Here is a 239,586-nt window from a genome sequence, read left to right on the forward strand (position 1 = left end):
GATGAAAGGAGGAAATTCTTTCCTGTTAGGGTGGTGAGGCACTGGAATAGGTTGTCCAGGGAGATTGTGAATGCTCCATCCCTGGCAGCGTTCAGGGCCAGGTTGGACGAGGCCTTGGGTGATCTGGTTTAGAGCGAGGTGTCCCTGCCCATGGCAGGGGGGTTGGAACTTGATGATCTTAAGGTCCTTTCCAACCCTAACCATTCTATGATTCTATGATCCTGCCTCTCTGTTGTGCTCTCAGGAAACCCCCTCTGCAGCCCTGATCCAGCTCTGGGGCAGCAGCACAAGAGGGACCTGGAGCTGTTGGAGCAAGGCCAGAAGAGGCCATGGAGATGCTGCGAGGGCTGGAGCAGCTCTGCTCTGGAGCCAGGCTGAGAGAGCTGGGCTGGGTCAGCCTGGAGAAGAGAAGGCTCCTCAAGGGGAGACCTTAGAGCAGCTCCAGTGCCTAAAGGGGCTGCAGGAAACCGGGAGAGGGGCTTGGGTCAAGGGCCTGTAGGGACAGGCCAAGGGGAATGACTTGAACCTGCCCGAGGGGAGACTGAGCTGAGCTCTTAGGCAGAAGCTCTTCCCTGTGAGGGTGCTGAGGCGCTGGCACAGGGTGCCCAGAGAAGCTGTGGCTGCCCCATCCCTGGCAGTGTTCAAGGCCAGGCTGGACACGGGCTTGGAGCAAGCTGCTCCAGTGGAATGTGTCCCTTCCCATGGCAAGGGGTTGGAGCTGGAGGAGCTTTAAGGGCTCTTCCAACACATACTATGGTGTGATAATTATTATGTCAGTCTGAGGTTGTCACATGTGTTAGAATGATATATGGTACCAGTGTCACATTTGCGTGCAAGCAAAAAGAGCTGGAACTTCCCCTTCCCTAGGGTGGGCAATGCACATCCTCGCCACACTTGCTGCCTGGGCTTCCCCACAGTTGTTGTCATCTCAACACACTTGGATGGTTTCTTATGGGTTTGCACAACTTTGTATTAACTTGAACTATTGTATTTATAAACAAATAGAGGACAGGTGACCTAACTGAGGATATATTATGAAACTGGGGGTTTAAATCACTGTTAATGTTCTTCAAAAGAAAACACAGTTATTATAGAACACTACATTAGGGCCAGAAGCACATGTGCAGCAAGGTGTAAGCGTACACCTTGGGAGCAACTGGAAGTAGCTCTCAACAGGTATTTGACCTGTCTTTAATGAAGTTATGAATTATATAAAAGCCAAGTTAATAGAAAACTGGTGGCCAATATAAATGTTTCCATAGTCCCCCAAAAACCTTTATCTTAAACAAATAAAGAATTTCTCAGTATCTGAGAACCTGAAAGTCAGGCTGTTAACTTGAGCTGGCTGTGACTTCCTCACTCAAAACTAACAAATATAGAAACAAAATTATGGCTGTTCTTTGGAGAAAAGTGGTTATTTTTCTCCCTTTTGAAAATAACACTACCTAGTAACTTGGACAAGCTGTCCTGCTCTGTGTTGGGTAGTGGCTGGCTGTTCCCAACATCAGCTAGTGGAGTGGTGAGGGGAGTCACAGACAGATCAGTGTTAATCTGCTTGTCAAGTGGGAATACCCATCTGTGCTCCGGGGGTGATGTGTGGCTCATTCAGCTTCTTGTCTGGAGGCAGAATTTCATCCAGCAGATGAACAGCTTGGCTTTAATACATAAAGAGAAGATTTCTCCAAGTCAAAAGCTTGATGAAAGTCGCTGTGTCTGAGGTGGCACCTTCACTGCCTTTTTGTTGGAATTTAGACCTCATAGCAGCCTTCAGCAGCCTGAATGGGGCTTATAAGGATGCTGGGGAGGGACTCATCATTAGGGACTGCAGAATCATAGAATCATAGAATAGTTAGGGTTGGAAAGGACCTTAAGATCATCAAGTTCTACCCCCATTGCCATGGGCAGGGACACCTCTCACTAAACCGTGTCACCCAGGGCTCTGTCCAACCTTGCCTTGCACACCCCCAGGGATGGAGCATTCACAGTGGGCAACCTATTCCAGTGCCTTACCACCCTTACAGTAAAGAACTTCTTCCTTATATCCAATATAAACTTCCCCTGTTTAAGTTTTAACCCATTACCCCTTATCCTGTCACTACAGTCCCTAATGAAGAGTCCATCCCCAGCATCCCTGTAGGCCCCCTTCAGATACTGGAAGGCTGCAATGAGGTCTCCACGCAGCCTTCTCCAGGCTGAACAGCCCCAACTTTCTCAGCCTGTCTTCATACAGGAGGTGCTCCAGTCCCCTGATCATCCTTGTGGCCTCCTCTGGACTTGTTCCAACAGTTCCATGTCCTATAGTGATGTCCTGTAGTGATAGAACAAAGGGTAATGGGTTCAAACTTAAACACAGGAAGTTTAGATTGGATATAAGGAAGAAATTCTTTACTGTAAGGGTGGTGAGGCACTGGAATAGGTTGCCCAGGGAAGCTGTGAATGCTCCATCCTTGGCAGTGTTCAAGGCCAGGTTGGACAGTGCCTTGGGTGACATGGTCTGGAGCGAGGTGTCCCTGGCCATGGCAGGGGGTTGGAACTGGATGATCCAACCCTTTCCAACCCTAACTATTCTATGATTCTATGTACTGTAATTTTTGGGGTCCCCAACACAAGAGGGACCTGGAGCTCTTGAAGCGAGGCCAGAGGAGGCCATGGAGCTGCTGCGAGGGCTGGAGCAGCTCTGCTCTGGAGCCAGGCTGAGAGAGCTGGGCTGGGTCAGCCTGGAGAAGAGAAGGCTCCTCAAGGGGACACCTTAGAGCAGCTCCAGTGCCTAAAGGGGCTGCAGGAAACCTGGAGAGGGGCTTTAATACCTTCCACTGGAGCAGCTTGCTCCAAGCCCCTGTGTCCAACCTGGCCTTGAACACTGCCAGGGATGGGGCAGCCACAGCTTCTCTGGGCACCCTGTGCCAGCGCCTCAGCACCCTCATAGGATCACAATTAAGCTTGTGACATACAAATTATATTAATATTTCAGTAGCCAAATGGACATGAGAAGATCACTTGGCACCATCTGGACATAGGACTGCACAACAAACACCACAGGAAACTCAGCCATGAAGAAACTGTTTTGAGGATGGGTCTTCCTCTGCTTGCCAAGCCCTGAGGACCAGCCAGGAGTCCCTGGAGCCACAAAGCAGTGCCTGTGTCCTCCTGAGGCCGGCTTGCGATGCTGCCCTGAGAATGCTGGTTGGTTCTAGAATATTCCCCATTTTCTTTTGTCCACAGGCTGAGTGCAATGTTGTGCAGTACTTCCAGTTGTCTCATTACCCTGGGTCCCGTTCTTTTTCTACATGGGGGTGAGAATTTACCTAGCTGGGGAGAGCTCTAGGTCAAGTTTATGTAATAGCTGGATGAAGACTGAAAGAATTGCTCTCAGTCTTCCCTGCTTTTCTCTTGGTAAATTCTTACTGCTTTATGTTTGTGAAACCTGTCTGTGGAGTAAGAGAAGCTGGGCACACAGGACTACGGCAGGGATGCTGTGCTCCTCTGCATCACCAATCTGTGATTTATGCCACAACTGCAGTGTTGTAGAAATGTCGTGCATATTTGAGAAGTTTGAAAAAGAAACCACTGAGAGATCAGATGTGCCCATCCCGCTGGATTGTTAGTCACCAGCCACGGGTTTTAACTGGAAACACCAGAGATTCTGTTTAAAATAACCACCTGTTTTCTTATTTTAAAAGGGCTTTTTAATCATCCTTAACTAAAAGTTAATTAATTAAAAGAAGTCATTATGGTTGCTTGGCAGTCAGCTCTCCCCTTCAGAAATCATGGGGAATGATTATTTAGTAAAAATTTCATTTTTTAACTTAGTTAAATTTTAATTACCATAACATCTGGTATCTTTGTATTAAGCTAATACTTAAGAAAACAAGCATGGCAGTAGTAGAGAGAGGGGTCCTTTCATGAATTTACAGAGCAGAAATGTCCCTACTGTCCATGGGCATAGCAAAGCAAGCTCCCTGGGTCTCCAGACTAACCAAGAGGGAGCACAGCTTGGTCCTCAGCTCCAGGTTTCCCTCAGTCCAGGCTAATGTCAGTGTCAGTCATAGTGAACCAGGAGGTCAATATTCACAGAATCACAGAGTGCTTTGGGAGGAAGGGCCCTTAAAGCTCCTCCAGCTCCAGCCCCTGCCATGGGCAGGGACACCTTCCACTGGAGCAGCTTGCTCCAAGCCCCTGTGTCCAACCTGGCCTTGAGCACTGCCAGGCTTTAACTGCAGATTAAAACCATTCCCTTTGGCCTGTCCCTACAGGCCCTTGTCCCAAGCCCCTCTCCCGGTTTCCTGCAGCCCCTTTAGGCACTGGAGCTGCTCTAAGGTCTCCCCTTGAGGAGCCTTCTCTTCTCCAGGCTGACCCAGCCCAGCTCTCTCAGCCTGGCTCCAGAGCAGAGCTGCTCCAGCCCTTGCAGCATCTCCATGGCCTCCCCTGGCCTCGCTCCAACAGCTCCAGGTCCCTCTTGTGCTGCTGCCCCAGAGCTGGATCAGGGCTGCAGGGGGGGTCTCCCCAGAGCACAGCAGAGGGGCAGGATCCCCTCCCTGAGCTGCTGCTCACACTCTGGGGGTGCAGCCCAGCACACGGGGGCATTCTGGTCTCAAGCGCACACTGAAGCCAGGTCATGGGGAGCTTCTTGGCAATCAACACCCCCAAGTCCTTCTCCTCAGCTCTGTTCTCAGTCCAGTCGCCCCCAGCCTGTGTTTGTGCTTGGGATTGCACAAGGACCCCCATGGTTCAGACCTAGGGGCAGGATCCTGTACTTGGCCTTGTTGAACTCCGTGATGTTCACATGTTGCCAGCTCTTCAGCCTGTCCATGTCCCTCTGGATCCCATCCCTTCCCTCCAAGGTGTTGACTGCACCACACGGCTTGGTGTCATCAGCAAACTGGCTGAAGATGCACTCGATCCAAATGAGTCAGGAACTGCTGGGAGTGAAGAAAATCCCGAACAAAGGAATGCATGTGCAGACCCATTAGCAGTTAGGTGTGCAGATGCGTATGCAGGCAGCACTTCGACCCGCAGCCACGGGTGCTAACGCCGCATTGCCGGGCGCTGTGCGTGAGCAGTTCCCGGTTCCCCTTTCCAGGTGTGAAGGGCTCTGGACAACGGCGGGCATCTGGGTCCTCCCTAGTAACCTGCGGCCGAACCCACCCGGACCGCTGCCGGTGGTGCAGCCATCTCCTCACCCTCCTCGGATTCCCGCTCTTCCCGCAGGGACGGACGGGCCCGGGCGGCGGCACTTGCGGTGGGACTGCCGCTCCCCGCCGGACCTCGCCCCTCGCCCCCCTCTCCCCGCTCCCCGCTCCCCGCCCGCGCCGCGGGGCGAGGCCCGGGCCCCCGGACCCTCCCATTGTCTCCGGCGGCAGCGGTGGGGGGGCGGGCCGGGGGGCCGGGGGCCGCCCTCCGCAGCCTCATTGGCGGCCGCCGGGCGCCGGTGCCTTAAATGGGCGCTCGCCGGGGAGCGTTTCCCATTGACAAAAGCGCGGCTGCGGGGCGGGTGCGGGGCTGGGCCGGCCTGGGCGGGGGCCGCCCTTGGGGGCGCGGCAGGGGCTGCCGCAGGGCTCGCCGCGGGTAGGGGCGCTCCGCGGGCCCGGAGCCGTGGGGAGCGGAGCGGGAGGCCGGCGCTGCGGGCAGGGCCGTGCTGCAGAGCGCAGGGGCGGGCCGCGGAGCCCCGGCAGCCGGCTCCCCCGGCACCCGCTCCGCGGCGCGCACACCCAGACAGGCGCACAGGCGGTGGTACCCGCCCCTTCTCTCCGCCGCCCTTCTCATCCCCGTCCATGGCGCTGAGGGCGGTAGCCCCCCGCTCCGCATGTAAGTAAACGGCTCCGCACGCTCCTTTGTGCGCGGCCCTGCCAACTCCCGCCGCAGGTGAAGCGGCTCCGCCGCGCACCTGAGCCCGCGGCACCCCCGCGGCTGCCCGGACCTGCGGCCGCCGCGCTGCCGGGCGGGGAGGGGCCTGGGCGGGCAGCGCGGCGGTTGCGGCTCGGCCCCGGGGCCGGGGAGCAGTGGCCGGTGCGTCAGGGCGCTGCTGTGCTGTGCCTTGCCCCTCGCAGGTGGCGGTGGGGCAGCCCGGAGCGGGCATGGACCACGGTGACTGCCCCAGCCCGGGGGCGGCGGCGGGCGCTGAAACCTCAGACCTCATGGAAACTGGGGGCGATGCCAGATCGGCACCTCGGCGGGGAGGCAGAGGAGGAGGCGGCGGCCGTGGCGAGGTTCCAGCGACTGCCAAGCCCGGCGCTCCCCCGGCTGCGGAGACGAGCATGAATATTGATGGCCCCGGCGGTGGCAGGAGGAGCGGGGCTGCCGCGGACGCTGCTGCAATGCCAGGAGCCCCGGGGGGACCGGCCCCGCCGCCCCGCGCCCCCAGCTCCAGGGACCCCAAAATGGTCCATCAGCGTTTCCTGCGGAGGAGCGTGGTGGACTCGGACCAGGAGGAGCCCGCGTTCGACCTTCCCGAGTCGGAGCATCAGAGGAAAATCATCCTGCTCCCCAAAACCCGGAGGATAATTGCGGAGAGGGCGAAGGCAGGACACGGGTCCCCGGAGCCGGGCTGCCCGGGCTCTGAGCCTGCCGCCGGGCGGAGACCAGCGCCGGGCCCGGGCAGCGCCGCGGGCCCCGAGGAGCAGAAGGAACCTGGCAGAGATGTGGAGAGGAAGGAGGCGGCGGATGCTTCCAGAGATCAGAGCAAGGCTAAGAAAGAGGAGCCCGAGGAGGAGGAGGCCGATATGAAAGCGGTTGCCACCTCGCTGGATGGCAGGTTCCTAAAGTTTGATATTGAACTCGGGAGGGGATCCTTCAAAACGGTCTATAAGGGTCTGGACACGGAGACGTGGGTGGAAGTCGCGTGGTGTGAACTTCAGGTAAGCTGAGCTCATCCTCCTGTGCTTTTTCTGCTTTGTAAGCCTAGAAGCTAAGGGCAACATGCCGCTGTCATCTACAGAGCTCAGCTTTGAGCAGCCTTTATAGTCACCATTGCTTAGTATCCAGTGTCTAACTATAGCGCAATAATCTCATTGGCTCTGAATCTACCACCTTATGTACACTCCTCCCAGGCTTAACCCTCTCGGCCCTGCGATCTGCCTGCTGACAGGAAGGACGTGAGCACAAGACCTGTCATGTCGTATAGAGAGGTCGTGAGGCACTCTCCCAATGCCCAAAGCATGCCAAAAAGAGCTAAACTGGGCTAGTCTTCCTACCCCCCTGGCCTGTGCTTCAGGCTGGCCCCTCAGGGAGCAGCAGCTCGGTTTAGCAGCAGTGGAGAAGCAGGTCTGCGTTAAAAAGACACCAAACATAAACGAACTTAGCGTGCATTTGCAGGAATGAACGTTCCTTTTGCTCTTGTAGAGATTTGCTGCACCTTGCCCTTTCCCCTGCTCTGAAAAAGTGGTTGTTGCCAGATCTTGTGAATCAAACCTCCAAAAGTACCTTCAGTTGGATCAAAGACCTGCCTAGCCAAGTATCTTTAGAAAGGAAGATTTTAAATAAAAGATCTGATTTGAGGTCTAGTTCTCTGGGGAGAGCTATCCAGTAATACCAGCAGACAGTGAAGGTTTAAATAAATACCTTTTGCTGGTTTGGGACATAAGGGTTACTCTTTTCTCTGGCTTATATGTTCTTGTTTCTGTAAAAATTATGGTAGTATATGCTTATATTTTTGGTGAAGATTTTGTCTCTTTCCTACTTTTTCTGTTATGCCTCATTCAAATGGGCACTATCTAAGAGAACCGAAGACCATTTTTATTTCCTTGAGTTATTACTTAGTCTGAGTTAATATGTGATTTTTGGTGGGAACTAGGAGATCTAACTCTTGGTCATAGCTTGAGGTCCTTAAACTTCTACTGGTTGTCTGAGCTTCACGGCCTATGATAGTATTTGAGAATAGCACGTAATAATGTGGTATAATAAGCTGGAGCTCCTGATTGCTTATTTTAGTGTTGGCCCATTCTGTTTGTAAATCACTAGCAGAGCTGGGGGTGGATGTGCACCAGATCTTTACTGCCTGATGATTTCATTACACAATATAATCACAACTCCCCACAGCCCTACTTCCTTAAGAAGTACTGGGAGCACTTCTCTGTAATCATGTTCCCTTGGCTTTTGTTAGACATGGATGCAGAACATGGGCAAAGTATAGCTCTGAGGACATGGAGTGGTGGTGAGGGATTTAACCCCTTTCTCCCCCTGGCCCAGAAGGATTCTGCAGGACTTGTAGGGAAATCGGAGAGGCTGTGGGGTTGCCGAGGGGATATAAAAGGGAGTTGGGGTGGGCACTGCTGGGGGGAGAGCCTTGTGGGCAGGCCTGGGCTTTGACTTCTTCTCGGACCCATATCCTTCTTGGCAGCCTGAACTCATTGTGGATAATAACTGGGATGCTATCAGAGGGAAAGTTTTCCCACAGGAAGGGGCTGATGTTGGTCAGATGTGAGTCTGACCAGGACAAGCCAGCCCTGTCACTGCACAGCCATTGCGCGGATCAGGAATTCATCTTGGTGCCACATTCTCAGTGTGCTCTAGTAGAGGAACTGAAATGGGTGGATTTTCAAAGTATTTTCTCTAACAGAATAGCTTTAACTACGAAAGACTGCCAGATGTGTGGAGAACACAGGGTATTGGGTCATTTACACCTAAAAGATTGGGAGGGGAAAATTGCAGCATGAAGCTTGCCTGGTGATAGATCATTGTATTCCTAGTTAGTTGTTTGGGTATTCTTGAACTGACTGCATGTGAAGGAATAATTTGTAGTAACTGCATCATCCCTGCTGGCTTCCATTATGTGTGCTTCAGCATAATCTGGTTTTACTACTAGATATTTTCACTTTAATACAGAATTTATGGAAAGAAAACTTATGATTTGACTGATTTAGAGAAAATGGTGTGAATCTCTAGAGGTAGCTGTGGGCTGCTGGTTCTCCTTGGACACAGTCTGTTCGCCTGCAAGTTGGAGGTGATGCCAGGAGATGGAGGGAGAATTTTGAAAGTCAGTACTTGGGTCTGGATTGAGAAAGGCCAACTGAATGACAAAAGTCTTTAATCACCAGGGGATTAGAGCCTGTGTTTCTAGATTGAATTTGCATGAAGGAAGCAATCAGGAGAAGTGAATAGCTGTGTGTTGTCTTGGGCTTTTTGACTTGTAAGGTACTCTCAATTCAGCTATGGAGTTTTACTGGGAAAACATTCAGAGGCTCCTGTCAAGTGGTTACTTTATTCATGGCACTTTTGAAAGTCTTTATGTAAGCTGTGTCAGTTAGATATACCCTCCTTTGTCTCTTTCTTTGTAGAAATGTTAAGTTCAGACAGCAGAAGGCTGGAAGCCACCACCCTGTTGTTGAAGACAAAATGACTTCCTCTGCAATCTCACACCATCAACCCCCATCCCAGGGCCTTTTTGTGGAAAACCAGCAGTAAATTGTACCGTCTTCCTTGTGGAGATGTGCTTGTGTTTGTTACTTGTAGAGCTGGAGAGTTAAAAACTAACAGCACTGAGGTTGCATGCAGGCATTAATCCTCTGTCCTGGCTCAGCATTTTTTCAGCCCAGTTGTTTTTTGTTTTGTTTTTCTGTCTGTGTGTACAAAGACCTTGTGAGCTGGTTTTGTTCCATGGGTTTATTTCACTGAAAAGATGGCTTAGCGTTCAGAACCAAAATCGCGGCTTGGATTAGGGTAGGCTCCAAATGCCAACCAGACTAGATCTGGGGTTTAGACCTGCCTGAAGACATGAAAAGTTGTAGTCAGATTCTAGCTAGAAAATAGGTTTATTGTTCCTTCCTGAAACTGAAGTATTGGAGCAGGATTAGCGTGCCCTTGCAATTTGGAAGGCTTTGCATTCTGAAGTTTCCAGCAGCTATAATTAATTTTAATTGGTGGCATGCAACTGCTGTGTGGAGTTGCACTCTGAAGTAAAACGTTAGAAGATAGGGGTCTGACAATCTGCTGCCAAGCCAAATAATCTCTTTAGATGAATGGTTTAAAAATCCCCATCCTATTTCCCTTTGGAAACATAGAGAAACTGCAAGAAGAGTCTAACCTGATACTATCTCAAATGCAAAAACCTCATTGTACTTTATGGTTTTGCTTGGACTATGAATATTTAACTTGTTTGATTGTATTTAATTTTTAGTCGTCTTTGAAAATGTGGAAAGGATGGACTATCTCATCTTCCACTTTGAGCTGCTCTAGTGGAAGGTGGCCCTGTCTGTGGCAGGGGGTTGGGACTGGATGAGCTTTAAGGACCTTCCAACCCAAACCAGGCTGGGATTTCTCCTGCTGTTGCTGTACCTGTGGTGGGAAGGTGAGAAATGCCCGTTGGTGAGCACTGCAGAGAAGCCAGGCTTTTCCACTTTTTGCCCAAGGCTTGTTCTTCACTCTACCTATTCTGTGGGAATGTGTGGGAGTTCCTGATGCTTCCTGGGACAGAGATCAGTTCAGGTACTGGATGTCAGAGGTATTTAAGGAGGTATGTGAGGGTGAAGGATAGGCAGAGGTCAATTTTCCTTCCCCGCCCATATAGCTGAAATTAGAAATCAAGAGTATTAGAATAGCTCTGAGAGCATTTTCCAAATGGCCACCACACCAAGGGGTCTGTAATGGTGAAACAACCACAGATAGACATGCTGCCCTAAGGAGTGTTTGATTTCACCGTTTTCTGGCACTTTGTCATTGCCAGGTTTTTCAAATGGCCCGAACAAGTAAAAGTACATTGTATGGCTCAAATCACCATGAGGTTCAGGAGTTTCACATTTTTGGAGGGCATGGATCTTTACTGGCAATAAATTTGGATGCATTTCTGAACCCTTCTTTCATTTGATACATATGCAGGATTAATATGAGAACAGGTAGTTTATTTTCTTGATCTTAGTTCTTATTCCTTAGACAAGAAGCTCATCTAGATCAGCAGATAACTGATTTTTATTTTTTTTAAATATGGCATGAATATTCTAGGCATGAGGTGAAATTAGGCTTTGTTTTATGTAAGGTGAGTAAAAAGGGCAGTTAAAATTAATGCTAGACCTATGTGAACTTGCTATTTTTTGTTTCCAAGGCTGATAATCTTTCCTTGAAACAAAATGCCTGGTTAAAGTGGAGGAAGGGAGGAGAAGCATGCAGCTTATTGCTAAGTCTGCTACCTTATGTATGAGAGAAGGCTATGATGCCTGTATCTATTGATTTTAAATTTTGAAGTGGTATTTTCCATCTTATGTCCACTTGAAGGTCTGTGGTAGTTGCTTAAAGTGATAGTCAATGCTCATGGCTCACATGCTGTTGGTTGAATGTGGGAGCCTGTAAAATACAGTGTTAAAGCAAGTTCACTTTGCTTTAGCTGGCAAGTCACTTGTGGCAAAATGACATGATGTGGAAGGAGGATGTCCTATGCCCCTGTGTCAAGAATCCAGGGTTTATTGTTGGCTTGTTCAGGATTTTCACTGCTGTGCTTTTGTAGCATTGTTGGCTGGCAGCATTCATCTGATGCCGCAATAGTAGCTGGTTATTCTTGATGCTGTTAATTTACTGACTGGGTAAACTTTGTAGTGTAAATGAACAGAATGATTTAGAAAATCTGTTTGGGAGAAGAAAGGCGGGAGACTGTTTCAAAGCTTGAATCTGATACTGCTGGGTGCTTGTATTAAATTAACTCTGAGACTAATTTTGTCTGTTTTGAGTTAATTCATGAGATAGTGACTTCTATTTTAATCTAAACAATTGGTATATCTCTGCTTTACAGTGTCAATACGAAAACATTTGCCTGTATCACCAGTGTTTGTTAATATTGCTGTTGCCCTGACACAGAAGCAGGATAGGGATATGGTAGGGCACTATTAATAGACTGCTTCTCAAATTCAGTAAATAGAGCTGGGTCAAACTTTGATTCTGCTTTTGAATCAAACAAGGCTCCTTTCTTCTGCTTTTGGGTATGTTTTGCCTGAAGGTTGACTGTGTGATCTTGAATCCTGGTTAAACTCTTCCTCCTACATGTGTGGGTCCAGTTGCTGTAAGAGGGAATAAAGTAATACCAGAAGTTGGTGTAAAGGGTATTTCTAGTCCCTTTGGCCATCTCTTGTGCACAGCTGATCGGGGGAAGGGAGGAAGTGGATGTTGCAACCTGTATCTTAGTAATGTTTCTGCTTGATGTGCAGTCTGACTTGTGTCTCTAATGCCCTTACATTTATGATCTTGTCTGCTGATTAGGGTGTAACAGAGGTCTGAAGGAAGTTCAGTGGCACTCCTAATGTGCTAAAAGGTGGGCAATAGCAATTTAGCTGCTGGTTCCTAGAGGCAGTGTGTTTGCATGCTCTGAGAGATCAGAGATGCTGCAGAGGTTGGGAACAGTGATTTTTTGGGGCCTCCACATTCTTTATCTACCCATCCCTGTAAGGATCATGTATGAAGGGATTGTTGAGGAGGTAGGTAGTGATAAATCTCCTGTGCTTTAGGAACCCTATGGGAATAGTAGGTTTGGGTTTGAGTGCTGAGAAGAGCTTGCTACAACTGTCTGATCAGGGGAGGTCTGGTGTTTAGACTTGCCATGATATAGCTGTTGATTGCTGGCAGCAGGATACTTCCATGTGTGTGTTCAGTAGGTTCTGGGGTAGTTCTGGTGATAAATAAAAAGTAAACATGAATAAAAGTGCTGATGCATGATCCCTTGACAGCCTGTGCCTATGAGAAAAGGACACAAAAAGGCATGTACGTGAGACGTATGCCTCCTGGAACTCCTGTTGGAAGAGACATCTTTGTTGCTCTGAAATAAGAGGGGTTTATGCAAGTAATGTTTGGAGAAGCTGGATGGGGCTTGGAGCAACCTGCTTTAATGGAAGGTGACCCTGCCTGTGGCAGGAGAGTGGAACTGGATGAGCTTTAAAGGTCCATTCCAACACAAAACATGCTGGGATTCTATGAATATCCGAGAGTCATGCAGAAGCAGAATTCTTTTGTCTTAAGTTTGTACATCTGGAAATGCACTATTTCCCTGAAGTGATACTGGCCTTTTGGAAAACATGGGTGCTATCCCAATTTGGTGTGCCTAAAACCTGGTTTGGCAAGGAAGGGGAAATTTGGTCTTTTTTTGTTGAGTTGAGAAGTCAGCTAGAAACAACCTTCATCGAGTTTCTTGCTATTCCTGTGTAGCTCTGAAATGGACGAACCAACTTATCCTTTCCTCCTGCCCTTCTGCATGCTCTGGAATGAGGAGGCTGCCTTTCTGCCAGGGGCAAGTATTACAGTTGTATTCTCCGCATCAGTGAATGCTGCAGCCTCTTCTGCAGTGGAGTCCAGACCAGTTGTTAAAACTGCAAGATGAATGATACTTTCAAATCTCTGCTGGATCTGGTGTGGCGATTTTTCTTTATGTTTGGAGGGGAGAGTCTTATCTCCTCTTTGCCTCCACTTCAGCAGGGCAAATAAAAAGGCTTTGATCAACTGGAGAAAGAGCGTGATGAGCTGTTCAGTATGTTCTAAGAAGGAAGGTGTGTGCCCTCATTGTCCATACCTCTCTTCTCTTCCCTAAAAGTACTTCAATCTGGATATCCATAAATCCATGGGTCCAGATGGGATGCACCCGCGGGTGCTGAGGGAACTGGCTGAGGTCATTGCTAGACCGCTCTCCATCATCTTTACCAAGTCTTGGGAAACGGGAGAGGTGCCTGAGGACTGGAGGAAAGCAAATGTCACTCCTGTCTTCAAAAAGGGCAAGAAGGAGGACCCAGGTAACTATAGACCAGTCAGCCTCACCTCCATTCCTGGGAAAGCGATGGAACACCTTATCCTTGGTGCCATCTTAAGGCATATCAAGGATAAGAGGGTTATGAGGGGCAGTCAACATGGCTTCACCAAGGGGAAGTCATGCTTGACCAATCTCGTAGCCTTTTATGAGGAAATAACACAGTGGATGGATGATGGTAGAGCGGTGGATGTGGTCTACCTCGACTTCAGCAAAGCGTTTGACACGGTCTCCCACAGCATCCTTGCAGCTAAATTGAGGAAGTGTGGTCTGGATGATCGCGTAGTGAGGTGGACTGTGAACTGGCTGAAGGAGAGAAGCCAGAGAGTTGTAGTCTATGCGGCGGAGTCTAGTTGGAGGCCTGTATCTAGTGGAGTGCCTCAAGGGTCGGTACTGGGACCAGTATTATTTAATATATTCATCAACGATTTAGATGAGGGAATTGAGTGTACTATCAGCAAGTTTGCTGATGACACTAAGCTGGGAGGGGTGGCCGACACGCCAGAAGGCTGTGCTGCCATCCAGAGAGACCTGGACAGGCTGGAGAGCTGGGCGGGGAATAACTTGATGAAATATAACAAGGGAAAGTGTAGAGTCCTGCATCTGGGCAGGAACAACCCCAGGTTCCAGTATAGGCTGGGGAACGACCTGTTAGAGAGCAGTGTAGGGGAGAGGGACCTGGGGGTCCTGGTGGACGACAGGGTGACCATGAGCCGACACTGTGCCCTTGTGGCCAAGAAGGCCAATGGCATCCTGGGGTGTATTAGAAGGGGGGTGGTTAGTAGGTCGAGAGAGGTCCTCCTTCCCCTCTACTCTGCCCTGGTGAGACCTCATCTGGAATATTGTGTCCAGTTCTGGGCCCCTCAGTTTAAGAAGGACAGGGACCTGCTGGAGAGAGTCCAGCGCAGGGCAACTAAGATGATTAAGGGAGTGGAGCATCTCCCTTATGAGGAAAGACTGAGGGAGCTGGGTCTCTATAGTTTGGAGAAGAGGAGATTAAGGGGTGACCTTATTAGTGTATATAAATATATAAAGGGGGAGTGTCACGAGGATGGAGCCAGGCTCTTCTCAGTGGCAAACAATGAAAGGACAAGGGGTAATGGGTACAAATTGGAGCACAAGAGGTTCCACTTAAACCTGAGAAGAAACTTCTTCTCAGTGAGGGTGACGGAACACTGGAACAGGCTGCCCAGGGAGGTTGTGGAATCTCCTTCTTTGGAGACATTCAAAACCCGCCTGGACACGTTCCTGTGTAACCTTATCTAGGTGTTCCTGCTCTGGCAGGGGGATTGGACTAGATGATCTTTTGAGGTCCCTTCCAATCTCTAACATACTGTGATACTGTGATACTGTGATACTTGTAGATCTCCCTAAATCTAATTTCCACATAAGCCACAAAGTAGAGCCTACTTCATGGGTTAGATTGATCCATTGCTCTGGAATGGACTAATCTTCATAAGCAGCTTCCCATATCCTTGAATCAAATCATTGTTCTCTCATGATGTTTATTCAGAATAGTTTGCTTGTTCGGAATTTTGTCCATTCTGAATTCCGGAGTGCTTCATAGCTTCTGGGCTGTTCTGACTTTCTTCGTGCAGGTGATGTCTATGTAAAAGATAAGACACTGAGAAACTGATGCAAGGAGAAGATTGCAAGTCCTGCTTGTTCTCCTGTGTTTCCTGCAATCACCTGTGTTGTGGTCACTGAACAGCTTTAAGCCTTAGGAAGCATCTTAATTGACAGCTAGTTGCATGTAAGGATTGATGAATTTAGAACTCTTAAGTCAGCTGGCAAAATACACACAAAAAACTTTATAGAGTGACTTGTCAGCAGTGCCTTGGCTTACTCCTGATCTATCCAGTTAGTGGGGTGTGATAGTATCACTTCTGCTCAATCCCTGAAAGAAAAATAAGTGAACTCAAATAATTGGAGTCATCTTGAATATTACTTTCAGAAGATGTTCCCTCATAGGCTTGAGTGGTCTTAAATATGTGGGTTTTCAGTTCATCTTCACCCCAACAATGCTTTCTAAGAAAAAATTGTTACTAAAAATGTATTGCTAAACATGCCATATCCTGTCTGACCCCACTGTAGCTACAGCGTTACTCCAAATAAGTGGATTTCTGGAGTGGAGGGGATTTCTTCCCTCCTTAAGAATCTTCCATATAGCTCCAGATGAGTTTTAATTCTTATCCAGTGTCACAGTATGCACAATTAGATTTTAGTAAGAGATTTACTGGAAAATAATTTTGCTTGTGTTAATGCAGTATAATGGCTGTGTAATATGGTAGTTAAATATGCAGTGGGAGTAATTGGTAAAATGAGATGCCATATTATGGGAATATACCTCTCATTTAAAATATCAAGGAAAGAGTAACTTAAGATCTAATACCATCTGTTCTTCAGTTGTTTGCTACAGAGGGATACAAAACACTTATTCATAAACTTGGAGGGAAACAGGAGAAAGCAGGCTCAAATAACATGTGTGGGACTTTTTACTTGGCCATTTCTTTCTGAATTTAATCTGATCTTCATTGCGGACTTAAGGGAAAATGAAACACGTTTTAAGTAGTATTTGATCCTATCATAAATCTCAGCAGCACTTTACCCAAGTTAATTTGAATTAATGTAATTTTTGATTAGGTTAAGCTTAGTCTTGGCTTTGATTCCAAGTGTTTGGGTTTTTTCCTAAGAAAATGAAAACATGAGAGAAAGTGGGTATGTTTCTGTGGTGCTAGTCCTTTTCTGCAGTGTTTTTGGGGAAAGCTGTACTGTATTTGGTTACTAAACTCCCAGTTTGCCTCTCTGATAATCCTCCTGTAGTCCAGTTCTGAAAACTATTTTAAATGATTTTGTCCTAACTCGGAGGATTTGAATGTAGATCTGCATAGCTGAATGCTGATTTCTTTTTTTCTGTGTATGTTTATGCTTTTAGGGGAACTGTCTTACCTTTTCTGTTGACTTTTTAGCCAACTGTGGGCCTTAATAAATGGTAGTTCTGCACCAAGCACAGGAATGTTGTTTTGTGTATTCCTGTGCTTGTCTAAGGGCCATTGTCAGGGATTCAAGTTCTTAAAACTGCCAAAATCCCAGTAAGCCTGAGGAGCTGAAGGAAGGTTCTTTACCTAAATAATCAAACCTTACTGGTATTCTATAAAACCAGCTTTCATTAAAATGTGTAAAAGACAGTTGGTCACCGCCTCCTAAAAACAGAGTATTTTACAAAGGCATGGTAAGGCTGGCATTGCCTGTGTCTGCTTCTGCAATGGGTGTTCCTTTCTCTTGCTGGTGTGTGCTTGAAGGAGTGAAGTTACGGTGTTTATTCCATATTTTTGCACAGTAAGCAGCGTTTTCACATTGCCTTTCCTAATGCTCTCTGGGTTTTTTCAATCAGGGCAACATTTGGATGACCCATTGTATTTGCTGGAGCTAATACAGCTGTGGTGGTTGGCTGAGCTGAATCAATCCTGCCTGTGAAAACAGAACACTGTAGAAGGGTGGGGGGGAGTTCACAATTTCCAGTGGATGTATCTCATTGCTCCAGGCCTGTACAGAGCTCTGCTGGAACTTTTGGTGAGAGCTAAACCTTGTAAAACCAATTCCAAATAGGTTTATTTTGTTCTAGGTTTTATTGATGAATTAAGGAAAATTGCCATGGTTATGTGTATTTTGGCTTGTTTTGTTTCTCTTTCCTGTCAGTGTGTTTTGAGAATTATTATTATAGATAATAAAGCAAGTGTTGCACTAATAAATGGACTTGTCTTTCTATTGCCTTTGATTATTAATGGAGGATGAGACTATCTTGTCCTTTAGCAAACAGCACAAACATAACTGATGGGGGTGGCTATTTATGTACTTAACATTTGTGCATATATAAAGTTAAAAGTAGAAGTAGAAGAAAAAAATACACAACTGCTTGTATTAAGCCACAGGATATAGGGTAAAATGAATCAGTAAGAATGGCCTGGAATGGTTGCTTATAGCCTATCTATAAGTGTTTTCAAGTTACGTGCTCCCTTGTGTGGTGTGTTTTGCACTTGCTCCTGGGGATGCAGCATCAGGCCCCACTGCACTCCAGGCTTCTGATATTCTTTTTATTCTTGCACAAGCTGTAATAACTTGTGTAACGTCTTTCATTGGCCTTAATGAATTCAAAAAGGCATTGTGGCAGCTCAGCCTAACTGAAGCCTGTGATGAACTTCCAGCAAAGGCAGATGGGAGCAAAGCAGGGAGAGAGAGTGTGATATTTGGGACTTATTTGTAAGGTCCATATTAATTGTTAATAATAATTAATTTGAAGTGCTCTCAGCACTGTTTCAGGGGACAAATAGGGGTATTTTTCTGTGACTTCCCTCTAAAAAAGTGAGAGGAAAGCACCTGCTGATAATCTGCTGGTCTTCAGATGTGTGGCAGACTCTTGAACTGGACTGGAGTTATCTAAAAGAAGTTTGACCTATAAGTTCTTCTAGGCTACTGATAGCTGCTGAGCCCCATTGGTGTCAAGTAGCAGTGCTCATTTAGTCTTTAAATAGAAAACTCACTTTGGAGTCTCCATTTCAGAACTTAAGGACTCTCTGTTTAGGCTGGTCTCAGACCTATACCAGGCAATGGGTGGTGAACTCGGCATCTGGGGCTGGTTCCTATAAAGGCAGACAAGGCAACCTTTGAGATGTTTTTAGGCTCCATCCCTGGCAGTGTTCAAGGCCAGGTTGGACACAGGGGCTTGGAGCACCCTGCTCTACTGGAAGGTGTCCCTGCCCGTGGCAGGGGGTTGGAACTGTATGAGCTTTAAGGTCCTCTGCATGTGGCCATCCAGCCAGTTCTTCACCCACTGAGTGGTCCATCCATCAAATTGATGTCTTTCCAGTTTAGAGAGAAGGATATCATGTGGGACAGTGTCAAATGCTTTGCAGAAGTCCAGGTAGATGATGTCAACTGCTCTGCCCTTATCCATCCATTCTGTAGCCCCATCCTAGAAGGCCACTCAATTGGTCAGGCAGGATTTGCCATTGGTGAAGCCATGTTGGCTGTCACCAAGCACCTTGTTGTTTTCCTTGTGCCTTTGCATCAAAGCATTAAACACAAAGCTTCATTTAATAAAGTGTGTGTATACTTTTTCAGAGTTGTCTCGTAGGTGGCTTGAAGGAGGGGGAGAACAGCCTCGTGCCCATTCACACATGGGTTTCAAAGGAAACTTCTCCTATAAATAACTTTGGTTTTGGGCTCTTGTGTGTGAAATGAGAGACTCGAAATGATGGAGTTGGTGTATTCAAAAGTAACTGTTGCACATTAATGGGGCTATGGGGGGTTATTGAGTTTTGTGACAATAATAACTATCCATATTTTTCTTTGCGATGTTGCTGAACAGCTCAATTTCTAGCAAGTGTCAGAGAGTGGTCTGTGTTGGGAGGGAATCTCATGGTGTGAAGATGGTGATAGAGGATGACTGAAACTGGAGGGTCTGCGATGACGAGGTGGGTTAGCTCTGCCTGAACAGGGCCTAACAGGAAATACACAGCTTGCTAGCCTAGGACCCAGCCATGAGATCGTTGCTGCTGAATGGCATGTTCTCAGTGTGTGTGGGGGTGACTGATGCTGATCTGGTTTTGTTACAGGTTAGGGAAGGATTACAGGGTATTTCATCAACCCATTCCTGCATTGCTTTGCGTTTTTCTAGGGAGCCTTTATCACAAATAGGTGCTACTTCATAAAAAGCTTTCCAGCGGGCTTTTTAAAAGCAATTGAATGTTTTTTCCTCCTCATTTCTTTTCTTCCATGTTCTTTACCACCGCCCCAAAAGTCACAAGGACAGGGCCCCGCTCTTTAACACCTTCTGGTATATATAAATACACTTGTTCCTTTTTCATGCCCCTTTTTTCCTAGGGGGCTATCTTCACAATTGCATGAAACGATCATCTTTGCTTAATCCCATAAAACACTGTTTCACTTCCCAGTCTTTCCACTGTGCATGCTGTTTTCTCAGGCAGCTGCTCTGTGTAGCAGTGGGGCTGGCAGTGCCAGCTGTAGTATTTCCTGATCTTTCCAAAAATCCTGATGAACCTGGCATGGAAATTGGAATTTGCAGAGAAATTAAAGAAAATGAATTGGCATCTAATGAGATGACACGATAAAGGCTTTTTATAACCTCTTGAGCAGTAATTGTTTATTTCTGGTCTTTAGCAGTGACTGATACAGGTAATCCAACTGCCTTGTTGGTGCTTAGGTGCCCCAATTCTGATGCTTTATTCCTGTTTAAACAGTACACATGCTGTAAATGTTGGGATTGTTTTTTAAGAAAAAAGTTGATAAAATTAATATATGTATATTAATATATATAGATAATATATGTGTATTAATATGTATTTTATGCATGTTTTTATTGCATCATATTGTATGAAATCGTAATTAAGGAATTCTGCTAAAGAAAGGAAAGAAGACATTAAAATATTTTCACTGAGTTTTGTGTGCAGGAAGAGAGAACTGTAATTTCTTATGAATCTTTGTATCTTGAAAGATGTAGAGTGTATATTTCATAATGGATTTCTGTCACAGGTTAACTGATGAAACCGTCTTGTAGTTGGAGCCCCTCGGTACCTAGGAACATGCGAACTTCACGTGAAACTGCTTCTCCCAGTTTGGTTATTTCTGAATGTGCTTGTCTATGGATTTTACAGACACTAAGGTCATGTTTTTTCTGCTGTTTTTCCTGCAGTGGGAGCAACTAGAGAATTCTTTCCCTTTTATATCGGATTACCTCAAAATTACGAGGTGCTTTGTTTCTGTGATCCATTACCCCAGTTTACTGTGTATTGTGTGTAACAGTAGATACACACACAGCATCAGTGTAGTCTTATTTCCTGAAGAAACAAATGCTGAAAACCAACCTTTGGGTTTATTTGTTTCTGACAACCACTAGAAATAACTGGAAGGGAGGACTTTTCTTGACCTTGTCTTGCTCTTCCTAAGTTAAAGTTTCTGAAAAATGACAAACTCCCAGGAGCTGGGGATGTGCACTGTAAGGAGAGCTTGCAGCATGTGCTGGTGGTGTGTATCCTGCAGAGATGCTGCTCTGTTCCTCCAGAGTGGTCCAGTGGGGATGGAGGTGGCAGCAAGACTGGAGGTTGCGGGGGAGGCCCTGGGTCCTATTGCTCCGGGGTCAGAGCTCTTCTGTGCCCCACTGACAGCCTGGCAGAGCCTGTGCTATTTCTGGTGCTTATACAGTGCCCCAAAGAACACACTTGTGTAGCAGTGGAGGGTGACTCTGCACTCTATGCAGAGGACACAGAGTTTCAAGTCTGTTTTAAAGTCATTTCTCAGCCTAGATGAATTAAGTAAAAACCACTCCTTGTTTATTATCATTACATCACTTCTGAGCAACATTTTCAGTTTTTCCATCAACTTACTACAGTTCTGCATCTGTTTTTCTGAGAGAATGCATATTTAAGGGTCAAAGAACTAGAATCTGTGACAAAATAGTGTTTAATTGCATGGATGTTAAAATGGAAGGACTGGTTTAGCTGGAAGATCTTAACATGCTGAAATGCCAGTTACTCTTAGAGATCTAAGAGATGAGTGGTCATGAAAGCCTGTTTACCTTTTTTAATCTCAGTTTAAAACAGAAAACAGAGTATTTCTAAGGTGCTCATGTATCAAAGTTAGAATCCCTGGGCCAGAGTTTATACATGTGTTTCAATAAGCATTATATTCAGCCTGTGTTTTAAGCATGCTATGTATTTTGTAGTATAGTAGCATTCACATAGTGGGTCTGTCCAAAATTACCATGCAGATTTACCTGGTTTTGAAACAATCCCTTGCATTGATTGTGGTGTGATGATAGCAGGTCTTGAGTGTTGTCTTGCAAGATTAATGTGAATGATTAAAGAGAGATGACAAAAGCAACTCTATATACAGTATACAGCAGTGGCAGTGAGCCTGTACTGAGCTGTAATCTCCACAAAGGAAGACACAATGCAAAATCAGCACATTTGCAAATACATACATATACATTTATAACATAGCCAGAGAGTCAGCAGTTCAGTGGATATTCTCCTCCTTAACTCCAAATGCGGAGGCAAAAATACATGCTTAAAAGCTTCCTCTGCTTTTCAAGGAAAAACTCAGTAATTCTACCTTTCTTTAAAAAGACATTTTAGGGAACATTATAGCTGCTATCTGGGTTAATTTTGCAGTGTTAAGCCTTACTAAATAGCTGAAGTGATATCGCTGGTAACAGTGCTGAGAGTGGAGTAGGGAATTCATTAAGTAATGGCTGTGTTGTGATTTGATTTAGATTACTTTGGTGTCACCTGCTGGGTTGCTGTTTGCTTTTATATTTATGGAAAGTGCTTACTTGGTTTCCTTGGTCTTTACTTACTGCACATCCATGAGATGTACATGAGAGTTACTTTAAAGATAACCCCCAATAATGTGCAATAGTAATCAGTATGGATAAAATGTTTGCTCAAGTGAGAGAAATACAAGAATCTAAAATTGCCAATGTCCTCCTGAATTTAGTGAGTATTGAGTAAGATCATTGCAATGAGTATTATTCTTTGTTCAAGGACCCTTTAAAGTATGTGGGTTTTTAAATAACTGCAGTATATGGCACTCTTAACTGTAGTGGTGCAGAATATATTGTGCAGTTCTGGTACGCGAAACATGCCTGTATGTTTAAAAAATGGAGACAAAAGCAAAGTAAAACCTTTGGTTTGTGGATTCTCAAGCGCTTTCTTTAAAAGGTACCTGGACTAGAATTAGATGGGTTGTGAACTTCTTGGACAGAGTTCTACCTAAACCTGCTTTTACAAATATTTTAACTGTTTCTTTACACTGCAACTGATACACTGGCTTTCTCTTGAATCCTGTGTTCAAGATGATGCTGACCATGTGCTAGCATGCTCTTAAGATGCTAGCGGATTGAGAAATTTGATCATTAAAATGAAGTTGCAGCCTCAAGGAAGGCTGTGCTAGAACTTTTATCTTATTGCACTAAATAAATTGCTCTTAGAGTTGCTAAATTTGAAATTTTATGAAGAAAAGCTGATTTGAAAACTTATGAAAAAAAGGTAAGATACCTTAAGTAGATCACTTTGTGACTTACCAAGTTTTTCATCAATCTTAAACACGCTTTGGTGTACTTGTATGGGATGATAATCTATATCTAGATTTTGATGTTTTGTTATTATTTATGATATTCAAACCATTCAGTACTTTGGAAATTGGCTGAATCAGTTGGCAAGACCAACCCAGCCTCCTCCTGCAAGAAGTCCTTCGCTGAATACTTTGAGCACCCCTTTCTGGGATGCCTAGAATTTAACTACAGCTACTTGGAACCTCTTGAAGCTCCAGCCTGTACATACGTAGTCTTGTGGACTAAACCAAACACTTTTAGAAAAGGAATTATATTTGCAGTAAATCAAATTATATTATTTCACAAAACCACATACTGGTTTGTGTTAGAAGGGGCCTTAAAGCTCCTCCAGCTCCAACCCCTGCCGGGGGCAGGGACCCCTTCCACTGGAGCAGCTTGCTCCAAGCCCCTGTGTCCAACCTGGCCTTGAGCACTGCCAGGGATGGGGCAGCCACAGCTTCTCTGGGCACCCTGTGCCAGCGCCTCAGCACCCTCACAGGGAAGAGCTTCTGCCTAAGAGCTCAGCTCAGTCTCCCCTCGGGCAGGTTCAAGCCATTCCCCTTGCCCTGTCCCTACAGCCCTTGTCCCAAGCCCCTCTCCAGGTTTCCTGCAGCCCCTTTAGGCACTGGAGCTGCTCTAAGGTCTCCCCTTGAGGAGCCTTCTCTTCTCCAGGCTGACCCAGCCCAGCTCTCTCAGCCTGGCTCCAGAGCAGAGCTGCTCCAGCCCTCGCAGCATCTCCACGGCCTCCTCTGGCCTCGCTCCAGCAGCTCCAGGTCCTTCTTGTGCTGCTGCACCAGAGCTGGATCAGGGCTGCAGGTTTTAAAAGTGCTGATATAAGCTGAGTGTTCTTTGAAAACTTTCTCATCTGGAGCTTGATGAAAACCAAGCTTTTGGCAAAATGAAAGGCTCAGCATAATGTGCTGATAGTAATGCGTTCCAGGGAGGCTGCCCACCACTCTTTCTTAGCAGTGCAGCAGGGAAATAGCCAGAGATTATTTCTCAGATCAGGTTAACTGAAAGAGTGGAAACGGGTAAGGAGAAACTTTCTGGATTTAATGTCATAGTTGGGGCAAAGAGTGGGAAGGGCTGATCTGGCATATGCTTGGGTGTGCTTCCTTCCTGGGTAAGAAATGCATGTTGTGTCTCTGTGGCTGGCGTTTGTGCTGGGAGCAGGCACCTGAAATGCACCTCTAATGTACTTTTCACATGTGTATTTTTAAAGTGGGAATTAAAGTTTATTTTTCCCATGGAAGTCCCTTGGGAGAAAGGGGTGTGATAAGAGAAACTTCAGCCAGCCGTGTCTTGGTTGTCAGGGAGAAAACTCCCGGAATCTCCTACTTGCATTCTCCACCTCTATAAATGGCTATGGGAATTTAAATGCAATTAAGAAACTCTCCCAGGCTTGTTTATTTTTTATCCCTTTAATGTTCAATAGGCCAGGACGTTTTACTTCCTACACCTGTTATTTCCTGGTTCCTCTCAAAACTGCAGATTAGGGCTCATCTTTTCCCATGGCTGCTTCATTAGTTGGAAGTTGGAAATAGCCAGGTTTTTGGAAAAGTTTGCTTGTGTGTGTTTAGTAAGTTGCAAAATTGTATCTCCATGTGAAATGTCTTAATGTTATGGTGTGTGGACTTTGTGTTTGGCTCTTCTTGGCACCTAAATTGTCTTACCTGTTGAAAGCTGCCAGCAGCAGCAATGGCTGTGCCAGGGTGCCCACCAGCTCTGGACCAGAGCAGGGCTTTGGGGCCATCACAGCAGGACCATGGGCTCCCTTTGGTCATCTGTAGGGTGGGCACCTGGGAGTTTGTGAGTTGAATTTGTAGGCCAAACCTCTGCTGATGTATTTCTTTCCAATCCTATTTTTGTCTCTTACATTTGAAACCCTTTTTCCTCAGGGTAATGTTCTGCAAGACCTAATGTAGTTAATAGACTTTTTAAAAACCCAACCAAATCAACTAAAACACCCTACTGGGAATGAAAGGTCATCACAGCTTTTAATTTGAAGTCCAACCAAACACATGTGGTATTTAATCCGTCTTTCCTTGGAATAGCAGCCAACATATAACAGCCGTAATAAGAAAAGTATTACTTATATCCTTTTCTCAGTATAACTGCAAGTCCTCCAAACCCATACAAACAGGCCTGTGGTGGCTTCCTTTAAGTGTGTGTCCTTTTGGTTTCTGGTTTGTGGTGTTTGTATTTTCTGTTTAAGTTTCTGACAAACACCGAGGCATGTCCTCGTTTACCCATCATAACTTGCTGTCCTTTCATCAGTTTATTTCCAGGTAGTTATTCTTGCTGATGCTGTTGTAAGGGGTCTGTTGTGGTTTAAGTTTATTGCCTGAATTCTGAAGAGACCTATTTCTATAGTTCCTTCCAAGTCCTCTCTCAGCCTGGGTGAGCTCTGTTGTGTTAGTCCAGTTAAGGGATGTCTTTTGTTCTGGATTTAAGTGCACAACTTTTTCTTTCTCAAGAGCCTTCAACTTTAATTGGGTGAAGAAATTCTTTCCTCACTTTACATAATAATTTAAATGAACTATTATGCCTCAAATCCAACTTTTATAATAAAAGAAAGCAAGGCACATCATACTAGGCTGTGCTGGATGATGCACTTCAGTTAACAAAAATCTTCTGTAAGAAGTTAAAAATATGAAAAAAAAATCACAGATTCTTCTATGATAGAAGAACAATATTTCTGAGCTGTTGCAGAGCTGGAGAGCAATTGGCTTTGGAGGAATTTCAGTGGGTTTGTTAATCATCAGAAATGGAGCTTTGACAGCAGAGGCTGAGAATTTGTCTCCCCAGATGGCCTCTGTATCTCCTCCTCTCCACACGGTGTGTGGGATGGGATGCTCAGGGAGTGCTGGACCAACGTCTATCCATGGGGCAGAGCACCCAGCAAGAGGAAGTCTGGCAAAGCGTGGAGCAATGCAAGAAAGCAAAAATGAGTTGGGTTACCTGCTACAAAATCTGCTGGCTCAGCAGCGCTGAGGATGGGAAGCAGCGCTTCAGGGATGGGAAGCAAGCTGCAATGGGATCAGTGGGTGGTGGTTGAGTTCTTGGTGGTTGTGGCCATCAGGCTTCTGGTAAGCCCTGCAGGCACTGCTCTCCTTCGCTGTTCTGCTGGCATGGGCAGACAGGTGAATCATTAAAGTTGTTTGGAAAGGAGTTTTGTCTAATGGAGCTCTGAAAATTCAGATTCAGGTTAGACCACTCTTAGGGCTTTTTCTTCCCCCCTGCATGTGTTGTTTCTGCAGAGGCTGTGCCTCTTGGTGGGCAGACTGAAAGCTTGGTCCTGTGTGGTATTAAGGCAAGATGATGATTCATGAGACTGACTTCCTAATGTTCCTTCCTCTCAAAGTTGCTGTGAATGTGCAAGAGAAAATGTGGTTAAAACTGATATGGGAGAGCTTCGTCCACATGCAGAGGCACAGTTATATAATGTGGATATAAAGGACAACAAGTACTGTCATCTGCTAGCAAATTGTAGGACAACTAAAATGTGACTGCTTAGGAAAGCAGGCTCAGCATTCAGTGCCAGCATACGGAGAGGGATTATTCCAGACCTTGTTTGGTTGTTTGATCCCCAAATGTTTGTACGATATTCAGCACTCTTCAGGCACAGTAGAAGGAAAATGCAGTTCAGGAAAGAGTTAACTGAAGGTCTTTGGATGAGTAACTTATGGAAATGGCACTGCCTCCGTGTCAGGCACACTGAGGGCTTTCTGCCCCAATGGGCTGTGCAGTAGCCTTGAACCTGATATACACCCAGCTTGTGTCAGCTTGAATTTGGCCACTGATGGAAATCACATTGCACTGATCTGGTTTTTGGATTTGTTTTTTTTCTCTGGGAGGTAAGGAGGGAGTAATGTCATGTCAGTGCAGCAGAAAGTAATGAAGGTACTCCAAGTGTTTTCCAAGGGAAGATAAACTGTACGAATGGATGATTGCAAGGGGCATGGCATGGAGGGAGGAAAGGAATGAAGGGGTGAGGTAAATGGGGATGAGTGGTTGTGGAGAGGGAGAAGTCCAGTGGCTGGGAACTGTGGGCAATGTGCAGTCAGGATGAGGGATGCTTTTGTATCTCCTCTTTCCTGGGATTGCCTAAATCATCCTTCCCTTGCTCCTCCACCTGAGCTGAAGCTAACCTTATTCTTTAATGTGAGATGGGGTTTGGAGGACTTCTTCCTTCTGGGTAATATTTTGCCCAAATTGTTTGTTCTCTTCTATGTTACATATGCAGTGAGCTGTGGAAAATCTCCAGGTCTTCTTCTCTGCCTTTCTTGTGTGGCAAGGGTCTGTGCTGCTCTTCAGCTGTTTTGCTGAGCAGGACCTTTCCTGTCTGCCTTGCATGGTGGGAAATGAGAGCAGGCATCTTGTGCACAACACAGCTGTGGTGCTGGTGCTGTGGGTGAGCCTGCCCAGAATATGAGGATGTGAACTCAGTCCCTGGGAAAGGAGGATGTCCTGGTGAGAATGGGCAGCGCAATCCCCTCAGAGGCACTGATTTAGGAGGGCATCTAATTGGAATGTATGAGCCTCTTCAAACCTTTCTGAGCACCGTTTCTATTTAAAGATTAATATCCCAAGTACTGCAGTGCCTATAGGCTTGTATGGATTCTTTTGCCTCTAAATGGGGTGCCTTGTCTCATGGTTCTAAGGCAGAGTGAGCACACCAGGATACCTACGAGGTTTTCCTGAAAACAGATTAGGGCAGTATTGTGTTCCAGATCTCACAGGTAAATTAAATAGCTCACAATCTGAACAGTCATGTTAACCTCAACTGGATGCTGACCATGGAGATGATGTCTAGTTTTCAGATTTAATAATAATCAAGAATCTGTGAAACACCTACTGAAACTCTGCTCTTTCAAAAAGCTGTGATATGTATCGGGGGGTGAGGGTTGGGGTTGCAAGCCATGAACTTTGCCTTCAATTGGTGTTCCCCAATCTCCCGATCTTAATATGGATGACCTGGGGAACTACAGACCAGTCAGTCTCACCTCTGTGCCTGGCAAAATCATGGAGCAGATTCTCCTGGAAGGCATGCTAAGGCACATGAACATCAACAAGGTGCTTGGTGACAGCCAGCATGGCTTCACTAAGGGGAAATCCTGCCTGACCAATTTGGTGGCCTTCTGTGATGGGGCCACAGATCTCATGGACAGGGGCAGAGCAGTTGGTGTCATCTACCGGGACTTGTGTAAAGCGTTCGACACTGTCCCACACGACATTCTTGTCTCTAAACTGGATAGACATCAATTTGATGTTTGGACCATTCAGTGGATAAAGAACTGGCTGGCTGGCCGCATGCAAAGAGTTGTGGTCAATGGCTCATTGTCCAGCTGGAGACCAGTAACGAATGGTGTCCTTCAGGGATCGGTGTTGGGACCGGTCTTGTTTAACATCTTCATTGCTGACATGGACAGTGGGATTGAGCGCGCCCTCAGCAAGTTTGCCGATGACACCAAGCTGTGTGGTCCAGTTGATACGGTGGAGGGAAGGAATGCCATCCAGAGGGACCTTGACACGCTTGTGAGGTGGGTTGTGAAGTTTAACCATGCCAAGTGCAAGGTCCTACACCTGGGTTGGGGCAATCCCAGGCACAGCTACAGGTTGGGCAAAGAAGAGATTCAGAGCAGCCCAAGGAGAAGGACTTGGGGGTGCTGGTCGATGAGAAAGTGAACATGATCTGGCTTCAGTGTGTGCTCGCAGCCCAGAAAGCAACCGTATCCTGGGCTGCATCAAAAGGAGTGTGACCAGCAGGTCAAAGGAGGTGATCCTGCCCCTCTACTCTGCTCTCATGAGACCTCACCTGGAGTATTGTGTGCAGTTCTGGTGTCCTCAACATAAAAAGGACATGGAACTGTTGGAAGACGTCCAGAGGAGGCCACGAGGATGATCAGGGGACTGGAGCACCTCCCGTATGAAGACAGGCTGAGAAAGTTGGGGCTGTTCAGCCTGGAGAAGAGAAGGCTGCGTGGAGACCTCATAGCAGCCTTCCAGTATCTGAAGTGGCCCTATAGGGATGCTGGGGATGGAGTCTTCCTTAGGGACTGTAGTGATAGGACAAGGGGTAACGGGTTAAAACTTAAATGGGGGAGGTTTAGATTGGATATAAGGAAGAATTTCTTTACTGTAAGGGTGGTGAGGCACTGGAATGGGTTGCCCAGGGAGGTTGTGAATGCTCCATCCCTGGCAGTGTTCAAGGCCAGGCTGGATGAAGCCTTGAGTGACATGGTTTAGTGTGAGGTGCCCCTGGCCATGGCAGGGGGGTTGGAACTGAATGATCCTAAGGTCCTTTCGCCCCTAGCTATGCTATGATTCTATGAATATGCAAAATGTTGGACAATTCCCTTGAATAACTAACAGCATGGTCTCCGGTGTGAACCACCTTATCTCACTTCAAAGAAGATGTGGACTAGTTGGTCAGAATCCAGCATGTGGCTACAACAGCAAGCAGAGATCTTGAGTGCATGGCTCGTAGTGAGACATGGTCTGTCCAGTCTGGGGAGGAGGTGGCTGAGGTGAAGATCTTTAAGATAAATATATTTGAAGAATACCCCTAAAACTTACTTAAGAGTTGAATAAATGATTCTTCATGTCCACTGTGTTCAAGCAAAGAGTCGATGGACTTAAAATGAAACTGTGATTATTCCAGGGAGATGTAGGTTGGACAAAAGGGAAAACTTCAACTAGGAGCAGTTAAGCCTTGACAGATAACTCTGTATGGAGGCTCACTGGTGCTGGTTGGCAGGTCTGTAAGGAGTAATTTAGAAGTCGCTCCTGTCTTGCAGCAGGGGTGTAGACTAGTGGTATTTCCCAGTGATTTCCAGACCCAGTTGCTGCAGTTTCTTTTTCTGTGCTTTGGTATTGGTCACATATGCAGGTCTAAGAGGTTTGCATTTATATATTGATCTGGTGAGTCCTGTGAGCCCTGTTATTTCAGTCAGTGCATCATTTATGCAAATTTGGTTTAGTTTGGTCAGGAGCCAGCCTAAATGAAACAGTCATAAGTCATGTTTAGATTGGACTGTTGGCAAAGTTATATTTGCATTTATTTTGTTAAGAGTGCATTGAGCTGGTTTCAGATAGTGTTAAGTGTATGCAGCTTCAAATAACAGCCCACCAAAAAATGTCATTTTGTGTATAGAGGAATCAAGCACCTAAGAGAAGCAGCAACTTGTCTGGGTGCAGAAATTACCCTTACAGTTGTGGTCACTGTCTTCAGGAAGGAAGGACATGTCATATTAGGGCTACAAGAGTGGTTACGTGAATGAAGAACCTTGCTTATAAAGTGAGGCTAGACTTTAGCTCAGTTAGCCTGGCAAACCAAGAGCGGGATAGCTCTGTAGAAATGCAAAATGAGGGAAAAGTCACCAGAAGGAAGAGAGCCTTGAAGGCTGAAGTTGGCTTAGGAAACAGTGTTTCTCAACTGGTCTTGAGTAACCTAAACAAAGAGGTGTAAGGTTTTAGGACAGCTTTGCTTTGTATGGCATGAGAAGAATTCGGATTGTTTTAAGATGAAGGGTGTTGAATTTATGAACCAGATTACCTGGCATATCCTGCAGTTAGCCTCATAAGCTCTTATGTCAGAGGCTTCCACAAGAAGGAACTTTCCATCCTAAGAGCTTGAGCTATTCCCCAAAGTCAGGAGCCTTACTGTGAAACTGTTCAGGTTTGATCCAACACCAGTAATATGCCATGCAGACACTTCAGAGGGAGAAATATTAAAACCCTCCAGCCCCAACCAATGCTGTAATTTGGAAATACCTGTTTCCTAACTGCTCCTCCTGCTTGTCAGTTCCTGTTTGGTTTTAATTTTTAATGGTCTGCTGTATCCTGAAGTCAGGTCAGGTTTGCAGCTGCATAAACTGGGTTTTAAACATACCTGTAAAAATAAAGCGTTGTGTTTTCCAGAGTGTGCTTGCTATTTAAAAACAAGGAGGAACGGCTCTCAGTCTGTTCATGAGCGATGGTGCCTCTCAGGTTATGCATTTACACTTGGTTTATAGATTTGTTTTTTGAGTTACTGGCAGTGGCTGAAGGCTCAGAGACAGAAACCCAAGTGTCTGATGCCAGCAGAGCCTTGAACTTGAAATCAGATTAACTGTAACCTGCTGGTTGCTTATCTCATACAGAACAGTATGAACAGTTCTTAAGCAAAATGTTCTGTGCAAGTAAACTGTCCAACGCTCTCACCATGCAGAGGTGATCACTGCGCTTCAGCAACTGGGCTACTGAAACCTCAGAGCAGAGGAGGAGCAAGGGGAGTGAGTGGGAAACATCACTGCATGGCCATGTCTCGTCCTGTCTCACCACTGTCCTGGGGCTCATCTCCCAGCTGAAATGATGAGGTCATTGATTTTGACACTGATTTTGTCAGCCTTACTTTCTTGAGCTTTATGTTATGGCTGTGGAAGCGGTAGTAGTGGTAGTAGAGTGTTCCCTGTAAACGCTGAAGTTTCCTGCTGTCTTTCTGGTTTTGTTTTCAATAGCCTACTTGTGTTGATGTTTCCCCCTCGACCAAGTTGGAAAAAGGTTTTCAGTCACTATTACTACAACTTAATTTGAAGTGAACTGCACATCGTAGGGTGAACCTGTAGAATGGAGGAGCCTTTTCTTGATGCTTTCTAGAACTGCTACATATGTGAGCATTTGCCAAGGCTGCTGTTTTAAGGACACAGTCTCAGGTGTATCAAGTGTCTTGTTAGATTCTGCTCAGTCTAATCTAAATCTAGATTAGAAAATCTAGAGCTGGTGTCTATATTGTCACAACATATAAAGTGGGTTTGGTTGTAGTAGAGGAAAAATACAACCCTTAAATCTCATGAGCAATGAAGCATTAATGTGTAATTTTTTGACTGAGGCTAAAACACTGGGGCAAGTGCTTGGTTTTCCATAAAGCCTCGTCTCTGGACAGTAGGTCTCCTGTTACTGACTGGGTGCATATTTAGTGAAGCATCCAAGTAAATAAGACTAGAAGAAATCATTGGTTATTAACTTAAGGTTGGTTAAGAGAGACAGTATTAATAAAAGAGAAAATAATTTGATTTCTTACAGTGGTAAATCAGCTATAAATTGGTTACTGTAGTGTCTTTATGTTGAAGGTTTTTTGTAAAATAATGGCACTATTGGAAGGATAATTGCTTGTTTTACTAAGCATTATTTTAATACAAAGTACTATTTCTATAAGGAAACAAATATGTGCATTTGCCCTTCTCCCTTCCTGTCTTTCTCTCAAAATTATGTGATTGCTTTTTCTGCTTCTAAAGCCTTGATATAGTGCAGGAATTGAAGGGAAATGGTGTTCCTATTGTGGCAAAGGTTTATGCTTGTGAAACATCTCATCAATCACACCTGCTTGCCTTCTAAATGCTTCCTATGGCAAGAACATCTGTTTAGGAGAATACCATCGATCCCTATGGGATGGTTTTCCATATGCTCCTGTTTCAGGATAGAATTAAACCAATGGTCCTTGACGGTGTTTTCTTAACCAAAAATGGGTCCTTGTGCTTCTGGTAACAGAGCATGAATAGTAATAATGGCATGAATCACTTCTACTAGTGCTCTTCTGGAGAGTGATGCGGTGTCTATGTGCCTTGAACCGTTCTGCGCATGAAGACAGATGGTGTTAGACAAGTCAGAGAAGCGTCATGTGCCCAATCTGGTGCTGCCTGGCATAGTAACAGGGTAATGATTTATAGGATGAAGAGCTTGGAGGTATGGTTACCACCAGAAGGATGAAAACAGAGCTCCTGTATGATTCCCTGGTACAGTAGTAGAGCAGCTGAGTGCGCCCAAGTTTCTGTTCTGGCTGGTTCTCAAGTAGGTGTTAGCCAGGCTGTACGTGCGCCATAAATCCTACATGTTCTGGGTGCCTGGGCTTGCAGGTTGGCTGCCGGGCAGCTGCACCATAGGTATATGGATAGTCTTCCGTGGGAATCTTGCAGAAAAGGACAGCCCAAATGAGTTCAGATGGGCTGTGATTTCTCCCTGCATCTGTCTCATCCGGGAACCTTGTCACCTGGCAAAATTAGCATCTGAAAAACCTTTGTGGTCCTGGCATGGCTGACAAATGAATTCTAATTCACTGCACAATATTTGTAATAAAGCTTTAATTTGGAAAGTCTTGTGAAGGCTCAGCAATCCCTCACAGCTTTCAGGAGAGAGAAGCACTATTGGTAGTGAGCTGTGTGTGCACGCTGGGATAAACAGATGCCAAGTTACACAGTAATTTCCCTCCCACTCCCTCCGTGCTGCGTTTTCTGAACTCTTTGTACCTTTTTCTCCAGCGTAGGCATAAAAGTGCAAACTGCTGTTCCTAACTTCAGTTGCACGGACTGAAACTCTGGTATGGCTGGATGGCCACATGCAAAGAGTTGTGGTCAATGGCTCAATGTCCGGTTGGAGTCAGTAATGAGTGGTGTCCCTCAGGGATCGGTGTTGGGACTGGTCTTGTTCAACATCTTTGCCACTGACATGGACAGTGGGGGTGAGCGCACCCTCAGCAAGTTTGCCGATGACACCAAGCTGTGTGGTTCGGTTGATACGGTGGAGGGAAGGAATGCCATCCAGAGGGACCTTGACATGCTAGTGGGGTGGGTTGTGAAGTTTAACCATGCCAAGTGCAAGGTCCCACATTTGGGTGGGAGCAATCCCAGGCACAGCTACAGGTTGGGCAAAGAAGAGATTCAGAGCAGTCCAAGGAGAAGGACTTGGGGGTGCTGGTCGATGAGAAAATGAACATGATCTGGCTTCAGTGTGTGCTCGCAGCCCAGAAAGCAACTGTATCCTGGGCTGCATCAAAAGGAGCGTGACCAGCAGGTCAAAGGAGGTGATCCTGCCCCTTTATTCTGCTCTCGTGAGACTTGGAGTATTGTGTGCAGTTCTGGTGTCCTCAACATAAAAAGGACATGGAACTGTTGGAACAAGTCCAGAGGAGGCCACGAGAATGATCAGGGGACTGGAGCACCTCCCGTATGAAGATAGGCTGAGAAAGTTGGGGCTGTTCAGCCTGGAGAAGAGAAGGCTGCGTGGAGACCTCATAGCAGCCTTCCAGTATCTGAAGGGGCCCTATAGGGAATGCTGGGGATGGAGTCTTCATTAGGGACTGAAGTGATAGGACAAGGGGTAACGGGTTAAAACTTAAATGGGGGAGGTTTAGATTGGATATAAGGAAGAATTTCTTTACTGTAAGGGTGGTGAGGCACTGGAATGGGTTGCCCAGGGAGGTTGTGAATGCTCCATCCCTGGCAGTGTTCAAGTCCAGGTTGGACAGAGCCTTGGGTGATACGGTTTAGTGTGAGGTGTCCCTGCTCATGGCAGGAGGTTGGAACTGGATGGTCCTTTCTAACCCTAACTAGTCTATTATTCCATGATTGTATGTGCTTTGAGCTTGTGTACAGTCAACTGTGAATCACAGATTCACAGAATCCCAAGGGTTGGAAGGGACCTCAAGAGATCATCTGGTCCAACCCCCCTGCAAGAGCAGGGTAACCTAGAGTACATCACACAGGAACTTGTCCAGGCGGGCCTTGAATATCTCCAATGTGGGAGACTCCACAACCCCCCTGGGCAACCTGTTCCAGTGCTCTGTCACTCTCACAGTAAAGAAGTTCATCCTGATGTTAATGTGGAACCTTCTGTGCTCCAGTTTACACCCATTGCCCCTTCTCCTATCACTGGATATCACTGAAAAAAGCCTAGCTCCACCCTCCTGACTCCCACCCGTTACATATTTGTAAACACTGATGAGGTCACCCCTCAGTCTCCTCTTCTCCAAACTATAGAGACCCAGCTCCTTCAGCCTCTCCTCATAAGGGAGGTGTTCCACTCCCTTAATCATCTTTGTGGCTCTGCGCTGGACTCTTTCAAGCAATTCCCTGTCCTTCTTGAACTGAGGGGCCCAGAGCTGGACGCAATATTTCAGATGTGGCCTAACCAAGGCAGAATAGAGGGGGAGGAGAACCTCTCTTGACTTACTAACCACACCCTTTCTAATGCACCCTAGGATGCCATTTGCCCTCTTGGCCACAAGGGCACATTGCTGTCTCATGTTCATCCTCCTATCCACCAGGACCCCCAGGTCACTTTCCCCTTCGCTACTTTCCAGCAGGTCAGTCCCCAGCCTGTACTGGTACATGGGGTTGTTCTTCCCCAGATGCAAGACTCTACACTTGTGAATGAGTGTGTTGTCTTCGATTTTAATGTGCTGAAGAGTTTTAGGAAGCCTTGCCCTCTTCAGTGAGTTTTAAATGTATCTTCAGGCCTTATTTGTGCTGTTCCTCATGATACCTTATTTGAGTTTACCGTGCAGTTATACAAAAAGGAGACCTTGGGAGGGTTTGGGAGGAATTGGGTAAGTTACTGGCCAAGAAGTGATGAAAAATTATTTTAAGTCACTATTGATGACTTCAATAAGACTTGCAGACTTGAATTCACTCATCCTCTGTCTGCTGTACCTTGCATTAATCCAGGTTTTGCTCTATAGAAAATGTGTAAAGAAATAACTATAAAAATTCAAACATAAAGTGGGATTTTTAAGACTTCATTTAAAAAGATGTAAATGCTAACATGTAGATCCATGAATGCATGTGCAGAGACTCTGAAATCTCCTCTTAATGCTGTACCCCTTCAGAAATTCTGAGCAAAAGCATTCCATACCAAAAGCATGCTTCACCCCTTTCTCTCATTTCCCCAGGAAGCTTTTAAATTTGTTCTTGGTGACAATTTGCCATCCTCAGGCGAAGCCTCATTTTGTTGCATCTGTGGCCATTCAGGATCTCCTGCACATGAGCGTAGTGTCCCCTTTGGTTGAAATGCAGAGGTTTGATGCTGTGTGAGCAGTGGTGAGGCTGCCTGGGGCTAGCCAGCCTGAGCTGAGCGCTGGGGAAGGGAAAGCTGAGTGTTAGAGAAATCTTGCTATAGAGAAACAATGATTTTATTGAAGAACAGGTAAACAGAATCACATGAAGGTGTCTGGTTTGCTGTTAACTTTCCCGCAAGGGTATACCCTACATTTCTTTGTCCCAGGATGTGGCAATTACTAGTCTATGTCCTGTGATACTTGGTTTAATACTGTACTAGTTGCATTTTCCTGATCTACTCTGCAGACATCTGTGCTTTCATTTTTCTGTACAAGTACTGTTTTTCCCCACACTGAACAATAATTTGTGACCAATGAAGCCCTTCTGTGCACTCACCTGTCACTGTAGGACTACTAGGGACTGTAGGAAATGAGGTTCTGGGATGTACAGTCTTTCTAGTGAGTGTCCATTACAGCCGGTGATTAAAAAATGTCTTATTCATGTTGCTCATTCTCCTTTGCTAATAATGAAGCTGTTGTTTCATACTAGGAAAAAGCTTTCATGCTATGCAAGCCACAGGGACTTCAGAAAGACCAGCGTTTACAGTCTTAAAAGGGCATATTGATTGCCCTTTATTAATAGGAAAATCTGTAAGGAGAGATGAAATACCTGAATTTTGGAAGTTTTAAAGAAAAATTAGGAAGCATTTAAATCATATAAAAAGTAGGCAGAGTTCTCAGGTCATTTTTCCGAACTTCTAGTCAAGTTTTTCAGTGTTTCAGCTCAGTGTGTGCTGCACTGGGGGCTTTATAGGTGGTTAATTTTTACTGAGATCCATCTTTGGGGGAAAAAAGTTCTTTATAACTCCTTAATGAAAGTGCTAAGCAGTAATATTATTTATCTGTTGAATACAGAACCATCTTGCTTAATGTGCATTGAACCAAATGGATCTTCAATCCTCAATTTTGCTGGCAGTTCAATTTGTCTTTGAAAAACCCAACTAAACCAGGTGGTGTCATTCAAATTAATGCTATTTGTATGCACTATTGGTCTTCTGTTGTTCCATTTGAAGATGTTTTAATCTCTTTCTTTACCTAAATTAATAGAGAAGAGTTCTGTTGGGTTACTTCCCAGTGGGTGGGTTCTTCGGTTCTGTAGTACCCTTTTAGTGCCCTTGAAGTCAAACACTAGCCTGATTAAAAAGAGTTTTTATTTGCTTTGCATAGGTACACATCATTACAGAGTGATCCAGCCAGGAACTGCATTATCTTTACATACCCCCTTCTTGAGGGTTTTTATAGAGTAAAGCTGGCTTTTGCATTTTTTCCTTTTTTGCAGAGTGTGTTGGAGGAGGGAGAGAACAGGGGGAAGGTTTCCGTGTGCTTCTCCGGCTAGCATTGGGATTTACGAATATAGGAAATAATGGGATTAAATATACAACAAACTTTTATTTTTATTTTTATTTTTTTTTGCTAATAATGTCTCTGACAACATTATCTTCTCCTCGCACTGCTCAGTGAAATCTGGGCGTGGAGTGGGGCCGGAGGAGGCTACGGAGCTGCTGCAAGGGCTGGAGCAGCTCTGCTCTGGAGCCAGGCTGAGAGAGCTGGGCTGGGTCAGCCTGGAGACGAGAAGGCTCCTGAAGGGGAGACCTTAGAGCAGCTCCAGTGCCTAAAGGGGCTGCAGGAAACCTGGAGAGGGGCTTGGGACAAGGGCCTGCAGGGACAGGCCAAGGGGAATGGCTTGAACCTGCCCGAGGGGAGACTGAGCTGAGCTCTTAGGCAGAAGCTCTTCCCTGTGAGGGTGCTGAGGCGCTGGCACAGGGTGCCCAGAGAAGCTGTGGCTGCCCCATCCCTGGCAGTGTTCAAGGCCAGGTTGGACACAGGGGCTTGGAGCAAGCTGCTCCAGTGGAAGGTGTCCCTGCCCGTGGCAGGGGTTGGAACTGGAGGAACTTTAAGGTCCCTTCCATCCCAAACCATTCTATAGTTCTGTTCTTGAAATGTTTCATTAAATATGTATAGTGTTTTGTCATCAATTTTCTGATTAATACTGCTTTCTGTAGAGTCTCTAAATGCCTGATGCTGTTTTTTAAATACAGTGTATGAAGCATTCTTTCCATCACACCATAAAATCTATAATTCTACAGGCTAGAGATTGAGTTTATTAAACAGCTGTGACCAAGGGATCTGAACACGGTGTCTCAGAAGGACTGTACCTATGCCCACCATTTGGGAATCTGCTTCAAACTCAGGTCATGATGGCCTGCAGAACTCCTATCACTAAGCATCACTCAAACCTGTTTAGATTTGCTGATGAAGATTCAAGCTATTGTTTGCATTTGATAACTAGTATTCCAGTACCTTAGCCAAGGGGACGTGTCTGCTAATGTAAGTATGACTGTAACATGAGTATGTCACAGACTTAAAGTCAGAGAGTAGCATTGTGACAGTCTGATCAAATCTCCTATATACTGTGGTTCATCAGAGTTTCTTGGATTAATCTCTGATAATCCCTTACTCTTTATCAGATAAATTGTGCAGAACTCCGTAGTCATGGCCCAATTCTTCAGTGATTCTCACGGCCCATCCTTAAAACTTGGTTTGTCCTAAGGGACATGTTGAAAAGTATGCTCTGCACCAGGAGACGCTTTCTGCAGCAGGAGTGTACAGCAGGCTCGTGCTTCATGTTTCTGCTCCAGTCTGTTACTGCTGCTTGGCAGGCTGTGCTTAGCACGGCTGGAGTTGCTGGGTCTGGTTTAAGATCACTGCTCCCCAAGCCTGGAGTCCCTGGTCTCTCCTCTGTCTCTCTGTCACAGTTACACAACCTCCTGCCAGCCAGGCGTTGTCAGACTGCTTGCACCCCGCTTACACAAGCATCTCAGTCTCTGTTTGTGACCTGTCATCTTTATGCTTCAACACTCTCCTAATTCTTTTCTAAGTGTAAAATGTGTTGGCAATGATGGGCTTTTTTCATGCTTCTTTATAAAAACACAAATAACTTTGTTAGAACAAACCTTAAGCCCTGAAGAACCTCTTGAAAATCAAGGATGTGTATTCTGTGTGTAGCTTATGTTTTGTGACTGATAGCTTACCCAAGTTTTAATCCATTTATGTAAATAGATATATTTTCCATTTCATTCTTAATCTTTCTTAATGTGAAGCAAATGTATTGCAGAAATCTGAGTTTATTATGTCAATACTTACCTTTCCAGTGAGATTATATGTTTGGGTTGATAAAGTGGCCAAGATCTGTTTCGTATAAATCCATGTTGACGTTAGCCTCTCATGGGTTGCTGCTGAAGGGATGAGAAGCTGAATTCCTAGCTGTTAGTATGTTTTAGCTGACAAGCTAGTATTATTCTTTTGGGCAGGGCTATATAATGTCAAGCTTTGCAGGAGGGCAAAGAAAGAAGAAAAAAATATTTTGTTACAAAAGTGATGCTTTCAGCTGAATTCTCATCTGTTGTGGAAGACTTGTTGATGTAGCCTGGCCAGCAGTGCAGCCTTTGCCTCACAGGTTAAGTGGTGTCAGGAATGCAGGAAAAGTGACAGCGCTTCTCAGCATTTAAAAACGCTTCCAAACTCCAGATAAATTCCTGTGTGAATCTTCAGGAGCTGGGTTACCCCAGCTTTTGTGGTGGTAAAAGGTCCTGCTGTCCAAGATGCCTCATGGAATGCTTGTTTCCAGTGTACGAGTTGTTACAGCAGACAAGATGGCCCCTTGGCTTTTCTCTGTCTTTGCACTATATCCTTCCCACATATCTGATGTTTTGCATCTTGTTTCCAGCAACAGCAAGCAGTTGGGTCTTCTCTTGGGTGCTGCATGATATGGATCGGGGCTGGAATGAGCTGTGTTGCTGGAGCAGGTCCAAGGCCTCTGAGACTTTACTTTCCACGTGCAAGTGTTTCAGTTGTCCATTTGCAATAATATGGCCCTCTGCAAGGATTCTTTTTTCAAAACAGAGCAAGTCATGTTAAAGGACTGTTTTGCTGCGTTCCTGTCCAATGAACCAAGGGGTTCAAAAGGTCCCTACCAAAAACCAGAAGGAAGAGTTCATCATACTGTTGGTTATGGTGCTGCTTATCCATAGATCTCCAGCATGTACCAAGGAACTTCTTACTAGTTTTTATGTCCTAGAGATGTGAAATGTAGACACAGAATTACCTGACTAGGTACGGGTGGCTCAGCAGGCCACAGTGTGAGGGAAGAACTGACAGTTTCTCTTCAGGACCCATTAAACCACTATGAGATTTTAAATTAAGATCTGTGCAAAGACCCATCCTTTTCAGTTGTCTGGCTGTTTTATATTGAGGGAAAGGAACATAATTAAGTTATCATGTATGTACATAGACACACATGGACTTGTTCAGTCCTACTTGCTCTGAGAAAACAAAAGATGTGAGAAGTTATGAGTTGCTGAACTTCCGTGGCAGGCAGTGTGTGCAGGTTTTCCTTGCTTGCCTAGCTTGTGCACTGAGACAGCTCTTCTTCAGAAAGGGAGTAAATCATGTCCAGCTGAATGAAGGCTGCAGTCACTGGGGTGATAAGGGAGACAGAAGGCGCAGGTTGTTCTGCTGCATGGGCAGCTCGACCATGGGGACCTCCTGATGTTCTTGGTGCTCTCAGGAGCTCAGGTCTGCTGATGTGTTTTAAGGGCTTCAAATATTATACTGCACTGGAGGGGGACAGGAACAAGTGAGAAATGGCTTTTAACTCTGCCTTTATGTGCCGCAAGCTGGTTTCTGTTGGACGAGTGATTGAATGGAAGGTGTATTTACTGCTGTGCAAGAGCCATGAGTTGAAGAACTCTAGACTGCTATAGGAGTCTAATTTGAAGATTTTTGAGGTTATTTGCTCAAATAAATGCACTTAGTGTGTAATTAGTGACTGAGTCTGAAGACCTGTTCACAGCGTATCTTCTAGGTCTGGCAAGGCTGCCTGACTAGCTAGTCCAACACAGTTCAAGGGCTTAATTTTAGAGGCAGAAAATACATATTCTGACTTGAATGCTCTCCAGAGCAAATGTGATAATGTGTTTCCTGTTACTGCGTAAGTTCAAATAAAAGTTCCAAAGGGAATGGTTTGTTTTAAGTGACTTCTCTAAATGAGTATATTTCATGAATGGTAAAAACTAATATGAAGTGAACACATTTAATAATCATTCTATAAATGTCACATTGGTGTTCTTCCATCTGTAAGATGGCAGCACACAGGAACTGATCTGGTTTAGTGCTCAGCTTTGATACTGCTATGAAGAGTATTTTACTCATTTACAAAGTATTTTAGTGCAGTTGTAATGCCACACAAGCATTTCTGTTGGGTCTTAGCAGGTCTACCATTTTAATAGGTTTTACCGTTCAAATACATGCAGTGCTGGACCTGGCTGCACCCAGCTTACACTGTTTATTATTTGTGAAAGTTTGTGATGTTATGGGGCATCCACTTCTTTACCTAGGGTTACTGGTGGATTACAGTTAACTCACTGGTAAGAAAATCTCACTTTGTCTGTTTTATACTGAAGTATGGAATTGCTAGGTTATAACAGGATGGCAAATAGTAACAATAATGGGATAGAAATGAAACATGCCTGTTAGAAAGGCAAGATTGAATTCTACACAAGAGACAGATTACATTTTTCAAAGCAAAGCTAAATAAAACTTGCCTTGTTCTTGTAATTCTTCATGCTGGGTTAGTTTTGGCTGGTAAAGCCTATTGCCCAGATGACCTTTAACATTTGTATCCTGAATGGTAATGTGGGGTAAAAAGCAATGTGTTCAGTTCACCTTGGAAGTCTGAGGAAGACAGTACTGTTCCTTTGGCTGGGTCTCCCCAGCAGGTATGCAGTGGGACCCCCTGTTTTTTGTGAAAGACAGAATTTCTACTTAGCAAGCACGCAGCAGAGAGAAACTGAAGGGGATTTCATACCCATAAAATCAGTCGACTTGCAAATTCATAGAATGGTTTGTATTGGAAGGGACCTTAAATCTCAGCCAGTCCCAACCTTCTGCCACGAGCAGGGACACCTTCCACTGGAGCAGCTTGCTCCAAGCCCCTGTGTCCAGCCTGCCCTTGAACACTGCCAGGGATGGGGCAGCCACAGCTTCTCTGGGCACCCTGTGCCAGCGCCTCAGCACCCTCACAGGGAAGAGCTTCTGCCTAAGAGCTCAGCTCAGTCTCCCCTCGGGCAGGTTCAAGCCATTCCCCTTGGCCTGTCCCTACAGGCCCTTGTCCCAAGCCCCTCTCCAGGTTTCCTGCAGCCCCTTTAGGCACTGGAGCTGCTCTAAGGTCTCCCCTTGAGGAGCCTTCTCTTCTCCAGGCTGACCCAGCCCAGCTCTCTCAGCCTGGCTCCAGAGCAGAGCTGCTCCAGCCCTCGCAGCATCTCCATGGCCTCCCCTGGCCTCACTCCAACAGCTCCAGGTCCCTCTTGTGCTGCTGCCCCAGAGCTGGATCAGGGCTGCAGGGGGGGGTCTCCCCAGAGCACAGCAGAGGGGCAGGATCCCCTCCCTGAGCTGCTGCTCACACTCTGGGGGTGCAGCCCCGCACACGTGGCGGGGGGGTGGGATCTGGGCACAAGCACACACTGAAGCTGGATCATGGGGAGCTTCTCATTGACCATCAGCCCCAGGTCCTTTCCAAAGCTGCTCTCAGTCCGGTCTCTGCTGGGCTCTGCGTTTATACCTGGGATTGCTCCTGAGCCACATGCAGGACCTTGCAGTTGCCGTTGTTGAACTTCATGTGCAATGCCTTAGAGTAAGGAGAGAAGCAGAAAGAAAAGTGTGAGGGTTTCTCTCTGCTTCTAAGCACCCTGCTGCTGAATGGGTCTGGTGTGAGGTTCTACCTGATGTGTTATACCATGTTATACTAGGAAACACCAGCCCTCCACAGGCAGCAGTATCTCCTCTCTTCCATCCACATGTATTCAGCTTTTTGAAGTTGATTTTTAGGCATCAGCAGCAGTGTGTCTCTCCACTCTTGCTGTGGCCCAGGCCAGAAGGACTGAGCTTCCAAGGGATGTCTGGAGCCACCTCCTCAGTCTGGCTGCGTGATGTGGAGTCCAGCACGGAAACAAGGGTAATTCATAGCTACAGTGATTAAAATGGCAAAGGCTTCAGCCAGGTTGGACGGGGCTTGGATCAATTGGCTGTAGTGGAAGGTGTCCCTGCCCATTGCAGGGAATTGGAACTGAATGAGTTTTTAAGGTCCCTTCAGCCCCAATATGATCTATGATTTAGTTGTACTTGGAGCCATTTGTGTTTTCTGTCTGAGTCTTCCAGCCTGCAACTGGTGTTTTTCCAAACCCTTTAGGAATGGAGGCAGAAGATGGAGCCCACTGCAGATGGGATGTGGGACATGGGACCACTATCACAGACACACTGGCATTTTGCTTCATTTGTGTGAGATGTTATGTGTCTGTCTCCTAGGGTTAGACATTTTGCATGACCAAATGCTGTTTATGGATGATATGATGTAGGTGAAGCAAAATGCTCTTAAAAAATAGCACAAACAGTTGCAGAAACTTAATGAACGCAAGGTTCAGAAATGAAATCCAGAAAATACCAAATTCTCATGGCATGTGGAAACCAGTTTTTTGATGGTTTGGGATATTCCCTTTGTTTCTGTGTGAGCAGAGGTGATCTGGTCCTAGGGTCTGTCCAGCTTTTTTCACGTTGATTTCACAGTTTCCTTTGAAAAAGTCATTTTGTGAGACAAGCCTCAACTGTTCCTGGTATTTCATCTGGAATTACAAGCTTATGTGCATCCTGTGAAGCACTGGTAATTAAGAGAGTTAATGGGGTGGTACGTGCAGTTAATTCAATTGCTCGTGACAAGAACTTTTGTGTTTAACCATAGGTTATTGTCGTGCGGTTGTGTTGGGAGGCTTTAATCTGTAAAACACAGTCTCTGCCCATGGTGTTGGGTTTCTCAGGTGTTTTCATGGCCCGTGCTCTTAAGATTTGCAATTGGCAATGTTGATTCCTCTTCCTCCTACACCTTGCAGGACGAGTTTTTTAAGTTCTGACGTTCTGTAGATGTGAATCTCATCGTTCCTCTGTCATAAGACTTTGACATGTCCCTTGAGCAGTTTAAAAGTAGCAAGCTGTACTTGTGCCCGGCGAAAAAAGCAAGCTCAGCCTTCTGTACAGTTCCAGATTTAGCCATAAAGATCTGAATTCAGCTCCTTCTTTTCCATAGATTTCTAGCAATGACTCAGGCAAATGAGTGAATTCCTCTCAGCCGGCTCTGTAGCTACTGTTGGTTGCAAATTGTGGGCGTCCTTGGGTGCAAGGGCTGCTTTTTAAGCATTTGGATAATCCATTACCAGTGCTATGCTAATACAGCTAACAAATAGCAAGCTGTAACTTTCCTGAGGGTGACTTAGTGAAGAAGAATGTTAGCTGAATGCTGATATGTAATGAAGCTATAAAATTTGTCTTCCTGATTTACAAGTTGTCCAGTGGCATCTGCTGTGTGTTCACAGAAAGGGGATTGCTTTAAATGATACATGCTTGCAATTGAATATACAAGGTGTGGGAATTAAAGGTCCTGAATGCTTTTAAAAATTTATAATATAAGCATAATAATAGTAAAGGCATAGAGCTGGTGCTTGAGAGCAGCTACTTCAGTGCTACCTTGAGTTTTTCACAGTCACAACTTCTGCATGTCTGAGCCTGCTTTTGCTTCCAGTTATGTCTCTGGGAGAAGTCCTAGATTCCTCTGATAGCGGGTTAGACAAGTCTTAAATGTGAAATGCAAAAGGCAATTGCACTAAATGAGTAAAGTGTTCATTTTAAATACAAAATTGGGTTTTATTTTTTTCTTCTAAAATGTGCTATTGTTCATCTTTATTTCCAAAGGCCTTTGATTTATTTTTTTATTGAAAACTTTTGCAAAACTGGGACGTTTCCCTGAAGAGACAGTACTGACAATACAGAATATAATGAATTAACAAGCATAGGCACGTACAAGCTAACACGTCCTAAGCTCACTGGCAGGGCAAAGCAAGTTCTGGGCTTACACTGCAGGATGTCTGGGAAGGCTGCTGCCTGTTCCCACCAAGCTGGCTATCTCCCTATCAAACTGGTGAGGGTAGGGCAGACCAGAACTGTAATTCTGGTCATAAATCCACAGTAAGCTAATAGAGAGCTACATAGGAGAGAGTTGTCAATGGTTCCCACTGCTGATCTTGTATCTCAAGGCCATCTCTGATTAGCAGAGTAGTTGTGGTACATGAGCAAATGTGAAGATGTGACATGCAGGTGTGAAAATGTAATGATGTGAACAGATATTCATTCTGCAGATTTAGATGGCTGATTTCTGTTCCTGTATCACAAACGCCTCTTTTAAGTTTCCTTTTCTTCATTACTTAGATGTGTAAGAGATGGTACAGTTTCTGTATGACAGAGGTGAGGCCTTCCCTCATTTACTGACCTTCTGCTCCTACTTGCTTCTTCAGACCTTAATCTGTTCCAAAATGATGGCTTTGTCCTTTTAGGCACAGGGATCTCAAAAACAGAGAAGAGTCTTTTGAGAGTGAAGCAGGAGAACTCTGGCTTCCTGCTCTGGTAGTAGTTACGCTTCAGACTCTGCTCTCACATGGTTATATAGGCATTGGTATGTGAAAAAAGCAAAAAGAAAAAAAGTTGTGTGTGGTCTTATTTTTATTTCTTCCATTTGATCCCCTTTCCTAATGGGGTGAGGGTGTAGTTTATTCCCAAATCTGTTAGCCCCTCACAAGTAAATAGTCAGGAAACTTGACCTCAGTTGTTAATCTGCCTTGTTAATCTTTAAAAATCTTCTAAAGACGCAGGTGAAAGCCAGTCTCTTGCTTGTATAACGTTCTTAGTCAGAGCCCATGTGTTACAACCCAGAGGAAATGATGCTTGGGGATGACTAACAGAACATGTTCCTGCTGTTAATTTGGGTGCCATTCCAGAAATTTAATTTGTAAGCTTTCCTTTTCATTTTGTTAACACATTAATTTACTGATTCCATTCTTTGCGGTTGTTCCCCGCTAAGGAACTTAATGAAGAGGTAAATTTTGTATTAAACAGAGCTGTTTTTCTCCCTGCCTATGATGAGCAGGGAGAAGCAAAGAACATAGGTGCATTAGATGACCAGAAACTTGATTTGTGGATAGGGTATTTACTTTAATGTAGCTTCCTGCTGCAAACATCTTTTTACTCCAGTGTCTGTGAATGGGTGTGTGATTTATAAAGAGCGAGGCCATAAAGTACTAATTGGGAATTATTTCTTCCTTCTAAAAAGAAGTCAATAGCTTTTGGTCATTTGATGCTTAAAACTGACCGTGAAGTTATGATCTGATTGGCAACAGGAAAGCTAGGAAAATTATTAAAGAAAAGGTAGCTTAGAATTTATAACATCTTCTTGCCACTTGTTTAATATCTGCCTATTAGCTTGTCATTCATAGTGAAGGATGCTTTGTATAACCCCAACCCAATTAATGTGTATTTATTTATAGGAAAGGTGAGATCCTGGAGCTGTAAGCCAGGCTGCATGTGTGACTGGTGATGCTGCGTGAAAGATGCACTGTGAAGCAGGGCTCTGGTGGTTTATTCCAGCAGAAGCGCTCTGTAAGCATTTAATTGCAGGAGCCCAGGGTATCTGTGGTAAAAAATGTCCAATTCTCAACACCGGGTTAAGGGTCTGACCATGGATCCATGTGGCTGCTCTGGGAAATGCCTTCTTCAAGCAGCCTGATCTGTAGGCTGCCATGCAGTGGGTACAATCTCCTCTCTGCTCATGTTTTGTATGCCTTGGTGCTTTTGTTGCTGCTAAGTGTGATTCTAGCTGTGGCCCTGCAGTGAAATGATGGGCAGTTTCTTTGTTCAGCATCAATCTGTGGTGTCAAAATCATGTAATAGCCACACACAAATTTCTGGATTCATGCATTAAGGCACATTTAACTTAGAATTCATGGAATCAGAGAATGGTTAGGGATGAGTTTGCGCTGTGTATGTGTTTGCAAAGCTGCTACATCTAAAGCCCCAAGGGTGAGAAGCTGTTACTGTGGCTGATCCCTCTGGTGCTCTGATTCCAACTGTGCCACCAACAAAGGCTGCAACCCTTTAAGCTGACTGTTCTTCAAAGCATTAATGTTAAGGTGGACAAACAAGTTGAACTTCAGGTTATTTCCTCGCAGGAACCAAACTGAGTGGCTGTGTCACTAATGGCTTGGTTTTGTTTAATTTCAGTGTGTCTGGAAAAGTTGAACCAGATCTGTACAATTGTTGTCAGTGTTTGAAAGGTTAAGTTTATTTTAGAAACCTTTGTGTTAAGTGGTAGGCTTGAGAAACTTTCAATTATCTGAAATAGAATTACAGTGTTGCCTCCTGAGCCAAGACTTGGTGTCCTAGCAAGGAGGGAAAGAGCCAGGAAGTGTGAGTGCCTTAAAATGGCAGGAAGCATGCAGGTATCTGCAAACTTGGTATCTCCCAGACCACAGTGAGAAGGTTCAGGTGTTGTGTCTTGAGGAAGCTCAGAATAGTGGTAATGCCATAAATGCAGCGGAGCAGACTGAGGAATGGCTTGTTTGTCAGCTCAGCATGATGCTGCAGTTGCACTTGTGAAGCTGTCGGGTGGAACACAACATCCCTGAGCCTCCTTGTTCAGCTGTACGGTGTTGTAAACATCATTCCCCCAGATGCTGATAAATGTGGGTTATGCAAAGTGATGCCTTAAATCCAGTTAAATGGACAAGTGCATTAGTGCAGGGTAGGTTTTGATGAGCTCTTAGGCAGAAGCTCTTCCCTGTGAGGGTGCTGAGGCCCTGGCACAGGGTGCCCAGAGAAGCTGTGGCTGCCCCATCCCTGGCAGTGTTCAAGGCCAGGTTGGACACAGGGGCTTGGAGCAAGCTGCTCCAGTGGAAGGGGTCCCTGCCCACGGCAGGGGTTGGAGCTGGAGGAGCTTTAAGGCCCCTTCCAACACAAACCAGTCTGGGGTTCTGTGATTAGCTTGCTTTGGTGTGACATTTCCAGTTTCTTTATCGCTATCTTAAAATTTGATGTCCTAATGTTGTTTCAGGCTTGCACCCTTACCTTCAGCATAAGGGCACTTCACTTGTGTGGATTATATAGTGGAGAGTAAGTGTCTGTGACCCTGGTGAAGGTTTTCTTGGGTTAGGATTAAACTCTGAGTGAGTCATGCACTTAAATGAGTGGTTTTGCTGCTTCAAAGTACAAACCTTCAACTGTTAAGCCCTTTCAGAAAGACCTTGTGCTTTGGCCAACAACTCATGTGTTGGGCTCAGCCTGGAGGAATTTAGGGAAGGTTTTTAGAGCCCTGACAGTGCTGAGACCCCTGCTGAGATGGGGAACATGTCAGGGCCCCAAGCCCTGCCTGCGCATCCTCCCTGCCCCTGCCTCCTCTCTCCAGTGGTAGTATTGGACCCGGGCTTTCTCCTGAGAAGGATATGCAGTTATCATGATGATAAAGAAACCCAGATTCTTTCTATCATAGTTCTGGATGAAACACACATTAGTCTCCCAGAATCACTCTGTTGCCCTGCTTTCCATCTTAGTACTTCAAATTCAGACAGCAGCCCAAAATACCCGGTGCTTGTCATGTGTAGAATATTCTGAATGGGATTGTTTGCAGTGTCTGAAGTTGATTTTCAGAAGTGGCCCCCAAAGCAGCAGTGGAACATTTCTGACAGTGCTCAGAAAGCTGAAAAGGAGGGTCCAGGTGTGGGAACTAGAAGGGTTTTTAAAATCTGCTGTATCCACATTGCTGCCTTTTCCTTTCTCTGCTGGCCCATGCTGCTCCTCCTGTCTCACTCACAAACTTGCTCCTTTTCCCCCTTAATAGCCCTTAATAGCAGTGTATCTACAGTATTTTGTACAGCAAAATATATTCAGAATAGCAGTATTCTGTTCTGCAGGGTTTAAATTCAGGGGAAAGTCAGCAGTAGGGGAAGAAGTGATAGGCTTGGAAGCAATGCTCGGGCTCTTCTGTTACTGCTTTTTAGCCTGCTTTTGGTTTTTTTTTCATTTAGAAAAACTGCAGTTGCCACAGAGCAGCACAAATCCTGCCTTGCTCTCGGCTGTTGGGGTTTGCCATGCCACTGCCTGCCCATCCCTGGTAGTGCTGCAGGGTGCTCCTGGGGACCCAGGCATCAGTCCCAAGGGACACCCCCTGTGCCAGCCCGGATGGCTGCTGTTGCTCAGGGCAACGTTTGCTCTCATTCTGCTCCACAGAATGTGCAGAAAACTGTGAGAACCTCCTCAGCATCTATGGTGGAAAATGGAAAAGCTGCTTTCATACGCGCATACCACTGGGGAAGCGGGTTTTCTGTCTTCCAAGAAAAGCCCAAGTATCCTCATTGTAACCTTTTGCGAGGTCTTTGTATAAGACTTGTTTGTGGCCATGGAAATTGTCATTCCTGTACTGAGTTCTTTGTGACTGCAGATGAGGACCGGCTGTCAAAATGGCAGTGGTCTGATCCCTCTACATGTTGGTTACAAATCAGCTGGATGCCACTTCAAATCACCATGTAAATGCTCTTTATAAGCATGCCCGAGTGAGCAGAGAAAAGGAAAATGTCTGAGGTTAAAATCTGAAGTAATTGAACTTCTTGATTTGTGAGCCTTTGCTTCTGTAAGTAAGAACAGTTACACAATTGTGCCTTTTAAAGAATGAAAAAGCTTGATTTCTAGGTCAGTGAAGGGAAGTGCTCCTAACCCAACTGTCCAAGGCAGACAAACCAGGCAGTGATGCTGTGTTCTTTGGTGATGCTCTCGTTTTGCTTTTACATCATCTAAAGAGGCTAGAGTGTGCATCTGACCTGTTTGGGGTAGGGGTCTCATGCTGCTTGCGAGGTCCAGGCAGCCCAGCAGCCATCTGCTGACCTCTGGGGAGGAGGAGACAGGCCCTGCGTGCTCCTTGCAGGGTCACCTTGCAGCCTCGAGTTCATGGTAAATGCTCCTCCGTTTCTCTAGGAAAACCAGAGCAGTAAAACATAACATTCCTCACATTTCCAGTTTCTAAGTGTTTCCATGCATCCTGTGCGCAGCACCTGGCTGCAAGACAGTTTCAAATCCTTCCTTTGTTGGCTTTAAAGCAAAGTCTGTATGATTGGGCAGAACAGCAAACAAACAGGAAAATGTATGTGCTTGTTTGTTTGGAGAAGGGTGGTGGTGTAATTTGGAAGTAGGATGGGCTTTGCAGCCTGTGTGGTTCCTGAGGACCTGACCCGTGGTCACTGCCACAGCTTCCAAGGAGCCATTGTGGAGGGTGCTGAGCCATCACAGCAGAGAGGACATTCCTACCTAGAATGTAATCCTGTGTGTTAACTTCTTAGATCATGGGCCTCACAAAACCAAAACAAGAAGTAAATAGCTCTGTGTGGATCCATCGAGCCATGGGTGTGTTTATGTTGCCTGAAATATTAATGCTGTCATGTAACACAGGCGTCTCTTTGTTCAGAGGCAAGCCTTTGTCATCTTGACACTGGATTTAAGGCGAGTGCCCTAGCTCATACACACTGCTCATCTCTTATGTAAAAGCATAAAGCAAATCTAAAACTCTCAACACCCTAGCAATGCAGTGCCTTTATTTTCATCTGTTTGCTACTAATAATGTCTTATTTTGGATTATAGGACAGAAAACTCACAAAAGTAGAGAGGCAGAGATTTAAAGAAGAAGCAGAAATGTTGAAAGGTCTGCAGCATCCAAACATTGTGAGATTTTATGACTTCTGGGAATCCTGTGTAAAAGGCAAAAGGTGCATCGTGCTGGTTACTGAATTGATGACCTCTGGAACACTGAAGACGTAAGTCCTGCGCTCCTGGTGAGGAGGCTAAGAATAGCAGTGGGAATTTTTAGAAAAACCCTACTTTCATATTCCAAAAAAGGCGTATCTAGGTAAAAGAAAAAAAAAATAATAAATGGAGCTGTTCTCTAGTGTCTGTCATTTGTCCCTGCGGTTGAACTGCATTGATTTGACAGGAAAAATTTTGGCCTCCATCTCTCTTTCCCTGCTCTACTGTCTCAGTTATGCAACTAGAAGCTGTTCTCTCATGTGCTTCATCTTCTGCCTGTGATGCTTTAATTTGTCAGAGTGTGTTTTTGTGTTTGCTGTTGTGCTTGTATTTGCACGTTTTGTCAGAAAATTTGGCTAGAATAGCATTTAGGTGGTAGAACCTCTTTTGGAAGCAGAAGGTGCTCCAAGTTATCTACTAAACCATATTAATTAATAGCTTGTGGTGCTGACAGTCCTGTTAAGGTGGTATAGAACAGTTGGCATGAATTCTGGAACAGATTTTCATCCCCAATGGGAGCAGGATTCGTCACTGCATATACCCAGTGCGCTACTCTGCCAGTGCATTAGCAGGTTCTACAGCTTTCCAAAATACACCCTTCCAATCGGCATTTTAGGTAAATGGAAAAAATGCAGGTGCATGGTCCAGTGGTCAAAACCTTGTGGTTAAAATTAAACTTCAGTATTCTTCTGATTTAAATATAGGAAATATATTGTAAAGCTGTTCTCTGTGTGAAGTGAATTGCTGTACTTATTAGACTTGCAAATATTTGGTTGTATTTGCACCAAAAATGCTTATTATTTTCCTCCCTGAAAATGAATGCTTTAATTCCTCCATTGAAAAGATCTATTTCTTTCAATTTTGTGATATTTCTGAGCTGCTATTATGGCATCTAATAAGGGGCTTTTATCTGGAATGGAGTTTCAGCTGTTGAACCCCCTAGAATCTCTAATAACACTTCCATTTTCTTTATGCTCACTTCTGTGTATGTTTGTGCTCTAGGTATCTGAAAAGATTTAAAGTGATGAAACCAAAAGTCCTGCGTAGTTGGTGCCGGCAGATCCTGAAGGGTCTTCTCTTCTTGCACACAAGAACTCCACCAATCATTCACAGAGACTTAAAATGTGACAATATCTTTATTACTGGGCCCACTGGATCTGTGAAAATAGGAGACTTGGGTCTCGCAACCCTCAAGAGAGCTTCATTTGCCAAAAGTGTCATAGGTAATTCTCCTGTTCTCCTTGGCTTCTTGCTCTTGGTGTGGTGGTTGTTTTTTTAATACCTTTCTTTCATGTTTTACACTGGTGTGTTTTTCGCATGTAGGTTAGTAGAATGGATTGAAGTGTTTTTGTGGCTATTCACTTTATACCACTATGAAAATCTGAGTAGGAAATGGAGTCATGACTATTACTTTTTTCCTTCTTTCTGTGTCACAATGGTAAAACACTTCTTGTTCTGTTGTTGTTGTTTGTTTTCTTTAATTGAAATATTACTTGGTATCTACATATCCTACTGCAGAGCTAGGCTTCTCCTTTGCAGAATGGCTGCAGGGGAGCTGGTCTGGCTGGAACGCCTTATCCCATTTACTGGGGCATCAGCAGAACAGGCTGCAGGCAACTGCAGAGCTTGTCCCTGCCTCGCTGCCATCCTGGCAGAGTGCTGCTGAAACAACATCAAATCAGCAGGTACAAAATTAAAAGAGATTTCCACTAGGATATACAATAGATGATGCCCTCGGGAGGTGCCCGTGTGAGGAGTATTAGAACTTGGGCTCGCTTGAACTGCCAGGATGTTTCCTGAATGACTGTCCAAGGACATTGTTTCCTTGCAAAAGTTACACGTAGCGTTTTCTGTGTCAGTGTAATGTTCTGAATTCTCCAACGTTGCGTGTTGTGGTTTTTGTGGTGTTTTTTTACCCATATTGCCTTAGCAGATTCCCTTTGTTCAGATCTGTTGGTGATGGTTTTAGGAAGCTGCAGATTCTTCAGAGAGGATGCTGAAAGTTAGGGATGTTGTCACACATGTAGTTGTATTTGAACTTACAATATAAATGGAAATTACATTCTAGGTAATTAGAGTTAGCAGACTGATAGTGACAGTGTTCCCTTTCTCTGTATGACAATAGCACCTTATCTTTCAAGCAGTAGCTGCTTAAATAATTATTTTAGCATCTCAAATTTTCAGAGATTATAATTATTTACAATTATTTGTACTAAAGTATCAGCCTTAATGCTTACGGAGCCCAGTGCAGTTGGAAGTTGGAATGGTATAAATCTTGGGTATGTGCTTGGCAGCTGTAGGTGTGCTCAGCCTTGTGGGTTTTAGTGAAAAGATGTTGGTTTGTAGCTGTTAAATTTAACTTTCAGTAATTGGCAGATCTCTAGTTTTTAACTTCTAATAATTTGCTGTTGAGGGTTAGTATTTCTTCACATGCTTTTTTGCAGTAGAACAGTTGTCCACAGGACACAATGGGATAGTATCAGTAGTACCAATACAGGCTTTTGTAAAATCAGTTGTTACCACAACACCACCAAAGCATGCTCATGTCTAAAAGAAGCTCAATACTGAAAAGGGCTGCAGGTTGCTGGCAAGGTGTCTGCATTTGTTTTGGCAATATAACTAAGCCTACCTTTTTCATGAGTAGGGCTGCTCCAAGGAAAGAATTAGGAGGGCTTGGAAACACTGATCACATAAGTGATTCTGCCTCCTCTGTAGGTGTAGCAGCTTTAAAGAAATATTAGTATCTGTGATTTTTTTTATCGGGTTGAATGGAATGATGTCAGCATGGCTGAGGTCCAGTTTTTCCCTTGCTGCATTCGTGCCATCGTTGATGCTCATCTGACCTTGCAGTGTATCTCTGCAGGGAGCTGAGCCAGGGCAAAACTCCTGCCAAGAGGAGCTGAATAGATACTGGGCAACTTTGCATTTAGGTGGTCTGTTTTGTTGAAGGGTATTTGTATATATTCCTTCCCAGCCCTTATGGATGGGGGAAAATGACATTTTAATGCTCTTTTGGCATGGTGTCAAGAATTTCATTTGCTTCTTAGGCTTATGCTGACACTTTCTGGTTTCCTTTAGATGATCCCTAATTCATGAGATTCACTCCTGCCTCTGAATCTCGTTCCTTCTAATCGAGGTAGCAGCTCCAAACTCCTCTCTCTGTGGCAGTTAACTATTGCAGAGCAGCAGCCTCCACTGCTGTCACAAAGACCCCAAAGAGCAGGCACTATGCTGAGCTTTCCACCTCATGGGTCCTGCTGATTTACAAAAGCTGAAGGCACAAGTGTCTTGGAGGTGGGAGGATCATAAACAATGAGAGAGATTGATCCCAAATTTTGTAATATAAGAGAACTATTTTCTCCTGGTATATGTTACTTCAATTACAGCTGTGCTTTATCTGCTGATGAAGACATGTCATAACAAAAAAGGAAGGGTCTCAGGCTGCTGCAGGGTGATGGAGGACAGTTTGGGTCCTGAGGGCTGCTGTTGGGCTGGACAGGCAGGGTTTGTCTGAGTCTTTCATGTGGCCCAAGACCTCTCATGCTCCTTTTGGCATCCCAGTGCGTATGGCTTGCTGGTCCTCCCCCACAACATACAAGCATTAATCTCTCTTCCTTCATCTTTTCTAAATGTAAAAAGGAAATAAACTAGTCTTGACTCCTAAGTATAAATTACATTACAAGATGCAGTTCCTGGAATAAATTACACAAGTGGTAGTTTTTTCCCTTTTGCTCTATAAGACCACATTTTTCAGAGTAGCTTGCTGTGCAGATGTGGAAGGTGTTGTAAGTTGCTGCTCGTCATAAAGCTGTAACTTCTATTTACAGACTCCTTGAATCACAGGATGGTTTGGGTTGGAAGGGACCTTAAATCTCAGCCAGTCCCAACCCTCTGCCACGGGCAGGGACATCTTCCACTAGAGCAGCTTGCTCCAAGCCCCTGTGTCCAACCTGGCCTTGAACACTGCCAGGGATGGGACAGCCACAGCTTCTCTGGGCACCCTTTGCCAGCGCCTCAGCACCCTCACAGGGAAGAGCTTCTGCCATATATCCAACCTAAATCTCCCCTGTTTAAGTTTTAACCCATTCCCCCTTGTCCTGTCACTACAGTCCCTGATGAAGAGTCCCTCCCCAGCATCCTTGTAGCACCTTCAGACACTGGAAGCTGTTCTGAGATCTCCATGCAGCTTCTCTTTAGGCTGAGCAGCTACGGTGTTCTCAGCCTGTCTTTGTATGGGAGATGCTCCAGCCCCTGATCATTCTCGTGGCCTCCTCTGGGCTTGCTCCAAGAATTCCGTGTTTGGCGACATCAGAACTGTACACAGTGCTCCAAGTTATGAAGCAGGATATACATTGCTTCACTTAATATTTAATCAGTTGAATTAGACTTCCGACACCTTAATCCCCATTTAGTAGGACCGTGTCCTATGAGTAGCCTCATTGATTTGTCCCACTAAACCAGTGACGGAATTATGTTTAATGTTTTGTGCATGACTTTGTGGGTGATTTGTGATACTACTTGCTTCCAAAGAGCTGTCTGTCTGCTGGGTGGTTGCTATGTATCTCTGGAGGGAAAAAAATGCAAATTTACATTGATAAAACCAGGAGTGAAGGTTCTCATTTCTATTCTCCTGTATTTTCCTGATCTCCATGCAGAAAAGAAACCCTTTCATGGCTTGCACTGTGGTCAGGCAATGTGGTGCACCTCATTCTGCTGTTCTGGTTTTGAAATTTTGATACTTTCCTCCAACCTCCCACTCCCTTCTTTTTTGTTTTTCTGTTTTCTCCTCTTCCCCCTTGTATTATTCAAGATGCTCCTGCTCATTGCATAGATGAGCTTTGAAGGTCCCTTCCAACCCAAACTATTCTATGATTGCCAGCACGCCATGGGTATGTAAGTATGTGTGTTGACTTTGGGTTTCTTCCCTGGACAGTGTCTGAGCTGGTTACTTCCCCCTTTTGAAATAATTTCACATGCATCTGTACATTACTATAATGGACACACTTCTTATAGGTGAAAAAGGTTGTGGTTAAAGCTATTTAGAACTTATATTCTTTTAATTCTTTTAACTTACATTCTTTTAATTACATTCTTACAATTTACATCCCTGTTGCTCGTGTCTGTGTAGGTACACCAGAATTCATGGCCCCGGAAATGTATGAGGAACACTATGATGAATCTGTGGATGTCTATGCTTTTGGAATGTGCATGTTGGAAATGGCTACCTCAGAATACCCTTACTCAGAATGCCAGAATGCTGCTCAAATTTACCGAAAAGTCACCTGTGTGAGTAAACTTCCTTCATTTGTACTGGAATTTTGTAGCTTGATGATTGCAACCAGTCTTGTTGAACATCTTTGTTGCTGACATGGACAGTGGGATTGAGTGCGCCCTCAGCAAGTTTGCCAATGGCACCAAGCTGTGTGGTTCAGTTGATACCCTGGAGGGAAGGAATACCATCCAAAGGGACCTTGACACGCTTGTGAGGTGGGCTGATGCCAACCTCATGAAGTTTAACCATGTCAAGTGCAAGGTCCTACACCTGGGTCGGAGCAATCCCAGGCACAACTACAGGCTGGGCAGAGAAGAGATTCAGAGCAGCCCTGCAGAGAAGGACTTGGGGGTGCTGGTCAATGAGAAAATGAACATGAGCCGGCTTCAGTGTGCGCTTGCAGCCCAGAAAGCAATCGTATCCTGGGCTACATCAAAAGGAGCGTGACCAGCAGGTCGAAGGAGGTGATCATGCCCCTCTACTCTGCTCTTGTGAGACCTCACCTGGAGTATTGTGTACAGTTCTGGTGTCCTCAACATAAAAAGGACATGGAACTGTTGGAACAAGTCCAGAGGAGGCCACGAGGATGATCAGGGAACTGGAGCACCTCCTGTATGAAGATAGGCTGAGAATGTTGGGGCTGTCCAGCCTGGAGAAAAGAAGGCTGCGTAGAGACCTCATAGCAGCCTTCCAGTATCTGAAGGGGGCCTATAGGGATGCTGGCTATGGACTCTTCATTAGGGACTGTAGTGACAGGACAAGGGGTAACAGGTTAAAACTTAAACAGGGGAACTTTAGATTGGATATAAGGAAGAATTTCTTTACTGTAAGGGTGGTGAGGCACTGGAATGGGTTGCCCAAGGAGGTTGTGAATGCTCCATCCCTGGCAGTGTTCAAGGCCAGTTTGGATTGCGCTTGGAGCAAGCTGCCCTAGTGGAAGGTGTCCCTGCCCGTGGCAGGTGGCTGTAACTGGATGAGCTTTAAGGTCCTTTCCAACCCTAATTATTCTATGATTCTATGATACTATGTAAATGAGGTGTCAGTCCTGTCAAATGTGTGGTGTGTTGTAGAAGTTGAGCTGTCTGAGTTCAGGGTTGCACAAGCCTGCTGTAGGTTGATGTGTAAGCTTTCAGTTCCACAACTGGATCCTGTTGTTTATACTGCTGCAGCACTAAGTATTTTCAGTAATCTTAGATTTAATCTCCATCAGCCGAAAATGCATGTAACTGTTGAAGAATGAGCAGGGAAAGAAATCTTTGCTCTAGTCTTGCCTCCTAAACAAGGACTTTTCAGATTTGATCAGGTTTCCCCCAAAAGGACTCACTTTTAGGTTACAGCCAAAATACTTGTTTATATGGTGGAGGATGTTGGATTTGGATTTCCATAATATATTCCATCTGTTTGTACACATAAGAAAATATCTGAAGATACAAAAGGGGGAATTTAGCAATACTTAGTTTTGGAGTCAGCCAGAGGAGCTTTGTATCTGCATTTTGGAACTCTGCAAAGTCTGGTAATCCCAAGAGGAACCATAGAAATGGTTTTGCTGCATTTTCAGGCGAGGTTAGGCTAGAGAAGTCAATCTAAAATACTCTTTACACTGCACAAAATACCCTGTCCCTCATTCTTACCCCCAGATGATAAATGTATTTGTCTACATGAGCTGTGCTGTGAATGCTTGAAGAAACTCCTGAGTCTGTAACATGCAAATCACTGACTGCAGAGAAATGAGACTTGCCAAAGGCTTTGGCAGCTGTAGTTGTATTCTGCTCTGCTTGGTTAAGTGAAACCAAGAGTTACAGGAGGTTCTTTTCAGGATAGATTATGTTAAAAAGGCTAGTTTGTCGAAGATTGTCCCAGGTACGTCCTTCCATGTAGTTGTTACAAAAGAAGAGAGTGAGCTGTGTGGTTTGACCCTTGTGCATCACCAAAAGATGCAGTCAGCACACTTGGGATGGGAAGAGGGGAAGAAAGCTGCACTAAAATTTGCAAAGATTAGCTACAGATAACGTTGATTTTATTTCTTTGACCTATAAGGTCGGAAGAGTAGGCTTGAACAGGAGATGCATTGAATGCATCCATCTCTTAGTCTCCAAGGGTGTGGTCCAAAATTAGTTTGTATTCCTCTTATGCAACTGCTTGTTATGACCAATAGTCTTCTCAAATGAAACATAATAATAACTAGTCGATTTTGAAAGGCTCTTGAGACCACTTACCTTTTTCAAGAGGTTCACTGGGTTAGGCTAGTACTAAAAGGGCTCTGTGAAATCCCACAGTCAGCAAACACCGCTCGAGGTCAAAATTGTGTTACCAATTTTGTTGTACACTAATTGCTCACACTCAATATAGAGATCAAACACCCAAACACTTGCATGTGCCAGATGATGGGTTGATGTGCAATTTTAATTTTTATAGCTCTAGCTTGTACTGTTCAGTATCTGTCTTTTCCCACCACTGATGACTGGGATGCCAGGAAGTTGGTGCTCTTGTAGATGGCTGTGCTAACAGGCTGCTAACTGCTGCTAATCTGGTGGGAGAGGAAGGATATAAATTACTTGGGAATCTGTGTTTAAAACCTGAAGTCAGTATCACAGGACACAGGAGGGTGTCCCTGCTGGAAATGAGAGATGCCATCACTTTCTGAAAGCAGGAGGACACATCTGAAGAGGGGAAGTAGCTTTATTTCATTTTTTGGTTTATCAAGCTGGCATTTGTAGCTTGATAAACCTAGATCTTTCCCAGTGGATAAAGGGGGCTGACAAGAAACCAGGAGAAGGCTTTGGGCAAGGGCCTATAGGGACAGGCCAAGGGGAATGGCTTGAACCTGCCAGAGGGGGAGACTGAGCTGAGCTCTTAGGCAGAAGCTCTTCCCTGTGAGGGTGCTGAGGCGCTGGCACAGGGTGCCCAGAGAAGCTGTGGCTGCCCCATCCCTGGCAGTGCTCAAGGCCAGGTTGGACACAGGGGCTTGGAGCAAGCTGCTCCTGTGGAAGGGGTCCCTGCCCGCAGCAGGGGTTGGAACTGGAGGAGCTTTAAGGTCCCTTCCAACCCAAACCAGGCTGGGATTCTGGGATTGCAACCCTGATTTCTGGTAGTTTTATCTCTTCCTGGAGTGTCGCTTTCAACCCAGAGTTACACTTACCCATCTGGAATACTGGTAATTCAGACTTTGCAAGACTCCTAAATCTCATTTATCAAAGCAATATCCAAGATGGCAAAGAATAATGATTAATCAGAGGATTCCTAATTAGATGTTATATTTCAATTTGCAGACTTAAGTAGTCATTTTTTGTAAACACTGATGAAAGCCTGAGTGACTTATTTTCTATGGCAATAACCTTTACATAGCTGAGGATTATTTGGTAAGTTATTAAAACTTTGTAAAAATGGTCTTATACTAGCAACTTTGGAGATGGAAGATCATGCTTATCATAAAGAAGTAATGGTGGAGAAGCTGTTAAAAGGTCACTTTGCTACTTTAAGGGATATTTTTGAAACAGAACTGTCTAGCAAGGGAAGCTGAAGCAGATGACGTCAGGCACAGGCACAGATTCAGAGAATCATAGAATAGTTAGGGTTGGAAAGGACCTTAAGATCATCTGTTTCCAGCCCCCCCTGCCATGGGCAGGGATACCTCACACTAAATTCTAGATTCTTTAGATGGAAAAGCTGGTATTGCTGTCCTTCCAAGGAAAGAGTTAACCACCTCCCTGTTAAGAGGGAGAACGTCCTGTGAATGCCATGAGCTGCAGGAATTGTCAGGGAGGAGGAGCAGGGGGTGGACCTCTTAGTGAGGGTGCAAGAGGAGTGGCAGGGACATCCCCTGTCCCAGAAGGAACCTCCAGCTTGGGCTCAACAGCTTCTCTAGAGGAGCTGCACCCGCCGGAGAGCTGGTAACAGCAAAGGACCCCACTGCGACCCATGTGAGCTGCAGCTTAGGGGTGAGGGAAGCTGTTGCTGCTGCTGTGGAGGGGCAGGGATTGGGGGTGCGGGTCCTGAGCCATCACCAGACTATGATGTCTGCTCTGTTAGCTGGGGCTGTGATGACTTACAGCTGAAAAGACTTTAAAATTACGTTCCATGAAGGGTTAAGGGTTGGTCATGCAGCAGCTACTGCTAGTGTTGGGTTTTACTAGACTGAAATACAGGGTCGAAATGGAGCCGAGGCTGAAACCAGGAGGCTGAATTAGACTGTTGCCTTCCAGTGTTAGTTGAGGTTGGGGGCTCTCAGTAGAGCCGGAGGTGGCCCTGACCTTCTCCAATTGAGGAGATCAGTGGTGTGGTGCCCCTGAAAGCTGTCACGTATTTCAGCTTGTCAGTGGGAAATTTACTTAATTTTTCATAAAAGTGTGGGTTTATGCCCCAGAAATGTAAACACTGTTTTTAGTGTTTTAAAATTGAGGGCTAATGTAATGCAAAAATATATTTGCTGATGCTTGTATTTTGAAAACTTAATTCACTTTTCCTGCCTTGGGCTCAGCATCATGGTGGCAACCACAGTAGGTCCAGTAGTATGTAAAGGGGTCAGAATTGCTTGCTAGTGTTTGCATCAAGCAAGCGATTGCTTGCTAGTGAAGGTACAATAACCACCTTATTCTTCAGACTGCCTCTAACCTCACTTTGGTTACTCTGGGCTGCACATTCCCGCTGCTGCCCAGCACACCCAATGTGTTAGTTTGATTTTGCCATTATAATGCCTTTTCCAATTGTTTCCATTCTGTTCTAACATTCTATCAAACTCTTGCCTGCTAATAGGCCATAAGATACAATTAAAGTCATAGGTGTTGAGTCCCATGCATTGGTGGTCCTTATTGGTATGAAAAATAGAAACATTACCCTGCTGAGACATTGCTGTTTTGTTTTAAGGTACTATGCATTACGTGCATCTGCAGTGTAAGATTATTACAGTTATTTATTTAAGGGAACTTTTATTCTGCCTGTCTGTATTCTCATGTCTTAATTGCTGCCTAAGTTTTCTACACTTGTTTTTAGATCTGTGTAAGTGTATGTCCAGGATGTAGTGGCAGTAATTTTTAACTGTACAGAGGGGCTTATTTCTTTGCCAGACGAGACATGCTTGTAGGACTTGTCACCTCTCTCTACCCTTTCATCCTGAATTATGGAGTGTAAACATTAAAACATTCATATGCAATATAAACAGAAAATACATGTTTTTCAAGCAGCAGGTCCAAGGCACATTTTCTGCAGTTAACTTTGAAGTGATTCCCTGATCAGCATATTTGCAGTGACCTTCATTCTGATGCCATAATCTCATTTTTCATGCATAACTTGATGTTTTTTTCTTAGTTCTTTTGTGTGTGTGTGTATGTTCAGTCATTCTGCCGAGTGATTTTGATGCAGACAATAGCAACAAAGCATCGGAGCCTGTGAGCTTCCCATGTAGCTCCAGCCCAATGTTTTCTTACTGATGTGCTGCAGAATGCACAGAAGGCTGGCTGTGGCTGCCAGAGGTTTGTGGTGGCCTCGCTGGGTTCAGCAGCACAAAGGTGTGCTTTAAAACAACCCCCATGTTTGTATTGGTTTTGCATTGTAAGTTTCCATCTCATTTCTGTTATATAAATGTATTGAGTGTTTTCCCAGCATTTGCAGACTATATTCTATATTATTCAAATGCTATAGCTGTAGCACAGCAACAAAGGACAAATTATGTTGTGTCATTGCACAAACTTTCTCTCTGTTTCAGGTATGTTCTGAGAGCTGCAGATAATCTTAGGTTAGCATTAGGATTTAGTACCTTTTTGGGGTGAAATAGAGATGAGTTCATAACTGTACACAGAGAGCTCAATAGTGAATGTTGTGGAACAAAAGCCTGGCAGAACTGAGAACTTTACCTTCACTTTATTAACTTCCTAGTGTCTGTGGGAGGGTGGAATTGCAGTTGGAAACATGGTTTCAGCTTTTTTGGAAGAAAGATTTTTCGTTTTCTAGGAACTGCATGAGTCTAGAGACTACCTTCAGGTAGAAGGTGGTGGTTTAGTCCAAAGTCAACTGTATCTAGATAAGGAGGGCACCTTCTAGGTGAAAGGAAAGCCTGTAGAAAAAATCCCTAACTGACATGGGTCGGAGGTGAAGTTGGCTTGCCTGGCATATGCTGTGCATCTTATACAGTGTCTCTGCTGATGCAAAGATCACAAGAGGTTGGTTTTAGGCCTCTGAAAAGGAAATTCTCAGAGTTGCACCCAACATGAAGGTTCAAACTTTAATGTTGTAGATGTGCCTGACTATCAACTCTACTATCTTACACTTAGATTTTGAATATAATCGCTTCAGTAGGAATGTGAGGAGAGAAAGTGCTGGCGAGGGGTTCAGAGTAAATCATCCTGGTTGAGACAGAGAATTTGTCAAAAAAGAGATTGTTTGATCTTCTCTCATTTTGCTCTTGGATTACATAGCATTTACAGAATTTGCATGAAAACGTCTATATGCACCTTCTGTCAACAAGTTGGCCCTGCATTCCAGATGCAGTGGTGTTGAATTTACTGTTCTGTACAAGACAGCTGTACAGTTTTCAAGTGTCATAGATAATTCCTTAGCTAATATACTTTGCATTTTGGTGCCATGTTTCCTTGGGAATGCTCAGGGAAGACAGATGGCTTTTGTATAAATGAATGCTTGCAAGTAGAAACCTGCTTTTCACATAAACCCACTTCGCTATCAGGAGAGCTGTAAGCATCAGGGCACAGCATGGTAGGAGGGGTTGCAGCATGACAGTGAGATGGCCTTGGAGGTTTTAATGAAGGGAAAGGAGCAAAAGCATGTGACAGCATATGGTCATTGGAAGAACACGCTTTGGCAAAGTACTTCTGTTCACTGTGCATATTTTGCCCTTGTTTGTTTTAGTCATGTATTCATAGCTTGGCTGTTCACTAGATGAATAGATGTTCCGAGAGGAGTCAGTTTTCCTTCCAAAGATGTTGGAAGTAAAATGGTGTTTGGAGGAGCTGCCTTTTTTTTTTCCTTTTGTGGAAGCAACTTGTAAGGTCAGAATTCAGGGTCAGTTCTCAGGTATCTCTCAAAAGGACCATTTCCAGGCAAACCTGTTTTATCAATGCCCAATATATCCAACCCTGCATCAAGCCGAACCACGTAACTGAAGATTGTGAATTCTGGAAAAGCAAATTAAATTCAGATACTGCAACATTCCTGATGCTATTTATATCTTATCTGTTCAGTGTGTATTAAGATACCCATGAAAGCACTCTGCAATTATAAAAAGCGATTGGCAGGTTCCCTTGAGTGTGAAGATCCATGAGCAATATGTTCCTCTAGGTAGCGGGAAGCTCTTCAGGTAGTGTGGTGATAGTTGCCTCTACTGCTTTGTTTGGGGATTTTTTTGGTGTTTGGGGTGTTGTGTTTCACACCTCACACTCTGTTAGATTAATACTGATGGACATTTGTGGACTATTTATCAGTAAGCAGTAAGATTGTAAGTAAGATGTCTTTATTACAAATTCTTCCTGCTAAATGTCACTGAGATGGAAATCGGTAGTTTCCTATAGCAAACCGCAGTGTTGGAAAATGTAGATATTTGTCCTATTGCTTTCCATTCTGAATTGCCAAAGAGTTCTTCAGACTCCTCCCCATCTGAGAGCACAGTAAGTTCCTATAGCTTCAGGATATATAGAGGACTCATTCTAAAAATGTCTTTTGGTGGTACTTTGTTTTCTTTCATTTCCAGTTCTGAGCTCTTGCCACACTGTGGTGCTTTTGCTTGTTTTGAGCAAACTGAAGCCCAGGCACTCCTAGCACTGTGACACATTTTTCTAATATACAAATCTGAACCCTCATCTCATAAGTAACATTTAGGTTTGCTTTAAGCAAATAATTCTTTTCAGTGGGTCACAGCCAGGCAGCCACAGATGCAGATAATTTTGGGTTTGTTCCTACAAGACTGGTTTGTGTGGATCTCGGCCGCTCTCTGCTGAGGCAAAACTGGGAAGCTGAGTCTTTGTGTGATTCTTCTGTCTTCCCCCCCCCCCGATTTATGAATTACATATTTCACTCTTAGGTTTCAAAACAAAAAGGGGACTGGTTGACATGACATAAATAAATTCAAGTTTAAAATTGAACCTGAGGCTTGAGTAGCAGCAGAATATTAATGAGAAGATAAAAGTATCATCTGATGCTGGAATATTCAGAAATTCTCAGACAGGTGCCAGCCCTCGTTGAATTTCACCCATGACATTTATTCAAGACTAAATTCAGTGAAGTGCTCACAGATACCTTCTGAAATACCTATTTTCTTTTTGTTATCCAAGTTGAGACAAAAGTCCACTCTTCAGGACTTCAAGCTTCCTTATTTGCCACTGCATGATCCATCATTGACTTTTCTTTCAGAGTGAAATTTTAAAAGGATTTCATTGGAATTAAATGCCCCAATCTCATTCAGTTATGTGCTTAATCAAATTCTGGGTTTTTTAGATAAAGGAAATCATGTTTCCTTTATCTTTTTTTATTTATTATCCTTTATTCTTCTTACTGACTTCATTGGAAATGTTTGGGTCCTTAAGTAATAGAACCGAACTGCAGAATCTGTTTCCAAACTAATTTTCACCCATGCACATCTTGTTTTAGTAGATAGGGATGTTCTGTGGTTTTGAAATGGATTTTTGTTGTTGTTGCAATTTAAGCTGAATATCACACATAAAAAGGGTTACTTTTTGTGTTGCCACTTTTCTTACTATGGCTGTGTATGTACACAAAAAATGTTCACAGGAAATCTTCTGTTGAACTGTATGAATGAGTTGCCAGCATTACAGATGTTGGGGTACCTGTTAGTTGCTCCTATGTTATTTGGCAAGGAGAGCAGTAGGGTGGCCATGCTGGAAATGATGGCAGTTCCTAATGGATCATCCCTTCCTCCCTGCCTGCAACCTGACTGTCATGGTTCAAGCCCAGCCGGTAACTCAGAGCCATGCAGCTGCTCGCTCACTCCTTCTCTTTTTCCCCCCCAGCTCCCAGATGGATGGGGAGGAGAAGCGAAAGCATGTAAATCCCACAGGCTGAGATAAGAGCAGTCCAGTAACAGTCTGTTACAGCTGGACCCACGACACTGGCAGCAGAAGAAACTGTCAGGCTGGGATCTGAAAATGCATGTGTGTGTTGACTGCCCAGGTGTTCCCCATAGCTTGTTATTTAGTGTATCTTGATTAAGAAAGATGACATGATACACAAACTGTCATTTAGACTGAGAACCTGCATGCTACCACTCCCACAGTCCCTCTTTATGTTGATACATGTTTTAATTGTGGCTGTATAACCCTGAGGGGTATCATGCTGAGTTAAGATCTTCATCCTGGCATATTAGGAAGCAGGGAGAGATAACCTAACTGCCCTAGAAGTGTGTGTGTGCTTCTTTTAAAGTTTCCTCCTGCAAGGAACAGTTGGGTTTTCTCCTTGAAAGGCTGTGCTTATAGGTTAGCTGTTCCAAATCTGGAACTGAACGCTATTCCCAGCAAAAATGTTAACATTTGACAGAGACTGAACTTGATTTATAGGTTGATTTATGTGTTACACCTGCTCTGCCACTCATTCCCCATGAGATTCTAACAATGTGCTGGGGAAATGCAGGAGTGACAAAGAGTCGTTGGGCATGTTCTCGTGCTCCCCTACTTGCTTTTGGGGTTGGTTTTTGATTTTTTTGTGGGGTGGAGGTGTTGAAGAGTGTTGGGGACATAGAAGAGCAAAATATTGAGAGATTTGTGGGGAACAGGAGTTTGGAATATGCAGAGGTACTTTTGACTCATTCTTTAAACTGGCTGAAGAAAAACGTGATTATCCATCTTTGTTGATTTGATGTTTTGAGAGTTAAGACAAAAAAAATAATTTCAGCGAAGAGTTATTTTGAAAATTTAAAATTTGCTGTTTCTTGAATATTGACTTCAAGATATAAAGGTGAAGTTTGAGAAGGTTAGTAAAGAAAAAGGGAGATTTGCCCTGCGTCCATTCATGTACAAACTGGTGTGCTTAGTTTTTGAAGTGCAGTGGTACTTAGAAATACAGTAATCCTATGTCTTCAATTCAATTTTGCATTAAGGCTAAGAACTTCAAAGTATTAGTTTCTCCAAGAGTTGAATTGACTGTAAAATGTAGGGAAAATGTTCTTAATTAAGAGATAAAATGCAATTCTTTTTCGAACTAAATTGTTTTTCTCTGTTCTTTTAGGGTATAAAGCCAGCAAGCTTTGAGAAAGTTACTGATCCTGAAATTAAGGAGATAATTGGGGAGTGCATTTGCAAAAATAAAGAAGAAAGGTTTGTTTCAAGTAATCAAGTTTTGAATTAAATAGTGTGTATGCAGAGATGTCAAAGCTGTCTGTAGGTTTTTGTTCTGGCCTCTGAGTTTCCCCTGTGCAGGAGAAAATACAAAATGAAAATACAGGTATAAATGATTGTCTGCTTTCCTGCCAGGAATGTCAGGATAATTGAATAAATGCTGTTGGTGCGTCTCTCAGCTTCAAAGAATAAGGTCAGAAGCACTATTGTGGACATATTAGCTAACGTATTCTAGTACATTCTGGCATATCTGTCTGTAAAATCTCACGTAGGAGGTTCTGTGTGGAGCATCAAGCATGGTGGAGGTCGACCATGAGTGTGACATGGTAGATTCACCACAGACAGATTCTATTGGTTCATTAACCTCTGGATGTGGAGACAAATTGTTCCTTGTTTCCAGCTTTGGTTTTGAAGTCTAGTCTTATCCTGGTTTCTCCTAGATAAGTATGTCTGCTATTCAGTATTTCATAACTTTCACAAATACAGTTTTTAGGGACCTCAACTGCCTACCTAGAGGGAACCTGTTTTTTTTTTTAATACTCTTTATGTGAGATACTCAAGAAAAACTGAGCAAAGCTATAATCTGCATTTCTGTACATGCTGATGGGGTATGAATATTGCTGAAGCTTTGTCAAATAGGAAATATCACTCAGCAGTCCTCAGTAACACTGCAAATACTGTGTCTTTTTGCTAAGAACACAAATTTGTTAGGGATGAACACCAAACATACAGCTAATATTTCCTACCTTTAACACCAGTTTCCTATCACAAACTTCTCTGAAACTGCTTAAGACTTGCACTATTTGAATATTCTTTATATCCATTTCAGATATGAAATTAAAGACTTATTAAGCCATGCCTTTTTTGCTGAAGATACTGGGGTAAGAGTGGAACTTGCAGAAGAAGACCATGGTAGGAAATCCTCTATTGCCTTAAGACTCTGGGTAGAAGATCCTAAGAAACTGAAAGGAAAACCCAAAGATAATGGAGCCATTGAATTTACTTTTGATCTGGAGAAGGAAACTCCTGATGATGTTGCACAAGAAATGGTAAAATAAACTTCTGTCAAAAAATGTATCTATATATATATATTTAATTGTGCATGAATCTGAAAGGACAGAAGGAACAAGTCTGGTAAAGTAACTTCCACAGAAACCATTCCAGGTGTCTAGTTTAAGCATTTTTTGCATTGATTTTAGAATGAATACTGAAAGAAAGGAGTACGCAGGGAAGAACTAATAACTGCAAAATATCATTTCCCAAGTATGAAAGCAGATGCATGAAAAGGCATTCCAAACAGCTTAGGGACCATAGAGGTCTCTTCTACTTTTACATTTTGAAAACTTTCGCTGATTTCTGTTAGCTGTTGTATGTCTTAAAATTAGTTTGGGACCTGTTTAGTTTCAAACAGCAGCTTGAATTGAATTAGAAGAGTTCAAAAGTTCAGTCACAAAATACTCCACTCTGAATTCTTCAAAACACTTCTTTCCATCTTTTTTGTCAGGTTTGCTTAGGAGGAATGTAGATGAAGAGACTGTATGGTCAGCCAGTCTATCACCAAACATACATAGGAAACTAGAGTCAAGCCCTCAGCACAGAGTTAGGAATTAGCTTTGGATTTTTTTACAGTTAAGTTGAACTTTGTGAGTTTCTGTATCTTCATAACTTGTAGGGTTTTGTTAGAAAACCTGTTCTGTGTTCCAGTTTCACTGTATAGTCCTTGAACTCATATTTTAATGATGCCTTTACTGCAGTTGTCTGGGTTTTCCAACATCATTGAGTCAGAATCAGTAAGCACTGAGCCAAGAGGCTGGATCTTCTTGTGCTTGCAGAAATGTTCCTATTAGAATCTAAATCCCAAGGGATCCCATGTTGTCATCATCACTCCTGTTCTGCTTAGGAGGCACTCATTTTGGTAGTGTTGCCTTACAATGCTTGGATTCACCACTATGTACTCCAAATTTAGTGGGAGAAATTCGAGCTCGACTGTCTTCTTGTTAGTTTGCAGTAGGGCATAATTCTTTATCATTATTGATGGGGTTTCAGTAGTCAGGCCTTCCAGCCGTCCAGGTGATGTGGGCAAAAGGAACCCAAAGCCTTCTGGTGGGTTTGCATCCTGGTTAACTTTGACAACCAGAGGGTACTGTAAAAGAGCATGTCTTTGTTAAACTTCAATCATTTTCTGTGTACATATGTAGGAATAAGAATTGTTTTTAAAAAAATACTAATAGGACAAATTTTCAGTGCCTTCCCATTGAAATTTGTCATGAAGAATCTACTGGCACATTAGTTAATACCATACAAGGTCCTCCAGTCACGTGTGGTGGTTTTCTTGAGTAACTCCTTTCTGTCTTTAGCATCTGCTAGATCATCAGTTCAGGAATGTCACTAAGGTCTGAGGGCACAGGCAGTGGAAAGTACCCATATCCATCTCAGGCTATATTTTAAGTTGCTTTGCATATATTCATTTTAAGCAGAAAAAAAATTCTAAGCTGTAAAACTGTCTTATGTTTGGGCAAGAGCAAAGAAGGGAAATCTCTAGATTTCCTCCATGTATATAAATACTTTCTAATCTGTAGAATGTGCATGTTAAGGATGTAGGGAGAGCAGACAAATATCTGGTAGGTTATTATTAAACTAAAATTCATGCACTCATCATCATTGTCATGGCTTGGCTTCACAAACAACGATTTGGAAAGGGCTTTACCCGCGCTTACTACAAGTGCGCTGATGGCCAAAAAGGCTGATGTGAGATAGGCAAATCCTGCTACAAAAAGCACAGCTAAAGGTCTCCTTGGGTGGTATAGGTGAGGTGTGATTCTTTCTACGTTTTCTTTTCTCCTCGAGACTAGTCCTATGTGAGTTCTCAAAGGAGTCAACAGCATTATGTATGGTGTGCCTCCAAGTCTCCCGATTGGAGGCCAAGGTAGACCACTGATGGTAGTCAGTATGGCCAAGGCTAAGGTATTGTTTCAGGGAGTCCTTATGTCTCTTCTTTGGGGCACCTCTCTTGCGGCTACCGGTGGCAAGTGCACCGTAAAACACGATCTTGGGGAGGCAGTGATCCTTCATTCTAGAGACGTGCCCTGCCCGGTGCAGCTGCAGTTTCAGCAATGTGGCCTTGATGCTTGGTGACCCCTGCCTGTTCGAGGACAGTGACATTAGACACATAGTCAGTCCAATGGATGTTTAGAATTATACGGAGGCAGCGCTGATGAAAGCGTTCCAGGAGTCGCAGGTGATGACGGTAGATGACCCATGATTCAGACCCGTATAAAAGAGTAGACAATACAATGGCTCTGTAGACACTGATCTTTGTACTTTTCTTCAGGTGTTTATTGCACCAGACTCTTTTATGGAGTTTTCCGAAGGCTCTATATGCCTTTGCTGTTCTGTTGTCTATCGCTTTGTCGATCACGGCATCTGAGGAAATAATGACTGCGACTTCCAGTGCACCTTATCACCTGCCGTTTTGTCCCTCACCTGTCGCTACAGGGTTTTTGCAAGTGTGGGTAAACCCTTCGGGCCTGCACAGTGTGTTTTTTAGGTGAGGCACAGCGTGCGCAGAACTGGCCTCACCCTTTACACCTCAGGTTTATCTGCCAGGGCCTAGCGAGCTTGGACGGTGACAGCAAAGTCCTCAGGTGGTAGGTTTGATTAGAGTATCCTTCTCTTAGATAGATGGCCTTACAGGGCTGTATGAGCTCCATCTGCCCGGGTTTGAAGTTGGAGTTGTCCTTCTCCTAGGATGGTTGCCTGAAGGCTAGTGAGGCCATCCTGCCCATGGGCACACTTTGTCTGACCCTTCAGTTGAGACCTGTCTGGCATGGGAGACCGTACTGGTGGCGTGTGCCACCAACAGCATAGCTCCCAACTTCACAAGGGCACGCAAGCTCTTTCTCCACAACAAGGAGGTGTCCGCAAAAGAGATTCATACACTACATTGTAGGAAATTATGCAAACAAATAGCACAAAGATGGATTTCCTTTGTATCTATTGAACAGTTGAATTCTGAGATGGTCTTGTTCTCTTTTCAGTCAAATGTGGATGGTCTGCTTTTGACTCAGTCACAGGCATTTTCTTTATAAAAGTCAATCAATACTGACTGGCTTTACCGTTTAAGAGAAGTTGATTTGAGATTAAATTGTGCTGAGATTTTTTTTTTCATGACTTACTGTGACATCAAGCACAGCAATGTGGGAAAGTGTGTGTGCTGGCAAAGTTAAGGCAGTAATTTAGGGGTAGGATGTACACTCCAGTTGCATTGCTCAAAGGTCATTTTTCAAAGATCATGTTTTCCTTTTTTGTCTATTCTGTTCATTTTTCTTCTCCAAAAAAAGAATAAAAAAAAAACCCCAACCCACAACCAAGAGGGATCCCACCCGCAGTTGAATTTGCTCTTTTCTTCTCAGTGGTTGTCAACTGGTGAATAAATTTGCCCAATTATATTCACGTCTTAGAAATTACACATTGCTGTTTTAAAATGTGTTAGGAATAGAAGTTCTATTCAGAACACCCATCAAGCTGTTGATTTACTGTTCTTGTGAGGAGTAAACATGTAATTTCCATTATTTCAAATGGATGTTTTCTCTGTTGGGAAGAGATTCAAGTAATACAGGTGTGTGCACACAATCTTGATGTGTTTGTGCCTCCTCTTTAGATTGACTCTGGATTTTTTCATGAAAGTGATCTCAAGATAGTTGCGAAGTCCATACGTGACAGAGTAGCATTAATACTATGGAGAAGAGAGCGAATTTGGCCGAGGATGCAGTCAGAGGAACGTCGGGACTCTGAGTGTCTGGAGAAGCTGAAGACACCACATGCACAGCAGGTCCAGGTCACCTACCTTTCTCACACTGGTCACCATGTCCTGTCAGAGCCTGAGGAACCCGAGGCAGACCAGCATCCCTTTCAGCAGAACCTGCCCACCAGCGTCACTTCTGTTGCGTGTAAGTCTTGGTTTGGCTTTGTGTGCATATGGTGAGGAATGTCGGAGGGTGAAAATCAATGACAGTCTGATCTCGGTAGTGAGGTGAGCCGCTCTGGAAGCTTTTGCAGAGTAGCTCAAACAACACAAGTGTCTTGGGGAGATTCATAATAATCTTGAAAGAAAGTTTCAAGAAAAAGTATATTACAGAGGTTTGGTCACACACATTGGGAGCACCAGACCTTGTGGATTGACACTGTAATTATTGTTGAGGTCTTCAGACCATAGAACCACAGAACCAAAGACTGGTTTCTGTTGGAAGGGACCTTAAAGCTCCTCCAGCTCCAACCCCTGCCATGGGCAGGGACACCTTCCACTAGAGCAGCTTGCTCCAAGCCCCTGTGTCCAACCTGGCCTTGAGCACTGCCAGGGATGGGGCAGCCACAGCTTCTCTGGGCACCCTGTGCCAGCGCGTCAGCACCCTCACAGGGAAGAGCTTCTGCCTAAGAGCTCAGCTCAGTCTCCCCTCTGGCAGGTTCAAGCCATTCCCCTTGGCCTGTCCCTACAGGCCCTTGTCCCAAGCCCCTCTCCAGGTTTCCTGCAGCCCCTTTAGGCACTGGAGCTGCTCTAAGGTCTCCCCTTGAGGAGCCTTCTCTTCTCCAGGCTGACCCAGCCCAGCTCTCTCAGCCTGGCTCCAGAGCAGAGCTGCTGCAGCCCTCGCAGCATCTCCATGGCCTCTTCTGGCCTCGCTCCAACAGCTCCAGGTCCCTCTTGTGCTGCTGCCCCAGAGCTGGATGCAGGACTTTCTCTGTTCCCCCAGGCTGTTTTGTCCTGAGCTCAGGCCCTGAAGCAAGGACAGATCAGGGGAGGTAATTGCTCTTGTTCATCCAGTCTCTGGTAGCTGCAAGCCAATGATGTGCCAGCTCTTCACATTCAGCTGACGACTGATTCAAGAGTGATCACTGGGCTATTTCAATCCTGTTTTAATTCCAAGCACTGATCTTGGTCTGTCTCTGAATAAGTAACTACCTGGCTTTGCTTGCCCAGCTTGTTGTTTCTTCATTTTATTTCTGAGTGTCAGGCTTATCTTTAGCAAACTGCAGGGTATGAAGAAGCAGTGGTGTTATTTCCCTAAAGTAACTTGTCTCTGGCTCTGTCTTCTAAAATCAGCCTTTATTACTGAGTCAAGCTCTGGTATTGAATCTTAATCTGTTCATGCTTTTTAATGTCTTGAAGGAATTGTGGTCAGATATTTTTAGCTTGGAAAATTTGAAATTTTGTGCAAGTTCTTGTTTTTTTTTCTGGCCAGTTTTTCCATTAATATCCGATGTATGTATTTTGCTGCTAAACTATTAATCATAATGTTTCTGGTTTACTGTTCTGTGGAAGTATCTTTAAATTAAAGATGCGTTATCTTTAGCAAAGAGACAACTGCTGCTTTAACTCAGGTATTGGACAAATTGCTATACAGAGGTCTGCTTTGAATAAGAGAATAACCAAGCATGCCTGTGCAAGAAACAAAACATTCACAAGATATAGAAATGGCCATATTTGCATAACATTCAGAATATTGCAGTATTTACAAAGCTTTTTTTGTGAAGCAAAATCAAAATAATTTTTTTTTTTTTTTTAGATTGTATACTTATTTCATGCTAGCTAATTCCTTTGAGAAACACCCTAATTATGACTCTCTTTGTTTCCAGTGGTATTTGAGGCTACGTGTGCTTCCCATGGTTCTGTTGGACATGAGCTGGCAGAATTCTGTACTAAATATAAGCCCCTCAGTTTGTCTTATTCCTCCCCAACTTTTAACCAGGACCTAGTGTTATTTAATAATTCACTATCAGGTGTCTGGGAACAGTATCTAAGTGATGTTAGGCCAAAGACCTCTATAAATTACTGTTATACCAATTCACATAAAAATCTGAGGTCAAATATAGAATTGAAAATCAATAATTTAAGGAGTGTAATGTGTGTTCTATAAAAGTCTGAGACTGACTCACGGCTTTTACTTTAGCACTCGACTGTCATGCTCTGCGGTTTTTTGAGGTCTTCAGTAATTTTTTGTAACAAAATGGAAGTGTGCGTGCTGCAGAAACCCCTGCCTTGGAGCAGGGCCATGCTGCCTCGCCTTAGAAATGAGCTGAATAAATCATAGAGGGTAGTTTAATTTTGCAGAGAGCCAGTTGGGAGAATAGTTTGTGAGCACTGAAGAGAAGTGTCATCTCTGGTGCTATTAAAAAATAATTTGTTATTTAAAAGCTAAGTAAGTGAAACCTTATTTGGAATATGGAAAAAAAGATGGAAAGTGTTGGAAAAAGAAATAGCATTTAAATTTAGCTGTAATTTAAGCCATTCTTTTGTGCTTGTGTTACATTTTCCTTTCAGTTCTGAATTTTAAATCTGTTACAAGCTATGTGGCTTCTGGATACTTATAGTCTTGATTGTCTCATTTTATTTCTCAAATAAAGAAAATTGTAGCTTATGCTCAAAAAGAGCTGGGCACCTGTACTTCACAGGCTTCCAAATGCATTTTGAAATCAGTAATACTCACTGGTACAGTTTCATTTCCATTGGACAAGAGTACCTGTAGCTGTGCAATTCTGCAGGTTAGCTGGGCGAACACTTCAGGAGAAACTCCAGCTGAGCTCTGGATGGTGCTGCTAAATCACTGCAAACATGCAAATTATTTCGTTCCCTGTTCTTCATCTTGAGGCATTGCTATATACTGAATTAGGGTTTGGTTTGCTGAACTCGTAAGTTGTACAGTATAGAGAATTTTCTAATCTCCAGTGCTACTAATAAAAAAAGGTGTTAAAATGAGTGCATCACTGGGAGATCTAACCCTGAAAGACTCCATGATCTGCTAGGAACTCTACAATCGTGGTTTGCTTTCCTTTCCTCCTACAAAATGTAGGATAAAATGTAGTATAAATGTCTGCAATTCTTAATGTCAACCTTATGCCCTTTAAAGGGAATATCATGTGCCTAAAATACCATCGTGCACAGAAATCCATGGGGGTGGGTCTTGGCTTAAGAGAAACAGTATGTGCCTTTTGTAGAAAATTACATTTGTGTTGTATAATTAATTTACTTAATGGAAAGGGCTGGGGTAGTAAAAATGCTAATGACATAAACCAGTGTTCACCTTGCTCTACAATCATTACTTGAACGTTTGGAGTTGAGCTTTTAATGAAAAATATTGTTCTTGCAGCTGACAGCACATTCGACAGTGGCCAGGGGTCCACTGTTTACTCAGACTCCCAAAGCAGCCAGCAAAGTGTCATCTACTCATCCCTGCCTGATCCGGTACCTCCTGCTATCCAGCGGGTGTACAGCCCACCTCTGAGTGAGAGCCAGGCTGTGCCTCACGGCCTTCAGCAGCTGGGGCACTACCAGCAGCCCTCAGGAGTAAGTCTGAAGCTTTTACAAATCATTTTGTGTTCTAGATCAGACTCAGTGGCTTGTTTATAACGCTTGATTTCAGTACATATGGATTCCAGAGCTTGCTCTATATATCCCTCACTAGCTCTGTTGATGGGGACTTGCTCAGTAATACATTTCTAGTTGGTCTGCAGCATGCACTTAGTAGATGGTGTGTGGTTCTATTTGTCATTCTGAAGAAGTGCTTCACCAGCAGCTGTCATAATTAGAGTAAAAAAGCTTCTTATCCCTCCTTTGTCGCTGAACTACATTAGTCACTCTATAGTGATTAGCTTTAAACTCATGCATGTAGTTGAGAACCGTTCTGTGGGTGGTTTTTTTTTGTTTGTTTGTTCACTGTCAGTATAGCCACACATTACTGTTCCTTCATTTGCACAAGAGCCTCTTGGGTCTGATGTTTCTTCTTGATGACAAAGGTCACGCATCCAAGTCACTGCCTGGGTTCTGGGTTTGGATTTATCTTGCACAGAGTCAATCATGTACATCCATTACTGAGGCTCCAAACTCAGGCACTGATTTTGTAGTAGTCAGACATTCACACTTGCTCCTGGTTTTGTGCTGTTATGACCTTGACCAAAAGCAATTAATGGAACTGCTGGTGCAAGAATAAACACATGTGAGTTAACATTAATCTTCAGGTGCTTCCAGTGAGAAACACAAGGTGAGTGTTGTGCTTCACTTCAGAAACTGGTGCACTACTATGTTCCAGTTCCAGCCGGTACTCATCACACATGACACCACGCAGCAACCCCAGCATGGCTTTGACTCCAAACACAACATTCCTTCCTCAAGAACCAGGAGAGGAAAACGCATATCTGCAGACCAGAGAAGAGGCAGCGGGCATATTGCCTCTGGTGGCACTGGGGACCTCTGCAAACCCCGTGGAGCTAGTGTTTCCTCAACAATCTCATCAGACATGCCCAGCTTGCGTATTTCATTCTTGCCAAGATCAAAATGCGTCAGAAGCCTTGATGCCTCTTGAAAGCTCTCATTTCCCACATAGCCAACTCCCACAAAACTTAGTGTCTCAAGGGGGAAGAGGTTGAGACACTACGTGGCAGAAGTTTAGACCTGTCTCTGTTCCGTGAGTCTTTACAATACATAATTAGCCAAAAGATCAGTTCTTCTCCCATGAGATCTACAAGAGTTGCAGAGAACATTCTGCCTTCAGCGTGCTCCAATGGTGGAGAAGCCAATGTACCTGGACAGTCCCAGTCCTGTTGTAAAGTGTGTGCTGGCAAAGCACTGCTGGCAGAGAGTGAGCTGGTGGCTGCGTCTATGCCGAGCAGTGAGAGCAACCTGCGTGGTAGAAGTGGCAGTGGTAACATAGGAGGTTCATCTGTTTGTGTCTTTGTTTCATCCTTCTTGACTAAGGAGAAGAAAAAATGAAAGCCATGGCCAGTGGCTTTGTCCTGCTTGATCCAGCTTTACCCTAATTCTTGAGAAGTGCCTGATTTCCTCTGGTTTTACCTTCTACTTTCCAAAATGCCTGCAAGAAATTATAAAGTATATTTCATGAATGCATTGAAACATGACATGTTGACCTGAAGATAAAAATATCATCCTTGGAATCTGTAGCAGCTCCCTCCACTGTGGAAACCAAATACTTCTCCTGGGACACATCCTTCCTCAGTTCTTGTTCACCTCGAGGCCCAGCTTAACAACCCTAAATATAACACTCAAAAGGCCCATCTTGAGCAGTATTTTATTAAATTGAGCTGTGCAGCACTCTTAGAGCAGACTTATTCTTTCCATTGGTAAGTTCCAGTCATTTTAACCAAATGCATTACCTTTGTTGTGATTGAGGGTTTGGAAAGATAAAAAACTTTATTCACAAGCAGAATATCTCTCATAGCTTTTAATTTTCTGATGTTTTTTCCATGTATTTTTTTTCCTGTAATAACTTAGGTAAAAAATTTCCAGGTTTGAAAATCTTAACAAGCACAGGAAGAAAAGTGTGACTCAGACCCTTCCATTTTCCAAGGGAGATTATTTACCAAGATAACAAGCACATCAGTGGAGCTGTAGTAGTGTTATTTAGGCTTATGAGCCTCAGTCTGACATACTGTTTATTTTTAATTCATCTGATTTGCTTGAGCCAGAGTTTGAGAGAGCCATTGTTTTTACCAACCTTATCTGAATTTTTGTTGTTGTTTTATTTTCACTTCTTCTGTGGTTTTAATTTGTTTCTCATTTCTCTGTTCATTTTCTTATCATCCTTTTCAAGTAGAGTGTCTGCTTTTGGGGAAGATAAAGATTCTTTATGAAGCTATAAAAGTCTTGGTGAAGATTTTTGTTTCACGCAGTTGATGGGTTGTTGTTGCTGTTGGTATACCTTCAGTCATTGTGTATGTGCTTTGAGTGGTTTTACTGGTCTGCAGCCTTGCTTCTAGAAGAAATGCAATGCACTTTGGTTGTCTTATTTGGAATTTGCTGACTTTTTGCCACCTTTACTTAGATTAACTAACTTTCATTGCAGATAAATTTTCATCATTTTTCCCACCTTTGTTTTGGATGGAGCGCCGAGTAGACAGGTTCTTTGTGATTTTATCTTTGATATGTAGCCGTAGAGGCTCAAGACATGCGGGTTGCTCTTCTCTAAAGCAGTGCTCTCCCTCCTGCAGCCTGGCGTCCCCACAGTGCCAGCTGTGCCTGCCGTGGTGCCCCAGCGGCCACAGCCCTACCCGGAGCCAGCAATGCCATTCCCTGTGGTCCAGCCCACCACTGTCGCCTCCCTGCCACTGGGGCAGCCACAGCCAGTGCTGGCTGGCCAGCAGGTGAGGGTTTGGCTGCTGCTGAAATGCGCTTTCCCTGTCCCTTGCTTTACCTTACCCCTTGCCTTACCCTGCCCTGCTTTGACCTATATCTGTAGCACGTTTGAGGCGTTAGAGACCATGAAACTGCCACTTGAAAGACTTAGGGATGGATGGAGCAAAGGGCATTGGATTTAAGGGATGGAAGAGTAGCAACCTTGAGAAGAGTTGTGTGATACCTTGGAATGTTTTGATGAAGTTTAAGACTTCTACTGTGGCTTAACAGGCTTGAAGCCTGGCTTTTAACCTTTTATTAATTTTGCATTATTATTTGGCACTGCCTTTATAAAAGGTTATAAAGAAACTCTGTTGCCTCGTGTCAACTGACTTTAAATCCTCAGCAATGCTGCTTTTGGAGTTGTGCAGAGATGTAGTTCAGTACAGGCATCCAGCCAGTAGCTTTATCTTAGAATCATAGAATCCCAGACTAGTTTGGGTTGAAAGGGACCTTAAAGCTCATCCAGTTCCAACCTGCCATGGGCAGGGACACCTTCCACTAGAGCAGGGTGCTCCAAGCCCCTGTGTCCAACCTGGCCTTGAGCACTGCCAGGGATGGGGCAGCCGCAGCTTCTCTGGGCACCCTGTGCCAGCGCCTCAGCACCCTCACAGGGAAGAGCTTCTGCCTAAGAGCTCAGCTCAGTCTCGCCTGCTTAAGTTTGAGCCCGTTCCCTCTTGTCTCATCATTATAGTCCCTGATGAAGAGTCCCTCTCAGGCAGCCTTGTAGGCTCCCTTCAGGTATTGGAAGGCCACAGAAGAGTCTGTCCCTCTCTGTATTGTCTCAAAATAATAATTCTTTGTGCAGCTTGAATTATCGAATTCCCCCCCAAACCTGTGTTCCTTAAAGGCATCTCCAAAACATCTCTCTCCAGACAAGTTGTGGTTGCCTCTTTTCATGGAGATGGGCTCAGCCTGAGACACAGACCTTTATGACCCAGTAATTCATGGCTCATTTTTTGTGATTCTACCAAAGCTTGGCTTCCTTCAGTAGAAACTCTTGACAAGGTGGGGGAGTTTCTGTATTCTTTGTGACCAGTCTGTGTCATATCTCTCCAAACCTTTTAACACTTTTCTTACAGTTTGCCTTTTATACCTGTTCTTCTTTGGAAGACAATGTAATTTGGTCTTGTAAAACATATGCTTATGTGAAGTTTTATTACATGTCAGGGTTTTTGTCTGATGGGTAGGAGTATTCTCATGGTTCTCAGACAAAAATCATACATCAGGCAAACGCAGGACCTCAGCAGTTGCACAGGTCTCTCTAGTGACCTCTGGAGCTTTATGCTCAGTTCAAAATCTGTTGTTTATTTTCCCCTATGAGTAGATGCTGGTTTGGAATAGGATATTTGCCCAACCTCCACAATTTCTTTCACATGCCCTCTCTTCACAGCACTGCTGTCTCTCAAAATAATTCTAACCCTGATAGTAACAAGATTTAATAACTAGTCTGTTTTCCTAATCTTGCCAGGAAGCCAAATCAAAGACTGACCTTTTATGGTATTATTATTACAGAAATAGGTAAAATGATAAAAGTTTCCGTGCAGAATTTCCCAGAGCACCCTGTGTGCCTTGGAAACAAAAGTAGGTCTGGTGTTCCCAGAGTCTCCAGGCACGATGCCGTGAGTGGTGATCTGCAGTCTTTTGTAAATGAGTGGTAGGGCAGGTCAACACAAGAATGAGAAATCAAGGTGAGAAAATTCCTCTCCCAAATGGAATGGGATGTATTGATCTTGTATGAATACACACTGATGGCTCAGACACATGGGGTCAGTGTTGCTGCATCTCCTCAATATTTTTCTTTTTTTGTTTCCATTTTGGCTATCTGTGCATTTATAATATTAAGATTATAGTGGAGCACAGTTCACATAATTAATTTGAATACTTTCCGCTGTCTATGCCTCATCCAATTCACAAGCATTTTGTAAAACACAAGATGAATTTGAAATGGAGGCTTTAGGAAGCTGCTTAGTTCCATGAGGATATTTTTTTTCTTGCTCTTAGCATAGTGTCCTCTCCAGTTGAAGGTGGGTTAAACAGCCTGTGCCAGCTCAATCCTCAGTTACCTGTGGACAGCCTCCCTGAACTGCAGATTAATCCAGGCAGAGATGCTGAGTTACCTCTGGGTGCTGCCAAGGTTTACTATCTCCAGCCCACCATTGTGTGATGGGACTGTTTTGCTCCTGATTTGTGGTTGGGTCCGTGGTGCAGATCTTTTTCTGTGGTGTGAGCAAGCATCCCCAGTGCCTCAGGTGGGCTCCATCCCAACCAGTTTACTCTGTTCCATCATCACTTGCAGGCCAGCTCCTGCTGAGGCACTTGTTTGTATTGGCACTGCTTTTCCCTTGAGTTTGGCAGTTTAGGTGAGTAAATGCCCCTGATCTCCTAAAACCTGGAATGGTAGAAACTGCAGTACAGAGCCATGTCATAGAATCAAAGAATGGTTCGAGCTGGAAGGGACCTTAAAGCTCCTCCAGTTCCAACCCCTGCCATGGGCAGGGACCCCTTCCACTGGAGCAGCTTGCTCCAAGCCCCTGTGTCCAACCTGGCCTTGAGCACTGCCAGGGATGGGGCAGCCACAGCTTCTCTGGGCACCCTGTGCCAGCGCCTCAGCACCCTCACAGGGAAGAGCTTCTGCCTAAGAGCTCAGCTCAGTCTCCCCTCGGGCAGGTTCAAGCCATTCCCCTTGGCCTGTCCCTACAGGCCCTTGTCCCAAGCCCCTCTCCAGGTTTCCTGCAGCCCCTTTAGGCACTGGAGCTGCTCTAAGGTCTCCCCTTGAGGAGCCTTCTCTTCTCCAGGCTGACCCAGCCCAGCTCTCTCAGCCCGGCTCCATAGGAGACCTTTTCTGCCTGGTGGAGTTCAAAGCTGAACCTCATGTTGCCCTGAGGTGGATCAAGCAATAGAGTTGTTGCCTGCCTAGAATAAGCCTTTTGGGGACCAGAGTTAGAAAAAAATAATCCAAAATCATCGCTTTTTTCTTTAGTGTGGTAAGATGAATATTCAGGTAGGACTGACAGACCCTGCAGGAGCTCAGCTGGTGCTAATGCAGTTATTCAGTGCTGTCTCCAGCATGTCTTGGGCTGCTTGTGGCATTCAGCCCCGGACACTTGATACCAGTTGCCAAATACTCTTGTTCACTGATCTCTGCATTGGAAACTGTCAGTGACCTTGGGGTGGACGGTATCTTGCTTCTTTGGTGGTACTTCTCCAGTTTTATTGCATTAATTCCTAAAAACTGGTTGAAGAATCCTGACTCCAAAAAATGTGCAAATATTCTGGTAGTAATTTCTGGTAGATGTGGTGAAGATGAAGGATTAAAATGCTTGGCTCTTCATTTGGAAGTGACGTTTTGACCCTGGGGCATGTTGTCAGTTCCATGTGCTGCAGTGCCCAGGTGGAACAATCAGTCCTGTGATCCCAAGTAGGTCAATCCAGAGGAAATTGGTGCCTCAATGCCCAGCTTCTGAGGCAGAAGTTTTATTTTTAAGTCTTTCAGCATTGATTAGAGGAAGTGCAGGAGGAGGTGCCAGTACCATGGGAAATGGGAAAGTTTGGTACTGGTTATTTTCAGTTTTAATGCAGCTTTTTATTCCTCTTCTATAGTATAAAATCTGGCAGGCCAGTGGGGCACTGTTTTCCGTGGAAGGGTGAAACTGCTTTTTTGGCTACCAACGTTGTTACTACAGCACCTCAGGAATAACTGGGATCCAGCTTCTACTATAATTACTGTGTTTTATTCATGTCTTAGATAATAAGCGTTGTATATTTCAATGCCTGCTAGATTATGTAGTCAGCTTTTGGATGCCAAGATTAGCTGGGTAGGAATCTTGGAAGTTAGTAGGTGGGTATTTTACAGGGCTAACTAGAACAATCTCTGGGATTTAAAGTCTGAGTCACTACAAATAACCTTTTGAAGACGGTTAGAACTTGCCTTTTCAGATGTAATGTATCTTGCATTTAAATGTGTTTTAAACATAGGCTCTTGTACAGTGTTTAAATTGTGAGTGTCCTTCTGTGAACCACCCCTGCTCTGAGCAACAATTTTGCTTTGACCATGTGGCTTGAACTGGGGAGAGAATCATAGCACCATGGAATGGTTTGGGTTGGAAGGGCCCTTAAAGCTCATCCAGTTCCAGCCCCTGCCACGGGCAGGGACACCTTCCACTAGAGCAGCTTGCTCCAAGCCCTGTCCAATCTGGTCTTCTGGTGGCTGTGTCCAGTGCACTGGTTCCTTTGTGATATATGGAGTATAACCTTTCGCTTTTCTTTCCCAGCAACCCATAGCCCAGCAGGCGTCCCTGCAGCAGGTACTGGCCAGCCAGCCTGTTTGCCCCATCCAGCCTACAACCCATCTGCTACCCCAGTATCAGCCCCAGACCTCTCAGGTGGCAGCCAGCAGCACCCCACTGAAACCTCTTCAAATTTCAACTGTGCCACAGCTTCCTCCGGTGGCCCCTTCCCAGGTAACACCTTTGGAACCCACGTGTGAATACATCAGTTTCAGTAAAGCTTCCAGCTAATAATTAACATGATGTGTGGGGTTTGTGTGGCTATTTTGAGTGTATGCCGATTTACTTAGCCCACAAGAATATAGCTTTTTCCTAATCCCGTACATTTCCTTACTATTTGTTTTCATTTGGTGAAGCAGAAATCTCCTCTGTGAGCAATGCTGTGGCATGCCTACAGAATCCAGTTCATGGCAGTTACAAAATTACAATAACTGCTGCTTTCTTTTTTTTCTATTATTTCTCCCCCCCCCTGCCCCAATGCACCTCCCCCCTGCCATAATCTCTTCCCCATCCCAGGCTTAAGAGCATGAGAAATTGCCCATTTATTTTTTCTTTTTCTGAGCTCCTGTTTTCCATGTTCCCCACCTCTCCCCTCCCTAGCTCTCCGCCCTGTTTCTGTTTTCAGTAGCAAGGATGGACCCTTTTCTTGGCCTGGTGGAAGGGTTTGTTGGCGCTGTTAGAGTGTTTGGTATTGACAGACACCATGATGTGAAGCAGCTTGCGCGAAAGGGAAGAAACAAGCTGCTTCCATGATGATGACAGGGTAGTTACGGTCTGCTGCATCACTGGGAGATTTTGGTTGCAAAACCCCTTTAATGGGAGCTTCCATGCTGCTTGGGTTGCAGCCAGCCTGTTTTAAAGGGTTTTAAATTGTCTTACTGAATTTTGCATGAAAGCATTTTGCATTTTATCTGGTCCAATTCCTTCTCATTGCTGTTAAAATGCAAGCAACTTTAATTAGTATTTTGCTCTAAGGCTTCAAGATAGTCTTAGAAATAGTGTCAGTCTTGTGAGGTATAAAAACTTCCCCCTCCCCCAATTTTTTTTTTCCTCTTATACTAATGATTTAAGTATAAATCAGTTTTTAACACTGTTTATAAACCTCAGGAAATGAATGGAAGTGATTAACAAACAGACATAATTATCATCATGGCACAGATGATTTTTACATACTTGTATGGCAAATGAAACTACTTTGTACCATCAGTGAAAGCACTTGCAATTTATGTGATATTATATTTTTTTCAGATTCCTCAGTTTCCTGTCATTCCTGCAATTACTCCTCTGGCAGGACTTGACAGCCTTCCTCCAAACCTCTCTGATTTACCTGCTGCAAACGTGCCCCCCATACCTGCTCCTTCTCAGTATTTTGCTCCAGCCGTGATTTTACCCAGCCTCCCCATGAACCCCACTCTGCCTATGGCACCAAACTCCCCTGCCCTCCCCATGCAGACAGTCAATCTTCCTCATACCACCGTGGCTTCTTTGGTCTTGCCCTGCCAAACAATAGTGCCAAATATGTCGGCTGCTACGATCCCGCTGCTTGCCGTGGCACCGCCAGGAGTGCCAGCGCTACCACCGCACCACGTGGTGCCCCAGCTCTCCCAGCAGCAGATGTACCCGGCCACCTTCCAGCAGATCATTCAGAGCGAAGCGCCCTCTCCCCATCACACGCAGGGCACGCAAGCAGTATCCCAGGCGCAGCAACCTCAGTCACTCCAGCCAAGCATAATCCATCCTTCCGAACAGCCTCTGCCTGTGCCCGGGGCTGGACACCAGGTAATGCTCTGGGCGCGGGGCTGCACGGTGGTTCTGAGCACAGGTAATGCTGGGGCTCCCATGCTCATAGCGGGGCGGTCTCTTCCTTGCTGCTAGGATGGTTTGTTAACTTCTTGACCTCAGTCCTGGAGGTGGTTGTTAGAGCTGTGGAGCAGGTGAGGTCTTAACCCAGGGGCAGGTGAATATTGAGGCTACAGGGAATGATCTCACAGGTTTTGGAAAGTGAACAGGTGAGAGCACTTTCTGAAGTCCCCCTTACTTTTCCCATCTCAAATATGACACAAGAACAAGCTGTCATTCTCCTGTGGCAGGAGAACGGGTCAAGCTGTGGTAGCAGCCACCCAGCTTTGCTGGTGCCTTTACCCCAGTCTGTGCATGATGCACGTGGGCTGCTGTGTGCAAACCCTGGGTGAGCTGGCAGGAGAGACAGAGTAGTTTTGATGTAGAACAGCTTTAAAACAGTGAAGGGAATTGGCCATTCGTTAACAACTCCAGCAACCTGCATGGAAGAGGTCTATTAGACAAGAATGAATTCTAGCTGCAGACCCCCAGATGAAATGAACCATAAAATGGTTATTTAAAATTATTAATATTAATAATATTAACTCTACAAGAGAGCTCGTTCAGGACTTGTTGACAGAGTCTGTAAATATTTGTATTGCCTTATGTGTGATATGACAACATGAAACACAGTCTGATCCAAGCAGGAGAGAGCACTAAATCTGTTAGTAATAGCATTCCTGAAAACCTCTATTCTACCACATCACTTTGCCGTAACATATTGATTAAAGTTCATAGCATCCCATTTCAACCTGCCATATCATGGCATCTTCAAAGCAGGACATAACTTTTAACTTTCTTCAGCTGTATATTTGGTACAGCAGTACTGTTTGTGACACTGTAGGCAACATGGAGTCTGAGACAATTACCACTAAGCTCATTAGCTGTAGTGCTTCTACTGGCTTTAGAGAGAATTGAATCGGGGAGAGCAAGCACAGCAAACACCAAAGCCGGGAAACTGATGTTCCCAAACTGTCCTGACACAGTCATTAGCTATCAAATATGTGTGGAGGATTTGTCCAGTAATATTTTTCAGGGAAAAAAGTAGCTATTACGAACAAAATGGACAAATGTAGCGGAATATTCAGTAACATTGTTCTATATCTCCAAATGCTTTTAATGGAGAGGTATTTCTGTAAATAAAGGCTTTCCAGTGCAGTGTTGTTGTGGCAGTTGAGGGCACCTCCCTGTTAAGTTTTGCCCAGGTGGGTTTTACACGGAACCATTTTGTGAATTATTCTAGTTGTACACCAGAGTTGCTACTCTACCAACCTCCACTTAGGCAGTTGTGTAACTGCTGTGTGTTGCAAAGCACATCATGTCTTTATTTCTGTCCACATGAAAACCTGGAATCACAATTCCGGCTCATATCTGGAATATGCAGAGAGTATGCAGTAACAAAATTATGTGGCCTACTTCTCGTCTGAAGTCTCATCTGAGTCTTCATTTTTTAAAATATATATATATATATATAGCCTCCAAATAGGCTAGATCTCTTAAGTGATGATTCTACAAAAAAAGTAAAAATCAGGCAAGAGTTTTATCTAATAGTAAAATGCCTTTTTTCTCCCATATTTTCCTTTCTTTCCTTTTTCCCCTTCCCACAAGCTTAGTCCCCCTGGAATAATACATGGCATACCTAAAAGGAGAACGTTCTGTTCTTAAATGTACCACTCAAAAGAACTGTTATGCAGAATAACAACGCAGTCTCTAAGGTGGTTGGCATCTGATCGCATTGGTCCAGTTCCCACAAAGTGCTTATGTACACAAGCTATTTGAATGCATTGAAGAAATCCACTGAGATAAATGAAACTTCTTGCTCTGTGCATGTAGCACAAGGAAGCGTTTGCAGGACTTGGAGTCTTGGTGCTTAGCATGTGTCTTAAATATTTAAACTGAACAGAAAACTGTGTTCCACAAGACACTGGTATATATCCAGTCAAAAAGAGCTGATTGTGTGGTCTGTACCAGTGACTGGGTCCACAGAGAGAGCAGAGTTTTAAAGAAATACTGATTTAGATTATGGCTGGGGTGTCTTTTTCTCAGCGTGGCCATCGTGGTGGCTCTGTGAAAGCAGAGCAAACTATTCAGGACAATGAATTCATAATTTAAGATTTTAATTTCTTAGCAACATATGGCTTTGTTTCTACAAACTAAATAGCACCTGAGCAATACACACATTGTTGTAATGATAGAGGAAGAATATCTCTATTTTTATTTGGTTGTTTCAAAGCAAATTTCAGTAGTTACCTGCCCAAGCAGAGACCACACAAATACAGTCTCACTGCAGAATCACAACCCTTTCTCCATGAGCTCTGGTGGCTTTGGTGTGTAAGTCACAAGCACCCTGAGTAGAGGTTTGTTCTAACAGCTGTCTGTTGTGTTACAGCAGATGAGTGGACACACTCAGTATGCTTTGGAGGCTGGAGCCCAGGTGCCCGTGCTGCCAGTGCAACCCTCCATAGTCATGTCACCGCCTTTGCAGCTGCAGCCCGAGCTGTTGCCACCCCACGCTGCTCCGGAAAGCGTTTCACAGCTCCATGGCAGCCTCGCTGCAGCCAGCCCGCCTATGCCTGTAGATCACTGCCTGCCTCTGCAGCCTTCTGGCCTGCTCCAGCCTGAGCTTTCCCAGCCACTGGCTCAGCAGCTCCCAGCTCCCTGCTCAGCTGGCCCGGCACTCGCAGAGACATCTCAAGAGGTACCTTCCTCTGAAGTAACTCACCAGCCTCACCCTTAACCTTCTTACTTGCTCCTCTGTGAAATAATGTGCTTGTTTCACAAGGGAGATTATCCCCTCTCATCACATAGAGCCGCCTGTCCCAGATGCTGGGAGCTCTGGGTCAGCAAATAATGCTAATTACCAGATGAATCTGGGAACTGCATGCCATACCTTGTGGAAGGTCTCCTTGAAGTGATGATGCAGCAGGACTAAATACCTCTTTTTCTGTAGCTAAGAATAAACACAGAGGCAGAAACTACTTTCTTTCAAGTGCTGGGGGTCAGCAAGAAGCTGTTCTGTGGAGTTTCATCCATGTTTTGTCCAGTCTTGTTTTAAATGTTTCAAGCACTTGTGCAACCAGCCATCATTTGCCTTAAGAAACCGCTTCATCATCTGACTCTTCACTATGTAAAACCTCTCATGCTCCTCAGCTTGAGCCTTATTCCCATTTCATTTAGTGTTGTATCCTCCTGTGTTGCTTGAATTCTAGTCTAGCCCTGGGATTTTTGTTTCTTCAGATATTCATAGGCATTCCCAATTCTCAGTGGTCATACAAGCAAGATGCTTTTTACTGGATTTCTTTTTAAAACTGTCAGCCCCCTCCTGTCTGCTCTTTTGACTTTTCTTTCCACTCCCATGATTGTTTAACCTTCAGTCTTGACAGAATGTCACAGAACATTTCCTTCTCTTCAACTCTTTAATAGGTATCCATAAGCAAAGCAAAACAAAGATGTTGACGTTCATATCAGATTTCAGTAAGTCAGTCTGATTTGTTCTCCACTTCCAAGTGGAAATGTGCCTCAGCAATTCTGCTCTTGGAATTTGTCCTCTTGAGGCTCTCTGTTCTGGGCTACCTTTTTTCCCAAAGCAACAGTTCCCACCTTTTTAGACAAAATCTCTGTGGTTTCACCCATGCTCTCATGCACTTGTTGCATGCCTTGACTACACGGTACAGCCTAATTTCAGCAGAAATACATCTTACCTCCTTTTCCAGAAGATGTTCAGTAAGGATGCTGCTAACACTAAAACCAGATTCTAGTTCCCATTTTGCCTGTTCGCTTAGTAGCAACCTTGTTCTTGTCAAATAAATGTTCATGCAGTGACATGCAGGACATTTCCTGGTGAGTTTCTGTATCCTATTGGCCCGATAGAGCAGGGATGGTAGAACCCTGCTTCACTTGCAGGATCCCCAAGTAACTCCTGGCTGTCCTGTCCCTTGCCTATTTTTTCTGTATGCACAGCTCATCTTCGGGTCATTGATGTCAAAGCTACATCCTTCAGTGCAGGGTCCATCCCATTAGAGAGCCTGGAAATATTAATAAACCTTGTTATTATTGCGCAGTGTGATATGGGGGATACAGGTGGTCCTCTATTACCTGAGAAATCCATGCCCACTGAGGCATGTCTGTCCTGTCTCTAAAAGTTCCCTAGGAACTTTTAACCCCCTTTTTACTACCATCATTCTCATATTTCATCTTGTAAGTTAATTCCCTTCTCTCTCTTGATTTAAGAAATTAATCCAGTATCGTACGATGGTCAAATTAATCAATATGGTCCCTATGCTGATTTTAAAACATATATTGCTAAGGTTTTCTTGGGTGTAAGAGAAGTTTCATATCTGTATACATTGGAAACACTGCATTTTGTTGTTACTCTGCCATAATGTTTTTCTCTCTTCTCTTTGTTTCAATGTGTGGCAGTACTCGCATTCAAACCAATCCAAATTAATCAGGCTAATGAGATTTTGTAAGGCACTTAATCAAGTGCGTTACTAAAATTTAGATACATTATGTCTGTGTTCTCACTGTTTAGTAATTTTGCAGTTTTATTGAAACTGCAGTCAAACTTGGCATGGCATATGTGTGGCATTATAAGCAAGGAGTGGAGCTGACTGGTTAACTGCTACGCTTTTAACTCCAGTCTACCAGCTGCTTTGGTATGAAGATGTAGTGATGACAGTCAAGGGCCTTGTTTCTAGCTGTGTGTCTATAGAAGGATTTTATAGACACATGTTTGTAAATATATACAAATACATGTGAAAATATATATAAATGAAATATATATATGAAAATATATATAAATATATATGAAAATATATATTTATTAATATATTGGGGGGGTGTGTATATACATACAGCTATATATATGTGCACGTGTGTGTCTGTGTACATATTTGGTACATTTTCATAATAGGGCCAGTAGCATCATCAGCACACATTCTGTGACAACAGGTCTACCCAGTGCAAAGTCACTGTCGGGGCACTGCAACCAGTGAAAAGGGGAAGCTTTTAGGGAAAATATCTGTAATGTAGACAGTAAGAGGAGATGGTGTGAGGGCAGTGTTTGTAAATTATGGGTTTTCATCTTGTTTTTGTAAGTTCCCCAGAAATATTCACAATAAGCCAAATACAGTGAAAATAAATTACGTTATTTCAGGAAAATATACAAAGCAAATTAGCTTATACCTTATACCCATTCAAAAATAAAAACAGGTATGTGTTGATGTGCACTGGTCCTGCAATCAAGTTTTCCCATTGTGGCAAGAACTGTTTCGGTTCTTTCACCACCTCTTCTGCTTTAGAGACAGCAGAAGGGAGCTAGCATTTTAGTGGCTCTCTCTTAAAAGAGAGAGTGATGCGTTGGACAGAAGTAATGTGGGGAGGGTAAAATGAGTTACTCTCTTCAAGTTTCGAGAAGTTAAATGGAATGGTTTAGAGTTACTGGTGTCTCAACAGCAAAACCTTTCTTAAAGGTGTTTTTCATCTGCCGTTACAATGCATTTACTTAAATGACTTTTTCTTACATTTTAGGAGCAGGCAATACAGGACAAACTTCAAACTCTGTCACAGAGCTGTGAAAGGTATCATTACAATCTCTTCAGCATTAGAAATGTTTTCTTTCTGGAGGCTGTTTTTTCTCTTTCTCTTTCCAAGACTAGGTCAAAAGCTTGCCCTTTGCCTTGGGCAGGGGCTTGCAGATGGAAGGGTGCACATCTATTGAGAAAGCTGCAGATGTGCTGTGTGCCTGTTTTGGCCCCTCCAACTCTTTTAATTCTCTAGACTGGGTGCTGCATCCTAGGCTTGATGTGTCTATGACAGCTTTCATTTCAGCATGTAACTTCCCTTTTTGCTCAGGTAACTGAAGTGGCACAGTCCCTGGGGCTGCTGTCGACGCTGTATAAAAACAAGTTACTCCAGTATAATTTGATATATAGTTTATTCTCTCTTTAGAATAAACTGGGTATGTCTGTACCAACTTCTGTAATCATCTTCCCCAGATATGTTAAAAGGAACAGTTTATCAGTGAGTTGTGTGTTGAACCACTCAAAAGGTTTCGTTACAAGGGGTAAAACACGAAGCCAAAGCCCGTTCTGTTTTTGCAGTGCATGAGGTCACCCTCAAGCTTAGTAATGCCAATGACAGAAGTAATGATAACCCCAGGAGACAGCTCAGCACTCCTCAAAAAAAAAAAAAAAAAAAGAAGGCAATTCCAGTTTTTTCCAGCCCTCATCTGCTTGTTTCTGTAATCAAAATCAGAAGGGAAGCATCAAGGTTCACAGGAACCACTGAGGAAGAGCCCTGGAGAGGAAGGCTCGCTGCTGGACTGGAGAGGGGCTGAATGGGGCAGGACTTCCCTCCCCAGACATCTGCTGCTTCTGTGCTACAGCTCCCAATTTAGCACCAGCAGTAAGCTAGATTTTTCAGGGTTGGGATAGGGATAAGGTAGATACAGACAGTGTATATTCATAAGCAGCTGAATGCCTTCCCTATGGCAAGAGCCAGCACCAGTTCAGCCTTATTGATTATAAAGCTTTGGGTTAAGGAGGTTAGTGACCTTTTTCTGTGAAAATCTTAATTTTTCATGACTACAGGTGAGTTCTGGCTATAAGTAAGTTAGGCAAAATGAGTTCTCTTTGTCTACCTAGCTCATTGTTGAAAGGCACATCAAATTTTCGGTTGTCTTGAATTGTAATGTGCCTGTTCCAGAGTTGTGTTTGAAAATCTGACTTTCCTGACTGCCACAGCATGGAGAGTCTGTGTCAGCTCCTGCCTCGTAATCTCAGAGGGAGCTCTCCCTGATTCAGGTGCATGGATAACTCCGTGCTGGGTTGTGCTTTTGTGCAGTTGGAGGGTAAGAGCATGGGAATCAAATGGCTGGCAATTGCAGCAAGGGTGTCATCTAGAATATATCCAGTGCACAAAATCTGTTCACTTCCCTAATACACAAGTTACAGATACAAGACAGCTGCAAAGGGAGTAGAAATAAACTGTTCTATGCAACTAATATAAAACAGAAACGGAAAGCTGTAAATTTATGAAAGGGATCCATAGGTTACGCTTAAATTCCTTTATGCCTGCCTGGCTAAATGAACACAGGAGTAGATTGTCCAGGAAGGTGATGAAATCTCACAGGGGCTTTGTAAGATCAGTTTACGCACAACTGTGTGAGGACTGGTTTAGACAGAGCTGATCATACCTTGGGATAATAAAATAGGCCAGATGGCCTGACAGAGTTCCTTCCTGACACTGTTTTTATGAACCTCTGAAAATTTCCTGCAAATTACTTATATGTTGGGATCTTCTGTGCATGTCATATTAAAATCAGGTTGTTAGCTGCTGTTTTGACTGCTAAAAATAATATAGTGTTGCTAGCTAGTCATGTGGGATATTGGAGCACAAAACCTCTTTCTGGTCCCTGAGAACTGCAGAGCGAGGAGAGTCAGTCTTTTACAGGATGCTGTACTGACTTCTCTTTTCTTTCATCCAACATCACCTGACCCTGTTTAGACCTTCTGCTGTGAGTGCAGATGGGCAGGACTTGAGAAAACTGGACCTTAGAAAAACAGCCACTTCTCTGAACTTGTGGAGTTCAGAGAAGGACTGTCAGGGTCCCTGAAGTGAAAGGATTAGGGGGATGTAGTGGTTTATGAAGAGTGATGGTAGTTTCCCCTGTGGTATTGGCAGAAATGTTAATAGACCATTCCTTAGCGGTATGGTAGCCAGGGCATGTGCCTGACTTGGAAGTAATTCCCTTCACTTACTGATCACATTCCAGTAGTTGGCTCAGTTCAGGCCAGAAGTGTGCAGTTATGTACTTAGGGTAGTCTTTGTTGTTGTTACCTATGCAAAACTCTATTGTGCCTGATGGTGGTTTTATTTTGGGGGGTTTCTTCCTTTCTCTTACAAAGCTACATGAGTCCAGATGTTGCTTCAGGTAAAGAGATGAGTGACAGCTTTGAAGGAGCAATAGGAAGTGGAAAACAAGAAGGAAAGTCTTCAAAGAAACATAAGAAATCTACACGTGCACGTTCACGCCAGGAGAAGTCCAGCAGACCCAAACTGACCATATTAAATGCAAGTACAGCCTCTTTGAGGGTGACTTTAGGATTCCTTTGCCTTTGCCAGAAATAACTGTTAATCTTTGCCTGCAGGTTTGTAACACAGGGGATAAGATGGTGGAGTGCCAGCTTGAAACACACAATCACAAGATGGTGACTTTCAAGTTTGATTTGGATGGTGATGCACCAGAGGAAATTGCTACTTACATGGTAAGACTTGGTTATGTGGCCGCCTCCAGTCTCTTGGTGCATCAGGTTGCTTCAGCCAACTTGTTCTCATGTGTTTATTGTCCAAGCATTCTAGTATTTGTGGAATGGGGCATTAATTGAAAAGTTACTGTGTTCCTCTTTATTTTCATGTGGCCTTATAGGTAGAGAATGAATTCATATTGCAGAGTGAAAAAGAGACATTTATTGAACAAATGAAAGATATTATTGATAAAGCAGAAGATATGCTCAGTGAAGATACAGAAGGAGAACGAAGTTCTGATCAGGGAATGAGTCCCCAGCAAGATACTGATAGACTGGAAATGGGTGAGGTAAGAAATGCTAAATAAAGATTTCTAGTTTGATTCCTTAGAGCCAGTTACTGTAAATTAATGTTACATTGTGTGTTAAAGAAAAAAAAATGTTTCTTGGCTAGCAAAATAATGGTTTTACTCCATTAAAGCTTACATTGTGAGTGCTTCTTGGACTGATGCTCCTCTTGCATTGATAGGCTGGAGAATTGGGTGAGGAGAAGCCTAATGAGGTTCAACAGGGGCAAGTGCAAGGTACTGCACCTGGGGAGGAAGAACCCGAGTACCAGCACAGGCTGGGGCTGACCTACTGGAGAGCAGTTCAGCTGGGAAGGACCTAAGAGTACTGGTAGATGATAAGTTGACCATGAGCTGGCAGTGTGTCCTTGAGCCAGGAGAGACAAGAGTATCCTGGGGTGCATCGGGAGGAGTGTGGCAGTAGGTTGAAGGAGGTGATTCCTCCTCCTCTATTCGACTGTGGTGAGGCCACATTTGGAGCTCTGTGCCCACTGCTGGGCTCCTCAGTACAAGGAAGACAAGGAGTTGCTGGAGAGGGTCCAGCAGAGGCCACAACAATGATCAATGATCTGGAACATCTCTTACGAGGAGAGATTGCAGGAGCTGAGCCTGGTTAGTCCAGAGTCTTTATGTTGGAAGTGTCAGAGCACTGGCACAGGCTGCCCAGGGGATTGTTGAGTCTTCCTTTCTGGAGACATTCAAAACCAGCCTGGATGCATTCCTGTGTCCCTGCCTTGGCAGCAGGGTTGGACTGGATGATCTCCAGAGGGTCTTTCCAACCCTAATGATTCTGTGTTCAGAGACAGCTCTATTGTTTTGTTTCTGTTTTTTCAACAGGAGAAGCGTCAGTCTCAGACAAAGACACCTGTGTATCAGCAAAATGGTAAGTGTGCCTTTGAATACAAACTTAAGCTTTAAGGTAGTCATGAGTTCGCTAGACTCAGGAAGAAAATCACCAGTTACTGGTGGTTGGAAATATATCTGAAATATGGGTGTAAGAGTGGTCCCTCCTGTTAGCAACCTGGATGATCACAGGGGTATCCTGGGTGAATCTCACATTTGGGGATGTTTAGGGAAGTCCTGGATTGCATGAACTGATGATCAGTGGTGAAGAAGTCAAGAAGGTACGGGCAAGCAAACTCTTTTCACAACCATGACTACATTTGCAAGAGACAGCTAAAATATTTATGTTTGTGTTGGTAATTGAATTGACGTTTCTAACCTAAAAATTTTCAGCTACACTGGTGTTACATAGTCATATTTTACGGGTTTTACAAGTAAAAGGAATGGGAAGGGAATTGGCCTTTGGTTCTCTCTATAAGTTCATGCTGGTGAGAAAAATGAAACCTCTGCTGAAGGAAGCAACGTTTCCATGGTTCCTGTTATTGCATGTGGCACTTAATTTGCTCCATGCTGAATGGGGCAGAAGGATAAATGAAAACTTCCTTTACAAGTCCAGAAACTGTGAGTCCTCCAAACTAGACTTTCTGTTCAAAAGCTCTGGTTTATTTTTTCCATGTAAACATAATAGAATTTTCTCAGTCCACCTTTTTTAACATAACCTTTATATTTCTACTAATGAAAGTTTAAAAGTGTGCCTATAGTTCTGGTTTGCCATTGACATATGCCAGGCTTTGAGATAAGATGTGGAGGAAAATATTAGCTAGAAAATTAAAGTTAATCTGGATAAGCTTTTAACAAATCTTTCATCGTGAGAAAATGTCTACAGCACGTAACTGTTATTCTTCTGAAAGTGTGAATGCTTGAAAATGACTTAAAATATGTGGCAGAATCAGGAGGCAGAAGGCATGATGATCAAGTTAGGAGTTAATTGATCTTGGCTACTATTGTAGAAAGTCCAATTTTCTTTAGAAACACAGAAATTGAGACTGGTTTTTGATAGATGACCTGGAATGAATGGGAATTATTCCATTTACTTTTTCTTTTCTTTCTACCTCTAGTTTTGCATACTGGGAAAAGGTGGTTTATTATATGTCCTGTTGTGGAAAACCCTACTACTGATGCACCAGAATTTTCCCCACCGGTACCTCAGAGTACACAGCAGTCAGAAGGGCCAGGTATTTACAGACATTACAGAAAATGGTTTCTTCTCTGAAGCTTGTGTGCCATCTCTCTTCTGTTCTCACCTGACTTAGTTGTGGTCATTTCCCTTGATTTAGTCAGAGGAAGAAAATGGTGAATGTTCTTCAGTAATGCATTTTGTGTTCCTGGAATTGAACCCGATTGGCAATGTTTGTGTGAGTTTCAGGAAAGTCTCAGTGCTTTAACCCTGCTTTACACTATAAGGTAGCTGAAGTTCTAGTCACTGCTGTTTCAATAAGCAGTGTCTTTTCAGTGACATATTTTTTGCATACTGTGCAATTTTAGGTCTAATTTGACTTGTGTAACAGTCATTTTCTGATGGGAAGCACTCGTGGCTTACAGCTGGATGTGGTTATCATTCATATAACTTTCTTTAATTCCCTGTGGCTCATTAAAAAGTTATCATGATGTCTGTATTCTTTCCAGACTCAGAGCAGCCAGATGACCAGCCTGTGGTGATGGATCCACCTGGTGTCCTATCCGATCAGCAGACACGTGACAGCCCTGTTGGAGCATCTCCCTCTTTGGCTCAAGCTCCTGCCACAGCATCTTCCACCTGTTTACCGAGCCAGGTGGAGTTTCCAGCTCTGGCACAACTGGGATCTACTCCGAGTATCCTGGAGCAGCCAGCCACCAACAGTGGTCAGCTGGAATATTCTCCGACGCCAGCTCATTCTGGCACTCCTGTCCCACGTGCTGCCGTGTTGGAGGAGCCGCCTGATGCTGCCCCGCAGTTGCAGCCGCAGCCTGACGAGGGCACGTGTGTCCCTGATGTGGAGATTGCATGTTGCAGCGTTGGGCCGCACAGGGCAGTCCCTGCAGCTCCCGCAAAGGCAGCAGAGCTCTGCCCGCTCCAGGTGCTCCCGGATGCCGTCGTTCTGGAGCGGCAGCCTGTGGCACAGGTCCCTGCACTGCCGGAGCCCAGCCAGCCCAGCATGGTGCAGCATCCCTTTGTGAGCCCGGCGTTCCCTGTAGCCACCACGGCCGATCCTCTCGCTGTGGTGGGGTCCCAGCTCCAGAGCCCGACCCAGGGGCCAGCATCTGCAGCCCCACAGCACGCCGCTGGGGTTGCTCTGCTGCAGCAGCAGCCGCCTGGTACGGCCGAGTCCGACGGAGAGGGGCCGCCCAGGGTGGACTTTGTCGACAACACCATAAAAAGCCTCGATGAGAAGCTGCGCAATTTGCTTTACCAGGAATACGTTCCTACTTCCTCTGCATCGGCAGGGACCCCAGATACTTCTGTCCCCTTGGAACAGGGTGACAGCGAACTTCACTTGCTGTCTTTTCCCGAAGATCAAGTTCCCGTGTTGGCGTTGGATTTGAGAGAACCAGGCCATAGTGCTGCAGAACCCAGCCAGGAGATGAAAGCTGCTGCTGAAGCCCCGTTGGTGCCACTCACAGCACCCAAGATCTTGCCCTATCCAGGACTGGTAAGTCTAGTGGTGGCTCTGCCCCCTGATACTCCGACGAGTAGAGCTCAGAACCAATGTCTGTACACATTGAACCATGTCTATGTACATGTCCTGTGGTAGGACGTGTGTAGGTTTCTTGCTTTTCTAAACATGTTATGTGTCTGCTGCTGGGTGTATTCGGTCTGTTAGCTTCTTTCCAATGTGAAAGTTCTCTTAAATTTTTATCATCATTTTACATTAATAAAATTTGGCTCATTCATGAAAACCAAACTTTTTACTCAGCGTCTCGATCATGCCCCTGTATTGTGTTCTTTCAAGTACGATCCTGAGTTTATGAAAACAGGTTTGCAGCACTTTCTACTAGATCAGTGTGTATCTTACCTGAAAAGTAGCATTTCTGGTGATAGTTACATCACCATTAGTAAGGATGAGGCTGTTCTTTGTAGCGTCAGCTGGATGCACTATATCAGCTGCTTGAAAAATGCTGTGTTACAGGCAAGATTCCTGCACTTGAGTAACTCACTCTTTAGAGCATATTGTTTATAGTGACTTTCTACGGCAGATAAAATTCTCCCTCTCTGAAAGGTCTTGCATCTCTCCAATAATTTGTCCTATTAAAATATGTGACAATAAGAAGAGAGACAGAATTTCTGAAGACAGACATACAGATGAAGAAGGTACAGCCTGGCTGGAAAAGCAAACCACAACAAAACCCCAAACAGAGATGTATATAATTCAGTTTGGGTTTTGGGTGGGTTTTTAGCCTGGTTTTTTTACTAACTTAGGCTACATTTCCCTCTGTGACACTGCCACTGCTTTTTTGTTTCTTCCCAAGGGAAGGCAGAAAATGGAGGAGTTGAAGGTAGAGCTAGAAGGCCGCCTTCACAGACACTAAAATAGTTTAATAGTCCACAATAGTGTGAGAGCAGAGAGAGGAGGAGAAGGCATCACCTTTCTGCTTTGTGTGGAACTGACATGCTTTTTCTTTCTTTTGTACCAAAAGCATGAAAAGTCAGAGGTCACCAGCGTCGGTGCCTGCTCCTCAGAAGGAAGAGGTGGGTCAGCAAGCAGAAAAGGTAATGTTCCTTTCAGTGAACAGCATCATCTGTACTAGTGCATGGTCCTCTTCTCCAGTGTCCACTTGCTGCTCACCCTTCTCCAGGGCCCAGCATAAGGTGTTCCTGATCTTATTTCTAATACAACTAATATTGAACATCTTGCTTCTGTCAAGTTTCCTAGAAAGGAACTGCCTCACAGGTGATTTCTTTTAAACCGTAAGTAAGTAATACCTGCCTGTGATGGAGGTGCAGGGTGTTCACAGGGAAGGCTATGTTCCAAATAATTCATTTCCAGTGCCCTTAAAAAGCCAAACAGAAATTCCCTCAGATTTCCTGGGCTTCATAAAAACATATTGATGAAAATAACATGCTTGAGGGTAGTCCCTCTGGGGGGAAGCCTGTTAAACTTTCAAGGAAGTCCCATGGAGAACTAGTAAAGAACACTTTAAGTACTTGTAGATGCAATGGAACTTTGTATAGTTACATATAGTAGGAGCCAGTGTAAGAAGATGGATATTAATTATGCTCCATTTACCTGTCTTGCAACTCATTGTGAGGTTTTAAGGGCTGAGGAACCTCAAACTGTTCATTCTGTCATGGGTGGGGTGGGGAAGCTTGTGAGATTGTTGTGCCAAAGCTTTTAGGTCAGCGTAAGAGGGGAGCACTGGGTAGCCTGCATTCGTTTCTCACTACAGAGTATGCAAGTGGAAATATAGCATTTTGCAGTAAAATTAATGTATCTTAGATACCATCAAGCAGTGATATATTTCACTGTTTCAGAATTATGAAGTGACAGATTTTTGCCTTACGTTCACTCTCTGCAATGTGCCGTAAGAAAGTGGCTTTATAAAAGGCTTGATTTCTTTGTTTAACTTCAAAAGCAGCATCCAGCTTGTGAAATAATTGCTTCTTGATTACTTCCACTGCCACTTTCATTCTTGTGTGCTTCTGTGGTCACAGTGCCCACCTTTTGAGCTTATAATTTCTACTTAATTTCCACAACGGATTGAAGAGAGTGCCTACTACCTGCAGATATTTTATAGGGGCATCAGTATTGTCTCCTGTATTACAAAGATTGTATAGTTAAATTATTCCTCAGTGTGACACTTTATCACGCTTCAGTTTATCACAATAAACACACTGGTTTTTATTATACTAAAGCATTCCAGACATGAATGTTTATTTTTTTTCCAACTTGTAAAACAGGCTCAGCTGCAAGCATCACTTCAACTCCGGCTGCTACAGCAAAAGGCCTTCTTCAGGTAACCAGAAACAAGGAGCAGTTTTATGCTTGATTGTTAAGAGTTACTTTCAATGTTAATCTCCATTATTTTCTCCAGGTTACACCTACGTCTTCAAGCATAACTAAGCAGATGGAAACTTCTAAAGGAAGCGAGAAGGCAAAAACTGTGACACTGTCTGCACACACAGAAAATGTAACACAGATACCTACAGCAGATGGGGTGATAAATAACCTTCAAAGGGATGACTCTCTAGACTCTGGTTCCCATGGAAAACAAGCTGAAGCTCATGATAGCAGTACACCAGCCAAAACGATTGGCAGGTTTTCAGTGATCAGCACACAAGATGAACTAACTTTAGCAGCGCCGCACTGCTTGAGGTTCTCGGCACCCCCAGATGTCTACTTGGATGAGCTCCCTTCCAGCCCTAATCTGAAGACAGCTGTCCGGCGGATGCCGACAGCCTCCTCTGTTGATGTCCTCTGTGACCAGGGTTCCAGTGATTCTGCTGAGGAGCTTTTCCATCGGCAGTCGGCTGCTGCTGCCCCACTGTCCCCCCCAAGCAGCAGCACGGCTACTGACTTCATTAAGAAAGCAGCTGCTTTTCTGCAGAGGTCTGGCAAAGCTGGCTCGCCTGGCCTCGATTCCCCTAATGGGCAAGGAGCAAAAATTCCTACCATCAACATCACATCTTTCCACTCGCAGTCATCATACATGAGCAGTGACAATGACTCGGAATTTGAAGATGCAGATATGAAGAAAGAATTGCAGAACCTGAGAGAAAAGTATGTTGGGTTGCAAACAGTGCTGGGGAAGCTTGTGTTAAGATACCCAGGCAGCAGCTCTGCGTATGATGAACAAATATGTGGTTTTCATAGCTGTAATGAGTGTACTGGTTCTGGGCAAATTAGGCATCACTTTCCCCAACATCATAGTGCATCCTTTTGCACATAACTTTATTTGTTAATTCCCTTTAGAAGAAGAATTCAGTAATTATATTTTTAAACCCCAAAACATTTCTGCTGTGATGTCCGGCTTCCTTACTGAAGAACTGTATTGATATGGTGGCAAACAATACAACTTGTACCGCATGAGATAGGAGGTCCACAGGTGGACACTATGTAAGGCATCATAAAAATAATCTGGCTGCCTGCACAGACAGCTGCTGTAGTGTTCTCTGCACCCTTATCTGCAAGGGTGATGTAGACCCATTGGTATTAGCTTTTGCAGTAGATAACCTAGTATCTATCAGGCAGGTAAGACCCTTGCTTCACCTCCCATTGGATCTCGCATCAAGTCATCGGTGCAGTCTCGGCAGGAACCTGTTGTGATGCCAGTCCTGAGAGCCTGACTTCTTTAAATGTGAACATTTTATTTCTTTCCTGGCAGGTGATGGGTAGAAACTAGCACTAAATGTTAGTTTAACCAAAATGCTAAACTTTATCTAAAGAGATAATGGTTTTACTGAATACGGATGATGCATCTTTTTAAAACAGAACTCTAGTAATGCAAAACCCCTTTAAAAGGCTTTATGGCACCATGAAATCTGCATTATAGATAAGGTAATGACTCATGTGCTCATGGCATTTTTATGGGAAGCACTTTTGCTTTTCTCCAAATTGAACTCCTTCAAACATGTTATACATGCCTTGAGAGTTAGCTTTTTTGAAGCCTTTGGTTTGAAGAGAGTTCTGATCTCTTGTCAAAACCAGTTGTTTTTACTGAGGATGTCGAAAGTCTTTTAGGCTGTCTAGAATTCTGTCTTACAAATGAGTATTTGAGAAGTCAGTCACCACAGGTAGACTGTGGTAACTTCACATACTTTTGGATTGATTGTTTTATAACCAGACTGTATTGTTTCTTTTTTTATAACTGTCTATGCTGTCAGGATGCAGTGCTTCATCAAATACACTGCTAGCAGAGTTCTTTATCTTTTATGTTTAGACATATGAAAGAAATTGCTGAACTTCAGACTCAGCAGAAGAATGAGATAGAGGCACTGTATATTCGGTTAGGGAAGCCCCTTCCTCCCAACCTGGGGTTCCTTCACTCAGCCCCACCAAGCAGCCGTCGTCGAAGAACCAGCAAAAATAAATTGAAAGGTGGAAAACTATTAAACCCTCTCGTCCAGCAGCTCAGGAGTGGCACATCAAGCACAAGTAGGTACACTAGGTTGTTTCCTCAGTTGTTTTGTTAGTGTTGGTTGTGGTTCTGCTGTGCAGTTGCGTGGACTGCAGGACACACAGTGAGAGATATATATTTTTTTTTTCCTTGCTTTCAGTAGTGTGGCTCAAGTTTGTGTTCTGCAAACTGGTTTTGCAGTGGGCTTCCTTTGGAATGGGCTTATTGCAGCTGCCCAGTTCTGAACCATGCACACCTTCTCTGCATCAGCTTGGCAGAGAAACAATAGTCTGCTTTAATTTGGAATACAGCCTGGTTACATTTTCTTTCTCCAAATGCAGTTTATTGATGTTTGTATTCACGTCTTAAGTGCTGTTATCCTCTATTGATTATGTGCTGTATCTAGTGTTGTTTATTTTTTCCTACATGATGCCATATAAATAAGATTATATTGCATTTGCTCTCCCAAAGGCTGGAAGGTAAGAACAGTTATAAAACTGTGATGGATGCTTGGACCATCTGAAGCAGTTTGAGATTTTTCAAACAGTAGTACAGTCTTGAGTCATTATCTCCTTGGAAAGTATAAAGTTAGAATTCAACTAGGGAATGTTGATAGGCCCCAGTACCTATTTCTTCAGCAAAATGAAGACAAATCATTTTTATTCTACTCTACTACTTAGTTCATGCTGTTATATAGAGAACCCTGTGTTTCAAACCTGGTATCTCTTGTTTTCAACATCACTGCATCGTAGGTCCACTTTGAATTTCATTGCACCACAGTGAATTGTAGACAGTGTTTTGGAAGTTTTTGCTTTTAATTAAGGATTTCAACTGAGATAGGAAAAGCAAGGATATTCAGAGGCAAGATGTTCTGTGATATCGCTTGAATCTCGGTATACTTGCCTGAAGGAACTGAAGCATTGTTATGTTGGTTCAGTGCTCTATAGCTCTTCAGCTGCTACCAGCTGACATGCAGAGGTTTTACTTCCTTTCCTTTTGATGAGATACTCTAAATGTCTGGTATGTGTGGTCTGTTCATTTTGTGGTTTATTATTTGGTTCTCTCTAGCCATTTTTCCCTCTGTCTATTCACAAAACGCACATCTATCTCCACTTTGGGTTTTATAGAATCATAGAATAGTTAGGGTTGGAAAGCACCTCAAGATCATCAAGTTCCAACCCCCCTGCCATGGGCAGGGACACCTCACGCTAAAGCATGTCACCCAAGGCTCTGTCCAACCTGACCTTGAACACTGCCAGGGATGGAGCATTCACAACCTCCCTGGGCAACCCATTCCAGTCCCTCACCACCCTCACAGTAAAGAACTTCTTCCTTATATCCAGTCTAAACCTCCCCTGTTTAAGTTTAAACCTGTTACCCCTTGTCCTATCACTACAGTCCCTAATGAAGAGTCCCTCCCCAGCATCCCGATAGGCCCCCTTGAGATACTGGAAGGCTGCTATGAGGTCTCTACACAGCCTTCTCTTCTCCAGGCTGAACAGCCCCAACTTTCTCAGCCTGTCTTCATATGGGAGGTGCTCCAGTCCCCTGAGCATCCTCATGGCCTCCTCTGGACTTGTTCCAACAGTTCCATGTCCTTTTTATGTTGAGGACACCAGAACTGCACACAGTACTCCAGGTGAGGTCTCATGAGAGCAGAGTAGAGGGGCAGGATCACCTCCTTTGACCTGCTGGTCAATCTTCTTTTGATGGCAGCCCAGGATACGGTTGGTTTCTGGTCTGCAAGCGCACACTAAAGCCGGCTCATGTTCATTTTCTCATCGACCAGCACCCCGAAGTTCTTCTCCTTGGGCTGCTCTGAATCTCTTCTCTGCCCAGCCTGTAGCTGTGTCTGGGATTGCTCTGACCCAGGTGTAGGACCTTGCACTTGGCATGGTTAAACTTCATGAGGTTGGCATCAGCCCACCTCACAAGCGTGTCAAGGTCCCTCTGGATGGCATTCCTTCCCTCCAGCGGATCAACCGAACCACACAGCTTGGTGTCATCAGCAAGCTTGCTGAGGGCGCGCTCAATCCCACTGTCCATGTCACAAACAAAGATGTTAAACAAGACCGGTCCCAACACCGATCCCTGAGGGACACCACTCGTTACTGGTCTCCAGCCGGACATTGAGCCATTGACCACAACTCTTTGTGTGAGGCCATCCAGCCAGTTCTTTATCCACCGAGTGGTCCATTCATCAAATTGATGTCTCTCCAATTCAGAGACAAGGATATCGTGTGGGACAGTGTCAAGTGCTTTGCACAAGTCCAGGTAGATGACATCAACTGCTCTACCGCTGTCCATCAGTTCTGTAGCCCCATCATAGAAGGCCACCAAATTGGTCAGGCAGGATTTCCCCTTAGTGAAGCCACGCTGGCTGTCACCAAGCACCTTGTTGTTTTCCATGTGCCTTAGCATGCCTTCCAGGAGAATCTGCTCCAAGATTTTGCCAGGCACAGAGGTGAGACTGACTGGTCTGTAATTCCCTGGGTCATCCATTTTCTCCTTCTTGAAAATGGGGGTTATATTTCCTTTTTCCAGTCGTCGGGAACTTCACCTGACTGCCATGATTTCTCAAATATGATGGCCAGCGGCTTAGCAACTGCATTTGCCAGCTCCTTCAGGACCCACGGATGGATTTCATTAGAACCCATGGACTTGTCGACTTTCAGGATTTTAAGATGGTCTCGAACCATTTCCTCTCCTACAGTGGGCCTAAGGTCTTCATTCTCACAGTCCCTGCATCTGCCTTCCAAGACTTGGGTGGTGCAGTCAGAGCCTTTGCCAGTGAAGACCGAGGCAAAGAAGTCACTGAGAACCTCAGCCTTCTCCAAATCCAGGGTAGCCAGTTCTCCTGATAGCTTCCGGAGGGGGCCTACATTGTCCCTAGTCTGTTTTTTTATTTGCTATGTACCTGTAGAATCCCTTCCTGTTATCCTTAATATCCCTAGCCAAGTTTAATTCTAACTGGGCCTTAGCTTTCCTCACCTGCTCCCTCGCTTCCCGGACAACATCCCTGTACTCTTCCCAGGCCGCCTGTCCTTGCTTCCACTTTTTATAAGCCTCTTCTTTAATTTGAATTTTCCTCAGCAGCTCCTTATCCATCTAAGGAGGTCTCCTGGCCCTCCTGCTGCACTTCCTTCTTGTTGGGAGGCAACACTCTTGACCTTGTAGCAGGTGATCCTTGAATATCAACCAACAGTCTTGGGCCCCCCTGCCCTCTAGGGCTATATCCCATGGAACCTTACTAAGCAGGTTCCTGAAGAGGCCAAAGTCTGCTGTCTTGAAGTACAGGGCAGTGAGCTTGCTGCACGCTCTTCTCACTGTCCTGAGGATCTCAAATTTGACCATCTTGTGATTGCTGCATCCAAGGCTGCCTTGGAGCATCACATTTCCAACGAGCCCTTCCCTGTTGGTGAGCAGGAGGTCAAGCATGGCACCTCTCCTTGTCGGCTCCTCTATTACTTGCAGAAGGAAGCTGTCTTCCACACATAGGCTTTTCCTATCTGCCTATAGAGTGCTTCATCCAGAGGTTCTCCTTGATCAGGTGGTCTGTAACAGATCCCCACAGTAATGTCTCCCATCGCTGTTTTCCCTTTAACCCTGACCCACAAACTCTCTGTTGACTGCTCCCCTGTCCCCAGACAGTTCCATACTCTCCAGCCTATCCCTAACATAAAGGCCAACTCCCTCTCCCCATCTACCAGGCTTGTCCTTTCTAAAGAGCCTGTAACCTTCCATTCCAACACTCCAGTCATAGCAGCCATCCCACCATGTTTCTGTGATGCCTATTATATTATACTCCCGTAGACGTGCACACATCACAGATATACCCATGCTACGGGCATTTGTATAGAGGCATCTGAGCTGAGCTCCAAATGAAGCTGGCTCATTGGCTGGAGCAGCCGGAATATCTCTACGTTGCTCCGAGCATTTATTATAGGTGCTGGCAGCTGACTTGGTATGTTGGGATGGAATGATGCCCCCCTCCCCCAACACGTCTAGTTTAAAGCCTCCTTGACCAGTCTGGCAAGCCTCCTACCAAAACTGCTCTTACCCTTCTAAGACCAGCTCCACCAGCCTTTGCTAGACCTGGCCTACAGACTTGAGTCCCGTGTTCAAGACACCCAAACCCCCGACTATGGCACCAGCCTTTTAACCATTTATTAACCTGGCTAATCCTCCTAGCTTTTTTAAGGTCCTCCCCTGTATCCTGGAGAATAGACGAAAAGACTATCTGAGCTCCAGAGCCCTTAACCACCTCTCCCAGGGCTCTGTAGTCCTTCTTTATGCTCCCCAGGCTACTACTATCTATATCCCTAGCACCCACATGTATCACCAGAAGTGGGTAATAGTCCATGGGGCTTACTAGAGGCAGCAGCCTCTCTGCCACATCCCTGATCCGTGCCCCTGGTAGGCAACACACCTGCCTGGAGACCGGGTCAGGCCGACAGACGAGTGCTTCTGTCCCTTTCAAAGTAGAATCCCCTGCTACTACGACCCGCCGCGTTTTCCTGGCAGCACCAGTAGAGATCTTCTTTACCAGTGCATCAGCCGGCTGTTTCTGACACAAGTGCGTTTCCTCATGAGACCCCTGCAGGACAGCAAAGCGGTTCTGGGTGGGGACAACAGATTTAGGAGGAAGCCCTTTGCTGTTAATTGTCCTCTTCCTGCTTTTTTTGTTGGTTTGTTTTTCTGTCACCAGTTCCCAGCTCCGCGGGTTAACAACCTCCTTCTTTCCTCCATGAGCTACATACAGGGGAAGCTTGAGGACTCTGCACAGTTTGGGCAGGGAGCAAGCATTCCTGCTTCCTCTCAGCTACCCTGACATCTTGTAGCCTATTAATAGCTCCCTGCAGCTCAGTCACCTGCTGCAGGAGAACCTCCACCAGGGCGCACCGAGTGCAGCCCTGCCCATTGCGCACCTTTCCCTCACCAGAGCAGTGCAGGCACTCTCTACCCCCCGAAGCCTGCACTGCAGCCTCCCCTCTCATCGGCTCTGTCTGGGTGCCTACGGTGGCCACTGCCGGGGCAGCCAGAGCAGAGCTCCCAGACCGGGCCCTGGCCATACGGCGAGCGCTCACCATCCCGCTCACCATCCCGCCCACCTGCCCCCGCGAACCGCCCCGACCCGCTCTGGTCACTCCCGCTCCCTGGGGCAGGTTTTTACCCGCTCAGGGCTGGTGCCACTCTTCCTGGCTCCACCCCCTGTGAGTCCCTGCTCGCGTCAGCTGAGCTGCCTGGTCCTGGGCAGGTCCTATCGAGGACTTGAGGCTCCCTCGGTGGCTATTGTCGCTCTGAGTTGAGGCTCCTGGACGCTGATCTCCCCCCACTCCGGTGTTGAAGGCGTCCTCTCTCGAGCTACCCACCTCAGCAATTTTGGCTCATGTCAGTTTGCTATCCTAGTCCAGGGAGTGTAAGTTCATTTCTGCATCAAATGTCACAATTCCCTTTTTTTTTTTTTTTTTTCCTGGTCACCTCCAGTTAGAGAACAGAGATCTGCTTAATCTGCTGCTTTAGTGCATGCTTGCTTTCATGCGTTTCTTCTGCGTTACTTTCCAGGGTTTTGAAGCACTGCATAGAGTTCACATTAACTTTTAAGAATTCATGCCCATGTCTTCTCATCATTGACTAAGTGGATTCCTCATTTTTGGCCTTCCTAAGTCCTTTTTTAGGGATCAAGGGCAAGAAGTTTCTAGTACCGTTGCCGATGTAACTGTCATTTCTACTATTAGATGCTTTTGCTGATAAATCCTTGTAACAAATTATTACAAAGATATTCTGGTGGTAAAGTATCTTTACCTGAGATATCCATGTAGACAGGCAGATACAGATACTTTGATACAGATGTGTATCCAACTATAGATTGCTATAAATAAAAAGTTCCTTATGTCTTTCCAGCAACTTTTTATTTCACTCCATTTGCCTGCTTTCACCTTCCGTGTTTGAGAGCAAACCTACGTGTTCTCAGTCATTCTGTGCATTCATCCTCCTACTTAGTCAATTCTGTGGCTCTCACTTTAATTCAGCGGTGCTTCTTGACTCCAGGCTTCCTGAAAAATGCTTGACTAAAAGTCAAGCCTACACCACAAGCTTCTTGGGAGTCCAGGGTGCCCAGAGAAGTTGTGGCAGCCCCATCCCTATCAGTGTTCAAGTTCAGGCTGGGCTGGATGAGGCTTGGAGCAAGCTGCTCTAGTGGAAGGTTTCTCTGCCTGTGGAAGGTGTCTCTGCCCATGGCAGGGGTTTGGAACTGGAGGAGCTTTAAGGTCCCTTCCAACACAAACCAGGCTGCGATTGTATGATTCTATGAAATTGGGATCAGCAGTAGTATATGTAGGTCATTTACTGTTGTGGGCTGTAAAGTCTCTGCTTCACACAGTACTTCAGAACTGTAAATCCTTGTTGTTCTTTGTGGCAAAGTAGAATCATAGAAGAGTTAGGATTGGAAAGGATAATGACTTCTGACATGGATTTTGATTTGATGTTTTCCTAGCATTTGCCATCACATGTATTTTGTTTGTTTGCTCTTTCAGGTAATCTTTCAGACTCTAAAGACTCACCCCACAAAGAAGCACCTAAATCTCAGCCTGGCTCTCCTGAAGCAGCAGCAGCAATAGTTTCCTCTGCCTCAGCCACCTTTGGGAAGGCTGTTCAAACACAGCAGCCATGCTCTGTCAAGGCCTCTTTGTCTTCTGACATCTGCTCTGGCTTAGGCCCCGAAGGAGGTGACGTGAACGCAAGCTCTGGCCAAGGTGATTTTTTCATCCCAGCTGTTTGGCATGTCTTCCAGCACATGCTAATATTAGTTTGCTTCCCTTATGCTTGAACTACTTAGGAATGGATTTCGCTTCTAGTGCTATAGGGACACAAACCTTTGACAATGCAAATTACTTGCTTATCTTTATAGAGGTTGTTGCTGTATTGCCAGAAGAACAAAAGTAATGTATATCTAACCAAGTGTTAATAGTCAACACTCAAGAAGGCATGCTAATTTTTAAGAAGGAAATACCTTTTCTTTTTGCCAGCAGTGGCTTTATACTGGCACCTTTTTTTGAGTGTGCCTCACAGATTTCTGAGAAAAAAAAAGAAAGTAAAACAGACAAACAAAGATATAGGAGATTGTTTCCTTTGATTCATTTTGGGCTTTATTGATAAGCCCCCTGACAGTGGTAGGCGCAGAGCTCCTCATTGTAAACTACCAAACTATCTTGGGTGTGAGGGGAAATTCTAGATGAAACTAGATGGTCTTAAGGTCCTTTCCTACCCTCACCATTCTGTGATTCTATAAACAGAAAGAAAAAGAAATCAAAACAAAGAAACCCAATCCCAGAGAACCAAGTTAGGTTTCCTTTATCTAAGGGATTAATTTCATGCATGGTTTTGGAGTCCCAGCCCAAGGACTGTAGACTGGCTGTGTTTCCCAGTCCTGACCTCTGAAACTCCTGTATATTGCACACCTCCATAGGCTTTGACTGATCTTGTTGCCATGCATATTGGAAGTTATAATGATGATTAAAATACCTTCCTCTCATTGCACATCCTGCCAAACTAATCTACAAAATATACCTATCTGTTCTCTTCTGCCGTTATTGCATCCTTTGTGTATGGTCAATTAACTTACTCCTCTTTGGCAAAGTTAAAATGGAGATGTGGATGTTTAACTAACAAAGCTGATTTGACTGATGGTATAGGACATCTGATCACAGCTACTTGTACTTTATAAGTGTCTTTGTTTTCTTCCCTTTATATTCATTTGCAGGCTGGACGGTTTTCCACCAAACGTCTGAGAGAGTGACCTATAAATCTAGTAGCAAACCTCGTACCAGATTCCTCAGTGGACCTGTGTCTTTGTCCATCTGTTTGTATTTGTTCTTTTGTATTTTATCACAGCCCATCTTTCTTTTACCCCCTTTTTCCAATTCCATGTTTTGTATCTCTAATATGTTTGGCAGGATGCCCCTTTTTCTGAGCCATCTTTTCTTTCTTTTTATCTTTCTTTTAAGTAATCATCATGAACACGCCTTATTTATATTAATTTTTCATATGAAAGCTTTTTTTGCACTGCTTTTGGCTCATGCCTGGGCACCAAAAGCATGTGTGGAAGATCTCATCATTTATTATATAGCCTTATGGTAAATTCTACCCTGGACTTATCAAAGCTTTTGTACTTTATGTGATTTATGTTGAAGTAATTTTATTTGCAATGTGGCAAATATACATGTCTGCTGTCCCGGTTCCAGCGACAACAAAAAGAAATCCATCCTTCTGTAGACGAATGGTCTCTTTCACACATGTTTGGACTATGAAGACATGCATGTAGCAAGCTGATACAATACTAGAAGGTCACTGGAGGGTATAACTTCCATACAAGGGCTGTATTAACACAATATACAGTACTGTTTATATCCACTCTATTTTCTTTAGTTTTTTCCCCCTGCTCTTTGCATGTGGAAATGCTGAGACAATAGTGCTCCAGCTAGTTCTTTCAAAATCCGTTTTGTAGGTGGGTTTTCCCCATGCATTCACTCTCACTGTGTTAAGTGAGCAATTTTTTTACTTACTCATAAGCAGCAGGGAGATCTGGTGACTCTTAAGGGAGAGTGCCATTAACTTTATGTGTGTAAGTGGATCTGGCTGAAGCACTTTACTCAGTGTATTTTCTTATGACCTTATGTGACCTCTGAGATGAAGTCAATTAGCAGTTCATCAAAGCAGAAAGAAGTAAAAAGCAATATCAGATTCTCAGATGATATTTTGAAATGGATTGCTAGGATTTTTCATTTCAAATAACTGTGCACCTTCTATTTGTACCCTATTTGTCTGACTTGTGAAGCAACTGGCAATTCAACCAAATGATACCAAGCAACTTAATTAACAAATTAAGACTTTTTTACTCAATCATATACGCTGCTTTTTAGGCAAACAGATTTTGCTCGTACAATAAAGATATGTTGTGCTGAACAGGTACTATAGGCCACTTACATATAACATTAGAAAGGCTAATAATGGTCTTGAGGAAGTGTTCGGTTAACTAACTGTTCATTTGCATTAATATCAGATCTCCCATGGGACTTCCACATTGCTCGTCATGATCCAAGTGGTAGAGATCGAAGGCACAAGACCACTCAAATACACTCCTCCTAATTTTATGGATAAACAGTATTTTAAAAAATAATCTCAACTTTTCTGTTTGAGGTCCCTGAAAAGTGTAAGCATGCAGGTTCTTGAAAACTGAGGTTTCCTGCTCAACAGACTGGATTTATTATACGCAAGTTTTTAACAACTATTGGAAGTTCTGAGACAACTGAGACCATTTTTCGTTCAGGGTTTTGGGTGTTTTTTTTCTGAGAGCCTAAGGGGAATTCTCGGTCCACATTTTCCCATTTGGTGTTAAAATGGACATTGTCGTTTCTTCCTCTGCACGTGTAATTCCCAGAAGTTTTTTCATTAATCTTTGACAGAGATATTATTCAGGAGGATGCAAAAAGACTGGGAGACATCAATTAAAAACCAGAATATTAAAATGTTTGGGTGCATGGGTATTGTGAATGAAACCAAGAGAATATGTAAATCCTTCAAGGCATGAAGTTCACGATGCTTAAATAACTCGGCACGACTAATTGCTTTCTGTTCTCAGCCCATATGTTGTCTTCTCTGTTTCTTCTGGGGAGGTGTTGGGAGAGGAGGTTTGCACTCCCCCATTTCTGAGTCAGACAAGGAGATGGGCTGAGTTTCAGGCACTTAACCCTAACACATCCATCCAAAGTCACAGCTGCTCAGAAAGCGCAGCTGATTTTTGAATGCTGCCTGGCACTAGAGCTTTCCACAGTGGAATTGTGGGTAGGTTTTGATGGGGATAGGAGGTTATTCTGGCTTGTTTTCCCAGTGAGTCCAGCAGTTGGTTGTGTGTGTGTGAAGGCATGGAGATGGGGCTGCGTGTGGCTCCATCCTTTCCAAGGGCAGCTGGGGCTGGGATTGCTGCCGGAAGAATGTATGGCTGGTGATTCCATCGAGCCAGATTCCCGAGCTGCTGTGGCTGTGGGCCTCAGGAAAAACAACGATAGGTAATGATGATGGGAATGCCAGTGGGCCGGGATAAGGCTCTTCAGTGTGAGCAGCTTGGTACCATGCAGCCTAGGATGCTGGGCCTATGGCCCAAGTTGGTGTTTCCCTGGATTTCTTGTTTGAGTGCTGTTGACAAAAGTTGTGCTGGATTTTTCTTTAAGGTCCCTTCTAATACAAATCATTCTATTCTGTGGTTTTCAGAAATGCTTTGGATCTATACACTTGATTAAGTAAAAAAAGAGCCCTTTGGGGAGCTTGGATATTCCAGGGTGAGGCTTGTACTGTATTAGCAGACATATTAGAAGCATGCTTTTAAAAATAAATGTTCAGGTTCTTCAAAGATAGTTCTACAAATGCTTCCCTTGTTACAAGATCCATCAAAATTGAGCATTTTCACAGTGTTCTTCCAGAATTGGTTTTCTGATCTGTTCCCCATGCCCAGTATTAACTTTTCCTTTGTACTTTTCACAGAAGAAACTAGTTTTGGTGGGCTTCAGTGTCATTTTAGCCTGAGCTCCTTCCTGGGTTAAAGTGCAAGGGCATCTTAAGGAAGAGTTTGTGCTGATTGTGAGTGGAATTTTCAAAAGCTCCTTTTGGCTTAGACCTGTCATCTTGTGTAAAGCCATTTTTGCCTGGTCTGTAGTAATTAGTGTATTGTATGGGCCTTTTTGTATTGCCATTTCAATTTTATGTTAGCTTTCAAGTTTTTTGGCAGTTGTTATACTGCAAATACAGGATAGTGGGTTTTCTCTGTCCTGCAAGATAAAATAGCTACTTAATTTCTCAGATAAGAAATCTGGAATTGGAGGTAAAACACTGCTGAATTTTTGCAATCTTAGATTGAATCTTAATTGTGATTCGTCTCTTTAACTTTACAGCTGTTAAACACCTCAGTTGTAGAAGTAATACAATTAATCTGGTGAATTAGGTGTACCAAGTGCATTTTTAATTGAACTTGAATTTAGAACCAGCTGTAGCTGATGATTGTCAGCCCCCTGCCTCAGACGGTATCACCCCTCTATATAATGTTTCTCGTCCCCCAAGCAACATGCTGGAGCGATAATAGAAACAGCTCTCTTTTGGTGACTGACTCTTCTGTAAGATTTTCCTTAATGCTGACTTCCCTCATGTGGGTACTCTGTGAATCTGCCCTTCCTCACTGTTCTCTGCTTCTTCCCTACACCTCTGGGGGCCCTGGATTTGCTTTGGCACCTGAGGTACATGTAAACTTGTGACTGATGTTCAGGAAGTGGAGGACTTGATGATTAAACTCTTTTTACAGGCATTTGAGCACATACTGTAGTCAGCTGCCTGCTTTTATTTTTTGCAGGCAGTTGCTGTTCATTCACATCCATATTGTGCTAAATGCTACCTATCGCTCCGTGCAGAAATGCAGCATAGTTCAGAAAACAGCATTCTAGTATGACTGCTATTGCTGTTTCTGGAATGGGAGTTGCTAGGTAACTTTGAGATAGGCAAGGTAAGGTATATCTGAGGGGAAAAAGGGGAGGAAGTGAAAAATACAACAGATTGTTGAGTTGTGAATGTGACTTGTGTTTGTTATCTAGGCTTTGAGATGAAAACCTACGCTTGGTCATGCTTGCGTAAGACATTACTGTAGTCGTGTCTTTCTGATTTTCCTGGAATAGAAACCTCATTAAACTGTATGAAATAATAAGAAAATCTTTCAAAGCAATCCTTCTGTTCTCCTCATGCTACCAATATCAAAACACGAACATTTATTCTCTTTTTCCCCCCTCTCCCTTTTTTTTTATTTTTATTTTTTGTTTTACTTTCTCTTCCTCAATCTCTGACTGATGTCTTTCCTTTCTCCTTTGAAGACTCATTCAGAGCCTGTGTCAATCTGGACCTACAATCTCTGAGTTTAAAGCTGCATTTCTGGCACAGTAACATAAATTATCTACGCTGGTTTGCTGCAGACAAAAAGCACATCCGCCCTGATTCTTGCTTTTTGCCCCTCTCTGATTGTGCTCATATTTTCAAGTGCTTCTTCACAATAAACTTACCATGCCCCATGTCAAATACACATCTCCTCCCATACCATAATGATGTTCTTACCAAGTCCAAAATACCTTTCAGGAAATTTGGCACTCAAATGGAAATGGTGCTTATGTCTGGCAAGATCTGACAGTCGAGGAGGGTTCTTGGTACACTTCCGACACTGTAACTGTCCAACAGAATATGTCAAATCATGACAAAGGATGTAACAAGATAATAATGTAAAAAACCATGTAGTTTGGTTAAACAAAAACTCAGCCACTCTGCTGGATTGTTTTTCTGCACTTGGACAAGGCATAAGGGAAACTCATTCACCGTTACTGTCAATTGAAGTTCAGAATCTCACATTTAGACACAAATCCTACTAATAAAGTATTTGGAGACAATTGGCCTCAGACCTGCAGAACAATGTATCTTTTTGGACTTGTAAAACAGGATTTTTAGGGTTGTTTTACAGTTTGTCTTTGCAGCCAGACTAGCTTGACTTGTTCCTGAAAGCATTTTTGGCCTCCTATCACAAACTGAATTGACATCATTTCCTGCATAAATAGAGTAGGAATTAAAACTTCCTATTAGGAAGCCAAGGCAATTTGGAGAAAAAAAAACAAACAAACCAAAAACCAAACCAAACAAAAATATCCCAACCAAATGCATCTTTAAGTCATGAGACCTTGCTTTTGGCATGCTATTGTACTTTTCAAAGCTTCTGAATGGCTGCACATTAAGAGGTTTGAGCTGTCCAGTTATTTAGACTTCCTTTACTCACCTGAACTGCTGACTTTGTCTGTCCTTTCTTGCATAATAACTACTTCTTGATTGCTTAAAAGTACCGAAGCTTGTCCGTCAGATTTGTTATGTTTAGTCTTACCTAATTCTGTATGTCTTGTATTGTTTTACCTTGTAGGGTCCACCTTGAAACGACTATGTCTAGGCAAAGATCACAGTAGTAGTAACTATCCCATTTTTGTTTCTCAGTATTTCCTTCATGGCATGGGATGTTTTCTGCTTTATTTTATTAGTTATTTTTTACTAAAAGCTAGTAATTTAATAAATAGAGCTGATGCACTTATATCGGTATGAAATTCAACTGTATAAACTGTGGTACTTTCATAATAATGCATGTGCTATGATGTGTTGGGGATCACGCATGCTGCAAGACACTTGTGGTATTCTTTGTGTGTGAGACTGTGCACGCATGCAGCCAGAAAAATGGATTCAGTGTTTGTCTTTCTGAAATACACACCTTTATATGACTGCAGTTGTCTGATGGAGGAATTTATAGCTTAAAGCAATCTTGTTCCTGTTGAGCTGCATGAAATACAAAACACTAATTGAAGAGCTGTCCTGTCAAAAATCTTATTTTTCTCACTGGTCCCTTTCCCCCCAAGTAAAGGAAAACGAGCAGTATCCACTTAGAAGTTACGTTGCAGGTTGAATGCATGATCATTTAAAGGTTCTTAATGTATTTAGTATAACCATAGGACTAATTAGTTTACTTGGTTTCATTGGCTGGTAACTGATTAACAGAAACAAGAAGACTGAATGTTCATGTTTGCTTCTATGATAATTTTACCACAGTTAAATGAACTTTTTGCTTGGAGAGATGGTCTTTATTTCAAATCTTTAGCTATATCAAATATGTTACGTGAAAAGTTACCTTACGTTTTCTGCTTAGGTCACATTCAGGCCCCTTCAGTTGCTGTTCCCTGCTGGTCTTGCAGTGTCAGACTTGTAGCTACCAACACATAAGAAAGATTATTTTTGTTCCTAGTTCATCTAGAAAGAAGTGGTCATATAAAATGAAATACCTGTCAATAAATACTCTTTCTGTCTGCTTTTGTCTATACCAGAAGTTCCATATCTTTATCTTTACCTCGAAACCTCACACACCTGCTATGTCCTCCTCTCCTTTTCTGTCATGATCCTGATAGGGTTTTTTCCCAAAAAAAAATATGCAGATGGCACAGTAAATGGTCCTAGCACCATTGAGAGAGACTGTGGGTTCCTGGAGGCGTAGTAGCCAACCCTACTTGTAACCTATATGACAGTTACATGTTTCCAGGAGGACAGTAAACTTATGCAAGTACAATAAATGGTAAATTTACTTTTTTAAACACATGCAGTTTTAGCAAGTGATACATCCTTCCTCCCACTTGCTCGTGGTGGTCTCAGCGGAACAGACTTTATGAGCCTTAGGATGTCCATGTTACTGGGACTGCCTTCCTTTCTTCTCTCCAAGACATTAATTTTACCTAGAGAGAAGTTGTGGGCACAACAGCTAGCAGCTGAGGTAACAGAATGGGAGAAAAACAATGAATGCATTGGACTTGGACCATTTCTTTAAGCAAAGGTGTTCTGTAGAAAGGAGGGGGAGGGATGAAATTTTTAAAAGCCACCATTTGAGTTGGAGTAGATGAGGAACTGTTTGAGCCGGGCAGTGGTGAAGCAGAGATGTCATCCTCAGCTTTCTTTGTGTGTGGTTTTCCAGGATCCTCGACAAACAGTCTCGCAACGTGTCCTGAGCCCCTCCCACAATCAACCCTGCAGGTTCAGGCCAACAACAGTAACAACAAGAAAGGGACATTCACAGATGATCTTCACAAGCTGGTTGACCAGTGGACAAGCAAAACTGTTGGAGCTGCACAGACAAAACCTTCTTTAAACCAACTGAAGCAGAACCAAAAAAGGCAAGACATGGAGCCAAAGGCTAATCCCATGCAAACACAGAATGAGACATGTGGAGTAAGTGGCACTCCTTGAAGAACGTACCTTTTGTTATGTGTCTGAAAGCCTTTGCAGAACTCAGATTTGGAGGAGGACATAGACTAAAATTACTTCAGATAGATGCTTCCTATAAATGTCCATCTCTTTTCATTAAATACTAAACCAGACTTTTTGTTTTTAAATTGTCTTTTGGAATAATCTTAAGGGATATATGGGCTGCTATATATATATATATATAATATATATATTTTTAAATGACAAACTGCTTATTAGCAGCAATATACAGCAATACTCTTACAGTTAACCATGTGTTGCTCAGTTTAAGTTTTAACTATTACTTCTTTCTGGTGTTTGATATTAGTCTTCCTTAGGCAGAGCAGTGGCAGGGCTGGTGACTTGGTGGTAGTGAGCCTTTGGTTTAGTGGAAGTGGAGTGAGGATTGTGCGAAGACAGGAGAGAGTTGGATGTGGTTCTGACCCTTGCTGGTTGTACTGGGCATCTTTGAGGTGCTCTGCCTCATGAAAATACCATCTTCAGCAATGCTGTGAAGGTAAACCAGAACAAAATAGAAATCAGATGTACCCCCATTCAGCCTGTCTTACTTTCAGTAGCAGGGGAAAAATATCATGATGTGCATTCATGTGTGCTTTCTGTGCTTATTTCGATGGCTGAGTAATGATATGGAGGCAGGAACAAAAATGAATGAAGTTGTGTTCAGAATCCCAGTTTACTATTCTGTCACACCCTGGTCTGGATTTCTAGACCTCTTCCTCCTCTTCTTATGGCTGGACGATCCTTTGACTAATAATTTTTGCTGGATTAATTTTTATTTGGAAGATTGGAGATTAAGCCAAGGGAAGTAATTTTAAAAGTCATGAAACAGTGGAAAGAAAGCAGGTGAGGTACTGCTTTGTAATCCCTTTAAAAAGTAGTAACCGGATATGGGTAGTAAATCATTGCCTTTTTAGCATGTAGAAAAAAAAAACCTTGAATGCACCAGCAGTAAATCTGTAGTTATCTGTGAGGTGAGATGTGCCCAAGTAGGAGCTGTAAACATCTCTGTTGTGATACCTGGTGGTTTCTGAGTTAGTGGGGTCACTGACTTCACAGGGAAAAGCACTTGTGCAAATTTAATAAGCAATTTTACATCAACTCTTAGTTGCCATAAATGAACAAACCCCAGAGAGTAAATAATCCTTCTACATAGTAATGGCTTAACCAGTATAAACCTGTTCTGGAGTAACAGTGGCATCTACTTAAGACCCTATTAGTTCTCATAAAATAAATCGAAAGAGGTCCTTGTAGATACAAATTGAAGATTTCCAGAAAGTGATGGTGAGGGCACAGATTCTGTTAAGTCAGTTCTTATGCTCTTTTGATGTGCTTTTTGCAGCTCAGTGTCTTTTTGGTGAGACTCCTACAGTAGTTTTAAGCAATCAGTGGGAGTGTTTTGCCCACTTCAGACTCTTGAAAAGAGAGTGATTACTTTGCTTCTTTAAATCACCCATTAACATTAATTTAGGATTATTTTTACCTTCTGCAGTCTTGGTGTCTCTGTTTCAAAGCCTGTGGAGAAGGCCCAAGTATTGCTGTGAGAGGAATAGGAATGTCCCTATCTCAATACACTGATTTAGAGGGGTTGTTTCCTTCTAGAACATGGCAGTTGTTCCAGGGAATTAACATTTCTTTTAGAAGTAGTTTACCAGGAGCACAGAGAGGTTGGGATTCCCTGCTCTTCATTTCAGGTCATTCCTTGCTCCTTGGAGTGGCAGTTAGTTGGGCTGTCAGCCCACGCTAGCTTGCCCTGGGTGGTTTTGTGCATCAAGTTCTTGTAGGGCCATGTGGGCTGCAGAAGAGATGCAAAGGTGGATGGCAGGTATAAGTAATGTGGTTATTGTTGGGATATTTTGACCATAAAGTGGCACAGAATGCTGCAGATGATAGAAAACAGGGCAATGGATATGATTTAAAAGACTTTGAAAAGGCTTGTTTTGGGAGTTGAGCATGATTCTGCTGTTTGTACCTCTTGAAATTCACCCTAAAGGGGAAATTGAAGTTAAGGGATGAGAAGGATTCATGATGTTGGGAGAAAAATATCTAAAAGAGGAGGAAGGAAATTGTGTGTAAACACCCTCAGTCTGGACATCCAGAGAAGTGACCCATAACATCAGCGCCTGGTGTGATGAGCAGCATGGGGAGATGTTACACCTCCACAGAATCACTGTTGAGTCCACCTTTTAAAGTGGTAATGGAAAGACAAAATGAACTTAGGGGATCATATAAAGGATGGCAAAATAGCTTTCTAACAGGGAGTGTATAAAGCTGGGGCTCTTACTTCTTCAGTCCACTTCTTTTAACAACATCTTTTTGTCCTCTTTTTGACCAAGTAGAAAAATGCCCTTGCAAGAAAAGATTAAGGAGCACTAAATGGATTTCCAACCCATCAGAGAAAGTTCTAATAAGGTTTTATGTTGGAAATAAAGGCAAGGTAAATTGGAAACATGGTGATTTTTATGCCCTTTTTTTTTTTTTTTTTTGATGGGAGCAAACTAACAGGCAGGTTGTCTCCTATGTTCAGACTGGGTGGTTAGAGGCTATTGTTGGTCCTGTGTGATGAGAGAGGGGCAGGAGGAAGGTAGAATTCACACCTTCAGTTCTAAATTGTCTCTGGAGGTTATTAGACAGAAAGGTGTATCCCTGAAGGGTTTTTAAACAGGAGTAGGAGGGATGTGAGTAGTCCCATAGTGCTATGTTGGGTATAGTTCTCCTGCAATTAGCATCACACAGAGCTCTTGTACGTAACACAGCTGCCATGTAGGTGGTGAGCATCCTCCTGGCGTGGAAGTCTAGGGTTCTGTCATAGAAGGTATCACAAAGGAGGCATAAAATCAAACAGCCTGTGTATTTGGGGCTCTTATTTAACATCCAGGCCAAAGGAAAATTGCAACAAATCCTTATTGGGGAGGGTAGAGTTATTTTATTTATTTTTAATTCATTATTTTCTTTTACTGTCCACCTACTGTTATTAATATGCAGGGTGGCTGTGTCACTGTGTGGCTCACTTCAAGTCTTCTACCTGGAAACAGAGGAGTAATTTCCCTGGATTATCTTTTTTTATTTGAGATGCTTCTACCAACATCAGCAAACTGTTCATTACGTGAATATAATACAGTATTGGTACCTTTTTAAGTGAAAGATACTCTTTAAGGTTGGAAATCAGCTTAGAAGAGATGTTGGTGATGTGTTTGATAAGGTGGTTTTATATTCATCCTTTTTATCATCAGAAGTGTAGAAAGTGATAAAATAATCGGCGTGTGAAGGAGGACTTCAAATTCTGCTTTGGTTCTGTGAAAGTTACCTGTCAAATCCTGGTTGATACATATTAGAAATTTATGGGGGAGCCTTTGAGCATCCAGTTATGTCACAGGAACACTGAAATGTTGCTTTTCAAATGTGTTATCCAAACATGGAAATACACAGGTTCTCATCACCAGTAATTTGAAATGTGATGGGAGATATTAGAAAGAACTGAAGCCAAACTGCCTGATAATAGTTCTGTCTCTCATGCTTGTCCGTGTTGAAGACATGATGAAATAATTCCTTTTTACAGGTAATTGTGCTTACCATCAGTCAAGGAATACCCTCAGGAACATGAACTGCCTTGTGTGTAGAGTACTGAGGATTGTGCAGTTAAAGGGATTATTTGAAGATGCCTGGGAATAACAGGCTTACCAAAATGTTTTCTGCTCTTCATACTGACACATAGCTCCATGGCTTTTAAAGAAAAAGCTATTAACCAAAAAGAGCTGTAAATATGTTCCAAGTCCATAATAAGGTTGTTTCTGTGAACGTGCAGGTCCGCGTCAGTCCGTAATATGTGCTGGGGCTTAGACAACGTCATCCGTAGCTGCGCATCTGTTTACATTTAGTACACCTTGGTTTTAATGAGCTGGCTGCCTGGGAAGCAGGCCTTCTGGAGACAGCCTCAGATAGGAAAACAGAGTGGAAGAATTCTTAACACCTTGTACGGTGTCTTCCTTCTCCATTGGATTGGAAGAATCAAAAAAATAGGATGAATTTGTGTTTGAAGCTATTTAACACTGCCTTCTGGGTCGGAATGTCAGAACAGCTTTCCAAGAATCTGGAAGAGCACGAACGCAAATCTTCTGTATCCCCTCAGAACTGTGGGGTTTCACCAACTTGGAAAAAGGTGATTTAAAAAAAAAAAAAAGAAATGTATTCACATCCTTCCCCTGCTCATGAGGGCAGCCAGCTCTAACCCTGTCCTGTGATTCAGTTTTGTTCAATGGTAGTTGGACCATACAGAAGTAAACAAGTAATGCAAATAGCGCAGCCATCAAGATTTAGCTGAAAGAAAAATAGTCTAAATCCTGCATTTTTAGAATGGCTTGTGATAGTTACAGTCAACTTTCACAGCACAGTTACCCCATTTCATACGTTGTGATGGAAAACCATAAGTATTTCTAATGTTTGTAACTCAAACACAACTCCTCGCTACAGTACTGTGAAAGTATATAGCTATGAATATTGCTGAGGTGGCACTGTAGAGCTTGCTTGGTCTAAAGCATGAGAACAAGGTGGAGACTTTCAAAAAGGCTGAAGAACAGTTGGGGTTTGTGTTTTTTCATGAACTACCATAGGCTTTGTTTTTTGTGGGTTTTGTTTCGTTTTTACTCATGTTCTTGTCTATGATGTTCTTTGTATATTATTCTTGTTTTCTCAATGACTATGTGTGATTGGGGGGGCGGATGGGACAGGAAGAAGTGGCAGTAAGGGAAAGACTGGCAGGCATTTGGGCAAGCAGGAGCAGGAGGTAGCTTGTACCTGGCAAGGACTTGTACAAGCCTTACCTGCTTCCCTCAAGGCGGAGGTTTATTAGTGCAGGGAGAGTTTGGCCAGTGCAAGAGAGAAGGGGGCATGAGCAGAGGTAAGAAGGTAGCATGCAGAGGTGTCACCATAGGTATTTGTTCAGTGATTATGTTGTTTTTGCAGAGGAGGCTATTTGAATCAGGGAATCAGCCAGGTTGGAAAAGGTCTTTAAGCTCATCCAGTCCAACCATTACCCCAGCACTGTTGAGGCCACCACTACCCCATGGCACTGAGGGCCTCCTCTCCACGCTGTGTGAACACTTGGAGGGACAGTGACTGCAGCCCTGCCCTGGGCAGCCTGTTCCAACGCCTGAGCACCCTCTGGGGCAGGAATTGTTCCTCAGCTCCACCTAAACCTGCCCTGGTGCAGCTTGAGGCCGGTTCCTCTTGTCCCATCCCTTGTTCCTTGGGAGCAGAGCTCAGCCCCTCCTGGCTCCATCCTCCTGTCAGGCAGTTGTAGGGAGTGATAAGATCCCCATAGCCTTCTTTTCCTGAGATGCAGGGGGAAAGAGGAGGAGGGGAATTTCACTTCCTTCCCATATGACATAGGATGCATTTTAGGATGTCAACCCAGTCTCTCTTCCAAAAAAAAAAAAAAAAAAGAGAAAAAAAAAAGAAAAAGGAAGCCCCAGTGAGGTAGCTCCAGCAGACATTCTTACATGGGAATGACAGTGCTGTCATTAACATTTAACAACATCATCATTTAACATTAGTGCATCATTTAACAACAGTGCTGTTGTTAAATTCATTATGTCTGAGACTGTGTCTATCTTATCAGCCTGCTTAAGGCCAGGGCAGCTGACTTTGCCAGGTTCTATACAGGCAGCAGAATAAATAGAAGTAAATTAATATGGGAATATTAAAAATTAAATAATATCACCAATAATTGGCCAAGTCATTTAATATATCTCATTCCTCATTACTAGTGTTGCATCATCTAAAGTTGATTTAAGAACGGAAAAGACTACTTCTACTTTATGCTCCTGCAGGAGGATTGGAGTATTTTAAATAAACCCAAATGCTTGTCCTGTTTGACTGCAGGCTGTGGCTATAATGCTCTTCTGGTTTTCTGTGATCTCTAAACGTTGGTTGCTTTAGCAGGATACAGAAGTCTGATACTGTACCACTTGTTTTCAATTCAAAACTTCAGTGTAAAAGAAACAGTTTCCATCCCTACCTTCAAGCTGTGGGAATACCAAAGTCCAGAAGTTGCACTGGAAGCTGTGGCTTCATCACTACTAAGATACAGTGTGCTGTAGGTGATGCATGTTTTGGCATCGACAGTTTGTGCCACAACTGGCACCATTATGGAATCATGGAATCATTTAGGTTGGAAAAGACCTTTAAGCTCCTGGAGTCCAACCGTTATCACAGCACTGCCAAGCCAGCACTAAACCATGTCCCCAGGTGCCACATCTGCATGTCTTTTAGGTACCTTCAGGGCTGCTGACTATCACTGCCCTGGGCAGCTTTGAACAAACTTGCAGAACTGACAAGGCAGTAGCTAAGAGGAGAGGTCACCTGGCTAAGGAGGGAGCTACAGATCCATGTGTCCTTTTAGCACAGAATTGGCCAGCTCATGAGTGATGGGAGAACTTAGGGTTCACAGCTTTACTTGTGGCCTTCAGCCCCCCTCCCCAGCAGCTGCAGCGTCTGTGCTGAGGGGTGAAATACCCCCTTACCATTGATAAGGCACCCAGCTACGCCATGAATCTTGGGGCCTTCCTTTTGGTGTACTTCCATTAAAATACCAACTGTTGGGTTGCAATGCCGAGCTAGTTCTGTTTACGGCTATGACTCAGTGTAGGTGCACACCTTGTTCATCACAGCATGAATGTCTACCTGCTGTGACTTGCAGTTTCTTGGCTTTGCTCGAGCTGGGAAATCTGCAGCTCCTGTTGCTGTTTTGAAAGCAGTCTTCTGGTACATGTTGATTTTGATCTTTCAGTTGGCATCTACATGCAGCAAGAAATGGGTTGTTTCAGCCTCCTGTTAGTGTTGAGTTGTCATTGCTGGTTAAGAGACAATGGTTAAAAAATGGCTTTGACCAAGAGACATCTATCCAAGAGAAGACTCAAGAGTTAGATGTATTGTTGCCTCTTAGAAGGTAGAGGAAGCAACCTTAAATCATTGACATGCATTTGTCAAGACATTAGCAGGTTTTAATAAGTAGGTATAATACTTGGTTTTGGAACATGATGCAATTTTCTTTCCAGTTGTAGCAATATAGCCTTAAATACAGCTGATTATGGGGTAATTTAGCTGCAGAAAGGTCAAAAAGAATGAATTGGGTAGAGGCAGTTTTCTCATTATGTTGAAGGAACTGAAAATAAGCACCAGGTTAGAATTTTTAATAGGACCACTTACTAAAATGACACCTTACAGTTTCAATGCTACTGTATAATCTACTGCTTGTATAAGAAATGACATATTTTGATTAGGTACATCTATGGGCATCCATTGTCATCCACTCACAGTTGTCCAGTTTGGTGGAAACCATCATTTTGAGGGTGTTAAGACAAGGGTCTAATAACAGCTTAAAGAAGTCTACAGTTCTTATAAATATGTCCTTATTGTTCTTTGGTTTCTGCTGTTAATTTGGGGGGGATTCTTGTGCATTAATAATGTTAAATTTATTATACCAAAGCAACGTTTCTCTTAGTTTGATGCTCACCATCAGATTTAGGTTTCAGATTAGAAATGGATATCAGATGATATCAGATGTTTGTATACTTTTGTAAATTCTGCTTTCCAGCACAGGGTAGTGCCCCAAAGCAGTAAATCCCAGAGTGACATTGCCATTTTTATTTTTAGTTGAGAAGAGGTACTAAAATCAAAAGCAGAAAGTAAGCATTCCATACAGCCTTACATATATAGTCCTTTTTTTTTTTTTCTGCTGAAATTTCATCTTCATACCAATTTTATCAATTTAATGTGAAATATCAAAATAACTGGAGATTACCAGGCTTAAATAATCACAGAATCCCAGACTGGTTTGTGTTAGAAGGGCCCTTAAAGCTCCTCCAGCTCCAACCCCTGCCACAGGCAGGGACCCCTTCCACTGGAGCAGCTTGCTCCAAGCCCCTGTGTCCAACCTGGCCTTGAGCACTGCCAGGGATGGGGCAGCCACAGCTTCTCTGGGCACCCTGTGCCAGCGCCTCAGCACCAGCTGAAAGGAGTAGGCTCCTTTCAGCTACTGTAAGGCTGTTACAATTTCTCCCCTAAGCCTTTTCTTTTCCAGGCTGAACAAGCACAATTTCTGATTTCAAAATTTTTGTCTTAAGAAACCAAGAAAAAAAACCCCTAAAATCCAAACACAGCAAACCCACAACCCCCCCCAATCCCTCCCACAAACAAAACTAACCCCCCAAAAGACTAAAAACCACAAAAGAGAGTGCCCCCCAAGCTCTGAGCACATGGTGCCGTCCCTGTACTCTCCCCAGCCACCAGCCCAGCAGAGCCAGGGTGATGGCAGCGGCCGCAGCCATGGCACTGGGGGAGCAGCACCGTCGTGGTCCCTGCACGGCCGCATGTGTCTTGGCACAGCCATGCATGTCGTGGCAGGGAGGGAGGAGGAGCTCTATAGCGATGCTTTTTGTATTTTTCTTTTTGTAGGTTAATTCAGTAAGAACGGGATTGGGGAAAAAATACGTTGTTCCAGTGGCTTGTCCCATGCCTGCTGCATTAGCTCCTGGAGTGTCACCGTCCCTGCCAGTGCCTATACCAGGGCCTGCCCTCTCTGTCACAGTGACCCCGTACGTGATGCCTCTCTGTCAGTACGGCGGCGTTTTCCCGAGGCCTGTTTACGCAGCGCAGTGGCGTGTTGGCGGCGCGGGCATCGCACGGTTCTCGCCCCTCAGCAGACCCTGCCTGCAGATGTTCCCGGTGCCGCCGCAGCCGCGGGCTGCCGAGCCGCCCGGCCCGCATCTGCCCACCCTCGGTAACGGGAATGTCCCGTGGAGTGTCTGACGTGTAGGTGATGCCATTTGTGTCGGAGGAGGCAGGGGTCCAGGCCCGCGAGCATACTCAGCCATACACTGCATCCAGCAATCACTGTGAAATGGTTTCACAAAAGATCCTTCGTCTGTGGTGGCAATATTTGCTTCTGTTTCATTGCTGAAGACACTTTATTCTGTTGTGTTCTGATGTTTTACACTTGCAGTCCTTAAAGTCGATGTACTTGAATTGATGACTAGAAAATTGTACTAACCCCTGCAGGAGTACAGTGCCTTGAATTTATGCTTTTCAGTTCCAGCTGGAAAGAGATGTAAAATTATGTGAAAGGTGTTGTTTTATTTACAATCCACCTGTGAGTTTGAGTTCTTTTTAGTTGCAAAGATACTGAAGATTTACAGTTGACGTTCTCTATCAGTTTCATTCTGCAGTAAATGCTTTTATTTTAATTCATGGGATGAATTTTCATTTCTGAAGCTTTAAAATAATCATCGTGAGGTGAGATTTGTTTGATGTGCTGATAAAAATCGTGTTTGTAAACAGAATAGTGGAATGCGCATTTTAAAATAGAAGCATTTACAGGGTGATCCAAGTAAGTTGTATATAAGGACAGGTAATAGCTTCAGGCAGTGCAATTCATTCTCTTCCACAGCCTTTGGTAAAGTTGTTGTAGACAGCAACTTATTTCTCTACCAGGCAGGCATATACTGTTTTGTTCTGGATCAGCAGCAAATTGGATTACATTTTCTGTCCCCCGCTGGGCTTTGACAATTTACTTAAATTACAAATTCGTGCATGTTTCATAACTGAAGAAATCTCACTGAAATTGTGATGTAGGAGAACGTACCTCCGGGTTATTGTAAGAGCCTTGTAAATACAGCACTGGTGTGTGTTCTGGCCTCCGAGGTGAAGAACGGTGGTTTGTCACTGACATGCTAGCAGTATTCATGCTAAAACGGAATGAGAATGTGAAGCTGTGCTTTTTCCTATGTGACGCTTCGGTTCTGGAGTCTCACCACCCTGTGTTTGAATTCTTTTTTTTTTTTCTTATTTTTTATTTCTTTTTTTCGTTTGACTCAAGTTTGCGCTCTAGGTGCCATGGACACCTCTCTCCTGTTTGAAAGTTGCTTTTTACCCGTTTTACTGTGCATAGAGTCTCCACCTGCACCTCTCGGTCTAAAGGCACAAGACAACCACTAACACTCATTTGCTGATGGTAAGTCTCTTTTCCCTGGGATCGCTAAGGGAGAGCATTGCAGGCACAGGTTCCAACCACGTGGTCACATCTGAAGGCACGTTGCTCTCTTATCTCTACTGCGATGCCATTTTATACTGTCTGCGGAAGGGCAGAGCTGTCTTGTGCTGCCAAGCTGTGAATTGTATAGTTCTATTGTACTTTGAGCATTATATCTGTCTAAATTATTTTGTTTGTACCCTTTGAATATCTTATTCCATCAATTCAGTTAGAATTGAATTTTATAGACAATTATGCAGAGTCTTCTGCCTGGGCAAAATACTTACTGTAGTAAGAGATTTCTGTTCTCTGTAACATGTATCTTTAATTTGTTTGGCTTTTTTAGATTCATGTCTGTATGCTTCATGAGCAAACATGGAAAATATGTTCTCACACCAGTTTTCCTTCAGCTTGCACTGAATCTTACAGTTTATGTCGCTATTGCCTGTTGTATAGTCCATCCCTTGTATACTGACAAAGTCAGTGGCACTAAAGACCCTGAGAAATTGTATAGATTAAAAAGAAGAAAAATAAACATTTTGTGCTTGAAAATTGTGTGAAAAACCCAGTGTTTTTCTAAACCATAGAACCGTGTTGATTCCCAGCTGCTCCAGTAACTCTACATTTGCTTTCTGGACTTTTATCCCTTGACTTGTGTAGAAGGAGCAGATGTGGTACCTCCAGTGTTTCTCAGGTTCTGCCCATAGGTGACACATCCCACCTCTTGGCAGCTGTAGAAGTGAAACGGTGCTCCAGAGCTTGCATAGTGCCTCCTCATAGGTTATGTTGATGAAATCCCCCTGCCCCCCTGCTGTATTTCTGATGTTATGCTGGAACCAGTCTGGAACATTAAATGGATTCTTTCGAGCAGACACTTCCTTCTGTGTTGCTGGTGGTTCACATGAGGATGCTAGACCTTGGTAGGTGGTGGAAGAAGCACGTGGAAGAGGAAACGTGCATCTCCTACACTGAAACATGCTAGAGAAGCCCTTTTAACTTGAGCCTGGCATCACTGAAATCCAGGGAAGGGAAGAGAAGATATTCAGTGTGCACAATGCAAGCTCCTCTTGCTTTGCTTGCATTGGGCACCCTCCCTGAGCCAGGCTTCAGTGCAGCTTTCACTTTTCTATTGGGTATGTTCTTAGCTGCTGCATCTCCAGCTGGCACTGGGGACAAACACTGACTCAGAGGTTGGTGTCTGCATTTCAGCGCTCATCCGTTTAATTGTCTGATTGTTGTCTTGGCTGCAGTTCTGACTTAATTTCATGCTAGACTTTCTTGTCCTCGATCAAGGCCAGGCTGTACAGAGCCTTGGGCGACATGGTCTAGTGTGAGGTGTCCCTGCCCATGGCAGGGGGGTTGGAACTAGATGATCTTAAGGTCCTTTCCAACCCAAACCATTCTGTGATTCTGTGCCAATTGTGTTAAAGGGAGCTTTGACCCTCAGTAGCAATTAAGTTTACATGAGATGAAATAAATGGGACAACTTCATGAGCAGAAAGTGAGGAAAGGAGTGAGAGGGACCTGAAGGGTCCGTGATGCACCATCAGGGGTGGTGGGGGTCTGTACCCAGAAAGACATTCTCCTGCAGAGCCCAGAACTGAACTAATTTTATTCCTGACTCTGAATATTGCTTTGATATGAAGCAGCCAGGGGTCAAACCTGCTGGGTAGAATTCCTCACCTCACAGGCTTGGAGCCATGTCCCATAGCTCTGCTATCGCCTGAAGTTCCCAATGCTGCTTTGCAGGGATCTGTGAAGTCAATACGGATCCTCAGCCTTAAATACGAGGTTTTGAGGAGGGAGCTCGCAGATCTCCTTCCAGTTTCCAACCTTTTAGAAGTTGAAGAAACTTAATACAAACATTGGAAAAACGTTTTAAACTGCCAAGTCATGCACCCAGTAGGAAATGCCAAGTTAAGTTTGCCCATATGCCGTTAATTTGGCTTTCTGACTGCTATAGATGGAGTACTTAATGTGCACTCACATCCTGTTTTCCTACTGTATCCCTGGCTCGCTTGGAGCGGGGCTGGACAAACAGAAGAGCTGCTGGTGCTGCTTCTCTGCTGCAGGGATGCAAAGGTGGGAGCTGGTGCTGGCAGGGAGAGATATTTAAGTGGTTTAAGACTCTTCTGCAAATGCTGACTCAACCTCCCTGACACAGATTTCATTCAAAAGAATGACGTAAAGTTGACCCTTGCAGTTTATTTGCATGTGTAACTCTGGTCTTCATTCCACAACTTAATGGAGGATATATTACTTAACGATTACTTTTCTCTGCAATATTTGACGCTGGCTGGTATCAAAGACAAGACTGAATGGGCCAAATGTGGCTTCTCTTTGCTCCTACAGAGATACTCGTGTTTGGGGAGTAGGATGGGCTCATACTAAATGCCAGGATTTCTGAAATGAGCTTCTTAATCAAGCTGCAGGTTCTGCCACTAGGTATTTCTGGACAGGGGTCACCGATACTTTGCATTAGTCATTGGCTGAACTTGGTTTTGTCAACAGCTGCTCTTTCCCTTCAAGCATTTATCTCTTTTTTATTCTTATTTTTATGGTCCCAGTGCACTGTTTTCAATTCTGAGAACATTCAGAGGTTTTCCAAACAAGCCCCATGGATGTAGCGCTCGGTGGGTCTGTGTCAGTATGGTTCAGTTAGTCCATGTTTGAGTAGGAAAAACATCCATTTTCCTGTGTTCTTTGGAAGTTGCCTTTGGAGAATTGTAAGCAGAAGTCCTCCTTGTGAAAAGATGTAACCTTAGCATTGTTTTCCCCATTGTGTCCCCTGCCTCTGGTTAAGAAAGGGTTCAAGTTTTTCTGAGTAAGATTGATGTCTCGGATGTTAGCTCCTATGACCTGAGTCTTCAATAATTGCTGTTGAAGTGTTGGCTTGGAGACAGAAGTCACAAATGAAATAGTTCATGGCTGTGTTTTATACCTTATTCAAGTCCCCTTGCACTCTCTGGTTCCTCCTCTGCCTTTCTCAGTCCCTGGTTTCTGGCAATGCTGGTGGAGCAAGGTGGCAGCGCTGGAGAGGTGTGTGATTGCTCAATGCGGGCAAAGTCTCTGCAAAGCATATGAGCAGGGAGCTCATGTGCTCTTCATTGTCACAAGTGGACGAATATCTTATGATGAGATTGAATTTATAAAACAGTAAAGCCTTAATAGTATGGAATTTCTTGCTATGGTCATTTATTCTTGATTGAATCCTTGAGGAGCATTTCTTTCATGTGTGGTGCTGGGCTGTGGCTGGCTGGCACTTAGGCAGGCTGAGCTTTGTGGAGTATTTTGGCAAGCTGTCTGCTGTGTTATCCTTGTGGTGTTTCTTCTGAAAAAAACTGGTAAATACAATTACTTTCCTGTCTCTATACTCCTGAAATCAACTGTTGGTCAGATGGGAATCCTGTTCTGACTTGCATACATTGGTGACTTTTGGGGCGATACTTCCTTTTTCAGGTAGGTCTGTTTGTGGACCTGTTCTTGCAGATGCAACAGGAAGGTGATGTTCCAGCTCTGACTCTGCTGATTCTTTTATTAATGCAGATAAGCTCCAGAAGTGCGATATAATGAAGTGCATTTTAGAAGCTGTCAGGTTACAAATTCTGCCTTATGAAAGAATGTGTTGCTCAGAGAGATTTGGATGTTCTGGGGTGCTGATGTCAGCTGTGTTGGTAAATAGATTACTTACAACTGATTCATCTGAAAGTCAAGCTTATATCAGGAGGCAGCAACTTCTGTAAATTATGTGATCCTTCCTGCTGTCTTTTCAGCAGCAGTTGTAGTGTACTAACAGAATGGGTGCTATATACACTCAGATCTATATTTGACTATGAATCTTCTCCCATGAAATAACATTCACAATGAAGAGGCTGGGTAATTGAAGCCTTCAGTGTTACATGCAAAGCCACTTTAAGCTTTGGATTTTGCTTGCTAAGCCTGGAGAAGCTATGCAGGAAAGAGGACCTACTGTTCTGATAAAAGATCTGTTATAACAGTGAAATTCTTGTGGCAATCTTGGTTTTTCAAAGTCTGGTGAGCAAGGGAAGCTTGGATTAATTTCTTTTGATGTAGTGCCACTGGATGGATTCATGGTGCATATTTAGCACGTTGTAGTCACACATCAACAGGCCAAAGGAAAAGGTGGGAATTTTTATTTCTGTTGGAAAGGAGCAGATCTCCATATTCTGCTTGTCATTATGGAAGGCACCACTGAGTGCAGCTACGGCAGCATTGCTCTGGAGGAGTTTCAGGTGACAGGATGGACATGGTGAGAGCCTCTTGAGCCACTCTTCTGGGGATATTTTGTGTCTGTCATAGCTTTCCTGAGATATTCAGGGCTCTGGGACCTTGCAAAAACCTAGGAAAGTTAAGAAGAAATAACCAGCTGCCAGCCCTTCTCAAACGGATGTTCTTTAGGTGCAATGTAAAACACCCCAAAAAGCATTAATCTGTGTGAGTTTGGCTTTTGCAAATCAGGTAAAGCTTCCTCAGCATTCCCTTATTGTTTATTAGGTTAGACAGACTACATCCAGTATCTCTCTCACAGTTAGACAGCACTACAAGATGTGCAATCCCAGCCTTTTTCCCACAGTTCTCCCCAGCACCGAGAAAATGTTGAGTACAACTGAGTTCACTGACCTCTTCTGTGCTGTTGCCTGGTCAGTCTTTGGAAACTTGTCCTGACTTCAGAACGAGAAGTAAAGAGCTTGCCCATGGGGGTGTGGGCTAAGCATCTGCAAGGGTTTGCATGAAGAGCCAGGGGCCTGGCAATCTTGCTCTGGCTTTATGGCTGCCCTGGGCTGTAACCTGCTGCTGCCATAAGGCTTTTCCCGTTAGCTGAACATAGTTAATTCTGTCCTGTTTTTCTGGATGAACCTCTGTGCCAAATGCTGGTTGTCCATAGTGAGCAGATGTTGAGAATTGATGGTGGATTCAGGTGGATCTGCAGAACTGATGTTGACTAGAAGCCTGGGGAGGAATTATGATCAAGCCGTGATTTTACTGCCTTTAAAAGTGATTCTTCCTACAAGCAGAAATACAGGAGGGAGAGAACTGGGACTGCATTTAATAAAAGCAAAGCCTAAAACACGGAGACCCGCCAGGAGCTATGCTAGGCAGACAGCATCTGTTTGCACAGTGTGCCCCCACTCTGTGTCCTTCGCCTTCCGTCTATGTCCTAAAAGACTCACTGCATATTTCCTGAAAGCATCTAGCAAACCATATGCTGTATAAACCCTACATAGGCCCACAGATCCATAACAGCGTGCATGTTCCCTTGCCATAGAGTAAAAGGCTTTGGTGCATGTCACTGTGAGCCAGTGGGGCATGTGCCATGGGATGCAGGGGATGTGTAGTGGCACCCTGTGTGGCTGCTGCTTCAGCCTTGTGCTGTGCTCTCAGCACCCTTGTTGTGTTTTATTCTGGTACTGTCATTTCAAGCCTTTGGCATTGCTGCACACTCCCATGTCCGGCCACCTCACCCTGTGGGCTGCAAAGGGTGGTGGAGGAGGATGGATCCCCTCCCTTCCTTGTGTTCTGCTGGTGTGTGGGGTATGGCATCCTTGCTTCCCAGGTGGGAGAATGGTCCTAGGCTTGGCTCCATTTCCTTTGAACAAGGGAGGTGAGGTTGGGCTGTGCTGCTGAGCCTGCAGGCACAGGGATGCGGTCTCCACAACCAGCCCCAGCAGTGCCACCATCCCTTCAGCAGCCTCCCATGGCAAACACAGCACCTCGTCCCTCTCCTCTCCTCAGTGGCAGTCTCATCTGAGGGGAGCTCTGAGTGTCTGTGGTAGCTTTCCCTTTCTGCTTCCCAGTACACTAGCTCTTCCCTGTGGAAATCAGGACTCTGGTCTGAGGGATTCCACAAGGTGCTTAAGTTCTGCCACCGACATGAACATCTTTATGCTTCTAAGCTTTCAGTACAACACAGGTGATGCATTAACAGAGGATTCTGGTTTCTGTTTCCCTGCAGTACCCAAAGTGCAGCTGGCATGCTCTGGCAGAAACATCTTCTGCCTGCTCCGGGTCCACAGTCTCAAATGGCACTTCTGGGTTTTGCTTGGGTTTTCCTGTGTGTGAAACCCATATGTGGATATTTTGTTTTTTAGATACTGAAAATGAGATCGTCAGCGACTGACACGTGGCCCCCTCAGCTACGGCCCCAAGCACAAGGCCCTGCCACGGCTAAGGAGGAGGAAGAGGAAGAAGGGAAGTGATTTATCATGTGTGAGAAATTTGGTGCCCTTCTGGTTCATTCAATGAAATTTTGTAACTTCTTTCTAATCTTCTTTTTTTTTTTATTTATAGTTGGAAATACAAAAAATGTTATGCAAAAAAAAAAAAAAAAGAAAATAAAGCAGAATTATTTTGGGCGAAAAGGATTTTGTTCCAAATTGTTCCCTTCTGTTGTGAGCCAGGTTCCCGTGAGCAGGGGCTGGAGATGAGGGAGGAGAAGGCACTGCTTTTTTCTTTCACACAGTTAATTGTAAGATAAGCCAGGCACATGTATTCAGGCTCTAGTACAAAGAAGACAAGTTCCAATTCCATTTAGATTTCTTACAGTTCTTTTGTAAAGATAATACTCTATTTTAAATCCACTTAAATCAAGTAAAAAACCCTACAGATGAGTAGGGTTTCACCAGAGAGTAGTTTGTGCTTGTCACTTCCCTTTTTACCTCTTTCTGACAGACTGGCTGCGTTTTCTTGCCAGAGTTAAATACAGCTCTGAAGTCACTTCTAATTTTAAATGTAAGACTAAAATCCTTCCACGGAGGAGCTGGTAATTGGAGCAATTTTTAAAAGACTTTAAAGTGCCTTCAACAAGATAAAATTATGGAGTGGGAGATTTCTTTCTGTTAATTCCCTGACGGCGGTTTCAGCTGTCCCCGGGGTTCAGGTGACGTACTGAGTAGTTTGTAGCAATAATCTCGCAAGTAATCACTTATTATAAAGGACTACTCAACTTTTTCTTTAGAAAGATGAGGTTTAGCACTGTTCCTTATGAATGGGAGGGGTGCTGCTCCTGCGGTTGTATGTGGGCCCCGAACTCTTCTGACCCTCTGCTGCTATGCTGTGCACCCAAGCACCTCAGCTGCTTCCCCCTTAGACAGTTCCAGACCACAGTGTTCTGGCCTTTTCACTCCTGTTTTTGATACCAGAGAAATAGGGATTTCTATTTGCCCATAAGCCTTTCGGTACCATCCTTTCTCGCAGCTGGAGCCTGGCATTTTGTTTTGTTGTTATCTGCCATGTCTGTCTCTTCCAAATCTTGCTTCTAAATAATAAATCCTGTTTTGACACTGTTTTTACCTATTTCCTCTCCACTTTGGCTTCTCATGCCCGTCTGCAAGGGTGCTGAGAGCACAGGTGGATTTAGACATTGCTTTAGATAATCTCTTCTGGAAGAGGCTGTTCCGTTTTAGGGGGTAGCCCAGGTACTGACTAACTTGCACTGCGGTTGGAAATGAAAGCCCTAAGATGTGCCCAGGGTCCTTCAGCTCCTCCAGGATGACCCTCTGAATGGGATCCTCTGTGGACAAAGAGCTGCACTTTGAAGCTTTTCCTCCCTATGCGCTGTCTCCAGTTTCTCTCTTCCTTGCAGAACAGCAACAGTCGTTCTCTTCTTGATCTGCTGCCAAGGTAACACTTAGGTTTAGAGTTTAATCAGAAAGATTTTCTTCTGGAGATAACCAAAAGTCCAAGCAGGTGAGTGTGACCATCACAAGGTTTAACATAGCAGGTAAGCATGAAAAGGAGGAATACAAAAACTTGAACTTTAATTCTGAAGTGCAATGCTTAGTCCATGCATCCATAAAGGTGTTTTCACCCACAGAGGCTGGACATGCTTGTTCCAGTTTATTCCTGCGTCAAGCTCAGCAGCCACTGGGGCACGTGTGACGGGACTGGGAAGAGGACCTGTAAGTGACAGCCTTGTTCCCCTGGCAAACAGCAGCAGCCACTGGCCTTTGCATTGTAGCCCCTTGAGTTTACCCCTTGGGCTGTTGAGAGTGAATTGTTTTCAGCCTCTGTTTTTTGACATGCACATTGATTCCTCCTCATCAGGGACTGTAGCGACAGGAAAAGGGTGAATGGGTGCAAACTTAAGCAGGGGAAGTTCAGGATAGATATAAGGAAGAAGTTCCTTACATTGAGGGTGCTGAGGCGCTGGCACAGGGTGCCCAGAGAAGCTGTGGCTGCCCCATCCCTGGCAGTGCTCAAGGCCAGGTTGGACACAGGGGCTTGGAGCAAGCTGCTCCAGTGGAAGGGGTCCCTGCCTGTGGCAGGGGTTGGAGCTGGAGGAGCTTTAAGGGCCCTTCCAACACAAATCAGTCTGAGGTTCCATGGTTCTATGATATTTGGGGGTGCAATAAAGAGAGTTGCTTTAGGTCCCCATGCTCATCACTGCTGTTCAGTCAGCCAGCAAGTACCAGACAAACACAGCTAAGCCATCTCATTGCCTCATTAAAGAATCGTAGAATAGTTCTGAATAACCCAAACCCACAAAAACTCTAACATAAAAACCCCTTCCAGTTTGGGTGCTATGAAAGCATGGTACAGGATTGGAGCTACATGATCTTAAGATCCTTACCAACCCAAACCATTCTATGGGCATGCTCATAAGAATGGGACTCCCTGGTGTTGTTTGGTTATTCTGAAATTACTTTGACTACGAAACAAGTGTTTAAGTTAAAAAATAAGCAGTTCATTGTAATCTTGCTATGGACAGCAGAGTTAGAAAGTCTAGGGAGTGTTGTACAAGAGTAACATACCAACCAACCTGTCTTTAGCTAAATTGTAGACCAATTCCTGGAGGCTGTTCTCCCAGTTTCTTCCAGCCCCGAGATGTGGATGTAAACTTACTGAAATCTTGGAATAATTTCCAATAAAGATTTTCTGTGTCATTGGCGTGGAGGTATCTTTATATATCCAAACAACAAGCCTTGGGGATGTCCTCAGAGCCAGGCCTCAGCTTCAGGATTATCCGTGATCAACATGGAATCCTCCAGGAAAGAGTTTGAGTTACCAGCTACCCCTCAGGCTTCTAGAACTTGGGGAATAGCTAGTTAGTAAAGCTTTTGTACTAAAGTTTTGTACTAACAGGCAGCCCCTCTGCTGTACAAGGTTGGTTATAAACATAGTGGATGTGATGCTTTCCTAGCTCTTAGCTGAGACAAAACGATGGCTCCCAGACCCCTCATAGCCCAGCTCTGGGGGCTGAATGGCTGGACAACCAAGGCTTCCCCAGACTAACTGAGCAGGTATGTTTGGATAACAACTTCTATGCTCTCACATAGGAATCCAGAAGAATGATGAGGTCAATCTGTTGGATCCTCATGATACCCGCTCATAAAATACAGAGTAAGTACCAAAATGTTCCTCAACTGCAGTTCTTAGGGGATGGAGCAACTTGGGCTGTAGCTTGTCTCCATTTGGACACCCTGTGTGTAACACCAATGCCAGTGCAGCACTGGGCAAAGCGAGGTGAGATTTTAGGTCTTTGTGTCATCCAAATCCTACATTGCTCTGCAATTTGTTATCCTAAAGCAGGTGAGGCCATGGATCCAGGGCTGCCTGCTCCAGTGGCACGACTTCAGTCAAGATCTAGAGTGTGGGCAGCCAGGGCAGTGACGTTGCCCTCCACGCTGTGGGCACAGAAATAAAACCATGGCTAGAGTTTAGGAAACAGCCTGAAGTTCCTTAAACTTCTGTGATCTCAGGCTGCTTTTGTCCATCAAAGCCCTACATATCTGGTCTGCTACAGCCCAAAGCCACGTGCCAAGCTTGGCCATGTGCTCATGAAAGTCGGGGCTTTGAGAGCTGGAGGAACAGTGGGGCAGCTTTTTGCACGTGAAGGGATGAAGGAGGCCTGCCAGCACAGCAGGCCTGCTCTGCAGGAAGATGGGCTTCCTATTCATCCAGCCTTTCTGCTGAAGCAGTGGAGATGCAGGTACTGGAGAGATCTGGCAGAGGTTGTATGGAAGATTGGGGAAAACTACAGAGAAAAGTGGGGGTGCTTTGGGCTCTGTGGAGCAAGGACAGGTATGAAGAGCCTGAAAGCTTCTGGAAGCAGTCTGCTGCTTTCCCACCCTCCTGCCAAGGAATATGAGAGTTCTTGTTACTGTTGAACCCGTAAGTAAGAATGTTTGATGTATTACAGGAGGTGGCTGTTTGGGAAGACAGACATTTTAATCTGACAAAACATATTCTTGTGGCAATAAAAGGAAGTAACTGCAAATCCTACACATGCAGATGGTTTCCTGCACCAGGGGCTCCCGAAGCAGTGAAGTATTTTGATACCTACTGATTCAGGGGAGGGAAAATAACTGAAAGGGTTTCAAATCCCCTCTGGATTTGTACAGTTTCTGTGAGACTTCAGAGCCTTTTTAAATGCTTCCTTTCCTCTCTTCAGTTTCTTGGTGCTTTAGTGCTCTGAGGGCAAGAATTCCTGGAAGGAAAAGGAGGAATACAGTTGGTGAGGTGAGGCGTTGGTTTGATGCTGGGGGGGCACAGGGAGCTGTTTGAGCCATCAGATGTTTAACGACCATTCCAGGGGCTGTTGGTGCAGCCGTGGGAAATGGGAGAGCGTTAAGAAGTCCAACGTGGCAACATAATCCTCAGGTACTTGCTAATTGCGCATGAGCTGGCTGCTGGCGGTGGCCAATGTGCCCAGTGCTACGGCAGAGAGGGCTACATGGAGACTTTGCAGCCTTAAATGTTCCATTGGGGGTTACTTTAGAAGGTAACGTGGGTTTGTGTCCTTTTTAAAGCAAAGTGTGTGTTGGTTTTAGAGAAACCCCGTACGTTGGAGCTGGTGAAGCTCAGCATTGCTGTGCCTGCCTTTTGGTGGCAGAATGCACCTTCACTTCCATGTCCAGCAGTGCCTGGTGATGCTGGGGGAAGCAGGGCCAGCAGACGGTGGCAGGAGCCTGGGCAGAGTCAGTGCTCCTGACACATCGCTGTGGTTTTGCTCTCACTGGTGTGAAGTATTGAACAACCCAAACGTTACTGGTGGCCTTGCGTTTGCTCTGGCAGTAGGCGTCCAGCAGCATATTTGTGTACATTTTGTATTTAATGAATATTCACTGCTGAGAGATGAGATGAAAGCAATCAGCAATGTGGAATTAAGAATACTGCTGGTTACTGACTAGTGGGGTAAGTAAAGGGACACACATCTTGGGGAGTTAAGCACTCAAGAGACTTCATCCTCTTTCCTCCCATTATTCTTCACTGTTTTCTAACATCTATTACTAGGAAGACAGACAAATAAAACTGTCCAAAACTTACATGCCTTCAGGGTTCCTCAATGGGAAAATGTAGATCATGAGAAAGCAAAAACTAGATACTCTGTTTTGGTTTGGACTGACACTGTTGGCAGGTTAACAGGTTTCCCCTGTGCTTTGAGCAAGCTGCTCTAGTGGAAGATGTCCCTGGCCATGGCAGGGGTTGGAACTGCATGAGCTGTAAGGTCCCTTCCAACCCAAACCAGCCTGGGATTGTATGATTCTGTGGTTTGGTGTTAGGCTGTCCCAGCCCCTGCTCTGTGAGAAGCGGGAACATCTTGGAGGCCTCTGCTATCAATTTTTAATAAGCTCTGAGATGCTTTTTAGTTATGTCCTTTGACCCGAGTGCCTGGTCCACACTCGAGGCGTGCAGTGTTATTTCTGTGAGGAGCCTGAAGCACAAACGTGACGAGAAACAGCTGAGGGACCTGGGGGTTCAGTGTGGAGAAGAGAAGGCTCAGGGGGGACCTGATGGCTGCCTACAAGTGCCTGACAGGAGGATGGAGCCAGGAGGGGCTGGGCTCTGCTCCCAAGGAACAAGGGATGGGACAAGAGGAACCGGCCTCAAGCTGCACCAGGGCAGGTTTAGATGGAGCTGAGGAACAATTCCTGCCCCAGAGGGTGCTCAGGCGTTGGAACAGGCTGCCCAGGGCAGGGCTGCAGGCACCGTCCCTGCAAGGGTTCACACAGCGTGGAGACGAGGCCCTCAGTGCCATGGGGCAGTGGTGGCCTCGGCAGTGCTGGGCAATGGCTGGACTTGATCATCTTACAGGTCTTTTCCAAGCTGGTTGACTGATTGTGGCTCTGTGAGTTGTCACGTACCTTCCGGCAGCATTGTTTATTATTTTCTTTACTTACCCTTTCTGGGTAAATCTGTTGCTTTGCTCTATCACAGAGGAGTCCAGGCTAAGGTAATAACTGAAGCATCATCAGGAAGACCCCAGTGGAAGCGCAGCATGGGCCGGGTGCTGGCACTGGTTGTTGTTTGTCAGCAAAGCATCCCTTCCCCTTCCCTCCACTTGCCACCTGTGCAGACCAAGTACCTTGAGGGGCCGTGTGTGTTCTGGACCCAGGTGTGACCCAGGGCAGGGACTAGCAGCAGTATGTTATCTGTTCACTGTTCTCTTTAATCAGGTCTAGCATCAAATCCTCAGTGCACAAGCTGGTGAGCAGCATCCCAGTGCGCAGGCAGGGACAGGCACGGAGCAGGCAGACATGCAGGCAGGGCACAAGCAGAGGGGCAAGCAGAGATGCAGGCAGGGTGCAGGCAGGGGCAGCACTGGCTATAAATATTCAGATCTCTATTTTTTTAGGCATAACTCCATTACATCCTGGCTTTGCAAGACATCGCTGCTCCCAGCAGTTAATGAAACAACGTGGACACATGGAGCTGCCCAAAACCTACCCCAGAATCTTTCTTTTCACAGAGCACTAAACCCTGAGCACTAAAGCTCAGGATGGATTTTTCCATGTCTGCTGGATTTCTGCCGGGCCCAAGCTGGCTGTTCCATTGCAGCAGCCCTGTCTCCCTTCTTTGTCATGGTGATCAGTAATGCTTGCCTGTTGTCATGGTTGCAGGGTTACTACTAAAGCCAAAGCAACTGCACAGCCCCTTTATTCATAGTTCCAGTGTATAAACTCATTAAGTGAACTGAAAGCAAGAGACTATTCCCTGGGCCTTGGTTCCATTCCCTGGGCCTTGCTTTTCTAACACTACAGATCAGATCGGCTCCATTTCTGCAGGCTGCCGAAGTACCAAACGTGACTGTTCCATCTCGTCGGATGAGTTTTGTATCTTAGGCCTGGGCAAAGTTCATGAGTCATTTAACTGCCCCAAAAACATCCTTGCTGAGTTGAAGAAGTCTCTGGAAAAGCTCCTTTGAGCTGCCCTGAGCTGGGAGCCAGCAGGCTTGGGGTGAGCTGCATTCCTTATCACTGCTCTTGCCGTGGCACAAACCCAACGACAATGTTTGGTTTCGGAGTTTGTACTTTGCTGTGTAAAAGCAAAGGCAAAATGATGAGGAGGTTGTGCTCAGCTCTGGGCTGCTCCTGTAGCACGGGCACCAGGGATGTGGGAGGGATGGGGAGCAGTGAGCCCCAGATGGCACCAGCTGCAGCCACAGGCACAGAGCTCACTGCTGCCGGGACAGCCTGGTTGTACAGTGACACGAGCTCAGCTTTCATTAAAAACTCACTGCAAGCCCCTGGTCTGTTTGCGAGTCCCGTGGCAGGGAGAGGAGCCCAGGCGGGTCTGTGCAAGGTGAGAGCAGTGGCACTGGCATTTGCCTGTGTCACAAGGGTTCAGAAGGTTTAGTGTTGGTGCCCTGTTCACTAAGAGCTGCTGCTCTGCCCTTGGCAGTTGTCCTGCTCTGCCTCAGACAAGGGGGTTTAAAGGAGAAGTTGAAGCAGAGTGAAAACCTGTTTCCTCTTAAAATGAGCTGCGTCTTAGTGTTCCCTTGTATCTCTCCAGGAGGGTGCAGTTGTTCCGGTGGCTAGCCCCAGGGGCCAGCCCTTCTCCCACCTCCCACAGATGGGAGCAAGGATGTGGGAAACGCTCCCTTTGCCTCTTGGTGAAGCAGGGCTGATGACAAAGGTGCTGCTCAGCTCATGCCAAGGTACACAGCGAGCTTGAATTCTGCCCCCATGCCCCATGCAGAGCTGTGCCACCCTGTGGTCACTGCTGTCCTGCCCTGTGCCACTGCTGCAGAGAGGACAGGGGGAGGGTGTTTAGGGCCTGCCTGCCATGTCCATCTGCTCCCTCCATCAGTGTGGTGTGGATGGGGTCCAGCAGCTGAAGGGGCTTCAGGAGGGTGGTGGGCACGAGACTCAGGGCGAGCTGCCCCTGAGACAAGGGGACCACGGGGCCTCCTGGGGACCATCCAACTTCTGCCTTTCTTCACGAGATGAAAACCTGTACAGACCAGCCCCACAGAGCAGCTTCTCTCTGCTCCATCCCTCTCCTCTGCCTTCCCTGGAGTGTGAGAGCAGCGGGACCCCAGCTGGGATGCTTGGGACTGAGGGATTCAGAGGCAAGTGTGCTGACGTATGACTGCCAGAGTTCTGCACCACCACCTCCCGCTGTGGTAGGACTTTTATTTTATTATTATTGCTATTCTTCACGTGGAAAAAATGAGAAGGAGCCCGTGAGTGGCTGTGGATCTGCAGTATTGCTCATGCTTCAGAATGCCCTGTTTCTCATTCATACTGCAAGCTGCAAGGGCCTGTTCAGCGCTGGTGCCCAGGCCCAGAGCCACGTGCATTAGCAGCACACTGTGAGAGCATTACGTGAGAGGCTGCCAAGGAAATAAGGAATCTTATTGGTGCAGGAAAGGAAATGATCTGCAGCAACACTGGAGGCTCCTTCCCTGTGAGCCCCAGACACAGGAGCATCTCCCAGCACAGAGCAGGAAACCTGCTTCCTCCCTGCCTTGTGCTCAGCCCTTTCGGGAGGCAGAGGATGCTCCTGCATGGCAGCAGAGACACCCCCAGCCTCTGCGGGTCAGGAACGAGTACAGCCACATCAGGTGGAGAGAGCAGAGGGAGGGGCAGCAGATGCTGCTTCGTAGCTGGATGTGTTGGCAGTGGCAGTGGGGCTGCCCAGTGATATCCCTGCTGTTGATGTTACTGCACCGTGGTGTCACCACAAGCCCCTGCTGGGCTCACAGGGACCATCCTGCTGCCTGGGGGTCGCGGGTGAGTTAGTGCTGGGTGCACCCAGACATGACCTTGGCGTCAGGCTGACGCTGGGTGCTGGAGCAGCAGCACTGTGCCCTCCGCTGCAGTGAGGCCTGGATGTCTGTGCACATCATGTGCAGCTTTCCTGGAGGCCAAGAGCAGCAGCAGGAGCAGCACAGCCGCGTTCTCCTGACCTGTCCACGTGAACATCAATGGCTTTAACCCAGTGCTGCTCAATCCAGGGCTGCCTGTATTGGTCGCAGCCTTGCCTGTGCCAGCGGCAGGATGAGCCACCACCACCTGCCTTGATGGCTGCATTTGAAAACACTGAATGAAGTGCAGCCCACAGTAGGCTTTATTAGAGGAGCATTAAGAAAAATAACCTTGTTTTCCACTTTTTCCCTTCTTTTAAACTTATTAAAACAGCGTTTCAGATCCTGCAACTCCCGCGGTGCCCAGAAGGTGCAGTCTCATTCTGCAAAGGCTGCCTTTTTGCTTTTTATTAGCAGGAGAGATTGATTTCCTCTCGCAGCAGCAGCGGGGCCACTGCCATAGCAGTAAATCAGCACCATGCCTGCGACTGCTGCCTCGTACAGCCATGCTCTGTGCTGGGTGCTGCTCTCCTCGAGGGCAGTTCACAGCCTCTGACCACCCAGCTGCCTCCCAGCTGCTGACAGGAACCAAAGCAGAAATCGCTCAGGAGTAGAAATTTCAATGCTGCCTTTTGCTTGGCAAACTAATTGAATGAAGGCAGCAGGCTCCACATAACTTCAGCTACCTGCAGTCAGTTCTGCAAAGTTTAGCACAGAGTGGTTTAAATCGACTAAATCCCTGTCTTAGAGAGGGGGATTACTGAAGAGAGTAAAGAGATTCCTTTTCCTTTCTTTAAGGCATGGCAAGAAACGTTTTTCAAAGCTACTGGTTTCAGCACAGTAAAAAGCAATTTTATACAGAAAGGGAATTTCCTTTGAAGGTATGTCAAGAGTTTCTGAATAGTTTTTGTTACTGTTCCTTAAAAGAGTTCTTTATTTGGTTTTCCATAAGCTGGAGTACTCTCTGCTGCTGGAGGAGTCTGTTTACATTGAGTTTTGCAACTCTGCATATTTAGAAGAAAAGTAACTCCATAGGCATTAACTTCAAAAAATGTGATCTTCAGCTTTTGGGCCAAGGGGAATGGCTTGAACCTGCCCGAGGGGACACTGAGCTGAGCTCTTAGGCAGAAGCTCTTCCCTGTGAGGGTGCTGAGGCGCTGGCACAGGGTGCCCAGAGAAGCTGTGGCTGCCCCATCCCTGGCAGTGTTCAAGGCCAGGTTGGACACAGGGGCTTGGAGCAAGCTGCTCCAGTGGAAGGGGTCCCTGCCCATGGCAGGGGTTGGAACTGGAGGAGCTTTAAGGTCCCTTCCAACACAAACCAGGCTGGGATTCTGGGATTCCATAATCTTGAGTCAATAAATGACTGGGACTTGTACCTGATGACTTTTAACTGCAAACAGAAAATAAGCAACTTTTACACGTAACTCAGAATACTGTGGTTTTGCAAACTGAGGAGCTATTTGGGGCTAGCCTATCAGATGAAGGGTAACGTTCATTCTTGCGCAGGAAGGAATTCCATGACTAATAAACATCAATTCATCCTTTTTAGCCCCACCAAACTAAGCATGACAAAAGTCAATAATTTATAAATATCCTTAGGGGGAATATCAGACAGGAAAAGCTGCGTGAGTTAAAGGTTAATGTTAGCCTGGGATCAAATGGGTATCAACTGGTCACGATTAAGTGCAGAATTGAAATGAACAGTTAACAGTATTGAAAGGCAAATAACAGAATTGAAAGACAGTTACAGAATGTGAGGAGCAGTGTTCTGGAGCTCCCTGTGATTGCAGAGGTGGTCTGAGGAGCTTGTGGAAGGATTGTGCAGCTAAGTAGAAATTCCTGAAGACAGACAATGTTTGTTCTATTGTAAATCACAGGTTGATAGTTCGTTAATGTATATTTATTTTCCTAACAAATAAAAGTCAATGTGGCATTCTAGAGGAGATAAGGCATCATAAACTTATCCAGCTCTCCCATTCGCTTTATTGATATCCTTGGTTGCCTGCTACCAACATCAGGCCTGTCCAATGTATCACAGCCACAGTATTTTTGTGGACTCCAAAGTGACCATCCTGCACTCTCCAGGTCATTGTCCTTCCTTGCTGTTACATGGTACAAGCACAGAATATTTAAAGGGTGATTTTGTATTTTACTAAGTTGCTCTAGAAAGCACTCTTCACTGATTATAAAGTAATTACGGAGGACAAGTTTCACTCAGTCCCAAAATAGCTTGGCATCAAATGCTCAGCTGAAATCATCTGCTATATAGAATCATAGAATAGTTAGGGTTGGAAAGGACCTTAAGATCACCAAGTTCCAACCCCCCTGCCATGGGCAGGGACACCTCACTCTAAACCATATCACCCAAGGCCTTGTCCAACCTGGCCCTGAACGCTGCCAGGGATGGAGCATTCACAACCTCCCTGGGCAACCTATTCCAGTGCCTCACCACCCTAACAGGAAAGAATTTCCTCCTTATATCCAATCTAAACTTCCCCTGTTTAAGTTTTAACCTGTTACCCCTTGTCCTACCACTACATTCCCTAATGAAGAGTCCATCCCAAGCATCCCTATAGGCCCACTGCAGATACTGGCAGGCTGCTATGAGGTCTCCACGCAGCGTTCTCTTCTCCAGGCTGAACAGCCCCAACTTTCTCAGCCGATCTTCATACAGGAGGTGCTCCAGTCCCCTGATCATCCTCGTGGCCTCCTCTGGACTTGTTCCAACAGTTCCATGTCCTTTTTATGTTGAGGATACCAGAACTGCACACAATACTCCAGGTGAGGTCTCACGAGAGCAGAATAAAGGGGCAGGATCACCTCCTTCGACCTGCTGGTCACGCTCCTTTTGATGCAGCCCAGGATACGGTTGCTTTCTGGGCTGCAAGCGCACACTGAAGCCGGCTCGTGTTCATTTTCTCATCGACCAGCACCCCCAAGTCCTTCTCCTTGGGCTGCTCTGAATCTCTTCTCTGCCCAGCCTGTAGCTGTGTCTGGGATTGCTCTGACCCAGGTGTAGGACCTTGCACTTGGCATGGTTAAACTTCATGAGGTTGGCATCAGCCCACCTCACAAGCGTGTCAAGGTCCCTCTGGATGGCATTCCTTCCCTCCAGCGGATCAACCGAACCACACAGCTTGGTGTCATCAGCAAGCTTGCTGAGGGCGCACTCAATCCCACTGTCCATGTCACAAACAAAGATGTTAAACAAGACCGGTCCCAACACCGATCCCTGAGGGACACCACTCGTTACTGGTCTCCAGCCGGACACTGAGCCATTGACCACAACTCTTTGTGTGCAGCCATCCAGCCAGTTCTTTATCCACCGAGTGGTCCATCCATCAAACTGATGTCTCTCCAATTCAGAGACAAGGATGTCATGTGGGACAGTGTCGAACACTTTACATAAATCCAGGTAGATGACATCAACTGCTCTACCCCTGTCCATCAGTTCTGTAGCCCCATCATAGAAGGCCACCAAATTGGTCAGGCATGATTTCCTCTTAGTGAAGCCACGCTGGCTGTCACCAAGCACCTTGTTGTTTTTCATGTGCCTTAGCATGCCTTCCAGGAGAATCTGCTCCAAGATTTTGCCAGGCACAGAGGTGAGACTGACTGGTCTGTAATTCCCTGGGTCATCCATTTTCTCCTTCTTGAAAATGGGGGTTATATTTCCCTTTTTCCAGTCGTCGGGAACTTCACCTGACTGCCAGGATTTTTCATATGACGGCCAGCAGCTTAGCAACTTCATTTGCCAGCTCCTTCAGGACCCATGGATGGATTTCATCAGGACCCGTGGACTTGTGCACGTTCAGATTTTTAAGATGGTCTCAAACCAGCTCCTCTCCTACAGTGCCACTGCAGCTAGCGCAAACCTACCAGGACAGAACAGCAGCAGGTTTGGTGAGTGGTCAATATGGCAGAGGAGCTTGGTCATAAAACTGACAGTGGGTTAGACTAATACGTTATTTTATTTTTATTTTATTTCACAAACTGCTGGGAAGGCTGAGATCAGTGGGGACACACAGACTATCCAAGTCAAGGTGATTATTTAAACCAAAGGCACAACCTTTTCCAGAGCCCTTTCACTACCCTCTGGGTTAGTGGTACAAAATATCCTCTAGTTGAAGACTGAGAAAACAGGAGATTCAGACACATTATTTAGATTTGAATATGCTCAGAAAAAGGATTATCTGTTCCTTTGTGTCTGCACAGCGCCTGGCCTGATGGGACCCCTTGTATGGGGCTATATGTAGTAAGCATAATTAGCAAAAATATAGTATTTCTTGTTCAATCAGAACAACTTCAGAAGACTGGCAGGTGGATCAGCCCTCACTTGTCATTTATGGTTGAGCCCTATTTAGGTATTTGTCCCTACTGATCTTGATTGATCTGACTCTGAGAAAAGATGTTCTTCTGATACACCTTCTCCTTCATATAGGATCTTCCAGGAAATAAAACACCTGAGGAATGCTGTAAATTCAAGTATGGACATGCATTTGCCTCTCTTTCAGCATGGTTTTGAGATGTTTCAGTGGTTACTGGAGCAGCAAACTCTCAGGATGTCGCTGGCTATCAATCAGCTGCGTGGTTCTCGAAGTCTGTCCTTGTAACCACACTGCATGAGTCTGTAGCACTGTAAGAACACACAACAGAAGGACTAAACGTCAGCCTAACTGCTCACAGCCAGCTGCTAGGATTTGGACAACACAGGTTTAGGGTGCTTACCCTGATGTGTCAGTTCTTAAGGTCTTCTGAGCCTGTGTGCTCCTACAAGTCCTGCTCCTTTCAGATGTGCTCAGCTGACTTCAGTCTCATCTACAGTATATCCTGTTTCAAGGAATACAAAGTCTTTCCTCACACCTATATAATGTAAATAAAAATTACATTTACTGACCAGACAGAGGAAGGAATGGCAATCTATCAAGCTATTTATTTTCTTCTTCCCATTGCAAACCATTTTCTGCTTAGTTTGGAAAAAAACATCTATACTTAAGTATACTTTTATATTGGCCAAAATACAGTAAACTTGAAGGCAAATGTGTTCTGTGTATCTGTAGAAAATTGCACCACTTCCACTTACAAACCTCCTGGAAATCCTGTTGAGAAATACCGTACATTTTATAGTATTGACCATACCAGATGCCACAAAAGGCCATTCTTGATGGTGCAAAACCTCAACTTCTTTACTGCACCTTAACACCAGAGATGCTCTTTTACCTTTGGCATTTATATGAAAATCAAATTCCTCATTCTTGAATTTGACAGCTTCCCATAGATCTGCTTTTCTTGAAATCTGCTTTTTTGTTTTCTTAAATAAATCTCACCAGTAAGAATAGCCTTTTGGATCAAGTAAACTCTTTGTTTCTTCTAGCAATGGATTTTATTTTGTGACTCTTTTCTGCTATCCCTTTATTACAGAGTTGACAAGGGCAGGGATGTTATTCCCCATGCCACTCTCCTTTGATGCATTTTTCAAGGGTTGGAGAAAAGATACCGTGTTACTTTAGAAGCAGTTTGATCTGCCTACAGAATCCTGTGCCTTGGCTTTCAGCTCTTCCTTTCAGGACTTAAATGATCCCTTTCCTGGGGCTATGTACATTATGTGAATATTGTGTGTGTTGGATTTCCAGGATAACTGACCTTCGGAGGATTAAGCTGAAGCCCTCTCAGAGGCACCAATGGGTATGCCTATTTGGTTATTATCTCATCAGCGAGGTAACTGGACTGTGGGGTGTGGCTGAGCAACAGTAATCAAGTAGCCAACACTGGAGTTGTCCCATCTATCATGGCCAGGCTCCTGCCAGAGAACAGGACCAGCAAAGCCAAGGAACTGGGAGCTGGAGGGCTACAAACAAGGCCGGCAAAGGTAGTAAGTTTGCAGCAACCAGGTTGGAAAAGCCCTTTCAGCTCATCCAGTCCAACTGTTCCCCAGCACTGCCAAGGCCACCACTGCCCCATGGCACTGACGGCCTTGTCTCCACGTTGTGTTAACCCTTGCAGGGACGGTGCCTGCAGCCCTGCCCTGGGCAGCCTGTTCCAATGCCTGAGCACCCTCTGGGGCAGGAATTGTTCCTCAGCTCCACCTAAACCTGCCCTGGTGCAGCTTGAGGCCGTTTCCTCTTGTCCCATCCCTTGTTCCTTGGGAGCAGAGCCCAGCCCCTCCTGGCTCCATCCTCCTGTCAGGCAGTTGTAGGCAGCCATCAGGTCCCCCCTGAGCCTTCTCTGCTCCACACTGAACCCCCAGGTCCCTCAGCCCTTCCCCATCACACTTGGGCTCCAGGCTCCGCACCAGCTCCGGTGCCCTTCTCTGGACCTGCTCCAGCATAGGAGGTAAGGACCTGGCAAATGGAAGTACTTAAGTACACAGGACCTTACACACCCCTGGGACTACAACTGTACTTTCCTCTACAGTGTGAGGTGCTGGGCAAAGGGAAGAAAAACACTCCCTGCGTCCAGCTGCTCAGTATGTGGAAAGACAAAGGGCTCTCTGGGGAAAGAACTACAGAATTGTCTGGCAATGGGTAATGACATTATAGTATACACTGTGCTCCCAACAAGCTGCATCACCTTCTCATTTCAAGGAGCTGGAGTGGTTCAAGAGGGAGTTCTGGTGCCAGTGGCTGTACATGGAAAACTGTGGGATTAAAGGACAGAGGTAAAACATGCCCAGATAAGTAAGTAGGATTAATGGTAAGAAAGAAGGTCTGGAGCTGGTAACAGAGCAAGAAGGGCAGTAAGCAGTAGCTGGGTCTCATGCTGTTTCAGAAGGACTAGAAAGGGATGAGGATGAAGTTGCCCAAATAAATCATGTAAATGGAAGAGAGCTCACCACGAAAAAGTACAGAGGGAGCAGTGTTAGCAAGTACAAACGTAGCTGGTGATGCGCAAGGAAATGCAGAGGTCATGAGACCTTCCCAAACAGAGTAAATCAGGAGTTCAGTCACTTCACTCCTTCCACTGTTTTCCAACCTTCTAAATGTTCTTGCAATTTTAATGATTTTTTTAAAGTCAAACCAAGCAACCAGTGAACAGCATCAGGCTGCTTAAAGTCAAGCACATGAATGCTGTAAATGACAAAACAAAGTAGATTATGAGACTGACAGCTCATGGTTATGACAACTATTTGTGATGCCTGTGTGATCACACAGGATGTCTGGGTACATCACTAAGTGTTTTTCTATTCATTTATTTAAAGCCATCTGGTTTTGTCACATATTCTCCGAAAATTTTCTCCTCTGCTCTCAGTGCCAACCCCTGTTGACTAAGATATCTTTCACTCAATAGGTTTGCTCCCAAAAAAGACCAATCCTTCTCCCTCAGTGAAGAAAACAGCATGTTTAATGTTTTGCAAGGCTAAAAGTTGTTTTTTATTTATATAGGCAAAGAGAGCTTCTCAATAGTACTACAATTGATTAAAATAAATTACCAGCTACTCAGCACGTCGAAGGATGCCTGTGAGTAGTATTCAATCAAATGGGAGGGATGCAGATGTAAGAATCACGGCAGTACCCATGGCACAAAATAATTAGGGTATTTCCTAGCATAGAAAACCCTTCTCAGTGCTATTTGGGGTGTCAGAGAAGTGCAGCTGATGCTAAAGATTATGATTTGTTCTCAAGTTCCCAGATTTGCATGTTGGTGTAGCAAAACCTCATCTTTTGAATTCCTAATAACACAAAGCTTCTTCCAGAGAAAATAATGCATAATACATGAAGTATTAAGAATGGTAATTAAAACTTCTCAGATTTAAAGACCATGCAAAAATCTTACATTAGATCCATATGATACGGGTGATCTAGATGATAATGTCTGTGCTATAAATTGGGGGCAAGTCTAAACTTTACTGGTATCAACACGACAAATCAAGAGTGTCTACATTTGTGACTTAACTCAGATCACCAAATAGGAGGTAAAAGGCAGTCTGCAAACTTGAGAGATGCAAATATACTACCAATATTAGAACAGAAAGTGCAGGTAGCTAAGGAAATACCTTTAATTGCTTTGAAAGCCTGAATTTTGAGCGAACTGTCACCTGAATCATGAAGTAAATCAGGCTGTCCAGACCTAGTTTTGATCTAATACTGATGTTGATTTTATATCAACAAATAATACCTTCGGACTAATGGAAATTATTTCCCATGTGTACTTCATAATGGGCTCCAGTGATCAATCCTCCAAGAGACCTGTATTATCAATACGCTGCCACCAACACCCAAAGTAGATACACAGAGGAAAACACTAAAATTCCCAGGAGAAGAGCTAGCAGGGAAAGAAAATGTAATTTTCTGATTTCCATTTACAGCCTAAAATAGCCTGTCTGCTGGGAGCAGTAGTTCTTTGGAAAAACAGTGATTATGAAGACTATGGTCTTATGTACTTTCCACCGGTGCTGCAGCACACTACATACTCACAGGGTACTTTTAGTCACAGATTCTGTCAGGCAGAAATGCAGTGAAGTTAATCACATGTAGCAAATTAAACAAAAGCAATAAAGCTTCTAGGCTTGGGGGATTGCAGCCACTGAATGTTTTGTTACCTTTCCTAGGCAACCTTTCGAAGATTGCATATGGGTACAGTAAAGGCAAAGGGCAATGGTGGCATTTTTAAGCTGGGTCAAACAACCTACATACGTATTTGCAGTTAACAGACTGACGCAGGCTAAGAAATCTGACTATATTTAGATTATATTAAAAATTGAAGCTCCTGTGGAACAGGTTTCCTAGCAAGGTGGTGGATGCACCACCCCTGCAGACACTCAAGGCCAGGCTGGATGTGGTTCTGGCAACCTGCTTTAGTTGAAGATGTCCCTGCTCATTGCAGGGGGTTGGACTAGATGAGCTTTGGAGGTCCCTTCCAACCCAAACTATTCTATGATTCTAAGTTAGCCTACCAAGGTATCAGCTTTCCTATGATAAATGCTTGACAGGCAATAAGCTATTTTCTGTCCCCAGCTCCTGCCCCGGGGGCAAGGCAGGTGATGCAGAAAGAGCTCCTAAAGCACAAGAAAGCTGGGCAGAACATCCACTAGCACTGGACTGGTATTACTATCCAAAATCATTTCAAGCAGTCTGAAGTCTAAAGTGGATTTGCAGTGTGAGAGGGAAGGTATAAAGGGCAGGAGTTACAAACACGGCTCAACTGGATGCAGATATCCTCACCCTGTATCTTAATGGGTTAATGAAATAGCACCTAAACATCATCTGCAGCATGTCCTTCCTATGTTGAAAAGGTTGCCTAGACCATTCTTGCAGAAATACAGTTTTTTCATTGCTCCCTTCAGTGGACATGGAATTGGATGCTGGAGAGGGACTCTTTTATCAGGGACTATAGTGACAGGACAAGGGGGAATGGGTTCAAACTTAAGTAGGGGAAGTTCAGGATAGATATAATGAAGCTCTTCCCTGTGAGGGTGCTGAGGTGCTGGCACAGGGTGCCCAGAGAAGCTGTGGCTGCCCCATCTCTGGCAGTGCTCAAGGCCAGGTTGGACACAGGGGCTTCAAGCAAGCTGCTCCAGTGGAAGGTGTCCCTGCCATGGCAGGGTGTTGGAACTGGATGATCTTAAGGTCCTTTCCAATCCAAACCTGTCTGGGATTCTATGAAATGTATCAGTCCTGGTAGTTTTCTCTCTAAAAAAAAAAAAAAAAAAAAAAAATATCCCACAAAAATAGTAGGATTTTATAACCAATAGTTCAATTATATCAAGCTCACTCAGCTCAGTGTAACTACAGTAATACAATAGAATTACAGCAATCAGCATTTATGGGAACAAACACGTCACTGTTTTACATGTAAACTATTCCTCCATTAGTTCAAAGTAGCTCGTAAAACCTTTCACTATGGTTAAAATCTGGAGTAATGCTGGGTATCATTCACCCAAAGCTTGTGCTGTAATGCTTATTTCTGTCATTAGCATTTGAAGGTTTTTGTGAAGTAAAGCAGCAGTGATCAAGTGGACTCCTTCGCATCTGCTGTGACTTTGAAAGATAGTACGTGCCTGCTCAGGAGTTAAATTAGGAATGAAGTATTGAATCCAGAATACACGTGTAAGGCATTATGGAGTTCTGAATGCTGAACTCACATCCAACATGTCACAGGCGTAAACAGAAATGCTTCAGTCATCCCCTATCCCGAGCAGAAGATAATTCCTTCAGCATCCCAGTGTGGCATCCCAAAGCCTTAGCCCAGAAGGTGGCTGCCTTCCTCCCCAAACTGAGGAAGAAGAGGCAAAGGTGGTCTTAGGAGACAGATGCCCTAAGTGGGCTTTGAATTCTTCCAAAAGGAAAGTAAATCACCAATCACTTTGTTACTGTGGACTGCAAGATGGGCTGGTGGAAATGGTTTTTACACAAGACCACAACTCAAAGGTTGAAAAGATACACTGAGTTTAAGAATGATTATGTGTCTCTTCTGGAAAGGCAAATCTTTTACTCTCTGATGGGAAGATGCAAAGAGGATTATGATGGCAATATCCTTCCTCAGGCAGGTTTTTGGTTGCTTTTTTTTTTTTTTTTCTGGCAAGAGAAATCTTTCCTAATAAAGAACTGCTCTTTCTTATGAGCTCCCCTTTGGCAGTGACCACAGGACTGCATAGACACAAAATAGATTTTATCTGCCCAAAACACCTCACAGACATTGACTATCATTTTGTTTTCTTTACTGGGTAAAAGGAGGAAAATGGCTTTTAAATTAGATGTTGAACCACTTCCAGAATGGCAATATAAGATACTGAATCAATCATTCTTCATACAGTTACCTCCTACTCCACAAGCTCCCGCTACCATAAAAAGTGGTTGTTGCCAACTGAGCTAAGTGAATAATTTTCAGTTTCATATTTAGAGGAATTTTTCCTTGTCTTCTTTACTTGTCCATGAGCAGATTGATTTTCTTGATTTTTTTTTCAAAATCATGTGCTGTAATCACTCTGCAAGTAATTCTTGCTGCAAGTCATTTCTTAGCAATTGGTTGTGAGAAGTCTTTAAACATTTGTCCGAATTTCATTCGCTCAGTAGGAACTCAACTCACATTGTACCTGTTTCCGTGAATATGACATCAAAAGAGCGAGTTTTGGGTATTCTGCCTGAGAACAATCCCACTTCTGAACCTAGAAAACACACATAGAAAGCACGTTCATTTGGAAATTATTTAAGACTTAGGGCTGCACATTCACTGAGATGCTACACTACATGTAAATTACATGCATCAGTAATTTTCATGTAAAATAGATGCATCAGTAATTTTCATGCTAATGAGCAGACAGCTTTCCGAGCCCTAAGGAGAACATTATTTTACCGACTTCACAACTTGAATCTGCTCCTCGCCAGAGTTTTCTCTCATCCCAATTGATCACAATTTCTGTCTCACAAAACACCCTGTGAGAGATGAGGCTTTCAACAGCATATAAAGAGGTAGGGTTCCAAAATATGATTCAAATGATGCACAAGTTCACCATTTAAAAATTACGTGATTCCCAGAAACAATGAAAGGGTTCCCCTGGTTACTGCATCTTAATGAAAAACACTAGCTGAAGAGTCTGATCCCAACCCTGCTGCAGTCACAGAATCACAGAATGGGTTGGGTTGGAAAGGACATTAAAGCTCATCCAGTTCCAACCCCTTACCATGGGCAGGGACAGTTTCCACTGGAGCAGCTTGCTCCAAGCCCCTGTGTCCAACCTGGCCTTGAACACTGCCAGGGATGAGGCAGCCACAGCTTCTCTGGGCACCCTGTGCCAGCGCCTCAGCACCCTCACAGGGAAGAGCTTCTGCCTAAGAGCTCATCTCGGTCTCCCCTTGGGCAGGTTCAAGCCACTCCCCTTGGCCTGTCCCTACAGGCCCTTGTCCAAAGCCCTTCTCCAGTTTTTTTCTTGACCTCCTCTTCCAGTCAGTGGAAAGCTTTCATTTCTCAGTTTCCTAATGGAGGAAACTGCCCTTCTCAAACTAAAATACCATCTCAGGTGAAATATCATCTTTGCAGATAAAAGTGTAAAAGAAGGCTTGCACTGTTCAGAGACATCTGCGTACTTTACCATGTGTCCTCTTAAAAGGTGGTGTTAGAATAACTCTGCAATATTGAAAATGAGGTAGAAGTCAACTCAAATACCCAGTGCCATCATACACCAGTTGTAATTTCAAATCCAAGTCTTGCAGTTGGCTTTAAATACTGTGTGTAAAATACAGGCCTTGACTCTTGTTGGTATGCAGTGGGAATACTTTGCTGGTATTTCAGATAATGTAAACAGTTGCTGCAACTGTCACTCAGACACTTTATGATGTTAAGTAGAAAAAATGGAAATGAAAACATAATGAAATTCATGGATGATGATGTCTATGATTGTAAGTGGGACACATATTTGTGTCTCTTCCATTTTTCCTTTGCAGCAGGTCCACACTATGAAAACAGGAAAACCTTGTAAAACAGTTTTAAAAAAATAAATCGGTATAGATATAATGAAGACTGCAAGCTGTGAACAAGCCACATTTTTTTCAGAGATGAATTTTGCAAATTGAATTTGTATTTTTCTCTCAAACTTCTGAAATGATTTTTGAGTTTGTCAGTGCAGAAAATAAGGTACTGTATTAATGTTGTTCAGCCATATCATAGAATCACAATCACAGACTCTCAGACTGGTTTGGGATGGAAGGGACCTTAAAGCTCAGCCAGTTCCAACCCCTGCCACGGGCAGGGACACCTCCCACTGGAGCAGCTTGCTCCAAGCCCCTGTGTCCAGCCTGGCCTTGAGCACTGCCAGGGATGGGGCAGCCACAGCTTCTCTGGGCACCCTGTGCCAGCGCCTCAGCACCCTCACAGGGAAAAGTCATCTGAGATGGACTGAATTTTAACACTTGGTGCTCATAAATAACTCTTGGGATAATTTAGTCTGATACAGAAATAAGTTGTTGATGCTGAGCACTGAAGTTCTGAGTCCAACGTTCAAACAAACAGTTTAGGCTTCTCTACCAAACGGCATTTAAAGCCAACTGCAAGACTTGGATTTGAAATTGTAACTCCACCTGCCAAATCCATCCCAGACATGGAAACAGGAGAGCCATGGCCACCTTCCCAGCTCCAGGCAATGCTCCTGAGGTGGCTGATGCCAACTGTGAGCATACAGCTGTAATGTGGAGAGTGAAAGCACCGTGAGACATTCTGATGAGGTAATTCTTTTGTGTTAATTTGCTTCTCATTTCTGTGAGGTAGCTGTATGCAGCCAACATAGGAACTGAAAATCAATACAGCCTGATTCGTGCTGGCCTTTCTGAGCAACGAGTTTTATGCTCGACTCATAAATCAAGCTCCTGAGGACAAGAAAATTACTATGAACCTGAACAATGCCAACGTACACTTGGAAGAGCTCCCTACTTCTTCCACCTGGAGCAGAATAGACAGCTCTTAGGTTGTTTCGATATATGCCAAAGTTAAATGTTACATCTTCAGCAACAGCAAATAAATCCATGTTTCTGTTAAGTTACTCAACCAATGCAGTGTTGTATCCACTCTCTAGAAAGGTCTGTGTTTTCCCCTTGGAGTGGGTAATACTACATGCATCAGTTTAAAGGCTGGTACTGTCATTTTAGAGACGAGACACAGCAATTCCTGCATCAAGAGATGTGTGTGGTATTCCTCTTCCTGCTAGACATGAATCTCAACTGTAACAGAAACTTAATTTAGTTTTACTTATAGTTTATGCTGAATCATTTAAAATGTGACTCGGAAGTGCACTTTTCACCATCAACTGGTATTTTTTCCCAGTGCCTACATTATGCAACTTCATATTTGCTGTTCTAAGAGTTTTAGAGCAAAGAAATGGTGATGTGATGGCATATAATTTTGTAAACATTTGTAAGAATAGAGATTCTTTCCATGCATTCTTTTACCTGTAATTATAGAGACCTACAATGTTATCCATGACAGGATAGTGGACAGGGCTTTGAGCAAGCTGCTCTAGTGGAAGGTGTCCCTGCCCATGGCAGGGGGTTGGAACTGGATAAGCTTTAAGGTCCCTTCCAACTCTAACTACACTGTGACTCTGATTCCATGAATTGCCAGAAACCACAGCAATCATTAAAATACATCACTCTGTGCAGGTTCATGCATAGTTTCATACCTGTGGCTCGATTCCACCTACAACAGAATGAAACATTTCATTAAACTCCACTGATGGAGTTTAACAGTTTTGCATTTCTGGATCAAGTGATGCAAAATAACACAAAATACACAGTACGCCACATCTCTTACTCTATAGAGCAGGTTTAATCTGTCTAATTATACCACAACTGCCTGGCAAATGCCATGTAAATAAATTTCAATTGCATGTTCCTGCAGCTTGCTTGTTAATTATGCATTGTTACTAACAGGTTCAACAATGAATTATCATAGTGCTTTCAGCATTTCAGTGCTTGCAAAGTTCCTAGGCTGTGTAAGAATGGAATTAATATTATTAAACGCTTGCTTTTGTTGATTTCCCTTTGGAATGGGGAAGAGAAACAACCCACCTCTCATGTCCAGAGACCTATTAGCCTATAGTTTAAGCAAGTATTTCTTACTGCAGAGGTAAGCAGAGGTATGCTGCCTTGCAACACAACAGAACACTTTTACCAGTAAGGAAATCTGGACTAATTAACAAAAAAACCCATAATTTCCATTAATAAATCAGTTCTAAATTCCATTTAGTAATCCTCCTAAGCAAATGCTGTACCTAACATCACTGGCACTTTCACGCAATAGAACTCATGCTTTTTTCCTGACCCAATATTTAATCTTGCATATGCTAAAAAGGAGAAGAAAACCTCATTTCACTGATGTCACTACCAAAATTTCTATTGATTTCAGTGAGGGCAGGGCTCTAACCAGACAGCTTACTTGTAAATGGGTTCTTGAAATAGCTTATATTATGTCAGAAATACATCATCATGTAAGGCCATTTCATAGTCCGTGCTAGCTCTACAAACTGCACTGCAGTATTTTAGACTACAACTTGTAACTTTTAATAGGTATTTTAATAATATTCAATAAAATATAATTATCCTTTCTATTAACATTGCTCTTCTCCAAAGTGAAGATTCCCTTTAAGTTATGACTCCATAATGATTGTTTGGTCAACCATTTATAGCAGCTTTTACAACCCATGTTGGATCACCTTGGGTTTCCTTTTAGATTTTTTCCCAGTTTCATTAGTTTCATAGTGATTTTCTGCCTGAAAGGTGAGCAAGGAGGTGCACATGTTAGTCATTAGGTATTGCAGGATCAGTACGAGCATGAACAAAACAGCCAGCTATTGTTAGCTTACACAAATCTTAACTATGGACTAAACCCTGCTGACACTGGCCATGCACAAATGCAGATAAAAATGGTGACCACAGGGCACTGAAGGAACACACTGGGGATGAACCAGACACATGGAGAAGTGGGAGAAGATGGAAGGAAGGAGACAGCAGTGTTGCTCGTGCTGACAGGTAATGCTGCTGCATCTGTGCACAAGACAGGAAAACAAGGTTCTTCTGACAGCGTCTTGAGGATGATGAGGAGATGGTAGCTTCGTGGATGAAGTCCTGGCCGCAGAGAAAATTCTGGGATTATCACCTGTTGGAGAGACGAGTCCGTAATTTCCTAGTGAAAGAGGTGGCTGGTGAGGTGGGGCAAGGAGGGTATTGAGAATGCAAAGAGCAGTAACAGATGTTATGGATGTGAGTCATAAGGTCATCAGAGCCTAGTTCAAAGCTTTATTTTTCAGTTAGGATAGAAAAGGATGTATCTTAAATGCTATTTCTGTCATGGAGAAATAACTGTCAAGTTTACATATAATCTGTGTACAGGCTGACCCACAGTGTAACCTCTGCAGAAGCTTCCCATCCCTGGATGGGAATGACAAAAAAAAGCAATGTGATCAGACTTCTTATAGAATCTGGGAAATAAATCAATGGGACAAGCTTGGAAGAGACTCTAACACACCCCAATTTAATGTACTGAACTTGAACAGGTAACTCCACCGTCAAAGAATGCTAGAGACATGGGCACAGGTTCTGGTGTTAAGAAAAGCCTGTCCAGGAATGACAGGGGAATTCATGTTTGTGGGAGCGGCTCCTTAATGACCAAGTGTGGAGGAAGCAGGGAATGAGAGCGGGAGGGCTTACTAGGGAGGCAGAGAAAGAATGAGGATGATGTTCCAGTCTGTTTTGAAAGACCAAATAGAACAGAGAGTCTGACATACAAAAGGAAGACTGCATTTTAGCAGGAGAATAGCTGGCAATGCTCACGGTAAGTTTTAAGGTTAAAGACAAGAGTAAGCGAAGGGACAAGAACTGTCTTAAAGAAGTCAAACATGAACCAGGATGGGATGAGATGATTGCAGCAGTGCATGACATGTTGGAGTATTTTATCATCCACCATGCTCTTTAATTGTGCTGTAACACTGGCAGTAATTTCTACAAGTACATTATTCTTGAAGATCCTTGGCTCTTTAGTGGGAAAATAACTTCAGATGCAAAATGACTTGTTGGTTTCAATGGGTTTATTTTTATATGCCATAGACTGGCTGTAAGTAAAAGGGTGCTGTATGTTTCCAGTACTCTAAGACTAGCAGTATAATTGAGGCTCATTAGCCCAGCTGCTGAAGCTGACAGTGTCTTTGAAGACGGTATCCTTGCTCTGATGGAATTACCTTGTTCTCCTTCACTCATTTCTCTCCCTCCTCAATCCTGTCCCGGAGCCTGAAGAAATGTTTGTAGGTTCTCCTAGAAAAGAGACACCTTTGAAAGCCAAAGGGAATGCAAATGATCTTTCTTCACTCCTAGGGTCTGATCTTGTTCTTCCTGAAATCTGCAGTGAGATTCCTGCTATCTTTAGTGGTACCAGGCATGGTGTGACTAGGCCAGATGTAAGCTTGAAACACTCCCAGTGAAAAAGGCCTAAGTATACTGAACTGGTGAGACAGTAATTAATAACTATTTAGGAGAACATGGTTCCCTTGAAAGGCTAATTATTCTGAGAGGTACCCACTGAAAAAAAAAAAGGTCTAATCAATGAGAGAACAAATTAAAAATGAAGAATCTCTCCTAAAAGCAGACAGCAGAACACTGCATTCAAGAGGACAGCCACCAATTAAAAAATGTCAACAACTCAAGTGGTAGCAACTTCAAAAGGGAAATCTTGTCCTCATTTTATATGCATTCTTCATGAGCAACATCAAGCAGTGTAACATACTAATAGCTAGTAACACTCAGGATAAAATTCACTAATTTACTAACTGAATAATTTAATGCATATCAAAGGAACGATTTTCTCATTGCATTCTTTTTTTAGATCTAACACTAAGCTGGGTATTATGAAGCAGATGAAACTGCACAGATTACAAGTAATCACTGAAATAGTCATTTTAGAATTGGATTTTATGTTGGATGTCTCTTTTTGGTAGAAGGAATCGCATACCCTTTTTTTCTTATTATAATTCAGATTTAAAAAAACAATATGGAAAGTATATTTGTGGACTTGTGATGTTTTGCTGGAAAGTGTGTTTTGCGGAGACAGATCTGTTAGAATGTTACACTTCGGTGGGATGCAGGTAAGAAAGACCCTCTCTCGTGAGACTTCCCCCTGCAGTACCACGTCCAGTTCTGGGACAACAGCACAAGAGGGACCTGGAGCTGTTGGAGCAAGGCCAGGTGGTGAGCACGTACCTATGCAAAGAAACACACAGGCCAGTTTGAACCAACAGGGCAGCACAAGAGACACTGCTTAGATGGCAGAGAATTAAGCTGCTTATTTACTGAAAACATCAGCTCTGGGGAAACAGCACAAGAGGGATGTGGAGCTGTTGGAGCGAGGCCAGGGGAGGCCACAGAGATGCTTCAAGGGCTGGAGCAGCTCTGCTCTGGAGCCAGGCTGAGAGAGCTGGGCTGGGTCAGCCTGGAGAAGAGAAGGCTCCTCAAGGGGAGACCTTAGAGCAGCTCCAGTGCCTAAAGGGGCTGCAGGAAACCTGGAGAGGGGCTTGGGACAAGGGCCTGTAGGGACAGGCCAAGGGGAATGGCTTGAACCTGCCTGAGGGGAGACTGAGCTGAGCTCTTAGGCAGAAGCTCTTCCCTGTGAGGGTGCTGAGGCGCTGGCACAGGGTGCCCAGAGAAGCTGTGGCTGCCCCATCCCTGGCAGTGTTCAAGGCCAGGTTGGACACAGGGGCTTGGAGCAAGCTGCTCCAGTGGAAGGGGTCCCTGACCGCAGCAGGGGCTGGAGCTGGATGAGCTTTAAGGTCCCTTCCAACGCAAACCAGTCTGGGATTCTGTGACTCTTAAACTGAAAATGTGGACTGCAGAGACAGATCTGTCATCCACCCGCCCCATGGTGAGAGATTGGTTTGATTCCAATGCAGAATAAAAGTCAAATGTTAATTTTTTAATTGCGATAGAAATTTTCTACACTCCAAAATGCCAGACTAGGTATTGAAAAATGAAGAAAAGCTACATGGCAAGGACATTTTTTGTTTAATGTAATTTTTAGAAGTCTATTTACAGAATTCAACTAAATTTAAGCAGTGTTTTGCCTTTGCTACTATTGCACACTATGTAGCCCACTACCATCTGCTAAAACACTTTAAGAATAGGTTACCAGTTAAGGTACCAAACAGAAAACCAGCTCTTCCTTTAGTTCGTGTGTCACAGTCAGAAAGCCCAGAGCAGTTCCAGACTGATAGACAGCCACCATTGTCTCAACATCTGTTTGGTGGCAGAGTGAAGCAGAGTGCCCCAGAGTCAACACCACGCTGATACTGTTGAGTGTCTTCACTGATGACCTTGATGATGATACAGAATGCAGAAATAGCAGATATGAAGATGACATCAAATCAGAGTTGCTGACATGCCAAATACTAACTTCTGTGGAGGGACCTTCAGGAACTTAGGATGTGACCAAACAGATCAAAATGTATATAGTCTTGGGCAGAGCAATGCCATGTACCAGGAGAGGCTGGGAACTGCCTGGCTGAGCAGCAGCCCTGGCACAGAGGACTTGGCGGTTACAGGGAATGTCAGGTCAAATGGTGTGCCTGTTGTCAATGGGGCAAACTGTACATTGGCCTACTTTTGAAAAAGGGTGTCTGGCAGGTTGAGGAAACACATTATCCCTGTCTCCTCTGAGCTAGTGATGTCACACCTGGAATCCTGTGTCTGGCTTTTGCCCCGCCCCCCCCAGGTCAAGAGGACATTCAGAAATGGGAAGGGAAGGTAGCGGTGGGCTACTGGGATGGCTAGGAACAGTTAACATGCTTCAGGAGATCAGGGAGGCTGTGGGTTTTCATTCTGGTGCAGGGGGCCTAAGGGGTCATCTAATAGCAAGGTGCAACCATGTGAATGAGAGCTGGAAAGAAGACAGGGCCAAGCTCTTTGTGACAGATGGCTTAGTAAAGGGCAGTGGCCACACACAGCAGCCTGGGAGGTTCAGACTTGTCATTACGAAAAACTGCTTCCCCAGGAGGCTCCTGCAATAAGGAAGAGGTTACTCAAAGTGGGCAACCAAGATTTGCCTAGGTAAAATCATAGCAGAACTGCCCCAGTGTTGGTGACAGTCCTGCTTTGAGTGGAAGGCAGATGATGATCCTGGGGTCCCTTCTAACCAGTATTTCTAGGATGTAACTCAGATTTAAGCCTGTGGCATTATCAAAACCTTACCTAGATTACGTTAACTAAATCAAAGTTCACTCATTAGTAAATGACAGAATCCCAGACTGTTTTGTGTCAGAAGGGACCTTAAAGCTCATCCAGCTCCAACCCCTGCCACAGGCAGGGACACCTTCCACTGGAGCAGCTTGCTCCAAGCCCCTGTGTCCAACCTGGCCTTGAGCACTGCCAGGGATGGGGCAGCCACAGCTTCTCTGGGCACCCTGTGCCAGCGCCTCAGCACCCTCACAGGGAAGAGCTTCTGCCTAAGAGCTCAGCTCAGTCTCCTCCCAGGCAGGTTCAAGCCATTCCCCTTGGCCTGTCCCTACAGGCCCTTGTCCCAAGCCCCTCTCCCGGTTTCCTGCAGCCCCTTTAGGCACTGGAGCTGCTCTAAGGTCTCCCCTTCGGGAGCCTTCTCTTCTCCAGGTTGACCCAGCCCAGCTCTTTCAGCCTGGCTCCAGAGCAGAGCTGCTCCAGCCCTTGCAGCAGCTCTGTGGCCTGTGCACCTTACGTGGAGAGAAAACCTACATGAATTTCCTGACTTTCCTTTATATCACCCAACATTTTGCATAGACTTATATTTCCTTTCTAAAATAACCTCCCAATCCTTTCAAATTCTGCATATATGCAGCATCAAAGCATTTTGGGGAATTTTTCAGTCCATTTATATGCAGCTCTCTGGTGACAAGAGACATGTTGTGCAAGCAGTGAAGATGTCCAGCTTCTCTGGACAGTAACTGCTGCAGTTCTTTGCTGAAAAGTACTGATCACTGGGGAAACTGAGCCCTAAATACCAAAACACCTCTCTTTAATCACCTACTCTTTTGCAGAGGGCAATGGGATCCCTCTACTAAGAAGGATCTGAGATTTATTTTTAACTTCAAACTTTCCTATGCAGCCTAAAAAAAAAAAAAAAGCTGAATAAATGTATTTTCCTTTAGGAGGAGATGAGAGGAGAAAGAGTCTGATAAATTTTAGCTTAAGAAGAGATGCTGGCACCGTGCTATGTCCCATGCCAAAGAAAATCTTCTTTTCCCCAATACTGTTGGCTGGGCCAACATATTTTCAAGAATTTTTGCACCAAACTGAGAGTTCTCCAATGTGATGCTTCTGCGAACTAAGATTACTCTTCCTCTTCCAGTACTGGGATTCAGGAGTACAGAAGGTAGTCCGCATCACAGTGATATTGTAATGATCACTCTGAAATGGAAAAATATCACACATCAGTGTTTTCATTCTGCAGCTTGAGACATACCTTTGGGAAGTCAGTTTCTGATGACATGTTTGGGCAAATGATGCCTTATCTGCATGCTTTTTTGATGTATCATCCTGATTTGGTAACTTGAATGCCATAACCAGAAATCTTTGTTAATTGTACAGGGTTTTATGTCAGCGTAGTGCAAACCATATTCTGCAAACTATCAGCCCCATGAAGTCTGCTTGAGAAGCTGGAGATGATCTGTCTCTGTTAGAGGAATCACATAAATTTTATGTAATAACAAGAATCCCCAACTAAGGTAATCTCAGACTCCTGGATATCTCATATTTCTGTTTCCTAAAAATAAAACCCACTAGGTACATGAACTGGTACTGTAAACACAAGGGCAAATAAAAGGGTTCCACTGTTGCTGGACTCCTCCTCCCACTTGATCCCAGCAGTCAGAAAAGTACTTATTCAGGATTAAGTTACAGTAAAGAATTGTTGACCCTGGTGTAACTGAGAGCATAGATAAAGTCAAGTCAATGGGGTTTGCTTCAGCTTGCGACATTTCAAATGGAGCCTCCACATTTGTTTGGATCATAATGAAACCATAGAGAAAACAGTTGTTAAAAACCAAAATGCAGAGTCTATAAAAGCTTCTCCAGAAGTATTTTTTACTGAAATGTCCACAGTTATCATTATTGCCTCTCATTTGCGCTGCATTCTAAATGCTGTATGTTAACAAACTTAGACCACTTAATGCCAAGTGCTTTACACTTTTCTCTTATTGAAATTTCATGAAAGAAAGAATCACATTACATAAGTGATGCCAATCCAGAAAACAGCCTCTCAGAGAACCTGGGTAAAACCCAGGTACCGCTGCAGTAACCAGTGAAATTCCCATTGATCTCACTGGAGACAGGATTCTCATCTACTGGTCTTTGCTGCATATGGGTAAAAAAAAATGATCTTGTTACTTATGTATCAATTTATTTAAGAAACTTAGATCTTAAGGAAGTCTACGCTATCATTTATCACTGCCCTTACTAGATAAAATAAAATGCTACTTCATAGTGCAATAGTGTCCAGTTTTGAGTATGCGTGTAACTGCTGGAATATGCAGTAGATGCCGGTTTAGATAAGCTTCTAGCCTGTAGACAGGGCTATGCATTTGCTCTAATAATCTGCAGTTTTACTGCAGAATTTGAGCACAGTATTGGCTGTACTGAGCTCTGGGAGAAATGTGAACCGCTAGCATTTAGGGCTTAACTGTACTGTGATATGTTCAGCAATAAGTTACAGGTCATTAGGAGATGGAAAGTGACATAAAAATTAAGCAGATTTTAAACAACTTTTATGATCATTAATATAAGATCAGGCATAGCCGTTTACCTTTAATTAGGAGAGATTTTTCATCTGTGTGAAGCACACTGAAGTGGGCTGGTTCTGTCATTCTTCCTCTTACACAGTGTTTTTGCAGCAGTTTTCTGTTCCATAATTCAGCCATGCAGGGCTGTGGGGTTTGATGGCTGATTTCTGTAGCAAAAGGAAAAGATGAATTAGGGCTGCTCTAGGACAGCACTGGTCAGAAACAAGATGAGCAGGAGTGGTCTGAGATGGTATTTGCTCTGTAGGACATCATTGTCTTCCAGTTGCAGAAATGGTAGAGTTCTCTGCTGCTCATCAACATCAGTGCAAAGGTATTTTCCTAATTGGTATTTTTTGAAAGTTACTAAGATGTTACCTAGTTATCAGCTCATCACGGCCTGGGAACCATTTAGAGAAATGCAGATTTTTATTTACAACAAGGTGGTTTACCCTAAATAAGTCAGTCTGGTGCTGCTTAAGCAACTGTAAATCAGGATGAGAGTCACACAAACTTTACTTGAGGTGTTCAGATGAAAACAGACGTATGAAATTGCTTATGATCAGACTTGACAATATAAATTCAATGTGAAATAGGCTTAACTGTTTTAAAAATAAGACTTCAGATTCTTTCCAATAGCTCCGGTCCTTAAGCTGTTCAATCCTGCAGTGCCTATCCCGTGCCTGACTTTCTGAGCTGGTTCTAAGATTACCATTAATAGACTGGAAGTGGGGGGAAAAAGAAGTTAAATAAAGAAGTGAAAATACCTCATTCTGCAAGACCCCGTGTTTGTTTATTTGCGTTCTTTATTTTGGAGAAGCATCTTTAGAAGTTGAGTTTTCTGGTGGGGATGAATCTTTCCCTTTGGTGACTCTGGACCATCCATCCATCCCTCGCCACCTCCCCCCAGTCCTGGCTGGGGTTGCTAAGCGACATGTTCTTCTCTTCTGTACTTTAGCAGAGAGGAACAGATCAAAGACACCCACAGTCCTGAATTATTTTATAAATTAATTTAAAGAGACACTCTCCTGCGCTGTATTACGTAGGGGGAGAGCAAAAGTTGCTCTATATACTGAGAGTACCTGGAGGATTAAACTGATGTCTTCTGGAAAATAAGAATGTTATTACTGAGAATTATGCAATATTTACCTTTTTTTCTTTCTTTTTCAGAACTAGACTATGAATTCATGCTAAGTAATGTTTCTAGTCTTATGGCAATCAAGACATTGAATGCGACCTAGGCTGCATGTTTGTACGACTTTCAGCAGTAAGGTTTTCTGTCCACCAGCAAGGAGCTTGCTAGTTTTTTACTCTTTTCATCTCTTGCAAAGGAAAGAGTCACGTTATTCAAAAACTTATCATTCTCTAAACTTTCAATACTTTCTTGACTTACACTGAAGGCAAGAAAGTCACAGGGTAAATTCAAGTGGTATCTCTTTAAAAGAACAAATGAAGGTAAGAAAATAATCTGTGTACATCAGGCAAAAAACCCTAAGACACCAGGATACTTGGTCCTTTCTGAAATGAATGGAAATCAAATGAAGGATCTTTAATAACAAAACCTGGGAATACATGAGTTAAATGTTACCTCTCAAAGACAGCACGTAGCTGGCCTCAGCTCAGGTCTACTAATCTGTGCACACTGGGAGATCAGTCAGCATGCACTGGCAATTCAGGAGAACGTTTGCTGAAACAGGAAAGGGAGAACTTAATTGCCCTAAGAACTCCTCAGTTTCAAACACTATCAACACTGTAAAAGGAAAACTCCCACCATTTAGTAACAAAGTGCAAGAAATTTTCAAGCCTTCGGTTTCCCAAAACACAATTGCTGCCCAGCCTGAAGGAAAAGGAGAGGCACCTAAATAACATGCTTACAGCAGTGCCCAAGCAAGTGAGACCCAGCCTTTATGTTGTCAGCAGAAGTCCCAGCTCAAACAGCTGCAAAAAAAACCACCTTGACACCTGCACACGGAATCCTTCCCATATGCAAACCTCGTTTTGTCCCAGCTACCTCATCTGCACAACCAAATGTCTCCCCTAATGCAGCAGTGGGGCCTTGCTCACACAAACAGGTGCATCCCATGGGTGCAGGATCACTGTCTTTGGGTGTAAAGCTTGCCCGGGTGCAGCACAGAGCTCACTCCTCGCTCCTTTCCTGTGCCTGCAATCCCACACAGACTTGAGGGGAGATTAGTGAAACCTATTGCACTCTGGGGCTGTAAAGGGACTCACATAAATCTTCACAAAAAAAAAAAATTAATCAGTGTTAGCATTTATTTACATGCATTTTACTTTCAATGAGAAACCAAACCTCCTTTGTCCTGCATCAGTAAAAGTCTCGTCAGAATTCTAACGCTTAGCTTTGGCACTTAAAATCCAGTGTACTGCAGTTAACCTCTCTTCTCATGAAAGCATATTTTAGGAAAGGCCTTAAGCAGCTTTTTCATTTATTACTAGATATCTATTACATGGGCAAGATGAGGGTGCTGAGACCCCGGCAAAGGTTGCCCAGAGAAGCTGTGGCTGCCCCATCCCTGTTAGTGTTCAAGGCCAGGTTGGACACAGGGGCTTGGAACAACCTGCTCTAGTGAAAGGTGTCCCTGCCTGTGGCAGGGTTGGAACTGGAGGAGCTTTCAGGTCCTTTCCAAAACAAATCATTCCGTGATTCTGTAAAATGTGTGCTTTATTCTCACTGATAGAGCATTTTATGTACAAATACCTTGACCACTGCTATGTTGTCAGTGATTAGCAGATCCAGTTTGTTTTGGCTGAATTTCTGAAGGGGAAAACTGTGATCTGCACTCTAAATATTTTTTCTGGAGAATGGATTCCTCAACAGACTATGGGCATCTTGTACAAAATACAAGTAAACATTCAGAAAGGAATTTAATGCTTCTGGCAGGTATCAAATCACCAGCCGTGGAAACCAAAATTCCCAGGACTCCACCACTGCTCCTCCAAAATATTAACTAAACATTTTAGTTCATATTTATTACAGTATTTTATTAGTATTGGTAGAATTTTGGTTAATGAATGTAATCACAGGTACGAACAGTCAGGGCAGAGGTTTGGGCCTATGAACAAGGGATGACGCTTGTGGTAAGTGGGAGACCATTGAAAGACATTGAGAACATTAATAATGTCACTTCATAGAATCATAGCACCATGGAATGGTTTAGGTTGAATGGACCTTAAAGCCCATCCATTCCAACCCTGCCACAGGCAGGGACCCCTTCCACTGGAGCAGCTTGCTCCAAGCCCCTGTGTCCAACCTGGCCTTGAACACTGCCAGGGATGGGGCAGCCACAGCTTCTCTGGGCACCCTGTGCCAGCACCTCAGCACCCTCACAGGGAAGAGCTTCTGCCTAAGAGCTCAGCTCAGTCTCCCCTCTGGCCAGTTAAAGCCATTCCCCATTGTCGTATCACTACTGTCCCTCAGGAGGAATTCACCTCCCCCATCTGATGTATCTACAGTGCTTTGCCTGCTTAAAGCACCACAACGTCCCAGTAATTCGTGATCTGAATGTTTCTGAAATGATCAGCAGTGTCACTTAAATTGCCATTAAAATACAATTAACAGCCCTTTGAACTGAGTGCTGTAGTTCCCAACAGCCTAATTGGTGGCTCATGGGCCACATCTGGACAACAGGAGGATTGTGTCTGCTCTTCCTCTTCTCTAACTGCACCAACTCAAGGAGCACCTTGTCCCAGGAGCGCAGTCGTGCCCACAAGGACAGACACGCAGAACCATTCTGTGACTGGAAAGGCCCAAAATGTCCCTTGTGTCCAGCCCACTGTGCTAAAAGCCTGGATTTTGTAAGCTCACTTCATCCTGCGTGCAGACTGGGGCAGGCACAGCCCCACAACTTCGTAAGTTGCAATTCAAATAAATTTCCTTTTTTTTTATTTTTTTTATTTTTACTTGGCTTTCAGAGTACAGCATTGTGCATCAGGAGTTTAGTCATGAAATAAGGGCAGCCCATGGTAAGACAAGTTAACAGGGCTGTCTACAGCTATGGGTGATACACTGGTATACCATGCTGGTGTATGTTTGGGTAAGAGAAAGAACTGAAAGTGAAGGTATGGCTTGGATGGTGTTCCCAAACCGGCATCTATATCCCCCATTTAGGTAGCTAAATCTGTCACTTATGTGCTTTAGATACCTGTGTTAATTGCATAAATGCCAAAAAAAAATGACGTTTTTAAGATGTTAGAAAGATAAATAGCTGCCTCTGAAACGGCCATAGTATAGATTTTTAGCTCCTATGTTCTCTTTGGACGATACCACTTACAAATGCATCGTATTTGGTGTTGTGTCTAGCTGTAGTAATGTATTAGTATCTGTCTGTAACACAACTGATGCTCCTGAAAAAAGCACTGTAGAATATACTTTAAATACTGCCTTTCTGTGTGTCTTACACAACTCTTCATTAATACCCAGAGAACAGCATGCCACTGTTCCAGGTTTTTCATGAACCAGTTCTTCTGCTCTCCACCAGCTCCTCTTGCCTGCTTCCTAATGCCTTTCTTATTTACGTTTTTTACTTTTGCAAACTCCAATTTAGAACTGAAAATGTTCACACTTTTGTTTCTTAAATATAATGCAGGGTAGCGAATGGACCTGATGTAATCTGCATACTGTGTGCCGCGGCTAAGTATCCACTGCTCTGAAAGCACTGCTTGTTCTCTGAAAGGAAGAATTCTTCCAGCCAGTGGCACTTGCCCCCTCCTCTGTGAGGCTGCTTTTCCCATACACTCCCAGGACTCATTGCCAGTCATCTTTTGCCCTAAAAGTTTGCTGGAGCAACATCCCCATTTACCCCATGTCTGTACAGGGCTGAGCTCCGAATGGGTTTGCTTTAAGGTCCCTTCCAACCCAAACCATTCCATGGTTTGGTTGGAATTTCATGATTCTATAAGATGCGTGTATAAGGAGGAAATTCTTCCCTGTGAGGGTGCTGAGGCGCTGGCACAGGGTGCCCAGAGAAGCTGTGGCTGCCCCATCCCTGGCAGTGTTTAAAGCCAGGTTGGACACAGGGGCTTGGAGCAAGCTGCTCCAGTGGAAGGTGTCCCTGCCCGTGGCAGGGGTTGGAACTGGATGAGCTTTAAGGTCCCTTCAACCCAAATCAGCCTGTGATCCTATGTCCCATCTACAAGATTTTGGTGTTGGCCTGGCATGTTTTGCTAGTATTTGTAGGGCCTAAAGAAATTATTTGGAAAGCAGCAGATACCTTTGGGAAATATTGAAAGAGAAATAAAATAGACTGAAAGAGAATATTAACTGGTCAACTGGCCCAACAAGAGAGAAAAAAACGCAACTCTAAAGTGGTTGCCAACAAGCAGGCTTGTAATGCCTGCTCAGGAAGAACACGCAGCTCCTTGTACGCTTTCATTCTGCAGTCCCCACTCATACAAAGTGTTCATGCAAAGAACATAAATTGCTGCCCATTCAAATATAATACAGTTCCTAAAACTGCTTTTTTCAAAAACATAAAATACGCTGTCTCAGGACGAACAAGAGACCAAGTACTAGAAAACGGGATGTGGGGTTTGTCATAGCCACAACTTTAAGAAGAGGTGCTCCAGGGGAGATGTAAGTAAATGCTAATGATAGTAAACTAATAGTCTACTGGATAACTGACAACCCATCAAAGCACAGGCCAACAACTGGAACAGGAGAAAGTATTACAAGTATCTCACAGCAAAATTAAGATGCAAAGGGAAATCCCCAAGTAACAAAAAGACACTGGAAAGAGTCTTTGCTCCACCACTGGTGTCCTTGCTGGGCTTCTGCCCCAGTGTCACCTATTTAGATTAACCTCCACTTCACAGGATCATAGAATAGCTAGGGTTAGAAAGGACTTTAAGATCATCCAGTTCCAAACCCCCTGTCATGGGCAGGGATGCCTCACCCTAGACCCACCCAAGACTGTCCGACCTGGCCTTGAACACTGCCAGGGATGGAGCACTTACCACCTCTTTGGGCAACCTGTGTCAGGGCCTCACCACCCTCACAGTAAAGACAGGAAGTAGTTAGAGACAACATACAGAAAACAGTCCTGAATATGGAAGTATTCAGGTGGATTTAGAAATTTTGGGAAAGACTGACTGGTCTCAAATGACTTACCTGAGGGCCTGAAATGTGAGAAAATCTCTGAAGAACTTATCAAGAATCAGTAGCAGTTTATCTTGATAGTAAACACGGATGCATGAAATAAAGCAGCCTACCACAAAATGGCTTTTGACTAAGAGTGAAAAATGTAATGAGGAAGAGCGTGCTTTGGGTAATTCTACATTCTGTTGAATAAAAAAGCAAATGCCATTATGAGGGAGAAAAAAAACAATCTTCTGTATAGTCAACACTGGGCACGTATTTGCATGAGGCAAGTGCAAGGAGAGCAGACTTCCTGAGTGCTAGAATAGAAGCCAGCAGCCCTCTCTTAGGCAAAGAAGTAGGATTTACTCTCAACTCTCACAAAACGTTAAAGGTCCATTAGGCCAGCTGGTAAAGGAGAATGAAAAGACCAAAACCTGCTCTTTCAAGGGACTCCAGTGGACACTGGCAGAGAGTGCCCACAGAAGCTGTGGCTGCCCCATCTCTGGCAGTGTTCTTTGCCAGTCTGGAAGGGGCTTGGAGCAAACTGCTCTAGTGGAAGGTGTCCCTGCATGTGGCAGGGGTTGGATGAGCTTTAAGGTTCCTTCCAACCCAAACCAGCCTGTGATTCTGTGATTCTTGTACATCTCTTACTGTCTTCACTAACCATCTTCAGATTCAAACCAGTGGCTTAAGCTAAAAGAAACAAAGAGCTTGAGAAAGGCACAAATTCTACATGGCCAATGCAAGAGCAGCACTAAACAGCAGATTAATATTCCTCAAGGCAATCCATCACCAAAGTTCATGGTGGCCAGTGGTAAAGTGCGGAATATTTTCCTCCATAGCACCAGCCTCCTGCAGAAGGTCCATGCTGTAGCACAGTGGATATATACACTCAACAGAAAAGGCTTAACACCAGCAAAAAAATGCAAGTCATATTCATCAGGTATTGCTGCAACTATTTCTTACAATTTTCAAGTAAGTTGAAGTGTTAGTGTGGGGGAATGTTTGATGGGTGAGAACAGAGCAGCTGAAACTAAAAATTTCAGCAAAACCTTCTTTGCAGAGAGAATGCTTTACAAAAGAATCCGTGAAAATTTGTATTACCCAATTTTTGCTGGAGGAACAATGTAAGAAAAAATGAACTACAAGCAATAAATCTAAGCTGAGCAGTCACCTATGGGTTCTTCAACCTTATGTCTTGCAGAAAGCTGGAAATGAAAGAAGTTCCAGAGTGAAACTCCTCAAAGAGCTGATGCTGATGGAGACTTCTAAGCCTTTATGTAACTCAGGTGTCTCCCAAAGGAACATTTTATTGCCTAAAAGGAAAATGTTGTGCCATAGGTATCACAGATATTTGAAAAAAGTTATTGTATGCTAAAGCAAGATGGAGTTTGTAGGTATTTTGGAAAGCTGAGAGATACCTGAACGTGGAAATTCTTTAGTTGTATAAATTTTGGGTGATTTATATAGTTTAATTGCACCAACCAAATGTACAAGAGAGGGGGATGTCTCACCCAGTAGTGCTATGTTACAAAATCAGAGCAAGACTACAGCAAGTGACAGATTTTGTCCCCACAATCTTTTTTGCACTTCAACAAGTTTTTTTTTTATTTATTCTATTTTGGTAAATATTTTAGCCTGAGTGGCAGGCATGCCTACAGCTGTGAGCTAACAAATGAAAGGAAATCACTTGTAATAACTTACATCTTGAGGATGAAGGTAAGTCAACCTGCAGAAGTGTCCCAGTATAATTTTCCTGGTTTTATATAAATCACATGAAGATTCTGCAAGCTTCTGTAAGAAAATGTTTAATAAGTAGGTATGCAAGCAATACAGCCTGAGAGAACCAAGGGTCAGTTTTATTGCTGCGTGCTATCTACCCCCACTACAGTCAAATGTTCTAGATGACAGGGAATGGAAATAATAGCTAACAGCAGAATTATGTTGTAACAGCAGAATCAGGGATTTTTATTTGCAAATGTCCATATTTAAATGTAATACTGAAATAATATAAAACTTATTTCACTTTGAGCACTGAAATAACAACGCAGAAAAGTACCATGCCCACAGGACCATTTGCAGACCTGATGGTGAAAAGGAGGACTGGGAGTTTTGCTCCTACAGCAGCAAGAACTGTGAAGTTTTGGGACAGTAGCTCCACAGTGAGACACACCATAGTGAGAAAGGATGAGAAATATGAAGGGAAATCATGTAAGACAAGTGTTTTCCACGGTTAATATATGTATCCATTCCCAGGCAAATGTACCTATCAAGATTACCATGGCTAGCCCATTCAACAGCTTATATCCATATTCATTTCACAGTGGGACCAAGTTTCGTTAATAGAGGAATCGAGACTAAAATGATAACATTCATCTCCACATTCTTGCCCTGACATGGTTATTCATTATAAGTTCTTCCTAATGACTGTTCAGTTCCTTCCTTCTAAGGAGCCACTCCTAATTCTCTTCAAGTTGGATAATGACTCACTGACTTTAATATTAATCCTTATTAACCCTTCCCGTGCACAATCAACATCTGCTAACAGTGCAACGTGCAGTGTCTCACTGCTGAGACAGCAAGGTCCTCACTGCCTTTTCCTCTACTGCACCATTTTCTTACAGGCAGAAAACCTAGAGATTCCTGTAGGTTTCCTGCAGCTGGCAGAGGAAAATATACCTTGCCTTCATACCTGTGGTGAAAGGCTCTGTAAGTCTATCTTAGTCTACCTCTTTTCCAGTTTAATTTTGTTTTCCATAAACTACACTTCTTTTCCATCGCTTTCTTCTCTGGCCAAAGTTTTAGTTGCATCAAGACAGCTATTTGTATCAAGCAACTTCCTGAAGCACCTTGTTTCTCTGTATATTTAACTCCCTCCTCTCATGGAGGAGAGGAAGGGTCCTGTTTATGGATGGGCACATGAGCCTGGCAGCTTTCAGTTCTGCTGTGTCTGCCCAACACCATGGGAAGTGTTAGGCTGCTAAAAGCCAGGCTTCTGGTGGCAGATGCTTTTGTCTTTCCCTCTTAATCAACAACAAACCAAACCCAACAAAACAAGTAAAAAACAAACAAACAAACAAAAAACACTTATACCCGAAAAGCCATTCCTAAGGCGACTGAACCTAAATATCCTGTGAGACAATTAATGACTCAAGTATTGAATTCTCCTTCAATCAGCTATTTCTCGATTCTTAAGACTGATTAGAATGGCCTGTCTGGTTTCTCATCAAACCTTGTACTGTTTGGTACAGCACTGAACACATGTAGGCATGTCTGACCACCTGCACTTCATGTATGCTGGCACTTGTTCTTTTGACCAAATCTTGGCATGCTTTGGTATCTTTGGAATTCTTAAGTTTTTTCTCCTTGATCCTCTTTCCTTCTAGTAGCACCATTGGTCTGCTACCATGTTTTGTGTGTGTCAAAGTGTTCTACAGCATTTTATTTTGATGTTACCATAATGTGCCTGCTCTTACAGGAAAAATAAGGAAGTCCAAGGGAAAAATACTTTGGAAAGAGATCAGGCTACTCACTTTGGAAACCACACTCCCAGATCATGACAAAAATAGATTTCTAGGAAGAAACATGTATTTCTCATTGACTATTACCACAGCTTTACAGTATTTTATCATCCTTCTGCTATACCAGACGGTCTTGGATGCAAACATCCAGGGAGTGGCCCAGCACTAGTGCTTCACTGCCTGTAAGGGAACCAGCCTACTCCCTGAGAAACAGCTATTCCCCAGTGGGAATACTGTAGGTGCCAATCCTGCCTGCCTGTAACCGCATAAATATTACATTCCCCCCACCCAGTCAATACAGTATTAATGTGAATATACAATATGTGCAGCTGGACATTTTCTTGATACCTGCAAGACACAGAACAACTAAGTTGCTGTTATTATCCTAAGGCAAAAGGCCATAAAAATCCCAGACAGGTTTGTGTTGGAAGGGACCTGGCCTTGAGCACTGCCAGGGATGGGGCAGCCACAGCTTCTCTGGGCACCCTGTGCCAGCGCCTCAGCACCCTCACAGGGAAGAGCTTCTGCCTAAGAGCTCAGCTCAGTCTCCACTCTGGCAGGTTCAAGCCATTCCCCTTGGCCTGTCCCTGCAGGCCCGCGTGCAAAGCCCTTCTCCAGGTTTACTGTAGACACTTTAGGCACTGGAGCTGCTCTAAGGTCTCCCCTTCAGGAGCCTTCTCTTCTCCAGGCTGAACCAGCCCATCTGGAAGTTTTACCGGCAGCTACAAATACACAGTTGCGGGCGAAGCGAGAAGAGCCTGTAATTATTATTTGTAAGTAACGGCCAAGCTGCCGTTCTCTCGGAGGGGAAAGCTCTGTGGCCCAGTAGAGCGCTCAGGCGGCCCGAGGCCGGAAACTCTACAGCACCCCGCGTCAGGGCCCAACCGAGCTATAAACGGCAGCGCGGCCACTGCTCGCCGTGGTGCAGGCCCAACAGAAGACCCCAGCCGGCGAGCAAAGGGGGCCCGGGACGCGGCTTTCTCAGCGCCGACCCGCCATGGCGGCGGCGGCGGCTCTGCCCCGGCCCTAGCAGCAGCAGAGCCGAGGGGGACGCTGCTGCCCGAGAACCCGCGGCGCGGCCCGTTGGACTCCGGAGGCAGGGCCGGGATGGCGACGCTCCAGCCAAGCCCAACTCGCCGGGCCCGTCCCGAGCGGCCTCCCACCTCCCCCAGCACCCCCTCCCCTTTCCCGCCATCCGCTTCCGCCCGCGCTCCCGCGCATGCCCGGGTTATGCAACGGCGAAGGCGGGCGGGCAGCGCGGGCCGCGCCACAGCCGCAGGGCAGGGCAGGACAACGGGGGGCCGCGAGGGCGGCGGGTCCCGGGACGGCGGCGGGGCGGCGCTGGGGGCGCGCTCCCGCCACCCTCCCGCCCTCCGCCGGCGGCCGCGCGCGCACCCCGCGCCATCTGTGAGTGGCAGCGGCGGCCGCCGCCAAGTCCCGCCCGTTCCGCTCTCCCTGCCGCAGGCGGCGGCGGCGGCGGGTTGGCTTCCTGCGCGCGGTGCCGCTCCCCCTCCCCCCGGCAGTCGGAGCCGCAGCGGCAGCAGCCCGGATCCCCGAGCCATGGCTCTGTGAGAGCAGCACATGGCGGCCGCGGCAGCCATGAGCCCCCCACTAATCCATACAACTCCCCCCTGAACAGCCACCGACGGCAGCCAGCGCTCCCACCCGGCTCCACCGCTCCCACCGCCCACCCGCAACTACAGCTGCCACCGCGCCGCCCGGCCCGAGCCCAGACCCCGCCGCCGCTGCTGCTGCCGCCGCCGGGCCCCCGCTCGCCCGCTCGCCGCCGCCGCCGCCCGGTCCTCACCATGGGAGTGCAGGGTTTCCAGGACTACATCGAGAAGCACTGCCCCAGCGCCGTCGTGCCCGTCGAGCTGCAGAAGCTGGCGCGGGGCAGCCTCGTGGGTGGGGGCCGCCAGCGGCCCCCCCAGACCCCGCTGCGCCTCCTCATCGACGCCGACAACTGCCTGCACCGGCTCTACGGCGGCTTCTACACGGACTGGGTGAGCGGCGGGCAGTGGAACCACATGCTGGGCTACCTGGCGGCCCTGGCCAAGGCCTGCTTCAACGGCAACATCGAGCTCTTCGTCTTTTTCAACGGCGCCCTGGAGAAGGCCCGGCTGCACGAGTGGGTGAAGCGCCAGGGCAACGAGCGCCAGACGGCGCAGCAGATCGTCAGCCACGTCCAGAACAAGGGCACCCCGCCGCCCAAGGTCTGGTTCCTGCCGCCCGTCTGCATGGCGCACTGCATCCGCCTGGCCCTCATCCGCTTCCACATCAAGGTGAGGAAGAGAGGGGCTTTCCCTTCCTCCCCCCCCCTCCGGGGCCACCAGCGCCCCCTCCCCGCCGCTCCCCTGCGCTAAGATGGCAGCGGGGCTGCCCGGGGCCGGGAGCGGGGGAGGGAGGGGGGCGCACCCCGCCTCTCCCCTCAGCGCCTCAAAATGTCGTCGAGGCCCAAGTTTCGGCGGCTTCAATCCATGGGGAATTTCGCTATTTCAACGGCGCTGACGGTCGCCCCGTCGACCTGCAGCTCTAGCCTGCGCGGGCCGACGGGGCGACCGTCAGCGCCCAGGGCCTCCCGAATTCCCTTTTTCAGTGAAGCCAGGCCCAGCAGCAGGGAGGTTTTTTTGCCTCCATGTTCTTTCGGGGCCGCCGCTCCTTTGACTCAAAATGTCCCTTCTTGCCCATGGCTCCCTCCGCCCGGGCTGGAACTTTGGGACCACTTGTACCACACTCGAGAGCGTGGTGATCGAATTAATTACTAAGACGAAAGGGGGGGGGGGGGGGGGGAAGAAAGAAGAATCGGTTTAGTTATTACGCCTGGAGAGGATCTGCAACAAGTTCCCTGCTGAGGCAAGGCAAGGTTTAAACTTGAGGCGAAGGTGCAAGTCGCTCACTCCAGAATACAGAGTTTCGTGTTTATGGAGGTTTGCTCGGCGTTGCCCTAATGTATTGACAGGCTTTTGATCAACTATGGAATAATTCATTCCTTGCTCCGTAACGGCGAACGCTGCCCGCATGTGAGGTCGGGATCTAACAGCTCTTCATTTAAAGGTCTTATTTTCGGGGGAATCTCTGCTTTCTGGGAACAGAAAGGAGCTGGGGTCTGGGGTGATCTTGCACCGGCACCCCGGCCACGATTTCAGAGGTTGCAGGGTATTAATGTGTTGTCTCTCCCTGTACAGCATTTGTGATTTACGGTGGTTTCTGTTAAGCCCAGCAATTGTGCGGACTGAAACCCAAGGCGATAGAAAAACAAGCCCTGGGATGAAGCGGCAGTTTTAGAGGGTTGCTCGCTTGCTTTCCCGAGAGGGAGAAGGAGAGCAGCGGCACTGGAGCGCGTACTCATAAGCTTTATTATCATAAATTACTTTTATCTGTGTAGGAAAATACTATAGAACCTTCAGAGCCGCGGCTCGATTGCGAGCAGCCGCTTGACGTTATCTGGCTTTTGTACTGCACTTGTGGCAGGTTGGAAACGCTCCGGCCAGGTTGCAGACCTGGGGTAAAGATGACTCCCTTGGAGTTCACCCAGAAGGTGGCTTTGGGTGAAGTTTCTCCTAGTTCTGATAGCGGGGCGGGAATTGCTGTTGTTCCCTCCTGGCCCCCTGCTTGCTTGGCCTGCCTCATCCGGAGACAACCTTCCCTTCGGCTGCCTGGTTGGGGGGCCGGTGGAAGCCACCCGGGGCTGGCAGCGGGTGTCCAGCCCGTTCAGCAGCGGAAGTCCCGGCCCCCATGGCCTAATCTCTGGCATGGCTGGGGGCACCGGGCCGCGCGAAGCGCGTGTGGAACAAACTGGAAGCAGAGGTGAAGCTTGTTCTTGAGCTATGCTGAGCACAATGGCTTGGGCTTGGTACTGGGTTAAGGTGAAGGGGTGGTTGTAGCTGGCTGTTGTAGTAATCGTGTGTTCCTGGTCAGCGTAGAAGCAAAACCCAGTATGGGTTTTGGCTGTGAATGATGGTAGGAATTTGCGTGGTAGCAGAAACACCCTCTCATTTGAACTTTTCTTTTGTCGCTAGGAAATACTTTTATTCTTTAGCAACAAGTTTTAGGGACCATGCAGTGAAGGTGTTTACCTTGATCTGGTTGCAGGTGCTTTATAAATCTTCCTTAATTTGTTACTGAGATTTACAGATCATTAGTAAAAGTAATGAATGGGGTAAAACCAAGATTTTATTTTTTCCTTTAATGTGTTAAACTGGATACTTTGTTTAATGCAATAATGAAATGCATAGTTCGCAACAGGAAGCTGGCTGCTTTGAGATGGGTAGGATTTTGGTACTTGTAATAAATAGCCTCATAGTATGTTAAACTAGCTGTTAGTCTTCTGAATGCATTCTGTCTCAGCCCTGGTGTCTTTCTGTTAAAGTACTTTTCATCCAACTACAGTAGCCACATTTGACAACGGTGTCACCTGTAGCACTTTGTTTACTTTCAAGCTTAGCTGCAGCATTAGCTCCTTTATGGTTTCTTGGTAATAGGCCTTATTCCTAATCTCTGGAAACCGTTTTAAGAGTGAGAGGTCAGGTCATACCTAGTCCTTTTTCCCTTGTTTAATAAAACATATATAGATACAACCTCACGCCCAGTTTTGATGGGGACCATTTGAGGGGTGGATATTTGTCTGCTTTAGGTTAGCACTGGAAGTTGGCAAGTACTCATGACCAAATACTGATGTGTGCTGGGGAAACGTTACTATCCTTGAGCCCCCTTGTGCATGTCTCTGCTTTGGTTAATTGTCCTGGGGATGGGAAGGGTGTCAGAAGTTCCCACTTGATGCTTCATTTGTGCAGCTGTGAGACACTGGGGATAGCTCTGGTTTTAATTGGTTCATTCTCTGGTTAGGAAGTACATTTCATGATTATAGTAGTAACATGCATCAAAGATACTGCTAAACTTAAATCACATTCCTTCCCTGCTTTTCTTTTCTTATGCAATTTATTGTATTTTCTGCTTTATTTAGTGTATCTTTTTATCAGCTGTCCTGGGCAAAGAGCAAATGCATCCTGAAGAAGTAATTTTCATTTGCATGTGTGGGTGATTTTTGGTTTTTTTTTATTACATATGTGTAAGACAGTTGCCAAATTCTAGTGTTTTCTTGCTTTGTTTTGAGAAGTTGGGTTAGAGAATACTGATTAACTTTGTATATGAAACTGATTTTCATATTTTCAGGAAATGTTTGAGGCTTGAGTAGAAGGCTTCTGTGCAGAGTGAGGCTCTGGCTATGAATTTAATCTATTTTGGTAATTAGAAGGGAGAAAGGGAGTAATGTCTTCTTTCCAGAACAATTATAAATCACTTGCAGATGGTTTCAGCAGGATGTAAAAATAACAAGTTCCTCCAAGTTGCAGCGAATATCCTACAGGTTCTTGGTTTCATTGTGACCTGGTATTTTTCTCTTTGGGGACAGGGGGAGTAATTCTTGACAGTTTTCTGCAAAGCAGGTTTGCTAAAATTTAAATGCTTAAGCAGCAGAGATCTCAACATCTTTAATACTTTGGTGAGACTTTGTTTTGTTCTCAGTATCTAGACATGCATGTGCCTGCTCACTCAGACAGGATTGTCTCTTTCTCATCCAGCATCATTGATGTTTACACAGGATTTAGACTTGAAAAGTATTCTGAACTGCTGGCTGTGATTTCCCCCCCCCCCCCGGGTGGGCTTTGAAGTGTGCATGTTGCCTGGGTGCAGTTGCATCTCTGGACTCTCTTGTGAAAGCTGTACCATATTTTTCTGACTTTCATCTTGTTACAGTTTTACATTGCAGGTTAACGCAGCTTAGTAAATACAGCTCTTGTACTCTGACAGCTCACTTATTTGAATGTGGATTCTAGTATTACTTAAACACACTGCAGGCTCATGCTCAGAGCTCACTGTGTCAGCTCTGTAAAATGGGGAGGGAAGGAACTGGAGGCTGTGGAGGCAGAGGAAATAGTTCATAGGAGATGACAGCAGGATGTGCACAGAGTTTCCTCTTGTGCTACCTTCACACCCATGTCACACCTAGTGCTGCAGAAAGAGTTCTTACTTTGTTTTTTGTGGCTGATCTGTGGTTCTCATGCATGCGAAGACATTGGTTTTAGATACAGGTACATAATTTAAATCTCTCTACCCTTAACGGAAAGAAAAAAAGCCATCTGGGGATTTTCCTTACTTAAAGCCTGTAAAGACTGGGGGGCACAGCAAAGCCTAAATCGCCCTCCCTCATGTGGTAACTGCCTAAATCTGATAGCTTTACATTTTTCCCATGATGTGTACAGTCTCTCCCAGCGCTGTGTACAGCCCGCACGCATTATGCTACGTGACAGGGTAAGTATTAGAAAAACGAATACACTTGTTTTTCTTAGGAGCAAGTACATTTCGAAGCAACTGACAGTCCGTATGCAAGTTTCTGAACAGCTAACGTTTTCTGAGACTATAAGGTGGTAGTATTAGGAGTACAGAGAGTTTAGTGAGCTGGTTATTACAGGAGTACCGTTGGAGAGTAACGTGCTGGCTGTTCAGGGTTTTGCTTGAAAGAGGACATCTCTGGCATCTCTTGTGTGACCTGTAATGGTCCTTTCCAACTCAAACCCTTCTATGGTCTCATGAGGCTACATGGGAAAAGCAAAAGTTTTACATACGTCTCCAGAATGGTAATTCAGTATCAGGTTTAGAAGATGTAAGGTATGAGCAGGAGAGGAAGTCTCTCTAAACTTGTGGCTGAACAAGAGCTCTTTGAGGGGTAGATGACTGTGGGACTGTTAGAGCGGACTGTAGAGGTGTAGGACCCTTGCTCGTGTTCTGCAGGACTTCAGCTGCAGAGGAATAAATAGCATCTCTGGCACTAACACTGTAATTATTCATGTGTACTGTGGTGACTGAAGCTAATAGTTTTGTACTCTTCTATTTTGGGATAGCTTGCTGTCTGCATTGTTAAAATGGAATGCTTGGTGTGGGTACCAACACCCAGGTTCTGTATGTATGTAGATGATAAAACCATTAGGTATCAAAAATACTTGGCTGGATTTGGTTTTGTGTGCTTGAATGCAAGCTGTAGTAACGGTTCCTGACAGTGTGTAGAAATGCAGGACTGTAGGTACTGTGATTCTGTAACCTGTCACTGGGGGGCAGGGAGGGTGGTTTTAGTTTAATCATCTTTGATGAGAAACGGTTGCTTTTATATTTCCAATGTTACGAATTGGCCTGTGTCTCCCCTGCAGAACATGTCTGTTCTAGTCATCTGATTGCCATAGCCTAAAATATGTGCTTTGCTAGGCAACGGTAGTGGAGAGGTGAAGTTTGGGCTATAAACTTGAGGCAGTTTGCACCATGATAGGCAGCTGTGTGTAAAAGAACAGGCTGAAAGTGAAAAGAGGAAAAAAAAATGGCTTAATACGCCAAGGTAGACATTTGAAAGGTCAGGAAAGTTTCCTCTGTTCGTCGAGGGTTCTGTTTGTTTCTTTTAAAACAGGGCTGCAGAACTTTAAAAATGATGGCTTTTTAAGGGGACTTCTTGGCTTGCTGATCTGCCTAAGTATCCACAGCCTCAGGATCTTTCCCGTGAGTTAATACAGATGTTGGTACAGTGATAAATGTGTCTGGAGTTTGAGTGTTTCTGTTAATAAACAGTTATTTCAGAGGAATTCAGTAAGACGTAGTGCCACTTCAGTGTGCAGGCCTCCAGAACTGTGTTGTGTTCCTGAGCACTCCTCACATCCTGTCTGTATTTGCTGTGTCACTGGATTTTTTAAACTACTTTAAATATACTGTGAGTGTTTCAAATGCACATATAGAGCTTCAGAAAGCCTCAACAGATTGTAATACCTGTGATAAATCAGTACTGCCATTTTAACACTGTAGCTAATTACTCTTGTCTTCCACTGTAGGTTGCACAGAGCATTGAGGATCATCATCAAGAAGTAATTGCTTTCTGCAGAGAAAAAGGTTTCCATGGTTTGGTTGCATATGACTCCGATTATGCATTGTGCAACATCCCTTACTATTTCAGTGCCCATGCCCTAAAACTGAGCCGGAATGGGAAAAGTCTCACAACAAGCCAATACCTAATGCACGAAGTTGCCAAGCAACTGGACCTGAATCCAAATCGCTTTCCTATTTTTGCTGCTCTTTTAGGTAAGTGAAGTAATAAAAGTTCTTGATGCTGCTTGTCAGCCTGATGATTGCAGTTTCTATTAACTGGTTTCAAACGTGTGTGTAATTGGACAGAGCACCTAGGGAAGGGCATCCGTTTGTTTCAGGCAGACATTCCTCCTGTTTGAGGTGGGCTGGATGCATGTTTATGAGGCTAGACATGCCAAATCTGTAGAGACTTGTGAGCAATGCAAATTGTGGCTGTCTAGAAACAAAGAGTAGAAAGTCAGAATTCTGCAAAGCTCTACCTAGCCCAAATGTTCTCGGTGGGGGGGAATCGGGACAGTTGTGGTTCTACTAGTTTTGGTCTTATATATGAGGTCTACTTTTATTAGTACACTTCCTAGACTGATTAAGCATATTCCTGTCCTGTTTTGTGTTCTACATAAAAACATGTACATAGGGTGGAGAGGTTTGGATTGCAGGGGCTTTTATTCCCTCAGAAATTAATACTGGACAAATATGACTGCATGTCAGCTGCACCAGAAACATGTATTATATAATTAGTGTGTGTATATATATATATATATATATATATATATATATATATATAAAATTGAGTGAAACTCCACATTTCTGAAAGCACAGGTACCGGCATCTTACCATTCCATCAGTTTTGTTTGGATAGTTTTTAGCACTGCTCCCTCTGATGCCAAATGGTGAGGTATGTTTAAGGAGCACAGGTAGGAAGGACTTCGGTTTCACATCTCTGCTTAAATGGGACAGTTGTAACACATTGTTTCCACAGCATCGGAAGAGAATAGCTGTCAGATGGAACAGTGAACTAATTGCTAATAAAGCTGACTCCAGTGAATAAGATCTATTCAGTATACCATTCTAACTTCTTTTTGGGTAAATGAGCTTGGAGCAGCCATGTTCTTGATCTTGTACTGAGCACACAGATTCAGAAACCTTGACTTTCTCGTTATTTCTTACTGACTTTCTGTTTTAGTTTATAGTTTCTGTTTAGGTACATAATAGAAGAATAAAACTTCTCATTTGGAAGTTGTGAATGAGAGAGGCTGCATATTATTGCTTTAGCATACTGATATTTTAGTAGTCTTTAATGTTGAATTTTTTCTAGTCCAGGCAGGTACCTTCCATGTTAAAAGGGGAGAAACCAATGCATCCTACATTATAAAGCCACGAGTGTTTGGTTGAGGCTGTTTTAGTTTTCCACAGGCAGAGTGGGTACCTACCTGTATGGCAGTATGGAGGAGCCACAGGTGACTTCCTAAGCTGTGATTTAAAACACAGACTTGGTGTGAATTACATGGCAGGCTACTATTGCTAGGCTTTGTTTTGGAGTCTATAAATAAGTTGTTGCATGCCAATTCAATGAGTAAGAATTACTGCTTGAAAAGCAGTTTCACAGTTGCAGATAGGCTTTACAGAATTAACGTGAAGTACACGTGAGTGACATCAGTTTAACTTTAATTGTAGCTGCAGGACCATTGCTTGGCTATATTCGGTGGTAGGTGACAAGTATCCTGGTCAGTTTTTTGAAGGTTCTCCAATTTTATGCAAGAAGCTCTTGAATGTTTTACTCTTGATATCTGATACGACAAAATCCTTTTCAGCTTGCTTGTAAGGGAAAGAAACTTGAGGTCATTTCACCTGATCACCAGAAAGAGATTTTGTAGGAGCTCCTCTCTTCCCCCAGGTGGCTACGAAGGTTAAAAAACCCCAGTTCCCAGTTCAGCTACACTCTTAGTTTTGTGTATTCATGTGTGTGTGTGTATTCAGTATCAGTAAGCAGAATAAAGTTTATGGAAGTCAGGGTAAGAGTGGGAGATAGCTGGGTATTTGGTGGTGTAAACAGTGATTGTATGATCTTACCACAAACAGATACTGTTTGACTGTACTGGCATAATTTTTTCACTTTTGCAATGTTAGGAATATAATAACTTGACTTTCTTAAAACTAAAATACTACTTACATAATTCTGTACACAGTCGTGTGCAGTGTGACATGTTTAAAGCAGGGTAGCTCGTTCAGATCTAAATTTACAGATTATTTTTTTTTAATATCTGAGGGCTTGTTTGGCTTCGCACATTATTCTGCCCTTGCTCCCCTGGCCTCTTTGGGTCTGTTTTGAACCTGAAAAGTAAAAGAAAATCACAGTGGGAAAGAATAAGCTTGATTACATAGGAAGGCATATGACTGATATATTGCTCTTCTGGGTACATTAGTGTAACTCCCTGTGCTTGTAGTTTGTTTAGGAAATGAATGCATTCTGAAACAATTGCAGTTAAGCTGCTCGTTTTACGATTAGAGCAGGCCAAAGCTATCACAATAGCTGTGCCAGTATTCAGCTTGAGGTCTGCAAAGCTGTTTTCCCCTATGTGGAAAACTCAGACTAACTTGTTTTCAGATACTTTCTTGTAATTAGCTTCAAGGGTCAATTTGGGGATGCTAAAAGGAGAAAAATGTTCTGAGTGCTTCAGCTGAACATGAAGCAGAGTAGCCTGAGGAATGACACCTTACTGATCATCTAAAAAAGTTCTCAATGGTATATTTGGGACTGAGTTATGTTTAGCGATAAAGTCTCTATTGAAGTGTTCTAGTAAATATGTTTCTGACTGTACCAATTAGGGAAATTTTTAGAGATTACTCTCTGAGAACGTTATGTATACCCTGTACTTGGTTTTATAGCTTTTTCCTTCTTACAGCTTTTAATGCAGCAGGGTTTTGCAGTTACAGCTTTATAACATAAGAAGCATCCTTGTCATGGGTGGTTAAATGTGGCCAAGATAACATGTCTTCTGAGAGCATGCTCTTAAAATGATTAGCCCTAGTTGCTCTTGGTATAAACAGGGAGCTGATTTGGTTCTTTTTTAAGTTTTGACTCAAATACTTCAGAATTATTTAAACCAAAACCCCAACAAACAAAACCAACCCAAGCTTCAGCATTAGGAAAACAAACACAGTGTGAGGTATAGGGCTGTCATTCAGTGAACTCTTTAGAAAGGGCAGTGACTTCAATTAGTATCTAATTGCTTTAAAAAACCTGAAAGCATACACTATAATAAGCCATTAAAATGGGAAAAATCAATAGATGCTGAGGTTGTGCAGCCAGGTCAAGAAACAGTGGTTGCTTATATAACGTTGATCTCTTCCCACTGTGACAGTACTTTGTAACACGTGTTTAGTTATGTAGTCTCACTCTGTTTCTCTGTAATATTTCAGAAGTAGGTACAGGCATCACTTGTATTTGGACTGCAAAAGTCAGTGCCACACTTCAACATCCTAAATTAGGGTGAGAATTGATTAAATGGTCAGACTGTCATGCATATATGTGTTTAAGGGGCTGGAATTAACTGAAATGACAGATGAAGACCAAACAAGATTGAGGTTTTGGTGGAAGGGGGAGAAGCTCTGGCTATTTTAAAATGTGATCTGAGCATCTACAGGAGTCAGTGTTAGTTAATCACAAAACTGTGTAGTGGTTTGGCTGTAACTGATTTTCTCAGACCTGCATTATAAGGGCTGTCTAATCCTTGTCAATCCTTGATTGAATTACTGTGAGGTGGCTGTTGTATACAAACATGTGGAATCTTTCCGATGTGAGTTTATAGTTCAGCTGCTAATGAACAAAGGTTATGTCTCCTTGCTGGAGCTCTCAACAGTAGGTGAAGTATTGATTGGACAGGAATACTTCCTGCTCTGAGGGCATGGACAGCTTCCTTGGTTTTCACATGTGAAAGAGCATTAAAAGCAAACTACATTCTTTTACAAGCAAAATACTAAGAGAGGAAACAATTGTTGTCATATTCAAAGAATCTTGTCATATTCTTTGAGTAGGTGAGAGGTAAAGATGTTGTCCAAACTGCGCAATTAAAAAAGCTGTAACTGTATTAACAGGAATGAGAGCTATTCGTTCACTAAGCTGCTGCTCTATGAACCAAGTATTGAAAGTATGAAGTTTTCTACCAGATGAGTAGTAAATCATTCTGTTTAGCTTTTCATAACGTTTTCATTCACAGACTGAACTGTCAGAGATTGATTAGACTGATCAATTCAGATGCTTCAAATGTTTCCTAGTAAAAACTTTTTTGGTTTTTTGAGTATGGTGTGATTTGGGAGGTGGAGGGGGGTGAGAAGAAAGAAAATAAATCAAAATTAAGGGATCTTCCATTTGGCATGAGCAGCTTGGTAAATGCAGTCACTACCTCTAGTCGTTGGAAGAACTTCATTTCCCAGTTACTGTGATACTGCCAGCACAGGCTCCTGTCTGACCTGGTCAGGTCAGCAAAAGAAACTTCAGGAGTTGAGATCCTGTTGAGTGGCTAGCGCTGCCAGTACTGCTGTGGATGAGATGAACCCGCCTGCTGGCTGGAGCAGAGTGCAGCTTCCAGAGGCAGCGCCAGTGTGAATCACTAATGGCACATGCTGGGGAGCAGGGAATGCTTGTGTAAGAGAGAATAGTGTTCTTACACTTCTGTACCTGTAACAATGCATCCTGGCAAGGACAGGTTGAGGTTGGCACCATATGCCCCATAATGGGTTGACATCATGCCCCATCCCTGACAGTGTTCAGGGCCAGGTTGCACATGGTCTTGGAGCAACCTGCTCTAGTGGAAGGTATCTCTGCCTGTGGCAGGGGTTTGGAACTGGATGAAATGTAAGGTCCCTTCTAACTCAAACCATTCTGTGATTCTATGATATGTTGTGACTGGCTTCATTGCTTCTGTGAGCTGGGTTTCACAGCAGAGTGCTTCTTGAACAGAGGGAGGTGCATCCCGCAGCAGCAGGCTGATGGGGTTTTTCTGGAGTAACAAAAAAGTATCTGCAAATTTTATCTCTGTTGATCCTGTTGATTGGGAGTTGAGGACTGATTGCAAATTTGTTTTGCTATATGTAGAAACAGCACGTAACGTTTTATGATGTACTTAAAGTTCTGCGTTATGTTCTAGGTAATCATATTCTACCTGATGAAGATTTGGCTTCCTTTCATTGGAGTTTACTTGGTCCAGAACATCCACTAGCTTCACTTAAGGTACAAATTTAATATAACTACAAGCAATTAAGCTGAACGCAATCATAACATTTAATCAGAGCAGTGTACTAGGTTAACTCACAGGAGCTATGCCAGGTTCTTGTTTTCAGTCACCGTCTTGTGCCCTGGTCCCTCTCTGTTGACTGCATAGGATACCTGGGGTGATTAGCCTTATAAGGCTAAACTTAGCCTGTGCCATCCCCCTCAGTGCCCTTCAGCCACATGAACCGTACAGCTTCAGTGTGGTTTGGCTTTCAGAATGTGTCTTCTGACTTTTTTTTTTTTTTTTTTTAGGAGGAGAATTTTCTGTTTAGTCATATTTAACCATCAAAAATAATGAGGTGGATATTTCCTACCATATTGTTTTATTTTCAGCTGATCTAAGGTTGTGTGTAATAGGTGCCTGTGCTGCTTAGAGTGTGAATAGGTTGTGCAAGAAAGCTAATGTGACCTTCAGTAGATTTTCTTTTTTTTTTTTTGAGACAAGTAACTTGTATCTGATGCTTTTAGTTTACAGTCTGTCTGTTCTGCCGCTTCATCACACTTAGTTTGTGCATCTGCCAAGTAGACAGCTATAAAAGGGAAACTGGACCCATTAGAGAATGGGTTAATAATGACCTTTCTTCCTCTCTGCCACAAGAGCAATATCTTTTTCGCTTTCTCCTAAGGTGTACCATGCAGCAAATCCATTTGCATTTCATAAATTCTATGAGACTTCTTGTAGCTACAAAAATAATAGGTGGGGGGGTTTCCCCTCCTGTTAATTAAGCATTGAAAAATTGTAGCTTACTTTGTTGAAGGTAGAATTTATAACCGTATTAAAGATTATCATCAGGGTTTTTAAGGCTTGCATTGCTTAGTGAACAGCTGTGACAATTTGATGTTAGGCTCAGCCCCTGTTTTGCTGCCGCTTCTGTGTTTAGAGAGGTGTCGGCATATTATAGTGGCAAAACGAAATAGGTATATGTGTTTGCTACTTCCTTGTAAAACCTGAGATGAAAAAATGAAACACTGAGTGTGCCTATGTTTTCACCTTTTAAAGAAAAGGTTCAAATTTAGGACTCTTCTCAAAGTGGTTGATAAACTTTCTGTTGTTCAGAATACTTTGCCATGGTTTAGGCTGAGTATACTTAGTTTATAGCCAGTTGAGAATATGTCTTCAGACACCTAGACCTTCTGAAAAGCCTTCTGAATATACACTAATTACTTAACTAGAATTAAAATGAGATTTTTTTTATCTTTGCTTTTAGATTTACATTCTCAGTGGAAGCATCAGTTGGGCTTTGTAGATGGCATCCTAAGGGAATGAGGCTTGTTCCCTTAGAGGTTGGCTGGAGTGCCTTAGGCAGGCCTCCCTGTGGTTAGTTCATCTGTCGGCCAACGTGAATCAGATTTGAAAGCAGTTCCCGTTTGGCTGTTACAGGCTCTATGGAAACTTGATACACAGCTATCAGTGAAAAGGACCCAAATGGATGCCCTCACAGAAGGAGAAGGCTAGCACAACACCTCACTTGTTTAATTTCACAGCAGCAAGCTCAGCAGTTGTTAAGTACATGGCCCCAAAGTAACCACACCATTTCTGCCTCCTGGCTGATAAGTATGTCAGAGGGAGAGAAAGAACGGCTAAAGCAACAGGGACACAAGCATCAAGGATGGAAGTCCACGGGAAACCAGTCTTCATTAGTTACTGGTCATGGAGCAGCTTTTGGCTTGTTTCAGGTTTTTTTTTCATTAGCTTCAGTTTCAGAGTGTTCATGGTTTGATAGTACGGCTTGTTTCATAGCTCATGAATTCAGTTTAATTTCATTTGAAATATTAGTATGTCAGAGGTGTCATTACAACTCTGTAGAGACAGACTGTTAATTGTAGCTGTGCAGAAAACAGTGTTTCTCACACATTTTGTGAATGCTTCAAACAAACTAAGACACATTTCTGTTAGCCACAGCCTTGATAGCAAGAAGTAGTTTCAGAACAGCTGCAACAAGTGCAGGCTGTCATAAAGACTGGAAATGTGGTGGAGTATTTGTGGTTGCTGAGCATGTCAACCCTGGGCTCTATTTGAAACTTTGCGTTGTTGTGTCTATTTAGAATTACTCTTGAGTTTCTACATACGTGGGGCCCATGTGCTCTAATTCCACACCTCATCAAATTTGGGATTTAGAAAATGTTTTCTCACTGTGTAAAGATGTTAATCTTTTGTATCTAGGCCGCATAGTCTTTCATCAGAGCTGACAAGTTCCGTTCCCAATGGCCTGATTTGTTGCTTTTCGGTGAGAACTAAGACAGCTAATAACGGACAATTAATTTTCTAGATTTTTTCTCAATCTTTTACTATCGTGTAGCAGTATGGTTACTCTTCTATGAGAGAAGCTTTGCTAGTTCACCAGTTATAAAGTGTAACTTAGAAAAGAAGTATCCAGTCTTTGCTGGTAGAAAATTGCTCTGTCTGCTCAGGTGTCAACACAGAAAGGTGAAACAAAGCAAAACTGAGAACCTGTACCTCTGTTTTAAAGTGGGACGTGAGGGTGGTGCTTTCATCTAGGAGCAGGTGAATAGAAATGGGAAAAGGGGAAATGGAAACCTGAGTGAAGAATCCGTATTTCGCATGTAGAAAGAAGTGAACCTGTCAGGAGAACATCTTTACATGCTGGATAGAAAGCCATGTCTTTCAGAAGACACGAGCAGCTCAAGCCAAACTGTTAAAAGTTCCGTGGACAAATGTAAATTAGGAGGTTTGAATTGTTATTGTTGCAAAACGGGAAAGAATCAAACCCTGACACTGTAAGGTGTTCCAGGTCAGGATGTTGTCTGTCTACATGCCCCTGTGTAAACATAATCCAGATAATAAATGTGTAGACCTGTGCTTGTGTCCTCTTATCTGGCTGAGAACAGAGGTCACTGAAATGACCACCTGAATCAGAAGCTGAAACAGGAAAGGGGTTGATAGACTTCCTGAGAAATCATTTGACTTCTAGAACTTGTTTGGAAACTAGCATGTTAGTACTTCTTGTTTGTGTGCTTTGGGATTTATCTTTAAGCCAAAGACAGTTCAGTTCTTAGTCTGAGAAAGCTTGTTACAGTGTGGGACTTCGGGATCAATGTAAAACACCATCAGAATGATAGGAGGGCAGGTTCTTATCTCTGGAATTAGTACCTATTTGGGAGCATACACTCTTTCTTCACAAGGTAACCTGGGAACAAATCTTAATGCAGTCTCCCTTTCTGGAAGAGAAGAGTGTGCAGGGGAACAGAATCTTGTTGGTTGTTTCACCTCAGTAGAAGTAAAAAGAGAGATGTTTCCAGAAAGCAATTCAAAATATGCAGCTTAGGCTCCTTCTGTGAATTGCTCTAGGAAAATCCTTTCTTTCTCTGTTGACTTCAGAGGGTGTCTGCCAGAGGGAGACTAATATGCTAAGTAGGTGCTTAGGTAATCTGCTGCTGCAAAGATAGCAGATGAAAAAGGTGTTACTCTTAAGATATATTTAACCTGTTTTGTTGGGGGGGTTATGCTGAGGGTCACCATGGGATGATGCAGATCAGAAGGGACCTCAGGAAGTCATCTCGTCCAAACTCCTGCTAAAAGCATGGCCAGCTTGAGGTTGGAACAGGTTGCTCAGAGCTTTGCCTAGGCTAGTCTTGAAAATCTCCTATGTTGGAGACTGCACAACCTGTCTGGGCAGCCTGCTCTGTGGTTTGACAGTCCCAGTGGTGTAAAAGTGTTTTGCCTTGCATACAGTCTGAACCCTTCTTGTTTCAGACTATGTCTGTTGTCTCTTTTTCTTCCACCAACGCACTGGAAGGCTGCTGTTAGGTATCTCCAAACCTGTCTTTGCCAGGCAGAATAAGCCCTGTTCTCTCAGCCTCTTCACATAAAACAAATGCTCCAACTCCTTAACCATATTGATACCCTTCTGCATAACTATCCCAACTTTGACATGTGGCTAGAGCCCAAACCTGAATGCAGTGTTCTAGAGGTGATCTAAAGATCACTCAGTCTGCTGGTGGTGCTTCTGCTGCACAGCCCAGGGTGCCACTGGCTACCCCTGTTCCAGGGCACCCTACTGGCTCATGGCCCATTTGCTACCTTCCAAGAGCCACAGGTCCTTCCTGGCACATCTCCAGCCTGCAGGTTATTCCTGCCCAGGTGCAAGGGTTTGCTTTTATAGTTGCTGTGTTTGAGGTTCCTGTTAGCTCATTTGCTTGTCTAGGTCTTTCGGGATATCAGCCTAGTCCTTGGATTTGTGGCATTGTGCAGGGTTGTCTCATATGAAGTCTGTCTGTATCACATCTTTGGCTTCTGTTTCTGACATCAGGCGGACTGTGCCTCTGTTTAGGTTTTGTTTTCTCAGAGGCCTAGGTGTATAAATTGTTATGAAATTATCTCCATGTGGAGTGTATTCTTGCTACCATCAAGACATGCATCGGCAGAAGGTCAGTTTCCCAGCTGGGAGGGAGGAGGAGAGAGTCTCTGTAACTGAATAACCCAGTCTTCAGGGAGAATCTGAGATTTGCTGATGGGAGAGGATTTTTAGTCATCCAGGGAACTTCTTGTTTCTTTGGAAAGCTTCATTAGAATAGCTGCACTACAGGCTCATCACACGAAATGTCTGTAACGTTCAAAGGCCACTACAAGATCCAAGCAGTTTGGATGCTATCTCTAATAGAAATTACAAGACAAAAATAACAAACCCCAGTTAATTTGTTATAGTATTCTTCATATCTTCAGCCTTTCCTCCTGCCAGTAGAAGAAAAAATGAAGTTCTCTGTGTGTCACTTCACAGTAACTCAGTATTCGAGGTATTTTTCTAATGATTTGAAAGTAAAACTAAACGGATAATCTGTTTCCAGTAGGCACAGCGGTAAATGCTGTGTTGATTAGCTTTTAAAGGCTTCACTTCTGATGACAGTGGGCAGCTGGACTTGTCCCAGACTTGGAGAGCTTTTCCAAAGTGTAGCTTAGGTGCCTTCTGCAGTATCCTGCTAATGCCATGGAGTTACACATCTGTAGTGTTATTTTTCGAGAAAGCATTTTTGCAAGCTCATTTTGTCAAAACCAAGATATTTTTTGTAGCTCCTGGGCTGGGAATGTTGCTCTCTGCCTCTCATTTTGCCAAATACCTCTGTAGAATTAATTCCCTTTACCCACTTAATCTTTACAGGGTGCATTAAGAGGTGGCTTATGATTTTTGTTAGTTGTCATGAATTGAAGCAGTCCTTTTATAACTAACAAAGAAATGGTGTTGTTTTCAGATGTTATACTTTCTAACCTGATCACCTCCAAGTGTATAATTCGCCTCCATGTTTGACTTCGACAAAATCATGGAATGGTTCATGTTGGAAGGGCCCTTAAAGACCTTCTACCTAAGATCTCATTTCAGTCTCCCTTTTGGCAGGTTAAAGCTGTTCCCCCTTGTCCTGTCCCTACAGGCTCAAAATTAATTCCAGTTCCCAAAACTGATTTTCTGTGGGCTTCTATGTAGGTCATGACATTTTTAATTTGGAGGGTTTTGAGGATTTTTTGGTGTTCTCACTTCTGGACTCCATGTCTTTGAAAGAGTTAATGAAAATAACTTCCAAATATCTGAAATTTCTCTAATTAGGTAATACATACTTTTAGAAGGTCTCACTTCAGGAATTACAAAGATGCTCCAGTGAGGTCTTCAGGCTGTTTAAAAGCAACTAATTGGGGGTGATACACATAGTAAGCCCTTAGTGTGTCTCACTTGAGCATCGTACTGCTAGGGTCTGAGCTGAATATTAGTGCTAGAATGTTGTGATGGCAACTGTTTAGAGTGTATGAAATACTACTGTCTTGGAGATCACATAAAAGTAATGATAGACTGCTTACTCCTTTCATCCACTGAATTTCTAAGCGGAGACAGCAGAAGCACTTAGGTAGCAATGCTGGATTTCTTCAAGGGCCTCTGCAGAGAGCACATCTAGCATGACACAGCCATGTTATGATTTAGCTGCTTCAGAGATGTAGAATTGTTACTGTACAAATAAAATGGGAGGTGTTTGTAAAATGGCTTAAATCATCAATGAGAACATCTATTGCTTCTCCTTACAGATTGGGTGCAGAATATTAGTATTTGTTACTGTAAGCTTACACGTGACTGTGATCTATATTTAATAATGTTATATATATATTCAGAATGCACACTAGTGAAAATTCAGAGTTTACTATCTAAAATAGAAATAACTACTGTGCCACTGACTGCAGTAAACAGAGTTGTTCTTAATTCAGACTCCATAGAATGTAAAGCTCATCTCTAGTACAGAATGACCAGGTATGGAATGAATATCCTGACATTCGTTACAAGTAGGCATTAGGAAAAGGAGATGAATAATAATGTGAATCTGGGCAAAAATTCTGTGGTTTAAATATGAAGAAGATAGTCGAAGAAATTCCGTAATATGTGGGTCAAATAAGGGCAGGAAAGAAAATAATTACATACAGTAGACTCCATATAAAAAAGGGGTTGTAGTGCAGATTTTAAAGTTGCAAAGACTAATAAAGTATTAATCAGAATTTTGCATAAACATTTGTGGCGAGGCTGAATTGCAGTGTTTTCTGGTAAAGTACGATACCTCTGTATAGAATGCAAGGCTAAAGATTGTTCACGTGTTCTCATTATCTTCAACAATAGAACTGGTAAATAATAGTAATCATCTGTGAAGTCTTGAATCACTGACTTCTACAAATAGGCAGATTAAACTATGTTAAAGTCAAACCCTCGCTGCCCCTGAGGGCAGAGTGCGCCAGAGCTGGGCACAGGTTCCAGACATAAGTTTTAGAAAATCCTTGGGCATTCTCTCAAATTTAAAACACATAGTTGGAGTGTCTTTGCCGCCCTGCTGAGTGCAAGTATTGTGCAGCTCAGGGGGAAAGGAGCAGACTGCCCAAGGTTGAACAGCTCTTCACATCCAGCTCACAGTACTGCTCACCGCTTTGAATTTGGTAATGGTCCATGATGGTTGCTTGAGCTGAAGTTTCTAACCCTATGCAGGATCATAGAATCACAAAATCTCAGGCTGGTTTAAGTTGGAAGGGACCTTAAAGCTCATCCACCTCCAGCCCCTGCCACGGGCAGGGACCCCTTCCACTGGAGCAGCTTGCTCCAAGCCCCTGTGTCCAACCTGGCCTTGAACACTGCCAGGGATGGGGCAGCCACAGCTTCTCTGGGCACCCTGTGCCAGCGCCTCAGCACCCTCACAGGGAAGAGCTTCTGCCTAAGAGCTCATCTCAGTCTCCCCTCGGGCAGGCTCAAGCCATTCCCCTTGCCCTGTCCCTACATCCCTTGTCCCAAGCCCCTCTCCAGGTTTCCTGCAGCCCCTTTAGGCACTGGAGCTGCTCTAAGGTCTCCCCTTGAGGAGCCTTCTCTTCTCCAGGCTGACCCAGCCCAGCTCTCTCAGCCTGGCTCCAGAGCAGAGCTGCTCCAGCCCTTGCAGCATCTCCATGGCCTCCCCTGGCCTTGCTCCAACAGCTCCACATCCCTCTTGTGCTGTTTCCCCAGAGCTGATGTTTTCAGTAAATAAGCAGCTTAATTCTCTGCCATCTAAGCAATGTCTCCTGTGCTGCCCTGTTGGTTCAAACTGCCCTGTGTGTTTGTTTGCATAGGTACGTGCTCACCAGTTAGTTTTACCACCATGTGACGTAGTGATCAAAGCCGTCGCTGACTATGTCCGTAACATTCAGGACACCACTGATCTGGATGCCATAGCAAAAGATGTTTTTCAGCATTCGCAGGTAAAGTGTAACACAAAATAATGGTTTGCGTTTGTTGGGTTTTTTTAATATAAAAACCAGTGGTGTTTGTGCTGAAGAATTGCATTCTATAAAAACAGTGGTTTGCATCACCTGATAATATGACTCTTTTGGTATATGCAGTGTCTTAGATACCCTAATTTTACTTTCCAGAGGTAAAAATCCTGCATTTATCCTCAGTTCTTTAAATTCTTGATAATCAAAGGGGTTTTGATAACCAAAGGGGGTTTGTAATCTGTCTTTGTGCACTGTCATTGGGAGTCAGTGGCACACGAAGGTGATACTTTCAAGCTTTATCCTTACATGGATTGACATATTTCTTGCACAGTAGTAGTGCTGTAGTCCCAGGGGTCACTAGTTATTAATTCCCTATGTGATGCAGTGCATGTTAACTGGTACCGTGCTGACCTGTAGGTGATATGCCTGAATTTGTGCCTGACATCTTTTCTTCTTTATTTTAGTCTAGAACAGATGACAAAGTTACTCGATTTAAGAGAGCAGTTGCTTATTATTCAGCAACTAATAAACCTATGCCATTTCATCCACAACATTACCTAGGTAAGTAGTGAAATAAGACTCTTCATTTGAACTAAAACCCAGGATAATCCTAAACCAGAAATAGTATCATTAGCAGGTTCTTATAAAAATGTTCATATTCTTTGGCAGTTTTCATTGACCCTTGTTCATGAGATTTCAAAAGAAGGTTTTCGTACAATGCCTGCAGAGGTTATGCTCTTTCCCCCAAAAGAGAACAACCTGCACTGATTTTCCTCTTAGCCATTGCTGCATTGGCTCTGGCATTGGACACTGGACAGTACGGTCCTGTAAGCAGCTCATGTCTGGTTACTGGTTCCCATCATGGAGACAGTTCCTGTTTCTGTTCTATAAAACATTTCCTGTTTCTCACTGAATTCACCTGACATGTAGAAATCCCCTTATAGCCTTTGATTGTTTTTTTTTGATGTCATAGCATACCTGCTGAAATTGCAGCCATGGATAGTTCTGGCAGTGCAGGTTATTCTCCAGACTTACAAATCAACTGCATGGACACAGGATTTACTCCACGCACCTCGTTCGTAACACTAAAACTAACTAGAGCTGAAATTTCCTGAAGATTTTCAGTTGCCACACTGGGTAACACTAATACAGATTATTTTTTTTCTTCTCAATTTTTTTGGGGGGAATAGATGTCTGTATTTACATTCAAAGACCTGCACTAAAGGGCATTGAGACTACTGTAGGTCAGATGCTCAAATGATAGTGTCTGTGTAACATTGGTTTTGCCAGCTTCTTCATTATGACAGCTCTGGGGCTTTTTCCTATTAAGCTTGCTTTGATACCCAGATAGAACAGAACTGTGAGGTGAGACAAGCAAAGGGAGGCTTCACAAGCGACAAAGTATTTTTATTTAGGCAAAGATGAACAAAACTGACTTAAAGGCATCCTAGAAAGCAGCAATGCTAACAGGATGAATAAGTAAACCATGAGAGCAAAAGGGTTAACAGGGTAACATTTGTGTCAAATAGTGAGCGTTTGGTTTTTTTTTTTCTTTTTCCTCATCCCTGTTTGCAATGTAGCAACCAGACCAAATCAGTTTGGTATGCCTGGGATAGTGCCACCATATGTTCCTTCTCAGATGCTTAACATTCCACAGACCTCACTACAAGCAAAACCTGTGGTAAGTCTAAAAAGCCCTTCTTTTTGGGAGAAGCCTGGTGTGCTCGTCAAACTAAAATCAAGGTGGGAAAGGTGTATCTAACTTAGCATGGACATTCACTGATTCAATTCTGAGTCTGGAACTATAGTGATCTGCAGACTCTGGTAGTGCAATTTTTGTCCATGTCCAGGAGGCCTGAGTTTTAACGTGTACATTTGGAAAATGTATTCTGTGTTAGAAGAAAAGCCTTTTTGATACCTTCACTTAAGAAAGATCGCTTGATTTTAGGCCCAGCAGATGTCCAGCCAGGGTGGGGCCCAAGGCCAGGGTCCATACCCATATAGTCTCTCTGAGCCAGCCATCACCTTGGAAACAGGTGGAAAAAGTCTTTCTGAGCAGAACAACTACAGTAACATTCCTCATGAAGGAAAACATACACCATTATATGAACGATCTTCTCCAATCAATCCAGCTCAGAGTGGAAGCCCTAATCATGTGGATTCAACCTATTTTCCTGCCTCTTCTACATCTTCATCCTCTGACAACGATGAAGGCAATGGAGGTGCAGTGAAGTAAGTTTTCCATGAGGATGTTTTCTTACTTGGTTTCTCTTAAGATAAATTTACTTTCAAAATTGTTCAGCAGTATTGTGAAAGTAAGAAATCTGCAAATTAGTGATAGGATAGGCCTTAAAAAAACAGTCTGATGTTACTGTGTCTGCAAACACTATGGCTGCTCTCTGTGGTCACAGTTTCCTAAACAAGCAGAAATCCAAACCCAAATAACTTTGGGTGTTTTTCCATTTCTGCCCTTCTGTTTTATTGAAAGAAGGAGACAGTGAGATTTTGTAAATGTCATAAAGCCTTTGAGTTCTTTGTATAAAAGAAATATTCCTACTTCACAGTATAATTCATTAAAACTTCACTGAATTTATAGTGTTTACACTACTTAAATTTTGGGATTAATGTGGCTTTGCAAAGAAATCTGGTGTGAATGTCAGAAATTCACCCTTCAGGACAGTGACTCAAGCCCTTATTGCCAGGCTGTGTGTGGAACAAAGCAGCAGGGAAAAGGGTTTTTCTCTGTTTTACTAAGGTGCCTTATTTACTGCAGGAGTGTTTCTGACTGGCACTAAATTGTCTGTCTGTCCTTAGCAATGAAGTTATGCAGATTTTGGTGTAACTACTGCTTCCTGAACCACAAAAAGGAAATCTGAACAGAGGCAGTTTGTGTTTCCTTTTGTCTTATTAGGGGTGATGGTGTGAGAATCACATCCTTGGGGCATCAGCAGGTCTGTGAGTGCCTCTGAAAGTTTGGTGCTGTGCATCGTAGTCTGTTACTACCGGGTAGTAAATTCTGAATATGTCTACAATAATGTGTGATGGCTTAGACTTCGCTTTTTTGGTGCAGTCTGTTAATTTTGAATATTATCAGCTGTTCTGCTTAGTAAATCAAGCATGTTTGCGTGGCTGCCATGCAGCATAGAACTGGGAATGTATCTGCTTTAGAAAAAACAGCAAAAGGTATTTTTCAGTATTTCTGATAGTGTTGTATCACATTTTATGCAGTAAGTTTGGCATAAGTTTAGAAACTGAAATCTAAACAGTGTCATTTATAAATTACTTTTTGAAGATCCCTTCCAACCCAAACTATTCTATGATTCTGTATCAGTTTGAGGGAAATTACTTGACATAGTGACAAATGTTTTAAAGTTCAATCAAGAATTTTCCCTACATGAGCGTTTAGTCACTGTAATATGCAGCTCTTTAAATACAATCCAGATGTTGACATAGTATAGATCAATAAATGTTGGTTTTGAAGTCTCTTTAAAACTCTTACAAATTGACATTTCTAATACATTTCTAATACATGGGTCTCTGGCCCCATAGTTCCACTAAAGGTCACCAAGGATTTATCTTACTCTGTCTTTAGTAGTACTTTAAAACACTGGTGTTCTTTGTGTTCTCCTTCAGCCATGTCAGTGGGAACAAAATTGGCTGGGAAAAACCAGGAGTCCAGTCAGAAAGTCAAACACGTGGAGAGCTGAGAGACCAAACGAAGGTAATTCCTGAAGTTCCAAACATCACAACTTGCTCTTCTGTGCTAGGCAGAAAACTCAGTAGAATTTTCAATATTGATCTGTAGGGTTTAGCGTAAACTTTTGCACAATTTGGTGAATTACAAAACAAGAACTTGACAGTCAGAAGTTTTCCAAGGAGTATTGTAGTGAATACATGAAAATGAAATAGGGTATATTAGAAAATAGTACATAGGAAATAGAAACCAATACACTTGTTTAATCCTTAACTAACACTCTCCCTTATATCCTTAGATATTGCTGTCTGTGTTTACAGTAGTTCGTTGGTTTGGTTTTTCCTAGGGATTACGGTGTTGTAAGTGTCTGTGGATTCAGAGTCCATTTTGTATAACCTACAGTGAAGCAAGAGCAGCTCTAGCATGCATTTCAGTGTTAGCAACAGACCATTGTATTAAAACTCGGCTGAGGAGTGGAAGTCCTTTATAATCACCTAGTAGGATTTTTACATAATACATACTAAAGTATGTCAGTGGGACTAGTTAGAATGTATTGCTACCTAACTAAGGAAGGGTGGGATAATTAAACCCTTGCTAAAGACATAACATCTTTCTGTTAATTATTTTCAACATCTAAACCCATTGTCAAATGAAGGAGTATTATGGTCTGTGTTTCAAGGTTGAACTGTGTTTGGAAAGAACATTCCAAGCGTTTGCACTTAATATCTCTGCATCTTTGTGCTGGAACTGTTCAACTCAGTTTTGTGTCAGAAAAACCCAATCATGAGTGAGTTACACTGCGGGCAAACAGAACATTTTCCTGTACCTTTGGCATAGAAATTCCAGTAAACTTGGGCTTTGTGCTTAAAATATCAAGCTGATGATTTCATCCATTAGTGGTTATTATTTTTGCAGGCTACACCCCGTACGATAACTGTATCTGCCTGGGGATTAGTCACCATATGCAAATGCTAATTTGACCTATTACATTCCTTTCTTCTCTGTTTGCTGGGCCATGTATGAAGGCTGGTGCTTCATCCCAGCTGCAGCCCTGTTTTCACACTGAATTCCAGCTGTGTGAGCAGCCACTCAGTTTCCCAGTCCAGCTTAAATGCCTCCAGCTTCATAGATAAATGCGTGTGAGTTTACTTGCCTGTGCTTTTTTTTTAATATCAATTCAGTATTTTAATATTTAATTCAGTCGCAGAAGACAGTTGTATCTGTTGAGTATGACAGGGAGAATTAGGAGTACATTTTGTAGATGAACACATTATTGTAGAGAAGTATATGTTAATGGCTCCAAAAAAAAGTATTTCCTGAAGATTTCAACTGAAAGAGCTTTCTGAATTTCTGAGCTAAAGTGCTGAAAATCTGGCATAGATTAGACAGCTAGCAGCAGTCTGACACTCCTTTCACTTGACTTAAATGTCAAGATCCCTTGCTCATAGTTGTCTCACCACATGATTACACATGACAGAAGTATGCTCACATCATTCAGGTTGGAGGTATATCACTAACAAAAGAAACCCCACATTTTTAATTGTGGTAGCTCCTCAGGTGTGGTGTTTGAATACCAATATTCTTACAAAACCTAAAGGAGGATGACTAGATCTGGAGCTTTTGACAAGGGCCTGTCAGGACAGAGCAAAAGGGAATGTCTTTAACCTGTCAGAGGGGAGATTGAGATGAAATCTAAGGCAGAAGTTCTTCCCTGTGAGGGTGCTGAGGCACTGGCACAAAATGCCCAGAGAAGCTGTGGCTGCTCCAGGCCAGGTTGGATGGGCTGGAACAACGTGACTAGTGGAAGGTGTCCCTGACCATGGCAGGGATTGGAGCTGGATGAGCTTTAAGGTCCCTTCCAACACAAAAGCAGTCTGTGATTCTATGGTTATCACTGGAGCAGCTCCAGGACAACCTGGCAAATGGGGAAAGCATTGCTATCAGTTGGAGTTTTGTCATCTTTACTCTGCGCCCTCAGTAATCAGCAATCTGTAAACTTCTCTCTGGGGTCCAATGTCACTGACTTTGAATTGTTGGTAGTAGAAAACAAGTACAAAAATGTTTAAACTGATATGTACTTGATAATAGGATACAGAATTAATAGAGCTGTGATAGCTCATGTGTTTATAAATCATTCTGTATTAGTATGTTGTGTTAGAAGTGTTTTGTTTTACAGGTTTTAACCATCTCTTCTGTGTATTTTCATTTTTATAAATAAAATCTAGATTACCAGCTCTAAAATATGCAAAATACATTCTTTCAGTAACATCCTCTTTGATTGTGTGTCTGAAATGTCATCTGAAAATAAACATTGCCCCTTTGATATTTTGCTTCAAGCATGTTTTTACTAATACGGACGTTTCTCTAGAGGGTTTTTGGGACGAGGGGTGTGTTTAGGTTTTTATATGCAGGTTTCTGTTTTTCAGAAGAGTGAACAAGCTGAGCTTGTTTGGGTTTGGTTTTTATGTACCTTGTTCTGTGGGATTTCATGGCTTGGGCCGTTTTGATTCCAGGTTTTTTACTCGTGCATGATTTATCAAGAGAATAAATCAAACTTCAGTCTCAGAAGTTTTAAATATTACTATGGTAGTGTATAGGCATGAAACTAATATGAACTCTGAAGGTAAAAACAGCTTTCCATTTTGAAGACAAGGATTTTTAGGGATTAACTACTTTTCCTGGTAATATTTGTGAGCAATACAACATAAATGCTTTCAAAAGGCTTATTCACCAGGAAGCTTACAGTATAATTTTGACATTTTTCCTGATAAATGCCACATTAATGGTACAGTCAGAACATGTTGCCATTTTCTCTTGCAGTCATCTCAGACAAAAGAATTTTATATTAAAAAAAGAAAAGAACACATTTACAAGGCTTTTGAGTTCATACACTGTATGGTCTATAATAATAAAATGTCTATAAATGTCTTTAAAATGAAAGGTGCAGTGTTTCCTGCTTCTATTTGAAATGCAAACTGAGAAGGGATGTGTTAATGGAAGTCTAGAGAAATTATAGGCTTGATGACTGTCAGTTAACCCATGTAGTTGGTAGTATCTTGGAAATACTCTAGATACAAGGCTGTTCACATTTAATTAAAAGGTCATCAGTCCCCTTTCTGCATTGTGTAATTAAAAATTAAAGATGATAATTCCTGGTGCTGTTAAGAAGTTAAAGCTTTACCATAATACTTATTTATTCATCAAACAGTGGCTGAAAGCTTAGATTTTCTGGAAAACTTGCAGCCAGGTTTGGGTAATTTATTCTACACACTGATACAACATGATGGGAAGACTTACTGTTCTCATTGTGGGTGAAGAAGGAAACTTGCAGTTTCTCTCGGTTCATCTCCTTGCATGTTTCTATTCATGTTCAAAAGCACTTGATTTTGTTATGTTCTGTTACAGGCAGAAGGTTCCTCTAGTGCTTCTTCAGGAAGTCAGGCAGCCGATGTCAAAGGGAATCAAACCAGTAATCCACAAATCCCATGCCTGTTGTCAATGCCCACCAGAAACCACATGGATATTACTACTCCTCCATTACCTCCTGTAGCACCTGAAGTATTAAGAGTGGCAGAACACAGGCATAAGAAGGGCTTAATGTATCCTTACATCTTCCATGTCCTAACCAAGGTATGACATTTAAAAATGAGGTACTGTGGAATAATGATGCACTTGCTTTTCTGGCTAAAGAGTATCATAAATATACATCATATTTCATGTTTTTGAGTTTGGGTCCATATTTAGCACTGGTAACAATCTTTTCTCCTGTTTTCTAACTGCTGATCTCTCTGGTACATTTTTGCAATAAATAGATGACTGTAATTAGAAGTGTTTACTTACAAAATCATTTCTTTAGATGTCTATGTGTGTAGATATATAAAAATACCTGCATATACTCAGATATGCAGAAATATCTAATAGGTATATGTGTGTGTGTTTGTATGGGGCTTGTTTCCATCTGAGAACTCCTGCGTATGTGCTCTGGTGTCTGTGCCAAGTCTTTTCTATTTTCGGTGTTCAAAAACACTTAGATTGTTTTCCCTCACAACCTGATCCCTCCTATCCCTGGTAGCTAGCCCTGATAGAGACATGGCAGCTATGAAATGAAAAATCCCTTTTGTATGATCCTGGAATGTAATTATGTAATGTAATTATAGAGGAACTCGATGATAATCTGCATTTTTGTTAATTTTAGTTGGCAGAATGTTTCTGATGGCTTATTTTGTTGTTCTTTGGCTGTATCATGTGCTGGCCTTCAGATCCTGGGTGAGCAGCAAGCATTTTCACACAGCCTAGGACTCTGCTCGTTGTGTCCAGGAGAAAAAAAAAATCTATCCTAATGGTCACATAAGGACAACTTGAAAAGCAATGGGAGAGCTTCTCACAGAAGTAGGCAGTGGTAATCTGCCCCAGTGTGTCTGGGAGCTGCTGAAGTCTGGTTTGTGTTGAGCCAGGAAGGAGTCAGAACAGTAGTGTTCCTGCACACCTGTATTTGACTCAGTGTAGTCTCAAAAGACCCAAGTTCATTGTTCCTTTTAACTGCAAACAGATGAGTCCCAGAATGAGACAACTTTAATCTTTTTCCTTCCTCTTCAGTGATCAAAACACCTTAGTCCTGGTTTTCATTCGTCAAGCCCATTCAGTGTACATATTTGCACAGCATCTAGAAAATGGCACTGTCCACATGCCTATTCCTGTATATTCATTTTAACAGTCTGCTTCAGAACAATAATAATCCTCTCTGTAGTGGAGAGCTGAAATCCATAAAAAGAAAAGTTTCTGTGTCAAGTTTGATGTTTGGATTTCCTGTTCCCGTGTGTGTGTTTTGCACCATGTAGTGCTGCCATTTCTTTATTCTTACATTTCTTTATCAAATAAAAATGGAGAAGAATCAAAGGGTGCATGAAGACCATTGATCCCAGTTGAGTTTCACACTGTGCATAGCCAAATATTCTTAATACATTTAAATACTATTTGATGTTTAATCATGGAATCATTTAGGTTGGAAAACACCTTAAGATCATTGAGTCCAACTGTAAACCCAGCACTGCCAAGCCCACCACTAAATCATGTTCCTGATTGCCACATCTACATCATCTACATGTCTTAAATACCTCCATGCATGGTGACTCCACCACTGCCCTGGGCAGCCTGTTCCAATGCCTGAGCACCATTTTGTTGAGGAAATTTTTTCCTAATATCCATCCTAAACTTCCCCTAGTGCAGCTTGAGGCTGTTTCCTCTTGTCCCATTCCTTGGGAGCAGAGCCCAGCCCCTCCTGGCTCCATCCTCCTGTCAGGCAGCTGTAGGGAGCCATCAGGCCCCCCCTGAGCCTTCTCTGCTCCAGACTGAACCCCCCAGGTCCCTCAGCCCTTCCCCATCACACTTGTGCTCCAGGCCCTGCACCAGCTCCGGTGCCCTTCTCTGGCCCCGCTCCAGCCCCTCAATGTCTCTCTTGTAGTGAGGGGCCCAGAGCTGAGCACAGGGTTCAAGGTGTGGCCTCACCAGTGCCTAGTGCTGGGGGCCAATCACTTCCATGGCCCTCCTGGCCACACTATTTCTGATACAGGCCAGTATGCCCTTGGCTTCTTAATTGCCTGGGCACAAGCTGCTCATGTTTGGCTCCATCAGTCAGCACCCCCAGGTCGTTTTCTAGGAGCAGCTTTTCATCCACTCTTCCCAAGCATGGAGTGTTCCATGGAGTGGTTGTGGCCCAACTGCAGGACCCAGCACTTTACCTTTTTGAACGTCATACACAGCCCATGGATCCAGCCTGTCCAGATCCCTCTGAAGAGCTTCCTATCCTCCAGCAGATCAACACTCCCACCCAACTTGGGGTATCATATCTCGCAGTGGGAAAAAGCAAATGCCTGCATTTGAGACATCCTCTCCCAACAGAGAGAAAAAAATCAATCTAGAGATGACTGCATAAAAAATAAATCTGTACTACTTACGACTGTTTTTCTTTCCTCACTATCTGAAGTGCTTTTGAACAGGTATGCACAGGGGACCTAAGTGCCGCATGAGTACAGTGACAGGTATCTCACTGAATTATTACGGGATTCTTCAGAAACTGGCACGTAGAAGTGTTCCAGGTTATGTTGGTGTTATGTAGAGAGAGACACCTTTTAGACATAACGTTACACCTAATGTAGTGTTGTCTGAATTCAACCAGACAGTACCCAACAGGAATCACAACAGGATGTTACCTACAGTATTCATTGGTGGGACAGTTAAAATGTGGGGTGTGGGTTAAGTGAAAATAGCAAAAAGGAGCAATGCTTGAGAGTGCTGGCAATGAAGGCTGGCACCTGGGAACAATGCAGTGAAGTCAGTTGTTTTCCAAGGAAGTCTTAACATGGTTGTAAGTGCATATACACAAAACACAGAAGGTTGCTGCTGTTTTGAGAGAGAATGCTGGAGGGTTCTTTCATGCTTTTATCTGAAAAAGTGTAAAATGCTAAAGCTTTCCTTATACACATTCAGAACCCAGCTATGATTTTTTGACCAGGTCTTCTCGTAATGTTTTTTTTTCCAGTGAATCCCCAATACTGTTCCAAATCCTTGTGCCAGAAAAGGGTTCTTAGCATTAATATTTTTTTGAAATGATTATATGAAATCTAGATCAGCTTCAAATGGGCTCTGACTGTCTGAAAGCACAGTGCTGCATTCATGTGTGCTATTTCACTCTTCAGAGTGTCCACATTTGAAGATCACTATTTAGGTAATCTTCACCTACAGATAGTCCAGGCAGAAGACAAAAAAGAGGTGTGCAGTAAAAAAGTAAAAGAAGAAATCAACAAGAATGATCAGGGCCTGGATACTTAACTAGAGGAAAACAAGTAGGGTGCATGGAAAACCTACACTGGTGTTATATGCACGTGCCTAAGATTCGCCTTACTGCTGAATCACATTTTTATTGACTAGATGGGATTTATAGTAGAGCTGATTTGGTTACTGTTCATGCCTCAATGCTTCCTGTGCACTCTAACATGTCATCTTTTTCTGCTTTCTTTCATGCCAAAGGGTGAAATTAAAATTGCTGTTTCTATAGAAGATGAAGCCAACAAAGACCTGCCTCCTGCTGCTCTCCTTTATAGGCCAGTTCGTCAGTATGTTTACGGAGTCCTGTTTAGTTTGGCAGAAAGCAGAAAGAAAACTGAAAGACTTGCTTTTAGAAAGAACAGACTTCCACCAGAATGTATGTACTGTAGAGTCCATTCTTTATTTCTCTTCCCTTTGCTGTGTTTTCATATCCATTTGTGCTGTGATTTGACTGAGTATAGCTTCTAAGGTTTCATCTGTGTAGCTAGTGCTGGGGAATTTATGCTTATTTGATCCCATGGATAACAGGAAAAAGTATTGCTGATGTGGAATTTTATGTCCTGTTGTAGTTTAAGAACCGGAAATGTTACCATTTCTAAGCAGGCTCTGGCTGTTGTTAAGATGTCTGCTCAAGCTGCTGTCGGGCTTGCAGCAGGTGATGTCAGTTTGAGATGGAACTTCAAAGCACATGGCAGAACTGAGTTGTAGAAAACTTCTGTGCATATGCGTATGGTTTCTTTTTTTTTTTGTCAAATGAGAGGTACGTGTATTATCTTACCCCGTCTTCGAAAACACGCACTGCAGGGGGATTGGCAAGTGTCTAGTGTCCTTCAGGTGTTGGCCTATAAAAACTTGATTTAGCATCCTTAGAGGTCAGGTATAGTCATGGTGAAGGTAGATCTGGGCGGGAGGAGACTGAACTTCTGCAGACAGACTTAGGGAAAGATCCTTTGCTGGTTCAGATGAATGTTAATCTGCACATTAATCTGGTAGTTGTCTTTTTAAGTCTTCTGTATTCCAGAAAAATCAAATTCCTCATTCTAGAGTGTATAATGAAATGCATACAAAGAAGTGATTGAACTTTACAGTAGCACCTTATAAAGGTTAAAGGAATGCTAAAGCATTAAGGGAATGGCAGCAGTAGCAGCAGTATTTATATATAGAAGTCTGCTGTCACTAGACTGAATTTAAGAATTGGAGATTTAAAATCTATGAAAGCATTATTTACAGTCTTCATATGTAAAAGGGTAAAAAGACTCAGTTGTAAACTTTGCCTGTTCCCTTTTCTCTTCCATTTTTAATTGTGAAATGTTTCCTTCACATTCATAGTGGAGATGATAATCTTCCAATGATATTTGAAAAATTGTGTATATTGGCCAGTTATTTTGTGAGAATTAATATTTACCTTGCTTGAACAGTATCTCAGCACATGTCACGAAGTTCTTAATTCTTGCTCACACAACATAGGAGTATTTCAGGTTACAAGATTATTTCAGGATTAAAGCAGTGACATTATTTGCAGTATACATATCCCCATTCAATTTCTGTCTTTAAAAGCATACTGCAACATTTATAGTGGTGGAAAAGCTGAGTGCTGAAGGTCTGCTTCTGTTTTCAGAATGTTTTTATCTTGTAAACCTAGCATGTTCTCTGTAGGCTACTGAGGAAGCCTGTGTCATCTCTGTTTTCACTTACACTGCTTTTCAGAGGTTTATTCTCAATGGGTGCTAAGAGCACTGCTGCTGACTTGGTTTAGTTACAGGAGCTCTGGCAAGTCTTGCTGCAGGACACATTCAGCTAGTGACCTACTTTGGTCCTACGACTGACCACACTCTTAAAAAATGGGAAGATAAACCTGAGTGTGTGCCCAGAAGTTAGTTGCTTCACTGCAGAGTTTACAGTTCTGGTGAAGATGAGTTTGAAATAAGATGCAGACACGTGGCTTGGAAGGGTGGTGTTGCAGAAGCACATCTATTCTGGTCACCTCTCATTCTAAGTAGCAAAAATTGGGCAGGTTGGGCAAGACTCAGGCAGTGCATTGAGGGAATACCTTCTTCAGTGGCAAGAGCAGATTTCTCTGCTCAGTTAGTCACATTGGTTAGCCCATGCTAACTCCTCTGAGGACCCTGGCTGTAGTGAACAAGTGGTGCTTATTCTCCTTCACTGTCTTGATTTGACTTTTTTTTTTCTGCTGCTCTCTAAAATGACTGAATTCTGAAGCACAGTAATGAAGACAAGAGAAAACTGAAGAACTGAGAGATGTTAAGAGAATTAAGAAATTAATTTCTACAGAAACTTATATTGCCTCTAAGATCTACGTAGAAAGGGAATGAATATATTAGTATCTAAACCTCTGTCATCTTTGTTCTGCACACCACAGCACTGGCAACATCATAATTGTGCATGTGTAATTTGCAAGTATATTGTATGCAATGGTTATAGGAGGCTGTGAAAACTACATAATAAACTGACATGAGTAGTATTATTAAATACATAGCAGGATAAAGAATCTTTCATAAAATGAGTGAGTTCCTGTCTTTTAAATCATTATTTTTTATGTAGTGGAAAAGCCAATGAAAAACAACAGATATATTGGAAAAAGTACTCAGCAAGGTTCTTCAATGATAATGTCTCCTAACTAATGCCTTTGCTGTCCATGTCCTCATGTCTGCTCCCAGAGGGTATGAAGAGCTGAATCACAAACTTCTTGATTGTGCTTTTGCTGCCAAGGACAGTATTGGCTGCACTGTCTTCCTTCTGAGGAGAGGGAAACCACATCTCTGACTTGCTCTTCTTTTGAAGCTCTGAAACAGGCTATTTCCCATGTTCTGGTAAATACATATGTGTAGCTGAAACCATCTGCCCTTCCCACTCTGTGGGAAAATGCACACTTGTTCAAGCTGTCTTGACTCCTGGTCGGATCCAAAGGTGTGTTGTTTTAAGCCTAGCCACCTTGTGATGTGCTCTTCTCCATCAAGGGTGTATTCAGCTCTGCCAAAAGGAAAGCTGTAGCTTTTGGGCAGTAGCCCTGCTGCAGAATCAAGCTTAGCTCAATCTGTGCTGTCAGTTAAGATTACAAGGTTAAAAATGAGCCTTGATTAATCTGCATTAGCTAGCTCATCTTCTAGAGGTACTGGGTACCTGACACCTTGTGTTCAATGCATGAAAAGATGCCAAGAGAATACCAAAACCACCTGAGGTGCAGTTAGCCACAAGGGCTCTAACAGACAGCTTCAGCATGCAGGATGCTGTTGCTAATGACTGTAGAGCCTGTAACAGCATTCCCACATGTATCAAGAAGGTTATTACTCTAATACAGATTGATGCTGACCCCTTGTACTTGGGTTGACCTAAAAATGTCATAAGGGTAATGTTCAGAGCAGTTGCTTAGGCTACTTTGAGTATTCACATCTGATCGTCAGCAGGAGGAATTTTAAATTATAAAATTATAGGAGGAATTATAAAATGCAGTATAGTTACACTGTGATGTTGTGTCTGCGCACACTGATCAGAGTGTTCATTGTAGTCTTCAGGGTAGACATTGCTTATTCCAACTGGAAGTCCTGGAGGGAAAGCAAAGAGCTTTCCTCTGAGGACAGAGATCCTCAGCAGCTGAGGAAGGGATGTGTTTGGCAGCAGTCCCAGTACAGGGTTGTCAAAGGTGTAAGAAACCCTGAAGAAATCTGTGGATATCACAAGGCCTGGGTTCATCTCCTATGTTAAATGCTAGATTTAGGTGGGCAGTGCTACACTTACTTGTCAAGTACAGCTGTAGTTCTTCATCCCCAGCATTCAAAGAGGCCCTCTCTGCCAATCCACTTGAGGGACCTTCATATAAAACCATTCCGCAAGAAGCATGGTTACCTATCCCATAATAACCATTACTTCACAGAACTTTTGAGACCATGGTAGATCTCCAGTGTGGCCTCTGGAGGTAGGATGTTACTGAAGAGGGTATCTTTTGAGAGCAGACGGAGGTGTGTTCTGTAGCCTGAACATGGTTGGTCATGGGAGTTGTCATCCCTAGGTTAAAAACTTTGAACCAAGTTTGAATGTGGAAACATGGGATTGCAGATAGAAAAGAGAGACAGAAAATATTCCCTTCTTCTATGCTTGAGGTCCTTATATTGAACTATGTGAAAGAAGCTACAGTGAAACCTTTGTGTTGGGTACAGCTCAGTTTAACTGATGTCTTCTGCTGCTGCAGGAGCTTAGAAGCAGAGGAGTTGGTCGTCTGAGGGGGCTTAAATGTAGTGTGCATGTGTAGTTTGCATCTGCCTGCCCCCGGAGGGGCCTCAATATCACCTCCATTGTCAAATGAGGTTGAAGGAAAGAAAAAAGAATGCCAGAACATGAACAGCTATTTTATGTCCATTGTCAAGGGGTTGAGGTTTCTTTACTGCAGATGAAAATGTTCTGCACTGTGTTTTCCATCTGTTTCCTGAGAGAGCTGACAAGTTTTGGTCCAAAAGTGTCTTTTGCTTTTGAGACCTAAAGCAATTAAACGAGTCTTTGAAAGCCTACGAAGAATCCATCCTTCCATTGTTTATGTTTGTTGTCCCAGCAAGAGATGAAAACCGGTGTGATGAACTGCGCAGCTGCCAGAGCAGCGCTGCTGCCTGATGAAGCCTGTCTTCTATGGCTTGGTGTCATACAAAGACTGGTAGCAACCAGAACAGAACATGATTTTGTAGTGAGGCTACCCACTAAATATATCAGAATATTTATTTCATTGCTGCATGTTATCTTTGTAAAACCCTGAGCTATAGGAAATGTACCTGTAATGCTAGGCTAGTTTTGTTCCAGAAAAGCATGAGAGTGCTTTGGGATGTTCTGGAGGTTCTTCTGTTATCCTGACCATCATCTGTGCCATGGTTTGCCTTCTCCTAACTATGAAATGACTTGTAAGGCCGAGGTGTGGTTGCTGGAGGAGGCTGTGAAAGGGCTGTCCTGGTGCCAGCCACTCAGTCCATGGCAGGAGCCTTTCAAGCAGCAGGAGCAGGTCTGTGCTCCTGCAGCAGATCTCTCTGGGCTGTAACCTGAGGCTTCACTAACAAGCTGCCTGAATCTTTCCACACCACATAACTGGGCTGTGAGTTAAGAAGGGTGCAGACAAATTCTGAGCTGGTCAAAGTTGGGGTCACTCCAAGGCCAAAGGGATCATTTTGCAGTCTTGGCTTTTTTTTTTTTTCCTATTTAAGCCTGTGTTCCTTCTCTGTTGCCTCCACACATAGAAAAGGAGGTGATGTAGCAGCACTCAGGAGTTGAAGAGTCTTTGGTGTGGCTGCAAGGGAGCTTAGGAGACACAAAAATACTGACCTCTTCACAAAAAACAGAACCCCAGGCTGGTTTGTGTTGGAAGGGACCTTACAGCTCATCCAGTTCCAACCCCCTGCCACAGGCAGGAACACCTTCCACTAGAGCAGCTTGCTCCGAGCCCTGTGCAATAATACATTTGTATTTATGTATTCTTTTAATTTATCACTGTAGGGTTTTGGTTGATGACACAGATATTGTCAGGGGAAATTGCATTTTCAAATTCTGCTGCTTGTTTCAGAAAAACAGATGTAGTTCCTTTATGTTACATGTTTGAAAATATTAATGTACCATTCCTAGTGTGCAGCTGGCTGCATATAGTGAATTTTGAAGTGGTCACTGTTGAGAGATGGTCCATACAGAGGTTGGATTACCATTTTGGCAATGTCATACATGTAATACAGAACATTGGCGCCCACTGAAGTTTCCAAGCGATGCTTTTTGGATGGAAATCTCTTGTGCACAAAGTTGTACAAATACTGCTTTTTAACCGGAATGTTTTCTTTCCGCTGTTGCCACTTTGCAGTTTCACCAGTGATAATTAAAGAATGGGCTGCTTACAAAGGAAAGTCTCCTCAGACCCCTGAGCTGGTGGAAGCACTCGCATTCAGGGAATGGACCTGTCCCAACCTGAAGAAGCTGTGGCTGGGAAAAGCAGTGGAAGACAAGAACCGAAGAATGAGGGCGTTTTTGGCCTGTATGAGATCAGATACACCAGCAATGCTCAATCCAACTAATGTGCCCACTCATCTTATGGTGCTCTGTTGTGTACTAAGGTCAGTGTTACATTAAGGTAAATCAGAATGCAGGAAGGGTCATCTCTCTGACCTACTTAATTTTGTATTAAACCATGAATATAGAAAGTATTCAGAATTGCAACATCAATAGGAGAAGAGGTTTGCTTTGGTTTTAGAATGTTGCTGCTGTGAGTCTTTAAAGAATGCTGTGTGCGCAATGTTTGCTGTTTCAGTCTCTAGAGGACTGAAGGGAGGAGGAAAAAAAGCCTGGGTTGCAAAGAGGCTCCTGTAGCACTTGTAGCAGTTTACCCTTACTCTAGACTTCAACTTACTAAAAAATAACATTTGGTGTCTCAGAGGCTGTGTTGGTGAAGTCGTAAAGCAAAAGAGAGAGTTCTTAGAGAACAGACTTGGAGAACAGCTGCCTAGCAGCTTATCCAGATGCCAAGTTCACAGGAATGCTACTTTGCCTATGGGGTGTTGGATTCCCTGTGTTAGAATTGTTCCTCTGCTTGAGATGATGATAAGCAACAGTAGAAATATTAATTCTGTAGTTCAGCTTTTCAAAGGGAAAGTCATAAGGTCCAAAATACTCTTTGATTCTCAGATAGAAAATAGACTGAGGTATTGAGAGATGCTTACGTTTTTGGAAAGGGATTATTATTTCAGTACAACTAGCTTATAAATCTGGCAGAATCTAAGTTTAGCATGTTGCACATGGAAAAACTTCAAGCCATTTTTTGAAAATGACAAATATATATGTCTTCAGTTCTGTGGAATTTCGTCTTGCCTTTTGAGCACTAAAAATCCTTCTTTTTCTCCTTATAGAATAGAAAGGATACCAAAATAGTCTAATGGATATCTTAAAGCAGAGCTCCTCATTTCATTTGCACAGCATGTTTCTCTCCTGTGACATGTGGCATATATCAATTGTTGGTTTTATAGACCATCAATCTTTCTATAACTTTATATTTAGAATCCACTTACGTTTTAAATTCTGTTTTGGTGGCCTGTCCTTTCCTTCCTCCCCCAGAAGCAGGGTTTGCAAACCAGTCCACAGCCAGTAGCTCTTCCATATGAATTTAAACAAATTCAAACTTCAAATCTATTTAGTGTTTAGGTCTTTTGAACTATTCAAGTCTAGACAGCAAGAAAGATGTTTTATTGTTGCATTCTCATGATTTCTGATCCTGTTAAAGGAAGCTTCTGAGTAATTCTGGGCTACCTCTGTAGGTATATGGTACAATGGCCGGGGGTGCGTATACTTCGTCGCCAGGAACTTGATGCTTTTCTTGCCCAAGCATTGTCTCCAAAGCTCTATGAACCTGACCAGCTTCAGGAACTCAAGGTAATTCTGAACTATATAAGAGATTTCTTCCCAGTTGATCCATACTGTTAACTCTAGTGTATATGACTGTCTTGCTAAAAGCCTTGCATAATTACCGATACTTTCCAAAATATTAGTCTTTACTATTTTAAAGTGTTGCAGAGATTGATAATTGGTTCTGCTTCACTGCTTGGATAAGTAACTAAAACCTTAAACATACTCTGTACTGCAAAACCTTTTCTCATAATTCCATAGTAATTCTCTCTTGGAAGCTGGAAACAAATGTGCTTCCACTGAAAAGATTAAAAAGAAAAGAAAAAGAAAATATTTCTTCCTTGTGTGGCTGTTTGTAAATGCTAACCTGGGTCATTTTTCAGGATTTGGAATTCAAAAGATTTTTGCAGCTAAGTGTAAAAATGGAGAGAGACTTGCATGATCTTCAGTGGAAAAATGCAGGAGAGAAAAAAAGGCAAACGGTTTATTAATACTCACAGAATCATAGAAAGAATTATTTTGAGGACTTTAAAAGTTAAGATGTCAAAGTTTCTACTATTTCTAATACAGTAGTATTACCTGAAGTGAATACTGCTAGGTAATCATGAGAGTTGGGTAGTGTGGTATCCTGATTGCAAATGCAGAATGCCTGTCAATCTGTGCAGCAGCATCTTACTCTGGGGGATTTCTCCTTTCAGCCTTCATATGCTTACAGTGAAATTTCCTCCGCTAGGCTTTGAGCTAAAATACATACGATTTGTTTTTTGTTTTTACCTTGTTTGCTTTTTGGAATTTGTTCAGAACCTGCTATGAAGTTCTCTGAATAAAATGGTAGACCTTAGTCCTTATTTTTTATTTAATCAAACATTTCTCTGAGTGGAAATAATTTTATATACTTCTTTCTACATAATGGATATTAAACCAAATAATGAATTTGATACATGGAAGCTGTGGGATGTATTAGGATGTATAGGGAATGCACAACAGGAAGTGATGCATCTTCTGCCTGCTTTGATGATCAACATGGTGAGATGCTGATTGCACCTTCATCAGACAGCCACATGTTGAAGAAGTCATTTCAGATTGGCTTTCAGGTCAAAGTGCATTTCAGATTGGATTCAAATCAGGAAGGTCTACTCCAGGCAGTGCCTGGATACGTGGTCATTAGATCAGCAAGGAGCAGGTACTGGTTTCCCAAGTTTGTTCATACTCATGGGTGCACGCTGCAGAAGGGCACAGGCAAAAGCAGTGAGAAACGGTGATGAAACTTGCACAGACTTCAGCTATTAGGCTTTTCTAAGGAATATTTTGCCACTGATAACCACATCTGTAAAAGCATTCTCAAAGCCAGCAAGTGACTATTTCTCTTCTGTGAGTGATGAGCACAATCAGGGGTGCATGTAGCATCTTTGCAAGGTTCTGTCTACAAAACATCTATCTGTAATTCACAGAATGATGGAATGGTTTGGGTTGGAAGGGACCTTAAAGCTCATCCAGTTCTAACCCGCTGGCATGGGCAGGGACACCTTCCACTAGAGCAGGTTGCTCCAAGCCCTGTCCAGCCTGGCCTAGAATGCTGCCAGGTTGGACACCCCTGTGCCAGAGCATCAGCACCCTCACAGGGGAGAACTTCTGCCTAAGAGCTCATCTCAGTCTCCCCTCTGGCAGGTTGAAGCCATTCCCCTTGTCCTGTCCCTATAGACCCTTGTCCAAAGCCCCTCTCCCAGTTTCTTCAAAGCCTATAAACCAAATCTGTCTGCTTATGGAAACCCAGCACTTAGCCATAGAAGTACTAATAAACATAAGGGGAAGAAAACAACTGAATCCACTTCAGAATCTTATTTGTGCTTGTCATACAGCAAGGGGAGAATTCACATGTTAGCAACCGTAATGGCAGAGCTAGCAGAACAAAATCCTCATTCCATATGTGAAAGAATTAATTTCAACAGCAAAAATAATAAATAAAAAACAACGGGAAGACATTTATTTGGCCTTTCCCTCATTGCTGAGAAAGATTTGAAGAAACACAGGATAGACAGCTGTAATGAACACCTGATGAGTTCATGCAACACCACTTGTTTGCCTCTGCCCTTAGGACTGCATGGATTAGAAGCCTATTAGGCTCCTGTAAAGAGCATTTTTAAGGACTCATTGGGGCTTATTCCTTAAAAGCAGCCTAAATGTAGATCCTGTCCATCAAGAGAATCATTCAGGTGTTTGCTGGAACTGCTTTTCAAGGTATTTACTAGACATGGGTGCTGGAAGCCCTGTGTGCTTACTGGGTCTTTCAGAACCCCGGAGATCCTGGTCCAAAGATGATGATCATTGTTTGCATGGAGAGCAGTACTTTGTCTTCATGAAAGCATGTGGCCAACATCTGCCAAAGGAATGAGTTATCATGTATGTTCAGAAGAAATGTACATAGCTGATCTGAGGTAACAAATGTTGAACTTAGTGGAGTATAGCAAAGAGCCTTGTACAGTCTGATGGAAGCCGTGAGAGCATGGTTCAAGACTCCAAGCTCTCCTGAAGTTCAGTAGTTGTACCTGTGGGTATATATGGAAATTCACATGACATTTGTAGGCAAGGCTTTTGTAGGATGCATGAAAGAACAGTAGTGTATCAGCCACTGAGTCTTCAGTGTCCATATTCACAACACATCCCAACAAACATCATCTAAGGGTGGGGATGTGGCAGAGGTTATCCAGAGTTATCAAAGTTTCACCTATCTTAAGATATGATGCAGAGGAGGAAACCCCACTGTGAATATTGCTTAGAGATCTGAGAAAGGAATTCCCAGAGAAAATACTTCTTTCATTCCAACACAAAATGAAGGTCAGAGACAAGGCAAGTGATAAACAGCACACACTGGATTGTTGTTTAATAGAAATTGTTCTCCAAGTTTTATTTTTAAATCCTACATAAAGAGTCATTTCCATAATATATGTTGGTTAGCTGAAAGATGCAGCGTGTCTTGCAATGTTGTTACTGTCTTCATATGAAGCAGCTGCTGCTGCTTTTTTTGTTGAAGTCAGACAGAAAGAGCAGCTAAGTTTGAACCCACCTGCATATCTGCAAATCTGCCTGGATAGTCTTACGGATCGTAAAGGTTGCTTATGCATATGGAAGATAACATAGTTTAACTTTAAAATTTAATACCAAGGTCTTGAAAATGTTCCCAAGAAAGGGATGATATTTTCAGGAGTATTTTAGAGGACACCAGTAGTGATACTTTCTTATGCCAGAGCTAACAATACATTTGCTGCAAGCAAATCCTTTTTGTTTCCACCACAAGCTATTACTGTTTAATTCCACCTTTGTATATCTACCCTGCATCCTAAATAAAGCTGTTGTATGCATGAAAATTACTTCATTAATGAGAGATGTCAAATCTTGAATGAAGGTAGTAGAAAATCCATTATAAAGGACTTGGAACTATGCTACATGGGAAGAAAAATGGAATGCAAACATGGAGCTCGTTCCTGAAACTTCCTGCAGAAAATCTCATAAGCAAAATGTTATTTGCAATAAATTTTTTAGTGACATTTTCTACTGCTGTTTTCCTGTAAGTGTCTTTGAAGCTTTTCCGTGCTGTAACATGCTTTGGAATTGTGTGGAAAACTCTGTACTGCAGATAGATCAATGATCTTAATGCAGCTGAAGTATGCTGCTTGCGTGGGTTAGACGCCACAGGCCAGAAATGAAACATGAGTATCTAAATAAAAACTTTTCACTGACTTCTTATAATGAATTTATTAAAACATTAGAGTATTAGAAATTATTTTCTGTGGTTTGTTTGGGTTGTTTTTTTTTTTTTTTTTTTTTTTTTTGAGAAAATAGAGGGGTTTGTGTTTCTCTTGCACTGAGCAGATAGACGGGAATACCAGCCTTTCTGAGCATTGCAGTTGTGCATGTACAGGCAATAGATTTTGGTACATTCCTGTAGTCTGATTGGCAGTTACATGTGAGAAGTTCGGAGGACCTTTTAAAATCCCTGTGTTTTCAAGAGTTTTGAAAATAATGTAACTGTTGGAATAACTCTAAATCCATTTCACTATGATCTAACTACATTTCTTGAACAGATTGAGAATCTCGACCCACGAGGAATTCAGCTGTCTGCTCTATTTATGAGCGGGGTTGATATGGCACTTTTTGCAAACGATGCTTGTGGACAGCCAATTCCATGGGAGCACTGCTGTCCGTGGATGTATTTTGATGGAAAATTATTCCAGACCAAGCTCATCAAAGCAAGCCGGGAGAAAGTTCCGCTCATTGACCTCTGTGATGGTCAGGTGGGTACCTTTAGAAGCATGACAGTATCAAGTGTGTCACATTTTCAGAAGCGTCAGATGTGGTTGATATGTCATTGCTTCATATATCATCTCTACTTTTTTTAGAATCCCAGACTGGTTTGTGTGGGAAGGGACCTTAAAGCTCATCCCAGTAGACCAGGTTGTTCCAAGCCCCATTCAACCTGGCCTTCAGCAGTTAACAGCTATTTCTCTTTTAAAAGTAAAATAGGTGTTAAGCACCATCTCAAACTTCTCTTTTAATAGAGAAATAGGAGGTGAATGGCTAATAGGTATTTTTCAGCTCTGTTTTTTACTCTTCTATCTCCTGTTGATGTTTCAGATGGTATTTTGGTAGATTCAGAAAAAGTAAACTGACATAAACTTTAATTTCATGATTTTTTTCTCTGGAGACTGAAAAAGTTGAATGCAATTGTGATGTAACAAGCCACCGAACTGCCAACTCTCTGCTCATTTGTTTAAGCACTGTCTTTCTGGGTCAAGCCAGCAAGACTGTCACAAAAGGACTACACTGCAGTAGTTTTAGAGTGAAAGGAGATTTGTGATTCCTAACTTACTTCACAGAGTGTGAAGTTATTCTTATGGTCCCCTTTTCACATTTCTTAAGACCATCTTAAAATACGAATTAATTAGTTCTTTGTTGAATCCTAATCATGCAAAGTTATATTTAATTGTAAAACCAGGAAACTGATAAAAACCAACAGTTTACTGAATTACCTAAATACTTCTTATTTATTTTACTTTTTGGGGGTATGAAATCTTAACAGAACATCTTCTTTCTTGTTTCTAACTCAAACAAAGTGATCATAGATGAAGTACCGATGATGGCTGTGGCTCTTCACAGGCTTGTCAGCCTCCAGGTGTACTTCAACCTGTTCACAATGACCGGTTTGGCATTCCAGGTTTATGATGATTGTTCTGCTTAAAGGGTTGAATTAAGTTTTCAGAAGACTATAGACAGAATTTTCTCAGTTCCTTTCTGGAAACCCCTTTTTAACCTGTAAACTCTTTCTGTGTTACTGACTTCTAAACAGTCTCTGTATTTAGACTCACTACAAATACATAAAGGTTTTCTTGTGAACAGTTTGAAAATCATTGAAATATTAGTGGGTACGCAAGACAGATTGTTGTCATTTTCTAGCTAGCTTTGTGGAAGCTGTTAGCAGTAGTTATCTACTCTTCCATTCTTTTACTTTCTTTGAATTTGTTAACCTAAATGTACCTTTATACAACTGAAATAAGAGTTCTAATATCTCTTTGTGACCTCTTTATTCCTAGGCTGAGCAGGCAGCCAAGGTTGAAAAGATGCGTCAGAGCATCCTAGAAGGATTAAATTTCTCCAGGCAGAACCATCCTCTCCCTTTCCCACCTCCACCTGCCATGCCTTTCTATCCAGCTTCTATGTATCCTCGACACTTTGGGCCAGTCCCACCACCTCAGGGCAGGGGGAGAGGCTTTGCTGGTAAGTGATTGACAGCAATGCAGAACATGGGGGGTGTGAAGCATTACCTTGACTTTCACATTCCCAAAACTAGGAACTGATTTGCCTGTTCTGTTTCATAGGAAACATACATAAAAGCAGGTGGTTGGTGTGTGTTGTCAATGTGCCAATCACTGTATTTTGTTGTTACTTTTATTAGCTATAGCCTAGTAATATGGGGTGTTTGTATTGCTGAGTATTTCCATCAGGTTTTTTAGTAACTCTGCCAGATCAAAATATTTTTACCTCTGTTGCATAAAATGGAAAAAGATAAATGGATCAACACTGGATGATATGAAAAGGTTCTTACTTGCACTGTACGTTGCTTCAAAATGTCTACATTTATAAATATTAAGAATGCCTAAATTCATGGATACTGTTTAACAGGGCTGATGACAACCTTTCCTCCTCCCAACCCCTTTGCATTTTGCTACAGTTGTTTAACCATTGGCACCCTTGAGTGTAAATGCCGACACAACCATTCCCTTTCTCAAAATTGCCCTGGTACTGAGGCCCATAGGTGAATTGATACTGGACATCTGGAGTAAGGCATGCTTGGGGTGCCACAACCGTAGCCATCAGACCTTACCACCAAAAAATTGTACAAGCCGTTACAGTGTTTATTATGCCATAGAAGTCAGTATTCACATTCCAAATCCAGATTGAAGGCCTGGTCTTTGCGTAAGAGACCCCATGCTCGCTAGGGCAGCAGGACACCTTTGGCCAGGGCTCCCTGGGCTTGCTTTCATGCAGCATCACCTGCAGGCATGCAGCCCTCCCCGCTGACTCCAGAAGGGTGGAAGGAGGCAGCAGTGTCTCTGCTCATGGCCTTCCTGGATGCCTTTGCACCCTCACAGATTTTCCCCTGTCTTTCTTTACCCTGGGTCTAACAGGAGTCTATGGCTTTGGAGGCCCTTATGGGGAAACAGTAGCCACAGGCGCTTACCGGGCCTTCCGGGTGGCAACAGCGGCAGGACACTCCGGAGCCTTCTCTGGCAATGACAGCAACAGGACTAGCAAGTTTCAGGGCGGTAATTATACCCAAACCCCTTTTCTTAGAGCTTCTGGCAACAGCTTTCTTCACTTTATGGTTTGGTCTGAGGCTTTCCTACTGACTGCTGGTCTCCCTTCCTCCCTAACTCTCAGCTGTCCCCCTAGAATCTGCCCGGGCTGCTGTCTACTCTGCTCTTCCAGGTCTCTGCCGCAAATCCCCTCAGCACCAGCCTCTCCCATGCCTAGAAACCTTCCTCCCAGCACAGGGTAGCTGCAAAACCCACCAGGACCCTCTGTCTTGAGGGTGAGATCTGTAATCAGCTAAACTTTGCTTGACTGTATCATCATAGAATCAACTAGGTTGGAAAAGACCTTTAAAATCAAGTCCAGCCATTCACCAGTTACTTTCTAAAACTGGGGGTAGTTGAGCTCTTTGCAAAAACAACCCAAAGTAGAAATGACTGACTGCACTGTTACTGCTGACCCTGATACTCTTCTGCCATCAGTGTCGGCATGGACACGGGTGTGAGATTCACTTACCTGCCTCTATGCCCATTTCTTATATTCTGTACAAGGTGGGACAGTGGAAACCTGTTAATTCTAGCATTCCAGTTCTGAATGGGGTAAAACTTTTCCATGTGTTTAGTTGTTTATTTCTGGCCTTTGAGCTTTTATCCTTAAGTGGTCATACCTCTAACGCTTAATTGTGTGAATAACTTTGCCCCTGTAGACAATGTACATCTGAGGTTGAAACACTTGTCCAGGGCAAGACAAACCTTTTTGAGTTTAACCAGTAGCTTAGTTCCCAGCATATTAACGTTTGATGACTAATCACGGCTGCATAGACACTGTTTTGTAACCCTTTAAGTGCTGATGGTCTTACCAGTAACATCTGGCTCAGTTGCACTTACCTGAATTTGTAAAGGCAAAACACTGGTATGAAGATACAAGCAACTTGACTAGAAGACACATTTGTATTTTAGACAATTGCTTTCATGGTGGGGGAGGATGAACCTACCTTTTACACCCAGATAGTTTAAATGCTGTATTTTCATAATAACTTAGTACAGATAACTCTGCCTAGTAAGTTGTTTCTAGCCATTATAATCTGCATGTCTTATGCTGATACTTGGTATTCACTAAGAAGTGCCTTTAAGCCTGCAAAAGTTACTTCTTCATTAGGAATGTAGGAAAGGAGTAATCTACAGATAGCTCATAAAATTTCACTTCAGTTTCTCAATGCTTATCTAAAGTACATTTTTAATTACTGAAACTGAAGTGTAAGATCACTTTTCAGAGTTAGTATAAAGGGGGGGGAAAGAAAGTCTCTTGGAGTTATATTACTTCTGAAAGACCATAAAATGAGTATTTATCTCCCAGTTTCAACAGAAGAAACTGTACAAGAGATAAAATCTGGGTAAAGCAGTTTTTCATTCATTCCTAACTTTAATGTTATGATAGTGAAGATCAAGGTTTGGTTTTGCTTTTATGTGCAGGAGTCCAACCTATTCCTTCTCAGGGAGGGAAACTTGAAATTGCCGGCACTGTGGTCGGCCATTGGGCTGGAAGCAGACGTGGACGAGGGGGTAGAGGGCCATTTCCTCTGCAGGTTGTTTCTGTGGGAGGACCAGCCAGAGGGTAAGTACAGTCTCTTACCTTCCAGATATCACTGAACGAGCCTGGGGTGGGGGGGAGGGGGGGGTGGGGGGGATAAAACAGGGAAGAGTTGGGGGTATTCGAAATTGCATGCAACACATTTGAGACCATAATTAGGCAAATTATACCCACGGAATATTCAAGAAAATAATTTACATCACTTTCAACATGTTTTTTAATGAGCTATTCAGATGAGTATAAGCATTTTTATGTGCAAATAAAAATTCATGCTCTGATGTATAGGTATAGACATATATAGATAGGTACACACACACTAGATTGTGCTTGTCAGCTAGGCTGGTGCAAACCGTACGAAGTTCAACCAAGCCAAGTGCTAGGTCCTACAGCCGGCTCAGGGCAATCCCAGGCACAGCTACAGGTTGGGTGGAGAAGAGATTCAGAGCAGGCCTGTGGAGAAGGACTTGGGGGTACTGGGCGATGAGAAAATGAACATGAGCCGGCTTCAGTGTGCGCTTGCAGCCCAGAAAGCAACCGTATCCTGGGTTGCATCAAAAGGAGCGTGACCAGCAGGTCGAAGGAGGTGATCCTGCCCCTCTACTCTGCTCTCATGAGACCTCACCTGGAGTATTGTGTACAGTTCTGGTGTCCTCAACATTGAAAGGACATGGAACTGTTGGAACAAGTCCAGAGGAGGCCACGAGGATGATCAGGGGACTGGAGCACCTCCCGTATGAAGACAGGCTGAGAAAGTTGGGGCTGTTCAGCCTGGAGAAGAGAACGCTGCGTGGAGACCTCAGAGCAGCCTTCCAGTATCTGAAGGGGGCCTATAGGGATGCTGGGGATGGACTCTTCATTAGGGACTGTAGTGATAGGACAAGGGGTAATGGGTTAAAACTTAAACAGGGGAAGTTTAGATTGGATACGAGGAAGAAGTTCTTTCAGCATGGTGAGGCACTGGAATGAGTTGCTCAGGGCCGTTGTGAATGCTCCATCCCAGGCAGCGTTCAATGCCAGGTTGGACAGAGCCTTGGGTGGCATGTGTTTAGTGTGAGGTGTCCCTGCCTATGGCAGGGGGGTTGGAACTGGGTGATCTTAAGGTCCTTTCCAGCCCTAACTATTCTATGATTCCATGAGGAAATTACCTGGGAGGTTTCTCTTACATGAAAACAATAAATACATTATACCCCATCAAAACTGTCATAGCACTCCATTACTTTCTTTCTCCTGGTAGATCGTTTAGTGAGATTTATTGTGAACATTTTTAAGGACTTCATTGTCTAATTCTCCTGTGCAGCAGAAAACACCTGAAGGACATTTCAAGGTTTAATAGTTCTCTGCTACAGTCATGATGGTAGATGTGCTTAAAAGAATATTTTATTTCTTCAGCTCTTCCACTTGGTTTCACTACAGCTGAAGTTACAGGTACACAGTACTTCTAAAAAACTAATACTTTGTTATAAACATATCTAGTCCTTTACTTTTAAGTTTATATTTTTTCCATAGGCATAATTGTTCCATGCCTTACAGAGCTGTCTTACCATCTTTAATTAAGGTTATATATATTGGAGGAGACCATCCCAAAGTAATGTGATTTATACATTATGTCTGTCTTTAAAGGTATTAAAGGAATAAAGTAGGTGTATTTATTCCATCTTGAGCTGGGAAGCAGCAGTCTGAAAGAATAAGTCTAAGCAGTACGATATTCCTCTCTATCCATTAATTTAATCAAATGTGCTCTATAAAGCTCAAATCAAAAGAGCTGTTGTAATACCTGTCTGGTTGGACTGAGGGAGGAAATGCTTGGATGTTAAGCTCTGGGAGAATGTGAGCATGGGAAGAAGCAAGAGCGGCTGGTGTGGGGAAGGGGAGAGGCGAGAACAGCAGGAACAAAGATTAAGAGGTTCAGCAGCAGCAAAAAGCATTGATGTAAGAGCAGAGCCGACACTCTGAGGGGAGCAAATTTAGGTAGGAACATTTTATTCTTAGAATGAAATTCAGCTGCCATAACATAAACATCTAGTGTTGGTTTAGATGCTTCAGCCAGCTGTCAGCTAGCCATGCTGGTCCATGAGACACCTCTGCTCTTCCAGAGCCACAGGAGGAGAGCAGGGGCATAAGCTGAGGGAGGTGTGTGATGAGGCACCAGGCTCATTTGGGCATTGTAATCTTGCTCCTCAGTTTCAGTGGAAGAAATAACATTTTTTTTACAGTTTAGGTTAGTGTGTGCTGATAACTTGTTTTTCATGAAGATGCATGAACAGAAGAATCTGGCTTACTATAGAGCCAGTGAAGTGCATTGGCTGCAGTAGTGTTTGTGGAAAATGGGTAATTTAAAGTGCTCAGGCTAGTTTCTTACTGAGGTGTGCTGAGTGATGAGCTGGAGACACCTTCAGACTCAGAGCTGGCTCACATTTGTACATACCATTGGCTTCCTCCACAGAGCAGCAGTTCTTCCATTTTCTGAAGAAGCAAATACATGAAAATGTGCAAAGCATCGGTAGCCAGGAACTAACAAGTCCTAAATTGAGAGCCCTCCTTACCTAGGAAGCAGTCAGCTCACTGAGTTACAAGTTACTGCTCCTGCAAGTACCTTTCCAACAGAGAAATACTGTTCTCCAATATTAGCTTTTGAATTAGAGAAAATATATTGGAGGTACTCTCTTTGGACCCAGTTAGGTTTGGGTGCAAGTTGTCACCTCAGAAAGACGGGAAAGCTGTCAATGCCAGATCTTTTCTCCATCAAATCACAATTTCTTCGCATGTAGAGTGACTATATTTGTTGAAGAGAGAAAAACCGCTGCAGACAGCTTATCTCTTTGTTGTGTCAGTTGATACTGAAGATAAAACCTAGTAGGAAAACACTAATGTTACTGTCCTGTCTAAAGACAGGCATTCTGAATATTAGGGCTGTCTTGGCAGATGCTGTATCCTAGTGAAGAACACTACTAGGAAACAGTTTATCACGTGGTCCTGTGCGCTGCTGTCTTGGGTTTTGTCTAGTTTAGCAGAGGGAATCACCTCAGGTTTGTTTACACCATTGTCTCATGCAGCACTGAGCTTGGATGTTGTTACCGTGTAAAATTATCCCAGGCACTTTTTATTGGCTTCAGTCCATCAATTTATTTAGTGTGATCTTCTCAGTTGGAAAAATCTTAATCTTACTGAGCTCCTGAAGGGCACACTTTCACCTTGTAGAAACATGGCAGATGGGATAGGTAAGCCCTGTTACAATTGTCGGAAAGAATGCAGTGAGAGTTACTCCCATAGAAAATGCAGCTCTTTTCCTCTTTATTCTTTGCCGTTGCTTTTAAATCCAGTCTTTAACTTTGTGTTGCTCAATGTGGGAATTTCCAGCGTGTGTGAAAGGACCTGCATGGCTCAGAGCCCCGCTAGGTCAGGTCAGCAGAACTTAGGTTTGGCAGCACAGCAGCAGAGGAAGTAGGAGCACTGCCGACAGGATTTCGAGCAAAATAGAGGAATCTTGTGTTTCTAGGAGAGAAAACAAAAAGAAACCTGAGGTGAGAAGCAGTCCTTGACATAATGATAAGGAATTTGAGAGTTTGCATTAAAATAGTGTTAGCTGAGTGAAAGTTGGTTTTGATCTGATCTTTACTGAATCAAATAAAAAAGCCAGCCCCTGATGTATCCTGGTTGGAAGCCTCTGAAAGCATCCAAACTTGATAAATTGCTATGTGTCAGATACGGCAGAAACCTCATTTTTTCCCTCAGGTTCTTGGATAATTTCATATTCTCCTATCAAAACTGAAGCAATTTTGTATTTTGCCCTCCTTTCTTATATTCGATTCCATCTGTCTAGCATGTTTATACATGGGAAGTGTTATTAAATGGGAGAAATGGTCTTATAAGTGGTTCAAATTGCTCATGTCTGGTTTTAAGGTGAAAGTATTTTGAGCTCTGTTTCTAAAGCACTGTAAGGATAATTTGACACTTTGTGAATGTTTCTGCAAAGCTGGAAAATACTTATTTGTTTTCTAGAAGTGAAATATAGAAATAGTAGTTTTATTGCTACAAAAGCAAAAGGTTTGTTAGGTTTCATAGGCTTGCAAGCAGTGGAACCCTGTAATTCTGAATTAGTCATACTGATGCTTTCAGTGTTAGTCACTAAGACAGTAAAGCTAGGGGAAAAACATCTTCCAGCAGAATAAAATCTAAATCAGTTTTAAACAAAGCTGATGTGTCTTTTTCTTTCTTCCTTTTTCTCATGACTTACAGGCGTCCTAGAGGAGTTATTTCCACTCCAGTGATAAGAACTTTCGGAAGAGGCGGAAGGTACTACGGGAGAGGTTATAAAAGCCAGGGAGCAATTCAGGTAATAAAGCCATGTGCCTGACTTCAGAACACTCTAGTTTACAGGCTAGTGTGGTGTGGACTTCCAGACCAGCTAATATTGACAAGCACAACTTGAAAAGATTATGTGTTGCTGACAATGATCTTGCCTACATTTTGAAGCTGTAAGCTGCATGACCAGTGATGGAGGACAGGCTAGTCTCGCATCTCAGCTATAAGCTAACTTTGGTTATAAAGGCAGACATGGAAAAATATGTTTTGATGCAAAAGTTGTGCCTCTACAACTCTAACCAGCCCTAGGAGTAGAAGAGAATTTAGAAAAATGGGAGAAATACAGAGGTGAAAAGATGAGCCGTTTCTCTTCCTGCCCCCACTCTTCCCAGTTATTTTTTTTTTTTCTGGGACCATGGTCCAGCCTCATGAAGAAGAATTACTAGGGGTAGAAAGGTCTTTGCAGCTGCATGGCTCCAAATGTAAGAACTTACCCTAGACTCCTAGGAAATAACAGAGCAATCTTTGCCCCCACGAGCACACAGTTTCATTTTCAGTGGCAATGTATGAAGCTTCTGTGGAGCATAGTTTTTGTCTTTTCCATAGATCCTTTAAAATATAGCTGAAGCAAACTGCTGTTTTGTGTTAAATGCCAGTTACTTCAGGGTTACGTTTTCCTCTTCTTTTCCATTGTTCCTGCTGCTGAGCAGTTTTGAATGTTTATGCAAGTCCCAATGGACTCAATGTATGAGTGGGTAGTAAATAGGTGGAGATTTTGACAGTATCATATGGATGTGCAGTTTGTCACAGAGACATTAGGATGTAAGAGGAGGGAAGTATTTTCAGGTATTCAGACACATGAGGGAATGTTCTCCAGTGGATAAAGAAGCAACTACTGACTTAAAGTAAAACTTGTTATGGTCTAAGTGTAAAAATTCAAATACTTCTCTTCCTTGTTAATTTTTCTGTGTACACAGATTATATGCATCTACAAATGTACCTATGCATTTGAAGCTTTACTTCTTTAAATAGAAGAGAAACCACTACATAAATTATGTAGTATCTAAGTCCAAGTACCTTAACCTATGAAATATAGGAAGCCCCGGAAAGGAGCTCCCAAATATTCTGGGTTTACTACAGGTTTATATGTGTAAATGTAGTTCAGAGAGTACCCATAGGGTGATGGTATACAGTCTCAACAAACAGTCAAGAAGTTTGGGTATTCACATTTTTATTAATGATAGGTAATTTGGATGGTAAATACTTGTGGTCACAAGGCTCTGGGTCTAAAATTGTGCCTGTGATAGAAGAAAGAAAAATGGCATTTTGTGTTGACTGTCCTGAGCTCACTGGATTTTAGTCATCAAGTCGCTATACTCTAGTGTAATGTTCTTTTTACAGGAGGAGAAAAAAGGTGAATTAAAATGCATGTGTCAGGAAGGACTTGGGAAACTTAATACACAAGTAGATTTTGATACGTAATTAAGACTAACAGGCAGCAGTCACCTGACTGTCACACAGGCCAGGCATTAGGGACTGAGTGCCTGTGCGGGGCCAGATTCACACACGTGAACCTACACCAAAAGCCTCCCCATGGTGGCTTTGCTGACACTCATTATGAGTTACAAAGAACGGTTGGAGGATCTGACAGAAATAAGCATTTTGTCTTTATCAGACATAAGAGATGCTACTTTTTCATGAGATGAAACCTTTCACTCTTGAGGCAGAAAGAAACAAAACTATGTATTTAATCTAAATCTTAGTAAAGCCCAGAAGGAAGTTCATTTATATAAATGTGATGAGCATTCATTGTCTTCCATATGCCAGTCATACACCTATGCAATGTTACTGCATTTTTTGTGGTTTTCTGGATAACAAGGATTGTGGTCCTGATACAGCAGCAGTTCTTAGATCTTATTCACCTACAGAATCATTCAGCAGTTCAAGAAAGTACTAACTGTGCTGTTTCTAGTAGGTAAAAATGAAGATGATTACACTATGAAACTTTGCTATTGTTTAAGGTGTATAAGATGTCCATATTCTAAGTCATTTCTTAGCACTTGACTTTGTTAATAGCATGACAGATAAGTTTGTTGCTTCTGAGCAACCCAACCTGCTTATCTTGGTGTGTTGTTTAAAGCCTGTTAACGTTTCTGGAACGCTAAGATTTGTTGTTGCAGATGTTTAAAAACTAAACACATGTTCTAATGCTGCAAAAATCTGGTTTTTATTGGTATACTTAGTCTTGTAAGATTCTACTATATGCTTTTCATGTGAAGTCACTTCACTCACCACAGAAGCATATAGACCAGTACAGATAATATTGCATGGTACTTCTGGACTTCAAAGAATGTCTGAAAAAAGTTTTGGTTTGTATTTGAATAACATGTAATCATATCATTAAATTATAATGTATATGAACCAAGAAGCAGAGTTAAGCTGTATATTGATTCTCAGTTTGGGTGTTTCCAGACATTTATGTAGCTCTTACATTGGGAAATAACTGCAGCATCCAAGTTAGAAAGGGCTTTCTACCACAGGAGCATCTGAGGGCACAGCCAGAGGACACTCAGAAACACTGAAGCTCCCTCCTCATCTACGCTGTGCTGTGTATTTGGAATGCCTCTTCTTATTTTAGCAGTCCATAATACTGGTATTGGCTTGTGATACTGTGCACACTGCATGCTGCCTATTGCTAGTGTCATTGTAACAGATTGTGAATCTCCAGCAGTGGTTCTCCAGTAATTTTCTTCTTTTTTTAAAAAATAGGGCAAACCTCCTTATGCTGCTTCAGCAGAAGAAGTAGCCAAAGAACTTAAGTCAAAATCAGAGGAATCTAAATCCTCAATTGTGTCTTCAGATGGATCCCTGGCTGAAAATGGAGTTGTGAATGAGGAAAAACCAGCTTCCCAGATGAATGGGAATACAGGAGACATCAGGGCTTCCAATCAGTCTGAAAGTGCCTTGAGTAATGACTCTAAAATGTGCAATACAAATCCTCACTTAAATGCACTAAATGCAGACAGTGTTTGCCATAAAGATGATACTCTTGAGGCCACTGTCTTAAAAAAAGAAGAGTAAACTTATTTTTTATAGAGGGTGAAGGATGTTGGGAAGGGTCAGGATTAGGAATATCTGGAAAGAAAGAGAGCCTACAGTTACGTACATTTTTTCCTTTCCGTAAGAGAAAAATGAGGACTTTGGAAATTCGGATCCCTCTTTGATGTCAGAGATTTAAACAACACATTTTTAGTTTTAACCAGTTGTAGTCAAAATGCTACAATAAAACAAAAAAAAAAGGAAGAGAATGAAGAGCATTTGACTCCCGCACTTAAAATGAAGTATACATAAAGTTTAAACTGGTTATGACAAAAGCTTGTAGTTTTGTTTTTTGAAATATAAAGAAAACAAATTTTGGCAGTCTTTAAGTATATATAGCTTAAAATATAATTTTTAGTACTTGGCACCATATGTATGCCATTATATTTGATTTTGCATTACTGTGTCACAATAAAGCTTTCTTTAAGGCTTTGATTTCATGATTATGGGGGGAAAAAGGCACAACCACAGTTTTTTCTTTCTTAAATTTCATCACCGTTGACGTGGTTCTTTTGTGTTAAAATGTGCAAACTATCGAAACGAAAAATTATAGCATAATACTGCAGTTCTGCTGATTTTAAATAGACATCATACATACTTTACAAGCAAGTTAAATGGAGCTAAACTTGAAATCGTAGAAGATGCAAATGACCTTTCAAAACAAACACAATGTGTTCTGAAACTTTTTGTGACTAATACCATGCATCCGTGATCAATGAACTATGTGGTTTTGAATCAGACGTAGACCATTAGTACTACTATTTGAGCTAAACTTCTGCATGGTTCATCATTTTTAAAGTGTGTAGTTAATATTATGCATGTTATTGTCCTCTTTCTTCCATTCTTACAAGTACTGTGCCCATTTGCAAAACAAAAAAAGCTAATAATCAGTAATAGTCCTATAAAAGATGTTAACTATGTTTAGTCATTGACTGATCTTGCTCTAACCTTAAAATTTTGTGATTATTGACCTCTGTTGCATTTATTCTAAAACTTTAAAAAAAAAAAAAAGATTATCTAGCCGTTTGGATATCAGCGTTCCCTGTGTACTCACTGCTGTATGCATCCCTGTTCTCTGTTGCTGTTTTATGCCTTCATATTAGCAAAGATGAAATTCTGTGAAAAACAAAAAAAAAGCTTTGATCTTCAAAAAGAAAAAAAAAAAGTACCCCCCTTCTGTAGCAGGAAACAAATGGCTTGTTCTTGAGAACTTTCCCATCAAGGATTTAGTATAAGCAAATATACCTGTATCATTTTGATGTTTTTGTTAGTGTTTCCAAACTTAATGTAACTTCAAAATCAGAATCATTTCTTTATATTCGTTTTCATATAATTCTCCTGATGCTCTTCATCACACATTAGTGATCAGAAATGAGGTGTAATTCCCCATTCCCTACCCGCAAGAGCTAAGTAGGTATCTTAATGTAAGTTGAAGGGAGTTCTGCCCCAACTCATGGATTGTGCAAGAATGAACTACTGTTGGGTTTGATTGGTTGTAGATGGATTGTGGTGTGGTGTATTTGAAGGCTATTGAATGCAACTTACAGTGCTTAATAAAAATCTTTATTCTTTTAGTATAAAATACTGTATGCCTTTTTTGTCAACTATTTTTTTAATTAACATGTTGTAAATAAAAGTTTTCCTATGCCCAAATGAAGTGATTGAGTTGGCAGCCTGCATGATGTCCTCTCAAAGACAGAGAAGGAGAGCCGGCCTCTGCACACCGCAGGGGTATTGCACCAGGTTGGAGCAGCACTTGGTCTTTTTCATTCTGTGCAGCTACTTCAGATGTCCATGGTCAGATGCGAGATGATGAATAAGGTACAGATAAGGCAGAAATAAAAGGGATGGTTGTTTAAAGAAGTAAAAGACCAACCCCAGGTGTTCACAGGGTTTGAAATACAGGGTGAGTGGTGATGCCTGTATCTGAGCTCCTTGTAACTGAGAACAGGTTACTCTGTTGTGCAGGATTTTTCTCTACATCACGGATCATACTGACACATGAAGGAATCATAGAGTGAGTTGGGTTGGAAGGGACCTTAAAGTTCATCTAAGTTCCAGCCCCCCAACGCGCAGGGACACCTTCCACTAGAGCAGGTTGCTCCAAGCCCCGTCTAACTTGGTTAATAATCAGGAGAGCCTTTTGCTCTGGGCATTCTTCTCCTGACTGCTCTCTATCCTAATGTTCATATATGCTCTAGTGCTTGTTAGAACCAGGCTCACTCTGGATTGATAGCCTGTTTTATCTACAGGAGTGGTGATGCCATGTCCACACTGAGGGTGGATGCGGTGTGTAGCACCACATGATGGTGTTGGGTTGTCTTATGTCCTGCAGCCAAAGGAGCTGCAGAGGTGTGAGCAGTTATGCAGGTGCATGGCAGCTGTGGGGGGATCTCACTGTTGGATGCTGGTGGGATGTGTTCCTTCCTTCCTGCTCTGATGCAGTGTTACTTGCCCCAGGTTAGACCTTAGCTCTTCTGGAAGTATCCTCCAACCTCTTGTGGTTGAAGGCTCAAGGTACCAGTTACATTCTTTCCCAGCAGTGTTACCTCCGTGGCACAATGGGGTCACTGGAACGGAACAGGAAGCATGAGCACAAAACGCCCATGGGAGGTTTCACTAGTGTGCCACATCATGCGAGCATCGCATCACGGCTTCTTTCCTCAGTGTAACTATGCTGGGGGGGGGTTAACATGGGCAGCTAAAGGGTAAGTGGTGCACGGAAGGGTGACTGAAACGAGGATGTGAATGTACATTAACTCATTCACCCCTCCAGATGGGAGGTGCTGCATTTACCTTTTCCAGAAGCTAGGGTGGAAAGGTTTGGCTTGCATGACATGTGTGCCTGGCCTGGAGCACGTGTTTGCATCATGGCCCATTAAACCCTGCCGTGGTGCAGAGAGGCTGAGCTCAGCTCCTGCCCAGGAGCTGGGTTGGGGTAGGATGAGCCTGTTGGTCAGTGCCAGTGGAAGCAGCTGTGAGGACGTCCCAGAGCTCTGTGGTTCCCTGACTGAGAACATCGGCGTCAAACCCAGAACCAGCACCAGGTTGGTTTTTGTGGCCCCGGGGCTTGGTGGGTGCAGTGTTGGGTACTGGGGGCTGCTCAGGAGCTGGCAGGTACCTGCTGATACTCTGTGAATCAGCACCTTTTGGAAGCAAGCACAGGGCTGCCTGTCCTCTCTCCTGCCCTCAGCAGCTTCCTGTAGGGAATAGGATGCATTTGGAAGTAATGTTAGTCCTCTTCCAGAGAGTTCCACTGCCTCTGGGATGAGTGATCGTATGGAATGACAGGTTTTGCCTGGGCTGGCTTTCACACCTGAGATTGTACATCAGTAAGTAGGTTCTGTAGTGTACTGTGTGTCACGGACCTTTTTAAGGTGTTAATTAAGCTAGTTAATGTTTTATGATCATGTCCCCCATGTGTGGACGGGCTGCGGGCCTCTCCCAGCACAACGCTGTGACTGGCTGTTGGACACCAGCACAGCGCAGGGTGTTGCTGCTGGGCTGTGCTTTGGTCATGGTCCCCTCCATCCGCTGCTGGTCCGTGCAGGGGGTGGGATGCTGGGGGCTCCCTGTCAGTGACCCGGGGACAGGTCTTGGGCAGTGAGCTTGGAGGCCAAAGCCAGCTCCTCGCTGTGCAGCAGGTCTGGGTGCCCAAGCACACCCCTGCGGGTGCAGGGGCTGGAGTAGGTGCCCAAGGGTGGGAGCTCGGGCTCTGGTGTTTATAATGGACAAAGGGCTCTGCAAGAGCTGAGCATTTTTATTTTTAAAGTGAAAACCGGTAAGAAAGATTATGGCTTTTGGAACAGAACAGATCACAGAATCCCAGACTGATTTGAGTTGGGAGGGACCTTAAAGCTCCTCTAGTTCCAACCCCTGCCACGGGCAGGGACACCTTCCACTGGAGCAGCTTGCTCCAAGCCCCTGTGTCCAACCTGGCCTTGAGCACTGCCAGGGATGGGGCAGCCACAGCTTCTCTGGGCACCCTGTGCCAGAGCCACAGGGAAGAATAGAATATGAACAGAGTTAGAACAGAAGGCAGAGCCCTGCTCCTGGCAGCTGCAGCATCAACGCTCCCCCCCTGGGCTGCCCTCCCTGTTCAACTGTTGCCAACGGCTCCCGGCACTCCGGGCGTGCCGCACTCACTCCCTTCTGCTGCTGGTTTCACCTCCGATCCTCCGCGCCCCGCGGCGCTCACGGCTCAGGGCCCGGGGCCCGGGGCGGGGCTGTTCCGGCTCTCGGTGTTCAGCGCCGGGGGAGGAGCGGGAGGAGGCGGGCGCGATCCAGCCCCTCCCACCGCGGCCTGCAGGCGCCGCGACCATTTTATGTGCCGTGCGCGGGGAGCTCTTTGTGGCCGCGGCTGCGCCATGGCCCGCGCCGGGAGCCCTGAGGGGCGGGAGCCTCCGGGCCGTGCAGCGGGCGCCTGCCCCGGCACCAGGGGGTTGCGGTGACCTCCGCGAGCAGCGGGCCCAGGATGGAGCCCGCACCGGGCGGCAGCGAGGACGGGAAGGGGGCGCTGCCAGAAGTGGGACCGGGAACGCGTTGTTCAGTGCGGGCAGAGCTTAGGAGTGCGATCCCCCGGCGGCAGGAGGCAGCTGGGGCCGGTGCAACTCCGTGCAGGTCTGGGTCACTCTTCCAAGCCCTCAGAGCAAGCTGAGTGCGGACAGCTCAGAGCCGGTGAAGAGCCCTGGCTTAAGGTGGGATCCTCACTCGCGGCCCCTCGCCGGGCTCCCAGCGGGTACCGCTGCCCCCGGAGGCAGGGGTCCCGCGGGGTGCAGCAGGAACGGTTCCCAGTTCCCTCTGCCTCCGGGATGTCCGTCCCCCCGTGGGGGAATGCCCCAACCGCGGCAGCTCTGCGGGGTGATGGCAGGGATGCACCCCGTGGCCACCGGAGCCCTCGGGCTGGGTTTGCAGGATTCAGTAAGCCCCATCTGTAACCGGGACTGCTACAAGTTAATAAAAAGAGGTGGTTTTGCGTTAATCATTACCTAAAAGAAAGTGTGTTTTAAATCTGGTTGGTAACTTCAGCGAAGCCAGTGGCAGTGCCCATGCGGAGGGTGTAACTCCTGCCAGCCTGGGGGTGCTGCTCTGCTCCGCTCTGGGTGCTGCCCCGAGCCTGCCGGTTGCTTGTGACCCCTTTTTGCTCCTTGTCTGATGAATTGTGGGGCTGCACCCTCCATTCCTCTGGGCCATTGTGAGTGCCCGTGGCTGCTCTACAGTGACCTCCTCCAGACCCAGAGGGGCTGCGGGTGTCCCCCCAATGCTTGGCTGCCCCCTGACCCTCACTCGTGCCTCGACATCATAGACCTTGACCTGATCCCTGATCCCGTGCTCTGCTCAGCCTGCCCAGCTCCAGCCCAGCCTGTGGCAGGAGGGGTGCAGCTACAGGGGGGGATGCAGGGGCAGGAGAGGATGGAGGGGCTGCCGCTGCACAGAGGGGTGCAGCAGCAGAAGGGGATGCAGTGGCAGGAGGGGATGCAAGGGAAGCACAGAGTATGCAGCATGCACCAGCACAGCCCAGCTGAGGACAAACACATGGCCCCTCTGTGGCACAGGGTCTTTGTCCCTCTCCTTGGACCAGGCAGAGGACAGCGAGAGGCTCCTGAGCCCCTTCCGAGGGGCTTTGCTTTTCTCATGGTGAAGCAGCAGGTAAGAGCTAAATATTGGGCCTTTTTATTTAATACCCAAGTACAGATGCTGATGCCAGGAGGTTTCGGGGGGCTGGGCAGGAAAAAGTGTATTTCTGACAGTACTATGGGATGGCAGTCTGTGTGGTTTGGCATTTGAGCCTGGGGGCTCACCAGTCTCTTTGGTGGGCTAACTGACTGAAGGTGTGCCCTGGTTGAAATCACAACTGTTCGCATGTGCCAATGGGAACTAATCCAGCAGTTTACAAAACCACAAGTGAAGGATAAAACCAGAGACATGAGGTAAAAGCTGGGCAGGATTGTCATGAAGTGCTGACAACTTCAGCTTAACTCACAGCGGCTCCATTACGGTGTTTGTAATGAAACACCACATTTAGGGACTCACTATCTGGTGTATAGAGCATGTGCTGGGGGCAGCTGCTGAGCGCAAAGAGTGAAGAGCACGGGTGAAGAGCTGAACCGAAGGAAAGGAACAAGGACCTGTGTGAGTGCCACTGCAGGGATGGGATGGGACAGGATGGGTTTGGGTAGAATGCTATGGGATGGGATGGGAGGGGATAAGAGTACAGGACCAGCTGACAGGATGCTGCATGGTTGGTGTTGGAGCCAGGCGGCTACCAGGGTTTCCAGCCTGGAGACGCAGCAGCCATGAGTGCCCAGAGCCTCCTGCAGAGGATGAGGGCAGGAACCCCGGCCAGCAGACAGGCGCGGTTCACTGCTGCTGCTGCTGGGCTGGAGGTGTGCAGGTGACACCTGGTTTCCATCTGCCTTTCCAGCTGGTGCGTGGAGGTTGTGTCTGGGGTGAGGTCTCAGCAGTGGGATTTGCCGTTCCTTTCAGCTTCAGCTTCACAAGAGTTCTTTCTAGCAAACCTCGTCAGTGCAAACGTCCTTTTGCTTTGTGTCAGCCATGTCGGTCTGACGGTTAATCCTAGGTTCACTTTCCTCCTTTAGGAAGTTTCAGCCCTGATGGAACTCTGCTGTGTGCGGGATGGCAGCTCCTGTGCGCAGTGTGCTCTGGGTGGGAACCAACCCAAAGCGAGTCCAACCACCAACTTACAAAATCCCTGACAAATGGCTCATACATTTATAGAGAGCATTTTGCACGAGACACCACATCTCCTCTCCTGTGGGCACACGAAGAGACAAGTGGCCACATCTCCTGAGTGACTGTGGCCAAAAGCTGCTTTTAAATAGCATTTTCTGAGAGCCGTTGACCGGAGCAGAGCCTGGAATTTCCCTCCCCCCAGAACATGCCATTTCCTTCCCAGCTGTGGCAACCAAGTGCGGATTTCCAGAGGCTGCAACTGATTCTCTTCTCATAGTTGTTCTCCTCACTGTATCTCAGCCCTCGTATCTGGTCAGTGACTCCTGGTCCTCCAATGCAGTGAGCCTGGCAGGGCTCACTTCATGAACCAACTGTAAGAGAAAGGATTATTAAAACACATGTTAAGACATATTAATGTATTTTGTTATAATAACTGATTATTAATGAGACAATTAAACATATTAATAATAATAAATAATAGCATATTTGAACATGAAGACAGCTATAGGGTGAACTGGATTCCCTGGTGCATGCCGCCATCCCAGTTGTCCTGGCATCCCTGGCAACTGCTTACCCTGGCATAGAACCATAGAATCACAAAACCAACCAGGTTGGAAAAGCCCTTTAAGCTCACCCAGTCCAACCGTTCCCCAGCACTGCCGAGGTCACCACTGCCCCATGGCACTGAGGCCTCATCTCCATGCTGTGTGAACCCTTGCAGGGACGGTGCCTGCAGCCCTGCCCAGGGCAGCCTGTTCCAATGCCTGAGCACCCTCTGGGGCAGGAATTGTTCCTCAGCTCCACCTAAACCTGCCCTGGTGCAGCTTGAGGCTGTTTCCTCTTGTCCCATCCCTTGTTCCTTGGGAGCAGAGCCCAGCCCCTCCTGGCTCCATCCTCCTGTCAGGCAGTTGTAGGCAGCCATCAGGTCCCCCCTGAGCCTTCTCTTCTCCAGACTGAACCCCCCAGGTCCCTCAGCCCTTCCCCATCACACTTGGGCTCCAGGCCCTGCACCAGCTCCGGTGCCCTTCTCTGGCCCCGCTCCAGCCCCTCAATGTCTCTCTTGCAGTGAGAGGCCCAGAGCTGAACCCAGGATTCAAGGTGCAGTGGGAAGCAACTCATGAATTTTCTGAGTGCAACCCTGGGGTTGGAACTGGATGATCTTTACAAAGCGTTCCACGATTCTGTTATATTTTCCCCTTCTTTCTACCATTCACTTCTGTCCTGCAGCCCTGCCTGGGGACTGTGCTCTGCTTTTCACTTTGCCTTCACTCGGCTGTTCCCGGGGAACTCCAGTGCATGCTGGTGTTTCCCATGTTGGGTGCAGTGGGGGGGGAAGAAGGGGGCTTTGGCAGCGGAGGAGCAGAGTGGTCACTGCTGCTCTCTCAGCAAGGTGGTTTTGAGAGGGGTCTCCTCTGCCTGTGCTGGGGCAGCCCCTCGCTGCTGGCTCCTCCACTGGTGGTGGATGTGGTTCTGCTTTGCTGGCAGGTGCTGTACCTGCTGACCCGGACTCAGTGCCATGCACTGCTTGCATCAGCTCTTGCTACAGAAGAGTTTAACCAGGACTTAAGAAAGCAGCAAGGACTGCAGATGGCATGAGAGGGATGTGCTGGAATATCACATCTTGATGCTTTAGCATTTTTTCATGTAAATGAATGTGAAAGGGGTGCTTCAGACGTTTCACTTGCTCACAGGGCCTGAAGAGGGCTGCCGAGCCTAACCTGCTTGTGCCTATGGGGAGGAGCTGGTGGTGATGGGCAGTGGGGTCAGGAGAGTGGCACTTGTACACGGGTACACGGCTTTCCTGTGCTCTTTTCTTTCCGCACGACCTCTATCAAAACACTCCCTGAGCCCTGGTGATCTTCCCACGTGTATGAAACTCACACACACAGCAAGTGATGAGGGTAAGGCTGGGTTGGATAGGACTTGGAGCAACCTGCTCTAGCAAAGGTGGCCCTGCCTGTGGCAAAGGGCTGGAATTGGATGAGCTTTAAGGTCCCTTCCAAAGCAAACCAGTCTGGGACTGTATGATTCTGTGATAGTACAATGCCCATGCTGGGAAACAGCAAAACTCCTGGAGCACATACGCATGCTTTAGCCCTGGCACACCTCGCACAAAGTAAGGCTGATTCAGTAACATCCATGCACCAAAAGGCTCTGGGTGCTGCACCTGCAGCGGATGCTGGTCTCCAATCACTAGACATTCCCTGGGTGCCACCCCAAGCAAGTGTTGATGCTCCTGTGGGTTAAGGAGACCAAGGGGTGGATGCCAACAGGCCTGAGGGTCTCCACAGAGCTCCCTCCAAACCAGCCAGTGCTGTGATGGGCGCACTGGGAGGACTCCCAAAGTAACAGCAGTCCCACTGTGCCGCTAAGCGCTCCCTGACCACAGCCACCACCCGAACTGGGACCACCCCCAGCAGAGCCCTGGGGCACTCATAGCAGCGGTGAGTGAAAAGATGTGGCTGGCACAAGCCCTCCTGTTGTGTGGACTTTGAGCTTCAGGACCACGTTTAATGGAATCACTTCTGGTGCTGCAATCAGCATTTGCTTCTGTCATTAAGCTTGGTTAAAATGTGGCTGTGGTCTCTCTGCTTTATGTACAGGCGAAACCCACTTCACAAATATTGCTGTACACAGTGGTCATTAAGTTGTAGGAGGCTTTGGTTGCCAGATCTTGGCAATATGATATTGTATGATATATATATATACACGTAAAGATATAACATTGTCCCTCTGTGAGGCAGTGCTGGGCGGCAAAGCCAGGCCGGCTTCCTGCAGAAGGCACCCACTGATGGATGCTGTTGCTGACCTGAAAGGCCACAGGGCACAGCCTGGAGATGCTGCAAGGCCTCCTGAGGTTCTAATACAGGGCTGTTCGAGTGCCCACCCAGCTGTGGAACAAACAGCACAGGACACATTGTCAAGATTAAATGCCACATCAATGTTTTAGGCTCAGACCCACGTGCACTGCACCTTCAGCTGCTTGCTCAGGGCAACGATCTGGTGTGAGGAGCACCCCTGGGCTCATCCATGCACCTCCAAGAAGTGAATACTTGTGCTTCTTGGTCCTTTTCTCCCCTGGATAAACAGAAACATAAGACAAAGATGAACCATGAAGAAACTATGAGCCCACTAGCAGAGAGGACTTCTGGCCCACTTGCTTACCTCTACATTGCATTGCCTGATGCCCACCAAGAGGAACCGGTGCCTGTGTGGAGTTACTGACTGTTTCCTACTGCGCTGCCGGCTGCTTCCCAAGGACAGGTTCCTGCCTTTTGCTCCTGCCTCCTCCCGTGCCTCCTCTCCACACGTATCCCTGTGGCTACAACACAGCAGTGCAGTTTGCTGAGTTATTACAATTGATTTCCCTAAAAACTGGAATAAAAGATCTGAAAATGTAAAATCTCACAAGAGAGACTGATCCATTCTCACTGATACCTGATTGTCACAGTTCTGGTTTTTGTCTATGTACCTTGTACAGGTTCTGGTGACCAACATTAAACACAGAACTTCAATGTCAGTATGATACTGATGCCTGATGAAGCTGACACTGGACTGTGTGCCAAAATACAAAGCAAGAGAGAAGCGCTAAGCAAGAAGGTGCACATGTGACTGATGAATGCAAACTGCATTGAGAGTTAAGAATGGAAAATAAATTATTTAAGTATGTCTTTAAACATTTGCTACATGAAAGGCCCTTTTAAACCAGTCTACTTCCATGGCTTTAGCCATTTTAAATAAAAAATGCTGCTTACGTGCTTGAAAGCCTTGTTCCCAACTGCACATCTCAGTATTCCTCCTGCATTGGGGTGTTGGGTTTATTTGGATGTTTTGTTACTGCATTTGAACCACCACTTCTGTGTGTTTACTGTCCCTGTAGGACAGCCAAGGGCTGCTAGGTGCTGCTCACCCCTTGGTGCCAACCAGAATCGGCCGGTATGGTGTGGTGTCCAAACAACAGGAACTCTGGTGTCAGAGGGGAAAACTGGAAGGGATGTAGGTGGTCATCTACTGACCCCACTCTTGCTGCAGCTCGGTGATCCCTGGTGTGTCAAGGTTGGTTTCATAGGTGGCTTCCTTGCAAACTTTTACTTACAGAGAAGACAGGGCCAAGGGGAGAAAAGGTAACTTGGTTTACTTCTCTACAGTAGCATGGAAATAACTATAGGGACAATGCATCTAGAGCAGAAAACAGGACTTTATAGACCACTGCAGAGGAAATCTATGAGTAGAACACTATAAAACCTTAAGAAAAACTGGGAAGCTCAAAAAATGCTGGGAATCCTCCCCCCTGCACTGCTGACCATGGCTGAGCCCTCCCTGAGCACCACACCAGAGGTGGGACCTCAGGGCTCAGTGTTGTGAGCTGCTCAAAGTGAAGGAGCAGACAGAGGCTCTTCTCAAGTGCGCACCTCAGGATGTCACTCTTGGTGAGACGTCTGCTCCCCAGTCATCTAAATATCCCTAAAGCCCCCATCCAGGAGCACCCAGGCAGCAGCAGGTTCCTTTGTGCAACATGGCCCCTGGACTCTCAGTGCCCATGGGAAGGCTCAGCTGCCTGCAAGGCCTGTGACTGCCATGCAGATGCTCTCCAGGGGTCTATTTGGGCCCACGCTGCTGTTTTGTGGTGTTTTCCAGTTGGTTTAAAAGCATGTATTAAAAGCTCACTTCAAAATCTAAAAAACATAACTTGATTATCAAAGTATGCTTTGCTGAGGCATCTCAGCTTCACCAGTAACTCCTCCTTGCCCAAGAGCAGCCAAGCACCCTCCTTGCATGGCTTCTAGATGGAAATGCACATGGAGAAGTCAAGACAACAAGACAACATCACCAATTAGTTTCTTTATCTGCTAATCCCTACCAACATGATTAGCATGGTGTCCCAGTTGCCAGAAGAGAGCCACTGAGTCTTCTGTAACTCATTCTGTGTAATGTTGGCTCTGGCGTCTTCCATCACAACTTTAGATAACCCAACTGACTTTGCAGGAGTGAAAACCCTGATGCTGTGAGCACAGCTCTGCTGCTGGATGTAACCATCACCCGAGGAGCAGTGCTGGACAACAGGGAGCCCAAAACCACGCCGGCTCCTTCTCAGAGGAGCATCTGGCTACACCTTTGTATGTCCCAACTGCCCTTTGTTGTGTTCACCAAAACCCCTGTGGCATTAAGAGAGTTCAGCTCAGTGGCAGCTGCACTGGAGGCGTTTGAATTTTGGGTGGTGTTTTGGAAACACAGCTGTTTTCATGGAGATGCAGGTGGGACTTGAGGAAAGGTGATGAGGATGAAACTCTTCACAGCTCACAGGGACTTGGTGTGATCAAAGTCCATAAAACAAGTGGGAGAGGGAACTAGGCACAGAACATGGTGTGGATGAGCTGTTAGGCTTGCAAGTGTTTCCATGCTCCTAAAAATACTGGTTTTATGAAGGGAAGGCAGTGCCTCAAGTTGTGGTTTGGTGCATTTTGGGTGTGCAGAGGCACGAAGACAAATTTCCCCATGACTGCCCTGGACCAAAGGGCATCAAACCCACTGAAATCCCTCTTTAAACCTGCACTGAGAGGTGCTGGTAGATGGCATTGACAAGCAGTGAGTGGACTCTGTAAAGGTGTGTGCAACTCCCGTGATGGTTCCCAAGCCTTTCCTCCTCATCCTGTTTTACTCCCTAGACTTGCTCTTCAACTTGCTGGTTGAAGCTCAAAGCAATTAAAACCATGCTAGATCAATTTAAACGTACAAGAGGTCTCATTTTGAGAGAGCAGATACTAACGCCGCTCAGCACGATGAAGAAAATAGGCCCCTTTGTGCATCCTGAGCCATCCAAACCAACTGAGTCACGGTGCGGAAAGCAGGGCTGTGATCTTCCTCCTGCGCTACCACACCTTGAGCTAAGCCAGAAATGTCATCTCCATCTCAGAAACACCCTTGGTGAGCCAGAGCGTGCCACTTCTGACACTGCTCCAAGTGCAGCTCCGTGCCGACACTGGCTGGAAGTCACCTCTGGGGCAGGTCAGTTTGGTGGGCAGGGGAAAGAATTTGGGCAGTCGCTCTCCATCTGTCCACACAGGTTCTGCCACACCAGCGATGGCCTTCTCTCTATCGAAAATCACAGAAATGGTGTTATGTGCCCCTTACAATTCCCCTTGTCCTCCACATGTGACTTCAGAGGAATTTTGCAGAATGATGAAAGAAGGAAGAGAAATGTCCATCTTTATTTTTGGCTCTAAGATAAATAGGTTTCCAAATGAGATGGATTCAAGATGCTGAATCCATCATAAGTGGAATTAAAATCACATCTTGGTTGGGATTCCATTTGTTTGTACGTTGAAGGAAGCTCTAGCACTTCTCAGGGAAGCGTGCCAGTGGCTACTGAACACCCCTGGGACACTGGCCCCCTAAACACCCCACAGGACTATCACTTTAACCACCTTCAGCATCTCACTGTTGAGGGGGACCAAGGTTCTGCATCCTCCATCTCGATGCAGAAGAACTTGAGGGTTCCTCTTTTTTCTGCTGCTGCTGCTGTGCCCTCTCCATGTGAGAGGAAGCTGGTGTCTGTGGGGCTGGGGAGGTTCAGGGTACATGGATGTTGCATGTCTCCATGTCCCTTGCAGCACATAGGCAGTATCCTCCTGCTTTGGTCCTTCATAGGCATGAGGGATTTAGTTTTTTACAAGGGTTTATTTGTTTTACTTCGGACAAGGGCCTGTAGGGAC

At 44.1% G+C, this 239,586-nt stretch overlaps 2 protein-coding genes and 1 long non-coding RNA gene across 5 annotated transcripts; 2 read left to right on the forward strand and 1 right to left on the reverse strand.

The window, feature by feature from the left end:
* The first annotated feature begins 5,655 nt into the window (after positions 1–5,655).
* On the forward strand, positions 5,656–125,270 carry WNK2 (WNK lysine deficient protein kinase 2). The gene is made up of 29 exons (XM_061357804.1): positions 5,656–5,805; positions 6,048–6,854; positions 50,266–50,438; positions 51,430–51,650; positions 55,556–55,713; positions 65,882–65,970; positions 66,821–67,040; positions 70,652–70,940; positions 74,133–74,329; positions 76,987–77,139; positions 81,445–81,633; positions 82,708–83,238; positions 85,688–85,996; positions 88,828–88,877; positions 91,206–91,371; positions 91,449–91,565; positions 91,727–91,894; positions 92,729–92,774; positions 93,853–93,969; positions 94,421–95,424; positions 96,410–96,482; positions 97,671–97,726; positions 97,805–98,490; positions 99,650–99,864; positions 106,363–106,581; positions 107,589–107,687; positions 112,818–112,862; positions 114,402–114,655; positions 123,143–125,270. Exons 2-29 carry the CDS (start codon positions 6,075–6,077, stop codon positions 123,494–123,496), a joined length of 6,978 nt encoding a protein of 2,325 aa, XP_061213788.1. The 5' UTR covers positions 5,656–5,805; positions 6,048–6,074; the 3' UTR covers positions 123,497–125,270.
* Positions 125,271–161,315: 36,045 nt separating this feature from the next.
* On the reverse strand, positions 161,316–173,526 carry LOC133214677 (uncharacterized). Of its 2 annotated transcripts, none has more exons than XR_009726192.1 (4): positions 173,400–173,526; positions 163,563–163,661; positions 162,742–162,921; positions 161,316–162,144 (listed from the first exon to the last, which is right to left on the reverse strand). It is a non-coding gene; the product is annotated as an uncharacterized LOC133214677 (long non-coding RNA). The 2 variants fall into 2 exon arrangements; XR_009726191.1 differs by having other exon boundaries at positions 162,742–162,926.
* FAM120A (family with sequence similarity 120 member A) lies at positions 173,028–227,762 on the forward strand. 2 transcript variants are annotated; one of them, XM_061357768.1, is made up of 18 exons: positions 173,029–173,874; positions 179,461–179,707; positions 184,642–184,724; positions 192,346–192,474; positions 192,954–193,050; positions 194,070–194,170; positions 194,438–194,721; positions 196,123–196,210; positions 199,589–199,813; positions 203,210–203,384; positions 208,851–209,100; positions 210,295–210,409; positions 214,465–214,674; positions 215,971–216,154; positions 217,066–217,203; positions 218,662–218,803; positions 223,016–223,112; positions 225,851–227,762. In XM_061357768.1, the coding sequence occupies exons 1-18, from the start codon at positions 173,401–173,403 to the stop codon at positions 226,160–226,162; spliced, it is 3,351 nt and encodes a 1,116-aa protein (XP_061213752.1). In that variant the 5' UTR covers positions 173,029–173,400; the 3' UTR covers positions 226,163–227,762. The 2 variants fall into 2 exon arrangements, with proteins under 2 accessions (XP_061213753.1, XP_061213752.1); XM_061357769.1 differs by lacking the exon at positions 217,066–217,203 and having other exon boundaries at positions 173,028–173,874.
* Positions 227,763–239,586: the final 11,824 nt, after the last annotated feature.

This window comes from Neopsephotus bourkii, unplaced genomic scaffold (assembly GCF_033783945.1).
Source record: "Neopsephotus bourkii isolate Nb327-2 ecotype Australia unplaced genomic scaffold, CSIRO-AGI_Nbou_v1 NB_923, whole genome shotgun sequence".
NCBI lineage: Eukaryota > Metazoa > Chordata > Aves > Psittaciformes > Psittacidae > Neopsephotus > Neopsephotus bourkii.

Excerpts from the sequence above, each read along its gene's own strand:
- WNK2 (XM_061357804.1), top strand. The coding sequence starts at position 6,075 with ATGGACCACGGTGACTGCCCCAGCCCGGGGGCGGCGGCGGGCGCTGAA. Across the intron at positions 6,855-50,265 it reads TCGCGTGGTGTGAACTTCAG|GACAGAAAACTCACAAAAGT; the intron begins GTAAGCTGAGCT and ends TTTGGATTATAG. Across the intron at positions 97,727-97,804 it reads CAGCAAAAGGCCTTCTTCAG|GTTACACCTACGTCTTCAAG; the intron begins GTAACCAGAAAC and ends TATTTTCTCCAG.
- FAM120A (XM_061357768.1), top strand. The coding sequence starts at position 173,401 with ATGGGAGTGCAGGGTTTCCAGGACTACATCGAGAAGCACTGCCCCAGC. Across the intron at positions 196,211-199,588 it reads AGCTGAGAGACCAAACGAAG|GCAGAAGGTTCCTCTAGTGC; the intron begins GTAATTCCTGAA and ends GTTCTGTTACAG. Across the intron at positions 218,804-223,015 it reads GTGGGAGGACCAGCCAGAGG|GCGTCCTAGAGGAGTTATTT; the intron begins GTAAGTACAGTC and ends CATGACTTACAG.